General features: G+C 45.5%; 2 protein-coding genes and 1 pseudogene across 5 annotated transcripts; all 3 read right to left on the bottom strand.

The window, feature by feature from the left end:
* Positions 1–32,051: 32,051 nt before the first annotated feature.
* On the bottom strand, positions 32,052–163,206 carry ATP9A (ATPase phospholipid transporting 9A (putative)). The gene is made up of 28 exons (XM_079718608.1): positions 163,124–163,206; positions 136,158–136,302; positions 132,826–132,939; positions 125,228–125,336; positions 113,149–113,207; positions 111,580–111,631; positions 109,412–109,506; positions 106,543–106,623; positions 105,687–105,762; positions 97,968–98,044; positions 96,287–96,447; positions 93,808–93,950; positions 92,710–92,822; positions 81,883–82,095; positions 68,233–68,394; positions 59,955–60,047; positions 58,669–58,752; positions 57,132–57,302; positions 55,505–55,603; positions 45,935–46,024; positions 45,696–45,840; positions 44,810–44,874; positions 41,630–41,785; positions 38,401–38,465; positions 36,837–36,945; positions 36,108–36,165; positions 33,799–34,002; positions 32,052–32,513 (listed from the first exon to the last, which is right to left on the bottom strand). Exons 1-28 carry the CDS (start codon positions 163,189–163,191, stop codon positions 32,377–32,379), a joined length of 3,144 nt encoding a protein of 1,047 aa, XP_079574734.1. The 5' UTR covers positions 163,192–163,206; the 3' UTR covers positions 32,052–32,376.
* A 10,126-nt stretch (positions 163,207–173,332) lies between these two features.
* On the bottom strand, positions 173,333–190,076 carry SALL4 (spalt like transcription factor 4; the record flags this gene model as incomplete). 3 transcript variants are annotated; one of them, XM_079718425.1, is made up of 4 exons in its annotated part: positions 173,333–173,924; positions 176,233–176,513; positions 178,673–179,692; positions 189,947–190,076. In XM_079718425.1, the coding sequence occupies 4 exons, from the start codon at positions 190,074–190,076 to the stop codon at positions 173,505–173,507; spliced, it is 1,851 nt and encodes a 616-aa protein (XP_079574551.1). In that variant the 3' UTR covers positions 173,333–173,504. The 3 variants fall into 3 exon arrangements, with proteins under 3 accessions (XP_079574551.1, XP_079574550.1, XP_079574552.1); XM_079718424.1 differs by having other exon boundaries at positions 177,356–179,692; XM_079718426.1 differs by lacking the exon at positions 178,673–179,692.
* Positions 190,077–261,621: 71,545 nt separating this feature from the next.
* On the bottom strand, positions 261,622–261,774 carry LOC307063550 (large ribosomal subunit protein eL39-like; annotated as a pseudogene). The gene has a single exon. The product of its transcript is annotated as a large ribosomal subunit protein eL39-like (transcript).
* Between the last annotated feature and the right edge of the window lie 26,584 nt (positions 261,775–288,358).

Genomic DNA, 288,358 nt, shown 5'->3' on the forward strand with positions numbered 1-288,358 from the left:
GGAACGCGACTTCCTTCCCCGCGCTCCGTGTTTATAGGCTTTCAATGCAGTAAAATAACGGGATTCCCTCACTGTTTCCTCCTGTTTATCCAGCGCCATGGAAACCACTGGATCCCGTCCATCTCCAAAACTAAGGGCTTTCCTGCAAACTTCACACTCAGGAATCCATGACGTCGCCTCCTCCGCGGCCAGCCAGCTCCGTGGCTCCCTCGGCCGCCAGCACAAGTCCCTGATTGTTCGGGAGAAAAGTCAGGGGGAGGGAGCGATGCGGGCGACGGCGAGGAAAAGGGGGTGGGGGCGTGGGAGTGTCCAAGTCGGCCTTGCAGGAGCTCCAGGAGGCTGTTTGCAAGGATTGCTCCAGCCGCCGCCTCCCTAGCACGCTGCAGCTTCGCATAAATCATGCCCAAGACTCCCAACCCCCCCCCGCCCCCCCACCCCGTTTTCCAAGCAGGCATCTCTCTGTGAGAGCCGCCCAGGGCTCAAATCAACACCCCAGGTGGTCGAGACCCCCGGACACTGACCCAGGGGCCCTTCCCAGTCCCTCGGGGCCTCTGGCTGCCCAGATTTTTTGAGCTCAGGGCTGATGGGGAGGAGGAGGGAGGGGGGGAAAGGCGGGGGGAGGGGGAGGAGGGAAAAGAAATAAATAACGGTGCCTTATGTCAACTCTCCAAGATTTTTTTTTTCAAAGAGGTCTATTTTTAGATTCATTTAGAAAACCCAAGGTTTCCAGTGATGCTCAGAGGCTCCAGCAATAATGAAATGGCCACAGAGACGCGGAAACCAGGCAACCCATGTGTTTACACATGCTCTGAATAAACAGGAAAATAAAGGGAAGGGATGTCATGAACTTTGCACAGCCTCCAGAAGAAGGTCCTGGGGATGCCACGCGTGTCTCCCGTCAACAGGCCACAGACCCCGGAAGGCTGGTGGGGAGGTCCTGCTGTCAAAACACTTTTTCTGAATATAGCCTGGATCTGCCTCTTCACCCCCGTGCAGGGTGGGGAATCGGGGGCCCCCAGATAAAGCCAGCTTTGAAAATGGCCCTTTCAGATGCTTTTGTGGGCTCTGATAAAACTGGGGGTCGCACCAAGGCTGGTGACTCATCAGCCCCTCCCCACTTTCTTACACACAGACTTGAACTTGAAGACGCGTTGAGAGGAGCTGGCTTCATCCGGGGGAAGCACTCTGTGTTCCACACCTTGACCCACAAGAGCCTCGCTGGGCTCTCAGACACGACCACTCCTGCTGGAGACGCGGTCCCACAAAGCCCCCGAGCCCACCCACCTCGCTTCAAAGCCCGCTTCAGCCAGGGCGGCCTCCAACTGAAGTAACACTGTCCCCCCAAAGAGCAGCCACACCTGCCCACCAACCATGCTACCTTACCTCAAACACCTTGCAGCCACCCTAGAAGCAGGGGAGCCTTCTCCCCCACTTCCCAAAAGAGAAACCAAGGCACAGACAAGGCAGAAGCCTTGCCTGCTGGTTTCCTTGGCAGATACTGGAGTGCAGCCTGGAAGGCCATGGAAGAGATTCTTTTCAAGGAACCCTACTGAGGAAGTCCCATCCCCTGAGGACTCTGAACCCCATCATCTGAGGCAAGAACAGGGTGACCAACCGTCCTGGTTTGCCTGGGATTGAGGTGGTTCCTGGGAGGCAGGACTTTCACTTTTAAAACAAGGAAAGTCTTGGGCACAAATGAAACTCAGCACTCAACTTCTTTTCGCAGTGATCCACGCGGCAGGCAAACCTATAAAAGCTTCGTCTCTGAAGACAGCCACCACACATAGCAGCGCTCTGAATAGCAACTCCTAACTCAGCACCTACTATGTACCAGGCCCTGTGGTAGGGTCCTCGATCAATTCCTGTCCCTTGACCCCCTGCAAAGTAATACATTGACACTGGGAGGGCTTAGCCCAGCACTGTGTGCGAGGGTAGCCACTAGCCACATGTGGCTCTTGAAATTTAATTAACAATTAAATAAAAGCTAAAAGTCCGTTCTTTGATGCATGAGCCACATTTCAAGTGCTCAAAACCCACAGGTGGCTAGTGGCTACCAAGCTGGACAGCACAGAAGAGAACATTTCCATCACTGTAGAAAGTTCTGTAAGGCAATGGGGGCTTAGGCAACCTGAGAGGCAGGATAAAGTACAGTCTCTAGAATCAGATGCCTGGCTCTGCCATGGAGTCACTTACCCACTCTGTAAAATGGGGACACTATTAGTGCCTTCCTAAGAGTTGATGTCGGGACGTGATACTAAGAACATGAAGGTATATGATAAATGCTTAAAATGTATATATGTGTATATATACATGTGTGTGTGTATAGGGTTGGATAGGATCTTCCGGAAAAACCCGAACGAAATTTTTGGCCACCCCAATACTTTAAGCCTTCCTACACCCAAGGAGTGAGTGGTCATTAAGCCAGGATTAAGACTGTTCGACCCTGCAGTCCATGCCCTTCAACTCCAGCTGCGCTTTATTAAGCTCAGCTGCATCCAGGGCATGAAGCAGCCTTTTTGCAACATCTAGTCCATTTCACCCTCCCACTGAGCTTGACTCTGGGAGCCGTGTTTACAGATGAGCAAACCGAGGCTCCGTGAGTTGATGTCCACACAGTCGGTCCAGATCGGAACCCAACTCTGTTTGGCCACAAAGCCCATGTTCTTGGCACCACAGCCCCTGCCTCCCAGAGGCCTCCCTGGGAGCCGAGGTCTTGGAGGCCAGAAGCGAGGCAGGAAACGAGCACGCTGGGCCCTCCTCTGCCAGACTCATTATCGGGGATAATTTTAGACTCAGTCCCACCCAGGCTCAGGCCTCAGAGGCGAGTCCCGATCTCCACAGGTGCCGAGAGGGGGACGCCTTTTGGAACTGGGTAGAATAAGCATTAGCCACATTTTTATAGAGCCCACTCTTTGTCACAGTTAAGCATTTTTCCCTTTTAAAGCACATTAATACTATAAGGAGTGGAGCCGGGGGCGTGGCAGCTGAGTCACCTAATTTGCCCTTATGGGCTGCAGGTTTCAGCTTCTTAGTTTAGCCGCTCTTAGGTTCCTCAGACAATTTCTTTCCTCTCCCAGCGCCAGGGCAAGAAATATTTTGTCCTTTTGAACTGAGCCACCCACTGTTTTTCACTTCTCTCGAGCACTCTCCCTTTTTTTAAGGGATGCTCCGGGGCGGGGCGGGGGGGCAGCTTCCGCCCACAAAATTATCCACGAAAACTCCCCAAAATAGAAGCTCTCAGCTGGGGTGGGAACGTGCCAGCATATGAGGAAAAAGCAAAAGAGAAGCTGAATCAAAGCAAATAGAAGGCGTCCAGGTGGCGATGGGGAGAAAGGTCCAGGGAGACTGCAAGACATCTGGGCTGAAGGAGACCTTGAATCACCGGGGAAGCCTTTTATTAGAATCTCTTCCCTCCAACAGCCTCCCAAATAAGAAACGCAGGTATTTCTGCTGAGACATCACTTACTGGTGCTACCCAGACAACTGATTCAACACCAGGAATATTTAACAGGACCTGGGCAGCTTCAAGGAGAGCATTCACTGGTCCTCTCACTGCGTTTATAGCCCAAGTGTCATCCTCACCTGTCGGTCACCTTGACCGCCAACCCCTTCATGGCTGGAAGGTGGACAGCAGTTCGAATTGGTCTGGACTCCCATGTGTCTCAAACACAGAAAGTGGGCCAGACCCAGATGTATGAAAACCAGAATGGTGAGGGTTACTGATCTCTTATCACGTGACCAGTGACTGAGTACTTGCTGTGGGGCAGGTATGAACTCATTGACTCCTCTCAATAATCCTAGGATTATCATTTTACAGAGGAGGAAACTGCAGCACAGAGAGGTTATGCAGCTTGCTCTAGGTTGCACAGCGAGTAGGTGGCAGAGGTGGGATTAGAACCCCAAGCACCTGACTCTAGAGCCCGGGTTCTGACCCACCAGGCAACGCTGCCTCTCAAGTGTCAACTCACTTGCTCCACTGGATTATCATTACCTTCAGCATAAAGTCCAGAATCCCATTTGTGGTCTACTGAGACCTATGAAATTTACCCCACCCCTTCCAGCCTCATCGCTCACCTCTGACACCTTTGAACTCCAGAAGTACTCAGAGCCCCCAGTCATCTTGTGTCCTTCCTCGCTACAGGGCCTTCCAGCAGGCTGCTTCCTCTCTCCTCCTATCCCCGCTCTTCTCTCTTTACTTGGGTAATTCCACTGGCCTCCAGTGGGAGGAGGGCTTGCCTTGGATAGCATTTCTTTGGGGAGGGTGCAAGCTTCCTCATCTGTAAAATGGAGCAATACCAACGTCTTAGGGAGACATGAGGATGTGATGACATTGTGTCTAATGAAACACTAAGTGCAGTGCCTGGTATAAAGGAAGCACTCAATAATTGTACTAAAATTACGATCATCTTGCCACTACTTACAGCAGTTATGCAAGTACCCAGATCAATCAAAGATATCATTTCAGAGATTTCCCATCCCTCTTAGAATACAATCCAGATACCTCACCATGGCTGTCATAGCCAGCCTCTAAGAAGGCCCCAGTGGTGCCCACCTGGGTATTCTTGTTCTTGTCCAGGCCCTCCCACCCTGTGTAACAGTAGGACATTGCCAAAATGGCGGCATGTGACTACTGAGGCTAGGTTATAAAAGAAGTGTGGCTTCTGCCTTTCTGTCTTGGATCACTCACTCTGGGGGCAGCCAGCTGCCAGGTTGTGAGGACACTCAAGCAGCACTTTGGAGAGATCACATGGTGAGGAACTGAGGCCTCCTACCAAGAGCCAAGATTTCAGATGATGCAGCCATAAGGACCAACTAAGCTGCTCCAGGCCCACAGAGATATTACATGCTTGTTCCTTTAAGCCGCTAAGTTTGGAGGGAACAGCAAACTAATACGAAGGCCTCCAAGACCTGACCCAACCCATGTGTCCAGTCTCATCTCCCTCCCTCTCCCATTCACTCACCTGGTCCCGCCTCGTGGCTTTTGCGCTTCCTTACCCCTTTACCTGGAACCCTTTGTCCCAGGATCTCTCATGGCCGGTTTCTTTCATCCTCTGGGTCTCAGGTCAGAAGTCACCCTATGAACACATTCTTCCATGACCTTCATCTCTACAATCGGCTCCTCTGCCCTAAAGCCCAACCCCGCTCCACAAATCTCAATCACAACACCTGTTGTATTTCTGTAGAGCATTCACCACTTACCACAAATAAATTGCATATTCACTTGTCTGTCACATGTCTCCCCTGCCTCCCAACTAAAATATAAACTCTACAAGGGCAGGACTTTGTTTTATTCACTGCTGCCTCCTCAGCACCAAGAATGATGCCTGGCATATGGCTGGACCTCAAAAAGCTTTGATGAGTAAATAACAGAATGTAAAACTGTCTCATCAGTTTGTTTACTTGGTTATGACTCAGACTACGAAAAGAGGACCATGCTTGTCTTACTTGGGGCTTGGAATGATGTCTGGAACTAGTGGGTACTCAGTAAATCATCCTATCATATGTCTACTGAGTGATGTCTCTGTGACAGGCTCCCTCCCAGCCCTCCTAACATACCAATTCATTTGGTCCTCACGACAACTCTGTAGGAGGAAGACTACTATTATCCCCATTTTGCAGGTGAGGAAACTTAGGCACAGAGACCCAAGGTCACCAAATAGTTAGGAGCAGACAGCGTGAACTTGGATAGTGGCAGCCTGGCCCCGGAGCCGTACTCCCAGGTCCTCTCAAGGTTTGTCGAATGAATGGCAGGCAGGCCTGAGTGTCTGACCATCTTTGCAGCTGGCCGGGGAGGACCCTCACTCCGTCACGTGGCCGAGGAGATGGATGAGATGCTCGGCTGGGGTTGGCAGGGGAAGGAGGAACGGGGCGGTGGCTGGGTAGCTGGAGAGGCTTTCCCCGTTTCCAAGCGATGGAAAGGTTCACCTCATCCGGAAAGAACTCCCAGTTCCCTGGCTGTGGCAGGGAGCGAGGTGTCTCCCCGGCCTGGTTCATTTTTAAAATACATTGTCTTGCTTTTAATAGCCTCCCTGATCTGCTCTTGGAGGTTCTCATGACTGACTCTTCCCAAAATAATACCCAGCGCCGCTTTTTCCAACTCAGAAGTGCTGAATCTTGCTACCTCCCAATCAGCCGCTGGCTGCCAACCCAGAGCCCTGGTTATCCCAGGGTCCCTCAAGCCGGAATGTGACCCAACAGGGAGATTTCCGAGGCATTTGGAGAGAACCCCCGACGTGCTCTGCCAGCTCACCGGGCTGCTGACAGCGAGTTTCCAGCGAGAGTGTGCCCCTCCGCGGGGCTCGCTCCGCTGCTGAACCGGGATGTGACAAGAGGCCAGCGGCAGCCCTCGGGATGCCCCAGGCCCGCAGGGTGGGGGAAGTTTTTCCTAGAAGCTGGAGAGCTGACGTGGAGGGAGAGGGAATCGGCTTGGCTTGCCTTCCTCCTCCTGCCGGCAGAAGAAAGAGAAAGGCAGGGAGAAGGAAAGGTTTATCTCGTTTGCATTCTTCTGAGAGCTAAGCTTGAAACATTCAGGGCTTTTGTTTAAAAAAAAAGGGACTGAGGTGCAGATACCTAGAATTTTTCTCCTCATATTTTAAAAATCAATAGGACTGTCTTGTTGCTTTGTTTATTTGTTTCACAAATATTGTCACATACCTGCAATATTCTGGGCACTGGGGCTGCAGCCATGAGAAAAACAGATACAGGATGCTGTCCTCATGGGGCTTACAGTCCAGGGGGGAGATCAAGAGAGAACACATGAATACAGACGACATGGATGAGTGGTGATATATGCCAAGGAAGAAACAGAAAGTGGAGCTATGATGGGGAAAGGAGCCAGTTTTAACCAGGGTGGTCAGGGAGGGCTTCACTGAAGAGGTGACATGAGCAGAACTGAAAGAAATACGAGAACTAGCTATGCAGCTAGCTGGGGAACTCACTGAGAACAGAGGGAGCAGCATGTGCAAAGGCCCTGAGGAAGTCTCCTGTATGGTAGTGAACCTGCTGTCGCTGGAAATATTCATTCTTTCATACATTCAACAAGTTTTCTGGGCACCTGCCTTGTGGTCCTGAACTTGCTGCTGGGGATACAGTGAGAAAACAAGACAGAGAGTGCATGTCTTCAGGGAACTCTCCATCCAGTGGGGGCAAGAAAGGTCAACACACATTACAAAGCGGGGTTCTAGTGCTGCAATGGGAGAGGCTTGGGGAGCCAAAAAACACACAAGAGAGCAACATAACGTACTCACGGGGGTGGGGGTGGGGACTGTCAGGAACAGTGTCATCTAAACGGCATCAACAATAATAGTTGCTAAAATGTATTGAGGGTTTACACTTTGCCCTTTTCCAAGAGTTTAACATGTATTAACTCATTGCATCCTCATAACCTTTGAAAGAAATTCAAATTTTTTTTTCAAAGACGATGAAAGAGGTTAAATGACTTACCATAGGTCACATGGCGGAAGAGCCTGGAATCAAACCCTTAAAGAGACAGGACATATGATCCACTTCCCCTTCTCCCCTTCCTGCTAAAATGGAGACTTGATGGTAGGAGCTCAAGCAGCCATTCTGGGCCATGAGATAGAAACTGTGTTAATGAAGACAAATATGTCAGATGGAAGGAGCTCAGGTCCCTAAGGATCATGGCCCCTCCATATCAACCCTGGACCTCCCACCTAGGTTCTTTTGTAAGAAAAAAAAAATATCTAACTTGTTGAATCTCCTGCTATTTGTGGATCTTTGGTACAACAGCTGAAGTTGCTTCCTAGTCAATATGGATTTCACTTTAAGAGTATAAAGACATCAAGTACAGAGACACTGAGTAACATGGATCAGATATGTGCTTCAGAAGATGGCCATGGGTGGGGTTAAGAGGCTCCAGAGGGACTCCCCTGGCGGCGCAGTGGTTGGGAGTCCGCCTGCCAATGCAGGGGACAGGGGTTTGAGCCCTGGTCCGGGAAGCTCCCACATGCCACGGAGCAGCTAAGCCCATGCGTCGAAGCTGCTGAGCCTGCGCTCTTGAGCCCGTGAGCCACAACTACTGAGCCCGCATGACACAACTACTGAAGCCCACGTACCTAGAGCCCATGCTCCGCAACAAGAGGAGCCACCGCAATGAGAAGCCCGTTCACTGCAACAAGGAGTAGCCCCCATTCGCCGCAACTAGACAGGGCCCGCATGCAGCAACGAAGACCCAACACAGCCAAAAATATATAAATAATTTCAAAAGAAGAGGCTCCAGAGCCAGCTGGCCTGGGTGCAAATCCCAGCCCTGCCTCTCCCCAGTTTTCCGACCAAGCTACTTATCTTCTCTGTACCTTGGTTTCCTCAATTACAAAATGGGAGTAATATTACCCAATGGGAGAGCTGTTGTGAAGAGTTAGCACACATAAGGGTGCTTAAAATAGCACCTGGTACATATTAGGGAGCCTTAGGCTCTGTGAGTGCAGCTGTAGGAAGACACTCCTTACTTGAGTCCTTTGGTCTCCATGAAGAACTAGAAAAGCAGTTGGAACCTCCCTCTCCCAGGAGACACTGGTAGGTACCCGGGAGCCCAGAAAGATGTCTAGAAGCAGCTCCAATCCCTCATTTGCAGTCAGAGGAAATGGGCCACGAAAGAGAACACCCGGATGGGGCAGTAACTCAAGATAATGCCGCAGGGTCCCCGGGGGCTGCATCTGAGTGGGGCGTGGACCAGGCCACGTTGCAGGAGCCACCTCTGCACAATCCAGCCCAGTAAGCTGTGCCTGGGAGCCCCGCACGGAAACGCGGCAGGAGAAGCATGCTGCCCTTTCCCCCGCCGGGCTCCCTAGAAGATAAGAAGCCCCAGCTTCCTGAGGATGTGCTCTGAACCTTCCCACTGGCTCCTCTGGGCTTGTCAAAATATTTCTTTGTGGAGTCATCCCGTTTTTCCATTAATAAAGGTATTTTTGGGCTCCTGGCAACAATGGGTGAATGTTACAAAAGAGGTTGGGCCTTCCAAGGTAAACAGAGCTCATCCCGGACCCCAGTCAGCCAGCTCTGGGCTGCCAAGTCGGGGTAGTAGTGTTCTTATTCTGGGGCTCTCTGCATTCTGAGCTGTGATCCAGCCCAGGAGAGCGGGCTCTGGGGCCATCTGCCTCTGTGGGCAGGACAGAGTCTCACACTACAGCAGAGGGACAGTGCCACGGCTACTCAGGGTCCCCTGGGATTTCTTAGTGCAGTGCATGCCACGTCCACCCATCTCCTGGCTCCAGCTGGTGAGTCAGTCAGCACACAGTTGTTGATGTCCTGCTCTGGGTCCAGTAGCACACAGACAGAAAAGACATGGTCTCTGGCCTGGAGGAGCACAAGCCTTGCAGAGTGACAGACGTGGAAGCAGGTAGACCCACAGGTGCGTGGCACATGTCTCCCTGGGGACAAGCAAAGGGAGGGGGAGGGGCGCATACAGCACAGTGATGAAGCCTGTGGGCCCTGGGTTCTAACTCAGCTCCACCACTTACTGACCATGGGGCCTTGGGGCAAGTGACTCAACCTTTCAGTGAGCCAGTTTCCTCGTTGGCAAAATGGGGACAGTAATGAAAGTTAATATTAAGAACATGCTCAAAAGAGAACCGTTCACAGTTCAGGGTTAGCTATTAAATCATCGTTGTTAGAGCACCCTAAACGTCCATCAACAGAGGGATGGCCAAAGAAGAGGTGGTGTATATGTACAACGGAATACCACTCAGCCATAAAAAAGAACGGAATAATGCCATTTGCAGCAACATGGATGGACCTAGAGATTGTCAAACTAAGTGGAGTAAGTCAGAAAGAGAAAGACAAATACCATATGATATCACTTACATGTAGAATCTGAAATATGACACAAATTAACTTACTTATGAAACAGAAACAGACTCACAGACATAGAAAACAAACTTATGGTTACCAAAGGGGAAAGGGGCAGGGAGGGATAAATTAGGAGTTTGGGATTAGCAGATACAAGCTACGATATATAAAATAGATAAACAACAAGGTTCTACTGTATAGCACAGGGAACTATATTCAATATCATGTAATAAACCATAATGGAAAAGAATATGAAAAAGAATATGTATATAAATGTATAGCTGAATCACTTTGCTGTACACCAGAAACTAACACAACATTGTAAATCAACTATACTTCAATAAAAAAAAATAAATCCAAAAAAAAATCATTGCTGTTAGATAACTAAAGCATATTCTGTAAAGGAAGCATTTGCCCTCGAAAATATCTTACCAAGTTTTATAGAAACCTTTCTAAATTTCATTACACTTTATAAATTGTTTACAATTTGTTAAAGAAATCAATATTTGTTGAATGAAGAAATGAATAAGTAAATGGATGAGGGGATGGATGGATGGATGGATGGATGGATGGATGGATGGATGGATAGATGGACTCAATGTGTCCATGACGGTATTAGTAATCTATCGCTGCATAATAAATCACCCCAAAATTTAGTGTCTTCAAACAACAATAAATATTTTTTCTCTCACATAAAGTGAGTGAGAAATTCTAGAGCAGCTTGGTTGGGTCTTTTATTGCATTGAAGTCAAGATGTCAGCCAAGGCTGTAGTCATCTGAAGGCTTGACTGTGGCTGGAGGATCCGGTTCCAAGGAGGATCCCTCCCTTGGCTGGCACCTGGGTCCTAGGTGCTGGCAGGAGGCCTCCATTCCTCCCCACGTGGGCCTCTCCTCAGGCTGCTTGAGCATCCTCTTCGCATGGCAGCTGGCCTCCCTCAGAAAGAGAACCAGGCAGAACCAGAGGCTGTGACCAATCACGGAAGTCACTTTCATCACTCCCACCACATCCTGCTCCTCGATGCATGTTGCTAAGTCTAGCCCACATTTCAGGGCCAAGGAACAAGGCCCCACCTTTGCATTTTGAAGGGCAGTGTGTCAGAGAACTCAGATACAGTTGAAAATCACAACAGTGACCAAAGAGATTCCTTAAACAGACCAGAAGGGCTTCAAATACCAGCTTCTACAGACCAAATGAGAATACACTGCAGGAGTCCATTCATATGAAATGCTGGAACAGTCCAGACCAGTCTGTAGGATGGCAGTCAGGGTAATAGGTGGCTGCGTGGAGGGTGCGGTCAATAGCAAATGGCAACAGGGGTGTTCTGGATCTTGACTGGGGGGTTGGTGGTCAACACTGTTTGAACTGTACCCTTTACATGTGCATTTCATTGTACATAGGTTATGATTTAGTAAAACTGACTTTAAAAAAATACCAGCTTCCTGACTCAGGCAACTAACTGTTCCTAGTTTCTTTGGTCTAGGTCAGGAGTTGACCAACTATGACCAAATCTGGCCCATTGCCTGTTTTTATAAATAAAGTTTTATTGGAACACAGCCACACACATTTATGTATGGGTCATCTCTGGCTGCTCTCCTGACAAAATGGTAGAGTGGTACCACTGGGTTGCAACAGAGATCAGACGGCCTGCAACGCTGAAAATATCAACTATCTGGCCCTTTACAAACAAAGTTTGCTGACCCCAGCTCTAGAGGAAAATTAGAAACTTATACTACTTTAGATACATTCCTTTTCAGGGCCAAATGGATCCAGTTTCTCAATCTTTTTACCCAAAAACTGCCCGGCTCCCATGTGTGCATGGCAACTTCTCCCAGAGGCAGGCAGATGTGGGAAGATCCACGTCCTCCGGAAGATCCTTCAATTTATTCCATTTGGGAACCATCTGATGTTTCTTTAAAAGCTTTTTCTGCAACCCACTCTTTAGTGTCTGGGAGCTCTGCCGGGGCTGGTGAATCAAGAAGATGGTCGTCAAGTAGAACCTGGTCCCATGGAGCAGAAGCCGATGACATCACTCCTTGGGGAGTGTTTATATTCCATGAACTATGTTTATCAACATTCAGCCTCCCTCCCTTCCTTCCTTCTTTCTTCCTTCCTTCCTTCCCTCCCTCCCTCCCTCCCTCCTTCCTATAAAGACATGCCAATCTGCTGGATTAGTTGTGTGGACCAGGTTCTCTCAAAGTGAGCCCTTTGCATGGTGCTGACTCAGTTTGTAGTCAGGCAGATGGCATATAATTGCGCTGTCATCAGATTTAAGAGCAAAACTCATCAAAAACCAAAATGGGAGCAATGAATGGAAGGCTATAGGGAGGATACTGTCTGTCACCGGCCTCTCTTCCCAAACCTGAAAACTCAAGAGCATGGGACATAGGCGACAGACAATCTCCAGGCCCCAGTCCTGACAGAGCTTAAACCCTGACCGGGGAGGAGGGTCCCGAGGGTGAGAGGGACCTTATGCCGCGGCCTGCTGGGGGCCTCCTGCTGCAGGAAGACTCCCTCTAAGTACCTATTGGCTTTGCCCCAGCCCTAACATCCCTTCCTTCTTCTTCTGGAAACAGTGCTGCCATGCTTATTTGGGGATCAAACCTTTCTGACTCACAGTTCATGCTGTTCAGAAGGACTGAGTCTAACCCAGCTTTCGGGATCCAGCTTATCAGCATCCAGAGCGACTGGCTCAGGCCAGTGAGAATCAGCCCCGGGGCTTTAGTTTGAACCAGTAGAGAAGAGCATCTCACCCACACACTTTCTGTCTTTCCTCCTGAGATAGAAGGATGTAAGCCTGGAATTGCTGTCAGCCTGCTCGGTGCACTGCAATCTAGGTAGCAAGATGTCAGAAATGTAAGACCACAGAAGAAGGCCAAGAGATAGGAAGAGACTACGTGCTGCTGACAACATGTGAGCCTCTGAATCCAGCCATGCCTGAAGCCAGAGGAAATTCGTGTAGCTTCTCCCATATATGAAAACATTTCTTTTTCAGGTAAGCTACTTTGAATTGGATGTTCTGTCATTTGCAACATCTCCTATTCCATCCATAGGAGTTTGAAATCTGGAACTGGGGCCTCAGCTGCTGATAGAGGCCACCTTGTGACCCTGAAGGAAAGCAAGGACAAACCAAGGGAAACACAGAGAAATGAGGCTGGAGCTTTGATCATGCAGCTCCTGAAACCCTCCTTACCACTAAAGCTCCTGCTAATGAGATGATACACTTCCTTAAGGTTTAAGCCAGTTCGAGTCAGGTTTTGCATTATTTGGGGCCAAAAGTGTGCCCGGTGACACAGTCAGTTTTCTTACGTGTAACACAGAAATGATCACTCGTATCTCAAATAGCGGCTGGGAGGAATAGGGACCAGCTGTGTAAAGCTCCAGCCCAGAGCCGACAGACCAAGTAGGGACTCAGCAGATGTTCCCTTTGCTTCTGGGACTGATTTTCTTCCCCTCCCTCACAGCTGGCCCCATGCAGGGCAGGCTGGGGGTCTGCCAGGTAGGACCCTCCATGTGCAGTGGTCCCTGGCCCCTCAGATGCGATCAATGGTGACATTTTAAGGGTGAGCCTGGGAACAAGTGGGGCTAGGACTTTACCCAGACCCACAGTAGTGCATGTCAGTTTACCCACCTTCTGATAAAACAGCCCCCAAATCTCTCTCTGGTAATTCCCCAACCCTCAGTCTATACACTTGGAAGTCTGCACACTTGCCTGTGGAGGCAAGATGGCGGGCCCATGATGAGGAGCTGTCAAAGGATGAGAACTGGTATGCCTAGAAGCAGATCTTAAAAGGACTTTCTCTCTAAAACATTTTTTTCCTACCTCCTGATAAGCATCTTGACTCACCATGGCAGTAGAGCAGTGAAATGGGTGCTATCACGAGAGCTATCTTGAAGCATTTCATTCCAGTTTCCAAATGGAGCTTTATATTGTGTTTGTCATAAATCCACATATTCTTCTCTTCCGGACAACTAGAACTGCAAAGTAGAGCTTGCTTCAACATCTGAGGGCAGGACACCAGTACCCTCACCCTTCTGTGGACATCCCATAAAAACACACAAAACCAATGCCTCCACCAGATCCTGTGCATCATCGCGAGGAAACACAGGGCCACCTGCTGAAGATCTGATTAGAAAGAAAGGGGAGCACCTTGAGCAGAGAACATGATAGAACCACTCAGCAAAATGGTCTTTACACTACCAAGCACCGTTGTTATTCTTGGGGATGATACCACAGACGCCGTCAGAAACTGGATTCTCCAACACACAGATATTGTGATATTGAGGTTCTCGGGAATCAAAGAGAAATGTTAGCCTATGCTTCATGTGCCATCTGAAAAAAAGCAATCTGGTGTAGTCACCAATACAGTGAAATAATAACAAAATGTCTTTTCATATACACATGAGAGAGAGAGAGATGGGGGAAGAAAAAGAAAGAGAGAGAGGGAGGAAGAGAGGGAAGGAAAAAGAGAGGAAGAAAGGAAGGAAGAAGGGAGGGAAGGAGGGAGGGAGGAGGGGTATCATGTGACCAGGGCCTAAACCAATCAGCACATGGAACTCCCCTGACCACTATGATTGGTTCAGGGATGAGCATATGACCAAGTCAGGGCCAGTGTTTATACAAAAGGCCTTCAACCCGGCTTTGGACAGACTCACTCTTTCCTGTTGGAAATGAAGGTGGAAGGATGTGACCAACATGTCAACAGAAGGGGCAAGCTGGAGTACAGTCAGGGTGGTGAAAGCAGAGCCAAGAGAGTGAGAGAGAAACCAAATCCCAGTCACAGTGTTGGAGCCCCTGAATCCAACTGAGCCTGAAGTCCACCCCTGGACTTTTCAATAATAAACTCCTTTTTACTTAAATCAGTTTGTAAGGTTGCATGGGGTATGGGTTAAATTTGAATTTCAGATAAACAACGAATAATAAATTTTTAGCATATGTATGCCCTGTGCAATATTTCGGACAACCTTATGCTAAAAAAGTATTTAAAATTTAAATTTAACTGGGAGTCCTATCTTTTATCTGGCAACCTTACCAGCTTGGGCCAGGTTTCAGATAACTTGTACCCAAGCGTGTCTTAACTGATGACCAGCCCCACACCCTTCAACAAGGGCACCGAGGTGCCCACTGGCCCCAACTCCCTCCACAGACCAGCCCCAAGGCCCAACAGCAGGAATTTGCACTATGTGATTTCTCACAAGGACACCACCCCTGGAAGTAAAGACTCGTTGCCAACGTCCTGTTTAGAAATGCCTCCTATGGATCAGGGCTCACCGGGCATCCTCTTGCTTCCTCCCCAGGGCATTATTCTAGGAGGTAAGCAAACTACAGTCCGCATTTTATAAATGAGTAAACTGAGACTCAAAGGTTTTGTGCTTCACATGGGGTCAGCCATGTTTCTTACCAAGCCTGGTTCTAGGAGTTGCTCTTCTCAGCAGGAGCTAGCTGCTCCCCGAGGGTCTTTTGGAGGGAGCCTCGCGGCCGCTCTCTGGACACAGGCAGGAGGCCTGGGGTGTCTGAGTCACTCTGGCTGGGATCACAGAAAACCCAGTGGCTTCCTTCCCTGAGGGGTTTCAAGGGCCTGGGCACAGGGTAAGAGAAGGGACATCATGCTGACCCCAGACAGCCAGGGGAGCGGAGGACGCCGGCAGGTCCCGGGGGGGCAAGTGTCCTCTCCGACTTCCAGTCTCCTTGGTGATTCCCAGGCCCCTCTCCTCAAGGGATCCTCACTTTCAACTTCGGTTTTGCTTCTTTTTTTTTTTTTTTTTTCTTTTCTTCTCTCTGTTGTTACCACTTTATAAATAAATAAATAAAGCAAACCAACAAAGCAAACATCTGGAAGGCTTTGTGGAAAATGGCATCTTGCTCCGACGACCCACCCTCCCTGGAGTCAGAATGCAAATGCCCGCGGGATTCACAAGTGGCCCCCAAATGCTCTCAGAGGTGAGACGCAGGCCCCTCTGTTCTCCTACCAAAGCCCTGTCTTCACCTGGGGTCACGTCCTTCCAAAATCACCACCACCTCCAAGGAGTGGTTCCCAACTCCCTGCCCTGAACAAGTGCCCCACAGGCTCATGGGCCTCCGTGCACTATGCCCAGCACATCCCCAATCCCATCCCATCCATTTCCTCCCACTTGGGTCTCTCTTTTCCACTTGGGCAGTCACTGCTCCACGTTGGACTTACATCTCATTCCTGACCCATCAAAAAACCTCTTCTCCCCTCGCATCACCTCTTCTGCCTCACTCCAACCAACCCCTCTCCCAACACCACTGCCAAGGGTATCTTCCCAAAGAATAGTTTGCATAATAATATCACTCCCCTGCTCAACAACCCTCTATGGCTCCCCATTGCCTCCTGAAATAAATACCAGCTTCCTCACTATGGTGTTAAACCTTCCTGTGGTGGATGTTTGCTGTTTTGGTTTTCCATCATTCCTTTTCTCTTCTCTTGGCAACTTCACTCTGGGTTTTCTTGGGGGAAGAGGGAGGAGTCACACATCCCCCGCTTTGAGTCCATGTGGTTTGGGGGCTGCCTTCAGTCTCACATCCAGGAGGGGGTTGTGTGACCCAGGCTGGGCATGTGCCACGTTCCCCTGAACAAAGGAGTTGGTTCAGGGTTGGCCATGTGAGCCAGGTCAGGCCAACCACAGTCAACACCAGGTTTCTGGCTGGAACTGCTGAGAAAGAAGGGCTCTCTCTGTCTCTTTCTCTCTCTCTGTTGGTGTTGCCAGGCAGGCCAGAAACTGCTGAGGGCCATCTTACCACCACAAGGGGAGAGCCAACTCAGGAGAAAACAGAGCTGTGAGATCAAGAAAAGAGTGGTCTTTAAAATATCTTAAAGTCCCTGGATACAGCTGTGCCTGAAGCCAATGCTACCCACTCACTACCTCCCTCTTTTTTTTTTTAAGCTTGAACTAGTTTGGCGTGAGTTTCTGTCACTGGCAACTAAGCAATATGGTTTCAGCTTCCTTTCTAGCTGTACTCCCACTATTTCCCTACATGTCTTTATACTTCTGAGAAAATGGCATCATGAACAGTTAGTGGAATGCACTCCACCTTCCAGCCTCTGTGTCTTTAGTCCTGCTGTTTCCTTGACTTGAAATGCCCTCCTGACATCACTGTCTACCAAAACACTAATTCTTCTTCAAGGCATTTCTCAAGCAAGCTTGCAATCCATGAGAATGTCATAGCTGTCATTGCCTTGCTTTCTGTCCCTGTAGTGCTCTCAAAGAACTTATCACCCATCCTTGAATTCCAGTCATTTATACACCTCCTATTCCTTCTCAGAGACAGGGACTTAGATGACAAGAAGACATCTTCATTCAGCTCTAAGCACAACGCATGGCACAGAACAGAAACCCAGGAAAGCATCTTTGCCCTCAAGGCCACCTGGTGAAACATCCCAAGACTCACTCACCTGAAGCCTTGATTTTGTGGCAGATGGTCTGCCTGCCCCACATCTGCTATCACACATTTTCATACCAGTACCCCCATTTTCCTCTGGGGAACCATTCCATCTCCATTCCTATTCTTGTGGCTTAGGTGGAGCTCAGCCCACCTCTCTCTGGCTCCAATAATGACATGTGGCCCAGAGCTGGCCAAGCAGGTCATCTCACACTTCCAACCACAGTGATTGTCTCAGGGTTGGATGAGGGACCGACCAATGAGATTCAAACCCAGAACTTCTGCTGGAGCTAATGAGAAGGAGCCACTCTGTGGACTGGGATTGGAAAACTAGTGGGATGTGAGCCTAGGTTCCTGGGGCCACCAGTAGGAGAGGTTCTGCCCGGAAAGAAGCAAACATCAAATCAAATAAAGCCAGGCGATAGAGGCAGATGCCTGATAACAATTTCATCCTAGATCCAGCCATGCCTGAAGCTGACCCTACTCTGTACTTTTTAGGTACATGAGTCAATAAATTCCCAATTAATCGGGCTTCTGTTGCTTGCAACCATGAGTCTCAGCTGATATAAGTTCCACATCCTTCTCTCCATCATAATGCCTAACCCAGAACACAAGTGGTCCATAAATATTTAGTCACTGATTAACTGAGGGCAGGACACACTCTCTGCCTTGTCACTATCCCCTCTCCCTCCACTCCACATCCCCTACTGTTAATCTAACTAAGATCTATCCATCTTTCAAGTCTCAGTTTAACTATGACTCCTAGAAAGGCCTTTCCTAATACTCCCAGAAAGAAAAATTGTGCCTCCCCATAATTTGGAACAGGCAGGAACCAGGAGACTCAAGAGACTCCCCGAGTCTCTCCTGGGCCTCATAACACCCCAGGCTTTTCCTTCATAACACTTCTTACAGTCGGCGATTCCTAATTGTTGGTGAAAGTAGATTCTTCTTCTATGTTCATTTCCCTCCCAAACTGCAAACTCCATCAGGTGAGACACTGTCTCTTTTACCACTGCATCCCCAGAGCCAACATGGAGACTAGCACAGAGTAGGTGCCCAGTAATTGGTCACTGAATTAATAAATGCATTGATACCACTCAGAAATCAATTAAAAGATTATGTGACCCATGTTTCTCAATTTGAATAAAGATGGTGGAACCACATACCCTATTTGCACCTGGTCTATTGAAGGAGGGTTCCAGGGAGAACCAGGCTGGGGAAGGCTTGGAGGGAAATTGCCTCTTTGTGCAACTCCACAGGGGTTTTAGCATCTTGAACTTGATCAGAAAGCCCAACACAATTTGTGGTTCATTACTAGGGACCCTAGCCACGCCCTGAAGCAAATGTCAAATTTCACACATTTAATGAACTCCATACTTGAAATATGTGGCCTGTAAAATCTGATTTACACTGCTATTAAAATCCATGGTGCCTAAAAAGGAACGTGAAAAGTATATATTTGTGCTTAGAGGGCCTTTTTTTTTTCCCCAGAGACGTTAATTCACTCCAAGGTACATAAACGTTCCCTAAAGCTTTATTTCAATTGCAATATTTCTTTCAGCACCTCAAATTTAGTTACCAACTTTTCAGAAGAGTGGTTGTGTTAGGTCACACACGAGTGGAAAAGTGTCACTATGTAATTGTCAGCTCTCGCAAAGGTAACCGGAGTTGACAGCTGAGGTGGGGACAGCCCCCAACCTGCACAGCCAAGCTTACTTGGCACCATCATTAAAACCTGCCTTACATCAACATCCGTGCACCATTGTGCCTGGCAAGGTGAAATTTTTTTTCATTTCAGCCCAAATCCTTATTTACTGGATGCTACCACCTGGTGTTTCTTTCTTCTCCAGGTGTGCCACCGGCTTTGGCACATTTTAGGTAAGTTTCATACCTGGGGCGGCTGAGCTACGTGGCAGGTCACAGATGGCCTCCCTCTGGGGATGCTCCATGGAGCAATGAGGACACAACTTTTATGGCCACTTCCGGACTGAAAAGGACACCCTGACTCCTAGCCCCCACCTTTCAAGCTCCACTGGTTCAAAGAAATCCGTCCAACAAATAGAGATAAAGCACTGTAGACCCTGCGGGGGTCAGCCAACTGGCACCCCGTCTCCCTGGTTTCGGAAGAGCAGGGGTCAAATCTGATTGGCCATCCTCCATTCCCCTCTCGCCAGTGATTGGTTTAGGGGTGGGCGTGTATCCCAGTACTGGCCAATGAGATGTAAGAGGGACTTCCACGAGAAGTTTCAAAGCTGATCAAAACAGATGGCCGAGGAGAGTGTGTCCCGATTTTTCTAAAGTTCCACCAGAGATTCTGAGAGTCACCCTGGTGTGGAACTCAGTGCCTTCATTTCAGAGTAGGAACTGAAGCCTGGAGAGGGAACGTCTTGATCAGGGAGTTCAGTGGCAAAGCCAATATTATTATTGTAATAGACACAGTTATTCTTTGACCACCAAGCATCCATTTGCCTTTTCTTCTTGGGGAAACAAAAACAATCCCCTTGAAAAATTACCTCTTCCCCAGGGCAGACAATCTGGAGGAACTGTTAAGTCAAAATACCCGGCTATGTGACCCAAGCTGCATTCATGAGATTCTCCCACCAGGACTTTGACTGTGTAGTGATACGCAGTGGGGTTGGGTGGGGTAGATTTAAAAAGCTGCAGGAACCTGACTGGAGGTGGATTAGCTCCTGCCACCTGCATCCCCAGCATATCCTGGTTCCTGCCTGTTCCAAGCCCAAGTTCCAGTCTGAGTCACTCTGCATCCTGGCAATAAATTCTCCCTCCCCGATTCTTGGCTTAGCTTTGCCAGTGCTGATTTCGGTTGCATGCAAACATGGAGCTGTGACTGATACAGAATGGTTTTATGTGTTCATGCACCGTGCCGGGCATTTCACATATATCAATACATTTATTTCTACCAACAAGTATTATCAATCAGGGACTGGGCACACGTATACTCACACATACTCATTTCACAGATGAAAAACCTCAGGTTCAGGGTGCATTATTTGTCCAGCATTTCATAATTAATAAGTTAATAAGCCAGGTCTGGAATATAAGTGTATCTTGCGTTCCTTATCTGTCAAATGAGTTTAATGCCACTTAAACCACACGGTTACTGTGAGGACTCAACAAGACAATACAGGTGGAAAACACAGCATACACACTCCCATTTGGAAGCCATGTAGCTCTTAGAAGTCTTTCTTGAGAGGCATTTCCTGGGTCCAGTGGAGGTTCTCTCAAGAATTAAGAGAGCTTTCTCATGGGTTGATCCAGCTACCAAAAGCCACAACCCTGGACTTGGAGAAAGAAATCAGTCATACTTGGGGCAAGCAGTGTGGTCAAGCCACATCCTTGACATCTCTGGTGATGGGACTCCCAGGAGGTCCACTGTCTAAGCTGGCCTGGAAATTTCAGAAAGCAGCAAGTTCTGGCATGGAGACAGGCCCAGGGGGGTAAATGGATGCCTTCCTGCTAGACAACAACACTCACTTCCTGCCACTCATCAGCACTGGCCGCCATTGCTCTTCTTTCTCTTCCTCGATATGCTGAACACTTCCTGCCACAGGGCATTTGTACGTGCTATTTCCTCTGCCTCAAACACTCTTTTCTCATATCTATGAATGCTGGTTCCCCTCACCTTTCAGGTTTAAGCTCCAAATTCACCTATTCAAGGACACTGTCCCTGGCTACCAAGTCTAAAATAGCCACACACACTCCTCACCCCTATCCCACTCCAGTCTCCCTAATGGCATCCTGATTTAATTTCATCATAGTAATTATCACTGTGAAATGCAGTTACCTTATGTGTTTACTTCACTTATTCATTCCACAGTTATTGAACACTCACCATGTGCCACCTTTTGCTAAGTACCCAGAATAGCAAAGAAGTCAAAGAGCATACATTCCACTGGACGATACTGAAAATAATGCTCTAATAGCACTAAGTGCCTGAGGACAAATACAGCAGGGTAAGGGGCTAGAGAATGACAGGGCTGTAACGTTAGTGGGGCAGTCAGGTAAGGCCTCTCTGAGAAGGGACATCTGAGCAAAGACCTACATGATGCTTGTTTGTTTCTCCACCTAAGACAGAAGGCAGTTCAGAGGGCAGGCGCCATGGATGTCACACCCTCAGTGCCTAGAAGCTGCCTGGCTCCCAGTAGGTGCTCGTGGATGTTAAACGGTGCCTCCAGACAGTGCAGGGGCTCTCTTCCCCAGTGACAATCTCCCTGCAATGACTCATGACTCGAGGCCTCTACCCCATCCCAGGGCTGACTCTGCTCATAATTAGAAGGTGGGAACAACCACAATGACAGCAGCTAGAAACTGTGGCGATTCCCTGGGAACTGCTATGTCAGGAACGGAGGTAAGGAGGGTCCTTGGGAATGGTGAGAGTCAGATAAACAGGGCATTCGTCATCTTCACTGACATTTCTCAACCTCTCATGACATACCGTAAAGGAATGCAGCTTGTTGGACAGACTCAGGCTGTTGCTTTTACTGGGAGCCTTGAAGTTGAGGATTAAAGCGGATTATAGCTCCAAAAAAGCAGCTGCCTCTAAGACAACAGACCTGGGTTCCAATCCTCGCCCCACCTCTTACCTAGGAGCTGTGTCACCTTGAGCCAGTCACTGAATCTCTTAAAACCTTACCGGTAGAAAAGCTAACGACTGTCTCCCCCTCTTCAGAAGCATTCTGTATGTGAAGCACTGTGCATAAAACCAGAACTGCTGTTGAACCAAGACTCCACATACCAGACTAAGAAATGATCTGATGCAAATGAGAACCACAATGAGATAGCACAATGCACCTACCAGAGTGGCTAGTATGAGAAATATTGACAACAAAGAGAATGAATTGACAAGCTACAGGTGGGGGAAAAATTTTTTGCAAATCACGTATTCAACAACATACTTCTATCCACAACATATAAAGAACTCTCAGAATTCAACAGTAAGAAAACAATCTAATTTAAATGGGGGGCAGGGGGAGGCGGTGGGACATGAACACCTCACCAAAGAAGACATGTGGGTGGCAACCAAGCCCATGAAAAGATGTTCAATGTCATCAACCATTAGGAACATACAATTAAAAATCATGAAGAGAGACCACTGCACATCTGTCAGAATGGCTAAAACAAAAGGACTGACAATGCCAAGTGCTGCCACAGATGTGGAGCAACTGAAATGCTCATGTGTTACTGCCGTGGAATGCAAAAACAGTGCAGCCGCTCTGGACACAGTTTGGTAGGGTTTGTCTTTTAACAGACTTCTTAAGATAGGTTATATACTATAAAATTCACCCATATTTGGTGTATAATTGTGTTTTAGTGTGTGTACAGTTGTGTAACCATCATCACAAGCTAATTTTAGAACTTTTTCCTCATCCCCAAAAGAAACCCCCTACCCATCAGAAGTCACACCCACCCTCTGATCTTCCCCAGCCCTAGGCAACCACTAATCTACTTTCTGCCTCTTCTGGACTTTTCATATAAATATGCAATCATACAACATGTGGCCTATAGGGACTGGTTTATGTCACTCAGCATGTTTTCAAGGTCCATCCATGCCGTAGCATGTATCAGTACTTCATTCTTTTTTATGGCTGGACAGCATTCCACAGTATGGATAGACCACATTTTGTTTATCCATTGAGCAGCTGATGGACAATTGGATTGGCTGCACTTTTTGGCGATTGTGAATAGTGTTATGAATATTTGTGTTGCTATGTGACCCTGCTTCATCCTCAGTCTCTCTCAGTGATGCTTTTCTCATCTGCAAAATGAGGATGCTAACACCTCATAATCACAGAATGAGGGGCAGGTGGGAAAGCACTTTGCAACCGTAAAATGCCGTGACACAGCAAGGTCCGCTTTTTCAAGTCAGGCTCCTGAATCTTCCAGAATCCACTCTTAAAACTCAATGACCACAACATTGTAAATCAACTACATTTCAATAAAAATTAAAAAAAGAAAAATTCAGTGACTTAACGCCACCGAACCGTATACTTTAAAATGGTTAAAATGGTACACTTTGTGTATATTTTACCAGAATAAAAAAACAAACTCAAAGTCACCACGGGCCAGGTCCTGGGCTGGCAGAGGACAAAACCGGAAGTCAGTTCCTCCCAAGCCACCTCTCTACACCCCCTAAAAGCAAAGCCAATGAGGAAGCGCCACCCACGTGGGCTCCAGTCACCCCCTCCCCCTTCACTTCTCTCAAGCCCCTTGGTTTATTTTTTCAAACTCAAGCAGATTTTGCCTTCTGCTCTATTCATGAATTTGTTTTCATGTGAAAAAAATGTGTTAAATGATTTGCCAATTCAGTGACTGCCTGCCTCTCATTCTCCATCCCAAATTGCGGAGTCAGTGGAGTTTGAGGGACGTCCTCTTTCTCCTTTGGCTACATCCACCCCCAGCCCTGAAGGGGTGTAAGCCCCAGGTAGCGATGCCCAGGCCAGCCCAGCATAAGGTGGGCAGGCTCGTGTCCCACGCGGGGAAGAGGAGCCACTCAGAGCAGAGCAATTTAGAGGGAAAGCACCTGCAAAGCCAAGGAGAGGGAAGCAGAAAGAGTCAAGGTGGGGTATTGCCTCTGTGCCCCAACTTTGAACTCTTTTAAGGACTCTATCCAGACGGGTGACCTCAGTGTTCGGAAAAAACATGCCCGTGAACCCATCTCTATGAAGGACTCCGAGCGTCGGGGAGACGTCCTCCCTCCATCTGCAGCCCGCCCCCCTGCTCAGAGGTCTCAAGTGATGACAACAGCTGTGCCATGAACCTCGGTGCTGGCTCTCACAGGTGGTGTTCCTAGTCCTAAAAACAGGCAGGGAACTGAAGCTCACAGACTCTAAGGAATCGGCCCCATATCACTCAGTAGGTGTGGGACTGGGTATTCAAACCAAGCCTGTCTCGATTCCAGCTGGGGCCATGGCATGGTGCCCTTTGCTGCCTCCCCCTACCCCCCGCCAAATTCCAGCCTGTCTCCTAAAATGTCATTGCATTCATTTCTACTCCCGCCCACCATTAGGCCCAGAAGAAAGGTAGTGCATTCTCTTGGCGTCTCCCTTAAGTATGAAGCCATTTTAGAGCAAAAGTCTCCACGTCTGCATCAGGCAGCCTGGCTAGCGGGATTTTTTCTGGCCTGATTTTCTCTAATTCTGGTGGTGATGAGCTGCCTAATAAAATTATGCTAAGTTTTGTGCATAGCGAGTAGCATCTTACACGCTAATTACTGGCCACGTCTTTGAAGAATTCCTGTGCGATTTCCAGGGTAATCAACTCACCTCTTTCCTTGGGTCTGATTAGTAGTTTGGGCAAACTGGAGCCCCCGGCCCTGGCCCCACTCGAATCAGCAGGGCTCTGGATGTCGTTAGCTACTCCAATTGCCTTCTAAAAAATCTGTTTCACATAAAAGGACAAATGAGAATGAGTATTTGCCCATCTTTAAGACACTAACTACATTCTTTTCCACAGCCTGTTCTCGTTATTATTTCTCTCTTCAGGAGGAATTTGAACACAGCCTGGGTTCCCGCACGCAGTTCATGATTGCAAAGCGCTTCCTCTTCGAAATCCGACCCAAGGGGGCATATTCTGGAAATGTGGCAGCTTCGAAGAACGTGACCCAGTTCATTCTTCTCTACTGGTTCTCCCTCCAGACTCACCTTCTAAGTCGGAGGTGGCCGGCTTTCCAGGGCTCGCCCAAGAACAATCACCTCTGCCCACTGCACCCCAGGCAGGGCTGAACAGAGACCCTTTGTAGTATTTGCTGGAAAAGCAAGAAGAAACTTCATCCAAGGACCGCCTTCTTCTCCTCTTTATATAATAGTTAGTGTCGTTTATGCCAATAAAGTCACGCAGAAATACTGGGCATGGCAGTGAGTTGATTCCAATGGGAGGGGTCTCGCCTCAACCCCCTTGGAACACAGAGGTGGAAACAAAGACAGGAAGGGATGGGTCAGTGAGTAGCAGGGAGAGAGTAAACTGGGGCCCCTTGGACAGAGTTCAGGTTCTGACACAGTTCACGGGCCAACTTTAATAATGCTCGCTTGGTTCTCATACAGCACTCAGTCTGAATGCCATGGACCCTGGGCCCTACCTGCCTCCCCGCCCCGCCCTCATCTCCTCCAACCTCCCTCTTGGTCTCAGCACTCCGGCGATGTGCCCGCCTTTCTGCTCCTCCGACACGCCCCAGCCTTTCCAACCCCAGGGCCTTTGCATACCCTGCTGCCCAAACACCATTTCCCCCAGAGCTTCCCACAGTTCCCGTCCTCTCATCCTTCAGGCTTCTGCTCCAGTGGTCCATCCCAAAGGGCCCTTCTCTGACCTCCATCACTTCCCCTGTCCATACTTTAACCATATAATCACTCTCTTCTTCTTCCTCTCCCTGCTTTCGTCAGAGGACATTAGCGTCTGTATCTGTATGCCCACTGTCTCTCCCACACACAAGAAGATAATCACTATGAGGGCAGGAACTGTCCCTCTTGCTCTCCACTGTTGCTTCTTGCCCAAAGAACAGTACCCAACACATAGTAGGTGCTCAGTAAATATTTAGTGAATGAATGAATGAATACATCAGCATATTCCACACAACTCCCATCCCTCTTTCTGGATTCTGTAATCTTCCATGAAGAAAAAAAAAAATATTCCTGGGCTTATCTGGACCCAATAAAAGAAAAAATGTTCTTCTCTTAAATCTCTTGAAAATGAACAGCAGAGGCTTAGGAACACGAAGTTCTCAGTGTAAGCAAACAGAACCTGCAGGCTGAGTTCTAAGAAATGAGACCTGGCTGGTCACCGAGCATAGGGTGTGGGGCTGGTGACTTCACATATGATTCAGTTACCCCCAAATTTTAAGGGGAATCCATTTCAAAATCAAAACCTCAATATGGAAAGTGGAGGGTGGCTTTGCTTTGGCATTCTTACGAGAAGGCAGGCCTTCTGAAAAGATGCTACGTTGTAGATAACTCATCCACAAAAGGGGGAGCAGGGGGGAAGGGGAGAAACCCCAGGATCGGGCATACTTCTCTGCTAAGGCTTCAGATGAAAACCGATCCGGGAGTGCGTGATCCTCCAAAAATCTGCCAGCCCCCAAAGTACTTAAGTTATCCCTCCAACCACAGCCACATGGAGAACGAAATTAAATCCCACGGAAAGATTTGACTTTTTTCTTTTTTTTTAACATTATGCAATGTTTGGATGAAAAGGGGGGGGGATATCAGAAGAAGAAGAAAAAGAAAAACTCATCATTTTCCCAGAGTTCAGCACAGCTATTTCTAGCTTTTAACGATACATTTCACCATCACTTCATGGGTAGTTTTGAGAGGCGCAAAGGAGGGGCTGTTCTGTTATGTAACCCATTTAAAGTAGGAAATTAGGAAGTCCTGAATGAATTCTGTTACTGTGCTCCAACTTGTGGAAAGTTTGGAGCGACTACAGTTCTATTTTGAGGTGAGCAAATCCATCATTTACAGATCAGCTCACAAATACTGCAGGGTTTCATGTCACCCTAAAAAGTTTCGTAACAAAAACAGTTAAAGTACTTGAGGTGTTGGGACATTTCGTCTCTAAACCTTATGAGCCTGAAGAGTGAGGAGGGCAAGGATTCCCAGTTGCCAATTATTCAAAAATGCAAATATCTGAGATCAAATAAATATTCATCTCACCCCCGCCCCCATCTTTTTTTCTTTTTTCTTTTTTTTTTCCCAAGCTAAGTCCAGCAAAATAGTCTGGTCAACAACATAAAAAGAAATGTCTGTTTTTAACGGAGCCGTTGGCCATGAAATAAATTCTGAAGCTATGAAAGCAGCATCTTGAAACATAACAGTTAGGTATGCTGGGCCCGCCGGGCTGGAGAAAACAGGAAACAGAAATGTCTTTTGATCCTCAAGTTCCCCCTAGTGGCTCGGATGGAGGAGTGTCTGCACATTCATGGAATTTCACAGCAGGTAAAAGCGGTCTGAAGACTTTACATCGATGGCACGCGGCTAAGGAAAAGTACTGCCCTCTGCTCTTAAGCGCATGCGTCCTCCACGTGCCCGGGGAGCCGCTCTTGACTGAGGCACAGCTAATGTACAATCTCCTCTCGACTCCATAAACTGAGAACGGCCCTTTCAGCGGAGAGCCAGGGAGAGGAAGCCAGTAGCCCGCGCTGCAAAGAGCTGCAAATTAAAACATTTGGCCAGTTGGATGTATAATCAGCTTCTTGAGACAGGAGTTTACAGCTGCTGGGCTCCTTTGGAAATGAAGACAGACTCTTACAAATGGCAAAACTGACGCTTGCAGATTGGACGTGGGTTTCTCAACCTCAACACTTCTGACGTCGGTTTGAATGGTCCTCTGCTGCGGGGCTGCCCTGTGCAGTCTTCACTAGGTGCCAGCAGAGCACCACCCCTCCAAGTTGTGAGAACCAGAAGTGACTTCAGACATTGCCCCAGGTCCCCTGCAGGCCACAGTCACCTCTGGCTGAGAACCACCGGATTAGATGAATAAAATACCATGTCCTCTGTATCCTATACAATAGATTAAAAACCTCTTTTCCCTAAAACTGAAGTGACCGGGTTCCTAAATCTTCTATCACTTGATTATAAAAAAAAAAAATCTATACAAAGCAATCAAAGACTGGGTGTATAAATACAATATGAATCATAAAATATGTTCGCTTTTTTTATATAGATCACTTTTTGAAATTCTAACATACCTGGAATAGACAACAGTACAGAATAATAAATTATGCATGGGTTTGGGGGGTTTTTTTGCTGAAATTAAAATATTCTTTACCTGGAGAAAAAGCTATTTACATTTTATGTACCATGAGATACATACAACATAGCATTATAATAACAAGCTCTCATTTTGACACCAGAGTTTCATGTCCCTGCACAAATTAAAATGATCCCCAAAGGCATAAAGTACACAAGCTTTATTGGGCAACAGCAACGGGCCACGCTGGCAGACAATGAAAATAGAACCGCTCAGAGTCTCGCAGGATCACATGTGTGTCATCACAGGATCAAGAATTTAAATCATCTGGGAGCTCCTGCTAAATTAAAGCTCTGTACTATCACTTCCCTCTAATCAAAAAACGCTGTCCTGGTGACTATTTGCCATGAGGATTACAGATAATCTACTAATGAGGAAGTCAAGGAGTCCCAGAGGAATTCACAGTCAGCCCCATTGCAACAAAATAATGAGCCACAATTTTTGTTTTTTGCAAATACCACGCCCCCCTCCCCACCTGCCCCCCAGCAAACACACTATTCACTGACATCGCCCAGCGACACCAACAGATCGTGTCTCCAACCATACTGTGAGGGAGAAGGCAGATTCCCAGGAATGCCGCGCTGGTGTGAGAAGCTGCTGAGCATCTCCAAGTACTGCAGTGCTGCTCACATGCTTATCGGTTCCATCCAAGAGCATAATATATATATTTTTCCAAGACACAATGGACTTAATTAATGGAAATATTTCCTAAGACATATATATAAGCGACCAAATAAAAAGCTTTATGTTAAAAGAAGGGGGGAGAAATAAAGTCTGTTGTCTTTGCAAAGCTCCTTGTATATTTCTTAATGAAAAACAAAACCGTGATAGGATTTTAACGCAGTGAAAACCAAGTATGTCTTCAAAACACTTGAGGTGACATCATATACTCACACATACACACGTTGCAAACACACCAAAAAGATCCAAATAAAAATGGCTGATAGGTGTTGGCCTTAAGTAAGATGGAGCAGAAGAAGATGTAGGTCCCATCTGCAATTTTGGCGCAGGTTTAAAATGCTGCCCCACGAAGGCGCAAGGGCATTCCCACCCCCACCCCGGGAAAAACAAAACAAAGAATAAAAGCAAAAGTCTAGAGAAAGAAAAATAGGCATGATCGTGTCCATTTCCAATGAGCACAAAAGCCCAAAATACATTCAAAAGTACTGTCAGCATAACCTAAATTTTCAGTGGAAAACATACGGAGGAAAGGGTAAGCAGATGTTGGTATTTAAGATCACTGCTACGAAAAAGGGTTTCACTTAAGGGAAGCGAGTCTGGGATCTGGCTATAATAAAGCTAAAAGTGGGAGGAATCCCAGCTCTGGGCCTCCCAGCTCCAGGTGGCTGTAAACAGATGGTTTGCTCCAATCTCAAGATGCTCCTTGGGATGACCTTCAGCGCTTTAGGGTGAAGTCCTCCGCCCCAAGCAACCCAAATAAGTGCAGCCAGTCTCATGGAGCACCATAAGCAACACACACATGCACGTGCACACTCTCAAATTAGCATTGAAACGGGCAGATACAAGAAATCACTCAAGATGGAGACACTTGTCTGGTCATTTTCCTAGAGAAAGGGAGGGAAAAAGAGACACCAAACACATTCCTTGCTTTCCCACACCCACACCATCACCAAAAAATATAATAAAAAGAATCATCAAATAATAAAATTAAGTTACTCTGACAGAAACACCTCATGTTGTCAAAGGGCAGGGGGAGGTGTAATTTTTACTTTGAGGAAAGTATTTAAACAGTGCTGATTGTGGGCCAGGGGCCTCTGGCTGTCGGAGTCTTGGGGCCACTGAATTCCAAGGCGAGGGGACCTCCAAAGCGTCAACGGTGTTTCCTAAGTTCCTTCCAGACTGGTGAACGGAATCCTTATGCTTTTTGTGAATTCAGCAGTTTCCTTAAAATGGCTTGGATTTCTTGTCTGTGTCTTTGTCTTCTCCCCACAGCTAAGCTAACACGGGAAGTGCCTGTGTACGCAGATCCGCTGTTGGGATTATGGGCTGATGTGTGCACGTCAGGATCGTGTACACTCAGCTGACTCGTGGCTCCCGCCATGTGGGTCTCTAGAGTTGAGAAGCACACGTGTGTTTTCCTGGACACTCGGGACCCCGGAAGGCGGTGGGAGCAGGCTGCCCCCTGGCAGGGTGGCTCTCCAACACGGTCCCGGTCCCCACTTGCAGTTTAGTCCCTCTCACCCTTGGCCGCCTCCACCAGGGTACGGTCGAAAGGCAGAACGAGGGGGTCTGTTGATGGCACAAACGCACCTGCGACCTCCAGGCGCAGCTTCTCCTGCTCCTCTGGGACGCTTTCTCCCTCCCAGATGCCAAGCAAGAGTTTAGGTGTTGACTTTCAAAGTCAACCCAAGCACCTCGATCAAAACTGGGAATTAAGGAAAAGACCAAAGAGGCTATCTTCATTCCCTGTCACTGCTGGAAACACCTAAAAATTGCCATGAGAACTACCTGGAGGAGCCATCACCTGTCTGTGAACAAGGTCAAGTTCAGGGTTTGAGAATTGGGAGTAGAAATACCTTTAGAATTCCGGTTATACAGGCTGACTTCCAAGAAGACAGACAGGTACCAAAACGCTGAGCACAACGTCCTCTCACTCCGCCTCTGAAATCACATCAAATCACCCAGCAAAGACGTCAGACCTGCTCGCCCCTTCTCAAAGTTTTGGACAAAGATCCTCTTCCTGAATAACCATCCATTCAATACAACATTGGCGTCCTGTAAATGTTTTCTGTGGGGCAGAAATGGCCGGGACAGAATGGGGAAAATCCTGCGAAACTGCAGAATCTTAAAACTAAAATAGAAGTGATGTCATAGCCAATTTCGCAGTGCCTGCAACTTAACTGTCCTTCTATAAAGTTTTAAAAGGGCAACAGAAATACGCGAGCGTATCGAGTGCTCCAAAGTCAAGGGCCTCGTGTCCCCAGCTGTCCAAGAGCAGGCCTACCCTAGGGTGGCAGCCGTAACGTACATCTCTGAAGCACATGAAGAAGAACCAGGCTGGAGGGTCTGGACTCATAAAGAATTCATCACAGATCTAAGATCTCGAGCACGATCAGCTCTTGCAGACCCACCAACCTAATCCTCTGGCACACACATGTGGCTTCTGCCAGGAGAGACTTGAAAACCCAAGAAAGCTTTGCCGGGCCACATCCAGCGCTTGAAAATTCTCTTCTTCCCCTGAAACAAGAAGCCACAGCTTTATAGGAAACACACATGCGTGGGCCCCACCCTGGTGGGGAGAGGAATCTCTTACTCCTGGCTGCCTTCCAGCGAGTTCCCCTTGAAATCCGTAGGCAGCGCAACGGAGCCCAGACCCCAGAGCGGCAGCCCGGGCCTCCTTCCACTGGGGCTCCTCGCTCGAGGCTGCCACCCATGGATGGCAGCAGGCTAAGACGCCTCTGCCTTTGTCACTGTGTCCTCAGTAATTCCTCCTAACAGGAAACAGATTTCTGTGGACGTAAAGAGCCCCAGTCCCTGACCTTTCCACTTTAGACTCAGAGGGTCTGAGTCACATGTGCTACGGTGCCTAAAGAATTAGCTGAGTCTCTTGTCACACTGTCGACACATTTAGGGGCCGTTCGGTGGCACGTTTCCTGCTAAAACAACTCTGCTGAAAATGTCTCAGGGTGTCCTCAGATAGCCAGCCACAGGCTTTGTAATTGTTACCAGATCCGAACAAAGCAAGATAACACCTTTGAAATTCTTTTACGAGGTGACAGGTGATGTTAACTCCAGGCCACAGATGCTGAATTGCAGGAAGGATAACGCACCGGATTTACGGGTCTCTCTCTCTTTCTTCCGCTCGCTTCTCATGTGGTTTTCTGTAATCCTAGGAATCCAGTGCCGTTTCGATAAGCAGGGCTGCCTTAGAGAGGATATTTAGCATTTCCAAATTGAGATTATTGTCTGGTTAACTTTTTACCAAATGTCACCGTCTTTTCCCCAAAACCTATACTGAGAGCTTTATCTTTCTCTGAAACCAGTTTAAGAGCAGAACGACGTAAAAGTGCACACACACTAGGATTGTTTAAAACAACAACCAAAAAACCCTCTACAGTCTTCGACCAGACAGAAACTTTTATCACATGACAACAAAATTCAAGTCATAAGGAAGCCTGCACAGTGACCCACGAATAAATCTCTCGGCTGAGTCACCGGTTTTCACACAGTCATCACCAGGGGCTCAGACAGGCCCGCATGGGGCCCTCTTAGGCGCCTCCCTCCTGTTTACTCGGTGTCGGGCTCCGTGGAAGCACAGAGCCTCTTCATATCAGAACCGCACGTGGGAGCCACCACTGCACAATCCACGGGTGGTGGTTAATAGAAATGCAACTTGATCTCTGTCCGCCAGGAGAGTGCGGAGACCGGGGTCCTCTCCCGAGCGCACGGCCTAGGACGTGAGCTTCGAGTAGCTGGGAGGGGAGAACCGCCTTCGCAGGTACTTGAGGACATAGAGGGGCAGACAGCTCACCAGAGTGATGACAGACACTTTCCACAAGAAGGACAATGTGGCAATGAAGTACACGTCTGCAAGCAAACAGAAGACAGCGGTGAGCGGGCGGGAACGTGCCGCCCAGAGCCGGCGGGGCGGCAGGGCCATCGGAGGGGACGCGGGCCTCTCTCCCGCAGGGGATGTGCTGATGGCACCCAGGCTGCCAGCCTGACTTCCCTTCCCTGTCTCTCTCCTCCTCTCCTGACCCGCTTCTGGAGCTCCCGGACCTTCCGTGAAATGCTGTTTTCAACAACTCAGAAAAGAAAACTATGGGCAAAAAAATGCCCCTTCCGAGTGTTTTTGATTTGGAATCTGACAGCTGGAGTTTTTCTTTCTAAACCCGGCAGAAAGTGACGCTCAAACACACAGTTCTTCCCAGCAACGTTTCCCCCCTTCGCCTCAGCAATGGTCACAGAAGCCAGAGCCGGGTCTGAGGGCGGTGCAAAGGGGGGCGGAGACCCCTCGTCAGGAAGAGTGTGACCTGGAGGGGCGGGGAACTCCCTTTCCTGCCGCCACACAGTCAGGCCTGCAGTTCCGAGGGTTTTGCAACAGAGGAGTGACAGCTAGTGACTTTCAACAGTACCGGGAGTGGATGCCTGGCAGCCGCCTTCCCTGCCTCTTGAGCACAGGCTGGGGGAAATGCAGCGGGCACTAAGTAAGCACCTACTAAGTGTGCCAAGCCCAGGGCCCCAACCTATGACTGGTCCACATCTAAGGTGACGACCAAAGCTTCTTGAGGGCAGAGCTTGCATCTTCTAAGCCTCTGTGACTCCCTGGCCTCAAGCCACTGAGCGCACAGTAGGTGCTCACAAAACCTATTCAGAGAGACTTTTCAAACAAGTGTGAAACTGTTCTAAGACTTCACTTTTCACAGGAATGCTCCTTTTTCCTTTATCAAAACCTTCTTCAAGAGCGTTTACTGATACAGAAGAGGCGTGATAGAAGATGCTTTCATGACAAGGCAGAGTTTCTCAAGCTAATAACACTGGTAAGTCCTGCTGGACTGTCATTTACTCTCTGGATTCTCACCATCTCCATAGCTCCACGGAGCCCAGCACAGTGACCAGCTCCCTGGAGAAGCCCACTAGGTCCTTGCAGGACTGAACGAATCCCCTTCTAAGCCAGCAGGCACGGCATGGTTTTAAAGAAAACACTCTACCTTAAGATCATGCCTGCCAGCCTCAGTTCCAAGAGGCTGATTCTCAACTGCCACTTGTCCCAAGGGACGCCAGTGAGAAAAGGGCGGGCAGCTGAGTACAAAGGCCTGCTGGTGAGACCCCTGGACCTGATGGGCGGACCCTAAGTGCAGGGGGGTCTTACCGATAAATTCGTGGAGGAACACCAGGGAGGCGATGTAGCAGGCCAGGCTGAGCAGCTCGGCCACAGTCATAAGCCAGTGCCAGGTCTGGATGGTCAGGGCCACCATTAGCAGCTCCGTGAGGATCAGCGACGTGAAGGAAATCGCCACAATGTGCACGAATTCCGACTCAAACAGCAGCAGCGCCCCGTACATGATGGTGCTCCCTGCAAAGGCGGAGGGAAGTCTGGGTGGGGAGGGGCTTCTGCTGGCCACGCAGCCCTCCCTGCTGGGAGCGGATGCCTCCTCCTCCTTCCCCACCGAAGGCTCACCCTGCTCACTCACATCTGACTCCTTTTGTTTTTCCCATTCAGACATGAAAGGTACCATTTGTTAAAGGAGGTTAATGAGTGGTACTTTATGGAGGTTTGAAAGAGGCATCACATCCTAGTTTTCCTATGTTCCCTTTTGGCTGCATATAAGAGAGAGTTTATTTTTATTTTATTTTTTCCTTAACATCTTTATTGGAGTATAACTGCTTTACAATGGTGTGTTAGTTTCTGCTGTATAACAAAGTGAATCAGCTATATGTATACATACATCCCCATATCTCCTCCCTCGTGCGTCTCCCTCCTACCCTCCCTATCCCACCCCTCTAGGTGGTCACAAAGCACCGAGCTGATCTCCCTGTGCTATGCGGCTGCTTCCCCCTAGCTATCTATTTTACATTTGGTGGTGTATATAAGTCCATGTCACTCTCTCACTTCGTCCCAGCTTACCCTTCCCCCTCCCCGTGTCCTCAAGTCCATTCTCTATGTCTGTGTCTTTATTAATAGAGAGTTTATAATTGGATAGAGAAGCAGAGGAAGAGATAGAGAGGAAAAAAGGAAAAGAGGCAGAGAGAGCAACTATCTGGATTGGGTGGAACAAGAAAGAGACGTTTTTGTGTATTATTTTAAATGACAGATGTAGTCAGCCACAGAAGAACGAATACTGTACAATCCCACATATATGAGGGACCTAAGTAGTCACATTCATAGAGACAAAGTAGAATGGTGATTACCAAGAACCGTGGGGAGGAAGGAAAGAGGCGTTTGTTGTTGAATGGATACAGAGTTTCAGTTTTGCAAGATGAAAAAGTTCTGGGATCTGCTTCACAACAACATGAACATACGGGACACTACTGAACTGCACACTTAAGAAGAGTTAGACGGTAAATGTTATGCTTTGTCTCCTTTATCCCCCTCCCTGCCCCCAAACACAAAAAATGACAGGGACAACCAAGAGAGACCCTCAAGGAATTACGCACCTGCAACTGAGGAGAGAAAGAGAAGTGGGGGAGGGTCCAGGTAAGTGCATTTTCACCCAGAATTGCAGGAACTCAATGGGGAATGTCTCACGTTGATCAAAAACACTAGCTACGTGAGATTCCTGCTCAAGAGCAGGGCCAGGAGACCCTAAACCCCAAAACTCCTCAAATGACTGCCTGTTACAACAGTGCTGGGGATGCAGGGGGTGCAGTGAAGCACCACTGCTTGTTATTATGAACTTCCATGCAGGATTTGCTTTCTTCGACCAGCTACATACATGTCACTTTGCTATACTTCTCAAAAAAAAAAAACAACCCTCAAATTGTTTCAATGATGATTTAGCCTCCTAACAAATTCAACGGTCTACACTTTTTGACTACACATCCCATCAGAAAAAAAACACTAAGAATGAATCCCTAATGGACGATGTGGATCTGTAAGTTATCCATGTGTGCCTATGCAGACAGACATAGAGAGGTAGCAGGACCACTGTGCAAATGTATCAGGTACATTACAAAACATATATGACAAGAGAAGTTCTAAAAAGAGGAAAAAATGAATACGAAGAGAGGTTCTGACATTTCCTTTTCATATTCCAGTAAATCATCTTACAAAGCCTGTACAGTCTTGAGGGACCCTCTCTGGAGGCCACAGAAGTAAATATGTTGTTCAAGAACTACAACTTGACTTCAGAAAAAGTATCAGAACATTCCAGAAAGTGACCACTTTTTGTTACAATGTCTTGAACACCCCAGCAGGGTTTGATTAGTATTAGTTGTACTTTTCTCTGACTTTGTCTCAGTTAAGTGGACGGCACCACCTCACATGTGTGACTCTGTGCCTGATGAGCAAGGCCTGAGAACCCGAGGAGGGGGGCCCCCTCGGACACAGGGCCACACTCCTTACTGCAATCTCAGGATTCCAGCTGCTTCTCTTTGTGCTCTACAGACAATAGAATGGTGAAGTTGACCCTGGGGCCAAGGCCAGAGCATAAGACAACAGGTGGTTTCACCCGTCCTTACCTTGATAGATGCTGATCAAAACCCATATCAAGAATGTCTTGTAGGACAACGGCCGTCCCTGAATGAGAGAGAGGAAGACAGAGAGGGCTAGCGTGCGGGGCTCATCCAGGGCACGAGCCACCGTCAGGCTACCCTCCACCAACCAGACAAGGCAACCTGCCTGTTTTCATCAAAACAGTGGCTCACACACATCAAAATACATTAAAGAAATGACGTTTTTAAAAGAGAATTGATATTAGATGGAAATATTGGGTTGGCCCAAAAGTTCGCTCGGGTTTTTCCGTAAGATGTTACGGAATAACCTGAACGAACTTTTGGCCCAACCCAATAAATCTGCTCTTTATCAAAAATCCCCTGAGGACCAACAAATGCAATTACACACACACATTTTTCAGGAGTGTACACAAAAGCATTTCCAGGAACAGACACAAGTTGCAGCTACAAAATGGAACTGTCAGGGGCTTTTTAAAAAGGCATTAGAAGGTTTGTTTTAAAAGTTGACATATCACTGTACAGTTTAATATTCTTTACATGTGCATATCGTACTTTGAGAAAAGACATATACTCCCACGCCTTCCTCTCAAAAGAAAGCCACCAGTTCAAGTGCGTTCACATCAGACATGGAGGGTCTGTGTGAAATATGTTAAAAGAGGGAGGGAAGGAGGGAGGGAAGAAGGAAGAAACGATGGATAAGGAGGAAGGAAGGAAGGAGGAAGGGGCTCAGTGAACCTTGAGGAGATCCTTGTAGAGCTCAGGGTACAGCATGGCAACTTCTGATTTGACATCTTTGTCCAGGACCAGAGAAAACACAGGAAACATGGTATAGATGGTGGAGTACCTAGGACAAAAAAAATCACCACGGGTAATATCCAGCCAGTGGAGTATGAGCCATGTGCTGCCCCAGCCTCTGGAGCCCAATTTCCATTCCTTCATTCAACTACTACGTACTGAGCACCTGGTATGTGCCAGAGCCAGTTCGAAGCACTGGAGATTCAAGATGAAAAGCAGACCACAACGCCTGCCTTCGGAGAGTTTCCGTGCTGGTCGGTGAGTCAAAAAACAAATTCAGTAAACTATACCGTGTGCTGTGTGCTGGAGGTAAAGTGCTGAGGAGGGAAATACAACGGGGAAGAGGGAATGAGACATGGGGTGGGGTGGTGCAATTTTAGAGAGGGTGGACAGCAGATGGGGCATTTGAGAAAACACCCGCAGGAGGTGAGAGGGAGGCCATGCCAATATCCGAGGGAAGAGCATTCCAGGCAGAGAGAACAGCAAGTGCAAAGGCCCTGAGGTGGAGGCATGTCTGTCCTGTTTGAAGAACAGCGAGGCTGCCAGTCTGGGTGGAGCTGAGTGGGTGAGGGGGAAAGCGAAGAGATGAGAACCAAGAGGGAAAAGGGGACCAGATCATGGTGGGGGGGCCACATGGAGCGCGGCTCAGGGAACCCCTGGTTCTATTCAGGCATGTTCTGCCTCCCTTCCAGGACCTGACAAAGGACAGGCCATTTTTCCAATTAGAAGCAGGCAGAATTCCAGTGCCTACTTTCAGGCTGAACATAAGAAGATGGAAGGCATACTTTTTAAGACTCCACTGGGACCAGCCGGCCTCTCTGTGCTTCCCACCTTGGTAACCAGGGGAGCGCCCTGCCAGCACCTCTATCTAGGGCACGTGGTAACCAAACTCCACCTACCTGGGGAATTCAGAGACTGAGCACATCCTCTCAAAAGGTCAAAAGGAACGTCCTAAATTCCAGGTCAGGAACGGGGGGTGGGTTTGATAGCAAACATAGCAAACATCCAAGGAACAGCATGCCTCACAGGTCAGTGGCACACAGTGGCCAAGCTCTATCAGGGGTAACCTGGAGAGAGCAAGGCTCTGGCCGCCTTAGAGACCCACCAGCAGGATGGTCCACTATGGGCAGCCACGGCAGAGAGGGTACTTTCCAGATGCCCCTTCCACTCTTTCTAAGACCCCTCAGTGATTTCCTAAGAAATCAGTCTGTGAAGCTTCACTCTTGCCTGGTGTATCAATCAGCTGACAACCTCAGGCTCTCGTGGGCGAGCATTCTTCAACCATCAGGTATGAGTGGACCACAAACAGATCGGACTCTGCATCCGCAATTTGGCTAAGGGCTTACCAGTTCAAAAACGTATTCATTCAAGAAGGTTCTACACCAGACTGCCAGACCTGCCTTGACCTGGGGACTGAAGGGTCTTCACATGATGCTTCCTCCTTCTTCTGTGGCATGTTAGGGAGGTTTCATTAAAAATTAATACCTTGCCTGGACTTCCTTACCCAATGATGAGGAATCCTTGATAGAGAGGAACGGAGGCAAAGTAAAACACGGAGGAAAAGACAGCCTGTGCCGAGGAAAAAGGAGGATGTTACCAAAAACCATGACCAAAGCCCTTGTGTTTGTATCAGAAAAATAACAGCCAACGCTTACAGAGCACTTATTTTACACCCGCACGGTTACGGTGCTTTAAGTATATTAGCTCATTTAACTACTATAGCAACCCTGTGAAGGAGGTACTGTTATCATCATCCCCATTTTACAGATGAGGGAAGTAAGGCACAGAGAGGTCAAGTGACTTGCCCAAGATAGCACAGCTCAGAAGGGACAGAGCCAGGAGTCACACCGGAGAGTTTAGCTCCAGGGTCCACTCTCAGCTCTGCTGTGAACATTTATTAAGTTACACAAGCTGGACCCGGAAATACTTTGTATCTGATCTCAGTGAATCTCCAGAAGAACGCATGAGATCAAGTCCTAATACCCCCTACATTTTACAGAAGGGGAAACTGAGCACCTAAATGGCCCTGCGGGACTCAAGCCCAGTTCTGTCTCCAGAGCCCACACTCCTGGCGGCTCAGAATTACCACCTCTCTGGGTGTACAATCGATAAACGAGTTGGTGTACGTATTGGAAACATAGGGAAAAATAGCCTCCACTGTGAGGATATGCACCAGTTAGTTACCCTGGAGGGTAGGACCGCAGAGAAGGCTTCACTTCTCAGATTACATGTTTCACTCCTCTTGAAAATTTTTACAAAGAGCCCACAACCTGCTACTTTTGCAATTAGACAAAAGCAATAAAGATATTTACGAACCCCTACTGAAATGTCTGCTTCCGGATTTGGAAAATATTAGCTACTGACAGTGAGAAGTAGGCTAGGGAGATAAAATCAGGCTTGATGCTCTGTGACTTCCTTCTCTGAACATCTACCGGCCAACAGAAGCAAAGTGACCTCAAAGCTAATTTCTATCAGTACAAAACGTATGGGAGGCCAGGGATAACTGTTGCCTAAAGGCTTTTTAAAAACCGAACGTGGAGGAAAAGGCTGGGCCAGGCTAGTGGTTAAAAAGAGCGTGGGACAGAGACCCCTTCCCCTCATCACCCGCTGTGGGTGTTCGCTTGGCACAGAGCTCAGAACACAGGTGGCACCTAGCTAGAGCCATGGTCACGGGCAGCCCCGGCCACACCCGGTCGTGATTTCAGAACTGAAAGGTGAAATCTGTTTTTCAAATGACTTCTCACCCAGGCTGGGCCACTGCACAGGAAGGATGGTTATAAAGACGTCAAGAATCTGGTGTTCAGTTTTACAGAGCAACACCAGGAGCCTCTTTCTCTAGAAGGGCCAGACTGACCATAAAGCCTTCACCCTGGAAAGAGCACTGTGCTATGTCTTCATCTACCTAAGAGCCCACTACTCTCAAGGTGCAATTCGAACGGGACTTGCTCTCAGCCAGTCACTTTCAGCACAGTGGACAGGGTTAAGGGCGTTTTTTTGGCTTTTTTTTTTTTCCTACAGCACAAAGAACAATTCCTCATGCTAGAATTTTTTTTCTGAATCGATGTTCATGGTAACATACAGGCATTACAGAAGTCAGCTCACCCAGGCCAGCTTTTGTGTGTTTGCCCAGGGACAAGCTGATTAATCTCCCAGTGATTAAAACCATGACATTATCCAGGTCAGCTGATGAGCTAACATAACATACAAGTACAGATGTGGTCCGATGAACCGTAGCAGCTGTTAGCGTTTAGACTGTGTTGATGAAAATCACTGTAAGGCTCCTTCACTCATAAATGCAACAGATACTGAAAACATAAACCCCCCACCCCACCAAAGGCACGGATGAGCCGGTGGAGGGTGAATTCTCATGTACACCAGGAAGCACCACTCAACCCTTTAAGGCAGGGTATCTTTCGTGTATGATTAAACACCTTTCCCACAAATTAAAACATCACCTTAGGTTTATACATTAGCCTGTTTTGTTTTTATTAATAATGGTGAGGACGCCTTCGGCACTTGATGCCTTATAAAACTCTCTGCTTTTCAAAGCAGCCCTGTCTGAGAGGCAAGGGCCAAGATGCTTGGATGGAGTGACGGAGAAGTCTGATGCCCACTTTACAGGTGGAAAGACTGAAGCCCAGAGTGGTAACGTGACTTGCTCGAGGTCTCAGAGATACCTGATGATATGGGTTCCAAGATGTCCCATTCCTATGGTTCTCACCACTTAACTGGGGATATTTTTTCACCTAAACGCCCAAGGAGGAAAGTCAGCTAATAGTTTTTCAACAGCCAAAATGTTTCCTTTCCCTCCCTTTGGCCTCCTTCCTAATACAACTTCATTGCCACAGCCTGATGACAGACTTTGAAGGAGCTGGGGAGAGAGAAGATGGGAAAATACCTTACACATTCTAGAATCCTTTTGTGAAAAAGCAAGATGTAACTCCCTGAGAGGACTGATGATTGGGATAACTACACTGGACTCCCAGCCAGGCTGCACTGGAGGCAGAAGCGCGATGCCCTGGGCTGCGCCGCCCTCGCTAAGCACCCCCCCCTGCATGTGGAAGCAGCAGCTGGCCCTGTGGATGGAGGGCTGAGGGGCACACCTGCATTAAGAGCACAGGTACCGGAATCCCCTGCCTGGGTAGACTAAATCCCTGAGAGACACTGCACCGATTTCTCGCCCACGATGACCCTCAGCCTCCCCATCTGCAGAATGGGCACAGGCTACAGTGAGGACTGCAGGTGAGCCCGCATTGTGAACACTTAGCCTGATGCCCAGGGTACAGGAGGCACTCAAGAAAAGCAAGTCATTCTTCTTTTGTGGCTGCTCTCTGTAGGTCCTTGCTTCTGCATGTGGAAAACTCAAGGGCCAGAGTATTCACTCGGCATTTAACTCTGCATCTTTGCCTCTGGCCAACTAAGGATAACAACTCACCCCAATATGAGCACCTGGGCCATTTACACTACCGCCCACTTCGTGCCAAGCCCTGGCAAGGCACCACTGCTAATGCTTACATCGGCTCCACACAGCAAGCACAGCCTTCGCCCCCAACACAGGAAGGCTTCGGGGCGGCCACTCCAAGCTCTATCGCCCAGAATGTGGCGGGGGGATGGGGGTTGGGGGCGGTTAGGGGAGGGGCATTAAACCGGCCAGGCCGGGGCAACAGCTCCAAGGTGGAGACTAATTCTCAGGTCCATGGCAACCACACAGCCATGCGCACCTGCCCACCCACCTGCATGGTGCTGATGCAGAGGCTCCTGTGGATCACAAACTGGCTGAGGGCGGCCGAGCGCTTGTAGCTATTCCGGCCATGCACCATGAGTAACCGGCCAAGGTGCTTGAACTGGGTGATGGAGAAGTCCGCAGCCAGCGAAGCCTGTTTTCCTTCCTAAAATCCGACAAAATTGGGCACAGTCAGGAGCACAAGAGGTCAAGGCACTTTTTTTTTTTTAATTGAAAAAGCAAGAAACTGTAAGGAGATTTTTGAAGAACTTCAATATAGAGGTTCTTTGGTTTCCAGCTATACACGGTTGGTGGTCTGAGTCTAAATTTGATTTTAAAAGAGGAATTTATTTAAATAAAAAACATTCATAAGCACAGATACTCATAATTGGGAGGTCAAACGGATCTAGTATTAAGCCTTGGGGGTTAGGCCCAACCCATAATGTGTATCAGAAGCAAAGAATCATTCTAAGATAGGCATTTAGCACTCAGCTCCGTTCAGAGTTAAACATATGGGGGAGGGGGCACAGCTCATGCTACCAACAATACTAAACTGAACATTCCCGAACATACAGCTCTGCATGTTCATAGAACTGGAAATAATTTATAGCGCAGCCATATTATGGGATTCTCCTTTTTTTTTTTTTTTTTTTTTTGCAGTGCGCGGGCCTCTCGCTGTTGTGGCCTCTCCTGTTACGGAGCACAGGCTCCGGACGCGCAGGCTCAGCGGCCATGGCTCATGGGCCCAGCCGCTCCACGGCATGTGGGATCTTCCCGGACCGGGGCACGAACCCGCGTCCCCTGCATCGGCAGGCAGACTCTCAACCACTGCGCCACCAGGGAAGCCCTGGGATTCTCTAATTTTAAAAGGTACATGACGGATGCCTCTGGTGGGACACACGGACATCACAGCCTCCTGGTGTAACGCGACAGGAAGACAAAAACTCCCTTTATGTGCTCCGCACACCAAAAACTCAGAACCTGAATCAGATCCATCCGACCCGCAGACGTTGTGGGATGTTCCACAGCTGCCCCAAACGCTTCCAAAACATGAAAGTCGTGAGACACACCGCCTCCCCCCACAAAAGAGGTGGAGAGAAGTGTTCTCCATTAAAGAAGAGGGAAGAGACATGAAGACACGGGAATAAATGCAGTGCGCGATCCTTCACTGCTTCACGGAGATTTCTTTTTAAACACCTTGAGGACAACTAGGGAAATGAGACCATGAATATTACATAATATTATCATATCAGTGTTACGCTTGGGGTGATGCTGTTATTTTGCTTATGCAGAAGAATACACCTGTTCTTAAAAGAGATCCAAGCTGAAGTATTTAGGGGTAACATATCCGCAACTTGCTTTCAGCTGATTCTGAGGAAGCAGGGAGAGTGAGGGGGAGGAGGAGCAGAGGGAGAATCCTGCAACTGTTTACAGCCGGTAAATTACAGCAAAGAGTAGACAGGTGCTCACTGTTCTATTTCAACGTTTCTGAAGGAGTTACATTTTTCAAAATACAAAAGGTCGAGGCAACGTACAAAATGGTGGATCTACATGTTCTGATGTATAAAGAAAGCTAAGATAGAACAGATTTAGGCAAGCTGCATTTTAAAAAAAGCATAGTATAACGTTTTAAATTTTACATTCTACGTGGAAATAATGTATACACATGTGTAAGATGTGTGTATGCATATATATGTATTTATGTGTGTATATATATAATATTATATATATATACCCGTAACTACTAGTATAGAAATAGACAAAAATTCTGGAAGAATAACCAATGTTACTAGTTTTATACCGCCATCTAAAAGAAAGGATGCACTTTATCCATTTCTAAATTGTTTCAGGTTTTTTTTTTTTTACAGTGAGCACTTTTTACTTTTAGACTCCAAAAACCAAAGGAATCAGAATATAATTCTGAACAGAAGGGAAAATGTTTTAGTACTATCAGCATCGTGTGAAGAATTCCATCTATTAAACTCAAGTGTGCTTCTTAAAACCTGCATTAAAGGAATCCATACAGATTTCAGACATAACAACTCCTTCAAGGATCACTTAACTCTGCAATTTCAAGTAACTGTCAACTGGATGAGAACCAGAAAACTAGGAGAAAAAAAAAAGGGGGGTGGAAAAGAAAAAACATTTTTGGAAATTCCAAATGCAGCAATGTATGGAATGAAACACATAAGGGAGCATCTCCAGCCCTCACTCACGGCCTCTGTACTCTTACTCTACACACTGTGCTAACAAACGTGGTGACCAGCCTCCTTGCCTAGAGTCACCGCAAGATCACAAACGAGAGAGGGCAGGGTAAACTATACACGGCTGGCACACAGTTGACAGGGAAGGAAAGAGGAAAACTACTATACTGTAACACACAAACTTAGCCTTTTAATGATGGGCAGGACTTCCCTGGTGGCACAGTGGTTGGGAGTCCGCCTGCCAATGCAGGGGACGCGGGTTCAATCCCTGGTCTGGGAGGATCCCACATGCCACGGAGCAACAAAGCCCGTGCGCCGCAGCTACCGAGCCTGCGCGCTAGAGTCCGCAAGCCACAACTGCTGAGCCCGCATGCTACAGCTACTGAGGCCCGTGTGCCTAGAGCCCGTGCTCCGCAACAGGAAAGGCCGCCGTGGTGGGAAGCCCGTGCACCGCAACGAAGAGTAGCCCCTGCTCACCGCAGCTGGAGAGGGCCCGTGCGCAGCAAGGAAGAGCCAACACAGCCAAAAATAAATAAATTTTAAAAAATAATAAATTTAATGAGGGGCAAACCACGCCACATTCTTCCATAATCCCCAAGAGATCACCCCACAGTGTGATAATTAATGCTTTTACTGACAACACTCCCAGGAAAGCGTTTGAAGTACATTCGCTGCACCCTAAGAATGTAGCAAAACACTTTAAAAAATTCGGTTTTGGCAAGCAAAGACTCAGCATTTGTCTGTAAGATAACAGTGATAGGGATCTGTGACTTGCAGATAGTAATACTAGGTAATTATGATACATGATTCCTTATGCTCTGTAATTGTAATCTAGAATTTCCAGAAGCATTAAAAGCTGTGTCTTGGAGGGAAAATGAAACTCCAGCTGGTGGAGCAACTCCCAGCTAATGACACAACCACTTCACATCCTAACGACAACCACTCGGCAGAAATCAGCACACACGCCCCCCACCCCACGGGCTCACCTTTCCCTCGACACCCACACCGCAGTCCGATTCTTGGATCATACTGACGTCATTGCCTCCATCACCTGCGGGTCACCCAGACCAGAGAGAAGAGCCAGGAAATTAGGGAGAGGCAAGAAACATAAGCTTGCTTTTCACTGTTACTTTAAATAATCACACACGTGCTGCCTTTCACTGCATGCTAAGTGTCTTTTCTGCTCCGCTCCGCTTAATCGCTCCAGCAACCTGCAGCAACAGGTTATTTTACAGGCAGAGGAGCTGAGAGTCAGAGGAACCAGGTGACTGGCTGAGGGTCCTAGCCATTGAGTCACTGAGCAAGGGAACTGTGTCCATGCCACGTGGGCACTTACAACACCGCACGCCCTGCCTCCAAGGCGTGGGTGTCTCGTCATTATCAGCAATGACAGACGTTGCACGTAGGGCACGCTTACTGTGAGGGCAGCAAGCACTTCTTAAAAGCTACTGCCCTTCTGAATCCTCATAAGCACCATCTGAGAGAACCACTGTTACTCTCCCCTTCTACCAATGAGCAGGCAGGCTCAGCTGGGGGAAGGAAGCCCTCCGGGACCCTCAGCTAGGAAAAACCAGCAGTTTGGACCCAGATTCCTCTCCGCAGTGTGGTCTTAGCCCCCAGGCATTGCTGTGTCCCATGTCACTGGCAAAGGAAGCGCAGGCTAAGGAGGAACGCCCTCAGCATGCTTCTCGACTCTTTCTCAAAGCAAAATACTTAAAAAAAAAACAATAATAATAACAAAAATAGGGTCCAAGGGGGAGGGGGTGTCCATGTCACGGCCTGAATAAAGTGGCCTGGGGACCTGACCGCCAGGGCGGCAGGACCCAATCACCCCTTGGGAAGGTCGCTCTGCGCAGGCGCGGCAGCCCCTACCTACTGCACACGTGAGCTTCCCAGTGCGCTCCTGGAGCAGGCGAACGATCTGGGCCTTCTGGGTGGGCGCGCAGCGGCAGCAGACCACGGCCGGGCACTGGCAGGCCAGCTCCATGAACTCGTACTCGTAGTACTTGAGGCAAACCTGGCGGGGTCAGGGAGAGGTGGTGCGTCGGCCAAGGCCCCTCCCACACGGCAGCTCCCGGGAGGAGCCTGCTGGCGGGGTTGCCCGTGCCCACCTCCAGGGAGTCTCCGGAGATGACCAGGGCACAGTCGTGCTTCCTGCGGAAGGCGTTCAGCTCGAGGTGGGCCTCGCCGCGGTTGGTCACCTGGAAGGAAAGACAGGAGGAAGGAGGCCTTGCTCTCCGGAGCTGGTGGAACAACAAACAGCGGCTTCCTGCAGCCTCGTGAAGACCATGGCCACCGGCCCGGGACCCCACCCCTCCCCTGCCCCCAGGGCCAGAGCCGAATTAGGTCCTGTTTGCTGTGACTCTGTGGGAATCCGGAGGGCCTGTACGCCAACCATCCCTCACACTTCCCCCAGGATGGCTGTGACCCACATAATAAAAATAAGAGCACAAAGCCACTGTGCTTTCATTCTGTGCCAGGCACTGTGCAAATAAGCACTTTTCAAGCATTTTCACCCCATTTGTTTCTCACAAGGACTCTTCGAGGTGCATGATGATAATAGTTCTACTTTACATCTAAGGAAACTGACACAGGGCAATATTTGTTAGCCTGGCTACCATGTCACAGCCCATCCACTGCAGAGCAGGCCTCGGAAGCCAGGCATCAGGCAGGGGCTTTTCTAAGGACCAGGTGTTAAATATGACACGCTTTGTGGACCATACAGTCTGTCACAACTACCCAACTCTGCCGCTACAGTGCCAAAGCAGCCACAGACAATACGTAAACAGATGGGTAGATCTTGTGTTTAAATAAAACTTTATTTACAAAAACAGGTGGCCAGCACACGGGCTACAGTTTGCAGCCCCTGAATTCTAGAGCATACAGTGTGTTCTCACTATGTGCAATAGTTATGTCCTGGAAAGTTGCTGTGAATACTGAAGTAGTGATTTTTAAACCACTGCTCCTGGGGGAGGTACAGGGCTGGCTAGGCTCCTAGGAGCCTCTGGTCCCAATATTTTTGTCCATCAGTCAATACATAACCTCATTTTCTATGTGCCTCTGTTTAAAGACATCTTTGAAAATATGTATTGTTGAAATAAGTCAGAGAAAGACAAGTACTGCATGATATCACTTATATGTGGAATCTAAAAAATAAAACAAACTAGTGAATGTGACAAAAAAGAAACAGACCCACAGATATAGAGAACAAACTAGTGGTTACCAAGTGGGAGAGGGAAGCAGGGAGGGGCAAGATAGGGGTAGGGGATTAAGAGGCACAAACTACTATGTATAAAATAAGGGGCTGGCAGAGTCAAGATGGCAGTGTGGGAAGACACAGAGTTTGCGTCTCCCCACAACTAGGGAACCTGCTGGACGCTGGTGGGGGATCTCAACACCCCAAGAGACAGGAGGAGTGCTCAAGCGAACCGGTAAGATGTGGGGGGACTGAGTGGGGAGGAGAAGTGGAGGCCAGACAGGACCAGCGCCCCTGAGGGGTGGCTGAGAGGGGGCAGGGGTTCCCACGCCTGGAGGGACCCTCAGGAGCTCGGACGGGGGTGGAGTGCACCAAGCGTTTCCCCTGCCCAATCGGCCAGGGAAGTCTGCCTTGCTCTCAGGCCGGGTCCTACGCCCTCAGAGGCCCCTTCTAGGCCCCTTTGGTCCTGGGGGTGTAGGAAGGAGGCTGGGGGAGAACAGGAGAGGCAGGCGGGAGAGGCCCTTGGGGACTGGAGGAGAGCAGCAGAGGGCGTTTGCCCCACCCACTCGAGCCCTGCTGGGCTCCCAAGTGGGGTCCCCCACCCTCTGAGACCACAGGCAGGAGGCACACCTGGGCCCCTTCTGTTCTGTTGAGCCTAAGCCCCGCCCCCTACACCCCCAGGGCCTTTTCCAGCCCTGGGGGTCCTAAGCATAGGCCCTGCCCACCATCCAAACCCCACCCCTGCTTAGGCCCTGCCCTCCACAACCAAGGCCTTTTCCACCTTTTTCTTTTTCCTTCTCCTCCTCTTTTTTACTATTGTGGTTCTGTTTTACCTTTCGGGTGTTGTTTCATCTATATTTTTATTTTTATATTCTTTCTAACATATCTGTTGGTTTCCTAGTCTAATTTTATTTTTTACTTTGTTATTGTTTTCCTTTTTTTTTTTTTTTTTGGCCGCCCCACACGGCTTACAGGATCTTGGTTCATGAGCCAGGGGTTGGGCCGAAGCTCCTGTGGTGGGAGCTCCAAGTCTGAACCACTGGACTAACAGAGAACCCCAGACCCCAGGGAATATTCATCGGAATGAGGTCTCCCAAAGGTCCTCATGTTGGCACCAAGACCCAGATCTACCCAACAGCCTACAAACTCCAGTGCTGGAAGCCTCAGGCCAAACAACAAGTAAAACAGGAACACAATCCCACTCATCAAAAAAAAAAAAAAAAGTGAGACGGCAAAAAAAAATACGTCAGAGATGAAGGAGCAAGGTAAAAACCTATAAGACCAAATAAATGAAGAGGAAACAGGCCATCTACCTGAAAAAGAATTCAGACAGTAAAGATGATCCCGAATCTCGGAAACAGAATGGAGGCACAGACTGAGAAAACAAAAGAAATGTTTAACAAAGATCTAGAAGAACTAAAGAACAAACAGAGTTGAACGACACAGTAACTGAAGTGAAAAATACACTAGAAGGAATCAATAACAGAATAACTGAGGCAGAAGAATGAATAAGTGAGCTGGAAGACAAAACGGTGGAAATAACTGCTGAGGAGCAGAATAAAGAATGAAAAGAACTGAAGACCATCTCAGAGACCTCTGGGATAACAATAAATGTGCCAACATTCAAATTATAGGGTCCCAGAAGAAGAAGAGAAAAAGAAAGGGTCTGGGAAAATATCTGAAGAGATTATAGTAGAAAACTTCCCTAACATGGGAAAGGAATTAGTCACCCAAGTCCAGGAAGCACAGAGAGTCCCATACAGGATAAACCCTAGGAGAAACACACCAAGACACATATTAATCAGACTAACAAAAATTAAATTCAAAGAAAAAATATTAAAAGCAGCAAGGGTAAAGCAAAAAATAACATACAAAGGAATCCCCATAAGGTTATCAGCTGATTTTTCAGCAGAAACTCTGCATGCCAGAAGGGAGTGGCAGGATATACTTAAAGTGATGAAAGAGAAAAACCTATAACCAAGATTACTCTACCCAGCAAGGATCTCATTCAGATTCAACAGAGAAATCAAAAGCTTTCAGATGAGCAAAAGCTAAGAGAGGGGCTTCCCTGGTGGCGCAGTGGTTGAGAGTCCGCCTGCCGATGCAGGGGAAACGGGTTCGTGCCCCGGTCTGGGAGGATCCCACGTGCCGCGGAGCGGCTGAGCCCGTGAGCCATGGCCGCTGGGCCTGTGCTCCGCAACGGGAGAGGCCACAACAGTGAGAGGCCCACATACCGCCAAAAAAAAAAAAAAAAAAAAAAAAAAAAAAAAAAGCTAAGAGAATTCAGCACCACCAAGTGAGCTTTACAACAAATGCTAAGGAAACTTCTCTAGGCAGGATACACAAGAGAAGAAGCAGACCCACAAAAACAAACCCAAAACAATTAAGAAAACGGTAATAGGAACATACATATCGATAATAACCTTGAATGTAAATGGATTAAATGCCCCAACCAAAAGACACAGACTAGCTGAATGGATACAAAAACAGGACCCATATATATGCTGTCTACAAGAGACCCACTTCAGACCTAGGGACACATACACACTGAAAGTGAAGGGATGGGAAAAGATATTCCATACAAATGGAAATCAAAAGAAAGCTGGAGTAGCAATACTTGTATCAGATAAAATAGACTTTAAAATAAAGACTGTTAGAAGAGATAAGGAAGGACACTACATAATGATCAAGGGATCAATCCAAGAAAAAGCTAAAACAATTATAAATGTTTATGCACCCAAAATAGGAACACCTCAATACACAAGGCAAATGCTAACAACCATGAAAGTGGAAATTGACAGTAACACTAAAATAGTAGGGGACTTTAACGCCCCACTTACACCAATGGACAGATCATCCAAACAGAAAATAAATAAGGAAACACAAGCTTTAGATGACACAATAGGTCAGATACATTTAATTGACATTTATAGAACATTCCACATGAAAGTGGCAGAATACACTTTCTTCTCAAGTGCACACAGAACATTCTCCAGGATAGATCACATCTTGGGTCACAAATCAAGCCTCGGAAAATTTAAGAAAACCGAAATCGTATCAAGCATCTTTTCTGACCACAACATGATGAAATTGGAAATCAATTACAGGGGAAAAAAAACTGCAAAAAAACATAAATACATGGAGGCTAAACAGTGCACTACTAAATAACCAAGAGATCACTGAAGAAATCAAAGAAGAAATTTAAAAAAAAACATAGAAACAAATGACAACAAAAACACAACGACCCAAAACCTATGGCATGTAGCAAAAGCAGTTCTAAGAGGGAAGTTTATAGCAATTCAATCTCACCTCAAGAAACAAGAAAAATCTCAAATAAACCATCTAACCCTACACCTAAAGCAACTAGAGAAAGAAGAACAAAGAAAACCCAAAGTCAGTAGAAGGAAAGAAATCATAAAGGTCAGAGCAGAAATAGATGAAATAGAAATGAAGAAAACAATAGCAAAGATCAATAAAATGAAAAGCTGGTTCTTTGAGAAGATAAACAAAATTGATAAACCCTTAGCCAGACTCATCAGGAAAAAAAGGGAGAGGATGCAAATCAATAAAATTAGAAATGAAAAAGGAGAAATCACAACTGACACTGTAGAAATACAAAGGATTATGAGAGACTACTACAAACAACTATATACCAATAAAATGGACAACCACGAAGAAATGGACAAATTCTTGGAAAGGTACAATTTTCCAAGACTCAATCAGGAAGAATTAGAAAATATAAACAGACCTATCACAAGTAATGAAATTGAAACTAATTAAAAATCTTCCAATAAACAAAAGTCCAGGACCAGATGGCTTCAAAGGCGAATTCTATCAAACATTTAGAGAAGAGCTAACACAGATCCTTCTCAAACTCTTCCAAAAAACTCCAGAGGGAGGAACACTCGCAAATTCATTCTACAAAGCCACCACCCTGATACCAAAACCAGAAAAAGATATCACAAAAAAAGAAAATTATAGACCACTATCACTGATGAACATAGATGCAAAAATCCTGAACAAAATACTAGCAAACAGAGTCCAACAACACATTAAAAGGATCATACACCACGATCAAGTAGGATTTATCTCAGGGATGTGAGGATTCTTCAATATACACAAATCAATCAATGCGATACGCTATATTAACAAATTGAAGAATAAAAACCACATGATCATCTCAACAGACGCAGTAAAAGCTTTTGACAAAATTCAACACCCATTTATAATAAAAACTCTCCAGAAAATGGGCATAGAGGGAACCTACCTCAACATAATAAAGGCCATATATGACAAACCCACAGAAAGCATCATAATCAATGGTGAAAAACTGAAAGCATTTCCTCTAAGATCAGGAACAAGATAAGGATGTCCACTCTCGCCACTCTTATTCAACACAGTTTTGGAAGTCCTAGCCACGGAAATCAGAGAAGAAAAAGAAATGAAAGGCATACAAATTGGAAAAGAAGAAGTAAAACTGTCACTGTTTGCAGATGACATGATACTATACATAGAAAATCCTAGATGCCACCAGAAAACTACTAGAACTAATCAATGAATTTGGTAAGGTTGCAGGATACAAAATTAATGCACAGAAATCTCTAGCAATCCTATACGCTAACAACGAAAAATCAGAAAGAGAAAATAAGGAAACAATCCCATTTACCATCACAACAAAAAGAATAAAATACCTAGGATAAACCGACCTAAGGAGGCAAAAGACTTGTCAGAAAACTATAAGACACTGATGAAAGAAATCAAAGATGACACAAACAGATGGAGAAATATACCATGTTCTTGGATTGGAAGAATCAATATTGTGAAAATGACTGTACTACCCAAAGCAATCTACAGATTCAATGCAATCCCTATCAAACTACCAATGGCATTCTTCACAGAATTAGAACAAAAAAATTTTACAATTCGTATGGAAACACAAAAGACCCTGAATAGCCAAAGCAATCTTGAGAAAGAAAAACAGAGCTGGAGGAATCAGGCTCTCTGACTTCAAACTATACTACAAAGCTAAAGTAATCAAGACAGTATGGTACTGGCACAAAAACAGAAACATAGATCAATGGTACAGGATAGAAAGCCCAGAGATAAACCCATGCACATATGGTCACCTAATTTATGACAAAGGAGGCAAGAACATACAATGGTGGTTCTTCAATAAGTGGTGCTGGGAAAACTGGACAGTTACATGTAAAAGAATGAAATTAGAACACTCCCCAACACCATACACAAAAATAAACTCCAAATGGATTAAAGACCTAAATGTAAGACCAGACACTATAAAACTCTCAGAGGAAAACACAGGAAGAACACTCTTTGACATAAATCACAGCAAGATCTCTTTTGACCCAACTCCTAGAGTAATGAAAATAAAAACAAAACTAAATACATTGGACCAAATTAAACTTCAAAGCTTTTGCACAGCGAAAGAAACCATAAACAAGATGAAAAGACAACCCTCAGAATGGGAGAAAATATTTGCAAATGAAACAATGGACAAAGGATTAATCTCCTGGGCTTCCCTGGTGGCGCAGTGGTTGAGAGTCCACCTGCCAATGCAGGGGACGCGGGTTCGTGCCCCGGTCCGGGAGAATCCCACATGCCGCGGAGCGGCTGGGCCCATGAGCCATGGCCGCTGAGCCTGTGCCTCCAGAGCCTGTGCTCCGCAGCGGGAGAGGCCACAACAGTGAGAGGCCCGTGTACCGCAGAAAAAAAAAAAAAAAAGATTAATCTCCAAAATATACAAACAGCTCATGGAGCTCAATATCAAAAAAAACCAAACAATCCAATTAAAAAATGGGCAGAACACCTAAATAGACATTTCACCAAATAAGACATACAGATGGTCAAGAGGCACATAAAAAAGATGCTCAACATCACTAATTATTAGAGAAATGCAAATCAAAATTACGAGGTATCACCTCACACTGGTCAGAATGGCCATTATCAAAAAATCTAGAATCAATAAATGCTGGAAACGGTGTGGTGAAAAGGGAACCCTCCTGCACTGTTGGTGGGAATATAAATTCATACAACCACTATGGAGAACAGTACGGAAGTTCCTTAAGAAACTAAAAACAGAACTACCATATGACCCAGCAATCCCACTATTGGGCATATACCCTGAGAAAACCATAATTCAAAAAAAGACATGTACCACAATGTTCACTGCAGCATTATTTACAATAGCCAGGACATGGAACCAACCTAAATGTCCATCGACAGATGAATGGGTAAAGATGTGGCACATATATACAATGGAATATTATTCAGCCATAAAAAAACCCGAAATTCTTTTTAGTGAGGTGGACGGACCTAGAGTCTATCATACAGAGTGAAGTCAGAAAGAGAAAAACAAATGCTGTATGCTAACACATATATATGGAATCTAAAAAAAAAAAAATGGTACTGATAAACCTAATGGCAGGGCAGAAATAAAGACATAGACATAGAGAATGGACTTGAGGACACGGGGGTGGAGGGGGAAGCTGGGGCAAAGTGAGAGAGTGGCATGGACATATATACACTACCAAATGTAAAACAGACAGCAGCCACATAGCACAGGGAGATCAGCTCAGTGCTTTGTGACCACCTAGAGGGGTGGGATAGGGAGGGTGGGAGGGAGGCTCAAGAGGGAGGGGATATGGGGATATATGTATGCATACACCTGATTCACTTTGTTGTACAACAGAAACTAACACAGTATGGTGAAGCAATTATACTCCAATAAAGATCTATTAAAAAATTTAAAAATAAAATAAAATAAATAAGCCACAAGATATACTGTACAGCACAGGGAATACAGACAGTATTTTATAACTATAAATGGAATATAAGTTTTAAAAACTGTGAATCAGTGTGTTGCACACGTGAAACATATAATATTGTACATCAACTACACTTCAATAAAAAAATTTTTAATTAAAAAATATATTTATTATTGATTAATTAACCCTAGACTCATGGCCAACAGGACCATAACTCATGCCTGGAGGAAGCTTATCTCCGGGAGGCTCATCACAGCCTTCCTGCACTCAGGGATATGGTCAGTACCCAGCTCTGTGCTGGGGGCCATGTTGGTGAAATTGCTAACAAAAAACCCCACAAAAATGCAAAAAACGTGGCACTGAGTGGACTGAAAAGGACCCTTGCGTCCGCCTGAGAGCTGAGACAAGAAGGCAGAGCAGGCTTCCCTGGTGGCGCAGTGGTTAAGAATCTGCCTGCCAAAGCAGGGGACACAGGTTCGAGCCCTGGTCCAGGAAGATCCCACATGCCGTGGAGCAACTAAGCCCGCGCGCCACAACTACTGAGCCTGCGCTCTAGAGCCCACGAGCCACAACTACTGAGCCCACGTGCCACAACTACTGAAGCCCACGCGCCTAGAGCCCGTGCTCTGCAACAAGAAAAGCCACCGCAATGAGAAGCCCGCGCACCGCAACGAAGAGTAGCCCCCGCTCGCCGCAACTAGAGGAAGACTGTGCGCAACGCAGCCAAAAATAAATCAATACATTTTTTTTTAAAAAGGCAGAGCACCGCCCCTCTCCACCTCAGCTAGGAACTCACTCGTCAGATGACTCAGACTTTCCACTGCTGTGCGTGCAGCCATATAGGGCCCTGAAAGCACCTCGAGTATTGATTTTCGGGTTACAAACAAGGTTTAGTGAGTGGGTGAATTTGCAAATACAGCATCCATGAACAATGAGGATCCACTGTATCTGTCTCCACACGATGCTGGTTGTGCTAGTCCCAAAACTGCTGGATTTCATAAAGCTTCAACGGGCTATAGACCAAAGGCAGGGGTATGGGGGGAGACGCCCAAAACATCTAGATCCAGTTGTTCGGCTTGGTAGCTCTGATGACAGAGGAGCAGGACCACCACATCTGGCCCCAGAGGAGACCTAGTGCCCCTCCCAACTCCCCACTCAATAAGGCCAGTCACAGTCCTTGGCTTCGAGCCCTGCAGCAGCTCCTTGTGCCTGCACTGTTTGGGCCAAGCGCTGGCCACCAGGGCAGGGAATTCATTTGCCACCCAACACACCTCCTTCTAAAGGTGCCTCAAGGGTTTCCTTCAGGAGGGCAGACAGGCCAGTATCTGCGATCTGGAACTGATTTCCTACCCAAGGACTTGGCTTTGAAGGGTTCAGGGAAATCCCAGACTTGTATGAACAATTTCACACGTATGAGCTCATCTGCATCCTTCACGCTGATCATGCCTAACTCCCGTCAGCTCCTCAAAGGGACCACAGCCAGCACCGGGTTAGGAACACAGGTTAACACGGGGCGGTAACCAGGTGTTCCTGCACCACCACCAGCAGGAATCGTTGAGCCTTGCCTGGGTCACTCAGTGATCCACCCAAACCAACGACGTGAGCTCCCGCCACCCCCCACCCAGGGGTCCACGCGAGGCTATGAGGTTACAGGGCAAACGGCAGCACCACCCCACAGGGCCCCAGAGCAGAGAACGCTTTACCAGCCGAAAAACGTGGATGTCTTGGTTTCTGGTCACCAGATGTGCATTCTTTGCTGTGCATGTAGCTGTCTCCAGCTTGTCGCCCGTCAGCATCCAAACCTGAAATTACCGCATGGAAGGGGTCCCCTTGGTTAGTGTTTGAGGCTAGCCTGTCGCCTGTGTCAGCCGAGTTTCCAAACACATCGAGCTGAACTTGATACGTTCCATTTACCTCCTTGAGGCCTACAATGTCCCCAACGAACCACAGGAAAGGGCCCAGTTCAAGGGTTTCAAGACCTTGGGCGTCCGCCGCTGGTGGCAGCAAAAGCTGGTGTGGCACTTCTGAAAAACTGGCCGCATGCTGCAGTAGACATCGTAAAACTCAACCTCTGCCCTCCTAATCCCCGTTCTGGAAATTTTTCTTAAAGCAATAAATAATCTCAAAGAAGGGGAAGGCTGTATGGATGAGGGGTCACTTCCATGTCCCACAGGAAACACTGATTTGTCACGTCCCATAGGGTCTTTCTACGTGGCCGGATGCCCCCGAGCAATCTCAGGGGGCTGAACCCTAACTAAAACGCCGACAGTAAACGTGCCAGGTTCTTCCTCGCCTCATAACTGAGCACTGTGCGTCTCACTGCTGCAGGCTCAGAGAGGGTAGGTGACTTGCCCAAAGCCACAGAGCTAGCTCCTGTCCCAACCAGGCCCAGAACCCAGGTCTTCAGAGTCTAAACGGATGTGCTTCCTACGCTGCTGATTCACCCATTAACCCTCTGTTCTCTCTGCTCCCAGTGGGGAAGTGGGGTGGGGGCCTTAGAGTCATCGGACAAAGGAAATCTTGGCAGCAGGGCAAGCGCAGGAAAGAAAATAACCACAAAGGTTCCCCGAGTGTTTACCGTGCGGGGCACCTGTTAAGTGCTGTGCATCGTTCCTTCACAGTAACTTTATGAGGTGGGAAACGGAGGCCCAGGCCTCATCCGTCCTGCTGACATCGCCCCGCTCACGGGCACTCCTGCCAGATGCGGGCCCAAGGATGCAGCCTAGAGCTGCTCTGGGCAGAGGCAGGCAGCTTAACCTACATATTTTCAGGAGCTTCTAGCCGATGAGTTTGCTAATCCCTTGCTTGGGTCCGCTGAGATGCAGCCCACTCCCCAGACGCCCTCTACTGGCGTCTCTGGATTAAACTACTAGATATGTATTTTTTGGCCCCAAACAAAAATGTAAATATGGCAGTTTGTTGGGGCAGATGGTCACTCTGTTGGGTGGTCATTCAGTTACCCAGACCAAAAGACAGATGGTTGGCTGGCCGGACACTCAACAAGAATATAACAAACACCGCAAATGCGTGGGACACAGCTGGTCCTGAGAGCTAAGGAGATGCTCTCGGTCCTGTCTCCATGGAGCCCGGCGTGCAGAGGGGAAGCCGGCAGCAAAAGCAGACACACAAGATGTCTTCCACAGCTGTCAAGGATGGGAGGGCTACAGGTCACTGTCCGAGCCCGGTTCCCTGTCACTACTTCCATCCTCGGCCCCGCCTCCCCCCATCTCTAATTTTCACCCTCCGCTGACAGGATCACTGGTCTAAGTCTGGAATTCACTGCCATGCGGCAACCTATTTCAGCAGTGGGTCCAGGCAGGCTCACCCTACCTTGATGCCGGCGTTCCTCAGGGTCTCCAGGGTGGGCCTCACGTCCGCCTGGAGCTGGTCCTCCACCCCTGTCAGGCACAGCAGCTCCATCTCCATCTCCAGGCTCTCGATCACTGTGGCCACTTTGAGGGAACGGTCGTGCACACTCAGCTTGGCCTGGACATAGCGGGCCTGGGACACACCAGGGGACACTGTCACCGCTTAGGATGGGGAGGTGCAAGGCGGACCAACTGGCAGTGGGAGCGTCTCATCCCCCCCACACAGGGCAGGGACCCCAGCACCTGGGTGAACCTCAAAGGGGTGAAACTGAGACCTCCAGCCTCCTTCCCAGTTCATCAGTCCAGACGCTGGAGCTGGACAGACCGGAGCTCCACCCTTTGCTCTACACTCACCTGCTGTGCAACTTCTAGCAGGTCACTTAACTTCTCTGAGCCTCCGTGGTTTTCCTCCCCGAAGAGGAAATAACAGCCCCAACCTCACTGGGTTTTTACAAGGATTAGTACAACTCAAGATCTCAAAAGACAGTAGGTTCTCCCCACACAGCATATGCTCTGTAACCAAGAACTCTTGACCACCAGGTTGTCTAAAGACAAAGTCTTACTTCCAAAGACCATCGACCCAACCCTTCTGTTTATCCCCTCTTTACGGTGTTAACAAAGATACAGCTGTCACAAAGCATATGCCTTTAAAATTGAAAGAAAGGTAGAATTTTATCAGGGCTAGAACTCTCGTTAAATAAAACTTTACAAAGAACTCAAGCACATAAAAGAGACAGACCCAAGCACGGTTCCTCTGGGTGGAGAAGGACAAGGGCCACAGAAGCCTTTCCCCGAACCTGGTCTCTTTCCCCTTCAGTCATGTGTAAATACATTCATTCAGCTTTGTGCCAGGACTCGGGGTACAACAAGGACCCTCCCCTCAAGGAACACACAACCCATGGGACGAGATGACAATTAACAAGACATATTTATACTGGAAGCCTTGGTAGTGAAAGTCAATGATTGAGTTCACATCCAACATTTTTTAAAGCTTAAAAAAATTAGGGCTCCAAGAAGGTTTACAATTTCAAATTTGAAGGTTTCACTTCAAATTTTTCAGAAGGTTTACAGTGACTATCCTAAGTGTTGGGGTACAAGGGCAAACCAAACTGATAAAGTCTCTGCTCTCAAAAAGATTTTATTCCAGAAAGAAGCTATCAAAAGGAATGTGAAAATACATACATAAACAAAGTCATTACAGCTGGTGATAAATGCAATGAAGAAAGTTCAACAGGGTGACGATGGGGAGTGATGAGGTGGGGCTGCTTTAGATGGGGGAATCCAGGAAGACTTCTCAGAGGCGGCGGCATTTGAGCTGAGACCCAAAGGAAGTGAGGGAGGGGGGCCTTGGAGCTCTGTGAGGGAGGAGAGGACCGGGCAGAGAGAAGAACCTGGTGTGCTCAGAGATGACGTCAGTCTGGCCAGAGCAGAATGAGGGAGGGGAAGATGGAGAGGTGAGTGGGGCTAAAAAGTAAAAGAAAAGTCACAGAACCACTGACCTCAAAGTCTTGATACTGCTCCTCTGCCAGGGATTTCTTCGCCACCACAAGCACCCGCAGCCCTTCCCGGGCCATGTTTCCACACTGAAAAGCAAACCCCGGTCAGCGGAGAGCCGCACTAAGGGCTCTGTATCCCGGACTCTCTCTGGGGAGGGCTGGAGGCTGAAGTGGATGCCCCTCCCAGGGGGCCAGTGCAACGGCAAATCAGATCGCTGCTTTCCCCTAAAGCAGTCTCTCTCAGCAAACCTTCCAAAGGGGCCTCAAAATTTAAGTCAATGCAGTAAGATCTCAGAGACTAATCTGGGTTCCTGGCTCGTTGGAAAAACCGAACCTTTGACGAGAGCACTTTCCCAAATGACCACAGCCAGTGATACTGAAAGGCGGCTGTTTCTACACGGTCCCAAGAAACACAGCTGTCAAGTGAAGAATATTCCAACACGTTCAACGCACAAAGTGTGATGCTGTCAGGAAACACGTCCCGGCCCGTTTCATTCACCTGAGTTACCTGCCTGGCCCCTGTCGGCATTTGGGTTTGTTACTCACTAACTGGAAATATGATATTACTGAACATAAAATGTGAATTCTGCACCTGGAGATGGGAGATGAAACAGAAATGGCCTGACAGACTGGAGAGTTCCTTCCCTCCCTGCTGCAGCCAATTCCCACGTCACAAACTGGGACAAGGCAGCCTGTGACGGGGCCCCACGATGCCCGCCTCCTGGTACCCACACCCTTGTATGTTCACCTGCCCTGAGTGTGCACTGGACCCAGTGCCTTGTTCCTAACAGACAGAATGTGGCAAAGTAAAGGGAGGTCGTTTCCAAGAAGGTCACTTCTCTCTGTTTCATCTTTGTTCCCACGCTTGCTGTCTCAGATGAAGCCAGGACCACCTGTACGCTGCCTTATGGAGACACCCACATGGCAAGGGATGTGGCTGCCTCCAGCCTAGAGGCACTGAGGAGCTGAATCCTGCCCATGACCACTAAGTGGGCTGGGAAGTGGGTCCTGCCCCAGCTGAGCCTTCAGATGAGACCCCAGCCTTGGGTGACCCCTTGACCAAAGCCTAAGAGACCCTGAGCTGAGGACCCAGCTAAGCTGTGCCTGGGTTGCTGATTCGCAGAAACTGTAAGAAATAACACGCGTCCTCCTAAGCTGCTAAATTTGGGGGTGATTTGTTACATAGCCCCAGAAAACGCATGCAGGGACCCATCTCACTATTCCATGCAAGGGACCGACTCCAGGACACGCATCCGAGGCCCCGTTTCCACACCCCACGTCATGCTTACCTCTTCCTCCAGCCAGTCGTTGTACTGCACGATGCCAGCCATGACGACATCCGCTCCCTTCATGTAAAACGTAATCTCCCCAGTCGATTCATCCTAGAGGGGGGGCCGGGAGGAATGAACACCCAAGAGGAACGCTTGTGTTCCGCTCCAGTGGCCGCTTCCCACGAGAGATGCTGCACAAAGTGTACTCAGTGGACGCCAGTGTTTTCTCACTTGGCCGAAGATGAAAAGTGAGAGGGGAGCCTCACTTTGGGGCAAAGGCCACAGACAACAAGAAAACTCAAAGCATTTGGAAAATCATTAAATGATGAAAGCAAGATCAAAAGGATTGAAGAACTCTGTTTTTACAGTTATTGCTGTTCTAAGGGGAATATCTTACAGTGTGAGGACTGACCCTCACACTGTAAGATAATTTTAAATTTATACGCGGGGCTGCCAGTGTTGCCAAAACGTGGTCTACCGGAAAGAGTTGGGAAGTAAGATAATTCTCGAGATCAGGGTTGCTCAGCCTTGGCACTGTTAATATTTGGGGCTGGAGAATTCTTTCCCATGACGGGGCTGGACTCTGCATTGCACCATCTCCTGCGGCATCCCTAGCCCACTAGATGCCAGCAGCAATCCCCATGGTGACAACCAAAATGTCTCCAGACGTTAACAAATGTCCCCTGGGGGACACATTGCCTCAGTTGACAGCTACTGCTCTAGACAACGTGGGACCCTTACGTCTACCTGAGGGCTTAGCTAGAGAGCAAAGTACCCAGATTTTCTGTTCACACTGACCAGATTTTCTGGGGAGAGGGTGACATCACAGCACAGACATCAGATGCTTGGACCCGGCACCAGCTGCCAGCTGTGTGCACCTGGACAAGCTACTTCTTTTCTCTAGACCTCAGTCTCCTCCTCTGTAAAATCGGGATCGTAACAACTCTTACCGTATAGCTTGCTGGGGCTTAAACGAGATCATCTACATAGAGCAGGTAGCAAAGGGCCTACATCCACAGAAAATGCTCACCCAGTGTTATTATTCCTGTTGGGGTGACAGTCACTCCTCAAGACCCTCAGTCGCACTGTTTGTAGAAAACAAGGTTTAAGCCGGGGGTCTGAATGGGGGTGGTTTTGCCCCCAGGGGACTTCCGACTATGTCTGGACACATATTTGATTGTCTCAACTGGGAGGTGCTACTGGCATCTAGTGGGTGGAGACCAAGGATGCTGCTAACCGTCCTACAATGCACAGGGCAGTCCCCGCAACAGGGAATCATCCCGCCCCAAATGTCAATGGTGCTGAGGCTGAGAAACCCTGGCTTTAAGGAATGATGGTAAAATCGTCAATTCTTATCCCATGACTCTTTCCTCACAGACCTGCATCACAGGGAGGCTGGAGGCAATGGAGATGGGCAAGGCTAACTGAGCGTGGCCATCACCACCTTGGGCCTAAATTCTGCTACCCCAGGAGGCCCAGAATGCATGCCTGTAAGCTCTTCATCCAATAGGAAATAAATACCCAAGGCCAAATCAGTGGTATAGTTTCATCTACTAAAGTAACTTCTGAACGCCTCTGATCACGGACAATCTTTTAGAACAACATGCTTACTCATAAAAGCACCCACAGGCCACGAACAGGCACCTGCACTTTAAAAGCACCAGAACTGCAGGCTGCTTCTTTGATGGATTACATCTATGCCTGCTTGTGACTCGGGCCAAAGATAGCCGTGGGGTCTGAACATGAAAGCACCCGAGGTTTCTTTTTCCTTTCGCCTTCACCCAAATGCTGCTCTGGGAAATAACGTCCCCCTCCCCAGCTTCCTCTGCTCCAGAAGGGGCTCAAGAGAACTCGGACATCTTGTCCAATATAAATACTGTACCGACTGTCTCCTCCCGTTAGTCATTTCCTCCCACCAAGTTCATCACAAGGTTACTTCGTTCCCATATTATGGCAAGATTACGCTATAAATTTACAGAGGTCTGCCGGTCGTGCTGCATTGTTTTGGGGCCTCATCTTTTTCCACTGTGGTCTGACTCTGGCACCTGTTCAAAGGCCTCTTTTATTCAGACAGTGACAAGGGTATGATCTATACCAATGATCCGAATGCAGCACGCCAAGGGGGGAGGGTGGGGGGAGGGCAGGGGACCATCTGGTAACACAACAAACACAAAACGACACAGAGACAAACACACAAGCCCCAACGAAACCGGCTTCTCTAACCTCACTGACCTTCTCAGAGAGAGATCCACACAAAGACCAGACCTCGCTTGGTGAGGGGTAAGAAGATGCTGCACAGAACCGTCCACGAGCTCACACATGTGTAAGAGGGTTGATGAGCCAGGTGAGAACAAAACTATAACTGTCAACCGTCATTAAACCAGGTTGAGAACCATTTTATAACTGAGGGAAAACTTCCTCACATCAGGTAACTGGGCAGTTACTTTCAAACAACAGACAGAAAAGATGGCCATATCAGAACAGAGTCTCTCAGCCCTGGCACGATGAACATTTGGGGCTGGAACATTCTTTGGTATGAGGCTGTCCTGACCTCTATCCACTAGATGCCAGTGGCACAACCCTCTGAGCTGTAACAACCAAAAAGGTCCCCAGATGTGTCCCCATGTCCCCTGGGGGCAAGATGGCCCCAGGATGAGAATCACTTCGTGAAAGGAGAACAGTGAGATTCGTGCTAAGTGGAGAGCTAGCTCCACAGCCCTGGGCATGGATTTGCACCCTGCAAAACCAAAGACAGAGAGGGAGACAGGTCAGAAAACAAAACTATTAGCAAAATAATATGCATCACATTAAAGACAGCCTAACAAAGATGGATGTGCACAGATTCATTGTTAGTAGTGAGAGATGGAAAACAACCTAAGTATCCAAGAAAGGAATATTTGATTAAATAACGCTACATTTTTTCAGCAAAACACCATGCCCACATTCAAATCATAAAAATCGTGTTTTGATGATATGAGAACATTTTCACTATACCTATTGTTCAATGGAGGGGGTGGGAGTTTTAGAAAGCTTTAGGTGGAGTTGGAAGCCAGTTTTATAAAATTGTGTGTGGCTATTTACACTCATTTATGCTTAGAGGAAAAACTGAAGGGAAGTTCCCTGAAAAGGCAAGAGGGGCTGTCTCTGGGTGACGGAAATACAGACGAACGGTTCTGACCCCCTGCTATACATACTTATCTGTTCCGAATGCTGATTTCTTAAAAATATAACCTGGGAAGGGTGGAGTGCTATTGTAAAGCAATGATAGATTTGCACACCCAACAGGACCCCATACTCCCAGACACAGATCCCGTTCTTGCTGTGGGAAGATACAGGGGTCACATCTCATAAAATATGATGCATGTCTGGGAATGATAGCCCTTTGCAACTAAAGGAAGGGTGACGCACTCAGCCCACTTATTCTAGAACGGCTGATATCGGGACTATTTGATGATGATTCAACCCTCAAATGACTCCAGCATAGTCCATGGCCCTAGAACCTGGAAAAATAAAGGCTGGAACAAAATGAAAGTAATTCCATCGTAGATAATGACTCTAATTCCCCAGGAAACACCCACCCACAGGATTCATGTGGCTGCTTCCAGGCCATGGATGTTCTTGACATCAGACATGCACTCAAGATACAGTTTAAAAGCCACGGGGCAGGCTAGGCACAGATCAGTGGGAAAAGCAGCAGCTGCATGGGAGGAAAAGCCCCCATCCCACTCAAAAACTGCCAAGGATATATGTCTGATAGAGTCTGAAGACTACTGGCATCAGGGACATAAAAATCCGTTAAAATGTGTAATTTTCAAGGCACGTTCGTACTGTGTGTCACTGGACCATCAGTACTGCAGCTCATGGAGCTGTTTCTAACTTTTACCTGGAGAAACAGCCTCTTCAGTGACTCCCACTTTCCCCACCTCCTGGTGTGTTCACACCCCTGGGTGATCCAGGCCCACCAAGTGGTGGGCTGGACCCAGGGACCTGCTTCTAGTAACAGAATAAGGCGAAAGTGAAGGGAGGTCGGTTCTGAGATGACGTGCCTTCTGTCTTGTTCACACTCTCACAGACTCACTTGGATGAAGCCAGCTGATGTGGGAGCTGGTGTATGGAGAGGCCTGTGGGGCAGTGGATGAGGGTGGCCTCTGGCCATCAGCTGGTATAGAACTAAGGTCCTCAGCCCAACAACTGCGAGGAACTGACTCTTGCTGACAGCACTGATTTTACCTGGCAGTGAATCCTGCCCCAGCTGAACCTTGGATGACTGCAGCCTATGAGAGATCCCGAGGCAGAGGGCCCGGCGAGGCTGCACCCGGACTCCTTGGGGCCCAGGAATTGTCAGATAGCACTTCCTGTTGTTTTAAGCCATCACATGCGGGATAATCTGTCACAACGCCATATGTAATTAACACAATACCTCAACATTACCGCGGGTGCTCTGTGAGCTTTTCCACATCCCTCTCATCACACCCAAACTCCCAGGGCCTGGCGAGAAACAGCATGACCTGGGAGCCAGACAGCCTGGGGTAGAGGCCCAGCTCCACCTTTTCTAACTATATGAACTTGGGGAGGTTTCTTCTTCTCTCTATACCTCAGTTTTCTCCTCTGTTAAGTGCCAACTGCAATGGTATCATGAGAATTACATGAGTTGTTTTGTCAAATCATTTACAACAGTGACTAGCACCCAGTAAGCACCATTTAAATGTTACCTCTGTTATTATTATTGTTCCTAACTCTATTCCTATTACTAGTGCTGCTAGTACTATTACTAATTACTCCTATTACTAATTCTATTATTACTAATTTACTACAATAGAATCTACAACTCTGACCCCTAAGGCATGAAACACTTGTGTAGATAGGGCGGAGGGGATCCTCATTTGTTTAAAAAATGAGAGAGTCTTATTCCAAAGATTCTCATGATATGGGGCAGCATTTTCTCCAGCCAAGCCAAACAATGTGAAGAACCTTTAAGAACACCAGGGAACCATCTCAATACCAAAATAGGACTGGGACTAAAGTAGTCTGCAACTTTTAAAGCTCCTATGGTTAATTCTGATGATCAGCCAGGTTTTGTTTGTTTGTTTATTTGTTTGTTTAGATCTCATTTTACTTATTTTTGGCTGTGCTGGGTCTTCGTTGCTGCGCTCAGGCTTTCTCTAGTTGCGGCGAGCGGGCGCTGCTCTTCGCTGCCGTGCATGAGCAGGCTTCTCATTGTGTTGGCTTCTCTTGTTGCGGAGCACGGGCTCTAGGCACACTGGCTTCAGTAGTTGTGGCACACGGGCTCAGTAGTTGTGGCACACGGGCTTAGTTGCTCTGCGGCATGTGGGATCTTCCCGGACCAGGGCTCGAACCCGTGTCTCCTGCATTGGCAGGCGGATTCTTATCCACTGTGCCACCAGGGAAGTCCCTATCGGCCAGGTTTAAGAACTACTGAGCCGAGTGGCTTATGAACACAGGGCTTCCAGGCTTCCCAGAATGGAAAGTGTGAGTAAAAGAGCAAATAGGAAAACAAGGTATTAATTCAGATTGGCAAGACTTTAAAAGTCCGACACTATCAAGCGTTGGTGAGGATGCAGAAAACAGTGGGACTGAGATTAGTATAAGCACTTTGGAGAAAAAGTTGAAAATACCTGGTAAAGTTAAAGATGTATATATTCTACCACCCAGCAAGTCCACCTCTGGGTGTAGTCCACAGAAAAACATGGACATATGTACAGTGGAGACTGCAGCAGACAAGGCTACACATGGCAGTGGTCTTTCTATCGGCAAAAAAAGTGGCAATGACCTAAATGTGTATCAGGAGGGAACGGCAATAGATGGAAGGAGCTGAGGTATATTTGTACAATGCAACACAAGTCAGCTAAGAGAAATAAAGTGGGATTACGTGCATCAACATAAATAAAGCTTTTTGTAAAATGTTAAACAAAAATTAGGATGTGGAATAATAATATATATACTACAATGACACTTTATAGAGAGAATAAAAACGTGAAAACCATAATACATATTATTTATACCCAATGTGTCTGATAATAGTATTTTAAAATTCATAGGAGTGATAAACCTGGGGTAGGACTGGAGAGGAAGCACATCTAGAAAGGGCAGATGGGATTTCAATTGAATGCACAATGTTTTCTTTGTTTAAAAAAAAATTTTAACTATAATACATGCAGAAGTGTGGATCAATACATAAATATAAATTTGAGCAAACGAACTCAAACACAAAAGGGTATCTACTGTACAGTTTCCTTTATATAAAGTTCAAAAATCAGTCAGTGGTAGAAATGGGACAGTGGTTATATCCTTGTGAGAAGGAAGGATGCAGTAACCAGAAAGGGGTACGAGGGAGCTGCTGGGGTGATGGTGGGAGGGATTCTGTTCCTTGCCCGGGATGTGAGTTACACTGTGTTAACTTTGTAAACACTTGAGCTGTACACTCATGAAGTTTGCACTTTTCTCTTTGTATGCTGTACTTCAATAAAAGCTTCAAAAAATATAAAAAGAAAATCTGAGATATTAATGCCAAAATGACAATGTTGAGTGATCACGACACTTTTTTCCAATAACTTTTGTGACTGTATGAATGAAAAATCATCGAAAATATCTAATTACAAGGGTATCAAGACTATTCAATGGGAAAACAATAGTCTCTGCAGCAAACGGTGCTGGGACAACTCTATATCCACACACAAAAGAATGAAGTTAAAACCCCTAACTCACACCATGTATGAAAATAACTCAAAATGGATCAATGATCTAAAGAGATAAAACTACAAAAACATTTAAAAGAAAATATAGGGGTAAATTTTCATGACCTCAGGTTTAGCAATGGACTCTCAGATATGACACCAAAGTCAAGAGCAACAGAGGAAAAAAATAAATTGGACTTCATCAAAATTAGTAACTTCTGTGCATCAAAAGAATTTTATCAAGAAAGCAAAAAGACAAGCTACAGAATGAAAGAAAGTATTTGTATATCATATCTCTGATAAGGGTCTAGTATCCAGACTACATAAAGAACTCTTACAACACAACAATAAAAGACTACCCATTTCAAAAGTGGGCAAATGACTTGAACAGACATGTCTCCAAGGAAGAATACAAGTGGTCAATAAGTATAAGAAAAGATGCTCAACATCATTAGCTATTAGGAAAACGCAAATCAAAACCATAATGAAATACCACTTCACAGCAACTAGGATGGCTACAATGAAAAAAAAAAAAGGGAAATAACAAGCACTGATGAGGATATGGAGAAAACAGAAACTTCATACACTGCTGGTAGAATGTATTGGGCTGGCCAAGAAGTTTGTTCAGGTCTTTCTGTAACATCTTCCAGAAAGACCTGAACGAACTTTTTAGCCAACCCTATAAATGGTGCAGCATTTTATAGAAAAGTTTGGCGACTCCTCATAAAGTTAAAAGATAGAATTATCCAGCAATTGGGAAACGGACCCAGCAATTCCACTCCTAGGTATCTACTCACAAGAACTGAAAACAGATACTCAAATCCTTATACACGAACCTTCATAGCAACACTATTCACAACAGCCAAAAGGTGGAAACAACCCAAATGTCCACTGATGGATGAATGGATCATCAACACAAAATATTACTCAGTCATAAAAAGGAATGAAGTATGTATATATGCTACAACATGGATGAATCTCTAAAACATTATGCTAAGTGAAAGGAGCCAGATACAGAAGGTCACATATTGTGTGGTTCCATTTATATGAAATATCCAGAATAGATAAATCCTAGAAGAGAGACTGGAGGTTTCCAGGGACTACAGGGAAGAAGGTATGGAGAGTGACCGCTTAATGGATACAAGGTTCCCTTTTGCAGTGATGCCAGTGTTTCAAAACTTGAGGAAAGTGGTGGATGCAAGACACTGTGAATGTACTAAATGCCAATGAATTACACATTTAAATGATTGATTTATGTCACGTGAATGCCACCTCAATAGAAAATAACATTTAATTAAACGAAAGAGTATACAATGAGAAATGTACTATTACCAAGAAATGCTCAATCTACACTCATTAGACCTTTCACTCTGGAAGTGAGTTAACCAAAAGCTGAGCAGCTATCTGAGATCTGTCCAACTGATGACCTAATTCTTTCTTCTGAGGGAATTATATCCTCTTGTTAGTCTGAACGACAGGCAATAATACAATAAAGAAAGGGGTAAGAAAGAATGTCCAGCCACAGGGACATACACAGCAGACTTAGGCAGGTTTTTTTTTTTTTTTTAACCATTTTAAATCATAAATAAAAGACAACTCACCCTCACGATGATGCCCATGCGTTTGCTTTCGTAGGTGAAAGGGAAGATCTGCAAGATGGTGAAGTTCAGGATCTGGTCACCAGGGGTCCTCAGCTGCATGGAAGACTGGTCACGGCCCACCAGTGTTAAGCCCACACTTTCGGTCCACTGCACCAGGGCCACCTAAATGTGACAAGGGTCGAAGGTCAGATACACAGCCAAGGATCCTGGTTCACAGGTCAAGCAAATGAACGTAAAGGTGGACGGGGGAGCAGAGACAGGTGAGGCTGAGCAGGGCCTGCATCCCTGGGGGAGGTCTTGCTGGCCGCACCCGCCCCTCTAGGCCTGCGGGGGCTCGGTGCTCACAGCTGCCGTCTCTTCTGGGCCCTAAAGCAGGCCACGCGCCAGAGCTGTGGCAGAGAGAACCGCACAGGCTTCAAGATCAGCACAACCAGAGATGACATCTAGAAGGAGCTGCACCAGGCAAACCACAAACACGGGGAAGCCAGGAGCACGGCACCGGGGTGGCGCGACTCACCTCCAGGCTCCCTGTGAAACTCACACACGCACAACCGGGAGGGGATCTACAGCAGTTCTCGACTGGGCAGCTCTGCCCCCCAAGGGGCACATGGCAACGTCTGGGGACAGTTTTGGTTGTCACAACTGAGGAGGGGGTGGATATTTTCTACTGGCATCTCGTGGGTGGAGGCCAGGGATTCTGCTAAACATCCTACAACACACAGGACAGCCCCCACGACAGAGAATCACCCCACCCCACATGGCAGGCGGTACTGACAGGGGGAGAACGCTGGTCTGTACAGATGAGGAAACTGAGGCTTGCGGAAGCTCATTAAGTTGCCTGAGGTGATGCTCCGGGGCAACGGCCGGCTAGGCAGGAACCTGGATCTACCTGGTGCACAGCCAAGCCCTCCACCACCCACTACACTTCCTAGGGCCACCAGCTGGAATCGTCTCACAGCCCGAGCAAGGCTTGCTTCACTTCCAGTCAAAGGCATGGAGGATGCAAATTCCAAGACAGGGGCCAGACCAGTGGGAACTGCGGCGGGCAGGAGCCAGTGCCCCCTCTGAAGGAGGCTGCCCCGCGGGAATGTGGACCCAGGGTGGCCAGAGCTTCCAGTTTCTCAAGAAAAACCAGAAATCTGACCTTGTCCCTGAGATCTCTCACTTTTCAATGTGAGCCACGAAGCTGCATGTTCTAAAGGCCCATGAATTGGGCCTCCCTGGTGGCGCAGTGGTTGAGAGTCCGCCTGCCGATGCAGGGGATACGGGTTCGTGCCCCGGTCTGGGAGGATCCCATATGCCGCGGAGCGGCTGGGCCTGTGAGCCATGGCTGCTGAGCCTGCGCATCCGGAGCCTGTGCTCCGCAACGGGAGAGGCCACAACAGTGAGAGGCCCGCGTACCACAAAAAAAAAAAAAAAAAAAAAAAAAGGCCCATGAAGAAAATAAAACACGTCTACAGATGAATCTGGTCTGGGGTCTTCAGGGAAAGAAGGAAATAGGAGTGGAAAAGGCGGGGACAGAGGGGGGAGCTGGGGAGGGGAGACCACCAAGCCCTCACCGCCACTGCCACAGGAAGGGGGCCGCGCCACGGGTGGGGGGGAGACAGGGGTAAGTACGAAGAGCCTACGGCGTACGGACCGCAAGGTCATCGTGTTTACCTGTCAGCACAGCCCACTGAGGCAGGAAGTGCCAAGCAGCTCTACCCGAGGGATGAAGAAACAGAGTCAGAGAGGCCAGGTGAGCTGCTCTCGGCAGGCAGCTGCCATGGGCTGAGAGGAGATCGAATCCTGTGTCTAGCTGACCCAAGTAGCCCAAGGGAAAGTGCCAATCCCGGGCCATCCAAACGCCTGTTCTCTAAACACGGGTGCACACACATCAGTGCATCCTTAGTGGGTGTGCCCGGTCACCCCTGACTCACTGTCACCGTCAGAAAGTTGACGGGGGGCGTGGTAGGCATAGTAACAGCCCCCAAAGGTGCCCACCTCCTAATTCCCACTGACCTCCACCTCCAAAAGAAAGGGCTAATCAAGTTTGGTTTTGTTTGTTTGTTTTGCTATCAACCTGCATACGTCTTTGGAAACTCATTCATAGAGTTGTTTCACCTAATCACTCTGAATTTCAATATGGCCTGTCCTATCTACTAACCATCTTCTTCCCAAGTTTAAAATGAACAAATCAGTAAACACTGATATAAATTTAAAAATCCCATCCATATACATATTAAAAACCTTGGGGGCTTCCCCGGTGGCACAGTGGTTGAGAGTCCGCCTGCCGATGCAGGGGACACGGGTTCGTGCCCCGGTCCGGGAAGATCCCACATGCCGCGGAGCGGCTGGGCCCATGAGCCATGGCCGCTGAGCCTGCGCATCCAGAGCCTGTGGTCCGCAACGGGAGAGGCCACGGCAGTGAGAGGCCCGTGTACCGCAAAAGCAAACCAACAAACAAACAAAACAAACCTTGGGTACATGCACTAAAATGCTTATAGGATGATACACATGAAGAGAAATCACTTCACTCTTCTCTCTGTATACTACTGAAATAGTTTAGTGTGTACACGTACTTCTTTAATTTTTAATATTTTTAATTTTAATTAAGTAAATAAATATCCCAACACAATACGAGATTATTACAAATACGTGCTTGACTACATTTACATCCTCCTTTACATAACAGTTTAGTAACAAAGAAAAAGGAAATTCTTCTTCGGATGCTTTCCAACACGACTGCTAGGAAAAAGCTTTTTTCATCCTTGCTTTTAAACAGCCGTTGCTTCACCCCTTAAAAACATATTTAATTGCTCTGAAAAGATGTGAAGAGTCTGTGATACTGGGCTTCAAGGAGATACACGAATTCCCCCAAAGCCTGTTCTTAACTTCAATCAAGAAAAGGATCTGAAACTCCAGAAGGGGAAGTGGCTTTCAGGGCCGTAGAGGCAGTTCTGGCCTTGGCCAGCCTGGGTCCCCCTGCCGCGGACCCCACAGGACTGTGCTGGAGGGAAAGTTGAACCATGAATCTGAAATGATCAACAGTGACAAGTGTTCCCGGGGAAGCATGAATTACAGCTGAATAGAAACATCTTCTAACCATGCTTTCTTCTATAGCAAACCCCTCGAGGGAGTTAAGGAACCTACTCTGACTGTGCCGGTTGCCCCATCTCCCACCCCTTGGGTCCAAGGTCCTAATCAAAACCTCACAAGTCCCCTTGGGGGCTGATTCCAACAGGATATGAGCCCTGCAGGGGGGCCTTTCTTTCTCACCTTACAATCCCACTCCCTTATTCCGACTTGAACATTAAGTCAGCTTTAATTTAAAGCTGCTTTCTACCAGAACATATAAAATCCCCCGGGTCCTACTGAGAAGGGAGCAGTTTAGAACTGGGGAGCTACTAACCCTTCTCAACAGCAGCAGGGACAAACATTTCAGCGGTCAGGTGGGACGACTCCATCCCTTCCTAAAACAAGATGATGTAAAGGAGGCTACTACTTCTGCTAGAGGGTCTGAGCTTCAATTCAAAAGAATCATCCTGTATTGCCAAATCAGAAAGGATTTCAGGGTCTTTTTTTTCTTTTCTTTTCTACGCCGCACGTGGGATCTTAGTTCCCTGACCAGGGATCAAACCCGCACCCCCCTGTAGTGGAAGCATGGAGTCTTAACCACTGGACCGCCAGGCAAGTCCCAATCTCAGGGTCTTGAGTCTCGCTGTCCTTAACAGCCGGAGCTGGGGTCTCAGGGGGCCTCGGGTCAGACTATCCGGAGGTCAGACAGCAGCAGAAAAAGAAACCTCGTAAGGTAAATGAATGAACAAGTAAATGAGAGGCAAAAGCAAATGCTGGAAACCAAGAAAGGGCCAGAGCGGGGGATCTGGGCTCCACGAGTCAGCTGTGTGTCTGGTTTGGGTCAGGAAATTAAAAAAACAGAGCCTCCTACTCTACCCTTCCGCCTCCAAAAAAAAAAGAAAAAAAGCCTATCTGAAGAATGCTTGTCAGAGCTGTCCATGAAAGGGCTTTTTCATCATTTGTTGGTCAGCAATGAACCACCTGTGACAAGCTTTAATAATCTTCCCTTTGTACCTGGGAATGTGTGCTTGGGAATTACGCCAGACAGGCTAAAGAGCCTTGAATTCCTGTCAAAAGCAGGATGCATATGAAATACAAGAACATGCATGAATCTGCTATCTGATTAAAACGGTTCTTTGGGGGCATTCCATCAGATAAACACCCAGGCTTACAAAGAATGGCCAGTCTGCCCGAAGCCAGCCTTTCAAGCTTATAAATATCCACAGACCTAGGTATTCTTTATTAAGAAATAGGTTCCAAAATGTGCCACCTGGTGGTTGCAGGTTTGAATGCCAACAGGGGCAGGGCCGGCCACCTAGGGACAGGGCTTGGGGGAGGGGGTAACTGCTGCCAGGTCGAAACTGGGCCCAGTCTTTCCAGATCTGATCTTTCTCAGGAGAAGCTGATTTTTCTAGAACACTGAGTGATTTTTAAATATTGCTGTTTTTCTTTTAAACACAGCATGGGGCAAACAAAACACAGCCTGCTACTTTTAAGAATCAGTGGACCGGCTTCCCTGGTGGAGCAGTGGTTGAGAGTCCGCCTGCCGATGCAGGGGACACGGGTTCGTGCCCCGGTCCGGGAAGATCCCACATGCCACGGAGCGGCTGGGCCCGTGAGCCATGGCCGCTGAGCCTGCGCGTCCGGAGCCCGTGCTCCGCAACGGGAGAGGCCACAACAGTGAGAGGCCCGCGTAACGCAAAAAAAAAAAAAAAAAAAAAAAAGAATCAGTGGACAAGGTGGTAGAATAAAAGGCCACTCCCTGGGCTTCCCAGGTGGCGCAGTGGTTGAGAGTCCGCCTGCAGATGCAGGGGACACGGGTTCGTGCCCCGGTCCGGGAAGATCCCACGTGCTGCGGAGCAGCTGGGCCCGTGAGCCATGGCCGCTGAGCCTGCGCGTCCAGAGCCTGTGCTCCGCAACGGGAGAGGCCACAACAGTGAGAGGCCCGCGTACCACAAAAAAAAAAAAAAAGGCCACTCCCTGATCCAAATTTCCTGATCCTATACTTGAAATTCAGCCTCTTAACTCTGATAAAAACAAGTATTTGAAAAGGAAGAATGGCATCATCTCTATAAAAATTTAGCCACTTACAAACGGCTATTTACTTAAGTCTATTCTGGACCAATACTAATGTGATATGGGACAGGACTTTTGCATGTATGGCCGCGGATGAGCTAATACCAAGGAAGGCTCATTTGACAGTTTTCTACAGTGCCCCCCAAATCCCATAGTTCTGCCTGACACAGGACCCCTATCTTCTGAGCAACCAAAATCTTATTTCAAAATTCTACCCCAGTGGTTAATACATAACATGGATGGTGGATTTCTTCCTTAAGTTCCCGACCGCTGTTCTTTGACCTCACCCTCAGGTCCAAGGGCCTGGCAACGTGATGGTGGAGCCCCACCAGCCTCCTAAGTCTCTCTGGGTCAACATTCCACACTCCATCGTGCACACATCTGAATGCTGGCATTGTCCGAGGCCTGGAGCTGAGGCTCAGACACGAGGAGGCATTCAGGGGACCGACAGGGATGTGGTTATGGAGGAAAAAGAAACCCCAAGGCTGCAAAGGGACGGGAGATTGCCGGCCCCCGCTCAAGGCCACGGGCTTACCTTTCCCCAACGGTTTTTATCCTCACTCTTTGCAACAGGGTTAAGAAAATGCAAAATGAGACAACTGGGACCTTCCATGCATGCTGAGAGATGTACAGAGAGACTGAATGAGCGAGGCTCTCCATCATGACATTATTTATGACAGCCACAAGTGGGGGACCACCTAAACGTTACACTTGGGAGACAGAGGAAATAATCTGTGGTGTATCTAAGCAGCAGAATAGAGCAGCCACTAAGAATATTCTTACTATAGATAGTTACCGGAAAGGGATAATGCAAGGGAACAAATCAAGTTCATAGAACATATATTGTATATATACAGAAGAGAAAGAGGTAGGAAAAACACCAAAACATTTTTGGCTTTTTTTTCCTGGAATTTTTTTTCTTTTTCTATAACAAGCTAATGTCACTCTTATAATTAGTGCGGGGGGGGGGGACTAAAAATAAAATCTGCTTCTAGATTAGCTGTACCTTCACTGTATACCCCTTTTTCTTATATCACCCCTGTCTGCATTACTCCCAGCTTCTGACACTCTAATGGATGCAGGAATGCTCTCCATCTACAGACTCTGATGTCTGGAGGAGAGCCCAACTCCCTCTTCGCCCATCTCTCACGGCCCCTTGCGAGGGGTCCATTTCAAGGGTACTGTGGACTAGAGGAGAAACACATCCTTTTTGGTTTTCCCTTCTAAGGGCTGGATCTGAAGAGATGGTCAGTGAAGGCAAGACACTCAGGAGGTAGGCTTCCGGGGGCTGTGGCAGAAGACGGTTGTTATCACCAAGCTTGGAAGCTTATAAGATGAGAAAAGAGGGAAGGGACACACACGGAAGGTGCCACTGAGTTTTGGAGCTCCCAGACACAACACTGGCTCAGTGCAGGTGTCCCAAGGGGACCGGAATAGGTAAAAATAATTGGACACTCTGGAACTTCACCCAGTATCCGCCCTGAGCTCCCCAAATGCAAGTGCTTCACTCTCTGCAACACTTGTGAGTTGACAAAGCACTTTCAACCCATCATGCCATGGGTAGGGACGTGGTCCTGTGGGGTTACGAGCCCCACCCCTGGACATGGGCTGCCGGTTTTAATCTCGCCAGCCGTGTGACCTTGGGAATATTCCTTAGCCAATCTATACCTCATTTGCAAACAGCACGATGACAGTAATTCTGGGTGGTAAGGGACGCCCATGACGCGGTGCCTGGCACAGAGCAGATGACCCCTCCTTACCACTGGCAGCATCACCGCTACCCTCACTGCTCCCTCTCTTCTCTAAGGGCCATGAGCTCCGTGTGATGTATCAGCCCCTCTTTACCTACGAGGAGGCTGAGTGCAGCTTAAAATCACACTGCTAATCAAGTCCGCCCTGGCAGTGACACACGACCCGCAGTGGCACCGCGGGGTAAGGAGGGGTAGTGTGATGCCCCCATCTTTCAGAAAAATTAGTGGAAACGAAGGTCTTGAAATGCCATTGTGAGATGACAGAACACACAGCAGCCCAACATTTTAGCAAAACTCAGCTGACGTCCCACACAGCGACACCACACACACAGACATGCTTTAGAAGGACGAGTAACGCAAAGCAAGGTGCAAAACTTTATCTATAATTTACAGTTGTGCTCTTAAATTTTTAAAATAGGTTAATAATTAAAGGGTGAGGAAAATTCTAACGTATGCAAAGAATTATCTCTGCAAAGGTATTCAGAAATTGAGAACAGTGGGCGGCTCCGAGGCAGAGGTCAGGGGAGGGGCCCTGTGTAGAGACGGTGAGAAAGGAGGGGGCGGGGTGCCTCAGGGGAAGATGGAGATAGACTTCTCGCTCTGCGCCCTGAGCAGGGGTGGCCACACAGAACATTCTACACATTACCCAGAACTTGCAACTAAGGGCTCTGAAATCACTGAGTTACTCAAGGCACAGCTACATACAGCAGGCCACTTTCATTCACACTCACACACACGCACACACACCCATGCACGTCCACACGCCACATACGCTCAAACAGCAGCCGTGCACACATCACGTGCACATGTGTTCACACCCACACTCGTGCACATATGTACACGTGCCCACATGCGCACGCACACATAAACCCTACAGGACCGTGAAAACCATCTGGCTTTCTCAAGGATGTGACGTAACCCACTTCACCCCCCTTCCTTCCTTGTACTATCGTGTGATTCTGTACCAGAGAAACATACAACTGTAATTCTACATATATGCCCACATTTAGGAAAAATCTGGGTAACTCTACACCTGAACATAAACAGTGGTTATCACTACCTAGTGAGAATTACAGGTTATGTTTATCAACTTCTTTAGACAAATGAACGAGTCCCAGGGTGGATTCTATCTGCTCGGAGGAGAGCACGTCCTTGACCACTCACGCCAAGAAGGACGCGTTAGAAGTTGTATCACAGCGACCCCTCCTCCACTGCACCCCCCCTCCAACACTGTCAAATATCCTGCAAACGATGGGATGCTGTCAGGGCTGAAGCCTGCTCGCCCGAGCATCTTAGGACCACTTCTCTCTGGCCAGATTACATCTGTCTCATTTCCCCTGGGAGTTTACTGTACAGGCGGGGGGTCGGGGGGTGGGGGCAGTGCCCCCCAGGCTGTAATCAATAGCTGAATAAAGACACTTCAAGGCTTCCCAGGCGGAATGTGCACAGGAAACAAATTTAGGAAATCCTGCTTTCTGTTACAGGAAATGAATCCTAGGCCAACTGGTAGAAATTACTCCAGGAGCTCCAAAGTAAAGAGGACACTGGCTTCTGTATGTATTCCATCAACTGACCTTGCCCGCACCAGCCAGGTTTTATTGATATAGAATTTCAAAGGTAGGATTCTAGACCCAGCCACTCCTACGTGGAATCCCACAGGGATCTGGAAACAGTACAGCTTTCTGAAAGATTTCACTGGAACTAGATTTAACCTATTTTCTGTCAGACAGTATATTTCCATAAACAGATTTATATTTTGACGTACACATCTTTTGAAGTAGTTTAAAAGGCTGGTGAGTAAAATATTAACAGTGGTTACACCTTCGGTTAGTAGGATTATGGTTTACTTTTTTTTCTTCTCTACATTTTCATATATTCTATCATAAACATGAAATGACTGTGTAATAAAAAAAAATAAAGCTGTGGAGAAAAGGAAACCAAGAAAGTAACACGGACCTCTGTGAAGACACCAAAGACCAAAAGAAAATACCTTTTTTTAAAAAAAGCAAACTGCTATTCAGAATCTTAGAAAAACAAAACAAATCTGAATCCAAAGGCAATTAATGGACAGCAGAGATAAAGGGCTCTTCTCTTTAACAAAAAGGGGCTGAAAAGCACAAAGCATTCCATGGAAGATTTACCTTCATGGAAAAATCTTTGCACAGCCCTAAAACAAATATATCAAAGTTCAGTGGGAACCAGGGGTGTGGGACAGGCATTAAAGACCATCACATATGCACGTCAATAGCCAATCGGAGCCCAGAGGCACAAGTGCTGATCGGATCACCAACATTTAATTTAAATTCTATGAAATACCCACAAGCTACTGGTCCCCAGTCCGTAACTACCAAGAATCTGGTCCTTTCTCACATGGACCATTCAATGGTATCATCCTCCCATTCCGAAACGGAAAGGCAAGATCAAGCCGACTAACCCTGGTGAAGACACGGTGACAAATATGACAAGCTTCTGGTTCCAGGGCACAAGTCTCAGTAGGCTCTTCCATACCTATCCCCCACCTCCCCCTTCTCTCTGCACACAATTCCCATCTCAGAATTTGGCCAAGGGTTACCATGTTTTTCACCCCTAAAAAGCCTGGTTCAAATATCAATGGTCAACAGATGAACTGGGCTTCACAGCTTGAGCTCTTCCACAAACACCAAGCAGATGAGAAGGAGTCGTCTCCCAGGGGACACATTCCATTGCCCCAGAAAAGGACAGAAAAGGAGGAAGAAGACACTGGGCAGGGAAAGACACACCCAAGTGTCCTGCCATTTCTGATCTTTGGAAAAGATTCTTATTGTGCCATCCTCCCCCCCGCCCGCACGATCACATCAACCACTGGTTCACGGATATTCTCAGATGAGTCCAGACCTCCAAAACACTTCACGTACCAAAGAAGCCCCTCCCTCCTTCTTAAAGTGAACAAAAATCATCATCATCATCATCATCATCATCATCATCATAACTGGGAGTTCTTGCAACATTGGTGGAAGAATAAAATGGTTAAAAAAAAAAAAATCACGGGAAGCACTCTGGTAATTTATGTCATGAGCCTTAAACATACTCATTCAGTTTGACCCACAGGATTTACTGACCACATACTAAGGGCCTCACAACACCCTCCTGTGGGTCCCATGTCACAGACACACAGTGAGGATAAGGAACCTGCTCAGGCAACTGTCTCACTCCTGCCGCCCCAAGGGGTGTGAGCTGCTTCCTTGTTTAATGTAGACTCCACAGTGCCTGGCCCATGGGAGGCACTCAAAAATACCTGGTGAATTAATGAACCCCGTCACACCATTTCTAGAAACAGCAAGTGTAAGGATACTCACTGCAAATGTTTATAAATACTATTGCTCAAAAATAGAAATAACCTAAATTCCAATAATATGAGAACAGTTGAAGATATTAGGGTCCATACCGTAGGCAGTGAATCTGAAAAACTGTGTTTTAATAACGTTCAAGAAAATTGAGAAACAGGTATGATAAAATATTAGTGAAAAAAGAACAAATATAGGCAAAACCCGTAACTATATTAAAATGCTCATTTTTTTACCAAAAAAATACATGAAAACCTAGTGGAGGGGCTATATATCAAATTAATAAAAATTAATATTTAGTTGTTTCTGAAAAATGGTTTAGTAAAAGGATTAAGAGTTTGGGCTCTGAAAACAAACTCCCTGGGTTAAAGCCCTGACCCTGTCACTTAGGGGACTGGTGCTGTAACGTTAAGTCAGCCACAGAAAACGGCAACTTTACCAGGAGGAAACCTGGGAGACACCACCTTAGCCAAGAAACCTAAGTTAGCATCTCCGAGACCTACACACGCCAACATCATGCGTCTCCGGATACCCTGCACCGAGGACAGTGCCAGAAATGCATAACCTGAGTCAACATCCTAAGAAAATGTCAGACAAATACAAACTGAGGGACATTCTACAAAACAGATAACCCGTATTCTTCAACAGAGTCAAGGCTGTGACAGTCAAGGAAAGCTGAGGAACTGTTCCAGGTTAATAGAAACTCCAGATGGTCCAGTGGTTATGACTCCGAGCTTCCACTGCAGGGGGACGTAGGCTCGACCCCTGGTTGGGGAACTAAGATCCCACATGCTGCACGGCTTGGCCAAAAAGAAAAAATAAATTTAAAAAATAAATATAAAAGAGACACCAGAGGCGGTACAACTGAATGTGGTGTGTACTCCTGGATTGGTTACTGATCTGGGGAAAATATTTTTTTCTTTTTTTGTAAAAAAAAAAGTGAGTGGGACAGTTGATGCACTTTTAATAAGATCTGCAAGTTAGATAACAGTACTGTATCAACGTTAATTTCCTGATTCTGATAAATGATCTTGTTTTGTAGGGAGATATTTAGGAAAGTATTTTTAAGAAATATTTAGGAATAATAAAAGGGGATCATGCCTGAAGCTTACTCTTCAAAGGTAAAGATAAAGCAAAAGCAGAAAAGTGTTCACATCTGAAGAATCTAAGTTTTGGTAAAGGGGACTTCTTTGTGTTAATTTTACAACTTTTCCAAAAATCTGAAAGTATTTCAAAATTAAAAAGTCTAAAAAAAAATCCAGGGAAGATATAAAAATGTAATGTACAGCACAGGGAATATAGCCAATATTTTATAATAACTTTATATGGAGTATAATCTCTAAAAGTATCAAATCACTCTGTTGTACTCCTGAAACTAATATAATATTGTAAATCAACTATACTTCAATTTAAAAATAATAAGAGAAAAGAAAAGCCACTATACTTTGAACTCTTAAAAAAAAACCAAAAAACTAGAAACTTCAGGCTAAATATTTAATCTCTCTGTCCTTGACTTTTCTCTTCTGAAAATGGGGATAATCATAGTACCTCTTAGTTGCTGGGAAGATTTAATGAATAATACACAGTACGTCAAATGGGACCTGATGTGTACCAAATACTCAAGGGAAGTTATCTATTGTTATCTTTTATGAGTGAAGTTGCAAATAACCCATTTCCCTCTTTATATTCTTCTGAAATTTCCAAATTTTCCACACTACAAAAAATTGCTTCCATAATCAGAATAAAAGTTTTTTTTAAGGAAAGAAAAAAGAAAGGAAGGAAGACTGGAAAGGAAAAAAAACCAAAATGTTAACAGACTAGTAAAACACGGACTGTGTCTTAACTACACTCAAGTCAGGGGCAAAGGATATGATACCATTTTCATGCTGGGCGAGGGAGTTCTCTGCCTACACCTACACAAAAGGCGTTCCTATCATACGGCACCCTAAGAGAAAAAGCAGTTAGGGGCTTCTTACAGAAAACACTACACAGGCAACTGTATTACCAGGTCCTATGCTCTTGAACACAGAATTAAAGGAATCCTTTCAGCTTTAGCAAGAGTTGATGCTTAGATACAAAGATATGTGGCTTACTAGACTTCATCAAAATTTAAAACTTCCACGTTTCAAAGGACACCATCAAGAACATAAAAGATAGAATGGGAGAAAATATTTGGAAATCATATATCTGATAGGAGGCTTTTATCTCAAATACATAAAGAACTCTTACAACTCAGTAACAAAAAGACACATAACACAATTAAAAGTGGGCAGAGGACCTGGATAGACGTGTCTCCAAGGAAGATACATAAAGGGGCCAATAAGCACATAAAAAGATGCTCAATGTTATCAATGCTATTAACCTTTGGTATCAGAAACACAAATCAAAACCACAATGAGATTTCACTTCACACTCACTAGATCGGCGAGAATCAAAAGGAGGGACAATGACAAGTGTTGGCTAAGATGCAGAGAAACTGGAACCCTCATACCTTGCAGGTGGGAATTTAAAATGGTGCAGCCACTTTAGAAAACAGTGTGGCAGTTTCTCAAAAGGCTAAACGTAAATTTAACATGACCCAGCATTCCTCTCCTATACGTACACCAAGAGAAATGAACACATATGTCTGTGCAAAAACCTGGACACATGTTCATAGCACAATAGCCCCCAAAAGAAAATACACATATATATATATTATATACATAGAAGATATATAAACAGTCCAAATGTTCATCAACCAAAGACTGGATAAACAAAACACAGTATTATCCATTCAATGGAATATTGTTCATCCATAAAAAGGCATCAAGTATTGATACATGCTACTACATGGATGAATCTTGAAAATACATGCTAAGTGAAAGAAGTGAGACACAAAATGTGTGTATATGTTTCCATTTGTATGAAATGTCCAGAATAGTCAAATCTACAGAGATAGAAAGTAGGTCAGTGTGGTTGCCAGGGGCTGGAGGGAGGGAGGCTGGGAGTCTGTGGGAATACAGGCATGGCGTGCTTCCTTTGGGTCGACAAAAGTGTCACAAAAATCGATTCTAAAATCGACTGTGGTAATGGTTGCATAACTCCATGAATATACTATTTTAAAAAACCACTGACCTGTATGTATCTGTCACACGGGCGATTGTGTGGTATGTGGATTATATCCTAATTAAGCTGTTTTTTAAAAAAGGAATGTGGTTTTATGGGACCTGTGTCCCTTATGCGCTGGCCGTCTGAACCACAAACAAGATCTCTCACTGCTTCCTAACTCAGGATGTATCTCAAGTCCAAGGCTACTCCTTCTAGAGGAAGATCAAGGGCTACAGGCATTTGCCAGGCTGTTTCCCTAGCGGCCCAGCGTCGTCCCGGATCCTGCTTCCCTGACAGGAGGCCCCACCTGGAGCGGGTGGGGAATGGGCAGGGCATCCCGCATGCCCGGGGCTTACCTCGTCTGGGCTGGATGCCTGGTACACGCGGCAGGAGTCCTCGTACTGCTTCTCCGCCTCGGCCTGGTCGGTGACACCGTTGGACTCGTATACGGGGGTGACGTTGTGGCACAGCGCGATGGCCTTGACGGCTTCGTGCACGCGGCTGCTCATGGTCCGCCGCACTTTGGTGGTGAGCGCGGGGCCCTTCTGAGCGGGCGGGTCCTGGGATTGCTATGAGAAGAGGAAACCAACGAGGAAGATGATCAGAGACACGGAAGGACCTCGAGAGGGAAGAAGAAGGACCCTGCGGAGTTGCTGCTTCTCTTTCAGCTGCTCTAACACACGTCGCTCTGGGGGTGCCTCCAGTAACACTGCCACGAGGGCGTGCGGGTCAGGGATCCGGTCACGGGCGCTCAGGCAAAAACAAAAATGCAAAATAAACAGAGGAAAAAAATGACAGTTTAGTGAATGTGGGGGATGCTACCTGGGAACCTGTGAACGTGCCTTCCTTTGGGTGGTGCTGGGGGCCTCTGACCGAGTGGGGGCCCCATTACACTTCAAGTGATGCTGCTGCTTCAGACCAGGGCTTCCGGACCTCGGCACTGCTGACATTTGAGGGAGATAATTCTCCGCTGGGGCTGGCGGCAGGGGGAGAGTCCTGTGCATAGTGGGATGGCTAGCAGCTTCTCTGGCCTCCATCTACCAGATGCCAGACGCAACCCCCAGGTGCAACAGGAGAACAAAACTGTCTTCAGATGTTGCCAATTGCCCATGGAGACCAAAATCATGCCCGGTTTAGAACTGCTGTTTTAAATGTACATTCCTCTCAGTTTAAAATTGAAGACGGGACTTCCCTGGTGGCGCAGTGGTTAAGAATCCACCTGCCAATGCAGGGGACACGGGTTCGATCTCAGGTCCAGGAAGATCCCACATGCCGCAGAGCAACCAAGCCCATGTGCCACAGCTACTAAAGCCCACGTGCCAAGAGCCCGTGCTCCGAAACAAGAGAAGCCACCGCAAGGAGAAGCTCACGCACCGCAACGAAGAGTAGCCCCCGCCCACCGCAACTAGAGAGAAAAGCCCGCGCGCAGCAACGAAGACCCAACACAGCCAAAAATAAGTTTTTTTAAAAAATGAAGACAACAGTATGGATGGGGGCTCTAGGGGGTAACAAGCAACCAAGGGCAGGTCCGGGGAGAATATCAGTAACAACCAGAAAGAAGCCTGGCTGGCTGAACACACTGCAAAATGGTACCTAGAAGTCCACTTAGGGTAGATTTTCAAGAGTAAACTTAAATGTGCTCAAGCTTTGCCTTCCACACTGGCCACGGACCCTGACTCTTGTCTAAGAAGCAGTCCTGTTCCTTACACAGCCCTCATCCGTTCCTTCATTCATACCTTTCAACACACGGCTTGGCCTCCTATTGGTTAAGTTGGGGGAAAGGTTTTGAGCAACATGGTAAAAAGAGTACTGAAGGCTGAGAAATCTGAGCCTGATTCTCGGGTGGGTGTGAACAGCTGTGTGACCTTGAGCAAACGCCATCTGCCCTCTGGGCCTCGGTTTCCTGCAAATGAGAGGAGTGGGCTAGGGGGTGGTTTTCACCCCACGAGCCGAGTAGAGAAATCCCGAGAAACCCCACTCAGCACCATCAAACGTGGAGGACAAGCAACCCCATACCCATCTGTGTTACACACCGGGTACCATGAAGGCCTAGCTTTGAATAAAGGGGTTCTACTGCCTTAAAATACAATAAAAAATTAAGACTACTACAAAGAGACCACTTGTCAACAGTCTATGAGTTAGTGTTCAATAAAAAACACTCAGGTGCCTTGCCATGACCCACCTGATTAGCCTCTCTCTCCAACCTCCTTCCTGCCTCAGGGCCTTTGCACGTACGGGACCCACTTCCTAGAACACTGTTTCCCACATCTCTGCAGAGCTAGCTCACTCCACCTCATCATTCAGGTCTCCATTCAATGTTTCCTCCTCAAAGACACCTCCCCTGAGCCCCCTAATCCACGCTGCCCCCTGTGCCCACCCCACTGGGAGCCACGCTTCTACGTTACCATATGTGTTGTCTCCAATGGCTAAAACTGGATTCTTCACCTGATAATTCTCCCGTTAGACCATGAGAACAGAGAGCTTGTCTACTGAATTCTAGTACCAAGGGCAGTAGTAACTAGCAACAGATATTTGTTGAACAAATGAACAACTTAATATTCCTAAGATCCTGGTTAGAAGTCCTCATTTGTCATGAACTTTTTTTCCATTTCTGAGAAGAAATAAATATCAAATTGACCAACATCAGTTCCAGATTTTAAGTCACAGTTTAGGACAAAAGACCTACAATAGTCTTCCTGCCTCTACAACTGAGCCTCGGAAGCTGGAGATGTTTGTGAAGTTACTGAATGCTGCGTTCCATTAAAAACATATTTTATCCAACAGAGCAGAAGCCTTCCGATCTTTTAGAATGAATCACGTTTCATACCCATGAACACATGGTTGCCCAAAATAGAGAACAGATGGGTTATGAGAAACAAGAAAATGACTTTCATTTAATTTTTTAATACTATTTTTAGCAGTGGCATTATACTCCTCAGGTAATTAGACAATTACTAAATTATTCTGGTCATGCAGGCACACACACTGCTCTGGCTTCCTGCTCTGTTAACCTTTGGTGTCAAGAGGACACGAGTTTCACTTCCAGGCCAAAGGGCACGGCATGGTAACAATAATTAGAGTAATATATCAGAACTACAGTTTAAATGAATCATTATCTGCCAAGTGCTTTTAATCATAAAGAATTTAACTTTAAAATTATAACGAGGACTGAAGATTTACAGAAAGGTTCCCTCTCCGGGAGAGACTAAATCAAGAACATTTTTTCTAAACTCTATAATTTATGTTCTAGCCATGGACGCATGTCTTCATTTTTTTGCCCACATTCCCCAGCACCTGGACCAAATTATTACTTAACATTAGGAGCAATAACAAGACCTTTGACAAAGTAATTGCTCTGGCTGGCAAGTTTTAGTAACAGTGGATTTGAATGAAAGGCTGAGTTCAGGGCATCTTCCAAAAACCTTCAGATTTTATAAGCAATCTGATTCTGTCTACAGAAGTCAAATATTTCCAGTCATATTTCAAATGTGGGATAACACAGAGCTTTGGGGTTTTGCATTCCAGGTGAAACCACACTAGGGCAAGGCAAAAAAGAGAAACACAGCCCAGATTTTTGCAAAGACCTCACTCTCAGATCAGGGAACCATTTGACAACAAACTAGAAAATGACGGTGATTGAACTGGACCAACATCACAGGCAGACACTGGTTTACTATCTCCACGTTCATTTCTCTCTCTCTTAAACTGATACTTATCCCACTTTCCTACTGTTTCAGGGAAGAGGGGTCATAACCACTGATTCTGAAATTCTCTATTAATTTGCAAATAAAAGGCTCATCCACACACCAAATGGCAATCCACATATATCATGAAGGCACCGGTAATTACCAGGAGCTCAGCTAGTATTCGTATTGAGGCCCAGTCCTCAAACATCCTCACATTCCCCATATGGAAGAGTTTCACATTGTACAGTGTTTATCTCTAGCCTCCTCCCCATAGGCCCTTTAACCTACACACATTTCTTCTTACTTAAAAAATACCAGGGGAAAATAAAAACAGATGTGGTAACCACAGAGACAGGTTACAACTCTTTTTGCCCTGGGGGGGAACCACTGGCCCTCTTAAGGAAGGAGGGCAAAATAGCCTCACGTGAGGTCAGAAGTTGGGTGAGGAATCAAGATCTCCATATACAAAGGCCTCTGACTTGGGCCCTTCGGTGGATATCTCACACCTTGTGATGTTTTGGTCATTCTAGGGCAGCCCAGCCAACAAATGAGACATGGAGATTCAGTGAAAAAAACAGGCCTCCATTTCTCATTAATAATCCATGGCAGGGACATTTGCCAGTGAGAACTCCAGCCTGTATTTCAGGAAACAGTAATACAGAAATTAAATGCCGAGCCACCATGAATATCAATTTTCTTTCCAAATGCAATGAAAACATCACCACTTACGAACATTCATAATATTACCAGATACGATGGATGGGTTGCAACTGGTAAAAATACACTATTGAAGAGAAGGAATTCCTGTTTCAATAGGCCCCCTTCACTCTCCAAATTGAGCTCAGAGCTGGTAACTCATTAACCTCAAAGGTCCACCTCCACAGAGACAGGCTTAGAGCTACCACTTCCAAGTGAATCAACTGCCTTACACGCTAAGTGACTGCATAAACACAACGTTTACTGCTTAACAGTACACATCTTTCCGCATGACAGAGGCAACAAATTTCAATTCGTTGAAACTGAACCACATATTACACAGGGGTTCTCAACTTGGGAGAATTTGCCCCCCACTGGGCAGTGTCTGGAGATACTTGAGGGTGTGACAAAGCAGGTGCCGGAGGAGTGTGCTACAGGCATCGAGATGGTAGAGGGCAAGGATGCTGCTAAACACCCTACAGTGCACAGGGTGGTCCCCACAGCAAAAAATTATCCAGCCCAGATGTCAGTATGCCAAAGCTGAGAACCGGACATGAAGCCACTGCCACTGTAAAATCGGGGTTAGGATGGTGAGGCCAAATTATGTGAATGCTGAATTGGATACTGTCAATTTAAGATTTGGATTTTCCACATTAATTTTGAGTTTTTTAAGTACTGCATTACAGTGTGATTTGTCTTGATGATGGCGTTTTCTTGCCATGTCAATAAATTTTGCTCCCTGGGTGCATGCCTCACTCTCCTTAACCCTACCTAGTCCTGGTCCTATTATAAAACCATTAAAAAGGATCATAATCATGACATATGTGAAAAGAAAGAAGCTGGACAGTGTTATTCCAATAGTGGTTCTTAACTAGAAATGACTCTCTGAATAACCAGTAAAGATTTTAAGAAGTATATATACATGCTTGGGCCCCTGACACTTAAAGAATAGAGTAGGGTCCAGGCATATATACATATTTTTAAACTTCAGTTTTGTTTTTTTTTTGCGGTACATGGGGCTCTCACCGTTGTGGCCTCTCCCGTTGTGGAGCACAGGCTCCGGACGCACAGGCCCAGCAGCCATGGCTCATGGGCCCAGCCTCACGGGCCCAGCCGCTCCGCGGCATGTGGGATCCTCCCAGACCAGGGCACGAACCCGTGTCCCCTGCATCGGCAGGCGGACTCCCAACCACTGCGCCACCAGGGAAGCCCTAAACTTCACAGTTTTGATGCTCAACTCTAGTTTAAAAGAATTACAAAAATATGATGCCTTCTTGTTGAAAAGAAAAAAAGGAACAGGGAGAGAGAGAAAGTACACATCTCCACAGACACACAAAGGCAGAGAAAAAGCTTGGCATTTTATACACCCAGGTGTTAACACTGGCTATCACTGAGTGATGTGAATACAGGTGATTTCAATGTTTTTTATTTGTACTTATCCATGTTGTTTATTTTTTCTGCAGAAAAAAAAATGTATCCTAAGAAAGTATTAGGAATTTTTACATCAGTAAAAAACAAAGTAAGCTCTGTGTCCCAGAGAAAAACACACAGACGAAAAATTCTTCCTCGAGAAAACATAACCTTCTCTGTTTCCTATGGATGCAGAAAGCAAGAGGTACACTATCTGGGACACAGCAAGCACTGACAACCGAATGCATCCTGTGTGTATATATCTTGTGCAGGAAAGTAAACCACAAACTCACACATTCACCAACATACTCATTAAAAAGAAAAGGAAAAAAATGCTCAGTAAATTCCAACTCTAACAAATCCTAAAACAATATCAGAGACAAAACGTTAAGTGAAAAATCACAGTTCACAGATCAAAATATGTGAAATAATGTGAACTATGTTTTTTTGAAAAATAAGAATTCACATGTACAAAACAGCCTAGAAGAGCACTCTTAGTCTTGGTCTTCTCTGACACAGGACACCACAAGCCCCCCACTTCCCACAGTCATCCATTTTTTTTCAGATACATATATTAATAAAAGTTAAAGGTATTTTCACTTGCTGAGGGGAGTAAAATAAAATAGATGACTACATATTCCAGGTAATAAAGAAGAGTCATCTCAAAATACTTTGAACGTGTCGAGAAGAAATTTAAGTACCGTCCATACATGTATATTTAAATTGTATAAATATTGTACTGTGCATTATGAAACAACAAAAAAAATTCTAAAATGATATGATAAAAATGAAAAGAGCATATTTCACAGAATTAGCTAATACCTCAAAATAACATATACTCAGGGTAAGGGGCACTGAGAATTATAAATTTTAAATTATAATTATGTAAATTATTTAAAATTATAGATTCAAACTGTCATATCTGTCATAAGGGGCATGAAGCGCTGACATGTGCTGCAACCTTGGGGATGCCATGCCAGGTGAAATAAGCCAGGTGCAAAAGGTACTGATTGATTCCCTTCATCTGAAATGTCCAGAACAGGCAAGCCACAGAGACAAAAAGTAGATGGGTGGTTGCCAGGGGCTGGGGGAGGGGTGGGAGTCTAAGAGATAGGAGGTCCCTCTTGGGGTTGGTGAAAACATTCTGAAATGAGACAGCAGTGACGACCGCACAATGTTGAGAATATACTAAAAAACGCTGACCTGTACACTTAATGGGTAAATGTTATGGTTTGTGAATTTTCTCTCAGTTTTTTAAAGGTGCCAATAAGTGAATGAATAAGCCAGAGGAAAAATCATCACACCTCCTTAGCCTGTCATGGGTTTATCTCATAATGTGTTGGCCATTTCCTTGTGGTTTACTTGGGCTTGTATTGATCATCTCGAGTTTCCCTGCAGGAATCTTGTAAAGCCACCTGCCCTCTTTCCTCTTTACGAGATTACTTTAGTTAAATAACATCCCTAAAACCAGTCACCTGGACACTCATGACACACAACCTGAATTTCAATGTTCTGAAAATAAACAATCGTAGAATTCCAACTCCTTTCACAGGACACCTCAAGGACTGTGCCTGATAAAAGTTCATCTGATATGTGGAGTGGGGGTCCCAGGGTCAATCTTAAAGCTATTAGTAAAGTTTAAATTTTGCTTTAATTTTGAAGATGAAAATGAAATGTGAATAGACATTCTAATCTTTTCCTCTTGCACCTCAATGGGTCTCCTTGCAAACTCTGTTTTGGAGTCCACAGATTTAGACACTGACATTCTGAAAAATAAGGACGCACCTCAGATGTGCGGTAGCTATTCTCAAACTCTGTTTTACTTTGGAATCACCTGGTTCACCTGTTAAAACTGTAGGTCCACGCACCACTCCCAGAGATTCTGACTCTGTCCCTAGAGATCTGAACCAGGAGTTCCAAATACTCTACCTTAGGAGACACTGTTATAACATCCTATTATAAAACTCTGAAAGTCAGATGAATGGCTGTAATGGGCTCGGGAGAATCATCTGGGGTGGTGGTCTAATACTGGATTGTGGGGATGGTTCCACAACTTTGTAAATTTACCTAAAAAAATCATTGAATACTACAGTTAACATGGCTGAATTTTATGTATGTTATACCTCAATAAAACCACAAGAAAGCCTTCGTACTTGTCATCACAAAAGAAGTCACGTGTTTACCGCAGGGCTTTTCAATGTCCCGAAAGAAGGATGCACGTGGCCCCAGGGGGTGGAGTGTGCACACCAGCCTCGGACTTTCCCCATCACACTCAGCTACTTTAAACCCAAGGCCAGGACGGGCAAATCAATTTACGAGCTTCTGCTGAGGAAGGGTGATGAGTTAAGAGTCCATGGTAAGGACTTCCCTAGTGGCACAGTGGTTAAGAATCCGCCTGTCAATGCAGGGGACACAGGTTCGAACACTGGTCAGGGAAGATCCCACATGCTGCGGAGCAACTAAGCCCGTGCGCCACAACTACTGAGCCTGTGCTCTAGAGCCCACGAGCCACAACTACTGAGCCCGCGTGCCACAACTACTCAAGCCCACAAGCCTAGAGCCCGTGCTCTGCAGCAAGAGACACCATGGCAATGAGAAGCCCGCGCAGCACAACGAAAAGCAGCCCCGGCTCGCCACAACTAGAGAAAGCCCGTGCGCAGCAACAAAGACCCAATGCAGCCAATAAATAAATAAATAAATAAATAATTTTTTTAAAAAAAGGAGTTCACGGTAAGAACTTTTAAGACTTCACACAGTGTTATCTGTGCTAAACCAAAAATGGGCTACAAAAGCTGAACTACACAAATATCCTGAGAAAGGATGGCTTCTGTCAATACCACAAGCTCTTAAAAATACCACCAGCAAGTGGGCTTCCCTGGTGGCGCAGTGGTTGAGAGTCCACCTGCCGATGCAGGGGACGCAGGTTCGTGCCCTGGTCCGGGAAGATCCCACATGCCACGGAGTGGCTGGGCCCGTGAGCCATGGCCGCTGAGCCTGCGTGTCCGGAGCCTGTGCTCCGCAACGCGAGAGGCCACAGCAGTGAGAGGCCCGCATACCGCAAAAAAAAAAAACACCACCAGCATGGGCAGGGTTGTGCCTCCCTCCGGGGTGCACCCCAAGGTCTACGAAGCTGTCTAACGTGACCATCGGCAGCCGGCACCGCTGAGACAGGGCTGAGAAGCAGGCGGGACTCAGCCAGATGCTGAGAAGCATAACGATCCACACACTGGCCCCTCAGGAGGGGCCCGGGAGGCATTGGGACCGATGGTTCAGAGGGAAGAATATTCCAAGACACAGAAATGAGGCTGCTCACCTTGCCCTGAATGCTGCAGGCAGTGGCGTAACGGGGTGAGCGGGAGGAGAGAGTGAACAGCGGGAGAGGTGGCAGCAGGGGATGCAGGCCTTGCTGGACCACATGGAAGCCTCAGACCCTGCAAGGGAGCTGCCAGTACGAGGGCGACCCTGTGCTCCCGGGAGGGAAACAGGGAAAGACTGCAGGGGGGTCACTGCAGACAGCCAGGCAAGGGAGAGTGTAGTTCCTGCCTAGTGAGAGAGGGGATGAAGACAAAGGCCAAACAGGTGATCTGGGGGAAGCAGGGCCACGACTGAAGGCAGGTGGTCACGGGGCAGGAAGCAGGGGCACTTCCCAAATCCCTGGACGGAGCTAACAGGGTAAATGGGAGTGGTGCTTACTAAAACAAGAACAGCTTAGAGAAGCAAGTGTACGGGATGCAGGAAAAATGTCGGGATGGTGGGTGCACCGTCCTCATGACCCACAAGCGGTGATGCCAAGTATGCAGGTGTATTCCAGGCTAAAGCTCCTGGTCGGGCCGACACAGACATGGGAGCCATCAGCTTCAACAGGGTGACAGAAGCTGGATAAGAGCAGAACCCCCTAGAGTGTGATACACAGAGCCCAGCACAGACACCACGTCACCTCCCAGAGGAAGACGGGTCAGAGAGAGAGAGAAAGGAACCAAGGGCTGACTGTGGCTTTTCCTCTCGGTCTAACCAAGTCCTTGTGATTTTTTAATAGTCTTAAAGTCCACCTTTGAAGAAGGACAATGGACCATTTGGGGACAAGCCATGATACCCACACAGGGAGCCTAGACAAATGACAAGGGCTTCGTGGCTGGTAGCAGGTGATGACGTGACATGGATCAAACAAACTGTTCTCCACTTAAAATCCACCCCCACTTCCACACTATCCCCTGCCCTGCCATTTTCAGGAGATACCCCGGAAATCCAGGTGTGCAGTCTAGCGAACATTCCGGAAAATTAAATGTCGACTATAATTGTATCACAAAGCACTTAGAGAGTCCACCTCTAACTCTTACACAAAAATACATTTGTAATTGGCCTTCTGACTACGGAATCATTATTTATTTGGACAAATTTAAGCAAAACATGGCCTTTTTATTCTATTGCCCCCAAACAAGTGTCATAACACGTAGCTGGTCTAATGCAGGCCATTTAGCCCTGGGTGTGTCTCAGAATTACCAAGGGATTTGTTTGTTTTGTCATCTTTCTTTTAAAACACAGGAGCCCAGACTCTCCTGTCATCTTAATGAGTCAGAATCTCTAGGGTACCAGACCCAAGTTAATGTCTTTTGTTTTGTTTTTACTCTGTTTTTAAAACATTACCAGTAATTCTGATGAGCAGCCAAGGTGGGGGACCCTCTGGTCTAATTTTTTAGGACTCTTAGGACACTTACAAGTAATACCTTTCTCTAAAAAAAAAAATGACCGGTTTTGAAAAACCTTGTAGGGGGTGGGAATCAGGAACAGATAAGTTGACCATCATCTCTGATAATTTCTTCCATGAGACTGCTGAGCTGAAAAGAGATGAGGGACTAAAGCTGATCCGTTATACCGTGATTATGTCACAAGCAGCCCATTAATTATGCTGCTTTGGCTCGTAACAGGGGAAAAGGAAAAAGTAAGCATGTTTGTAAACTTGAAGGAAGACCAACCATTAGGTTCTCAAAGTTCTTTCTAGCACCAGTTACTAGCAAATAATTTTTTCTTATGTTTTCCCCAGTATCCATTAGTATTTCAGTAGATTAACCCTGGGGATGAGGAAGATGGGGAAAAAAACCTCAAATGCAGCTCTATTCAAAATGTGAAGGATTAGTGGTTGCCAGGGGTTTGGAAGGAAAGGTGGGGTTGGGGGAAGTGAGGAGTAACAGACTGTCCATGGGTACAGGGCTTCCTTTTGGGGTGATGAAGATGAAATTGACTGTGGTGATGGTTACACAACTCTGAGTATACAAAAAAAACACCGAACTGTACACTTTTAATGAGTGAATCATATGGTATTATGAATTCTTCTCAACATAGGTGTTAATAAATGTAAACCAATTGTTTGGGTATCAAAACAGAAGGCTTTACCTGGGTGTAAATACTAAAAATGTGGCTTTGTACTTCATCCATTGAGTCGAGGCCATAGGCCACAGTGCCTAGATGGAGCCGTTTGAAAACCATCTCATTCTGGGTAAGAGTTCCTGAAACATAAGACAAATCAGTAACTGCCTACATCCCGGAGCTCTTATTATTATTAACAGTAATGATAGCTATTTGGCTTTTTTTTTTTTGAGAGTTTACTGTATGTCACAGACTGGTTTCAGCACTGCTCCTGCTGGATGAGACACCTGTGACATTCTGTCAGCCCGGAATCCCAGAATTCCTTCTGAAAATAGAACCCCAGGTTTCCAGGGGGAATTATCACCCCATTCCCTGGGATGGTCCAGAGGGAGCGTCAATCAGGGTGCCTGACTCATTCCATTGGCCAAGAGGGCAGCACGTGACATACATGAGGCCAATCAGATTCTATCTTGAAGGAATCTAAACCTTGAGCAGACAGGCATATCGACAGAGGATGAGTCGAGACAAGACAGGAGACCATCCCAGGGGTCCTGATGCTGACACAGCCAAAACTTTCCTGGTTCTTCTCCTTCCTGAAACCTAGTTTTGCTGATTTTCCGAATCTTTGCAACAGATTCCCTTTTATCCCATTATCACTGAACGGCAGAGAGGAAGATAAAACCCAGGTCTCCCCACTCCACACTTGCTCTCAACTACTACGACAACCTCGTAACTTGACAGATGTTAAACTGTGGAGCAGTATTTTGAGGTGTGGTTTCAAGGTCAGGACTTGAAGCCAGACTGTCTGAGTTCAAAGCCTGCTTCTGCCACTATGTGCTCCTGACAAGTCACTTAACCACCAAGTCACTTAATACCCCCAAACTCACAACACCGGGGAAGGATTAAGTAAGTGACTATAAATACCCAGAACAGTGCTTTTGTACATAATTAGCATGAAGTAAGGCTTTGCTGCTATCATCATCATCATCATCATCATCATCATGTCTTCATCATCAAAAGATGAAGAAAATAAAAGAGCAGCAACATGCATCTCTAACACCTCCAGAAAGAGATTCCAAGCACCTTCTTCGACCTTGAATCCTGTGAGGGCCCCAGGAAACTCACCGGTCTTATCTGTGAGCAGGTAGGAAATCCTCCCCAGCTGCTCGGGAATCGTGCTGGAGCGAACCACGGTCCCGGGGATTTTCGAATCCCTGCGAATCACCCAGCTGTACACGATCTTGCCCATGTCCAGGTTCACACGCAGACTGTCAGAAAACCAGAGCACACAGGTTAACGGGATAAACATACGACTGCCTGTATCTCAACAAGGACTCTAAATGCACATCGTTTGTGCCATAACATCTGGAATCACCCCCTGTAGAAGCACACTGCTGGGGCTGAATCCACACATTCAACACCACTATCAAATTTCCATGAAGCGATTCTGTTACGGACCAAAATAAAATATAAAAATTTAAGATACTTTTAAAATATTGAAAAGGTAGTTGTTTTAGCCTTACTTAAAAAAAGAAAAAATAGTAGTCCTCTGAGCTGATGTATTTTTGATACCTTATTCATTTTTTACATTGTGGTAAAATATACATAACATTTACCATTTAAAGCATCTTAAGTGTACAGTTCAATGATATCAAGTACATTCACATTGTTATGGGACCATAATCACCATCCATCTCCAGGACTTTTTCATCTTCCTACACTGAAATTTTATACTCATTAAACAGTAGTTCCCCATTTCCCCTTCTCCAGCCCCCAGCAAGCACCATTCTACTCTCTGTCTCTATGAATTTGACTGCTCTAGGGGTCTCGTACTGTGGAATCACACACGATCTGTTCTTTTGTGTCTGGCTTATTTCACTTAGCATAATGTTTTCAGGGTTCATCCATGTTGCAGCATGTGTCAGAATTCCCTTCTTTTTTTTTTCCTTCCTTTTTAAGGCTGAATAATATTCCTTTTTATGTCTTATACTCATTTTTTTAAATTTATTTATTTAGTTATTTTTGGCTGTGTTGGGTCTTCATTGCTGTGCACGGGCTTTCTCTAGTCGTGGTGAGCAGGTGCTATTCTTAGTTGTGACCCACTCGCTTCTCATTGCGGTGGCTTCTCTTGTTGCAGAGCACAGGCTCTAGGCATGCGGGCTTCAGTAGTTGTGGCACGCAGGCTCAGTAGTTGCGGCACATGGGCTTAGTTGCTCCATGGCATGTGGAATCTTCCCAGACTAGGGCTCGAACCTGTGTCCCTTGCATTGGCAGGCGGATTCTTAACCACTGCGCCACCAGGGAAGTCCCTGTGTTATACTCATTTTTAAATATTTCATTGCAAACAATAAAAAGAAATCTTCAAATTCATTCATAATCCTATAAACTGATTAAATTGCTAACTATTTCACTGGCTAGCCCTGGCCCATATGCAGATTCAATGCACCGATTTTCAGTCATGTTGTAGACAGAACTTTAAAGACTACAATTATACACAACATTACAGCACAAACACTCTTTTGTTAGCAGTAAATTAGACTTATTTATTCTTTGAAACCATCATCCAGAGCACACTAGCTTGGGGTTCAATCTCCTTCTTCTAGTCATGTTGTTGTACCAAAACCACAATCTCTGTCTTCGGGAAAAGACAAGGTCTAGCTGGGATGATGTAAATACACAAAAGAGCAAGACAAAATACAGGGCAATAGATCAAGTGTAAGAGAGAGATTATAAGCACTGGAAGTCTGAGGGAAAAAGATAGGGCTTCTTTTATAATTATTTACTGATCATTTATTATGGGGAAAAAGTAGAAACAAGCATCCAACAATATGGGTCTAAATAAATGATCAGGCATAGAATACATACTACAGCAGTTCTATTAAATGACGGTGTGCAAGTATATTTGATGTGAAAAGTTATTTGCAACACATCCTTTGTTAGAAAAAAAAAGTGGCGGGTGGGAGTGGATTTTTATGTAGAGCAAATTCTCCTTTTTCTAAAAAGAAAGCTGTCTAGAAAACATATATCCCAAAATATCAACAGCAATTATCACTTAGTTGTGAGATTAGAGATGATTTTTATTTTATTCTTTGGCTACTGTGAATTTTTTTCCTACTATGACCATCTATTACTTTATTTTATATATATATATATATATATTTTTTTTAAACCATTTATTCAGCCTTCAAATGAGGTAGGCGAACAATTGTCTGGCATGTGCCACCAAGCTTCCACGGCTAATCAAGCACCATGAGTCCAGACTCAGGCTCAGAATCCTTCCCAACACAGCACTCCCACCAGTCACCACCAACCTCCTGGGGCTGGTAAATAAGATGAAATCTAAACGGCATGTCCAGTGTACACTGAGACTGGGCAAGGCCAGATCTTCTGAGCAGAGAGTAATTCCAGAAAGGATGGTTCAGGGAGGAATGTGCCCGTCCAGTGCTCCAGCCAGAGCGCCGCCTACACTGCTGACCCTGCCTGTCCTTGGTCATCACTCTACAAAGGGCCCAGCTCCTTCTCAAAACCGCAAAACCATGACCTTTGCATGAAGAGAGAGAAGCAAATGTCGCAGCACTTAAACACAAGCTTGTTCTCTGCTTACCTGATGGGAATGATGTTGGAAAACAAAAGGAGGAAGCGGATGATTTGTAGGTACCAACGTCCGGCGAAGTGCTGGAGGGCGACCATGACCAGAGACACCACCACCAAAGCTCCAAAGAGGATCTTTGTTAGGCAGTTCACTTCCAGGTCAAACAGGCCAATCTGTGGGACAACGCACAGAGCAAAGCTTGTGATTAGCTGGTGCAACCCACAGCCCGCCCGGAGAACTGGTCCTTCCCCCACGAACACCTCCACCTCGGGCAAGACAGTGGGCTCCATGGATCCCCACATCTTTGGGTGAGAACACTGGGCTCCACAGGCTAACAGACATCCAAGGGACTTCAATGAATCCGATTTCGATTTTTGCTTAATGAATTTAGATTTACCCTTGGAATCACCTAAGTGGGTTACTGCTGCCTTCAGCGATGCCGCGCACTGCGTGGCCTCTACCATCCTCCACAGCGGCCTGTAAAATGACTCAGTCCTACAACTCTGCACAGTGCACCACGCACTAATTCCCTATTGCCTGGAAATTCAGGGCACTCACCACTGGTGGCCCCTGATTTTTAGGTGCTGCATTCATGAACGTTAGTATTTTAATGACTACATATTTATTTTAATGCATATTCTTTAAAAATGGTACCAGCATATGAAACCCATCACTTCGCAGAAACACGGCCACGGATACAGCTAAAACATCAAATAGGTGACATTTATAGTTGTAATAACGATGGTCGTCATGGGGGTTGTAACGGCAGGGTGAAAGGACTGGCATCTGTTCACAGTATTGACAAAGAAGACCACTCTGCAATATTCTGACTCTAAGAAACTGGGGGAGGGGTGGAGCTGGGAGGGAGGGTGCTGGTGGGAAGGCAGCAGTAACAGGGCCAATCAGGCAGACCGCAGAGCTGACCCCGCATGCCCTGCCACAGCAGCTCAGCATGGCTTTGAAGCCAGGTCTACACAGCTTGGCCAGAGCGTGGTCCTTCTCCAGGCCATTTCTCCCCTATAAGATGAGGCTGCAGAAGCACCTGTGCTCACAGGCTGGCGTAAGGATTAAATGAGGTGCACGTGAAGGATGCCACACGAGACGTGGCATCAGTTCATCAGTTCATTTTAAAAGCTTTTAAAACGTTATGTATTCATTTACAAGCAGTCCTTGTTTAACTGCCGTGAGCTTCGCAGATACTGAGGTTTTTTACAAATTGAAGGTGTGTGGCAACCCTGTGTTGCCAGAGGATGTTACTATTTTTTAGCAATGAAGTATTTTTAAATTAAGGTACGTACACTGGTTTTTTTTGACATAATGCTTTTACTGCACACTTAACAGACTACAGGATAGTGTAAACATAACTTTTAAACGTACTGGGAAACCGAAAAATTCGAGTCACTTGCTTTGTTGTGATACGCACTTTACATGGTGGTCTGGAATAGAACCATCACCTCTCCAAAGGCTGCCTGTACATATGAATACATATTTATGTACTGTGCGTGTGTATCTATATATACACACATACCTATGCACATACACGTACGTGAAAAGATAGTTTGTATAAATGCAGTCACACTGTCAGGGGTTCCTGTTTTTAAATCTAGCTTCTCACCCCACCAACACCAATCATCAAACTACATCAGGTCAGAAAGTTCTGGCAAGGAAGCACATCCTGTGACTCTGTACACACCTTACTTCGAGGATTTGAGGTATTCATGACGCTCCGGAGTTCTCTCCCCGTGTAAAGAACAACACCCACAATAGTACCTAAGGTGAGAAAAACAACCCAAAGAAATCTGAGTACAGACAGGCACGCTTACAGACAGAAGAGTCCTACCCGCTTGAGGAGGATATTTTCTCAAACCAGTATCCACACTGTGAGATGCTGCGAAGTTTACATCAGGGCCAACCAAGACCTATGTCTGCACTGAGGGTAGGAAAGCCCCTAGCCACATGTGGCCATTCACATTTAAATACAATTAAAATTAAATAAAATACAGTCCCCCATTTTCACTAGCCACATTTCAGGTTCAACAGCCATATAAGGCCAGTGGCGGCCATACAGGGCAGTGAAGATACAGGACATTCCCAGTACTGCTAAAAGTTCCACTGGACAGCACTGGCTTGTGGGGTCCGGCAGCCTCCGATAGCAGGAAAGGTGCTATAGACTTCCAGAGGTGCCTAGAACTTCATAAACAATTATGGAAACTTAGGAACACACCCCTCTTATTAGAGCACGTTCTTCCCAGGGAGTCTGATTCCTTTCAGATTCGGTGTGTAACTAGAACATCTGGGGGATGTCTGTCCAGGTGACAATTCTTTCCTGAGAACTTCCCCACCCACTCTGTCCCATCCCCCCAGCATAATTAAAAATAAAAGATATCAATTCTTGTAAACAATTTATAGAAGAAACACAAATGATCAATTAACATTAGAAAAGATGCTTCATCTAGTGAAAAACCAAAGAAATGCCAAATAAATCATTTTTACTCCCATCCTATTAATAAAAATTCAAAAGACTGAGAACATGCAGTGTTAGCCAAGAGGTGGGGGAATGGACTCTGTCATGTACGCTGTTGGCTGAGGTGTCAACTGGAATAGCCTATTTGGGAAGGAAAATTGGCAGTATCTATCAAAAATTTACATTTGTCTCCCCTTTCCAGTGTGTGCCAAGAAAACACTCCACACAGTGGGGAAGACGGACAGTCAAGAAGGAAAGCAGGGGGCTTCCCTGGTGGCGCAGTGGTTGAGAGTCCGCCTGCCGATGCAGGGGACACGGGTTCGTGCCCCGGTCTGGGAAGATCCCACATGCCGCGGAGCGGCTGGGCCCGTGAGCCATGGCTGCTGGGCCTGCGCGTCCAGAGCCTGTGCTCCGCAACGGGAGAGGCCACAGTAGTGAGAAGCCCACGTAATGCAAAAAAAAAAAAAAAAAAAAAAAAAAAAAAAAAAAAAAAGAAGGAAAGCAGGACACCGGTAACCACAGAGAGAGGTGGGTGCCACGATGAAACGAGCAGAGAACAGACAGGAGGGGACCGGGGAGGCTGCCGGCGTGTGCTGCGCGGCCAGGGACGCTGTCTCTGAGCTGAGGACATCCGAGCTGAGACTTGAAACATGAGAAGGGGCGGCCCTGCCAAGTGCTCAGGAAAGACCCCAGGAATACAGACAATCTGGTCTCTGCTAGCCCCTCACTCTTGGAACACCAAAGAGGTTTAAACAGAGTTGGTAAAAGAGCCCAACGAAGCGCTGGGGCTGTGTCTCCTGGGAGGAGACACTGAGGTCCCCCCCGACTTGACGCACACAGCGTTCTGCACAGTGCAATTCCCTTCCAGAGACGCACTCAGCAGATGGCGGGCCGGGGAGGGCACCTGCCCGCTCCTGTGCAGCTGGCAGCTCCCGCGAGCGCAGGCCCATCCCCCCAGCAGATGGTCGGATGGTGCGAGCTGAGCCTGGGCCAAGTAGGGACAGCGGCACAGCCGTGGCACTCATCCCAGGGCAGACGTGGGTCGGTCTCAATTCCCAACATCCAGGGTTTGAGAGGATCCTAATAGCAGGGGCCCCCAAGGGCAGTGTCCCCCACTTGGCACCGGGCAATCTCCACGCCTTCAAAGGCTACTGGAAATGCCCTTCCCTGCAACACCCCCTGTGCCCAAAAGCAAAACTGTCTCCAGGAGATGCGAACCCTGGCCTCAGCCACCCCGAGGGAGCACACCAGCAGCACAGAGCTGCGCTGCTTTGGTCTGCTCAGTGCTCTTAAGGTTTTGAATTAGGTGCCAACTTTTAAATGCAGAAACTTTCATATAAAGCATAGGGATTTCCGGCTTCTTCTGGAAAATCGGAAGACCTGGTGCCACTGACTGCTCGGTCCTCACTGGGTCACCAGCAGATGTTGAGCTTGGCCACTCCCTTTAGCCGGGCTCCTGCTCTCCGCTCATCACGGTCCCCACGCAGCCCTTGAAGACCCCCCGAGACTCTGACCCCTCTTTCTAGGCTGTGCCCCCTGCGGTCCTCCCTCACCCTCACCACTCTCATCCTCACTCTCACCCGCTTCCGCCTGCCCACCATGGCGATCCTCTCCATCCTGCTGGCTGGGATCTCCCACCGGCCAGGCTGCTGTGGTCAGGTATTTCACCAAGTCCTTTGGAACCCTCCAGAAGAGGGTGGTGCTGGGGTCAGACCTACACTGTGACTCCTCTGACCCCATCCACAACAAGATAAACCATGAACCCCAGAGAAAGAGTGTTCGACACATTTACAGCAACTACACGCTGTTCTGACGTTCGAGCCTGCAATCCCGGGACAAGCCCCAAGGAACAGGGTACAGACCAGCTGGGCATTATCAGACCCACGTGGCGTGACCTGCATGCTGATCACACACAGCAGGGTCACAGATCCATATGCTACAGATTACGGGTGGGGTCAGGGGGACAAGAAACTTGTCCCCCTCCACAGAGAGTCTGAGAAGAACTGGGATCCATAATATCCAGGCTCCTTCTCTGCCAACACCCCCCCGCCAGCCTCCCCCATCCCCTTCCCTATCTTCGCCCCAGTGACTCCTCAGCTTAGCAGCACAGTGTGGGGTTACCATGGCAACTGCATCCTCTACAGGCTGATGCCAGCCAATGCAGCTGGACCCTTAGCATTGCCTGGCAAGCTTTTTTATTCTTTAAACTTCCAACTGATAACAGCTGAGTGACCAAGACACAGGAGTTAGATTCTAAAGGGAACAGAGAAGTGAAATCTCATATAATTAAGATTACTCTTGATGGCTGCTCCTGGAGTTGAGCCCCAGGAGGAAATGGCTTGCATATAATGCCGAGTTTACATTAGAAGCAGAGTGCAGTCAGACATCTACTTGGTGAGAAGCAGGGGAAACTGAGGCCAGCTAAGGAAATGGTAACTGCCCAGCTCCTCAGACTCACTCTAAAATATATGTTCACTGAAGGGCGTCGCAAGCAGTGCCACTGGATCAGGAATCACCACTCTCTCTCTCTTCCCACATCACCAAACACAAAGAGAAGAATTCAGACAAGTGGAAAAATGCATATTTTAACTTCACAGTACATTTCTGATGAACTGTTTGAAATCTTTTTTCATCTTCAAGATCCCAATTTGCCTTCCATTCTCCTCCTCCCAGGAGATGATCTCTCCAAGGCTGTGTGACCTTAGGCAAGTCGCTTGACCTCTCTGAGACTCAATTCTTCATTCCAATAAATGTCCTCATTTAATGTTGTGAGACCAAAACAAGAGAACAGAAGCGAAACACTTGGAAAATAAAAAGTGTCTGATAAATATGACTTATTACTGTTAATCTCTGGAATTGAGGCTGAGAAGCCTCTTCACTCATTCCCTCCACCCTCCGAATTCCCCACGTTTTCACTAAATCACTTTCCTTCTCACTGGTTTCAGAGGAAATCCAGAGAACTCACTCCCACTTCCTCCCATCTCCTCTGCAATTTATATTAAGTTTAGAGTAAGCTATAAATCCATGAAGGTGGAGACAAGGGTCTTCTGGTATAGCACAGCACTAGGACCTAGCAATGGAGCTTGGCATTATTATAAATAAGTGCTCAATAAAGGTTTGCTGCATGGAAAGAAGGAAAGCAGGAAGGAAGGAAAGAAGAAAATTCCCAGAATGAACACCAGACATGTAAACATGTATTTCTTATCGAAAATTATCAAAACCAGTGCCTAACCAACCAAACCGTCAGTCACCCCTACCCCACCCACCCAGAAGTAACCACTACCCTGAGTGCAAGAAATGAAGTGTGCACTGTTCACATTACTGCCTGGGAAGGAGACGGGTATGTCACAGGCATCCTTGAATTTCAGTCCTGCCTCTGCCAGGTGCAACATGACACACGGCTTAAACCCACTCTGGGGCTTCGCTGGCGGTGCGGTGGTTAAGAATCCACCTGCTAATGCAGGGGACACGGGTTCAAGCCCTGGTCTGGGAAGATCCCACACGCCACAGAGCAACTAAGCCCGTGCACCACAACTACTGAGCCTGCACTCTAGAGCCCGCGAGCCACAACTACTGAGTCCCAGTGCCACAACTATTGAAGCCCGCGAACCTAGAGGCCGTGCTCCGCACCAAGAGAAACCACCACAATGAGCCCACGCACTGCAACAAAAGAGTAGCCCCCGCTCGCCGCAACTAGAGAAAGCCTGCACGCAGCAACGAAGACCCAATGCAGCCGAAACTTAATTAATTTTTTAAAAAAACAAACCCAGTCTGTTCTGATTTCCCTTAACACCTCTCTCTGCTCCACCTGAAGAGATGGGCGTTTGACACAGGATGTCCCCCTCCCAACGTGCATGCTTTATCATGTGACGTCTCTGTTTCCCATCACACTGTCTCTTTACACAGGGCCACAAACACAGCCTGGCACAAGTGTCCGGAGCTGGGGTTTGAGCTGAGGTAAGATCCCTTTGCTGGCTAGTTGTCCTAACATTACTCCTTAAACCAAGATGAATCCCAGATGGAGCAAACATTTTAATATAAAACCATATAAACACTCCAAGCAAACATTGGTGTACTATTAAATTGTTAGAGCAGGGAAGATTTTTCTCAGCATGTCACAAAAACCAGAAACCCTAAGGAAAAAACATCAATAGGTCTGCCTATATAAAAATTTTAAACTTTTGTGCCAAAATACGAATGAGATCAACTGGGAAATAGTAATTGCAATTAAGGTAACAAACAGAAGGACAATATCCTTATTGTCCTTATAAAGAGTTCTTAGAAATCATTTTTTCAAATGAACCCCTCAACAGAAAAATGGGCACAGGGCATAAACTGGCAGTTCGTACATATATTTTGAGAAATGCAAACAAACCATAAGCATGAAGAAAGTTGTTAAACTTTACAAATTATTTTTAAAAGGGAAATCAGTATGTTAGATATTTATTCAATGTCTATAGGTGGGCAAAAATTTTAAAGTCAAACAGAACATGGTGCTGGTTAAGGTACATTTATAAGATTATCAGAAGAGGGAAGTTTGCCCCGTGAATCAAAATGTACAATGTGTACACCCTTTCACTTAGTAATCCCATTTCTATGAAAATGGTGACGACAGCAACATTGAGAAATTCTATCTGGAAAAACCAACCAAACAAAGCATATCACAGACAAAAACAAAAGACAAACAATAAACTGTGAGAAAATGTGACTGATGAGAGATGACAATTCGATACCCTTTCTTCTATAAAGTATTCTTACAAGTCAATAAAAAAAAGAACCTAGAAGGAAAGTAGATAGACCAAAATACTAAGAAAGGTCGTACATGTGAAAAGATGTTCAACCATACTCACAAAGAAATAAAAATTAAAACAATAACAAAATATCATTTATCACCTAACAGACTAGAGACAAATGAAAATAGTAACTTTTAACTCCTGCATATTAAATACACCACAAAATTTTTTTAAAGCCACATGACATATTTATGGAATCTAAAAAATAAAACTACCTAGTGAATATAACAAAAAAGAAACAGACTCACAGGTATAGAGAACCAGTGGTTACCAGTGGGGAGAAGGGAGAGGGAGGGGGAAGGGCAAGACGGGCAGAGGACTAAGAGGTACAAACTACCACGTATAAAACAAATAAGCAACAAGGATATATTGTTCAACAAGGAATAGAGCCAATAGTTTATAATTACTGTAAATGAAATATAACCTAACTGTGACTCACTACACTGTACACCTGAAACTTACATAATACTGTACATCAACTTACCTCAACTGAAAAAAGAAGAAATTTTGAAAAAGAAAAAAAAAAACAAATAATAAATCGGATGGGGGAAAAAGGATAGGAGGTTTAAGCATCAGAAATGAGAAACTCTTACAAATGATTAAGAAAAAGATAAGAAGCATAACAAAAAAATGACTAAAGGACGCACAAAGTAACTGACAAAGGAAGAAACAAAACAGATATACGCAAAGATGGCCAACCTTCCCGATAACCTAGGAAATGCAAATTGAAACAAATTCTTTTTCAGTCAAATTATTAAAGATAAAAAAGAATAACTAATTACTTGTTAGCAAATGACTTCAAAGTAGAGAAAAGCTGGTGAGGAGGAGTAACAAGTTCAGAGAGACTCGGGTGGACAAGTGGCCAGGAAGAGGCACAGGTGAAAGGGCTGCTGCCTGCCTGCCCTGGGTGGCCATGGCCATGGCCATGGCCTTGGTGTGGCCGGGCAGTGGGCAGTGCAGAGTACTAAGGACCAATTTCTTACATCTTTAGTCACCAGGGGAATTGAGAGACAATCTAGATTGTGCTGCAAATACAGGCTGAAAGTGGAAAAACAACACGGCAAAAAACGAAAAGGGAGAGTTCATCTCTGTCCACTGGCTTTAAGTGAGTCTGTGGATGGCAGCCTGAGTAGAGTCTGTGCTGCTCATTCCCCCTCCTTGTCATAGAGCATCCTGACTGAGCATGTTGTACTAAAGAACCACAAAACAGCACCAAGCAGAGGAAAATGGGTTGGTAGGAGAGAAAGGGGGAAAAACATGGATTCATCCCATGGTAAAGACAGAAAGCTGCCAGTAGTGGAATTACATTATTAATAGCATATATTATTATATAACATATATAATATAATAAAAACAGCTGCACACTGAGTTCTGCTTCTGGGACAAAGTGCCTAGGTTCAAGCCTCAACTTTGCCTTTCATGTGCTGTGTGACCTTGGGCAAGTTACTTAACCTCACTGAGCCTCGGTTTCCTCATCTGCAGAATGGGGACAATACTAGCACCTGCCCGCATGGTACTGTTGGGAGGATTAAGTGAACCACGTAAACACACAGGAAGGGCCCAGCCCAGTGCCTGACAGATTGGCGGCCCCACTGCTATCACCCCAGCTGCTGCAGGCCGTGCTCAGCCCCTGGAGCCCCTTCTGCTCAGCTTCATACCAGTGTTCAAATCTTTTCCTCCTGCACCTCAACAGGTCATCTTGCAAACTCTGTTTTGGAGTCCAGAGGTCCAGAGAATTTGTGTCATCTTGGAGTTTTAAACACTGAGGCTCCATCAGGCCCATGGCCCTGGCATGTGCACCAGGGCAGGACCGGCTGGGCAGCCCTCACGGACACAACGTCCAGCCCGAACACCCAGGCTGACCCAATTTCTGGTACAGATTAGGACGTCAATCTCAAGTGGCAATTAAGGGCTATTCCCAGAGCGGACGCTGTGGCCGAGTCCACAGGCCAGGGCGGCTTCTCCTCCAGACGTCTCCGATCGTCCGAGGGGCAATTAGATGGCCGTTTAATTCCCCGGCGGTGCAGGAGCAAGTGGAAAACACCATTTGACCGACAGCTCATTTTCCCAACTGACAGATGATTATTCTCATTACACAACAGGATTTTCTTTCCTTTTCAAATTGTTAACACATTCCTCCGCCAGAGCACCGTACCTGACGCGGTGACCGTGCCCGCCCAGAGCGCGTTCTCTATGCTCAGGCTCTCGCTGATCGGGGCGTCGCTGTCCTCCTGCAAAAGAACAAGTGGACACACGCTGACCCACCAAGGCCTGGGCAGGACCCACTGGCTGTCTCCAGCCTGCTCTTCACCAGAAGGGAGGAGAGGATGACCCCCGTTTGGAAGCCAGCAGCCCAGCTGGGAGAGGCAGGCCAAACTCATAAACTCTTATCCTTGGCGTTTCCGCCCCGGTGAGAAACAGTGGTTCACGATTTAAGAAGTGCAGGCTCCTAGCACCAAAGAAACGTTTTACAAGGTAAGAACTAAAATGTAGAGGCAAATCGAACAGAAACAGCCCTTTGCTAGTCAGTCTTCGGGCTTCCAGAACAAGAGCAGGAACAATTCAACTTGGGTTCTATAAACCTATCACCCCACGGGCCTAAAATAATTCAAATCCAAATTTAATTTCTATTCTGAAAGGCTGGGACGTGGCTTAAAAATCATAACCCTGGCAGGTAGGACTTGGAGGAATCAAAGAAGACAGGGGCTCACGTGAAAGAGACACAAAGAGTAACTGCTTTCAGACACCAGAGTTCACGTTCATTACAGTCACACTGGCTCCAAGCTGTCAGGTGACTCAAGCTGTTCAGAGGCTGGAAGAAAATCCCAGCGGTGTTGATTTTACTGAGAAGCAATATGTCAGCTTTCAGGGTGGGGCCTTCTGAAGGGAACGTCACCCCACCTGGCACAAAGCAACTCCCGGACAAACACCTGTCAGCGCTGCGCAGCAGGTCCTCACCCCAGACGTGCGCCCCGCCAGGCCGGATTCCGCGTCCCACGAGGCTTACTTACTCTGGTGAAAGTCCCCACGAAGTTGTGAATGTCGATGTTTGGCTCCTCTGCGTACACATACGATCGAATCTGAAGAAGGTCCTGTTCAATGGGGGTGACATTTTGCAGACAAAATGAAGTCACTGTATGATTAAAGGGATTTCAGGAAGCATCCACTGTTTTTCCAAAGCAAGTGTATTTTCCAAACAGCTCTCAAAACCACGGGGCAGGTGGAAAAAAAGAGGGAAACCTTCCAGCAGGTAAGTTTAGGAGTCACTACCTGCAATATCCCAAGACACACTGAGACCCTAAAGGGAAGATTCTGTGTTTCTCTGTGTTTACCCAGCATTTCCAAAACTAAGTGATAGCGCAGATGCCCCTCTGCGACACTCTGGTTTACAAGAGTTGTTCATACCGATCAAAACACTCATTAGGGAGGGTGGGAGGGAGACGCAAGAGGGAGGGGATATGGGGATATACGTATAGCTGATTCACTTTGCTATAAAGCAGAAACTAACACACCGTTGTAAAGCAATTATACTCCAATAAAGATGTTTAAAATATTTTTTTAAATAAAAGGAAAGAAATTCTGACACTTGCTCCAGCATGGATGAATTGTGAAGATACCATGCTAAGTGAAATAAGCCAGTCACAAAAAAACAAATACCATAGGATTCCACTTATCTGAAGCACGTACAGTAGTCATACTCATAGAGAAAGAAGTAGAAGGGTGTTGCCAGGGGCTGGGGGAAGAGGGGGAACTGGAAGCAGTATTTAGTGGGTCCAGAGCTGCAGGTTTCCATGATGGGAGTCTGGAGATGGATGGTGGTGATGGCTGCACAGCAGTGTGAATGTCCTTAACACCACTGAAGTGTCCGCTTAAAAATGATAAGATGGTCAATTTTATGTATATTCTGCCACAATAAAAAAGACGGGGGCGGGGGGAACCAAATCAAGTGGTCAGGCAAATTCAGGCCACAATGCCCCTTAGCCACAAGGGCCTGGAGTGGAGAAGAGGCTACTGGCCACGCCCTCAGCAGGCCCTGAGCTCCCTGCAAACCATCCAGGAGGCCCGTATGCAGACGTGTGGGCAATGCGGCATCTATGTGCTGATAAATAAAAAAAGGCCCACAGACAGAAAGTGAAGGGAGAAACGTTTCAGAATCATAATTACAGCACAATCCCATTTATGAGAAACCACACTCCACCAGCAAGTGTGCAGTTGTATATTTGTGAGAAACTGCACTAAAAAGGACCTGGAAAAATCACTACTGACTTCACAAGAGCCCCTGGGAGAGGGAGGTAAGATCTGGGGAGGAGGCTGTGAGCAACACTTTGCACTTGTTCCTCCAACTTGAGTTTCCTTTTAAATAGAATATACTTGCGTATTACTCAGGTAAATCTTTCCATACAATTCTTTTTTTTTTCATCTATGACTTTGTCAAAACGCTGTTACCCAACTAGGCCCCTTCCGCCCACTAAGGCTGAAGGTACAGACAGTGGTACCTTATCTCTCTCTGGACGCCAACCCAGGCCTGGAGAAGACGAATGTTTATGAAACTGGGTGAAGTTTCCAAAGTGCACGTCGAGAAAGGAACTCAGAGCCGAGGAACCGGCGGGCACCTTCACGATTCTAGACTCTTCTGGACTGTCTCCTGAACAGAGTCCCTTAAAATCATGGGAGTGACGCTCGCTGGTTAGCCCCATCTCAAGGATTCCTCAGGGCTCCTGGCCACAGCTGAAAACTCACTAGAATTCCTGGTCTAAACAAATAATAATAAGGATGGTGCTATTGCCTGTCTTATTGGCCATGAAAAATCATCAGTTCCGCGGGCATGTTTACTGCTACGTTCGCTCCACAGAGACACAGAACTGTCTCCTGCCGTCTCCCTTCCTCACGGGACGCAGTAAGGACTGGCATTAATCAACGTGGCCACAAGCCCAGGAGAAGCTTCTGCGCTCTGCTTAATCCTTTCAGACCACCCACAGGGCATGTCAATCTCTGGGCATTTAAATTACATTTTGTGATTTGGTAACCTACTCCCCAGGCCTCATCCAGCCCAGGTGGCCTGCGTTTAAACTTCTTCTTTGGCTCCCTCCCTACCTCACTGTACAGTTTAAGGCATGAGCGACAGGGAGCTGGTGGGGAAGTGTGAGGCCCCGGGGAGCTCGGAGGGCCTGTTGGCTCCAACTACTGTGGCCGCCCCCTCAGACAGGGCCTGCATGCTGCTCCAGGCACCGTTCGACACACTGTTCCATGCACTGGGTGCACGGCAGTGAACACACCGACAGAAACCTGCTCTCGAAGACTCTGCCTTGAAGTGAGTGGGGTGGGAATGCAAGGAGAGGGTGGTCAGGAAACACCTCTCCAATAAGGGGACTCGTACACAAAAACCAAGAGGGAGTCTGACTGTTCCTGGTGGAGAAACTGCAAGGGCAAATGTCGGGGGGCAGAAGCATGCCTGATGGAGAGGCCTGTATGGCTGGAGCTGGCGGGCAGAGGGGAGAGAGCCAGAAGCTGAGGTCAGGCCCTTAGCAGAGAGACGAGGACCGCAGGATCGAGTCTCAGGAAGCTGAGATGCCTGTGGAGATTCTGAGCAGAGGAATAACGTGCTCTGCGTTGGGTTTTACTTTTATGCCGGGTATCTGGTCAAGGTTTCTTAGAGCTGGAGCTTCCCTCAAAAGAGCACCCGTCCCAACAGGCCAGGTCTGCGTTCACAAGGCCACACGGCCTGGAGCCAGCAAGCACTCGAGGCTCTCGAGAACCCCACACCCCCCAGGAGCCCCACCTCACACCTGACGGCCCGTGTCTGGCCCCTGAGGGGCCCGAGTTTGAGAGCCCTGAGGTGACACAGTCGCCAGTGGGGCTTCTGCAGGGACGGTTACTCACAGCAGCGGTGGGCAGCCTCTGAGTGCAGGCCACGGGGAGCCGAAGTTTCCAGTCCGTCTCCCCGTCCAGCTGATCCGTCCGCAGGAAGCAAGACCCTGTGGAGGGAAGTGAGGCACCATCCGTTCACCTGCAATTCAAGAATCCTTCCCGTGGCAGCTCCGAGCAGCTCCGGCTCTAGTACTTGTAAAAACAGCCAATCAATGGCCAACGACCAAGAGGGAAAAATAAATACCCGATTTCCCATTTCCTCCATAAGCTCTGGGGTCAGAAAGATCTGGGTTCAAATCCTCGCTCCACCACTCACAGTGGGAGCCTGGGCTAGTTTCTGGACCTTGCTAAGCCTCAGCGTGTCCTGTCTGCAAAATGGGGAGAAACACAGATCTCACAAGCCTGCTGTAAAGGATTCAGTGGGGTGATCATACCCCCAGCACGGCGGCTGGCACGGGGTAACCAGCATTCGAGCCCATTTGGGGCAGGGGTTACGAGCACCTTCTCAGGAACCAGACCTCCTGGGTTCAGGTTCAGCCTCCACGACTCCCTAGCTGTGCCCTGAGGGAGTTACTTCTCCCCTCTGAGCCTCAGTTTCCTCCAGTGCACAAATGAGGATATCACAGTGCCGACCTCATGCTGCGAAGCCTAAAGAGCTGATCCATGAAAACTGCTCAGAACAGGGAAAGGACCACAAGGACCACGTTAACTGTCTGCCGTGACTATCGACCTGCAAATCTGGTGGATACAAATTTGGTGGATTCAATCTGACCTGTACAAGTCTGAGCAATCAGTCAGCTCTGTATCTCACCAGACGGAGAATGTACTGAACTCCCTGACACCGCACTTAAGACTTCTGAGGACTTTCAGGAGATCCCTTCTAATTTTTTTTTTTTTTGGCGGGCGGAACAAAGGGAGAACACATCTGGCACCCCCAATCCATAACACTCCATTTTCACTGACGAGGACACAAGAACCAATTCGAGGACAAAGCTTCAGTGTTAAAAAGAAGACTGTTTTAGGGCCTTCCCTGGCAGTCCAGTGGTTAAGACTCCATGCTTTCACTGCCAAGGGCCTGGGTTCAATCCCTGGTTGGAGAACTAAGATCCCACAAGCCGCGCAGCACAGCCAAAAATTAATTAATTAATTAATTAATTAATTAATTAATTAAAAGAAGACTGTTTTAATGGAGTGCCTTCCACCCCCTCTCTGGATGATTTAACATATTATTAGTATATCACGTCATCCGCACTTTTATCCAGTTCATCATAAAAGAGGTTGCAGCAACCTCAAAGGGATACAAATACGGATTTTTCCAGCGTCTGAAGATCTCTGATTATGCCTGATGGGCAAGAGAAAAACAGCCTTGTTTCCTCCAAACAGCTTAAATAACAACAAATAGAAAGAAAGGAGATTTGAGTCAACCGATGGGGAGGGCAGGAGGCAGCGGGGAGCGGCCACAGTGGGAAACACAGCCGGGCCCCCCAAGCCTGTTCTGCGGATGCAGGACCTGCGGGTGCAGACGGCCGAGTGTCCTACGTCATTTTATATAAGGGACTTGAGCATCCGTGGATTTGGGTACCCACAGGGGTCCTGGAACCAATCCCCCTCAGACACCAAGAAACAACTGTAATCGCGAGGAGTGGGGTCTTGCAAGAGACTTGAGAGGTTCACTCAGGCAAATAGGCTGTAACGACAAATGAATCGATGGGCAGGGGTGACTACGGCCCCACCACTCGTGAGCCAAGGCGGGGAAAGGCCACCTACCCCTACCTCTCCCCCCAGCTTCTCTACCGCCCCGTCTCATGACGCTCTCCCAGTATTTTCTCAGAGGAGTTTCTGTTTGCTTCTGTTTGTTCGACACGCTTCCCAGTCCTGCCAACTCCTGCGGTTGAGCTTAATGAAGCCCAGCGGGGAAAAGCACAGCCACTGTGTGTGACTTTCCCAGCTGGGATTCAGCACAGGTCCGACTATCTTTGCTATGATCAAAATCTGTTGACCTGCACGCACCAAAAACCTTTTTTTTTTTTTAAGGACTGCTCTATGAAAAGAAACGTTCTTGATTTGCCTCCATGGCTCCAAAATGATCATCTACTTCTGTTACATTTTCAAATGATTATTTTGCCAAATTACCACTGAAAGGTTAATGGTTATTTTCAAAATTGATCCCAGATGTTTACCGTTTTTTTCTGATGTCCTCAGGAAGATCATGTCAGCAGGGACCCGCTGGTTCTGCGTTATGAACAGAAAGACTGTTACTGTGAATGCCCCTGTGTGAGGTTTCCATCCCCAAGCCCCCGCCCCCTCGGTGGGGCGGAGAGCAACCCAGACCCACAGCCTCTTTTAAGTGTCTGCCTTTGTCAAAGACAGATCTGGGGATTTATTCTGTTTTCAATCTGAGAACTCCTGCACACTGCCGTTAAATTACTAATCTCCTATTGAAATCTTATCTCGGAAAGAGAGCTTCTAGTTTTCTGGCGAATCCAACCATTACCTCCTGAAATTGCAGCCAGAGGACCCGGGAGCCCAAAGGCTGCTCCCCTAGCTGGAGCTCTTCCAGGCTGTCTGCTGAAACTACAGACATACATACACTTGGCTCACGCTTTCTGCTTCTACCAATTTTCCGGCTTGATGTTTGGCTTCGAGTGGGATTTTAATAAGGAAGTCAAGTAGCAAGAAGCAACAAAAGCCGTTCTCAAAAAAAATAGGGAAGCCAACAGCGGGCCTCATGTAATTGTGAACAGGCAGGTATGTCATAACATAAAGAAGTCTGTGTGGGTCCTTCTGAGCTGCCACCCAGGAGAGCTTCCCTTTACCCCAAATCAACTGTGAGCTCTTGGATTTAATCCTTTTAAAAGAGCATAGTTCACTTCCTGAAGAAACAAGTTAAGATGCAATCCTTTTCTAATCAAATGATTCCAAGACTCTCTAGGGCCACCCCCAAAATCCAACACCTCCCAAACATACACAGTAAGAAAAGGTATGAGTGCTGGAGTAACAAACATATCGACAGTGCTATCTTTAAAAATGCACTTGGGGCCTTTCTACTGTTCTCATGGTTCACTTAACCCCTACTCCCCATAAAATGACAGAGAAGCACAATGTTATTTAAGTCAAAAAAATGTGAGCCAAAATTGTTCCAGAGGTAAATGACAAATATTTTTATGTGCTTATGCAGCCAGCAGACTTCTAGGAAAAACTTTATTATGATGGGTTTAAAAGAAGACTCCAGGGCTTCCCTGGTGGCACAGTGGTTGAGAGTCCGCCTGCCGGTGTGGGGGATGCGGGTTCGTGCCCCGGTCCGGGGAGGATCCCACATGTCGCGGAGCAGCTGGGCCCGTGGGCCATGGCCGCTGAGCCTGCGCGTCCGGAGCCTGTGCTCCGCAACGGGAGAGGCCACAACAGTGCGAGGCCCGCATACCACAAAAAAAAAAAAAAAAAAGAAGACTCCAAAACAACAAGCACATCAAATAGGAAATCAAACCTTGGAATTGCGTTTGTAACTTGGATTTCTGGCTAGGAAGCACACAGAAACCATGAAAAAAATATTCTGTGTGTGTGTGTCTTATGGGAAAGAGATGTTTCTCCCCCAGGCAAACCTTCTGGGTAGAATCCCAGAAAGCAAACGTCCAGTTCGGCCACCAGATACACGAATCACACGTCGCATCGGGATTCGTGAAGTGGGGGCAATGACGTCCCTCTCCCACGCGCCCTCGCGGCAGCCGTCAGGAGCTGCGAGACCCACTCACCTTCTCCACGATGATAAGATCTCCAACTTGGATGCTGGAGCTCTTCACTTTCACCGTCCCTGCAAAGAAACAGGCCCAGATACATCACATCTGAAGTCCTTCCAAGTCTGCGTACCTCTGCAGGGTGTCCGCGAGCCTGCGGACCCAGACGCACGTGCCCCTGAGCCCGGCAGCGGCATCTCCTGTCTCTCCGAGAAAAGGTTCGCCTACCACAGAGGCCGCTCCAAAAATGAATCCCTGTTTTGCGGAGCACTGGAATGACTCACTCAAGTAAGATCTTCTGTCTTAACGGCACCTTAGAAGCTATTCTAAATCAGCACCATTAAAGATTCAACCTCACCCACACCCACACACCCACACCCACACACACACACACACAGAAATGGGGAAGAAAATTCAGAGTCAGATCCATGGACAGAAGGTCAACACTTAATTCCCAACACCATCAAAGAGAAAGCAGATAACCCAAAAGGACTGACGCTTCTTAAATCTGCGATTGCTCTATAGTGCAGTTTATATGATTATGATCAGATCACATAGCTTTGGCTGGATGTTTATCTGGATAAACAATAACAGCTAACATTAAACCCTAACACCGTGCTAAGCGCTGTATAGATATTGACATCCTGATGGCTTCACCTGCTCCTCTCAAAGGCCACCAGAAAAATATATTATCTCCAGTTTTCAGACAAAGAAAGTAGGCTCAGAGAGGCCCCACCTTCCCCTAGTCTCACAGTTAAACCAGGTCAGCACCAAGATTCAAAACCTCATCTGACACCAGAGGATGGAATAAAAAAGAGGGGCTTCGGTTCAACTCAAAAAACATTTACTCAAGTGCCATGTTCTAGGAATTCGAAGATCAAAGACAGTCCCCTTGTCCTAAAAAAAAGCTCATAGTCTCATGCGGGCGTCGACAAACGTGTCCTATACAGAGCAGGAGGGTAGACAGTTTAGGTTTTGCAGCCAATGGACAATCTCAACTCTCCCAACAACTCTTCTCCCCAAAGACAAAGAGTCTTTGTATATTTATATTTTAAAATGTAAAAATGTTGTTGGCTCCTGAGCCAAGATGGTGGGCTGAATTTGGCCCACTGGCTGTAGCCTGCAAACCCGTGAGCTGGTGAGAAAGACAGCAAGACAAATGCTGTTAGTGCAAAATAGTGTGTGAAAGGATGGGAGTAAGTCTGGTATGCAAAGGGAGCAGAAAAGGAGACCTCCCCCACTGAAGGAGGACCAAGAACAGTGCCCGGCACCCAGAAGGCTCGTGACTATTCACTCCGCATTCAAGCCCCCTTAACTGAATGTCTGCTGGAGGCCAGGTGTTCTAAGGGTGGGATGCATGGGACTCGCACTCCAGTGGCAGGAAGGAGGCAAGAGACAAATAATGAACGAACGGGCTGGGGTACGGGGAGGTATCAACAAATGCTTTACAGGAGAGCTGAGGTCAGAATTAACCAGGTGAAGGATACTGGTTACCAGCATCAGGAAAAAGGAAGGCATGAGATGGGAGACAGTGATGCACATGGGTAGCACATGCATCTGTGTGGCCACAGGCTGGAACTCCTTTAGCAAGGCAGAAAGCATCACATGGAACAGAAAGAGATGAAGGGCTTGGGGGGGCCAGGTGGTCCAGCGCCCCATAAATAAGCCTGTGGAGGACATGGGTCTTTATTCTGGTGACGGATCAAATTCCCACACAAGGGAGCAACTCCATAAAAATCTTCATGTTTTTGGCGTCTCGTAATAAGCCCATTTAACTTACAAATGTTCAGCCAAGAGAGAAGAAAATAATGATGATTCTCAGTCCACCTCGACAAAGTATATGCCCCAGAGCAAGGGTGACCTGGGAGTTCTGAATCTGCTGTCCCCCACTGTGGACTCACTCCTCCAACAAACACCCAACACTCACCCACTAGGAACTGGTGCCCAACGCAAGTTATCTTATCATACACTTTTCACATCATTTAATGCCATGGGTCTTTTTAGTAGTTCACCACTAAATGAGATGTTTCAAAGCATTCCAATGACTTCAACTGAAACAACTCTTTCTAAGGGGTTCCACAGGGTTTGACTTTTAACTAATGTTTGTACTTAATTAAATTTTGTCATGGTAACAGCGAGAAGACCTGGTGCTAAAAGGGAAGCTCTTGAACACGGACGACTTCTAGAAGACACGTGGCAGGTGGCTCTGAGGACGGCTAGACTCTCTCCGCCTAGGAAGGGAGCATCTGATGGGGCCTTGCTTTCATAAAGCACGAATTCAACCCAATGGCCTGAGCCTGGGCATCCTCGGGACCCACTAGCCTCAAGCGTTCATCGTGTCGATGTATTTATTGGCAGAGGGAATGGAGAACATCCGCGAGTCCTAAGAGTCAGCTGGTTAGAAATGGCTGGATGAAGAGCGGGCTCCACGCGAATTCCCTTCCGACCTGAACAATTCTTCTTGCCCAATGAGGGGGCACCAGGAAAAATGCACACAGATGCACTGCCCTCTCTGGACAGCTTATCAAAGCCTTCCTCGAGGGAAGATCGCAGAGTTATCGTGCCCCCCACCCCCTGAGCCAGTGAGCTTTTCCTTCGCCTGAGCTCGCCCCAACTTTCCCGAACATAAATTTACACGTTGTCTTTGGTTTTAGTACTGAAATTTATGCTGGTGGCCTGACCCAAACCATCCCTGAGCCTGTGCTCTGATCTTCAAGACCTACTCACAGGTGTGCTCTTAATATCTAACCCTAGGAAGAGCACTGTTATACCTCTTATTAAATAACAGCTGCATATGGATATATGTGTGTGTTAGCGAGACAAAGGACACAATCAGGAGGATTACACTAAAAGGGTTAAGGGTGATTCCTTCTAGGGACAGAGGAGATGTATCCCTTTCTTTGGCAAAAATGCTTTCTAAATTCCTCACGACAATTTTCTTTTTTTTTTTTTTTTTTTTTTTTTTTTTGTGATACACGGGCCTCTCACTGTTGTGGCCTCTCCCGTTGCGGACCACAGACTCCGGACACGCAGGCTGAGCGGCCATGGCTCACGGGCCCAGCCGCTCTGCGGCATGTGGGATCCTCCAGGACTGGGGCACGAACCCGTGTCCCCTGCATTGGCAGGCAGACTCTAAACCACTGCGCCACCAGGGAAGCCCGGCGACAATTTTCTTATAATAAACATGAGGTGCTCTTCCAATAAGAAAAAGACATAATAAATTAAATTAGCTCGACCTTTTAAGTGACCAGGCCCAGACGTTTCCCTTCCGCGGCGGGTCCGGCGGGTCCTGACTTACGATCGGTTAATTTGAAGTCTGCCTCTCTGTCCATCTGCTCCACCTCAACAAAAGCCCTTTAACCCGCCGTGTTTGCAGAGCAGTTTCTGACTAAGCCCCGCAGGCCGACCCCTCCCACAAGCCCTCCTACTGTAACTGGCTCCACCTCAGGAGGAGGGCAGCGAGGGCCACCCCACCCTGAGGTCACTGGGGTTGCTCAGCCCCGGCCCCCTCATTAGCATTTTAGTGTTTGGCGGGGACGAGCCTCAGCTTTGCAGGTTCCACACAGGGAGACCCTCAGATGCACTCGCTCTATCGAGCCAACACACGGTCCTGACCATACATTTGGACTTTTCGGGCCGCACGACCGTTTTTGGGGTGATCAAAAATGTGTAGCTCAGGCCTGCACACAGAACACACATTTAGCATGTGTCTGTGCACCTGTGCGTTCTGAACAAGAAAAGACAAATTAAAACCATAAGAATGAAAGGAGGAAAAGCGGCAGGAAAGAAAGAGAAGGGGAAGCAGAGACCAGTATTTCGATTCCAACATTTACTGGGGTTTTGGCTGCCGACATCCAAATGAAACACCCCTCTCTAAGAAGCCCACGAGCAGGCAGGGAAGGCACCGCTGGGGCAGGAGAGAAAGAAGACCAGAGTCAGAAGAGCTGAGCACGCAGTGGCTGGGATTAACTTCCAGAACGACAAGACTCTGAAGATTGTGTAAAGGGCCCAAAACACATAATTTCTAACCTTACGTGAACCACTGTTCTGAGTTTTCTACCAAGATTCTCGCCAAAAAAAGAACAAGAAACATTCGCACGGTGGCAGAGCTCCCGTCTTCCTAGCAGAAGAGTACGATACATGAAAACTAACACACTGGCAGTGATTATTACCTACCTGAAGCTAGAGGAGATCTCCCTGCAGTCCATTATCTGGTTAGAAGAAAATTCTCTCCCAACACCCCACTGAGAAGTTAGCAGACATACTTCCCAAGCACCCCTAGAGTGTGTGTGTGTGTGTGTGTGTGTGTGTGTGTGTGTGTGTGTGTGTGTGTGTGTGTGTGTGTGTGTGATCTGAGAAGTTAGCAGACATACTTCCCAAGCACCCCTAGAGTGTGTGTGTGTGTGTGTGTGTGTGTGTGTGATCTACCCTAGAGATTCCTAAAACTTCTAGAAGCAGAGTCCAACCCCTGGGCATGTGACCTGTGTATTCACATAGATCCTCTCACCCTTGGGTGAATGACCTACTGTTTTCATCTTCAAATTCTTAATAACTTTTAAACAAGCGACCCCGTATTTTCATTTTGCACTGAGTCCCACAAATTACATAGCTGGTCCTGAACAGGAGTAATAATGCCCATTCGCGTTATCTTCTTTATAAAGTGCACAGGAAGATCCGGCCGTGGTCTAAGATCTGAAGCCACAGAACTCCTCACTTTGCCCCCCAGACCTCTTTTTTCTTTTGGACCCTGTCACACCCAATCTCCCACCTCTAGGCTCTGGGATTCTTACATATCTTTGCAGAAACTCTACAGAAGCTGGGTAAGAGATTTTTCACAGGTTTAAGTGGCAGATTCTCTGCCGGACACATCCTAAATCATAAAACGCCTTCTATAAAATAAATGCATCCCATTCAGCTCTGCCACTTCACCCAGGTCACCTCTGCGCTAGAGTTTATAACGGGGAACAAACTTCCAATTACTAGAGCTGTTTATTTCTGCAGAGATGGACCCCCGAGCCTTTCATAAGCAAACCCATTGAGCCCAAACCATGCTTTTCATGGATGAGAGCTTCAGAATAAGGGCAGTTTGTCTATACTGCAGAGAGAAACCAGATGTTTCCCTTGAGTCGAAACAAGCAAATGACAATTCAGTCACACTGCAGAACAGCCCAAAAAAAAAAAAAAAAGAAGTAAATTCCGGAGCACTAGTACGTGTGGGCCAATTTTTTGACCTCCGAACACCTCCAGCTATACTTCTATTTTTCATTGTGCCTGCAGGACATTGATTGCCTTTGCAGGTCTTTAGCAGCAAGCTCCATGCACTAACCCTGGTTAATGTATAACTCTTTAACTCGAACTCTAATCTGACTGTGACAGTGATGAGTTGTAAATTCTACAGCATGTGTACATTTCCTGGGCTTGACATGAAAATGCCTTTGCAGACCCGGCAGAGTTCATAGGTTTAAAGTTGAAATTTTCATATTCCGTTCAGGTTGTCTGCATTCCCCAAAGCCTAAGAAAAGACTGTTATTTGAAAACAGGCAAAGGGTGGAAGAGTATTATTATAAATTCCACGGGCCACTTCCTGGGGCTTTTGTTTAAATTAGCGGGAACTTTAAAAAGAAAGGCTGAAGTTTAAATGTAACAAGTGTATACCCAACAGAGGCTTTTAAAATAAATACATAAATGGCCCTTCCCTGCTTCTGGTGCCCAATAATGATGAAATAGGCCAACACCCCCGGCAGGGGGGAAATACCTTTTGGGAAAGATAACAGTGCAATTTGCATGTGAGATTTTTTTTTTTCAGGGTTTTTTTTTTTTTTTAATTAAACAATAGATCAGTTCACCAGCAATTTGTAATAAAGTCAAATTGAGTAGTTTGAAAGAATAAAAGGAACCTTATGGGTCTGAAATAACAAACTTCACATCTGTCAGAGAATTATGGGAAAGTGTTTGGCAAGACCTATTTTAAGACTTGTAAAAGCTAATGCTCTGAATCTTAATGAGGAAAGCCTGGGAAGGGGAATGCTTTGCTTACTGAGCTGTATTTGAGATCCTCGGTTTGCAGTACTTCTGCGGCAGTAATATCAAAAAGACCATCACTGAGCAGATGCAAACTATTATACATAGAATGGATAAGCAACAAGGTCCTGTTGTATAGCACAGGGAACTAGATTCAATACCCTGTAAGAAACCACAGTGGAAAAGAACATGAGAAAGAGTATATATATACATGCAACTGAATCACTTTGCTGTACACCAGAAACTAACACAACATTGTAAATCAACTATACTTCACTAAAATAAAAAAATTTTTAAAGACCATCACTGTAACCCTCATCTTTTAAAAAAGTATAAAGCAGTTTTAGTGTTATCCTAAGTCTGAAGAGAGTTCATACTTTGAAAACAAACGGTACTTGTGTTTAAGAATACAGCGTTTTCCTTTAGCTAATTATTAGCTAAACAACTCCCCATTAATGAACACATGTTCCCTGCACTATCCTACCTTCTCCTGATGAACTCCAATGGAATACAACGCCCTAAAAGAAACACATGTGTCCTTAGACCTCAAATTTTAGTCATATTAATTGCAATCCTAAATAATGGTGCAAAGTGGATTCTGAACTAAATTGAAAAAAAGATATCACTCTCAAATGGAAGTGAGATCCTTGAGGTTATTCTGTAACTGGGAAAGGGTGAACAGAGCAGCGCAGAGAACAATCCGAAAAGAACTGGAGAAGAGGAAAGATATCCATTCCGTTTTTTACACCACATATGTACTAAAAAGCTGAAAATAAGAGGGAGTCTCTCCACTTTGCACAGATCTTTGGCTTACAACTTACGGTTCACCATGTGCCCAGATGTCCCCAGCAGGAAAGAAGCATCAGCAATTGTGTTAATTATGCTTCTGTTTGCACTTTCCTTCAAGGCTAATTATCCACTTGCTTCATTTAGCCCTTGATCACAAGTTAGTCTGAGAAAACATTCCTGGTATGAAGACCCCTGGAATTCATCTGGTAAAAATGCAAATCCAACTGCCCTTACTACCTGTGATAAGCAAGGCAGATTCCCCCTCCAGAAGTAAAGTTTTGGTTTGGTAAGGACACGGATAAAGAAAAATAATTCCTTGACTAATGACTCTTTCCTGACCCAATCCAAATCTTTCAAGTAACAAAACAAAGTTTTGCTGGGTCTGTTACTACTTCAAGACCCTCTCTTCTTCGGCTTTGGTGTTTGCAGTGCCACTGAATGCTATTAATTTGGAAAGACAGCTCTACAATTAAAGTCATAGAACGCATAAAAGTCCAATAAGAACCTCTCAAGTCTCTGATCAGGTTTAAATGTGGATTCCAAGTGGGAGGAGAGGGGATACTTATTTATCTAAAAGCATCATATTCCTACTTGGCTTTCAACAGTCTGTTCATCTCAGAATGAGGGGGCTGGATTGATTTCTTTGGACTCAGAAATGTGTTTTGTCCTTCTGTACAGCAAAAGGAACTATGTTCAATATCCTGTAATAAACCAGAATGGAAAAGAATATGAAAAAAAATGCATATATATGTATAACTGAATCATTTTGCTATACACCAGAAACTAACACAACATTGTAAATCAACTACACTTCAATTAAGAAAGAAGTGTTTTAAAATGGACTTAAATCTAGAAGCCCTTCTGTAGCATATGTATTAAGCCTGAACGCCATGGCAATCATTGAGATATTCTATGGGAAAGTGTGAGCCTCAGCTCCAGGCACAGAGTGGAGCCTAGACTTATAGGCTAAGGTTTTACATTCAGACAAGCCGGGGTTCACATCAAGCTCTACCCCTTAACTAGCTACATCATCTCAGACACAATACTTAACCTCTACGAGCCCCAGTTCCCCATAGGTAAAAGCTACCTCCATAACGCTGTTTAAAATAATTACAGACCAGACCTTGTCCAGCACCTGGCTGGCTTATAGCAGGTAAATCTTTCTTTTTTTCTCTCCTGCTTCCCATTCTGGACAGCGTTTTTCAAACAGTTCCAATGCCACCTTCTCCCTGTAGCATGCCTTGATGACAGATTCCTGGATCACAGAATAAACTTTCCCAGAGTCTCAGGTCTTCACTGGCCAATATGGTTTTTTCTTCTATTTTCCCAGGAACGAGAGGCTCTGGAAACAAGGCGGAATTGGGAAGAACAAGATGGAGCCAGAACCTGGGGTTCTGTACCCCACGCTTCTAGCCATCCCAGCCTGTGACCTTTGGAGAACTCTTTACCAGGAACACTTCATGGGCATGTGATTCCAGTAAAGGCACAGGGCCCTGCACTCAGAAGGGGCCATTACTTGGTTTCATGCTCTGCTGCCGCCATCTTGAATAATTTTTGAACAGGGGCCCCAAGTGTTCATTTTGCATTCAGCACCACCAATCATAAAGCCAGTGCTGCTTTCTTCCAACCTGGAAGGATGCAGGTCACCTCTTCCGGGAAGACATCATCAGCTCCTCTCTGATGGGCTCCCATAACCTCCCATAACCTCTGGCTCATACCTCCATTAACTCACCCACCAATATTTAATGAACCCTTGCTACAATACCACCAGCACTGCCTTTCTTGGGCACAGACCAAATCCCAGCACAGTGCTAAATTTTTCTCATGCAAGAGTTATATTTACGGCAACTCTCTAAGGTAGGCACTATTATCCCCAATTTACTGACAGATTAAGGGATCTGTCCCCACAGCAGGGGGCAGGCAGAAGCAGGACTCTTGAATCCAGGCAGAGCACAGACGCAGAACCACTACTCTCCTCAACCACCAGGCACTGTGCTCAGAACCAGGAACGTGGTGGTCACGAAAGGGGATATTCTTTATAAGGACCACAACACTCATGCCACTAAAGTATAACTACTAGTTACATTTTGTAATCACCCCCTTTACATGCCTGGATACCTTGCTGGACTATTAATTTCCCGAAGTCCCAGCCCCTCAAGTTTATCTCTGTAATACAGAAACCTATCACAGACTTTGGAAAGTAATGGAGTTTCAAACATCCTTGAAGAATGAATAAAAGGTCATTTCTACATGTAGGCTAATTTTATTATCAATATTCAAATACTTCAAATACTTCTTATTAAACTATGACAATTACATTAAAAACTAATCCACTGATGTGTTGTTTTAGGCACACCTTGAATGATATAAGATGATCTAAACCACTGGAAGCAGCAATTAAAAAAAAAAAGATCATCCATTTTTTTCTCCCAATGGTGAATTTCTTATTTCCAGAGTTTTTAATTCACTTGTTTAAAATCAATTTTTTTTCTCCAAGTTCGAAACTTGTTCAATTCGATTAACATAATGCCTCTACAACTTGGGTAACATCCCAGGATCTGTGCCACTGGCATTCTTAAAACGACATAAATTCCTGCATTGTTGTGAATCTCATTTTGAGACCTCGAGCAAACACGCATTGATGGACAAGCTACAAAGTAACTGGCCTAAAACTGGCCTGTCCTTTTCAAAAATGTCAAGGTCATAACAAAGAAATCCGGAGAACTCCGCCAAGTTAGAGGAGATTAGGGAGAAAGGACAACTAAATGCAAAAGGCAAACCTGTCCTGGCTCCTGGACAAGAAAAAGAAAAAAGCTATAAAAAACATTTTAGGAACAAATGGCGAATTCTGGGTAAGAAGTATAGATGAGATTAATAGTAATGTAATGATAAATCTCCTGATTTTGTAATTATACTGTGTTATGTAAGGAGAACATCCTACTAGGAATTCAACGCTGATGTATTTACAGGTTAAAAGGGAATCGTGTAGGCAACTTAATTCTCCAAGGGCTTAGAGAGAGTGAGGGGAAAGGATGAAAAAGGCAAAAGCTTAACAACTGATGAATCCGGGTGAAGGCGAATAGGAGTTTTCCACATGATTTCTGCAACTATTTTGCTAGTTAGAAGTTATCACCCACTCCCCCAAATATTTAACTATATTAGTACAAGTACTGCTATTATTAAACAGGAAATGATGCAGAATGCAGATAAGTATAATGGCTTATAATCTCTTGATCAAGGACTCGATATTTTGGTTTCCAAACTTTTTTGAACTCCAAAAATAGTGTTGAAAAGTACATTTTAAGATGCCATGGGGTAAAAAGAGAAAACAGTCCTGCGTGGATATACATACACGTATCTGTTTCCCTTTGCTTTTGAACTTACTAAATGAAGATCTTGGTGAAAAGCCTCACTCAAGAAAATATTATTAAATCATCGAATGGTAAGGTAAAAAAAAAAAAAAAAGGCTTCTTTCTCTTCCCCTCTCTGAAATCCTCCAGTTTGGGCTTCTTACTTGGGCCCTTCCCCCCACAGTGTATCAGATAACTAACCTCCCCACCTTCACTTTCCAAGCTGACCATTTTCTTCGGTGCCTTTTTGGGGCTTTCAAAACAAATGGCCGAGCCAGGGTCTGGGTTAATATTCAGAACTCGGCTAGGTCTTCCCCTACTGTTGGATTGGCATGACAATGGAAACCACGGGCCACAGAAGGAGACCCACAAAGGAAGACAAGTTTTTAATGCTACAGCAATCTGCCAGTTCTCCTCAGGATCTTTTCAAGAACGGAGGGAAGCTAAAGCAGGGGCTGAGAAGGGGGTCGGGTCTGCAGGGGAGGCCAGAAAAATCACTCACAGGAAAAGCAATTGCAATATGAAAAGAACCAAAGAAGGCCTGGAGCCTGGATGGCTGAATGAATGGGATCCCAGGGCCCCTCCTCCTGAGCTCTAAATAGACCCACCGCACCCTCTCGATGGGGCTTTTGTCGGTTGCCAAGCATTTTACATGTTATCGTCAGAATATGTTATTAAGGGAGTATTTAATATACACAAACCACAAAAAAACAGACTCCGGAGGGGGCTTCTGATTACCCACATGGAAGGCCCAAGCCACCTGCCTCTGCAAAGACTACGCTGGGTTTTCTTTCTTTAGGTAGCAAAACGTCCTAAATACAGTAGTTTAGCAATAAGAGAGCATTTCTATACCAACTCTAAATCCCTTCTCCTCCCAGAGACTTGCAACTTTTTAAGACCACCAGCCATGAAAATCTATTTCAATGCATCAAAACAAGATACGTTCATGCCCTCACAGGATTATACTTTTTTAAAAAAATTGGGAGCCTTAAATAAATGTCTCCAACATTTTTCCGAGAAGGAAAATTCTACTCAAACCCCTGAAACCACGGACGGACTGCTTCCTCAGAAGACTAACGCACTTAACGTAAAGCAGTTCACAACCTGGCTGGCTGCAAGCTCCCTTGGGCATCTATCTTATCTCCTTCCGAATTCTCAATTTCCTGAAGGCAAACCACAGTTTTTACTCCCCTTAGCCACTCCTAAAACATTATTAATCCCTGAATTGGATCAGGAATCTTCGGGAACTTTAGGTAACATTCTCTCAAGTCTGAATACAACCTTACAGGAAATCTAGGTAGAATTTGCAGTTGGAAACAGAAGTCAACATTGGCTGGGTTGTTTTGTGGGTTCTCAACCGTGTGTTTGAGCAGGTTTTAAAAATTCCACCATTTCAAAAATTCAAATTAAAGGTTACCTAGTAATTTCTCTTTGGGTCAGAATTAGTCACTCTTCCGTTTTGAGGATTTATAAGATGCCTTCAAAGAAACCTTCACAGATGCAGCTTTTATTATATTAAGTCCGGTGCCTTCTTAAAAACTCACATTGCAAAGCTGTAACATTAGTTTTGTAATGTTGAAAGAGTATCTTTTAAAGCTGCACTGCCTTGGAAACCTGTGTGGGAGGATGTCAAGCCCACAGAATTAAACTCCAGGTTGATGAGGCACAAGTCAGATGACAGGACTGGCTCTAAGAGGGCAGTGGCAGCCCAGGGATGGGGCTGGAGTAACCCCAGGCCCTGGGGCAGACGCTGGCCTCCCTTGTGCCGGCAACGAGTGACTGCCCTGCCACGGGGCACCCACACACCCGCCGGCCCCGGGCCTTGAACTCTGCTCCCTGTCAGCGGCCCATGATTGAGTTGCAACCCTGTGGGCCACCCCCCCACACACCGGGGGCCCTGCTGCAGGAAGTGGACCCACTGGGGCCAGGAGGCTGACCTCTCGCTGTGAGCCGGCTGTAGACCTGCGAGTTGACTTCCTTGTCTCGGACGTAGCATCGGATCTCCTCCACTGCCTCCCGGATGATGGTGACGGCCAGCACAAAGCCCTGCACAGAGACAGAGAGAGGGTGAGCCCTGGTGGAAGCCACCTTCCTCTCCTGGGACTGGGGACAGAAAAGGCCAGAGGCCACTTGAGGGCAGCAGGGCAGGACCTGCTAATTATTCCAAGTGCAGAAGCCCCAGCAAGCCCACTTCTCTGAATCTCATGCGCCGGAAAAACTCTCACTGACACACACGTGTACAGGGACGTCCCCAGTCACCACCACCACAGGGTTCCTAAGAGTGAAAAACACAGAAACCCCAGAACCGTCCGTCCACAGGTGAGGGCTGAGTGATGGTGACCTCTGACGTCTGCAGCTCACTCGCCACGTGCCAGGTGCCGTTCAAAGTGCTTTCCACCCCTTAGTGCAGTTCGTGGCTGAGATCACCACACCACCCGTGAAGAAACTGAGACACACAGGTTGAATAAGCTTGCTCCTAAGTGATAATGCAGGGGATCTAGTTCCAGAGTCTTAACTGCCACAATGTTCTGCCTCTGGAGAAACCTGGGTAGGTGGAACCAGTAAGATGGGCCACCAGGACCCAAAGTGAAATGCATCCCTGTTTGTATTGACCTGTCAGTAGGGAAATTAACTTTCCGGAACATAACAATGTAACACTGTTCAAATAAACACCAACAAAGATTCTCCTATACTGCTAAAGATTTTCCACCATCCTCAACTATTGGTTAGATTCCTCTGCAAGGTAAGGGGCTAAGATGGGATGGGGACTTCAGTCTTTCCTGTAATGTTTTAAACTTCTATAAAGAAAACATCTTAAAGTATTAATTGCGTATGTACACACTCATAAAAAGAAAATTTTAAACTGCCTTACCTTCCCAAGTCAGATACCCCAACTCATAAAACCTGGTACAGAGGTTATACTCACAGGTATGTGAGTCACCCATATCCAGAATCTATTTTCATCTGGATTTTTCCTCTTGTATCAATAAAGGCAAGAACCGTTATTCATTTTTTCTTACAAAATACACTTGTCACCCCCCCTTTTAAAGTCTTTTTTTTTTTTTTTAAATGCAGAGAGCACAATCGCCCCAAGGTTAGCAGTAGTGAATTCTTTGAGGCTTTCATCTTCATACTGTTTATCCCATGCAATATATTAAGTTAGATTCAAAGGACTTCAAATCTCTTATGTAAATTTAGCCAGAGATGTGCTGCTCTGTGAAACTCCTCCAAAGGCCCACACATCTTTACAATCAAAGGATTACTCCTGTTTCCACTCAGATGTAAAGTACACACTGAAGCCAAAGCAAAACTGGTACATTTCAGAAAAAAAATGCATAACCAGACCACATACAGAGGTGAGAGAAAACCCATTCTGGAAAAGCACGGCCGGTTTGCAGAATCCCCGCCCCCTCCCCCAGGCTGCTGTTTTGTTCTGGGCCATAACCCACGTTTTTTGTTGTTTGTTTTTTCAAATGTTCCAGTTTCTATTTCTCTCTGCGTGGGCCTGGCTAAATCCCATTGATGTTAATGGAAAGTGTGTGCTCATCACAAAGGCTCCTAAGTCACCGTATCTATGCACACACACACACACACACACACACACACACACACACACACACGCGGTCCTCATCAATCCCAGGGGACGTGCCACGTCTTAAATTAGAAACTGCTTTACAAAGAGCTGCAAATGTAGTCCAGAAATAAATTCCACCCGTCCAACTTCGGAGGTCCTTACGAGCCACAGGTACTGAGAAAGAGGCTTGAATGGGAGTGCGGGGGGTTTCTGAGCTTGTAAGGAAATCAGAGGTGGTGACGGTGAACAGACTTGAAATTCTGAAGGGGCTAAGACTCTTCTATAAAGTTGTATGTCAAAAATAGATTTACTAAAGCAAAATTATGAGAGAAATCAGAAAAGCCGTTCCCTCTGGTTGGGGAGGGGGCTGACTGGAGAGGGGCAAGAGGGAACTTTCCGGGGTGGTGGGATGGCCTTGACCAAGGTGGTGTTGACATGGGTGCTGACCAGTGTCAACACACAGTGAACTGAAAACTTAGTATCTGTGCATTTTATGGCATGTAGATCGCCATCTTAATAACAACAAAAAAAACTAGGTTATTTGGTCTTCATACAATTTTATGGATTATTTCAGCAGTCACCTGAGGAATTTCTCCCTCTAACATATTACTATCAAGAAAAAAGTTACCAAAAGCTAAAACGTAATCCACACAACAATGGCACTAGTACCAGAATTTTTTTTTTTTTTTTTTTTTTCGGTACGCGGGCCTCTCACTGTTGTGGCCTCTCCCGTTGCGGAGCACAGGCTCTGGACGCGCAGGCTCAGCGGCCATGGCTCACGGGCCCAGCCGCTCCGTGGCATGTGGGATCTTCCCGGACCGGGGCACGAACCCGTGTCCCCTGCATTGGCAGGCGGACTCTCAACCACTGCGCCACCAGGGAAGCCCCAGAATTTTTTAATTAAAATGAGAACACTTCCCGAGAATGTTCTATGCGTCAGGAGCTGTTTGAAGCATTTTACTTGCTGTACTTCACTGAACCTCCCAACAAGCCGAGGGAGTAGACGTGATCGCCCCTATTTTATAGGTGAGGAAACTGAGGCTCAGACAAGCTTGTTCCAATTACACAGCTTCTCAGAGAAGTTACAGCAAGAGCTCAACCATCTGGCCACACCGCCCTCATTTTGAACCACTGAGTTCACGGCTGGGTTTGAAATGAGAGGACTCTGAGGGTGGCTGGAGACATTTCAAAATGCACTTTAGCCAAGAACAGGAAATTGATTCTCTACATAAAAATCTAGGGGATTTAGGGGAAATCAGCTACAGTCTCCTAGAAACAGATGCTACCTAATTTGTCTGACCCCAAACTCCCTTCTCGGCAGCCCCTGGAAAGAGAGGAAGAACTTGTACAAGACAAGTATCCCCTCCTGTCTCTGAACCATCACAGGAAACTTCAGCTATAAAAGGGGTCACAAGCTAGTGAGAAACCTCAGGACTGGGATGTCCCTGGTGGCGCAGTGGTTAAGACTCGGTGCTCCCAATGCAGGGGGCCCAGGTTCAATCCCCGGTCAGGGAACTAGATCCCACACGCGTGCCACACTAAGAGTTCACATGCCACAACTAAGGATCCCATGTGCTGCAACTTAGAGGTCAGCAAGCTGCAACTAACGAGACTGCCTGCCACAACTAACACCCAGCACAACTAAATAAATAAATAAATAAATAACCTCAAGACTGCCAGAGGCTGCTGGTAACCCACCTGTCTTCTCTCTACAGCCAGAGTCCCAGGGAAACCAGGTGATTCAGCTGCTTACATTGGAAGTCAGGCCTTCTGGCTTCTCCTGGAAATTCTGAGCATCATTTCAGAGAGGAGACGTGGGCTAGGACTGGGGTCGGGCCCTCTTTTAGAAGGGTGGCAGCCCTCCAGGTCATCCCGGCCCCCATGGTTCACCCCATTGCATTTCCTGAGACCCTGGAGTCAGCATCACCAGTGCTAATGTACAGAATACATACTAGGAACAGAAGAGGGAATAGTACCTACCATCAGGTTGCGTTCAACATTTTGATCCTCGGTCACCAGCCCCAAGAACCAATGTGGCCTCCCCCTGTGGAGGGAGCAACTCTGTTCTGAATGGTTTCAAACACCCTGAATGCACGTCTGATCTATGTAGCTTCCTATACCTTTCCAACTTCCGTAGAGGCACACTGAGGTGACTTAAGACAGAGGTCTCTGCACATAAAGATAAAAAACACTTAAAAGAATAAAAGGCAACCCCCAGCTCCAAAGATAAACACTAGCTTCGGTGAAGAACCTTCCAGACCTCCATGTATTTACCTGCACAAGTGTGCAAAAATACTTCTTGTTGGGGAGAGGGTGATAAAAATGGGAGTATGCTGTCCATGTTATCCTGAAACTTACTTTTTTCACGCAAAGAAAAAGATGAGTCACACCGTGTCGTGTCAACATCACTGGAGTGACTGCATCATTCCTGACTCCGGGGCAGCATTCCACAGTTTTGCTGGACCAGCGTTCAGGTAACCACCGATGGACATTTGCTTGCCTCCAGCGTCTGAGTAACATACACCATGCTGCAAAGAATATCCTCGTACACACACCCCACACACATCCCAAAGCCTTTTCGGATATTCCAAAGCCCAGTCCTTAGAAAAAGAAAACGGGTGTCCGTCTCTGTGGGGCTTCACATCCTCTCCACACCCTAGCATGATCTCAAGCAGGCTCCTTATGCTCCTTTGCCCCATGTTCTTCTTTCTCGAGTGAAGAATCTTTTTTCTCTACCCGTCTGTTTTGCCTCCAGTCCATGGGAATCTCCAGTAACCACTGTGGAAAATTTCGATAGAGCTGATCTCATTTCCAACCCCACTATTTCTCCTGCATAATTCCGTCTTCTCTGAGTCATGCACATGACTCTTGGTTAACAGAATGAAAAATTTATGCCCAAGATGGCCAAAGTTCCCTCCCCAACACACGTGCCAACGCCAACGCGAACAAGGTTGTAGGGGTGCTAGTAGGTCTGCACCCCAAAAATCGTTCGGACGATGGGTTTATATGACAGGCTGGGCAGATAAATACCTTGAGGGGAGAGAGCACAGACCAGATATCATGCTTGAGATGGTAAAGGCAGGGAGAGGGGAAGACACACAGCTGCCTTCTCGAACACCTTAGGATCCAATTGCACTTACATAATACATACTTTACTATGATGTTAAGTTAGAGTGTATGTAAAACAGGCACGTGTAAGAAGAGACTGAAAGGAAACAGGCCAGAAACACAGATGGGCCATCTCAGGAGGTGGCTGCACAGGTAGGGATTTTTGCTGTGCTGCTTCTTCAAATTTTTCTCCAAAAATAATGAGTCCCGGGTGACTTCCCTGGTGGTCCAGTGGTTAAGAATCCGCCCTTCCAATGCAGGGGACATGGATTCGATCCCTGGCTGGGGAACTAAGATCCCGCATGCCACGGGGCAACTAAGCCCTCGTGCTGCAACTACTGAGCCCGTGCACTCTGCAGCCTGCGCCACAACTAGAGGGAAGCCCACGCGCCGCAACTAGAGAAGCCCGCATGCCGCAATGAAGATCCTGCATGCTGCAACTAAGACCCGATGCAGCCAAATAAATAAATATTTTTTTAAAAAAAGAATAAGTCCCTTTGTAGAGTCCCTTCGTAGTTGATAAAGGAAAAGAAAAATGAACAGAGGGCGTTTTGCAGGCAGTAAAGCAGCACGATCTGGGGTTTGGGGAGAACCCAACAGACAAGATTTGAGAGGTGGGATCTGGTCATCCCACACTCCCAGTCGAGGGTTCCTGAGCCCAGAAGGCACCAATGTGAGGTACCAAGGAAACCCGTACAGCCTCAAGCAGAGCGGAGACTGCAAACCGGCAGCCTGCAGACAGACCACCAAGAGAAGGGGTGTGCTCACTCCACACAGTGCTTTAACATTTTGTAAATGAGTTAGCAACATTTGAAAATCAAGGGAAAGAGATGCTGGAAATTAGAAAAAAAAGATTCAGCACTGTGTATATCTTGTAACCTTTTTTCTAAAAAGGAGCGTTGGGGAGCAGGGAAAAGACAAGATTTTTAAATTTAATGTTGTGTGTCAATTATACTTCAATTTTCAAAAATTATGGTAAATGGCAGAAGCCAGTCCAGAAAAAATTTATTCATTGTTTGTAAACTTTGGAAGAAGGAAAAAGAAATGAATGACAGTGTTCTGGGGGTGGAACTGGATAAAAGGGAGATTTTTCATGAGGTACCCTTTTACACGTTTCCTGAATCATGTGACTGTATTACCTTTCAAATAACTATACTTTAAAAACGTAATCAGTAAAAGGCAGGGTGATAGATGATATTTTATACACATTGCAGACTAACTTTTCTTAAATAACTGACTTACAGTTTGACTTTATATAGGTATGTAGCAAACCCCTGTGGAACTAAAAAACTAAATAAAATTAGGGTATTTCCAGTAAAACTCTGAAGTTTCTACCTCTTGGGCCTGGCAACTCTTGTTTGCAGCTGATGGAACAAAGCAGCATCTTCCGCTTTGAGATGGGACAAGAGCCCCCCGCTTCTATCAGCCTGGCCTCTGAGTTAGCGACACTCACTGTGTAAAAGCACACACCCTGATGCAGACAGGAATGTCTGTTATCCCAACATCCTACCTCACCCACAAATGACTCAGAGCAGAAAAGAACAATTCCCGCATCCCAAAAGCACCTCCGCCGCCTGTGTGGAAGAAATGAACCACCCTCCTTCCCAGGGCTGGAACTGCTGACACGACCTGTCTGATTAACCCTGTCTGATTAATGTAGCACCGATGGCGTGTGGACCCCCGCTCCCGGGGCCCTTGGCATCCACTTCCTCTGCTCCCTAAGTGCCTGTGCACCAAATCCTTACCATCCAAAAGAATGTGTGTTTTTGTTTCCTTAAGGAGGAAACATCTTTTCTACTTTAACAATCTTCTCCCAATGAAAAATTTAACGAGATTTGTGAACAGAGAATCCGAGTGTTCCTTCCGAGCCCTGCGTAATGAAAAATAATTATATTTCATAATGTCTCTGGAGGAAAGGAAATGTCAGTTTCACCCTCTCTGTGCTCCAGATGTGCTGGGCTTCTTTCTGTTCTTCAAATACTCTAAGCATGTGATGAACGCAGGGCCTTTGCACTGCTGCTCCCTGAACCTGGGATCCTCCCACCCTCCTCCTTTTCTTCCCATCACCTCCTCAAGAGGCCTTTCCCGGCCACCCTGGCTAAGGCTGCCCCTCCACATCTCCCACCTGCATCCACTCAACAAATACTAACTGTGCCTGGGATGCCCCATTTGCCCTACGACCTTCTACTACCTTCACAGCAGTTTCACAACTTGAAGCAATTACGCTTAACTGTTTACTGTCTGTCCCCACTGAAAGTCAACTCGGCGAGGGCAGGAATTTTTCTACGTTTCAGTCACTGCTGCATCCCCAGTGCCCAGCACCGTGGCTGGCACACAGCAGGTGCTCAATAACCATTTCCAAAAAGGCAGGAAGAAAGAAAAGGCGGCACAAGAAGGATGGAGGGGCGTCGGGCCTGTCACCCTCCATACACACTGAAGCACAGAATCTGTTCCTCTGTCAACCCTGCACGCTGAAATAGTCTACATAATAAACAGAAAACAATTCAAAGAGCACAATGCACAGAGTCGGAGGCTTTGCCTTTCTCATGACCGCTGTGTGCCAGAGCCTGGAACCAAGTGATTCATGATAAGCATGCAGAAACTATTTGCTGAAACAAGAAAAGACTGAACAGCTGACAGACAGAAGGAATGAGTAGCACAGGCATCACTACGGTTGACCCTGGAAGTGGGAGAAACGGAGCTTCACCATGAAGACCTCAGGGGTTCCCAGCGTGTTGGCCTGAGGGTGTCCTCTCCCTTGAGAGGCCGAGTCCCATTCCAGGTGCTTGGAGGACAAAGAACCTCTGCCGCCCAACCTCTGCTGTTACTGAACAGACGACCCGACTGACTCACCAGGGGAACCCAGTAGGTGTACAGTGCTCCCAGTCGCATTTCGGGGACGAACTGGGAGCAGGCGAGAAGTAGGAAGTAGAGGTTGAAGAAGTATTTGAACTGGTTAAACAGCACCTGGAATGGAGAGAGAGGAGAGAGAAGACACTTGAGGCTGGTCTGATGCAGATGGGCGGGCTTAGAGGGAGATGAGTGACATTTCAAAACACTCCCCCGGAAGAACAAAACTCCCATGGTACCTGTACATACGGTTTACACACCTCTACATGTTGTATAGGAAAATACACCTGGGCGATGAAAACATGATTTGTCAAAGTAAAGAAGCAAATAATACACGTGGGAATTATAAACACCAGATTCAAGACAGTGGGGACCTCCGGGCAGGGAGGGTATGCTGGAGGCTTCGGCTATAGTTGTGAGATTTTATTTCTTAACCTTTTTGTTTTTTTTTTTTAATTTATGGTTGCGTTGGGTCTTCGTTGCTGTGCACGGGCTTTCTCTAGTTGCGGTGCACGGGCTTCTTGTTGCCGTGGGTTCTCTTGTTGTGGAGCACGGGCTCTAGAGCGCAGGCTCAGTAGTTGTGGCACACGGGCTTAGTTGCTCCGCGGCATGTGGGATCTTCCTGGACCAGGGACCGAACCCGTGCCCCCTTCACCGGCAGGCGGATTCTTAACCACTGCGCCACCAGGAAAGTCGGAAACTTTTTTTTTTCCTAGTTTTTGGCCACGCAGAGCAGCACGTGGGATCTCAGCTCCCCAACCAGGGATCAAACCCACGCCCCCTGCAGTGGAAGTGCAACGTCTTAACCGGTGGACCGCCAGGGAAGTCCGTTCTTAAGCTATTTTGTAAGTACAGGAAAGGGCACTCAAAATGTTGTTGAAGAGGTTTTAGAGGGAAATGCTTATGCTTAAGACTGAATCAAACGAGTGAGATAAATGGATACCTCCACTGTATGATCTCAACGCCATACAATAACTACAGCAGATGTTCATCCCATGTGGCAGGAGGGTTCTGGCAGAGTTTCAACTCCCCCCACGTGCCCTGGAAGTGACACTGATCCCCCTGGCTCGTTTGGCCATTGGGCAACGAACAGAAATGACGTGTCCCTTCGGAGCACTGTCCGGCCCCTCGCTCTTGCCCTGCCATGGAGACGTGGGTGCCCACGTATTCCAGATGGTGTAGCTGTGAGATGGAGGAGAATGGCCTGATCTGCCTCAGAATTTCCATGAACGAGAAATAAACTTTCACTTGACTTAAGATACTGAGCTTGTGACTTCCCTGGTGGCGCAGTGGTTAAGAATCCGCCTACCAATGCAGCGGACACGGGTTCGACCCCTGGTCTGGGAAGATCCCACATGCCTCGGAGCAACTAAGCCCGTGTGCCACAACTACTGAGCCCACGTACCACAACTACTGAAGCCCACACACCTAGAGCCCGTGCTCCGCAAAGAGAGAAGCCACCGCAATGAGAAGCCCACACACCACAACGAAGAGCAGCCCCTACTCGCCACAACTAGAGAAAGCCCACGCGCAGCAACAAAGATCCAACGCAGCCAAAAATTAATTAATTAATTAATTATTTTTTTAAAAAAAGATACTGAGCTTTAAGGGGCTGGGGGAGGGGAGTAAGCCAGGCAGCAATAAATGTTCTCAAAATCACCCTTAAAGAACATTCAGGGTGGGCTTCCCTGGTGGCGCAGTGGTTGAGAGTCCACCTGCCGATGCAGGGGACACGGGTTCGTGCCCCGATCCGGGAGGATCCCACATGCCGCAGAGCGGCTGGGCCCGTGAGCCATGGCCGCTGAGCCTGCGCGTCCGGAGCCTGTGCTCCGCAACGGGAGAGGCCGCAACAGTGAGAGGCCTGCGTACCGCAAAAAAAAAAAAAAAAAAAGAAACATTCAGGTTGACCTTAAGCTACAGTGTAAGGTATTTGCATTTCCATGTTCTCCCTCAATAAATCAAACAGTGATTTTTTTTTTTCTTCCAGCTTTGGAACCGATTGCTGCTGCTGCTTCTGAAGTCAGTCAGCGTATTTTGGAGGCCACAGTAGATAAAAACAGATGTTTAACTTAAGGGTGTTTTAGGGGCGAGGTTTTCAGAGTACTTGTCCATGGATTTGTGTTAGTTAACGAACAAAAGGGATGACTGCAGAGTAAAATACTACGCAAAACATTAGCAAACGGGCTTCCCTGGTGGCGCAGTGGTTGAGAGTCCGCCTGCCATTGCAGGGGACACGGGTTCGAGCCCTGGTCCGGGAAGATCCCACATGCCGCGGAGCAACTAAGCCTGTGTACCCCAACTACTGAGCCTGCGCTCTAGAGCCTGCAAGCCACAACTACTGAAGCCCACGTGCCACAACTACTGAAGCCCACGCGCCTAGAGCCCGCGCTCTGCCACAAAAGAAGTCACTGCAGTGAGAAGCCCGTGCACCACAAGGAAGAGTAGCCTCCGCTCGCCGCAACTAGAGAAAGCCCACATGCAGCAATAAAGATCCAATGCAGGAAAAATAAATTTAAAAAAAAAAAAGTGACTTCAATTGAAAAAAAAATTAGCAAACATGTTAATAGAAAGTCTCTCTGGATGATAGTGTTAAAATTTACCTTTAAAAAAAAAATCTCCACACTTTTATCTCCCAACTTTCCTGTTCCAAATATGTGTTTCATGATAATGAGGGGTGGGGGGGAATGTAAGCACTGATTTTTTTTAAAAAAAATTTATTTATTTTTGGCTGCATTGGGTCTTTGTTGCTGTGCGCAGGCTTTCTCTACTTGTGGCGAGCAGGGGCTACTCTTCGTTGCAGTGTGCAGGCTTCTCATTGTGGTGGCTTCTCTTGTGGAGCACGGGCTCCAGGCGCGTGGGCTTCAGTAGTTGTGGCTCACGGGCTCTAGAGCGCAGGCTCAGTAGTTGCGGCGCACGGGCTTAGCTGCTCCACGGCATGTGGGATCTTCCTGGACCAGGGCTCGAACCCGTGTCCCCTGCATTGGCAGGCAGATTCTTAACCACTGCGCCACCAGGGAAGTCCTCTCCTGACTTTCTTTTTTTTTGGAACAAAGCTACGTCCTCAAAATACCTTTTTCACTCTTAGGTCCAACACACCAAATAAATGTGAAGTTATTCTAACCAATCAAGTGGAGTCTCACAGCCTTGCAGACAGAAGGCAGCCCCCTTCCAGGTGCTCAGGACCAGGGAAGATGAATGGCCAGTGGCTGAGGTGACATGGAAAAGATGGAGTGTTCACAAAATCTGCCATAGGGACTTCAGTCTTCTAAGACTGGTACCACTGCATACATTTGGTGTAGGAAGAAGAAAACGATGTTGCCCCTGCCCGTACATACCCCAGGCAAAAAGGTGAAGAAGTTGTACTTCTGATTGTTGATGACATTTCGAGGGTATCTCTGGTCCCTCTTCTCGGGGTGCCCCAACCAGACCGTGCGGGGCCTGGGCTCCCCTGAACCACAGCATCTCAGCCACTCGCAGCACCTGTGGGAAAGACACACCCACACCGTCAAGGCCATGCCCACACCCATCCACTCTTCCCAGAATGTCTTTCTCTAAAGCATCTTCACTGGGTCAGAACCACAGCCCCATCTGGGGCTTCATCCTTCAATGAGAGGGGAAAACACAGCTGAGGCGTCTAAGACGCTGTGGTCCAAATCAAAGATGCTTTGTTCCCAAGCCCAAATTATTTCAAAAAGTAGGATTCGTTTTTAAAATAAGATTTAAGTTAAAAAAGTAAATACAGAGCAACAAGTACTGTTATCACTTTGCCATTCTGCAGGTGAGAGAGGAAAGCTCAGGACAGCTGAATAAAGCACCCGAGTTTGCCAAGATGTGAGAAACCGCTGAGTCTGGCCTTGAACCAGGTCCATCTTATTCTGAAACCCAGTGTCTTCCCACCCCACATGCTATCAAGGGTGCTGGTCACACCAAGATTACTATACAGAAAGAGAAGGGAAAGAATCTCCTTCCACACTCGGCTCCCCGTTTTAGCAACATGCTGGAGGAACACGCCAGGAAGATGGTGACTTGGCGCCCCGCATAACCTGGAGACAGGACAGCGTGCCAGCTGTAGGCAAACTGACTCCCAGGGCCGCCCCCGGAGGGCAGCTCACCAGGCACGCCTGCCCTCAGGTCGCCTGTGTGAAGCCAGGGACACCTGCCCAGCTCTGGCAAAACTCAGCTGCTCTGAGACACACACGCCCATCCTCACTCGTGACAAAAAAAGGCAGCCCATCCTTCAGGAGCGGCTCTAAACAGGCATTTTGAGAATTACGAGCATTCGTTAAGGGTCTTTCGTGGAAAGACCCCAGGCTGAACTGTTCACCTCCCCGCCCCCCCCACAGGCTGGGAGCAAGGAACCCCCGCCCTACCAGCCCCTTGAGATGCTGCCAGCTGAAGGCAACCCATCCAGACATGGCCATGACGACTTACATAACCACTTGTCACCTGCGGACCCACCATCTCCCCCTCCTCCTACGGGCCAGGCAGGCCCTTCCCAGGTACTGGGGTGCAGAGCTGAGCACACACAGTCCCTGGGCTTCGGGACTCTAAAGATTAGCAAGCCAGCAAGTTGCCTGCTCAGATGCTCAAAATTTCCAGGATGAAACACGATGCTCTTTCTTAAAAATGGCATCCTGGTTCCGGTAAACCAGTGCTAGGGCTGGGGTGGGGAGGATGGCGGTAGCTCTCCTGAGAATGGGTTTCACTTCTAATAACTCATTCCTGTTGGTGAGAGACACACACAGAAACCTTGAGGTGTCCAGCCCCATCCCTGCTCCTGGGTGTGCGTCACCCAAGCTGGCCATCCGTGGACGCAAAGCACTGAATGAGGGAGGTAGGATGCATTTGACGGAAGCACACCCTTCAATCTGCAGATACCTACCCATGGTCACTGACTTTTCTGTGAACCAGCCAGTCTCTCCCCATCCTATGATAATCCTGTAATGACGACTCCCAGAGCTGAGTGTTTCTAATGAAAGCTGACGAATGAATTTAAGAGAGTGACATACCGTCAGGCTGTTTATGAGTTTTGTCTGTTTTGTCCTGGCAGAAGGTTCCACACAGCCAGCTACCAAGTTAAACTCTCCGTGACTGAACCGGCAGGTGTGCACGTGCACAGGGGCAGGTCATTCAGGGCAGCCCGCACGTGGTAGCAAAGACTGGAACCCCACCTAACCGGTCATCAGAGGGCGGCTGGTCAAATAAGCAGGGAACATCCATACAATGGAATGCTCAACAGTCTTTGAAGAAGGAGATAGAGCTGTATGCGCTAAATAGCCCCATTTGCAAGATATGCTAAATCAGAAAGGAGCTGAAAGGTGTGTCCAGGATGCCATTCTTTGCATGAAATCAAGAGGATAACGTGCAGACTATGCTCGCCAATGCAGAAAACCTCCCTGACAGCTGACACCACCGGTTTCCTTTGAGAAGGAGGCAGTAGGGGCGCCTTCTCCTCCTTATTCTTCCGTCACACTGTACGTATATTACCTACGGGACTAAATGTGCATTTTTATTTTTATTTTTTTTTTTTAGCTAAATCCATAATAGTAAGCATTTATTAAGTGCTCATCTGGTCCAACTACGATTCCAGCTCCTGTGGGGACCTAACTGTGGAACAGGATCCTTCTCTTCTACTTCCTCACAATCTCATTGCAACAAAGGGTAATAAGCATTTGGCACAGGGTAAAATAAGGACTTTGTGTCACCTGAGCCCAGTGTCACTAGCCCCAAGCCCATCTCATTTAATCACCTTGATTGTCACCTTGTTTATTCACTTTCTACCTGCACTGGATATAAGCTGCACACTTTCAATGACTTTTAGGTCAATAGTATTTACTGAGTATCTAATAATAACAGTAATAAGACAAGTGATCATTGCTCCCTTTTTGTCACACATTCATTCACCTAGAATGTCCTGTGCGCTCACAGGATGCAGGTCCTCACCTAGGGCATTCAACAGTGAGCAAGACAGACAAGGTCCTCCTCCCATGGGGAGGAAGAGAGACAGTAAACAGCTATCCAAAATAAAATAAGGCATGGGATAAGAGACGCAGTGGGGGAAGGGGTGTGGCTCAGGGAGACTGGGTGGTCAGGAAGGCTGGGGTGACAGCTGAGCTGAGTGACAAGAAGAAACATCCATGCAACCAGGCAAGGAAGTGCCATCTAGGCAGATCAGAACCGCAAGGGCAAAGATCCAGAGGTAGGAAGCAGCCTGACACACATCTGCAGGGAAAGAAGACCAGTGTGGCTGGAATGCACCGAACACGGGGGAGAAGGTAAAAGATGAGGTCGGGGCTTCCCTGGTGGCGCAGTGGTTGAGAGTCTGCCTGCCGATGCGGGGGACACGGGTTCGTGCCCCGGTCCGGGAAGATCCCACATGCCACGGAGCGGCTGGGCCCGTGAGCCATGGCTGCTGAGCCTGCGCGTCCGGAGCCTGTGCTCTGCAACGGGAGAGGCCACAACAGTGAGAGGCCCGCGAACCGTGAAAAAAAAAAAAAAAAATTGAGGTTGGAAGAGAAGGAGAGGGCAGATGACACAGGGCCTTGTCACCAGGGCAAGGAGTCTGGATTTTACTCCATCCACAGTGGGGATCACTGAAGGGTTACAAGCACAGGGTGGCATGATCTGATTTAATATTTTTTGGCCATGTCTCACGGTTTGCAGGATCTTAGTTCCCCAACCAGGGATCAAACCCATGCCCCTGCAGTGGAAGCACAGAGTCCTAACCACTGGACGGCCAGGGAATTCCCAAGTTACATTTTTTTAAAGGTCCTTCTGGCTTCTGAGCAGAGAAGACACTGCCGTGGGCAAAAGGAGAAACAGGTAACAGGTGTGAAGCTTCTTTGGGGGATGGTGAAGTGTTCTAACATTGTGGTGATGGCTGCACAACTCAATGAATATACTAAAAATTGCTGAAATTATATACTTTAAAGAGGTGAACTGCAGGGTATGTGAACTATATCTTAATCAAGCTGTACATTAACCAAAAAAATTGGAAACAGAAGGATCATTTAGAAAGCTGTTGCCGTCATCCAGGCAAGCAAAGACTAGGGTGGTGGCCGTGAGGGGTGATGAGAAAGATACAGATTCTCAAAATGTTATGGATGTAGAAGTGTATTCTCTTTAAAAAATAATGTCTTACTTCACTTAATGTTCACAACAATCCTACATAGTATGTACTAGCATCATCCCCATTTTCATGATGGATAAACTGAGGCCCAGAGAGGACTCCGTTACCTGCTCAAGATCTACTGCTACATCAGCTCCATCGACTACCGAGTGGTAGAAGCCGACTTTAAGCCCAGGTCTGTCTGATCCAGATCCTGAGCTAAGAGCCTGAGAGTACCCTGCACAGCCATTAACAGCCCCATCAGCACAATTATTTCACAGCTCTATTTTTTTTTTCTAGTCTCTCTTCATGACATAAAATTGGAAAGACCCTTAGGGGCCATAGAGAGTGAGGGCTCTCAGGTTGCTCAAACCGGAGCTCTTTTGTGTGCACATCAGCTGCCCTGCCCCCACACTCATGCATTAATCTTTACATCAATGCGTTGGCTCCCAGCTCCCCAGTCACCCTTCCATGCCCGCTCTGGGAGGTGGACAGACTCCTTTCTGCCTCTCCTTTACAGTCAGTGAAATGCTAAGCCTTCTCAGTAGAGGGCGCTGGAGGGACACCACCGGAGGAAAAAGCTCACCTGTGGTTTCCAGGCTGTGGCACAGTGGGCGGGGCAGCAGTGCGCTGAGTGAGGCCATCGAATGGTGTTCTGGCCAGCCAGGCGCCCAGCACATGCTGTACCTCGAGGCTTTCAAGCCCCACTGTGGCCCAGGGGTCACCTTCCCAGGGCCCTCTTGATATGGACATCCCATGCCCCAGGCCTCCTCCACACCACTGCCTTGATTCCCTCACCCCCAGGTTTGTCTCCCAAGGTCCTCCTGTCACTGTGGCCCTTAGTGTCCCACCAGGGACACTGTGAGCTCCGGTGCCCTCACTCCCATTGTACACCCAATGTGTCAACCATCAGCTGTGCCTGCCACCCCATCGGTACCCCTGGGATTGCTTTCTGGCTTGTCCCACCTGCAGACCAGCTCTGGTCCTGCCATCCAGTGGCCTGAACTATACTGTCTCCAACCAGGTCTGCACCCCAGCCTTAGGGAGGGGCCCCCGTCCAAGTGTGTCCCACCTCAGATTCAGTCCCTTAGCCTAGGCTACCATACAGTTTTCTTCTATAGCCTACAGTTACTCTTGTATCATAATTAATAAGTCCATTTCCCTCCATCTTTCCACCTGAGGCCAACCCCACCTCTGAGCTCCAGGCGTGACAAGCCCAGGATCCAGGCTTGGCCAAGCAGAGCCCTCGGCATGGTGATGGGCTCAGAGAAAGGGCCAATGAGAGGCCTGGCTGGGATTTTTGCTAGAAATTCCAGAAAAGACATGCTCTTCACCCTGGGGTTGTTAAGGTAGCAGAAAACAAGCCTGGAGTTGCAGGAAGCCACCTTGCTCCTGTTTAGGGAGAGTCTGCCTGAAAATGGAGTCACAAGGAGGATGCAGAGACCACAGGAGGCTCCTGCCCACCTCGGGGGCGAGTGTAGGTCTGTCGGTTCCCTGGGCTTCTCAAGTCTTAGGCACCAGTACATTGGTTTTTATTTTACTTTGCTAAAGCCAATGTTAAGTGGGTGCAGTTAACCACCGCCCCAAATCTCCTGTCTGATAGTCCTGTCTGCCACATGGCTGGACCGTCCTTAGTAAGATGCATTCCAGTTGGTTTGTGTGTCTTCACTTCTAAGCTTTTAAAGCCTGCAGTCTATCATCCTGACGTCTGCACACTGATTTCTTTAGAGCTGTGATGTCCAACATGGTGGCTTTACATTTAAGTTACTTAAATAAAAGAGTTAAATTCCTCATTCTCAGCAGCCACATTCTGAGTGCTCCATGGCCACAGGTGGTCAGTGGCTATGGACTGGATGGTGCGGATGCAGAACATTCCAGCATGGCAGAGGTTCTACTAGATGGTGCTGCTTTAGAGCAGCTCTTTCAAGGCATCTCCTTGAAAGGCATCTCGCTCTTGAACAAACCTCAATGCCACAGGAACATCAGCAAGTGGACCCCACAACTGAAGGCAATTTGCCTAAAGAGTTTCCCAAACTTCAGCCCTTTTCACACACATGGGATTTCTACCATATCCAACTAATTCTACTTTCTAACTTCATAACGTTGCCTCAATTTGCATACCTTAAATCAGCGATTCTCAACAGGGAGAAGGGGGTTAGTTACTGGTATCTAGTAGGTAGAGGAGGCCAAGATTCTGCTAAACATCCTACAAAGCCCAGGACAGCACCCACCACAAAGAATGATGCAGCCTCAAATGCCAGTTGTGCCCTGGTTGAGGACTCCTGACTTGGATTTTATTTATCAGTACATAAATGTGTCTTAAAAGGTAACCACTATCATAAATGGAAAATATCATTTATGGCCAGTATCACTTGCCATAAATAGAAGGTAAACATCAAAATCAACACAATGAGAAGCAAATGTTACTAAATTCCAGATACAGTGGCTCCCAGCCCCCAGCCTGCTGCCTGCTTGCCAGTTTCTTCTGCTATTCAAAAGTGGGCCCTGACAGGGTTAAAAGGAAAACTGAAAAAGGAAGTGTCTCGCTATACATCTCAATGTGATTTAGTTCCTGTCCATGAATTACTTAGGATCACTGTAGCACCTGGAGCCGTCATCTGCTATTTGGGGAACTACTGTCCTGCAGTAGAAGCCTTGGGCTTGGTGGCAAATTTACAAATGACGAAGTCCTCCCCCGGCCCCCAGGTCAGTTAAAGCAGAAGAGGCGGCAGCCAGGCTCCCCTGTGACATCTGAATTTATACCCACGACTCTTTTTTCTTCTATCAGCTGCCGCCACACCCCGTCTGTCCAGGGGTGGACATCAGCACCCTGGAGGTCCAAGCGGGGGAGCTGCCTGGAGCTGTGGGGTGGCAGCTGTCACCCTGCTGTTGCTTCTCAACACCAAACTGAGCTGTCACTTTCCCAGACAAATTAACTCCTATCCCACATTCTAGACAGGCTGGGGAGATGGGCTACCAGATAGAGCCCCCGAGTGCGAGAAATTAATGTAGAGGCTGAAAAAGAAGTAACAAGCAAGAGTCACAGTTTCAGAACAGCAGGACCACGTGGGCTAGAGGAATAAACACCAGCTTTTAAACCAGATGGGCCTGTGCGCAAATCCCAGCCCCGCTCCACACCAGCTGTGTGCCCCTGGACAATTCATCTTCTGTGATTCCCACTTTCCCTATCTGTAAAATGACAACAAGACCCGCCTTGCTGAATAACTACCAAGACTAAGGATTTTATATATAAAGGGTGTAAGACAATGCCTAGCACATAACAGGCATTCAATTAAAAGTAGATATTATTTCTCTTCAGTTATTTTTCCAGATTGAAAAAAGAAAACATGAAAATTTTCTCACCTGAATAGCAACAGCTATTCAACTAGGTTAAGATGTAAGGCTAGAAATAATCTAGTCTACACTGCTTCCAGCTTAGACAATTTAAACAAAAGGAAACCAAAATGGACTTCCTTATGACTTGACTCTAAAACAAACAAAGGTTTTGATAGCCAATAGCCTGCCAACCAGATGTGCAGTGTTTTCACACAATCTGGCCAAATGAAAGGAAAAGCAAATATTAGAGAGGGACACGCCAAGGGAACAATGTTTCTGGAGAACGTAACTACTGCGACAAGGAGTTGGCGTCCAAAGAAATGATCATCTCCGCCCTGGTGCCACTCAGCAGGCACTCAGTAAATATTTGCTAAATTGCCTGCATGACGTAGCCACCTTCCCTGAAGCCGGAGTCCAGGAAGCTAGAGAGTCTCAGTGTTGACGGCGGGAAGATCCAGGAAGAAAGTAAAGGAAAATTAAAAGCAACATAGAGAACTCACAGATACAGAGAACAAACTAGAGGGTGCCAGTGAGGAGGGGAGAGACAGGGGAAGGGGATTAAGAGGTGCCAACTACTATGTATAAAATAAGTAAGCTACAAGGATGTATTATTGTACAGCACAGGGAATATAGCCAGTATTATATAATAACTACAGATGGAGCACAACCTTTAAAAGTTGTGAATCACTAGGTTGTACATTTGAAACTTATATCATAGTGTACATCAAGTATACCCCAATTTTTAAAAAAGCAATATAGAGAAAATAGTCTGCAGCAGTAGCTCTCAACGGGGGTAGGGGGTGAATTTGCCCCTGGGGACACTTGGCAACGTCTAGAGAGATGTTTGGCTGTCATGACTGCAGTTCCAGGGAAGGGAAGGGCTACTGGCATTTAGTGGGTAGAAGCCAAGGATGCTGCTAAACATCCTACAGCGCACAAGACAGCCCCACACAGAGGATTATCTGGCCCCAAATGCCAACCGTCCCGAGTCTGAGAACGCTGCTCCAGAGCGGGACTGTCCCCGACATTTCTGTGCAGAGGGAGATGTTCTCTAGCTGCACCATCGAACACACCAGCCATTAGCCACACATGGTTGTTGAGCGCTGGAAACACACATTTTAAATTTTAGTTCATTAATTTAATGAATGAAAACAGCCACATGTGGCTAGTGGCTACCACATTGGACAGCAGGTCTAGAAGGACGTGACCCAAACTGTTAAGTACAGATGCCTGGGGGCAGGTGGGGGGGACTGGAAGGAATGGAAGGGAAGGTATGAAGGGAAACTTCTGCTCTTTGTTCTAGATACAGGGAAGTGGCTAGATTTTTTTTTTTTAAACCGGGAGAATATAAAATCTAGGATCTGAAAGAATGCAAAGAAGGAAGTAGTTCACTGAAGTCTGAAGCATCTCTGGCCACAGGAATGCTACTGTCTGGAGAAGAAACAAGACTATAGTTGTCCCCCTTATCCAAGGGATACGGTCCAAGACCCCCCCCCAGGGGATGCCTGAAACTGAGGATAGCACTGAACTCCACCAATACAGTGTTTCTCCTATACACAAACACCTGTGATAAAGTTTCACTTATGAATCAGGCACAGTAAGAGATTAACAACAATAACCAATAATAAAACATAACAATTATAACAATATACTGTAATAAAAGTTATATGGACGTGGTCTCTCTCAAATACCTTACTGTACAAATTTAATGCCTTTTTCATCTTAACTAAAGTACTTATCACACACTGTGGCCATAAGGTTTGCCGTTTGAGGTGCACGAAAACTAGCACGGATTTCTTTTTCCCTCTTTGTAATTTCACTGATAGAAGATCCATTCTTACCGTGGATCTTAGCAACCTCAGCATACGATTTTTTTTCTTTCCTTTAAGTCGAGAACTTTCACCTTTTCACTTAAAAGAAGCACTTCACAGCTTCCCTTTGACATGTCCGAACTGCCAACATCACTATTCGGGGCCATTATTAAGGAAAATACAGGTTGTTTGAACACAAGCCCTGTGATACTGGGACAGCTGATCTGATAATGGAGACCCATCTAAGTGACGACCGGCAGGATATGCGGGACAGAGGCATGATGATTCATGTCCAGGGCAGGACTAAGGAAGACACAAGATTTCATCATGCTACTCGGAACAGCGGACAATGTAAAACTGATGAATTGTTTATTTCTGGAATTTTCCATTTAATATTTTCGGGTTCATTACGGGTAACTGAAACCATAGAAGGCGAAAGCGAAAGCTCAGATAAGGTGGGACTACTGTTTACCAATGAAAAAAGCCAAGTCAATGTAGCAGCTTCTTCAACCGTAAAGCTCAGATCCTCTGACCTAGCAAGTCTACCTAGAAGGACACAAATATTGGTACTGGTGACCAACGGGAAATGCACTAGGAGGCCGGCAGCAGCAATACAGAGAGAGAGCAAAACCCTGGAAATGACCAAATGCCCATTACGGCAAGACCCCTGTACAGCGGACTGTAGTCTGGAAAGAATAAGGTAGAGACGCACACACTGGCAGGACAAGATCCAAGTGATAAAACGGAAGGAAAAAAGCAAGCAAAAGATAAGCAATTTATTGTCCTATATTTTAATAAAAATAATATATGCTGATATACGCATGGGAAAAAATACTAGGAAACAAACACACACACACACACACACACACTGTTAACTCTGGTTCTCTCGGGTAGGGGGCAGTCACGGATGATGGAAACTGTCGCCTCTCCCTATTTCTCGTGCCTCAAGTCTTCCCCTATTGGTCTCTTTCTGCTCAGAGCACATGAGACCTCTCACATTGCATCCAACCCCACGATTCAATAATGATGAACTCAAATTCACCCCGTTACCTTTTCATCCCAGGTCCTCACAGTCAAGCCACCGACTGCAGCCAAGGCAAGTGAGCTCCAGAACTCTGCACTTTTAGTTCTTCCCTGGCTGTTTCACTTTTCTCCAACTCCCAACCGCTGTGCAAGACTCATCCACACCAGACTTGCTCAGGCAAGCCCATCACCCAACTTCTACTTATCCGTCAAAACCCAACTCTGTTATTCCCGAAGAGAAGAGGAAGCAGCTCTGTTCTCCCTTAGACTTACTCACCTTTTTCTCTCTAGACCAGGACTGACAAACTCAAATCTACAGAAGCCCAGCAAGTAACAGAAAACAATAAATGAACAAAAATAAACAAAGGATCCAGTGGGGTGGGGCACACTGAGGAGAGCAGATCCCATGGGAAGGAAGTAGCTGCCCCCAGATCCTACCAGCATACAATTCTACATAAGCCCAGGAGACCATCCAATTCTTCAAGACAAAGACAAAACATAGATTGTGAGATGCAAACACTCAGTTTTTAAATGTTGGCAACTGATTCAATTTTAAAGTACTAGGCAAAACTAAAACCACACTGAGATAATTTTTTTACTTAGCACGATGACGAAGATCAAAGAGCCTAACAACACCTGTGCTTGGTCAGGATGGCCAAACAGGCACCTTCACTGCTGGGAGGGGCCTAAATCAGTGTTACCCTGAGGGAGGGAAACCTGGCGACAGCTATCAAAATTACAAATGGACATTCATTTTGACCCAACCATTCCCCTTCGAGATATTCCATATGTTCCAAAATGGGGATAAAGACCATTCACCATAACATTGCTAGTAATAGCAAACTAGAAATAACCTAAACCTCATCTGTAGTAAACTGCTTAAAGTACATCTATTCGATGGAATCCTATTAAGCCACTTTAAAGAAAAAATTTAAAGGAATAAAGAAGCTTTTTATGTCCTGATATGGAACAAGCCCAGGGTGTATTGTTAAGTGAAAACAATAGGTTGTAGTGTGTAAGGTGTACTAACAATTGAATAAAAAAGGGAAACATCCATGCATGTTTGTCTAGATAGAGAGATATAAAATACTTGTACTTTTTTTGGTAGATGGTTAGTTTCTCCAGAACGACACTGAAGAAACTGATGAGTGGTTGCCTGGGGAGGGGCACAGGGTAGGTGAACCAAGCGGGTGGGAGGGAGGCTGAGTGTGCAATGTACACACCTTCTGTACCTTTTAACACTGAACTGGGACTTCCCTGGTGGCACAGTGGTTAAGAATCTGCCTGTCAATGCAGGGGACACGGGTTCGAGCCCTAGTCCAGGAAGATCCCACATGCCACGGAGCAACCAAGCCCGCGCGCCTAGGGCCCGTGCTCCGCAACAAGAGAAGCCACCGCAATGAGAAGCCCACGCACGGCAATGAAGGGTAGCCCCCGCTCGCCGCAACTAGAGAAAGCCCCCGCGCAGCAACAAAGACCCGATGCAGCCAAAAACAAACAAATAAATTTATAAAAAAAAAAACACTGAACTATGTGACCTTGTGATTAAACTTTTTAAATTTAAAACCAAAACCAAAAAAAAAACAAACAAACCCCACACTGCTGCCCAAACAGCACACAGCTCTCAGTCTGCAGCCTTAAATCTCAGCCACAAGCTTGTGGGTCAGAGACCAGATACTGCTCGCCTCTCACCCCAGGCCTGGTATACAGCAGGTGCTCAGTCGCTCTGCGTGGATCCCTTCACATGCCCCAGGCACCCAGCATGCAGGGACCCTACTCACACGTGGACACTTTCGCTAGGCCATCTGCTCACGGGTTCTAGAGAGGGCTGGTGTGGCAGCACCCAGCAGCAGCCCACAGAATGCCAGAGAACTGAACAGAGCTAAATGACTCCATGGAAGGCAATTCCCCAGCTACCAGAACAATAAGCAAGAACATGTATAAAGCGCTCAGTGTGTGGCGGCTGTCAATGTGAATTACTTCCCTTGACCCACACCCCCACTTCGTGGGCGCGCTCATCCTCCCCCTCCCACACTGAGAGTCCTGCCGCTGGTGGGGGGCAGAGTCAGCTGTGCGTCCAGCAGGTGGGCCCGAGAGCGATCGCTCTTAACCGGCGCCTGAAGACCTCACACTACAGCAGACTCCAAGAGCCACCTCTGAATTGTTCAGACGACCACCTAGGGAGGAACCCGATGACAGAGACACAGCAGGACACACGGAGGGTCCCCAGTGCCACCGCCCAGGCCCGCATGGCTCCTCCCTCCACCCCACTGTCGTCCTTGACAACGGCTATCACTGCTACTGTAATTCCCGGGGGCCACACGCTTGGGATCTAAGCACCTGACACTCATCAGCTCCTGCAGTCCTCACACCCCCCACCGAGCACTGTCATCGCACCCGTTTTTTTTTTGTTTGTTTTGGTTTTTTTTGGTACGCGGGCCTCTCACTGTCGTGGCCTCTCCCGTTGCGGAGCACAGGCTCCGGACGCGCAGGCTCAGCTGCCATGGCTCACGGGCCCAGCTGCTCCGCGGCATGTGGGATCTTCCCGGACCAGGGCACGAACCTGCATGCCCCGCATCGGCAGGCGGACTCTCAACCACTGTGCCACCAGGGAAGCCCAACACCCGTTTTCAGAGAGCTGGACTCTCTCGCCCAAGGTCATACAGCCAGTGAGAGGAGGAGGCCAATGTGGACAGAGGCAGCCGTGCTTGAATCCAGGCTCTCAGCCCCTCAAGGTCCTCGGCAGCCAAGCCAGGCCGCGGGGAGCCAGCCCTCCACCAGGAACCCGCCTCCTAACCGGACTCAGCTCCATCCGTGCTCCCCTGGAGACCTGGGCTGCAGCCCAGCCAAGGCGCTGCCCCACCGGGCATGGCTCTGGCACCGAGACAGCCCTGGGAAGGCCATGGGGGATGTTTCCAAGGGCACCTGTAAGACGCCAGAAGTTACAACACCTGTCGCTTAGGAGGAGTTTACCTCTGGAAACAGGTGGTAGAGGGGCTGAGGGGCCGGCCCGAGGGCAGCTCAGGCGTGGCAGGGCCCTCACAGGGAGCACTTCACACCTCTCCTAATGATGCTGCTGCAGGGGAACGTGACCCTGGGCTCCAACGACCCCACTACAACCCTCACCCTCCTCTGCAGGGAAGCAGACGTGCCCTTGGCCCCACTGTCTACACACAGCTTTGTCACGAGAAACTGGATCTAGAAAGCCTTTTATTCGTTCAACAAACATTTACTGTATGCTTGCAGACTCCATTCTCTCGCATAGCCACCAAACACACACCACTGCGAGGTGTTCGGTTCCCCCAGTCCATCCACAGAGCGTGACCACGGAGCAAGCCTGTCCTCAATCGACCACAGGCCCCTTCTGCCCTCCAGCTCCACCTGGCTCACACATTAATAAACAGGAAGCCTGATTTGTGGTCGACAAAGAAAGGAAAAAAAGCATGTGTTTTTACTTCTTTCTCTTTTTTTTAAACTTTCCCAATCTCGGGGGTATGCGCTAGGCAAAAGGCAAAATTATCCTGACCCTGGAACAAGGGCCATACTGGCTTTCATGGGGTGTAAAATGGCAGAGCCCTTCCAGAAATTAATTGTCCAAGATGTAGCAAAAATTTATGCATCAAGATAGCCTCTAGGGACTTCCCTGGTGGTCCAGTGGTTAAGACTTCGCACTTCCACTGCAGGGGGTGCGGGTTCCATCCTGGTCAGGGAGCTAAGATCCCACATGCCGCATGGCATGGCTAAAAAAAAAGAAAGAAGAAAGATAGCCTCTGTAGACTAAGTTCTTTTTTTTTTTTTTTTTTTTTTTTTTTGCGGTACGCGGGCCTCTCACTGTCGTGGCCTCTCCCGTTGCAGAGCACAGGCTCCGGACGCGCAGGCTCAGCAGCCATGGCTCACGGGTCCAGCCACTCCGCGGCATATGGGATCTTCCTGGACCGGGGCACAAACCCATGTCCCCGGCATCGGCAGGCTGACTCTCAACCACTGCGCCACCAGGGAAGCCCTAAGTTCTAATTTCTAACAGCAAAAACCAACGAAAATGTCACCCAACAGCCATCTGATAAAATTATAGATCAGAAGGAAACATACCTAAATGTTAATAGGAAGTCGGGCTTTAAATTCTGGCTACTGCATCTTTAACCTTTCTCTAAGAGAAATCACTAGTTTTCTTTAACAGAAATTATTACTTTTATACTAGAAAAAATAAAATGCTAGTGTTTAAAAGTCCCGTGTGGGGTGCTTCCCTGGTGGCGCAGTGGTTAAGAATCCATCTGCCGATGCAGGGGACACGGGTTCGAGCTCTGGTCTGGGAAAATCCCACACGCCGTGGAGCACCTAAGCCCGTGCGCCACAACTACTGAGCCTGTGCTCTAGAGCCCGCGAGCGCCACAACTACTGAAGGCCACGCGCCTAGAGCCTGTGCTCCGCAATGAGAAGCCCGTGCACCACAATGAAGCGCTGCAACTAGAGAAAGCCCCCGTGCAGCAATGAAGACCCAATGCAGCCAAAAAAAAAAGTCCTGTGTGGGGCCCCAGAGCTGGGGAGGGCTCTGAGCGGGTCAGGTACCTCCAGGGCCGCAGCAGCTGTCTCCGGCTTGACTGTACAGGGGCTGTTCTCTAACAAGCCCTGGTCCCCCAGGCCCCTAGTTCCATCACTGGGCACAAAACAGCCCAGTGCTGCTCAGGGGATATTAGTGACCGACAAAGGCTCAGGCCCAGTTAATGCAACAGCCTGGAAACACAAGAAACCTCAGTGATGCAGCAGGAAGCAGCTGGGAGGCAGAGAGGACTGAAATGAGAGCACCTCCAGCCAAGGAGCAAATATGAGGTCACCATGACCCAGGCCTGGGCCTCCCTCAACTTTCCCTTTGTGTGTCTTTGGCGTGCCTCTGCTTTGCAGGGCTAGCGTTCAGAATGAATACATTATTTATCAAGTGACAATAAGAATCAACTTGTAAAAATACAGGGCCCTGGTTATGTAAATTAAAGGTGTCTTCTCAAAGAAATAATATGTTGCCACTTAAAGTGTCATTTACAGAGCACATCATGATACAAAAAAAAAAGCCTTACATTAAAATGCTGAATGAAAAAAAAAAGCAGGAAATAAAAACACATGTGCTACATGGTTATAATTCATCAAACAATGTACACACGGAAACAAGACAGGAAGAAAACAGCATATGCTAAAAGGTTTGTGTTAACTGTGGTTGCCTTTGAAGGGAAAGTTACATCAGTAACTCATTCATCAGTTTTCTCTGTTCTCCAATTTTTAATACACATGCACTCACTTTACAATTAAAAGAAAGTAAATTGTATACTTTTTTACTGTCTCCCTTATGATGAAAACTACTCAAGAAGAGGGTGTTTGGTTGTAATGTATGCAGAAATAGAAATATAATGTCAGTCAGATGAAACTTACATAATGCTACAACCCAATGTTACCTCAATTAAAAAATATCAAAAATAAGAAATGCAAAAAAAAAAAAAGGAAAGGAAAGAAAGATCAAGCTGCAGAATATACTGGGAGGAATCAAGGTAGAAACAAGGATTTGTGTTAGGACAGAGACTGCAATCTTTGAGCTAGTGTGAGCTATGAGCTATGGTGCAAAGTTATCATGAGGCAAAATAAAATCAAAGTAAAAATAAAAAGAGAGTACTTGGTCAGAAAGGCAAGGCCGCTGTGATGCAACCATTTTGCCACGTTTAGGTTCAGGGTTACCATGATGTGGCTATCCTATACGTCTAAAACTTGACTTCAGAGCAAGAAAATGAAGCCTCTCTCAAGTAAATTTTTTTTCAAGTAAATATTTTTTAAAAATAATTTCTTGTGATACTACTATGCTCCCATGAGGATGGCTAAAATGAAAAATGACAAATACCAAGTGTGGACGAGGATGTGGAGCATCTGGCACTTTCTCGGCTGGAGAAGCATAAATTCGTACAATTTGGAAAACTATCAATTTCTACTAAAGCTAAACACAAATATCCCCAAGGGCCCAACAAAGCCACATAATACATGTCCTCAAGATAAGCTCAGGGAGGTCCACAGCAGCACCATTCATAAGACCTCAAGCTGGAAACGTCCCACTTGTCCATCAGGAAGAGATGGGATAGAGGGGTCACGGAATACAGCTGGCCCTGGAACAACATGGGTCTGAACTGCACCCGTCCACTTACTTATATGTGGATTTTTCTCAATAAATAAAGTACCTGTATTTTCATTTTACAGATCTTTAAATTAACTAAGTTTGGGGAAAAGTTTGTGTTTGATTAGAGATCACAATATGTAAAATCAAAAGAACTAGGGTTTGAGTCCTTATTCTATTCAAACTGTTTGAGCTTCTGCTCTTGGGTGAGTCATTTATTAATTCCTTTGTTTTTGAGGCAAAGATAGCAAGCAGTACCAGTACTTGGATTTTTGACTGGTTGGGGGTCAACACCCCTAACCCCCTCCCTCATTGTTCAAGGATCAATGACTTACTCATACTCTGACTTCATATGGCGGACAGAAGTGAACAAACTACAATAAACATGCAACACGGTCAACCCTTATGAACAAAACATGGAGCAAGAATTAACAGGCATGAGTGAGTACCTGCTACATGACTGCATTTACTTAAAGGTCAAAAACAGGCCCAGCCAATCTCTGTTAGAAGTCAGGATATAGATCAAGACGGGGGAGGAAGGAGGCAAGAGGAGGCTTCTGAGGTCAGAGCCTGTTTATCTGCTGCCAGTTACAGGAGTGTGTTCACTTCATGAAAATTCATCAAGCTGTGCGTTTATGATTTGTGCACTTTCCTGTGTGTGTATATATATGTATGGATGTGTACATATGCATAGTTTTTTAAGCAGCTTATTTAGGAAAAAAAACCCTGAGAGGTGGGACAAGTGGTGTTATCTGTTTACTACCTAGTCCTTTGATTTACCAGGACACAATTGTGTCGTTCCTTGTATGAGAGCCTCTAATTGCCTTTAATCTGGAGAACAGAAAAAAGGGGAGAGGATGGGGGCGGGGGAGGTTCTCCAGTTTTAACTATTCTTTGCACTTTCATGGGGACTGACTGTATAAAAGCTAAAAAGTATTCAGATTCAAATCACTTCCTTTTACAGGGTGAGTACACACATTTTAGAAATAGATGTTCTGCACTCCCCCCCCCATTAGCATGAATGTCTCTCCTACAGAGAGAGTGAATTTTTTAAAAAAAGGATCAATAGGGAAACTAACTCTGAAAACAGATATTATGCTTCTGATGGATTTACAGTGATTGGGATAATTTGAAGTTTCCAGAATTTTCCTCTGTCACACCATTTCTGCTCTCTGCTTCTACCAGGAACAATGGAGTACACACATATTTACCTCCAAATCACTGAAGGCTCACAAACCCCCAATTCCTCTTCCCTCAACAAAAGTCACTTCCTCTAAATGGCCATTACAAAAAAACTCAAATAGGAAAGGGCATAGAGACAGGTTGCAAAATACAATTTGCTGCAGAAATTCAAATAAAAATGAGACTTTAAAAAAAAAACTGAAATGAGCTTTTAAGTTTTCTAAACCAAAACCGTTTTCAGTTTGTCACCTGTAAAGTAGGGTTGTCAGGAGGATGAAATGGGATGATCCACGTAAAACTCTTAGAAGAGCACTGGACACCTAATCAGCACACAATAGGGGGTAGCAACTATTATAATTCTCATCAAATTAATCTAGCACAATCCAAGTGACAAGAACTAACAAACCAACCATCCAAAGCGCAACCTGAAATGTGACCCCTGTAAACTCTTTAAGCAAAAGGAAACATCTGGGGACAGCACGTCCACCTTATGGAGCATGTGTTTTAGGTTGCAGGGGGGTGGGGGGTGGCATTCAGCTCTAGTGGACATGACTGTGCAACATGGAGAACGCTTTGCTTATGGAGAACTCTTGAGACCGGACTGTCTAAAGAAAAGCACTAAAGAACTCATCATCAGTTTAAAATAAAGGTTTACCAAAAACACTGAGAGATTCCTCACCTACCAAAATAACCACACGATGCTTCCTATATTAGCCTGCTCAGGCTGCCATAAGAAAACACCACAGGCCAGGGGGCTTAAACAATGGAAATTTATTTTCTTATAGCTCTGGAGTCTGGAAACTCCAAGATCAAGGTGTCAGCAGATCTGTTACCTTCTGAGGCCTCCTCCCTTGGCGTGCAGACGGCCACCTTCTCCCTGTGTCCTCATGGGCTTTCCTCTCATGCCTGGTATCTCTCTTTGTGTCCTAATCTCCTCTTCTTAGAACACCACTCAGATGAGTTAAGGGCTCACCGTAATGGCCTCGTTTTAATTTAATCATCTCTTTAAAGGCCCTGTCTCCAAATACAGTCACTTTCTAAGATGCTGGGTTAGGACCTCGACATGTACATTTGGAGAGGGACACACGTCAGCCCGTGACACTTTCCAAACGTTTTCTTCCAAGAGCTCAAGACTTCCTTAGCGGCTAAATGAGAAGCTGAACTCAGAGTTAAGAACATAATCCAAACATGAATTTCTTGCCCAGCAGGTTTTTCTTTTTTCATTCTTTCTTTTTTTTTTTTTTTTTAAAGACAGGATGAGTCACCTTAAGGACAGTAAGGGGTATGGCTTTTCATAGCGTGTGCGCATTCCACTCATCCAGGGGGTCCTAACAGCTGCCCACTCCTACTCCTCCCACCCCCCGGGGGACATGGCAATGTCTGGAGACAGTTTTGGTTGTCACAACTGGGGGGAGGGTGCCACTGGCATCTAGGGGGCAGAGGCCAGGGATGCTGCCCAACATCCTACAGTGCACAGGACAGGTTCCCAAGGCAGAGAACTGTCAAACCGAAAATATCAACAGTGCTGAGGCTGAGGATCCCTGAGGTCTAAACTGGCCAAACCCTACCTCATCTTGTGTCACAGCAGATGGCGCAGCAAAGAGAGGGAGAGCCTACCAGGCCCCGTTCCCTCCATAGGCCTCTTCTTCCTCAGGGAGGGCAGCCAGCAGGCTCTTCCCTGGCACTGGGCAACTGCCACAGAGATCTAACTGGAAGAAGGCAGTAGTCTCCAGCCCACCCAGCTTTCCAATTCACACAAGAAGCCTTTCTTTCCACGGGGCCCCGTCCAACTGTCCTCTCCCACAAACCTCTCAAACTCTAGACAATGACTAAAGCAGCGTTAAGGTCCCAGATGAACTAGGTAAACTAACCATCGTTTAAAAATGTTTTTCATGGACAACCTAGCAAAATAAAAAGAATTTTTAAGTCTACAAATAACAAATGCCGAGAAGGTATGGAGAAAAAGGAACCCTCCTACACTGTTGGTGGGAATGTAAGTTGGTGCAGCCACTATGGAAAACGGTATGGAGGTTCCTCAAAACGCTAAAAATAGAACTACCATATGCTCCAGCAATCCCACTCCCGGGCCATATATCCGGACAAAACCATAATTCGAAAAGATGCACGCACCCCAATGTTCATAGCAGCACTATTTACAATAGCCAAGACACGGAAGCAATCTAAATGCCCATCAACAGATGAGTGGATAAAGAAGATGTGGTACATGTACACAATGTTATTAGTCAGCCATAAAAAAGAATGAAATAATGCCATTTGCAATAACATGAATGGACCTAGAGATTATCATACTAAGTGAATAAGTTAGAGAAAGAGAAATATCATATGACATTGCTTATATGTGGAATCTAAAACATGACCTAAATGAACTTATCCATGAAACAGAAACAGACTCACAGACATACAAGACAGACTTGTGGTTGCTCAGGGGTTGGTGGGATGGGCAAGGGATGGAGTGGGAGTTTGGGGTTAGCAGCTGCAAACTATTATATACAGAATGGATAAACAACAAGGTCCTACTGTAGAGCACAGGGAACTATATTGATATTCTGTAATAAATCATAATGGAAAAGAATATATACATGCATAACTGACTCACTTTGCTATATAAAGCAGAAACTAACAACATTGCAAATCAACTATACTTCAATAAAATAATTTTTTTAAAAAAATAATTTTTAATCTATTAGCACCACCAGCTTATCCCTTTTCTTTCTCCTTTGTAACAGTAACATTATATTTTTAGACCAACAGCACCATGTTATTAGCACAGGCCACCACCTCCTAAATGTCAGGCATGACGTGGGCACGTCTACAAACCTACCGAACTATTACTGACTTCATACTTTTAAATGAACTCTGTGTTTTTTACTGAAATGTATTCTAAAAGAAAACTTCCTGTCACTACTACAAAGAGAAAACAAGTATCACTTGGCACAAACAGAAGGAACTATAAACATATTTGCTAACCTTTCAGTGTTTGGCCACGAGCCACCTAAAGTGATCTCTGGCGAAGCTTCCCGCAGGCCAAGCTCTGAATACCCAAATCAATCTTTCAAAGTCACATGAATAAAAGATGCTAGCTTTAAAAACAATCAGCACCATTCTATCTCTTTAGGTAAAAGTCATCGAAAAATATGTTACAATGAATCTTTTTCTTTCTAAATTAAACCATGGCTTTAAAAACAATCAGCACCATTCTATCTCTTCAGGTAAAAGTCATCGAAAAATATGTTACAATGAGCCTTTTTCTAAATTAAACCAAAGTCCACTCACGTTTAGGAGGGAAGCTCGAGGCACTTCATGTCTATTCCCAAAGGTGGCCATCAAGTCTGGCCAGCCCTAGTTAATGACTTTCATCACGTGCATCTGGGTAGAGATATTAAAAGAAACTTCTGTTCTGAGAGATAACAGCCCAAAGTCCAAAGACGGATCATTCGACACCCCGCCTCCTCCTTTCTACTTGTTGCATGGGTGGCCGAGGTCAAGGTCAAATGGCCACCCTGCTTCCTTAGGGACTGGCACCCAGGTGGCTCACTGGCCTTCCTCAGGGAAGCCCCGGCAAGAGTGGCGCCTGTATCCAGGCTCTACCCTTCAGCATCTCCACCTGGGTTTGTAATTTCACATCTGGTGCCACTGCCTGTGCCTGGCATGGGCAGGGAGCACCTGGTCCGGGTTTGGTCAGTACAGGCGAGGGCCCACGGCAGGGATTCTGTAACAGGAAGTGGATGGCACAAGTGCAGCTGGGCTGGCAGAGGACGCATAGAACACTTCCTGATGGGCCGCTACCAACGCCTGCTCTGACTGTACTCGTCCAAGGGAGCAGAGAGCTGTTCACGCAACTCTCCACCCGTCACAGAGAGGGGGCGGGCTGGGGGCCATACATGTCAGTCACCAGCACAATCCCCCGATATGCTCCCCCCAACACACCCCACCCCCCAATATTAATACCTAATGTTAGGTATTAGGACTGCATACCTAATACCACGTCCACCGTGCCAACAGAAAGACACTGAAAACACACGCACCCCTACATACAGCCCATCCTTCTGATTTGTGATATTTGTTTTTGCCAATTCACCTACTGCCTAAAATCCGTAACCTCAAAAATCAATGCTCACGGCATTCTCGTGGTCATTCACAGACATGCTCAGAGTGGAAAAAACAATCCGAGTCACCCACACACATTCCCAGCTGAGGCTGAACGGGGCGAGGATGTGCCTTCTCATCTCCGCTCTCATACTGTACAAAAGGGTCCTCTTCATGGCCTGTTTAGTGCCATGTGTCCTGCATTTCTGTGCTTTTTGTTATCTATTTCACTGTTTAAAATGGTCCCAGCACTGTCAGCATTCCTAAGAGCAAGAAGCCTGTGATGTGCCTCATGGAGAAAAATACATGTGTTACATATAAGCTTCCTTCAAGGCATGAGTTGCAGTACTGTTGGTCATGAGCTCAGTGTTAATGAATCAACAACATATTTAGACACCGTTTCTTTCAACAGAAATATACCTAACACAATGTTCTCTATTGATGAGTCAACTGAAATGTTGTAACCCGAGGCTCACAGGAACCTAACCCTGTATTTGCCCCTAGGAGCTGTGGTTCACTGTTCGCTAATTCAGTGCTGGCAGGGACTTCACAGAACAGAACTACTGCAAGTAATGAGAATCAACTGTATTGCATACCTAATACTACCCTCCATGATGTCAAGAGAGACAGGCATTTTAACATCACAAATCAGAAGTGACAGCTTCAATAAAAAGTTCAGAACTTCCCACTGAATAAACACATCTGTATAAAGAACTCCCTACGCAGGCACTGTTCTTCGTCCACATCAACAGTGAATTCACATCACTGATGCACCCTCGTCCTGGCATGGCATGAGCACCTCTGCAAAGGAGCACGTGGCCTGCAGCGGCCCTGCCACTACAGATTTAGTCATTTGAGGTCTGAGAGAGCTTCTGGCAGAGTCAAGTCCTCTGTGGCCATTTTCTGGCCAGAGTTCTTACTCAACCAGACTCTCTACAAAGTTCTAGAAAGAAGAGGAGATTGTGTTACCCAGTGCAAGAGTCCGCATGAGGCTTGGTCCCTCTTCCAGGCTGTGCAAAGAACAATTTCTGACGTTCTCTGAGGGCTCATATCTACTCTGCATATATTATGCCCGACCACATGGGCTCTTACTATGTCGCCACTTTACGGAAGAGGAAACTGAGGCACAGGAGGGAAAAGACAGTGGTCTGGGACTTCCCAAGTGGCACGGTAGTTAAGAATCCACCTGCCGGACTTCCCTGGTGGTGCAGTGGTTAAGAATCCGCCTGCCAATGCAGGGGACACGGGTTCCAGCCCTGGTCCAGGAAGATCCCACATGCCGCGGAGCAACTAAGCCCGTGTGCCACAACTACTGAGCCTGCGCTCTAGAGCCCACGAGCCAGAACTACTAAGTCCATGTGCCACAACTACTGAAGCCTGTGCTCTACAGCCTGTGCTCTGCAACAAGAGAAGCCACGGCAATGAGAAGCCCGCGCACCACAACGAAGAGTAGCCCCCACTCGTTGCAACTAGAGAAAGCCCATGCTCAGCAACAAAGACCCAACGCAGCCAAAAAAAAAAAAGAAAAAAAGAAAAAAACCTCACAGTAGACAAGAGAAATAAAAGCATATGTCTATACAAAGACTTGAATGTTCTTAGCAGTGTTATTTACAATAGTCAAATACTGGAAATAATCCAAATGTCCATCTTGGTGAACAGATAAACAAAATATGGTATATCTACACAATGGAATTCTATTAAGCAATAAAAAGGAACTTTAAAGCCATTGTGCTAACAAAAAAGAAGGAGACTCACACACATGGAGAACAAAACTAGTTGTTACCGGTGGGGGGTGGGGGGTGCTAAATAGGGGCTGGGGAGCAAAAGGTACAAACTACCGGGTGTGAGATGAGCTCAAGGATGTACCGTACAACACAGGGAATATAACCAATATTTTGTAATAACTGTAAATGGAAAGTAACCTTTAAAAATTGTATAAAGAAATTAAAAATTGTATAAAAAAATTAAAATTAAAAAAATATGCTGTGAAAAAAGGCAGATACAAAGACAACATATTTTATGATTCCATTTATATGAAATTTCCAGAAAGGGCAAACCTATGAAAACAGAAAGCAGATCAGTGACAGCCTGGGATGAACTGAGAACAGGCACGAGGGAACTTTTCGGACGGATGGAAATGTTCAAAAACTGGATTGTGGGGATGGCTGCACAAACTCTATAAATCTACTTTAAAAAAATCAGTGAGTTGTACATTAACAGTAGAGGTATTTTATGTGATGTAAATTATGCTTGAATAAAGTTATTTATTTTAAAAAAAGCTGAAATAGACTCTGTACCTAAATAGTCAGCTCTTTCTTAACCCAGTTCATCCAAAACTTCCTAATGCCCCAAGTCCAAATACATCAAAAATCAAAGCATCCTTGTCCAATTTGGCCACAAAACTCCGAATTATTACGAAGAGAAGGCAAAGTCTCAGTTCTGCCAGAGCTACTTTCGACAATATCTATCACACCAGGGCGTCTACATACCTGGATGGAATAGTTTATGTAGTTAATCATTTCCTGGATTTGATCAGGAAGGAGCAATGAAGTCAATAATATTTCTTTACTTGCTACCATCAAAGGTCCTTCCTCTCAAAGGAGCGTTCCGGAGATCCCCCAAAGCAAACCTTACACAAAGACCTAACTATCACTATCTATCCTAGTAAAGACCCAGGATGTACTAAGCACTTAGTGTTCCAAACTTAACATGGATTAAGTCTCAAATCAATCCTAGGAGGTATACGTAATTACTGTTACCCCCACTTTACAGATAAAAAAATGAGACCCAGAAAGGTAAAGTAATTTCCCCAAGTCACACAGCTAGTGAGTGGCAAAACCCAGGCTCTCCAATCCTACGCCCACGCTCCTAACCAATCTCTTGTGTTTCACCAAGAGGAGAACTTCATTTAGCCAGAAGGAAAGCGCATGATGTCAGAAAAATGGCTTCCAGCAACGTGAGGTAAATGCCTTGTGTCCTAACAAAACCACTGTAATAGTTTTCTCAACATCAGGATGTGGTAACTTTCTCAAGAGAGAAAAGAGCTCTGGGTCTACGGGATTCCTCAGGCAAATAAATTGCATGTCTTGGCGACATATGCTGAGTGACCCCAGCATTAATTATACTCTGTCTCCTGGGACCTGTGGCACCTATGTTTTTGGTTTTTTAACCACAAAATCCCCCAACCATCCTACAGCTTTGAGCCATTAGGTAAAAAGAGTGGATCCACCTCCTCACACTGAGTATCCCTATGACCTCCAACAAATTATTTAGCATCACTGAATCTTAGTTTCCCTGTCTATAAAATGAGGAAACTAACTCCAAAAATTCACACAGTTGTTATGAGGATTTAAACACAGCCATTTATCTCAAGTGCCCAGCAAAGAGTCTGACCCGTCACAAATATATTTCTTATTCCTTTATCTCCCCCCACCCCACCCCCGCCTTAAACTACAGGAAGCCTGTCCATCTCTCTGTGCTTCCAAAAGTGTTTTCCCAACACCAAGATCCGCAACTTGACAAGGCTACTCCTAAAAATGCAGATTAAATACTAAAACATATACGCAAATACCTGGAATTCCAGATACATGATTTGAATTTGAATCCATGTCACTGCTTAGGAAATCAATTAGTTCCAAAGTGGCAAATTCTAAAGGAGGAGTGATCTTCCATGCCAATAACAAACAGAAATCTTTTTTTTCCAACTGTCAGCACCACTCCCTCTGGGCCCCTGTAACAACGGTGCATATTTCTATCACGGTAATCATCACTTTTAAATAATTATTTGCATTTTTCTCTCATGCACTGAGTCAGAGGTTCTCAACTATGCCAGCGCATTAAAATCATCAGGGGAGCTTATAGCCAGGTCCCACCCCAGACTCTTATTTCAAAGGTCTAAAATGGGGCAGGGATGGTAATTGTTTAAGCTGGCCAGGTGATTCCAATGCAGGGTCAGGAGGCGCGCACCTGTGGTCAGGGCTTGTTTAATTCGTATATGCACCCCAGACACCTGACACAGCCCCCCCCCACACACACAGTAGGCATTTTATAATTGGTTTTGGCACAAATTAATAACTAGAGGAGCTTCGAGTCCACTGATCATATTAATTCATTAAAACACTTACTGAGAAAAAAAACATTTACTGAGGGTGTATGCCTGGCATAGGGCTCAAGTTAATTGTTAGCGTTCTTTAGCCTTGAGTGGTCAGGGTTACAACGCGCGCGGACAGTGAAGGAAGGGGTGGAGAGCTGTCGGTCTCTGAGGTCAGAGAGCCTGAGCGCAATCTGCATTTTGCAGCATCTTCCCAGCAGTCCTCGACCTCGCTGGGCTCGCTTCCTCCACTGTATTCTATCAATGGGGCCTCCTCACCGGGAGATTTAAGGAAGACTTTAAGAAGACAGGGACAAAGACCTCACAAAATGGCAGCTGGCAGCATTCTTCATTTTTCTTAATTCGACGGACACCTGGGGAAGCCAGCCTACTTGTTCACCCTCCTCACCCCCTCCATCAAATATCTGACGCCGCAAAGAGCGGCCGCCACAGGGAAAAGGCCCAGAGAGAACAGGACGCCAAAGGGAAGGGCGGGTCCGAGAGGCCCGGCCCCGCCCAGCTGCGGTTCTCAGCCTTCACCCGTCAACAGCCTCACCTGGGCAGCCTCGGAAAATGCACATTTCCAGGTCCCACCCCCAAGAACTGACCAGCGGGTCTGGGCGGGGCCGGGGAATCTGCATTTTAACCAGCTCCCCTCAACCTTCCCCCCGCAGCTAACTGTCGCAGGCGATGCCACAGACCCTTAAAACCTCAACAGGTCATTGCCATCCTCCGAATAGGAAGACGGCAGGGCGCAAAACATCCGCCCGTCCTCTCTCTCCAAGTGAGGGAAACCCTCACCAGGCTGCCCAGGGGCCTGCCAATGCGGGAAGGCACAGCAGGTGGCAACCCCTACGTCTGCCAGGGGGCTCCTCCTCTCAAACTGTGGGGAACCGTGGAGGGTGGGGGTCTCCTGTCGACCAGTAGGAGCCCTTCTCGCCCTCCTGCGGCTACTAGTTCGGGTCCAGCCGGGGCCGGGAGGGGAAGGCGGCCATCTGGGGGTTGAGTCCCGGAGGCACTGATGGGGAACCCCCCAAGCGGGTCTGCGGAGGAAGCCATGCCTCCCCCGACAAATAAACTGAGCATATCCGGGCTTCCGAGGACTCCACGCGCAGAGCAAGGTTTGATACTGACCGAATCGGAATTACAACGACAAAGAGTAATCAGGAAACAAAATGGTTAAGAGGCAAGGCTGATCCCAATTCCACGCGCGTGTAAACAGCGCTGGGCAGGCCCGGCTTCTCGGGGTTTCGAAAGGAAGGTGGGCATCGGTGCGAGGCAGCCGGGCACTTGGGCCCAAAAGGGACGCGATCACGCCGGGGGCCCGGGCGGGGGCTTGAGCTGAGCCGAATTCCCTCCCCGCCCGCCCGCAGGCCTCCCAGGCCCGGCCACCGGCTCATGGCGCCGGCCAACCTGTCAGGCCCGGCCCGCCCTGCCCGAGCGCCAGGCTCCGGCCGCGCGCGGACAAAGGAAGGCGGCCAGCCCCGGGTCCCGCTCACCCGCCGCGGGGCCTGCTGTCCATCCGCTTCTTCTGGCGCACCGGCTGCAGAGGGATGTTGTCCGTCATGTCGCTCGCGCCGCCCGCCTTGGCCGCCGTGCCCCCCGCGCCGCCTGGGCCGCCGCCCGGTCCGGCCTCCGCGCCACCGCCCGCCGGCGCCGCGCCGCCCCGGGGGAGGAGGCGGCGGCAGCGGGCGGGCCGGGCCCGCAGCGAGGGGGCGAGCTCGCGAGCGCCAGGCCACGCGCGGAGCCGCCCGCGCGGCCCGACCGACGGACACGGGCGCACCATGGGCCCGAGCTACGCGCCGCGCCCGCTCGCCCCGCACCGCGCCTGCCACGGGGGGCGGCCGGCTGTGTCCGCGCCGCCGCCGCCGCAGTGTCCCCGCCCCCGGCCCGCGCCGCGCGCCCCCCACGCGCGCCCACCCGGCCACGCGCCCCCCGCCCACGCCCCGCCGTGCGCGCGCGCGCCCTATCCCCGCCCCCAGCCGACACCACTTTCACGAGCACACACTGCCATGCTCCCTCGGCCTCCATCCTCTCACGTGCTCACCCTTGCACGTTCACACGCGACCCGCACACACACACACACACACACACACGCACACTCATTCTCAACTGCTTACTCCGCACCAGCATCCGACCTTCACAATCACACACGTACACCTGCACGCACACACCCTGCTACACTCACGCCCATGAGTCACCTTCGTCCGCCCTGGATCTCAGGCCTCACACACGTGTGCCCCCAGGAATCACACCGGGACCCACACTCTGCCTCACTCCGCTTTCCGGACTCCCTCACCCACCATCCTTCACCATCCCCTACCCTCACTCTCCCACCTGGACCCCTGAGATTCACAAGCACAGCATGCACTTACGCACCTGCACACCCTCGTTCTCACACACACTCCTTCACCTGCCTCTGGGGCTGACACACGTACCCTCTCAGCTGACACACGTACCCTCTCAGTCACCCAGACCAGCATCTGCACCTACAGCCTCTCCTACACAGTGTCCGGGATCCACTAACTTTCCAAGGACTCGATAAAATTTTAAGAACAGAAAGAAGATGAATAGTGGTGAAGGAAGGAGGGAGAGAAGTTAAAAGTCCATATGTAATGAAAGAGCCTCAAAATGTAACACCGTGTAAACTAACCTACTGCAACTAAAGGAAATCTTGAAGTAGCTACATCTAGTACATTTCATGCGGGATGCGGGTGCTTTTTGTTTGCGATGAACAAGGGCAAAGCCACCAAGTGTCTGTGTCTGGGGCCTTGGGTGAAGTGGATCCCAAACCAAGAAGTGTGACTTATCTCATCTTCCGATGAAGTTCCTCAAGGAAAGCATGTCATTAGACGTCGCTGCATGGCACCTTTGAAGGGAAAACAGCATTCTTTGGCTCACTGACCCCGTCTGCTTTGCGTCCTGTACCTAGGGCAGTGCTAGGTGCACAGCATGATACACACAGTCAACTCGCAGTAAAGGCTCATTGAGTGGAGGAAATGTAAACATCCTGACCCGCCAATTATGACATCAGAGGAGGCCCCACCCCCGCCCACCTGCTCCCTTAAGGTCCCCTCTCAAACCCCACCCACCTCAGACCCCTTTCTCCACTCCACTACCACACAAGGTCACAGACAAGACCGAAGAGATTCTGGCCCTTTAATCCAAGTTCCCCCACACAGCTGGTGTTCAGTAAATGTGAGCTCTTGTTTTAATCAAGCACCTAAAACACACGTGGAGTCCCACATTTAATCCTCCCAGCCCTGCCAGCTGAGTCTAAATGGTCACACCCATTTCACAGGTGAGGAAACAGAAACTCAGAGTGGCCTGCACGAAGCAACGTGATTAGGAAGGAACTCAGCTGGGCTCCCAGGCCCGGTCTTTCCTGATCCAGAAGGCAGGAAAAATGCCCTCCAGTGACCAATGGATTCAGTTATCATGACATTTCCAGGTACCTATTAATCCTGATTCCAAATATCTTCCAGCTCCCTCTGATCCTTGTGGAGCCCACCTGTGGCCACCCTTGTCAGGCTGTGCCCTCATTGTCTAAAATATGCAGTAATAATAGTGGCTCCCTCATCTGAGATCCTGTATCCCTTCCACCATCTCCCAACTGTAGAACCAGAGGCAACTTACAAACTGCTGAGGCTCAGTTTCCTCATCTGTAAAATGGGGATAGTACCAGCCTCAGGATTGTTGGAAGGGTTAAATGAGCCAATCATGTACATAAAGCAATTCGAAGAGTGCATACACAGAGGGAGAACGTGGGCAGCTCAGGATTGTTGGAAGAATTCAGGGCAATAATAGGAACATGTAAAGCACTTAGTGCAGCGCATGCCACAAGGTCAATTCTCATCAAGGTTAGCTATTACAATTTCTTGTCCTCCTCCTACAATGAATATTATTATTTTTTTCCCAATTAAAGAAAGAACACCACAGTGTTATCAAATGGTGGTCTCTGGACAAAAAGATTCTAGGTAGATTCTTGAAATATAATTCAGTCACTAGATTATTTTTTGTAGTAGTTAGTACAGAGAGCTCCATATCCCATCCCATACCGACCTTACCTCATATCCACCCCCACCCCAAACCCAGCAGTCTCCCTTATTAACATTTTGCATTACTGTGGTACATCCAAGTGGATCTTAAAATTTTCCTTCTTTATGTTTTGTCTATACTTTCTGCTTTTTCTCTAGTGAACAGGTATCACTTTTACAATGTCTTTCTTTAAGTAAATACATTTTTAAAAGACCAAAGAGCCCCCTCAATCTCCAAAGGTAATAACATTTTCATATGAAAAGAGAGGCCATTTTTATTGCCTTTGCACTTTCCAAATTTCTTTCAGTGCACTTTTATAATCAATACAGAAGACATTTTAAAAGACTCCCTTCCAGCAAGGCAATCCCTCAGGAAAGGAGGCACTTAAAGGCTTTTATCTGTTCTTGAGAGAGATCCAGATGCTTGCGTGAGATAGCAGAGAGCCTGTGGGGAGAGCCGCAGAGCTGGGGCGGTGATGGGATGACGATGGGAGGAGGGGCACAGCATCCCTCTTCCGGGCCCAGCCCTGCCTTCTTCTCCCTGTGGTCCTAGGAATGGTCACCTCAGGGTCCTGCTTTCTGAGGAGCAGCCCCTTTTGTGGCCTTTGACAGCCGTCTCCATCCAAGAGGCCCCGGGTACAAGAAGCCACTGACCCCTAGAAAGCTGGAGCAGAAAGATCTTTGACAGATGAACCAACCTAGTCTAGCCTCTTCTTTCCAGAAATCAGAGAGACTGAGGGCCACAGAGGTCACCCAACCTCACCAACACATGTTGGGCCCAGACCATAATCTATCTTGAGACTCAGTCCAGCCCACGCTGAACCCTCATTTTCACAGATCCCCAAGCTGGCTGCAGCTGTTTACAGAGTGTTGGTGGTAAGAAGACAAGAAGTCAAGGGCACTAATGGGTGAAACGGAGTCAGGGTAAACAGGAACAATGACTTAAAATGTTTTGGGTAAACTCAGGCTGGGGAAAGAAGAAGTTCTTTTGGTGCCTAGAATCTTCTCTCTGAATGAATTCTCTCTGAATGAATGCATTCATTAGGTAGTCCCTAAAACAGTTTCTCAGCCTCAGCACTACTGACATCAGGGCTGAATATCTTACTGTGAGAGGCTGTCCTGTGCATTGCAAGATGTTTAGCAGCATCCCTCATCTCTATCCACTACATGCCAGTAGCAGCTCAGCCCCTTCTCCCTGGTTGTGACCTCCACTGATGTCTTCAGACACCGCAAAATGTCCCTGGAGGGCAAAACTGTCCCGAGTTGAGACCCACTGGGCTAGAGTGTGATGTTAAATCATTTCTAAATCTCTAGTAAAACTGCGTCTCTAACACTAATCTTATCTTCCCACTCCCCCTTTTTGGGGAAAGAACTTTGTAAGTGCTTTCCACAAGCACCTATATCTAGCTAGCATTTAATAACATTACTTTGTTTGTATGGTACTGTTTTTACCTCCAAAAAGACACAGGAAGTTTAGGGAAAACACCACTGAACAATTCATTCAAGTCATCTTCACCAAGGACCGACAATATTCCAGGCCCTGGGGATACAGTTAACGAGACACACAATCCCTGCTGCCTAGGGCTGGGGGCTCTGCTGGCTACTAGAGGTAAGACTGGTCATCTTCAGCAAGATGACCAGATGACCTGTCTGGCACCCTCTTCCGGGTCACCTGTGTCTTTCCTTGTCTTTGAGCTCTTTTACAACTCTCTAACTTGCAGAAAACCCAATAGCAACACAAATGATTCTTCTCCATAGAAATGCAAATGAATTTTGTCCAATGGAATGCAGTTGATTCTAGCCCTGTGGATACTGACCATTTTTTGCCTCTTTATGTAAATTCACTTCAACTTTCCTGACTGCCTGAAATTGGGGAGTTCTTTCAATTCTCCTTTCAATCAGTTGTAAAACTGTTGATACAATCTTAGACACGTTCATTTTACATTTGTAGGAGTCCTGATTTCCCCCTTCTAAAATGTTATACTTCAACAGGATAGACAGAAAATAAATAAGCAAACATTTCAGAGAGTGCAAAATGCCACGTGGATAACAGAACAGGGCAATGTGAAAGAGATATTGTGCTTTTGTTTATCATTCTTACTTGATAAAAAGTTGGCAATCCTAAGCAATTCCCTTCTATTCCAGGTATATCTACAGCACTTACCACCAGAGAAGGTCATTTGTTTCACTGTTTTTAATTTAAGGACCCACAATTATCCCTTCAGGATAAAATAAACCTTCGTATACTTTGTTCCACACCTTGCCTTTAGAACACTGGCATTTCTTTCAACTTACTTCTTTCCTTAAAACAATAGATTGTTTACAAAGGGTTGGAGGGTGGAAAATGACAGGGGAGGGGAAGAAATACAAGTCATTTGGGATGTTCATTCTTCTCCCAGAAAGGTCACTTTCAAATATTTAGACTTTGAAGTGCAGAGCTTGATGCTTCTTTTAAACACATTTGCGAGGTCTTACCTTAATACCGCGATTGCAACGTCCACTTTTGAGAGGTAAGTGTACTTATCCTCATTTTGGCCTAGCTTAGCTAATTCTCCATTTTCCTTTTATTTGGAAATAGTTGGATTAAAAAAAAAAAAAAAGAAATAGTTGGAATTAGTCACAGAAAAGTGATAAGGAAGGACTTGGGGTTTTTTGGTGTTTTGTTTTTTTAGGCAAAAGTCTTGAATTTCCATGGATGCCAAGAGCAATAAACCCCTCGACCAAAAGCAGTTGCTTCTTTGAGCACATTACGAGACTTTAATAACTTTGAAAGTTAACTCATTTTCTTTGAAGAGAAATGAGCATTCCTTATTTAAGTAGTTAATGATTTTGTGTGGAAACAAGAAAACAAAACTGGGGGAATAGCTAGGCCTGAGAATAATTACTCCACAAGAGGTATATGCTTTCTCCTCTGGAAAAAGTGCCCCTTTAAATGATTTACATGGTTACAGAATCCATAAAATCAGTGGTGCCAAGGAGAGAAGAAAGTAAAGGTATGAATTAGCTGCTGTGGTGTTTAGGTCTCAATCAAGACAAGGTCGGAGTCACAGGGTTAGCCAAATATAGCTCTTTGATGGATTCAACATAGATAGGCTCCCAATACCAAGAAAGGGCCTAGAACCAGCAAGGTTCTGCCATTTTGTAACTTCCAACCACAGGCATCCAAATGTCCTGGGGTAATTTGTCGAAGGCGGTGGTGGAGGGGGGTAAAATGTACAGGTAGGAACCAACGAAATCGTAACTACTGCTGAAATACCATTGCTCGTGTATCTATATTTGAAGAAGACACGCAGAAAACCCACCTTAGAAATTACCCCACCAGCCTACTTTTTTTTCACATTTCATTAATCAGAGAATGATGACGTATGTCATTTCATGCATGTCCCATGTGTTATGAGCTGCAAAGAACCACATCACCTTGAAGGTAAAGGAGCTGCCCACCGCCTGGGGGCTTCTGACCCACATGACTTCCTTCCTCAGTCCCAACAGATTGAACCAGGAGACTCCGCCTGATCCAGAGTTGGGACAAATCATACCCAACTAAGTAGGATAGTGTTGATTTTCTGAACTAAATGGGAAACAGTGATGGCTAACTATTTTACACTTATTATTATGTCTCAGATTAGATGAGCATAAAAATGCATCACCTCGCCATTGTCTTATGAATCAAATATCATCCCCATTTTGCAGACAAGATATCCAAGGTTCCATGTTATCTTGTCTTAGGGCAGGCACCCCGCCAGAGTGTTGAGCTGGGACTTCTTGCCCAAGTGAAGAGCCAGTGTTCTCATGATGAACCCTCCTTTTCCCCAGATTTGAAATGTACCTGTCTCATCTAACTCCTGGCTAATTTTGCTCCTGGACTTTCTATGTATCCTGACATGTAAGTTTCCTGTTTGGGCTCAGGGATCTGCTGAGTTGTAAACAACAGGCGTTACTTTTGAAACTCTATTGAAAGGCTTCCTGTAAATGTGCAGATTTTCAACACCTTCCCTGATGTTAGGGTTTAGCTAAACTGTCACCTGACTCAGTGGCTCTTGGCAAGTTCTGCCGCCATAAAGGTGCAAGTTTTCCACCTGGAGGTGGGCCTCTCCCAAGCTTTCTCCAGGCCCTCTGCAAATGCATGTTCCTCATGCAAAGCAACAAATCCTTTCCCAGAACACTTGTCTTTAAGCAGGTTCTGGGCGTGCCAACTGAAAGCGGAGGGCCAGCAGGAAAGGTGGAAGTTCTTTTTTTTCAGCTTTACTGAGATATAACTGACAAATAACGGGAAGCTTATTCTTAAAGTCAAAAGGCTTTTGGGACTCCCTCAAATCATCCATCAAGTATCAAAAACTGTTGTGAATACACAGAACCCATAGAAGAAGACACAACGCAGCCAGGTCTCAAGTTAAAAGAATACGTTCTATGGCAGCTGTACTGCTCACAACCTATTCTTCTGGCTTCAAAGATTAAGGCTGAGAAAACAGCCACACACACACACACACACACGCTTATGAAGACAACTGCAAACACACGTGGAAACATTCATCATCTTTGTCCTAGCAATCCTTCAAGGAGGAATTCACCCTGGAGTCAAGTGCAAGAAAAATTAGACCACAAAGATGATCAAAATCAAAGTCTGAAGGAAACATGAATACTGTCTAGCAATAGCTGATTAAACATTTTTGTATTATTGCAGATATTTAAAAAGGATTAGCCAGAAATGTGCTTTACCTTGGAAAGACGTCTCTAATATGTGAGAAGAGGAAACATATTTTTCACTTAAGTAAAATAATTCTCATACATTCGAATCTAGAAAGACATACAACTTAGCTGTAGGGTAGTATCAAGTGTGAGAAAGGATGAAAATTCTAAATACTTGGGACTAGGGCATATTAGTTTAGATCAGCGGTCCCCAACGTTTTTGGCACCAGGGACTGGTTTGGGGGAAGACAGTTCTTCCACAGACAGGGGTGGGGGAAGGGTCAGGCGGCAATGCAAGCGACGGGCAGCGGCCGATGAAGCTTCGCTTGCTCGCCTGTCGCTCACCCCCTGCCGTGTGGCCCGGTTCCTAACAGGCCGTGGATTGGTACCAGTCCACTGCCCAGGGATGGGGACCCCTGGTTTAGATCCTTCCATGTCAATTATCTAAATGATTGGGTTTACCTTGCTCTCAGTCAACAGAGTGGCTGCTTTACCCTAAATTTAGATGAGTTGAGGTCAAAGAACATCAAACCTCGGGGAGGAGGGCATCCACCTGCAAAGGAAGTTGACACGCAGAGCTCACATCAGGTCAAAGGCGATACGGACACAACTCCTAGACCTTTCCTGGATGTCAAAAGACTCCTTTTTCCAGGATGCTGCGGTACCCACAGCCATTACATCATGAGCCTGATGCTGTGTCTTGCAAAGACACAACACAGCACAAGAGGGTACTATGCCAGGAGGACATTACCATGGTCCTGCCCTTGCGTCTCTCCTCAAAGAGCACTTTTCCCACCACCCTCTCTAAGATTCTTCCCTTGGAATTAAATCCCACCTCCTATGTGATTCTCAGCCCATCCCCTTCTAAGCAGCCAGCCTGTAAGTATGAGATGATTAAAATACTGTCTCTCTGGGAATTCCATGGCGGTCCAGTGGTTAGGGCTCTGCACTCCACTGCAGGGGGCACAGGTTCGATCTCTGGTCAGGGAACTAAGATCCCGCATGCAGTGTGGCATGGCCAAAAAAAACAAAAACAGAAAACCAGAACCTGTCTCTCTGCCCAGTGACGTGTAACCAGGTATGGATGGGTTGAGATGTGGGATCGTCTAGGGCCTGATAAATTTTCCACAGTTACAAGCTAACACAAGCAAAGTTCTCTAGAAGGAGAGGACTCTAATCAAATGCCTTAAAAAAGAAAGATACCAACCAGCAAGTAGTTAGTTGTGTGTGCTTGAGTAGTGGGTCAGGCACAGATGTAACCAGATGTGCAGCTTCAATTTCAGGACCTAGAGGGTCCCAAGGGAGCTGGAAATGATTGTCAATTAAGGATTCTCAGGGGTTTTTTTAAACAATTTTTTGGCTGTGCTGCGCAGCATGTGGGATCTTAGTTCCCCCACCAGGGATCGAACCCTCATCCCCTGCATTTAAGGCGTGGAGTCTTAACCACTGGACCACCAGGGAAGTCCAGGATTCTCAAGTTTAGAGCAGAAACTACCAGAAAAACTTACATACACGCCTGGTGGTGAAAAAAAGAACCATCCAAAATTTATTCTCCAACAGACAGACAGCATCAGCAGGTAAAAACTACAGGGGTTTCTCCGTAGATCATACATTCACAAGGCATTATTAGCTTAACAAGTGAGAAAGCCTCTGGTGTATTTTCTGTAACAATATCCACTTCACAGTGTAAACAGGTACTATTATGTGTTCACTTACAATTCCAGAAGGAAAGGCACAACTTGGCAAAACAAAAAAACTTTTTTTTGGATCCTAAAGTCAGGTGCAATTACCGAGAGACAGACTTGAGAACAGTCGCAATCCACTTTTCCACATAGAGGGGCAAAGACTTCACCCAGAAATGTGGGTCTTTCTTTCTCCTTCCTTGTTAAATCCTCGAGAGTAACGAACGCTTCATCGTCTGCTTAATATCACATACACAAAAGGGGGATTAAGAAAAAAAGAATCACAACAGGTTGAACATCCAGCTGCTCCCACCAATACATCAACTCTTAGGTTTACGACAGGGCCTAGAAACACTTCAGCGGTCATCAAATAAGAAAATAGAGACTATAGCTACAAAAATAACACATGAATGAGGTAGATAAATTAAAGCTTTCACATCCAGGACTTGCCTGTTCCAACTTGGTAGCCTTCATGCAATACTCAGAAAAAAAAAAAAATCTTCATAATTACTTGGCAGAAGTCACAATCAAGGAACTTCTGGTACAAATTAGTATAAGAAGTTATTAGTATATAATAAGACACGCCCTTCCGGTGAGTTTGTTTCTTCAAGAACGGACACCCAGCTCTTCAGAGTAGGCACCGGTGGACTAAATTAAGTCACCTGAGATTCCCTGCTCAGGTGCTCACCTCTCCTGGTTTTAGGAAGAAGGGCATCTGGAAAGCATAGGGAGGAGGACACCTTGGCACTCTTGGGGCTCCAACTGAACTGTATTTAAATAAGCAGCAACACACAAACCGACTTTCTAAGGACTAAAATCTGTCCACTTGAGGGCATTCTACTTAAGGTTCCAAGGTTGAAAAAAAATTTGGAATTCTACAACCTTGGTTTAAAAAAAAAAAGTACATTCAAAAAAGAAAAGAAAAATGGGTGTAGGGTTGGGAGAATACCAAACAGATCCCTAAACAGACAACAGACCTTGTCCGTTTACCCGCATACAGTCACCGCAGAAGTAAGTATACAGTACCCACCCACCCTTCCCCCCAACCCCCAACCAGGCAAAACAGTTGTCTTCTCCATGGTGGTTCAACACCTTCCAACTTGAAATAGGTGACAGTCTTTGGAAACAGTTACTCTAGGTTGTACAAAGGTTTTATGTATATAGTTTGTTGCAAGTAACAAAACTACTTTGCAAGACCCGCTTCTTTCCAAAATTAAAAAAAAAATACTAGTCTATATTTGTTTTAGTATGAATTTTTTTTTTGATTTTTCTTTTTCGTTTGTTTGTTTTTGCAAAGCAGCATAGCAACATTGTGATTGTAGGATGTGCCTGAGGTTGTGGTCACAACTGTAAACATTATTTGCACATCAGGAAGAAAACTGGAGGAGATGGGGGTCTTTAAGAAAAACAAACAAAAAAGGGACAGTTCTAGAGAGATCACTGCACCGCTCCTTCAACGTGCGCTCTCCTGTAGCTTAGCTGACGGCAATCTTGTTTTCCTCCAGGAAGTGAGGGAACTGGTGTTTGGGGACGCTGTCGGCAGCTCCTGGCTTCTCCACCTCGGCACTGATGGCCGACTGGGAGCCATCCATCTTGGAGGTAGCGGTGTTATTCACCACAGAGCTGGCCCCCAGGGACACTGGGAGGGTGGGAATGCCACCACTCTGGATCACAGAGATTTCGTTGGTCTTCATGGCCAGACCACCATTGAGCATGGTGGTGTACTGATTCCACACAACAGGGTCCACGTTCACCGAAGGGGCCAGGATTTCCTTGGGAAATATCTCGGAGACCCTCTTTCCGTCCGTTCCTAATAGAGCCATGGTGTTCTCGATGGCCAGCTTCCTGCCACGGCGTGCTGAGCTATTGTTGGCCCCATGCGTCATATAATGGACCTGTGGGAAGAGGGACAGAAAGGTTTCCACCAAAACAGAGATGGCATTGCATGTGGGCAAACCAAAGTCAAGTCTGCCTAGGGGTTTGGTCTATCTAAACGTATATTTTAAAATTAGATTTTATGTTTAAAAAATCCAGATATTGGGCTTCCCTGGTGACGCAGTGGTTAAGAATCCGCCTGCCACTGCAGGAGACACGGGTTCCAGTCCTGGTCCGGGAAGATCCCACATGCCGTGGAGCAACTAAGCCCGTGCGCCACAACTACTGAGCCTGCGCTCTGGAGCCCACGTGCCACAACTACTGAAGCCCATGTGCCTAGAGCCTGTGCTCCGCAACAAGAGAAGCCACCGCAATGAGAAGCCTGCGCACCGCAACAAAGAGTAGCCCCCGCTCGCCGCAACTAAAGAAAAGCCCTGGTGCAGCAACAAAGACCCAATGCACCCAAAAATAAATAAATAAATTTATTTTAAAAAAAGAAATACAGATACCTATTCTCTTAGGGGAAAAAAGAATCAGATCATCTGGCAACCATGGATCTACATTCCTGCCTAGAGGCAAGTAAGGGCAACCGAGGTGGGGAATACACACTCCAATTTTCCCCATACCACTGTTCACATGTACAGTTGTTGTCAACACCTACTACATAGCAGTGTTGTTTCCAGTGCTAGGGTTACAACTTGTGAACACACAAACTTACACAGTTACCAAATGGTACGGAACTTAACACATACAGACACAGAGTACAAGTAAAATGGGAAAATCTATAAGACCAGTAGGTTACATCAGTGTCAATATCCTGGTTATTATTTATTCTATAGTTGTGCAAAATTCTATCACTGGGAGAAACTAGCAAAGTGGGTAAGCATCTCTGTATGACTTCTCCCTCTGCATGAATCGACAATTACTTGAATTAAAAATTTGAGTTAAAAAAATAATCTTTGAACAAAACAGACCCTGGCCTGATGGAGCTGACATCCTAAATACATAGTGTCTCAAGAAGAGTAATCACTGCTGTAGAGAAAAATAAGCCTAGTTGGGAAGGTTACACGAGGCCACGGGGAATGAATGTTATTCCATCTATGGTAGCAGACAAGGCAAGGACTCTTGTGAAGAGGAAAGAGACCCTACCACTTACTGCTTCTTCAACCTGGCCGGCCTCCTATCTGCGATTATTTTCCTGGTCTGGCTTTTGAGTTTTCAAATCCCTTTCTTTATAAAGAGTTGAAGAACGTGGTGGGTACTGGGTTTCAAGCGTTCTCACATCACTTCACTGACATGCTTAGAAGTTAGTAGTCATCCCAGCGGGCTCAGAAGTGACTTGATCTTCATCACTCCAAGAAATTATTAAGATGTTCCTGGCATCATGTGAAACACTAATACTACTCAATTAATCTCCAAGCAACCCTGAGGTCATTACCATGATCCCCAAGCCTGAGAAACCGAGGCACAGGAGCCACCTGCCCAAAGCCACTTATGCAGCAATAGCAGCTCCAAACCTTCCCCAGACTGATTCCAAGGCCCCTGAACAAATTTAAGCTTTATATTTCTGGAAGTTGGGATTACAGATTAAATTACTTCTATGTTCCTCCCCTGACATTTCTGCCACCTAGACTAAAAAATTCAAAGAATATAGTTTTTTTAATAAGTACTTTTAATTTCTAAAATGATATGAGGTCTTCTAGGTCAACTTTAAGATGAAGTTTCAACCTTTATTCTCACTACAAAGAATTCAACTAGTCTACTCACTGGAGAGCTAGCTAGAGAAAAGAGGTCCAGAGAAACACGCCTGGAACAAAGTAGAGGCAGGACCATGAGGGAAACCCAGGTTTCCCATCCTGTGTCCTTACACAGGCCACTTTCGATCCTTACATGGGACAGTCTCCCAGGTAATATCTTAGGTGGAACCAACTTTTCCTAACAATAGACACAGGATATTCCTTGGAAAAACCCAGCTGTTCAGTTTCAAAGAAAGGCCAATAAACCTGGAGGCTTTCTTCCTTTAACTCCAGTGGCACTATATACATGTTTAACTCGTGGTATTTATTTCAACCTAGCAGGCCAGGAAAACAAAAACCAACGTACAGGATGGTCATCAAGGCTGAAAGCACAGGCAAATCCGTAAAGGATTTACCGACACTACATTACAATACACGACAAACATCATCTGTGTTTCTAGACTTGAATGATTTCATGCCGGCACTGACTACAATGAGCATCCCAACTTCAGAGATGTTGTAACGTGAGAAAGTCTCTTTCTTCTTTTTTCGTTTTTTTCTTTTTTGACTGCACTGCGAGGCTTGAACTCACCTTCAAGTTGCCCTTGGTGGTAAAAGCTCGCCCACAAATGTTGCACACGAAAGGCTTCTCCCCGGTGTGAGTCCGCTCGTGAATCTGAAGCGCGCTGGCAGATGAGAAGTTCTTCCCGCATCTTGTGCAGCCGTGATGCTTGGCCTGTCGTCGGGGCTGGAGGGCTAGCAAAGGTGTCATGCCTGGGGACATGGTCGCGGGACCAACAAACGCACCAGGAACTTCAACTTTGACATAGGCTGGATGGGCTCGCATAAAGGTCGGTGCGCCACTGCTCCGACCTGGTGTGCACAGAAAAAAAAAAAATCCCAAATTATCACCCTACAGTCATTCGTTCTTCAATCCAAAAAAAAAAAGGAGCTTTGACCACAACTGCCCCACTGTTTGACAGCCTGGAAATAGCGTTCAGGAAATTGACACCTTGGAAGCAGCTTTCCTTTTACTTGTTTATCTGCACGGAGAATGACTCCAACACTTCAGAGAAGGTTACTGTTTTGGCTTTAAAGGTATCGGCAACAGTCACAGGCAATGCAATTCCAAGTTCAAATTCCTGCATACAGTTACCTTTATAAAGTAGGCCCTGGCACTATCTTTCTGATTCTACGATGTTGCTATTCCCCCATTTTTGCCATTAATGCCGTCAATAGGCACCCCTTTTATATGGGGTGGTTTTAAAATAGGTTAGATTCTTTTCTCTCCCTCAAGAGTTATTAGTTTGTGAACTTTACATAAGGGAGTGGGATTTCAGAATCAAGGAACTATGGCTTATCTCATTGGCCAAAAAGCAGTGCCCCACTTTCTCAAATACTCTTTACTGGAGCATTTACTTAGGATTACCCATGTTGCCCTCACAGGGCTCAAACACGAAAATAAAAACCCACCAAAAGTAAGTACGCTGTCCACACCCAGCTTGCAAGAACCGTCGTAAATAAAAGCATGTCTCTACTACGACAGAGGTAGTTATTAATGCCCTCTATCCAGAAGTACCCACAGAAAGGCTAATCGCCCTACAGAGGAGCTACTTCACATATACCACACTCTCCATTTGTCAAGTTCAACCCAGGTTCCTTTTGGATGACTCTGTGCCCAGAATGGACCTAAGTTAAATCCAAAGCTCTATCACCTTCCGTCTCAGTGCGGCTGTTCTCGGAGCTGTCCACTTTGCCACCAGCATCAGGAGACTTGGACTTGACACTCTCCGCTTGGCTATTGGCTGGGGAGACTGCCTGGAAGGATGTGGTCTCCAGGACATCTGGACTTCGGCTCGGATACTCCTGGTCCCCAATCACTGAGGAGGAAGAGTCGTTGGTCAAGCCATCACTCTCCACTGAACCATTTTCTCGGCTGCTCTGTCGGTGCAGGACAAGACCAGCGAGTCCTGCCTTCCCTGGGGCATCTAGGGAAGCCACCGAGGCCAGCCCTAGAGTAGGTGATGCCGAGTGGATGCTGGGAAGGGGCATGGGGACCTTCAAGGAGCTGCCAGGGGCCTCCTGGGAGCAGACTTCATCTACATCGATGCTTTCGACATCATCATGACAGACAACGCTTGTACTGCCATTTTCACCGACCATCATTGGCTCGGGACCCGTAAAGTCACAGGGATTCTCCGGCAGAGGCGTGTTGGGAATCTGACCGCCCATGTGCATCCGAATATGCTGCTGCAGCATGACCGCGTTGGTAAACTTCTTCTGGCAGATGGGGCACGAATGCTGCGTCTTTATGGACGTGTTTGTCCGGTGCACCCCGAGGTGCGTCTTCAGGTTGCCTTTGGTGGAGAAGGCTCGACCACAGATCTTACACTGGAACGGCCTCTCCCCGGTGTGGGTGCGGTAATGCATCTTGAGGGAACTTTGGCAGCTTAAGACACGGTGGCATATGAGACATTCGTTGGGGTCGGTGGTGGCCTTGTCGATGTTCTCCACCAGCTGCTGCAGTTTCAGGGTCTCTGACCCCGGCTCGGGTGTCCCACTCCCTTGGAAGCCACCAACCCTCGGGGAATTATGGTTGGGCCCCACCCCAGGTAGGATGGATCCATCCACACTTTCCGGAGAAGGCCCAGGCTGCAGGTCGTTGGGCAATGGGCCACCCATGAGGTCCTTGGGGTTAGTCCCCGAAGAGAGATTCTGAGATAGCCCTACATTGGGGGTCCCCGTCGCAAGGACGGGTTTGTTGTCTAGGGAGAGCCCGGATTCATCTACGGGGACAGGGCCAGAGAGCGCGTAGGGAAGGCCACTGCCTGCCGCCATCTTGTCGTGGAACTCGGCAAACAGCTGGGGGTTTGCCTTCACCTGGGGATGCCGATGAAAGTGCACCTTGAGGTTGCCCTTGGTGGTGAAGCGGTGGCCGCAGACAGAGCACACGAAGGGTCTCTCTCCGGTGTGGGAGCGGAGGTGGATCTGCAAGGAGCTATCAGTCCCAAAAACCTTGCTACAGTACTTACACTTGTGCTTGTAGAGGACCTCGTCCTTGGGTTTGACATCTACCGGGGAGACACTCGGTGGCTTCCCTTTCCCTTTCTTGGACGGGTCTAACGCCACCGCGGAGAAGGGGCTCTGGAAGAGCACAGAGCCTGGGGCCTGAGGTAGCAACGCCCCCGGGAGACGCGACAGGACGCTGGGGAGCACCCGGGTCCCATCTGGCTTCAGGGCGAACGGCGTCAGCCCCGGGGACACGGAGCTGGCAGCGGAAGGGATGCTGGTGTGAGGTAGCTTGGCTGGCTTCAAGGTATCCAGGGGCAAAGCCGGGCTCCCCGCCTTCTGGCTGAGCAGAGCCACAGCCGCCGAAACCTGCTGGGACACGTGGCCGCCCAGCGTCTTCAGGGAGTCGGCTCCGGCCACGCCGCTGGAGTGGAGGGCGTGGGAGGCCCACAGGTTCACCTGCACGCGGATCTGCTCCGTGAGCTGGATTTGCTGGAGCTGCTGCTGCTGCAGACACAGGATCTGCTCGAGGACCCAGGGGATGCTGCTGGCGCCGGGCAGTGGGGCTGGGGGCGCGTCTGCGCCCCGCTGGTTCACGGCCACCTTGGTGCCCCGTAGTGCTTGAAGCGTGACGTTGGTGTTGGCCACTTTGCCTTTGGGTAAATAGCTTATGTCCTGGGGTGTGGGTGGCAGGGCGGCCTCCGTCTTTAAGTACACGACGGACTCTGCCCCCGGCTTCTCCCTCGTGTCCCCTGAGCTGCCACCGTCCTCTCTGTGACCATCCTTCCTGCTTGGGCTGCGTGGCTGGTGGCTCAGCACAGCCCCGGAGAAGTCTTCTGAAGGCACCGGCCCCTCACTGTCGTTCATGATGAGGACAGGTGGATTTTTAGTGCAATTTTTCTTATGGTCTAAGAACTCCGAGAAACTGAAGAACTCGGCACAGCATTTCTCACAGATATGAGTCTCCTCCCGCCGAGGCCTCTTTATCCCTGCTCCGTCCACGTTCACGTCATCGCCACTCCCTGGGGGGTTCACTGGAGTACCTGCGACAAGAGAGAAAAAGCTAAGAACTCTACCCAAGAAAGGATGTGGGGCGATTTCTTGGGAAAAACTACAGCTCACAATCCAGAGGTCTTCGTGATCTGTGTCCCAACACGCACAAAACTGTGTAAGGGAACAAGGCATCCAAAGAGTCTCAAGTGAACCAATCACTTAGGTAGTGGGGGTCAAATCATAACCCCCCAAAATGTCCAATCCTAACCCCTGCACCTGTGCAAGTGACCTTCTTTGGGGTAGAGGGGGAAATCTTTGCAATTGTAATTAGGGTGGGTCCCAAGCCCAGTATCTGGTGTCCTTAAGGAGAAAAGAAAGGGACCTGAGACAGAATAAGGCCATGTGAAGCCAAGGCAGGAGTTAACGTGGCTTTTATAAGCCAAGGACGGCTGGAAGCCAACAAAAGGTAGGGAGGAGGCCTGGTACAGACTCACTCTCAGAGGCTCCAAAAGGAACCCTGCAACTCCTAAATTTCAGCTGTCCACCCGCCAGAACTGTGAGAATAAATCTGTCTTAAACCATCTAGTCTGTGCCAACTTATTAAGGCAGCCCTGGGAAACGCATACAATTCATTAAAATAATCCCCTTGGAGCTCTGGCCCTCACCCTCAGCTGAGAGCTGGCTTGAAAGGCAAATGGATCTCATGCCACCATAAAATGATGTTGGAAACCTGCTCAATTCATGGCCGCTCATCTCCATCCTGGGCCCATCGAAAGTGAAATTGCAGTAAGTCACTCATTCAGACAATGTGGTAAGTGTACCTTCCCACCAGGGACAATGAAAGTTTAAAGGTGCTAAAAATTATGAAAGCAGTAATAAATTCACCTAAAATATGGAGAATCGTACACGGGAAGATCAAGCAGATAGTCCGAGGAGTATTTTCATATAGGAAAAAACACACTGAAAAAAAGGGAAAGATTGCATGTCCAAGAAAAAAAACTTCACTGACCTTCCTGATTATGAAAAACCTACAGAAATGCCTTAACAGGACATTAAAGGAGTAATAAGCCATTAAACAAAGAAAGAAGCCCAAGAAAGGAAGGAAGGGATGGGATTGATGGACTTTATTCCTCACCTTCCATTTGCAACTTCTACTCTGTTACACAAAAATCAAACAACCATCCTATTCTGGGTAGTTCTATTCCTGAAAATGAGTGGTCCCTGGACTTCTTTTGCAGTTGGGTCCTATGTCCTTCACAGTGACTGCTAGTCTGCACGTTACAATGCCTGTCGGGGGACTGTGCTTTAGCCAGATGCCTGAGTCTTGGCGGGTGGAGAATCTCTAAGCTACTTTATTTTTCTCATTTCCTGCCTAACCTATTATATGTACACCTTACCACTGAGAAGTCATCTAGGCACACCTCAGACCCAGCAACTCCAGGTGCACAGATCCAAACCACAGATGTTTGCACACGTATACAAAGATCCGTGGAGAGGACTTCCCTGGTGGCGCAGTGGTTAAGAATCCACCTGCCAGCGCAGGGGACACGGGCCAGGAAGATCCCACATGCCGCAGACCAACGAAGCCCGTGTGCCACAACTGCTGAGCCTGCGCTCTAGAGCCCGTGAGCCACAACTACTGAAGGCTGCACTCCACAACAAGAGAAGCCACCACAATGAGTAGCCCCCGCTCGCCGCAACTAGAGAAAGCCTGCGCGCAGCAACAAAGACCCAACACAGCCAAATATAAATAAATAAATAAACTTATTTTTAAAAATCCATGGAGGAAGAAGGATATTTTTCACAGAAATGTTTAGAGCCACAAAAGAAGAAAAAAAAAAAGGTAAATTTTGGTTTACCCACAGTACAAAAATGATGCAGAATTTCCGTATGTCCTGACATGGAGACAGAAGTTAGGTGGAAGTAGGTTACAGAATAGTTTGTAAGGTGTGTCCATTTTTGTTTAAAACAAAACCTATTTGAAATGTACAAATGCATGGGGGTAAGACCAGGCAGTATCCACTTATCTTTGAAATAAAATGATCACTTTGTAAAGCCAACTAACCCATTTTGCCTCAACTCCTTGGGTGATTACATTTCCCAACAGCATGGGTTTTTGACTGAGGAGTCAGTCAACAATTTGGGGAGGGGCTGATCTTGCAACAAAGTGTATTTCTCTTGAGAAAGATCTATGCTTTCCATCGGATTTTCAGACACTGGTTCTTTTACATTTCTGTAGCACGGCCTTAATAAATTGACTTAACTTTTCCTAATTTCAGACTAAATCATCAGAAGTTCTGCAAGGTGTATGTGGGTCGGGGGTGAGCCAAGAGAAAGCAAACAGGTCAGGATCAATCCATGGAAAACAGGTTTGATATGGTGGGCTTACCCCTCAGGATTTCTATTAAAGGTGTAAAATCATGACAACCACGTAAGTTAGATGCCTGTGTTAAGTGATGTGATTAATTTAACAAATGTTTGTTGAGTGCTGACTGTGAGCCTGGCACCATCCTATGACCTGAAAGTACAGATACTGTACGTATTCAGGGAACATCAGTTTCTCCACCTTTTCTATTTTGGTGGCTTATCTGGTTACCTGGGCAACTAGGGCTGCTGAACACAATAAGGCTTGTACCAGTCATTTAAAGCCTCACTCATTTAACAATACTTCTCGCCTCCTACTGAGTACAAGGCAGGGGCTAAGGGGGCTGATGAAAAGATGAGCAGCCCAATAGCCTCCTGTAGTCCAGACTAGAACCTCCAGGTGCCCCGTGCTCCATACTATACTCTTCCAACCCTATTAAACATCAGCCCCATTTACAGATAAGAAAAACAGACTTGGAGGTAATGTGACTTATACCCAAGGCAACACAATGAAAAATCTAGTCATAGATAAACTTTTGAGCGCTTACTATGTACCAGGTGTAATTTACATGTTATTAACAACTCTTGAGGTAGAGACTATTATATTTAACAGAGGGGGAAACTGAGGCACAGAGGACATTAACTTCCCCAAGGTAGGGCATGTGGTAAACTGCGGAGCCAACACTAAAACCCAGGCACGCAGGACCCAGACCCTCCCTTTGAACTCTTCCTTGATACACCTCCTCCCAAGCATGTTTCTTCTGTTGAGACTGGCGACTATCTTTCCTCTCACAGAAACCCCAGGAGGGACAGGAAAGCTTGAGGGGTCAGGTTTACGGGTGTGGGGAGGTTAACTTAGGACACAATACACGCCTGCTACTTCCATGTGGAGTGTAGCAGGTAGGTACCTCCTTCCTTCTGGCTCCACAACTGCTCCAAAGCAATCATATTTCCAAGAATCAAGTTAAAGATATTCGTCAGGGCTTCCTTGGTGGCGCAGTGGTTGGGAGTCTGCCTGCCAATGCAGGGGACACGGGTTCGAGCCCTGGTCCGGGAAGATCCCACATGTTGCAGAGCAACTAAGCCCGTGCACCACAGCTACTGAGCCCACACACCACAACTACTGAGACAGTGCTCTAGAGCCCGCGAGCTACAACTACTGAGCCCAAGTGCCACAACTACTGAAGCCCGCGTGCCTAGAGCCTGTGCTCCACAACAAGAGAAGCCACAAGCCCGCGCACCGCAACGAAGAGTAGCCCCCGCTCACTACAACTACAGAAAGCCCACGCGCAGCAACAAAGACCCAACACAGCCAAAAATAAATAAATAAATAAACCAATTAATTAATTAATTAAAGATATTGATCAATTCCCAGAACCCTTAAGATAGTATCTATTGGTACACTTTCCCAAGACTTCTAATGGGTGTTTTCTGGGGTGTGTTGTTAAACTGGCACAATCTTTCTGGAAGTGCAATTTTGGCAATTATGTGTCAAGAACTTTAGAAGTGGAACTTAAAGAGTTTCTCTTGGGAGGGAAATACACCAGTAGGCTGGTGCCTATAAATACATACAACTTCTTCAGAGCACAATCCACCAACATCATCATTTTAGTGCAATTCTCCTTCTACCCAGCAATTCCCTTGTTAGGAGTTTACTTTCTGTGATACCAGGATACAGGTTTCATAGTAACAAACAGCCTAAACAAAAAAGGATGCACTCTGGTCCGTCAGTACGGTTCTGATTGAATAAATCAGGGTACACGAAAAAGATGACTACTTTGTAGCCTTCAAAAATAAAGTGGGTCTTTATTATATATGCTTGCTCTGTAAGACAACCGCCCAAGACTGATTTCAAGAGGAAAAAAAGTGTAGAGAACAGGATGTACAGATAATGTGCTCCCCCCTCTTTGTGTTTGGGGATAAAGATATAAGTATGTACGTGGGAAACTTTTGAAATAATAGATGCTGTGGCTGGTCCCTGCCTCTTGAAGCACAGGCCTGGGGTGGAAGAGAAACTTTAAAATGTATACACTTTTGGGACTTCCCTGGCGATGCAGTGGTTAAGACTCCACACTTCCAATGCAGGGGACGCAGGTTCGATCCCTGGTCAGGGAGCCACATGGCGTGCAGCCTGACCACAAAAAATAAATAAATAAATGTATACACTTTTGTACTTTGGCTTCTTTTTAATTAGCATGTTACACCCCTTTTCTCAGCCATTCTACTTCTGGAAATCTCTAACAAAGCTCATGTACAAATGCTTGTTAAGGGCCAAAGCAAAACTACTACCATCCTCCACAAACTGCAACAAAGCACTCACTTCAGACTCCTTCCTATACCTTAACTCACTTATCTTCGTAGCCACGTAACCATGCATCTTTGTTCCCAATTTGCAAACATGGAAACTAAGGCTCAGAAATAACTGCCTCAAGGTGCCATAAGGGTAAAACACAAGAGCAGGGATTATAGTCTTAAATACTATCGAAGAAGGGAACTAAAGTTAATGGCCTCATTTATAATTGTTTCTTCTAGAGCAGTTTCTTCAACTTTTTTTCATTTTACCCCTCTAGGAAGGCTTTTAAAGCTTTTTTTTCCTAATCACCCCCTCCCCAAATTTTAATACCACCAATATACTATATTATCTGTTTATGCACTATGGTCCTTTGGAAGGCCAAACCATTGTAACATCAATAAACATTTTTGCCCCCCCCAAAAGAAACAATTTTCACTCCCTTGGGGACAATATTCCCTTACTGACAATGCAGGTTTTAAAGGAGATAACTCTTTAAACTGGGGCCGATGAAATTAGACAGGAAAAAAAAATGGCAACCTTATTTTCACTCAGCTGAATTAAAACTTAACATTTCTTTCAATTATGAGCGTGGGGAACATACCTCAGCGGTATTTGCAGAACCCATGCCTATGTCATCAACAGAAAGCAGGTATTTTCCTATGATGTCAGTGCGGTCGCATTACCGGAAATTCTGGTTACCTGACTGACTGCTAGATCTCCTTTATTGTGTTCATAAAGAAGCACATGTTACTATATCACAAATGTTTTCATTTTTACTAAGTGTTATCTCAATGCAATTTATTTCCTTGGTATTTCTATGTATCTTATTGTATGCATTTAAATACATTCTGTTGAGAAGGGGTGAATGTGGCACAAAAAAGGTTAAGCTCCCTGCCCGAGAAGGATCCAACAGTTCCCAAGAGTGATTTACAACCTGAATACCAGCTTGCCTGCACTGTATACACAGGCTTGCCTCTTCTGTAGCCTCCAAGCAATACCGGCAACATCCCACTTGAGTCTTCAAACAGCAGGAGCTCTGTTTGCTGGTGCAGTAAAAAGTACTTCGACATCCAGACCACCACTGGCAAATACTGAAAGCGTATTTGCCAAAGAGTAAGAGGACTCTGTTATGAACAATTGCTGGGTATGCTTAAGTTAACCCTTCCCAAAAGGAAAAAGCAAAGTTCAGAGGGATTACACAGCAACTAGATCTTCCTTCCTTCCACCCCACCCCCACTCCGAATTTTAGGAATGTTATCTCTCAGCATCTAGTTATCCAATAAGTTGGAAGAATGCAGTAAACCCAGCAGGGGGCTTAGATTCAATCACTGCCAAATGGATAGAAAATACTCTTACTATTGTATAGGAAGAAAGCTCATCTGCCAGAGGCCAATCAAATTCTGGAGCCAGTGAAAATGCTTAAGAAACAAACCTGTGTATCTTGAGAAAAGCATTATGCCTCAAGCTCATCTCCCCCCCCCCATTCCTATATTAAAAGAACTACAATGAGCAGATTATCTAGAGTACATAAACATCTTCTACCCCACCCCCACCGGCAGGATAACTGCTTACCAAAAAACAAAAGGAAATTGAGATGTCCTTAAATACTGAACCAGTTCAAAGAAACTGGTTTACCAGTTTAATTTTACATCTGAATTCAGCAATCCGGGAAACACTTAAGGAACAGCCCTTAACTCAATTTGTAGGTGGCAAATTAGAGCAGTAATTAACTTTCTATTTAATTAAGGCACAAAAAAAAATTGTTCCATATGGTCTTGGATCAAAATTCAAGTCTGCTGAAAAGGAAAAAGTAAAAGAATCAAAGTTTCTTTGTGCTAAGGTGTGCGAGCTCTGCTATTTACACTATAGAGATATGTCCCATATTGCCTCAACTGGAGCTCATCTTTTAAGCAATTTGTAAACTCCATGAAGGCAGGAGCTTTTGCTGCCTCCTTCCCCAGATCCCCCTGGAACAAAGCCTGACATAGACTTGAAATCTAGAAAAAAAAAATAGATGGCATCGATCAGAGATGCAGCTCTTACATGGAATTAAGAGCTTTTAAAATTTTTAGATGCTTTTTTAAACAATCAAAAACACAATAGGTTAAGGATGATGAAAAAGGGAGTATCTTGAACTCTTCCCATCATTTTTTCCAGGGCAGTAAAGCCCAGAGCACCAAATGCAAACTCTGCTTTATTTTCGACTTGCTTCCCAGGACCTCTTATTCTAAAGCCTGCAAAGGCACATCTCAAAAATTAAAAGGGAGGAGGAGAGATAACACTCAACCAGCCGAACACTCACCATAGCTCCCTCATCTGATAGAAAATCCCATCCCATAACCAACTCTTCTAAAACCACGATAAACACAGCTTCTTGGATTTAGAGCAAGGCTCAAATCAAACAGGACAAGGCAACCCTGGGCAAGCCATTGCAACCAAGAGTTAAAGTTTACTCTAAAATGAGTAAAAATGAGGATTACAGATAATGTCGTTGAGGTCCCCAGCCTGGTGTCTGGCACACAGTAGGCTACAGATAAAACTGCAGAATTATCTCAACTTGGCAGTTCAGTGCCGTCTTGGCACAATAAAAAATAAAACATTGTTATTTTGAACAAAATTAATTACTGATCACATTTCCAGCACACAGTGGGTCTTGTATAGTTGAAACTATCTAAATAAACAGCATGCTTCATCTCCATGGTACACAGGAAGAACCCAAAAGCTCAGAAATCAAGGTTACACAGCTGAAAGTCATACAACCAGATTGGAATGTACACCTCACTCTAAAATCTTACCAAAACCTAAGTTCATTTTAAAAGAGGAAGCATTAACTCTATCCCTCCCTCCCAAGATGGCTCCCCAACTCCCCACCGTGAGGAAAGCAGCAGAGGCTTGAAGGACCAACTAGCATTGACTTGTGCAACTTCTTTTTAACGGAACAAAAGCGGTGTGGGCAAGTTGCAGCCCCTTTCAGAAACTCAGATGGAAACACAGAAAGTCGGCCTTCAACATGAACTAACGCTTCGATCAACAAGATCTCCCTCTCCCTCTATTAAAATATAAGCTCCCAAGTGCCCTATTCTCAGAATCCTTACCGCCAATGTAGGTCATTTCAGTTTAGAAACTGGGGCTAGGCAGTTATTTGAAATTTGGGAATCTTAATCGTTGATGGCTGTAATCCAGTTTAGCACAAAGGGCATTTGAAACTCTTTTGAGAAAATGCTAATTTTCCTGTATGTAGCCTGAGTCCCCTGACCACCTGCAGATTTTCTGATCTGCTAATTTTTTGCCGGACTTCATTTTCCTCCCTCAAAAAGTACATTCTTTATAAGTGGGTCTCAAATTGGCTTTGCAAAATAAGACCAGTCTAAACTGGATTTTTAAAATGATACACACAGGCTGCTCAAATACAAAATGCATCAGTTAAAATGTACTGCTTGGGAAAACTACCTTCTGTCCCATGGTGGCAACTGGGGGACTGTGCAAACACATTCGAGGATCGAAGAATTCTTTCCAAGAATTCCAAAGACTTGGCAAAGAAAACCCGGCACAGCCAGGGATAGCGCAAGCAACCGACTGGAGTCCCTAGCCTAGCCCAGCCCAGCGCTCTCCATCCCCCTGCCCCAGCCTGTCCCACCCGTCAGGTGTGAGCCGGTACCTGCGAAGGGACCCGCCTCTCAGCAAAGGGCGCGGTTCCAGGTTGGGCCTCCAGGGGGCGCCCGCGCGCAGCTCGACCGTCCACTCCAACCCAAGCGATCAATAGCAACTCCCCCTCCCAAATCGTGGAGGGAGCGCACAGCCAGGCCCGCGATCCTAACCAGCTCGGGTTAACTGATTGCAAACTCCAGCTAGCGTTAATTTAAGAAGCTCCCCGTAAGGTGCCAAACGCCACCAAAAGCCCCACTTGAGCGCGCCCACCCAAAATGAAGCGGGTAGGGGGAAGGGGAGGTCAGAGCAGGACCAGGGGAGGGGTCAGAGCCAGGAGCTCGCCCCTCCTCTCGGGAGGAAGCGGGCGGGCAGAGGGTTAACCCTTTTGTTCCAGGTGGGCCAGGCAACGAAGCCTCTCCATTCTCCCCCGCACTCCCCCTCCCAAGGCACAAAGAGAGTCCACCCTCCTCCGACCTTGGGTGCACGCTGCCCTGACCATCGGACGCCCGAAAACGCACAGCCGCCCCCTCGGTCAAGCCGATCTCTTTCATTTGCCCTGGAAAAATGCTATTTGGGGGGGAAATAGGGATTTACATTATATTATGAATTTAGGAAATTTACCACATTCCCTCCCCGAAATAAAAGGTACGGTAACCAAAATGTAGCAACCGTTTTCCCATCGGAGTTGTGGCTCGGAGAGTCTGGGGTTGCCGCGCACACCCCCATCACGGGCTGGGAAATTAGAAAGCAGGCGGCGAGGAGAGAAGCCACCAACAAGGCCCAAGAGGACGTTAAAAACGCCCCCTCCCCCCACGCGTACGCGAAAAACTTATCAGGCGACAATTTGGCGGGCCAGGACGGAGGGGAGATAGTGGGAAATCGACTGGCTCCTAAAGCCCCCTGGGTTACATGATTAGGAAGAGAGGAGTTTGCTTGGCCGCTCCCGACCGGGCTGGGGGGTCCAGAACTCCTCCAGACCCTAAAGACGCGCGGCGCGGAAGCGTGGGCCGGGTCAGCCCCCCGAGCTCGCCCTGGCCACGACCGCCCGGGCCTGGCCCGACCTCTCCCCTCTGGCCCCCGGGGCGCGCGTTTGGAAAGCCGGGCGCACTAGAAAAGCCACGCAAAACGCCAGGCTGGTGCACCCCAGCGGGGCTGCTGTGCGCCCGCGACCCCCGCCCCTGGGGGCCCGCACCCCTCCCGCCGGCCGCGGTTTATTTTTAGGAAGTCGGAAATCAAAGATGGCTGGAGGTCAGGCCCCGAAAGGTTAGGGCGAAGATCGGCAGGCGGCGTAGCCCCGGGAGAAAAGAGGAAAACCAAAAAAGAAATTTTTTTTAAAAAGGAAAATACTGTGCTCTTCTCCTCCACCTCTTCGGGCCCTCCAATCCCCTCCGCGGCGCTGGTGGCCCGCACCCCAGCTCCTGGGGGTGGGGAGAGGTCGCGCCCCCTCCCCCCTCTTGGCCCGGGAGGGGCGCGTGCAACAAACAGATCGTGCTCCCCCGGGAGGTCTTCCTAGGGTGCGCCCCTTCCCCAGCTTCCTACAAAGACCCTAACGGGTGAGGGAAAGAGTGGGGACCCACGGGGTCTTTCTTTTAAAAAGCAGCGCCAGGGAGGGAGGAGGGGAGCCTAAGTTACAAGTGGGGGGGAGGCTACTAGTGAGGGGAGTGGAACCAATTACGAGGGGCAGAGGACAAGGAGAAGGGAACCTTTCAGGAATGAGGGACACAGGAGAGGCTGGGGGTCAGTTTTACAATAAGAGCGAGACCTGGGGGTGAAACTTACACAAGAGGGGAGAAGCGATAAAAGGGGAGAAGTGTAAAATTAACGAGGGTGGGGGTGGGGAATGAGGCTGCCGCTCTCCTCTGGAACTAACTGAGCCCCCAGATCTCGGTTCCACAGTCTGCGGTGGAAGCCGTTGGCTCCCCAAAGTCCGCGCCTTCGAGGGTCCCGCGAACGTCCCGGAAACTGCCCGCCCGGGGCGTGCGCCCCCAGCCCCACTCACCCGGCTCCCCCGCCGCCGGCGCCGCTGCGGCCGCATCTGCAAACTCCGGGGCCGGCTGCTGCGGCTGCTGCTCGCCCTGGTCCTCCTCCGAGTTGATGTGTTGGGGTTTCGCCTGCTTGCGCCTCGACATGGTGCGAGCATCGGGGCGCCTGGAGAGCCGCGGTTATTTGCCCACTCCGCCACAAATTCCTGGAGTTGGGAAATTTACCCCCCTTCGGCCGGAACGCGCATGTCCCAGTAATTATTATTATCAATAATGCATTGCGATTTATCATGAGCCCTGACAGCTGATTGGCCTGGGTCCAAGACCTCAGAGATCATTTAAATAAGACCTCATTGATCAGGGAGGGGCGAGGCATTCTGGGCTTTGTAGTCCGGCCCTACAAGCGACAAAGGCGTGTTCATCGGGGGAGAGCAACTAATTAGCATCCGGGCTCAGATTGGCTGGACCGTGGACGAAATCCGAGGGGGACCCATCCTCGCTTCAGCTATCTGAATCCTCGGAGAGAAAAAGAAAAATGATTGTATATTTACTAAAAACTTGGAGCTTCCGTAACAGTTTTGGAACGAGCGTATTTGGTAGTGTGCTCCAAAAATTACTTTTGTAAGGTTGATATTCTCGCAAGCCGGGGAGGAAGGTCTTTTCAGTGAAATATTTTGGCTCAGTGTTTACGTCTACCAAAAAACAAAAAAACAAAAACAAAACAAAACAAAAAACTGAGATTTGACCCGTGTCCCCTCTCATCTCCTTTTTCACTGAAATGTTTAAATTGAGTCTGGAGGTATCTGAAGAATGGTAAATGGTGGTATATTCAACCTTCCCACCCCATTTCAACTCTTAAGGTGGCCTTCAAATTTCCCAAATTTCAGAGTATCCCCTCACCATGATTTATTTCCTTTAAATGCTAAATAATAACCTCCAGGATTCATACTCAAAAGGTTTGGTTTACTGTCACAGTGCAGACCTTGATTTTTGGTTTGGGTTTGGGTTTTTTTTTTTTTTTTTTTTTTAAATGACTGGATACTAAGTATAGAAAAGGTAGATTAAAAGCAAGTATAGTCAGAGATAATATCAAAACAAGGAGCGACTGCACTTTTTCCCCACAAGCCATAAATGTCTGATAACATCATTTTATTACTGAGACAATCCTCTTACATCTCCCATGGATCAGCAATGGGCATTGTCATAGTAACTGGGTGTTGCCAAACTAATCATTATCGGAATTTTTTGCAATATGGACTTTACTATGGAAAAGATGTGTAGTTCAAAGTGATTGCAACATCCTGACATGGAGATGCCTGGAATTTTCTAAAATTGTGTATGTGTGTATAATATTACATGTATACACACCCGTACAGTAAATCTCTGTATTTTATTCCATTAACTGCCTTGCATGATGTAAATGCTCAATAAATGTTGAATAAATGATGAAATCTTTAGCCTTCTAAGTCTTTGATTAGTGTTTCCCTGGTGCCTCTGGGCATGCGTCTGTATTTAGCATTTACTTCCTTGTAAGGAACTGTGCAATTATAGACCCTTCCTCCACATTTGTGCATTGCATTTTCTTGATTAGTTATTCATCAGCTTCCCAGCTTGTTACAGTTTCTTGTAAGCTCATCGGGAATGCAAGCAAAATAGAATGCTAAGCTGATAAATATGTTCACCTGGGTGTTTGGACAACCCAAGGCAGAAAATAAATCAGCTTGATCATCTTTTTGATATTCATGGCCATCAGTAAAACTTACTGAAGGAAAGAAGGTTAACCTCCAATTTTTGAGTCTTTGTTTAAAAATGCTTGGCATTGTTTTAAGTCCCCTAAACCAAAAAAGACAGAATTACAGTCAACAGCCCAAGTTGGAAAAGTAAGAATTTGGTTTAATAATACATGGAAGCTGTTTAGAATTCTCATACTGAGTAAAAAAGTCAATTAACACCTGCCTCACTGACTAATCTGTTTATATTCCCAACACCTTTTCTGTGTAAGGCAGTGTGGTAGATGTAATTTACCAATCTAAATGCATGTGCGCTAGGTTTACAGCTCAAGAAATGTTAGTGGTTTAAGAAAAACTTAATTTAAGATATAGTTGTTTATACTTATTTTAGTTGGTGATAGTGAAAACACGATGCCGTTTCTGCTTAGAACAAGGTATTAAAATTATGCCACTTGAGTCTCCAAGTGATAATAATAATAATTGATTGAGCTCCTGGTATGTGCCACAGGCTGCACTAAATGCACACTTTCTCCTTTTATCTTCCAAGAGAGATTGGCATTGTTTTGTCCATTTTGAAAATGAGGAAACTGAGGTTTAAGGACATGAAATAACTTGATTAGGAAGTGGATGAGCTCAATCCCTAAGCCCGATTTCAAAATTCTTTTATCACATCCCAATGCTTGTCGTTCAGCGGTAGCTGAATATGGACAAGATAGCTAAACAAGTAAAAATTGTGGTAAAAGAAAACATATGTTAAATTAAGCCTGTCCTGAAAAATCCACAGTCTGTGGAAATAACTTTTACAGAGAAAGTCAAAGAGAAGTTTTCCCCAAAGTAAAACCTTCCATGAATATTATATTAAGAAAAGAGAGGCACAGTACAGTTTTTGAATCTACTTCCAGCTGATGAGCCAGGAGCTAGTAAGCCGGAGGTGAAGTAAGACCCTAGAACAATGTGGGGGGGGCGAGTAAATGGAGCATGGCAGGGCAGAAGGCCAGTCCCTAATCCACGGTAATTTTTTGGATGATTTAATATTCCCTAAAATCAAAAGACCTGGGTGTGATCACAGTCAGGGGGGAAAAAAAGATCATTGTAAAGGATGGTATTAAACTTTGTAATGCCTTTTGTTAGGTGACTGGGTTTATGTATAATCCAGTCCTTCTCACTGTTTGCCCCAGGCAGAAATTGTCGGGAAATTGACTTCTTGTTATATCTTTCCTCAAGCAGTTTATGAACATTGAGGCTTTACTGTGTCCAAGGGTATCTGGGATACATAATCCCATCTCAGCCTTATTAAAATCCTTTTTTATTCCCATTTCATCCATGGCAAAACAAATTCAAAGCTCCCATCAGCGTCTCGTGGGTACTAACAGTTGTATGCTGAATGTATGAATTCAGGAACTTTCCAGTTAAGGGTATAGGTCTCTGTGGAACTCAGACCTTCCAACTGTCCACAAAATCCCACCTCTGCTCTGTTCTGCAAGGAACTTTCTTCCCTTCTACTCTTTACCCCTCTTCACCTGCCCACCTCCACTAAGCCTCCAGTTTCAGTTCAAATTTTTCTTCCTAAAACCAGCTTTTTCTCATCCAAATTAGAATGGTCTCACCTATTAGTGTCGATCTTCTAGAAGCTGGTTCTTTCCTTTTATAGCACAGTTCAAAGTTTATAATTATAGATTGAAAGGTCTATGTATTTATTACTTGTTTTCCACACTGCAGGCTCCACGAGGGCAGACACCTTCACCACTATGTCCTTAGTACTTAGCCACAGTAACAGAACACAGAAGTCACAATAAATGAATTTGGAGAATGACTTTGGAGACCTGAATATAAAATAGATTATTAAGGGACTTCCCTGGTGGCTCAGTGGATAAGACTCCACACTCCCAATGCAGGGGGCCTGGGTTTGATCCCTGGTCAGGGAACTAGATCCCACATGCATGCCACAACTAAGAGTTCACATGTCTGCATGCCGCAACTAAGGAGCCCACGAGCCGCAACTAAGATCCAGCGCAACCAAATAAATAAATAAATATTTAAAATAAAATAAAATAGAGTATTAAAAGGCAACTACCGTTGGTGGTAATGTAAAATGGTGCAACCGTTGTGGAAAATAGTATGGCAGTTTCTTAAAAAAATTAAACGTAGGGCTTCCCTGGTGGAGCAGTGGTTGAGAATCTGCCTGCCAATGCGGGGGACACGGGTTCGAGCTCTGGTCTGGGGGGATCCCACGTGCCGCGGAGCGGCTGGGCCCGTGCGCCACAGCTGCTGAGCCTGCGCCTCTGGAGCCTGTGCTCCTCAGCAAGAGAGGCTGCGATAGTGAGAGGCCTGCGCACCGCGATGAGGAGTGGCCCCCGCTCGCCGCAACTAGAGAAAGCCCTCGCACAGAAACGAAGACCCAACACAGCCAAAAATAAATTAATTCATTAATTTAAAAAAAAAAAAAAAGAACGGGCAACCTCCATTTAAAAAAAAAAAAAAGAAAAAAAAATTAAACATAGAATTACGGTAGGATCCAGCATTTCCACTTCTGGATATACATCTGAAAGAACTGAAAGCAGGAACATGAAGAGATACTTGTTCACCCAAATTCATAGCAGCATTATTCACAAGAGCTAAAAGGTGGACATAACCCAAGAGTCCATCAACTAATGAATGGATAAACAAAATGTGGTATATACATACAATGGAATATTATTTAGCCTTAAAAATGAAAGAAATTCTGGGACTTCCCTGGTGATGCAGTGGTTAAGACTCCATGCCCCCAGTGCAGGGGGCCCGGGTTCGATCCCTGGTCAGGGAACTAGATCCCACATACATGCTGTAACTAAGAATTCACATGCCTCAGGTAAGGAGTTAGCGAGCCACAGCTAAGACCTGGTGCAACGAAATAAATAAATAATTTTTTTTTTTTTTAAATGAAAGAAACTGTGACTTGCTACAGCCTGGATGAACCTTGAAGACATCATGCTAAGGGAAATAAGCCAGTCACAAAAAAGACAAATACTGTGTGATTCCACTTCTATGAGGTACCTAGAGAAGTCAAATTCATGGAGATATGAAATTAGAGGGGTGACTGCCAGGGGCTGGGTGGAGGGGGAAATGGGGAGTTACTGTTTAATGGGTATGGAGTTTCAGTTTTGCAAAATGGAAGGAGTTCTGGAGATTGCACAATAATGCGAATGTTCTTCATACCACTGAAGAGTTCACTTAAAGATGGTTAGATGGTAAAATTTTATGTTATGTGTATTTTACCACAGTTGGGGAAAAAAGGCAATTACAAACTGATGGTTGCCTAATTATATACATTTATTAAAAATCACTGAAATGTACACTTATAATGGGTGAATTTTATGATATGTACAGCATATCTAATGAAGTTGTTTTTGGTCAGAAGAGCTTTCATCAAAAAGTCTACAAATAATAAATTCTGGAGAGGGTGTGGAGAAAAGGGAATCCTCATACACTGTTGGTGAGAATGTAAATTGATACAGCCACTATGGAGAACAGTATGGAGGTTCCTTAAAAAACTAAAAACAGAACTACCATACGACCCAGCAATCCCACTACTGGGCATATACCCTGAGAAAACCATAATTCAAAAAGAGTCATGTACCACAATGTTCATTGCAGCTCTATTTACAATAGCCAGGACATGGAAGCAACCTAAATGTCCATCAACAGATAAATGGATAAAGAAGATGTGGCACATATATACAATGGAATATTACTCAGCCATAAAAAGAAACAAAATCGAGTTATTTGTAGTGAAGTGGATGGACCTAGGGTCTGTCACACAGAGTGAAGTAAATCAGAAAGAGAAAAACAAATACCGAATGCTAACACATATATATGGAATCTAAAAAAAAAAAAAAGGTCATGAAGAACCTGGGGCAAGATGGGAATAAAGACGCAGACTTACTAGAGAATGGACTTGAGGACACAGGGAGGGGGAAAGGACGAAGCTGGGACGAAGTGAGAGAGTGGCATGGACGTATATACACTACCAAATGTAAAACAGATAGCTAGTGGGAAGCAGCCGCATAGCACAGGAAGATCAGCCGGGTGCTTTGCGACCACCTAGAGGGGTGGGATAGAGAGGGTGGGAGGGAGGGAGACGCAAGAGGGAAGAGATATGGGGATATATGTATATGTATAACTGATTCACTTTGTTATAAAGCAGAAACTAACACACCATTGTAAACCAATTATACTCCAATAAAAATGGTAAAAAAAAAAAAAAAAAAAAACAGAAGGCAATTGGGGGAGTTCCCTGGTGGTCCAGTGGTTAGGACTCGGCAGCTATCACTACCAGGGCCCAGGTTCAATCCCTGGTCGGGGGCCTAAGATCCCTCAAACCATGCGGGAAAAAAAAAAAAAAAAAGGCTATTAGATATTTGGTTGTCCCTATAATTGAAAGGGCCATAATTACATGTGTGGTTTTTTTCCTATGTGGGATTCCCAGCATCTTAAGCTTGAAAAAACTGAAATGGCAAGGCTGGTGTCCATAAATCATGTTCTGCCACTGCAAAAGTATTGCCCCTTTGGGTCTCTAATTATTCATGCCAGGAAATGGTCAAGTGGACTGATGTGGTAACCGCTGCTGCTTTAATTTGGGAAATACACAGTTTGGATTCGGGAAGTATAAAGAGTGGCTTTTTTCTCAACATGGACCAACCTCTTGGAGGCTATGGACTCATCGATTTGATATCTGCCTGCCTCAAAGAGAAGGCTTTATATGTCTGGAAACAGCTGCTCAAATCTAGAGATTTAGAAGTTGAGCTAATATTGCTTCAGAAATCATGCTTGTAATTCACTGGGAGTGCTTTCTTATGGGGCCAAACGTCCACTTTTCTGAGTGTCCTGGCCCAGAGCCCTTCTACTGGGATGATTTATAATTGCAAAGTCTGGCTAATTGCAATCATCACCACTTAACTGATGATACCGCCTCCTCGTTTTGATATCTCTCTGCTTGTTGCCATTTTATCACTCCCAAATTGGTACTGAACAATTTCTAGCTCCAATTAGTCTTCCCGGTTAATATAACCCCTGGTATGTTGAAGCCCACAACTGTGTACTCAAAAAGAGAAAAAAAGTAAAACTATTCCAGCAAGTTCATTAAAACAGGAATGAATTTCCAGAAATGAGAATTTCTCCTGCAGTTTCTTCAGTTGAAGAGGAGATGGACTAGGAATAAAAGAGTTGAGGCGACTGGGTTTTTTTGTCCCTCAGTCCCTTGCCAGGCTCACTGTGGTCCATGCATGCGGGTCTTTAGGTCAGTCTGGAGCACTCACATGCTGCAGAGAAGGTTGACTCTCTAAGTCCATGGCAGTGGTTCTCAGTGGGGGGCAATTTTACCTCCTCCCCCAACTGGGGACATTTGGCAACACAAGAGTGCTAGCTATACACGAGGTAGAGGCCAGGATCATGCTAATGCCCTACAATAGCCCAGGACAGCCCCGGACAACAAAGAACTATCTGACCCAAAATGTCAGTAGTGCTGAAGTTGAGAAACAAGGTCTATAGGTAACACGATTTCAAGGCCATATTAGCAAGTACCGAATCCTTTTTTTTTTCCCCAATAGTAAAATACTTTCTAATAAAACTAGGTACTAAATCACAATCAAATCCTCTTATCTGGACTTCCCTGGTGGCACAGTTGTTAAGAATCCGCCTGCCAGGGCTGCCCTGGTGGCGCAGGGGTTAAGAATCCGCCTGCCAATACAGGGGACACGGGTTCGAGCCCTGGTCCAGGAAGATCCCACATGTCCGGAGCAACTAAGCCCGTGTGCCACAACTACTGAGCCTGAGCTCTAAAGCCTGTGAGCCACAAGTAATGAGCCTGTGTGCCACAACTGCTGAAGCTCGCGTGCCTAGAGCCCGTGCTCCACAAGAGAAGCCACCACAATGAGAAGCCCGCTCACCACAATGAAGAGATCCAATGCAGCCAAAAATAAATAAATAAAACAAATAAATTAAAAAAAAGAATCCGCCTGCCAGTGCAGGGGATACGGGTTCGATCCATGGTCTGGGAAGATCCCACATGCCACGGAGCAACTAAGCCCGTGCGCCACTACTGAACCTGCGCTCTAGAGCCTGCGAGCCACAACTACTGAGCCCGCGTGCCACAACTACTGAAGCCCGCGTGCCACAGCTACTGAAGCCTATGCGCCTAGAGCCCATGCTCCTCAACAAGAGAAGCCACTGCAATGAGAAGCCCACGCACCACAAGGAAGAATAGCCCCCGCTCGCGGCAACTAGAGAAAGCATGCGCGCAGCAAAAAAGACCCAACGCAGCCAAAAATAAATAAATAAATAAATAAATTTTAAAAGTCCTCTTATCTTCTATGGAGAACCAACTAGCGGTTACCAGTGGGGAGAGGGAATGGGGGACAGGCAATAGAGGGGTAGGCATTAAGAGGTACAAACTATTATGTATAAAATAAGCTACAAGGATTGTAAATCAGCTATACTCCAATAAAAAATGTTTTACAAAGCTACAAGGACATACTGTACAACACAGGGAATATAGTCAATATTTTATAATAACTATAAATGGAGTATAACATTTAAAAATTGTGAATCACTACACTGTACACCTGTAACTTGTATAATATTGTACATCAGCTATATTTCAATTAAAAAAAAAATCCTTTTGGCTTCTCCAGAGGAACCTTCCTAACCTCCCCCGACTAAATCAAAGCCCTGCGTTCTGGCCTTTTCTCTCAAAGATTATACAATCTTATATTCACTCGTTGGGATGATTTGAGTCATTTTTCTGCTTCTTCTGCAGATGAGAGAAAGATAACATTTGAGTGAATTTTCTTCTGATCTTTCTTCCATGAATATCATAACTTTTACAGAGTTGAGATGCATTTGAAAATACATCTTGGCATTCTGTTTCTTTCACTTGAACAGGATATCATCAGCCTTTTCTACCTCACTAAAAACAAATCTTTGTTAATGTGTTTTACCATGTAATTTTTTTCACTCGTGGATGAACCTTTAATCTAGTTAACCAATCCCTGTCATATATCTGAGTTGTCTTTATTGTAGAGAATAAAGTCCATGAACTTTCTGTTCACACAGCTCTGTCCAAATTTTGGATTTCTTTTCTTAAGACCTCGTGTCATGAGTCTTTCTGCAGTGAATGTTGGTGTTTTACAGATTCACAACCCTTCAAGAGCTTTTGAAAATACTCTCTTATTCCTTTGTGGGCTCTTGTGCAAGACATGAGCCTGGGTAACGTGAGTGATCAAGCTAAAAGGGTAAAACCATAAACATGCTTATCGGGACATTCACATATTTCGTAACTGGACCGGAGAAATGTATAGATTTTCAAAAACAAGTTGAAGGTTCAATTGATTGAACAATTTTTCTGCTAAAAGCGCTTTCCACTGCATTCCCTTTTGTAGCAGTTGTGATTCATTCTTTAAACATTTCTGTACTGGCCCCTGCAACCTTTCCTAAAAGTTTTCTCTTGCTTTTTCTTCTTTCTTTTTTTGATTACCTACCAGACACACATCCTGCCTCCCCCTTCCAAAAAATACCTATTCTGAACTTGTCTTTAAAAAAATATCACCGAGGAGGCACTTCTGTCCATTTGCCACGAGCGTTCTTTATTATAACAAACCTTTAAGAGCTAAAAGCCCAGCACACAGGAAAGTTTACTGTCATAAATATCTATCTGTCATTGCAATATAAATTATAACTGAAAATAAACTTTTCGGAGAACTCTGCCCAACATGCAAAAAGTGAGCCAGTGAGAGCGAGGCAATTAAGAATGTTAATTGTCACAGAGAGAAAAGCAAAGGACAGTCATTGTTAAGATAACTGGTCTATAAACACCTAAATGGATTTTGTGAAGGGGAAAAAAGAAAGGACCATCTTTTGACCATGAAAGGGAATATAAAATGTCCCTTTCTTGGTTTTAATGTGCGGAGAGATTTTTGACTTCTTTTCTCAGCTCCGACTCCCAAATAAACAAATGACTTGGCTCTGGTCTGGTTACAGAGACTGAGATGAGGTACCTAAATGGAGAGAAAGAGGGAAAAGCAAAGAGAGCGGAAAGCAGCAAAGGTTGAAGAAGAAAAATAGGAGGGAGAGGGAGGGGAAGGGGTGATAAGTGTAGGGAAGAAATACAGACACCAGAAGAGAAGGAATAAAACTCCTGAAAAGCAGAACGAGAGTTAAGCCCAGGGAAGAACAAGAACGGTTTTCATCTACTTTCCACCTTTCAGGTGATCTGAAAGTTGTTGTTTTGTTTTGTTTTGTTTTGGGGGCTTTTGGGGTTTTTTTTTTGTTTGTGTGTTTTTGTTTTTGTTTTTTTCCGGCTCTGCCGTGCAATTTGCAGGATCTTAATTCCCCGACCAGGGATCGAACCCAGGCCCCCAGCAGTGAAAGAGTCCTAACCACTGGACCACCAGGGAATTCCCTGAAAGTTCATTTCTTAAACTGGGCAGCGTGGACAAGCCAGGGTGTGGGTCCTGCCTTTGTAATTTCCCTCCAGCCTGTCTCAGTCTCTCCAGACCTTGTTTCCCTCCCCAGTAAATGGGGAGACTAATCTCTGTTTGTGGCATTGCCCAAAAAATTAGAAATGATTGTCGTAAAGCCTCTGGCTTAAACTGGTGTTCAGGAAACATGTATCATCATCATACACATTTTTTCAGGCTACAGCAGGAATATTTATCTAAGGTTTTTATCTCATAATATTAAGTAGATCTGCAACATACATGATAGTTCTGGGGCCAGAGTTATTTTATTTACTTGGCCATTCATTCATTCAACAAAGAATTATTTTGTCCACTAGGTACCAGGCCTTGGGCTGGGTGCTGAGGATTTTAGGATGAAAAAACTCAAGTGGTCACAGTCTAAAATGGGCAAAAGGGAATTCTCTGGCTGTCTAATGGTTACGACTCTGTGCTTCCACTGCCGAGGGCCCGGGTTCAGTCACTGGTGGGGGAACTAACATCCCATAAGCCAAGAGGTGTGGCCAAAAAAAAAAAGGCAAAAAAAAGCTAATGTCAACACTATTGGGTCATGCAAAAATAGTGGTCTAGGGTACATGCACTCTGCCTAGACTGGGGCTGGGATGGGATGAAGTCGTGAAAGGCATAAGTCGCCTTGCAAACTAGTCACTCCACGACAGAAGGGGCCCTGGTCACCTCACTCGCCATTTCGTAAACAAATACCTTTAATATGTGTCAGCTAGAAGTGAATGCTATGAAGACAGTGAAAGCAACAGAGAACGTCAGAGGATGCTTTTTTTGTGGAGTAATGAGGAAAGATAAGAAGACATGTGAGCGGAGACATGAAGGAAATGAGAGCCACGCTGATATCTGTGGGAAGGGCATTCCAGGCAGGGGTAACAGACAGTACAAAGGCCCTGAGGCAGGAATGTGTTTGACATGTTTGGAGAACTTTAAAAAGGCCACTGGGGTTGGAGTGGAGTGAGTGAGAGGTAATGGGGAGCAAGCACATGTATGGCCTTAGAGATAGTGATACTAATTTTTTTTTTCAATTAAAAAAAACTGTGGTGGGCTTCCCTGGTGGCACAGTGGTTGGGAGTCTGCCTGCCGATGCAGGAGACACGGGTTCGAGCTCTGGTCTGGGAGGATCCCACATGCCGCGGAGCAACTAAGCCCGTGCGCCACAACTACTGAGCCTGCGCGTCTGGAGCCTGTGCTCCTCAACGAGAGAGGCTGCGATAGTGAGAGGCCCACGCACCGCGATGAAGAGTGGCCCCCACTGGCCGCAACTAGAGAAAGCCCTCGCACAGAAACGAAGACCCAACACAGCCAAAAATAAACTAATTCATAAAAAAAAAAAAAAATTGTGGTAAAATACATATAACATAAAATTTAGCATCTTAATAATTTAAAATTATACAGGTCAGCAGTATTAAATGCATTCACATTATTGTGCAAACACCACTACCATCCATCTCCATCACTCTTTTCATCTTGCAAAACCGAAACTCCGTACCCATTAAACAGCAACTCCCCACTTCTCTCTCACCCCAGGCCCTGGCAACCACCACTCTACTTTCTGTCTGTGAAGCTGACTACTCTGAGTACTTCATACAAGAGGAAGCATACAGGGACTTCCCTGGTGGCGCAGTGGTTGAGAGTCCGCCTGCCGATGCAGGGGACATGGGTTCGTGCCCCAGTCTGGGAAGATCCCACATGCTGCGGAGCGGCTGGGCCCGTGAGCCATGGCCGCTGAGCCTGCGCGTCCGGAGCCTGTGCTCCGCAACGGGAGAGGCCCCAACGGTGAGAGGCCCGTGTACCGCAAAAAAAAAAAAAAAAAAAAAAAAAAAGAATCCGCTTGCCAATGAAGGGAACACAGGCTCGATCCCTGGTCTGGGAAGATCCCACATGCTGTGGAACAACTAAGCCCGTGTGCCACAACTACTGAGCCTGTGTGCCACAACTACTGAAGCCCAAGTGCCTAGAGCCCCTGCTCCACAAGAGAAGCCACCGCAATGAGAAGCCTGTGCACCACAAGGAAGAGTAGCCCCTGATCTCTGCAAGTAGAGAAAGCCTGCGCGCAGCAACAAAGACCCAACGCAGCCAAAAATAAATAAGTAAATAAATAAAAAGAGGAATCATACAGTATTTGTCTTTTTGTGACTGCCTTATTTCAATTAGCAGAATATCCTCAGGTTCATCCATGGTGTGGCAAGTATCAGAATTTCTTTCATTTTTAAGGGAATAATATTCCTTTGTATGTATATACCACATTTGGCTTATAGCTTCATCCATCAGTAAACACTTGGGTTGCTTCCACCTTTTAGCTATTGTGAATAATGTTGCTATGAATAGAGTATAGAAATATCTCTTCAAGATCTGGCTTTTAATTCTTTGGGGTATACATATACCCAGAAGTGGAATTGCTGGATCATATGATAATTCCATTTTTATTTTTATTTTTTAATTTTAAAAAATTTTTATTTTATATTGAAGTATTGTTGATTTACAATGTTGTTTTTGTTTCAGGTGTACAGCAAAGTGATTTAGTTATACATATCTATTCTTTTTCAGATCCTTTTCCCATACAGGTTATTACTGAGTATCGAGTAGAATTCCCTGTGCTATACAGTAAGTCCTTGTTGATTATCTATTTTATATATAGTAGTGTGTATAATTCTATTTTTAATTGTTTAAGAAACTGCCGTACTATTTTCCTTTTTTAAAAAAATTAATTTGTGTATTTTTGGCTGTGTTGGGTCTTGTTTGCTGCGTGCGGGCTTTCTCTAGTTGCCGCAAGCAGGGGCTACTCCTTGTTGCAGTGCACAGGCTTCTCGTTGCGGTGGCTTCTCTAGTTGAGGAGCACAGGCTCTAGGTGCACGGGCTTCAGTAGTTGTGGCACCTGGGCTCAGTAGTTGTGGCTCCCGGGCTCTAGAGCGCAGGCTCAGTAGTTGTGGCGCATGGACTTAGTTGCTCTATGGCATGTGGGATCTTCCTGGACTAGGGCTCGAACCCATGTCCCCTGTATTGGCAGGCAGATTCTTAACCACTGCACCACCAGGGAAGTCCTGCCATACTATTTTCAACAACAGATGTACCATTTTATATTCCCACTGACAGTATACAATGGTTCCAATTTCTCTGCATCCTCACTAACACTTGTTATTTTCTGGGTTTTGATACTAACCATTTAATGGGGGTGAGGTAGTTTCTCATTGTGGTTTTGATTTGCATTTCCCTAATGATTAGCGTGTTGAATATATTTTTCTAGGTTTGTGTATATTATATATCTATCCCAAATAAAAGCTGCTACTACCTCTTTTTTCTTCCCACCATTTATTTTTTTATTTTCTTTTTTTCCCCCCTTCCATTTATTTTAAATGTCATATCACAGTGGCACCTTACCAAATAGATACCCAAATAACTGCCAGGACATTTCAAAGTTGTAAAGAATAACTCAAAAAGGGTAACTAGCAGAATGCTTAAGAAACTCTTAATTGTCCTGCACCAAAAACACGTAAGAGTCGAAATTTTTAGATAGGCTTCATCTTTTTTTTTTTTTTTTTTGCGGCATGCAGACCTCTCACTGCTGTGGCCTCTCCCGCCACGGAGCACAGGCTCCGGATGCGCAGGCTCAGTGGCCATGGCTCACGGGCCCAGCCGCTCCGCGGCATGTGGGATCTTCCCGGACCGGGGCACGAACCCATGTCCCCTGCATCGGCAGGCGGACCCTCAACCACTGCGCCACCAGGGAAGCCCGGACCAACCCTTTTGAAGATGTTTCATGGTAAGTAGGCGGAGGGAAGGGTGGAGTGGGGCAGAAAGGGGGGCTTCAGGGGGGAATATGAGTTTAAGGGAGGTATTAGAGCAGGTGTTGGATGACGGGGGCAAGGATTCAAGTGGAGAGGAGTTCTTGATGATGCAGGAGAGAAAAGAAACAATTACCGAGCAGTGATCTAAAGGAGGTGGGGAGGGATGTGGTGTGGCCTATGATATGGTCCCATACAGTCCATCCATAACAGCAGAGAGGGAGAACACTTGGGCCCACACCAAGATAAGTGGGCTGATTTCGCTTCGGGGGTGTGTGTGGAAGTCCTCCACCAACAAGAGTATACAGAAGGGGAGAGAGCGCTGAGTGTCCGAGGAGAGAAAGGAGGGGTAGAACAGCCCTCCGGGAGAGATGGAGAATGAATGGGAGAGGGAAGTGTGGGGAGCGACTCGGCCCCCACTGTGGGTCATGCAGGTAAGAGAAGCCAGTTCTCACGGTTGTGAGTTTTCCCCCAACCTTCTTCGGTTGTTTCCGTGCCGGTGCAGAATGGGCTAAGAGTTGCATTTCACCCAGAATGGGGTTTTAGCCCAGAAAGTCCACAAAGCAGGAAAAGAGCAGTGGCATCCCAGGTGAACATGAGGGGGGTATCATGATGGACCGTAGAGCCCAAGCCTGATAGGATGGGACAGGGCTGTAGAAGAGTGAAACAATGACAGTCAGTAAATGGGGAGGTTACAGGAAGGTCAAGGAATTGGTGGACTTGGGGTCCCCAAGGGACTGAGCTAGAAAGGTACTGGGTCAGAGAGAGAGGTGTTTGACATTGAGCTGGTGGGGGTGATGCCGCTATTGGAATCGAGGAGAGTCTGAGCCCGGGAGTGCACACTGCGACGGGGTGTGGACAAGATCCCTCATGCAGGGGGGGTCGAGGAAAGGAGCAGCTGGGAATCAAAAGGGTTATCTTCACAGAGATGGAAAACATCAAGAATTATTACAGGTGAGCGAGATACTGAGCCTGGTAACAAAACCTTCAAAAGCTGAGGAGCAGGATCTCCAGGTCTGCAGAGGACGCAGTGAGAACAGGGCTGAGGACAGGAAAACCTGAATTCTGGGTCTCCAAGGGCTGAATGGTTTGAGGAGAAGAGAAGCAAAGAGCTCAGGTAGCCCAAGTCCAGGCTGGTAGACTTGGGTGTCATAGGGAAGAAGCCACCCCTTGAGAGAGCCGGAGGGGAAGCTGTGTCCCCAGGGGAAAACCCAGGGTCAGTTGGAGCAAAATGATGTGGGGACATTCAGAGAAAGGGGTGAGGATAAAGGAGACTTTGCCACGAGGGACCAGAAGGCCCTGGAGGAGTGTTGGGGGTATTGAGGATGGGGCTGGAGATCGGGTCGAATAAGTACCTGGGTTTATGCAATTGGTTATTCAGGACCAGGCACTGTTTTAACCACTTTGCATGTATTTAATCATGTACCCTATAGGGTAATTACTATTACTATCAGACTAATTTTCCAGGGGAGCAGATTGAGGTACAGAAAGGTCAATGACTCAACCAAGGTCTCACAGGGTTAGGGCCAACTTTCAGAACTAAGCAACTTCCTCAGGACCATGTCAGCAAACCACAGCCCAAAGGCCAAATCCAGCCTGACAATGGTTTTGTATGACCTGCAAGCTAACAATGGGCTTTACAGAGGGAACCTTCACCATCTCGTTGAGGATAAGAAACACTTACTTTGAACTCCAATCAAGCAATGTTATTCTCCAAAAGAATTCCATTCTTCTCACTCACAAACCTATAATGAAAGAAAAAATTATAATCAAGTATGGTTATATTTGGAAGTTCATCAATTAAAATTTTGTTTTCTCTCTTGTGTAAGTATCTACATAATATCCTTAGTTTTGCCTCTTGGTCCGCAAAACCTAAAATGTTTCTATCTGGTCCTTTACAGAAAATGTTTGCCAAACTCTGTATTCTATTCCAATCTCTCTCAGGAGAGGAAATGCTCAATAAATATCAAGTCGTTATTGCTGATGTTGTTATTTTCATCATCTTTGGCACCTAATTCATAGGACTGGAAACAACCTGGTTGTAAGTTATCTTGTGGGTGGTGTCACCCAAAAGGTATTAAAAAAATAAATGTTAGCTATTGAATGAATGGGAGAATGAATGAATGAGTGGGTGGGAGGAGGGAAGGAGGCAAGAAGTGGGGGTGGGCATTGATAGCATCTTTCACCAAGACAGAGAGCATATCAAGATGGGGAGGGTCAGAAGTGGTGAGTTCAGTTTCAGAAACTTTATTGGAGATGAGAGTCGATTAGGTCAGCGTAAACCCAGGGAGTGCTAATTGAATCTAAGCAAATCCACCATTGTCCTCGGTATCTGACCCCTGAGAGAAAATTCCATAGCTATGCAGAAAGCCCTGTATACCTCTGGGATATTTTTATAGGGAGTATAAAAGAACTGGGTGTGGTTGGGCAGATGGGGGGAAGATTCTGGAAGGCTGGACCTTTGAGAAGAGTTTATCAGGAAAGACCAGTATTTATCGGGTTCCAACTAAATTAAACACAATGTGCTGGGGCCCTTATGTAATTATCCTCACAATTCTGAGAAAGAGGTATTGTTATTCCCATTTTGCAGATGCAGAAACCGAGGATGGGAATAACTGTAACCTGTCTCAGGGCACACAACTCGGAGGCAGCCAATCCAGGCTTTCTATCAGCTCCTCTGACTGCCGGTCACCCATTTGCTCCTTCGTGCAACCCACGGGGCAGGCAAGGTTCTAGGCCCCAAGATTCAATAATGAAGGGCCAGCTTCTTGGAGCTCAGAGCCCAGTGGGGAAGACAGACAATAGGCACGTAACCAACACACAAACACATGCTGTGAAGGGTAAGATAATTAGAGAGTGACCAGAGATGGAGACCACAAGAGTTGGGAAGTTCTGATGTGGAAAACCATTTTTAAATTCTTAATTGAATTTGTTACAATATTGCTTCTGTTTCATGTTTTGGTTTTTTGGCCGTGAGGCATGTGGGATCTTAGCTCCCCGACCAGGGATCGAACCCGTACCCCCTCCATTGGAAGGCGAAGTCTTAACCACTGGACCACCAGGGAGTCCCAAGAGTTGGGAAGTTCATGGGTGACCACTCTGAGTCCAGAGCTGATGAGCTGAAGGAAGAATGTTCTAAAAACAGCAAGGGCCCTGAGGCGGGAATGAGCTTGGACAAGTTGAAGATCAGAAATGAGGCCGCCTTCCTTGGACAACACCCAACAGGAGAAAAGGTACTCCCGTCTCGTCAAAGGAAGTGCCCCCAGGTGGAGTGAGCTTCGTGTCAAGGTTTCAAGAAAGGTTGAAAGCTGGCTGGGACTGGTCTCCTTCGGGATGGATCTTTCTTTTATTATTCGTAATCATTTCTTCTATGCCATTTTTTCCCTCCTCTTCTTTTTCTTTTGTGTTTTTTGGCCCTGAGGTCTCACTGGTTATAGAAGAATAATCCATGTGGAAATGAATTGCTCTGGGAATTCCCTGGTGGTCCAGTGGTTAGGACTCCGCTCTGTCACTGCCGAGGGCCCGGGTTTGACCCCTGGTCGGGGAACTAAGATCCCACAAGCCGTGCGGCACGGCAAAAAAATAATAATAATAAAAAATAAACGTCTTGAAATGAATTGCTCAGTTGTCAGGAAAACATAATATCTGCTTTTTTAAAAAAAATTGCCACATAGTTGCCGAGACTTTGAACACCATTATTTATGGAAATGAGGACCTTGGTGAAATTAAGGGCTCATAACCTCAGCCTTGTATTCAGGAGATGGGTCCCTGGATGACTGAGCCTCCTGACCACGTATAGCAAATCTGGTGCATTTTCCTGGCGAGAAGCTCTCCTAAGATTCTCAAAGGGCCTTTGTGCCCCTCCCACTGTCCTACATCTAAACTCTCCATCAGGGTTTCTTAAGCTTCGCACTATTGACAACTCGGGGGTGGATAATGCTTTGTCCGGGGGCTGTCCTTTGCATTCTGGGATGTTTAGCAGCATCCCTGGACTCTACTCACTAGACGCCAGTAGCACCCCGTCCCTTCAGCATGACAACCAAAAATGTCTACAGACATTGCCGCATGTCTGCTGGAGACGGGGAGCAAAAATGGCCCCCAGTTGAGACCCCCTGCTCTGGATGGCTCGTGGGGATACTGAGGCATGAAATATGACAACAGCTGCCAGCCCTGATGCACGTCGGCCCTGTTGCCCTATAGCACTGTTCCCCTCCCCGCTTTCAACCAGTCCTTCCTAAGCCACGGTCCTTCCCAGAGGGCCCCTGACTCAGACTAACGATGCTTACTTTGACTCAACCGAAAGAACTCTTCAAAGGATCCAAGGAGATCCTGTACATGCCACCAAACGTGTACTATGAGCACTAAGGGCACTAGAGGAATCATGATAAATGTCATCGTCACCACAAAGAGAAACTATTTTAATAAACATTTGTAAAATATCGATCCCATCAATCAATATTTTAGACCGAACTCTTCTTAAGTGCGGGGCAGATGACACACTCTGTATCTCATCAGTCTCCTTGTACCACTACAACTTAATACCTGCTCAGCAGCTATTTCCTGAATACCTGCTATGTGCCGAGCCCCGAGATCCACAGGGCAACCCCGCAGTGAATGGCACCCCCATCCTTTGCTGTCTTTATTTACCCTGCTCTGTTGTTTTCATAGCAGAAAATTTTCATACCAGACACTGTATTCTTTGCATATTTATTTGTCTCGTCCACTAGCAAGAAGCTGGGATTTTGGACTGTTTCTTTCACTTCTAAATCCCAGCCTTTAGAACAGGGCTTGGCTCACAGCAGGGATTTTTTTGGAGAAGTCTGTTGGACCTTAAAAGGGAAATCTGGGGTGGCGAGAGAACTTGGGGACACACGGGTGAACAGGTGGTTTAGAACCTGCAGGAGCAGATGGGCCCCGGGGAGAGAGTGTTCAGTGAGAGGTGACAAGGTCCTCGGGGCTTTCGATGTGGTCCCAGCAAGGAGGCGGAGCCCAGAGGGGTGAGTGATGGTTAACGGAGGGCCTTCTCCAGAAGGGAAGCAGGACTTGTCTACACTCCTGAGTATCTCATGCTGCTGAGAGATGACGATAAGGGCTGGAGAAAATGCCTATTGTATTTAGAGATAAAGGCCAGGAGGCTAGGGAGCGCCCTTGGTGACATGTGTAAGGACAGTTTCCACGGATAATGGAGGCCAAAGTGAGGGGCAGTGAGGCTATGGTAGCAAAAGCCTTTTGATAAGGAGGATATTATGGAGAGGAAAGAGATGGAACAGTAGCTGGAGGGAATGGGGGGCAAGGGAGTATTTTTAAAAATTTTTTTTTTATTATTATTTTTTGCGGTACGCGGGCCTCTCACTGCTGTGGCCTCTCCTGTTGCGGAGCACAGGCTCCGGACGCGCAGGCTCAGCGGCCATGGCTCACGGGCCCAGCCGCTCCGCGGCCTGTGGGATCTTCCCGGACCGAAGCACGAACCCGTGTCCCCTGCATCGGCAGGCGGACTCTCAACCACTGCGCCACCAGGGAAGCCCTATTATTTTTTTTTAAAGATGGGAGAGATTTAAATGTTGGAGGGGGGGTGGGATGGGGAGGGTGGGAGGGAGGGAGATGCATGAGGGAGGGGATGTGGGAACAGATGTATATGTATGACTGATTCACTTTGTTATAAAGCAGAAACTAATAAAAAAAAAAAAAAAAAAGAAACAATCAGAATAATTTTTACATAATGATATGTCCATGGAGGAAAAAAATTAAAATAATCTGATAAAGAGAAAAAAATAAAAAAATAAAAAAATAAAAAAAAATAAAATAAAATAAAAATAAATGTTGGAGGGAAGGATACAATTCAAAAGGAAAGCTCGAGGGACTTCCCTGGCGGTCCAGTGGTTAGGGGTCTGTGCTTCCACTGCAAGGGGCACGGGTTCGATTCCTGGTCAAGGAACTAAGGAAAAAAAGGAAAAGGAAAGCTTGAGTCTTCAAGAGGGAGAAGGAGTAAGGAAGGTTCTGAGATGTCAGGAGGGGCTGGGAGACGGGGTTGGTCTCAGGTGGAAGGTCCTTTAACAGGAGGAGAGAAGCTGAAGACCTTCCAAGGGTGTGAAGTCCCTCCACGGTGGGTCCCTGCCTCTTCTCCAGCTCATCTCCCGTCTCCCTCCTCGGCCTCCACTCTGCCCTGCCACCTGCTCCCTTGCCTTTTTTTCAAGTCCTCCAACCAGGCTCCTCTGTCTCGCTTTTTCCTCTACCTGGGACATGTGCAGAGATCCATGGGGCTCACTCCTTCACTTCTTCGGTCTCTGCAGTTCCGTCCCTTTTTCAGAGATCCTTCCTGACACCCCCCTGCCTCCCTTGGGTATTGGCATCCTCCTGCTATCAAGGTCCTTGTTATCTTAAGCATCATGCCCTTGTCCTGCTCGGGTTTCTCAGCACAATCCAGCAGTGTAGCATGCATTTTGCTCGTATTTATTCCTTACCTTTCCCCTCTTAATGCCTTTGTCCTGTATACTAAGGTGGGGTGTAGCCCCACCGCCTGGTACAGTGCCAGGCAGATATGTCTGAGAATGGATCTAGGGATAAGTGGTTTACGTACTGGGCTGGGGCAAGTTGGGGGTGTCCCCTTCTGATGGAGTCCCCTTCCCCCACAATAAAGGGCATGAGATCGTGACTTGTGGTGATGGGGTGTGGACTGGGGAGCAGCTAGTCAGAGATTTGAGGACTTGTGAGACTAGGTCGGGAGAAAGTGGAGAGTTGGTTTAATTTGGGGCTGTGCATCAAGCGTTTGGGGCAGGAAATCCATAAGGGTCTTGACGAGAGTGTTGTTGGAATGAAAGTCTCTGCAAGCTAGGTGAGGAAGTGTTAGGGGAAACACTGACAGAAACCGCCCACCCTCCCCAGGCAAAGACAGTAATCATTTGCATGAGTTATTTTACAGAGGAGATCCTGGTAAAGAACAGGGAACTAACAAGCCACCACCAAGTGGAAGAATTCGGGAAAGGTCAAAAGGAGAGAGGAGACACCAGTCCACATGTCCTACCAACCTCCCAGAATCCTTCTCCCTGGAATCCATCTTGGCTGAGTGATGCGTGCACCACCAGAAAGGACCCTGAGTCGGAAGATTGGCCAGAGACAACCCGGAAGCTAATCACATCACCGTAAAACCTGAGACTGCGAGCCACATGGCAGAGCAGTCCTCCTGGGGTCCCTTATCCTTCCGCTCTTCACCCAGTTGCCCCTTCCCAATAAAGGCTCTTGCTTTGTCAGCACGTGTGTCTCCTCGGACAATTCATTTCTGAGCGTTAGACAAGAGCCCACTCTTGGCCCCTGGAAGGGGTTCCCCTTCCTGCAACAGAAGGATGAAAACTAGTTTGGCAGAAATACCAGAAAATCCCAGAGTAAGCAAGAAAGGAAGGAGGAGAGGGTGGGTGCTATGTACTATTCTCCCCGTTTTACAGATGAGAAAACAAAGGCACTGAAATGTAAAGTGACCTTCCGAGGTTCCCACAGCTGGGACCCCGTCTGCATTGGAACCCAGATCTGCCACATTCCATAGCCAGACTCCTCAGCCTTGGCTTTAAGGCATGATTTCAGGCCAGTTACCTAAAATGATTCTGGTTTCTGAGCTGGAAAATCAAAGGGAAGCATCCCCAGGTGGGGTTTTACGTGTGTTCTAAGGTGGGACAAAAAAATCTCTTTTTGGGATTTCAGGTCTCTGAGATCTCTTTTGTTATGCTTACATTTCAATATCCTCTGGATTATTTCTGTCTCCTCCCCACTCTCTATTTTTTAAATTCCTTTAGTGTTTTGCTTGAGGTCTGTTGGGTGTGGCTGAAAAAAAATCTAAACTGGAGGCGTGGAAGCTTCTTGCTCAAGTTATCAGGTGACTTAATATCACCAGTTATTATGATAATAGTTTCTCCGTCAAAGCCCTTTACATGTGTAAATGAAGCTCTTCTTTAAGGCAGCAATTTTTAAGCTGAAGTCCAAGGTCTGTGGATGGGACCATGAAGCCTTTGCCGTGGTATAACAAATTTTGTGCATACCAGCATATCCTTCTCTCAGGGAAAGAAGTCATAACTCTCATCAAATTTTCATGACCTCCCTACTTTCAGCCTCCAAGTCTCCACCAGCTTCTTTTCAGATCTTCTCCCTACCACAGGGCCTTTGCGCCTCCCTGCCTGGAACCCTCTGCCTTCCCTGATCTTGTTAATGACTCAAACTTGAGCCCTAGCTCAGGCATCTTGTCTTCAGTCCTGTCTCCCCTTCCTCCCTGACTAATTCAGGCTCCCTCACACATGACCCTTGGAGAACCGGATACCTCTCTACTAGCGTTTATCACAGCTACAATTTTGCTTCTTTGTGAGTTTATATGACCAAGATCTATCTCCTCTAGACTAAAGGTGCCACCTGAGTAGGTGCCACAACTATTTTACCCAATCTTGTATCTCCAGTGCCTGGTACAGTGTGCCAGACACCTTGCAGGTACGCTAAGCTGTAGTCATTGGGCATACTCATGTGTCAGAAACATGGCTCAGACTGAGTTCCATATCTGAAGACTGAGGTTCAAAATATATCATCCGTACCCATTTATCGTGTACCCAAACCCATGCCATACACATTCGTTACCGCCCTATTTTTCCAAGAATATCTTTCGTTTATCGAGATGATATTACATAGAGGTTAAGAGTGTCCTCTGGAATCAGACTGCCTGGATTTGACTCCTGGCTCTGTCTGCCATCTATGTGGCCCCAGTCAAGTTGGTTCAGCTCCCTCTGGGCCTCACTTACTCATCTGTAAAATGGGGATAATAATACATACATTATACACCCATTACGAGGATGACTGCAATCACGTACACATGGTGTGTACTCAAGTTAGCTACTCTTTCCATGTACCAGGTTTCACGTTAAGCTCTTACTGAGTTTTACTCTGAGCCCCTAGAGATTATCAGCCCAAGTCTCAGGAGCATGCGTCTCTATTAATGTCTCAGAAAGCTTGAATTGGAGGTTGTAGGCACAACGCCTGAACAAAGTGCAGGAACCTCTCTTTACCGATGCATCTCCAACTGGCTGAATTCCGCTTTTCAAAGAGCACTAATTATTTGCAAGAGATGGACGGCAGGAAGTGAATGAAGGAATAGATACAGTCTCGAGATCCAACCACAGCTTGGACATCTTGGGGGCTGAGTGGGTCAGGGGATGAATTTATTGGCTTCCATGTCAGATGCTCTGTGGGTCGTGAGATGTGCCTTTGGTCCTGACGTCAGCTAAGAGTGAATCTTCTGCAGGATTTGTCTGTCAAGAACATTTGTTGAAACATCTTGGCTTAATTACATTTATGAGTTTTAAAAGCATGTAAAATATTTTATGTGGTTCTTGCAAAAGGGTAGCAACATAAATAACCAGCAGGAATAGGACGATTTTCAAGAGATGGGGTCTGTTGGCTCCCAGTGTCAGCTCTGCAGACATCCCAAGTGTACAGAAGATTCCATTTTCTCTTTCCTGCTCTGTGCCAAGGAGGCTGACCTTCGGGGACTGTAGTCCCTGGCTCCTGTGACATCTGGGTTTTTGTTGGCTTCAGACAATAGTGAGCAGGGGCTGGAGATGGGAGGTCAGGAGGTAGTGAGTTTGGGGTGTTGACCCTTTGGCCGGCCATGGTTCAGCAGTGGCTGTGTCCCTCTACTGAAGGCACAGCTCCTGTGGGGTGGCCCTCTCCTGCAGCTTTTGCCAGGTGCTTCTAACCTGGCAACCTTCCTGTTGCCTTTTCCAGCCTAGAGGAGGCAAGAGCCCCCTGCTATTGATAGCCCCAGGGTGCTTCCCTACCCCTACTGGTTTCTCTACACCTGCCTGCACCTTTGTAAATATGCCCTTCATTAAACTCTCCTGTTAGCCTGCTGGAGTGAGCCGTCTAATTCTTGTTGGGACCCTGAAATGGGCTTACTTATTAAAATCGGATTAAGGTTAGAAATCAAACTCTTAGAGGAGCTTGAACTTTTTTGTTGTTGTGGCTTCCTGTCCCAAGGGGAAGAAAACGCTTCCTGTAGAGAGGTCAAGCTCAATATTGTAGCCAAAACCCCCAAATCTTTCATATCTATCAGGTGCCTTGTACATAGGAGGCACTAGAGGTGCAAGCTCTACATGATTTCAACTGTCCAGGAAACGTCTACTTTAGCAGAGAAGACAGACAACTCGATAAGAAATCATAAAATAGGAGGAGCATGGCTTCGTAGTTAAAGAGTACTGGCATTAGAGTTTGCTAGGGCTGCTGTAACAAACCAGGTGCTTTAAACAGCAGAAATGTATCGTCTCACAGTTATGGAAGCTGGAAGTTCAAGATCAAGGGTCGGCAGGGCTGGTTCCTTCTGAGGGCTGCAAGGTAAGTGTCTGTCCTGGGCATCTCTCCTTGGCTTGTAGGTGGGTGTCTTTTCCCTGTGTCTCTTCACATCACCTTCCCTCTATCATTTCTGTCTCTGTGTCTAAATTTCCCCCAAATGACATGAGTCATTCTGGATCAGGGCCACTCTAATGCTCTCATTTTAACTTGATTACCTCTATAAAGACCCTATGTCCAAATAGGGCCACATTCTGGGGTGGGGAGAGGATGACAACATATCTTTTTTGAGGGGACACAATTCAACCCATAACAAAGTCCAACATAGATGAGTTCAAATCCAGGCTGGGGCACCTGGGACAAGTTATTTAAACTATTCAGTGTTTCCATCTCATCATCTGAAAAATGGGGATAATGCTGTAATCACTTTGCAGGATGACAGCAAGCATGTTATGAAATAATGGGTGGGAGAATGCTTCAGAAGTGCCTGGCACATGAACAGTGTTGACTAAGGGTGGGCTTTTATTACTCTGCATATTCTGAATTTATTCCCTTCCTTCCCTCTCTCCCAGTTAGATCACAAAACAAGTCATCAACATCCTCTCTCAGACAGTAAATTCAACAAAACAGTGGCTTTGCCTTCTATAACTCCTCCTCTATATAGGAGCCAAAGGGGTCTTTTAAAAACATGGATCACATCATATGATATTGCTTATATGTGGAATCTAAAAACATGGTACAAATGAACTTATTTACAAAACAGAAATACAGCCACAGATGTAGAAAACAAACTACGGTTACCAAGGGGGGAAGGGGGAGAGGGATAAATCGGGAGACTGGGATTGACACATACCCACCACTGTATATACCATAGGTAACTAATAAGAACCTATTGTACAGCACAGGGAACACTACTCAATACTCTGTAATGGCCTATATGGGAAAAGAATCTAAAAAAGAGTGGACAGGACTTCCCTGGTGGCGCAGTGGCTAAGAATCTACGTGCCAGTGCAGGGGACATGGGTTCGGGCCCTGGTCTGGGAAGATCCCACATGCCACGGAGCAACTAAGCCCGTGCACCACAACTACTGAAGCCCGCGCACCTAGAGCCCGTGCTCCGCAGCAAGAGAAGCCACGACAATGAGAAGCCCGTGCACCGCATCAAAGAGTAGCCCCTGCTCGCCGCAACTAGAGAAAGCCCGCGTGCAGCAACGAAGACCCAACGCAGCCAAAAATAAATAAATAAAAATTAAAAAGAGTGGATATATGTACATATATAACTGATTCACTCTGCTGTACAGCAGAAACTAACACAGCACTGTAAATCAACTATACTCCAATCAAATTAACTAAAAAAAAAAAAACATGGATCCATCATGTCTTTTCCTTCTCAAAACTCTTGATGATTTCCCACTAAAATCAGGACAAACTCTACCATTCCTTGCTCTGGCTTCACAGGCCCTAACGAGCTGGCCTCTGCCTGCCTCTCCCTCACGAGTCCCTACAGCTCTCCCCCTTGATCACTACATTCCAGCCACATGGGCCTTCTTGCTCTTCCTCTAATACAACAAGGAGATCCAGCTTCAGGGCCTTTGCACATGCTATTCCTGTCACCTAGAATGCCCTTCCTAGAATTTTGGCTTTCTCCCCACTCCATTCTGGCTTCTGCTCAAATATGACCTCTTCACAGAGGTCTTCCTTGGCCACCCTTTCCTGATGATGTTGGCTCTTCTGCTTGCTCCACTTAATTGTATCATTTTATAGTATTTTCCTCATAGCACTTACCCTCAGGAGTTACCACGTCTATACTTGTTTATTTATGGTTTGCCTCTGTCATCAGAACGCAATTTCTCTATCTAATAGCTGAGAACTCCCTTGCTCATGGCTGAATCGCCAGAGCCTAGAACAGCGCGTGGCGCCTGATAGGCACTGAGTAAACCTGTGTGGGGAGGGGGAGGGGAAACCAGTACAAAATGATAGGCCTTTCTCTGCTCCCTCTTCCTTCCCCCCTCCTCAGCCCCCCCACGGAACAAAACCAGCAGCGGAGGAAAGAACCAGCTGTCTGAAAGAGCTGTCAAGATTCTTGCTTTGGAAAGATGGCTAGGGGCTGGGAAGCCGGGACCGGCCTAGAACGGGCACGCATTGGCTCCTGAGAACTGCGGTATCGCACGAGGTAAAGCGTGGGTGGGCTGGGGTGACAGATCCACTCGGGGTGGAGGCCGGGAGCACTGTGAGGTGTTTAAGCCCGTCAATAAAAAAAAGTGACCGCTGCTTTGTATCTGCAGCTACTCAAGGGAAATAAAGCCGTTTGCTTATAAAGAATTTCCATAAACATTTCTGAGGATGTGTATTAGGGGTAATCTTGGGATGTGCATTAAACTAAACAGGGTAGTGTAAACACAGGAACAGGCTGAAAGAGGGAGAATAAATGGCCCAGATTTGCCCTGGCCCGATGGCCTCAGGCAGAAACCCAGAGACTTCGGTTCTTTATTTAAAGCAGGCGGAGACGAGGAGGGGGAGCCCAGGGCACCCCCCACCACCAGCAGATTCTTGAACAATCTCTGGAATTAGGCATATTTTTTTCTTTCTCCTAATGCTCAGTGCTTTGGATTCCTGAAGTCATCTGTGTTGAAACACGAAGAGGTGGCGCCGTTAGGAGGGTGCTCTGTGCCAGGCCAGTTCTAAAAGGTGCGTGTGCACAATCTCATTTCAGTGTCCCGATACCACTACCTGGAAGGTCACGCTATTGTCTCCATTTCACAGATGAGGAAACTGGGGCACAGAAGTGTGATGATTTGCTGAAGGTCACAAAGCTAACTGAGCAGGAGTGGGGGCTCCAGAGCCTGAGCTCTTCCAAGGATGCTCTAGTGAAGGAAAGAAAATGCACACTGATATCATCGTCTGCATTTTATCACTGAGCCTTTGGATTTATTCTGAGGAATCCAGGGCACACAGTGGAATGCATCACATGCCTCCATTCAGCATTGTTGGTCTGCGCATGAAGATGCTTCTAAAATTATTTATTTAAAATAATAATAAATGTATTTATTTATTTATGGCTGCGTTGGGTCTTCGTTGCTGCACGTGGGCTTCCTTTAGTTGCAGTGAGCAGGGGCTACCGTTTGTTGAGGTGCGCGGGCTTCTCATTGCTGTGGCTTCACTTGTTGTGGAGCATGGGCTCTAGGTGCGTGGGCTTCAGTTGTGGCACAAGGGCTTAGTTGCTCCGTGGCATGTGGGATCTTCCCGGCCCAGGGACCGAACCCGTGTCCCCTGCATTGGCAGGTGGATTCTTAACCACTGCACCACGAGGAAGTCCCTAAAATTATTTATTTATGTAATCAATTCATGAATGCGTTAGCAAATTTAAAATGCTCAAAAGGCGGTAATGGGGATAGAAGGTCTCCCTCTCCCTTACCCTCTCTCCCAGCCACTCCATTCTCCCTGCCCCAGGTCCCTCTGGGATCAGTTTCTCTGTGTCTTTTTTTTTTTTTTTTTTTTTTTTAGTTTCTGCTTTATAACAAAGTGAATCAGTCATACATATACATCTGTTCCCACATCCCTTCCCTCATGCATCTCCCTCTGTGTCTTTTTTGAGAGTGAGAATTCATGCACAGGTAACAAACATGCATATGTTCACACACATGCCTTTCTGTTTACACACTGTCTTACTTTTTTCTTTGTTTGTTTAACAGTGCATTTTGGAGTTTATTCCTTAGCCCCACCTATAGATTTACAACCTTCTTTTTAATGGCTGCATAGTATTTCACCATATGGATGGACCATGATGAAGGTGGTCAGAGCCCTTAACCGCTACCTAAGTAAGTATTTAGGCTGTTTCTAGTACTTTGTGATTATAAGCAATGCTCTGGGTTGGTGAATGTGGGGCAGTGTGTGTATAACTTTGTACATATGGATGTGTGTATGTAATTTCATATATGTGCAAGGATAGCCATAGGATCAATATACAGAAGTAGAATATTGGTGCCCTTTAAAAATTATTTTACAATTTTCCCCTTCATCTCCATCTCCAATCCCATTTCCTTCTCTGTCATGTACAGCCACCCTTGTGTATTTAAAATGAGTCCTTCAAATCCACTTTCTGTATCTTCTATTTATGTTGTATATCTTTAAATATACACATATGTATGTATATGCATATACAGTATTGTTTTGTGTGTTTAATTTATATAAATGATGTTTTGCAAAATATTACAAAGATTCCTCTATACCTTTCACCACTTTTCCCTTTTGTTAATGTTAATATCTTATATAACCACTCTGCAATGATCAAAACTAGGAAATTAACATTGGTATATTACTATTAACATTGGTACAACACTATTAACTAAACTACAGACTTTTTTCAAATTTCAACAGTTTTCCCATTGATGGTTTTTTCTCTCTGTTTCAGGATCCCATATGGTAGCTGTGACAGTTCCTTGATCTCTCCTTGTCTTTCATAACTTTGACACTTTTAAAGAATTCTCGTCAGTTATTTTGTAAAATGCCCCTTAGTTTGAAATTATCTTATGTTTTCTCATAATTAGATGCTACGCAATTTTGGCAAGGATACTACAGAAGTGATGTGTCTTTCTCAGTGCTGCTACTTCTTTTTTTTTTATTGGAGTATAGTTGCTTTACAATGTTGTGTTAGTTTCTGCTGTACAGCAAAGTGAATCAGCTATATGTATACATATATCCCCTCCTTTTTGGATTTCCATCCCATTTAGGTCACCACAGAGCACTGAGTAGAGTTCCCAGCGCTATACAGTAGGTTCTCGTTAGTTATCTATTTTACACATAGTAGTGTATTCTTAGTGCTTCTTATTGAGGCCTTTGTGTTGTCAATGTGTCATAGGATTTGTGATGTTAACCTTCATCCCTTGGTTAAGGTATTATCCTTATCATTTTCAGCTCTATTGATGATACTAAGTGTGATTCCTTCCTCATGACTGCTGCACAGAATTCCTCCTTTTTCATATTGTACTTATCCTTCATAATATGCTGAAAATTTTATTCTTTGTGAAATAAATTATTTAAAATCTTTGGCCAGATCGATTGAAGAAGGGTTAAAGAAAGTGTGTTTCAGTCACACTGTGGAATACTATGCACTATCAGAAAATAAAACCAAGTTAAAAAGAGTTAAAACTATAGATAAAGATAGGGGGAAATTGCCCAAGACGTATTATTATGTTTAAGAAGTTGCAGAAAAATTAATATTTCCAATACAATGTCTACAAAAATATTCTCAAATTATTGGAATATATTTGGAATGCAAAAAGGTCTAGAGGAACTGCCACAGATTTACAATAGCCAAGATATGGCAGCAACTAAGTGTCCATCAACAGATAAATGGATGAAGAAGATGTGGTATATACATACAATGGAATATTACTCAGCCATAAAAAGAGTGAAAATTTGCCATTTGCAATAACATGGATGGACTGAGAGGGTATTATGCTTAGTGAAATAAGTCAGAGAAAGACAAATATTGTATATTTTCACTTATATGTGGAATCTAAAAAATAAAAAAATGAATGGATATAACAAAATAGAAACTGACTCACAGATACCGAGAACAAATTAGTGGTTACCAGTGTGGAAAGGGGTGGGGGAGGGCAAGATAGGGCAAGGGCATTAAGAGGCACAAACTACGAGGTATAAAATAAATGAGATATAAGATGTCACATACAGCACAGGGAATATAGCGTATAGTTTATAATAGCTTGAAATGGAGTATAATCTATAAAACTATCAAATCACTATGTTGTACACAATTTAATATAATATTGTAAATCAACTATACTTCAAAAAAAAAAAACAGAAGGACTACAAACTATTAATAGTGGTGAGTTAAAAACTCCAGGCAGTAAGAACTGGGACTGGGAACAGATGCAGAGTTTTTACCTTATATTCCTTATATACAGTATACATTTATGTACATTATAATGTGGTCCTTTCAAAGAATGAGGAAGCTCCTAGGAAGAGGTATGAAATGATCTTCAAGATAACGTGATTAAGAGGAAAAAAGCAAGCTGCGGGGGGGAAAAATGTGTACAGTATGCTATCATATGTAAAAGAAACAGAGGGAAACAAGAATCCATATTTGTATTTGTGTAGAGATATTTTGCAAAAATCTAGGGCTTCCCTGGTGGCGCAATGGTTGAGAGTCCGCCTGCTGATGCAGGGGGTCACGGGTTCGTGCCCCGGTCTGGGAGGATCCCACATGCCGCGGAGCGGCTGGGCCCGTGAGCCATGGCCGCTGAGCCTGCTCATCCAGAGCCTGTGCTCCGCAACGGGAGAGGTCACAACAGTGAGAGGCCCACATACCACAAAAAAAAAAAAAAAGGAGTCTATAAGAAATGATGGAAGGGGACCTGGGCGGAGGAGGAACAAGAGCTGCGCGGGGGTGGGGAGCTCTTTCCATTTTGCCCATTCTTTTCAGGTTTTGGATCATGTGACTATATTACCTACTCAACAATTTGAATTATTTTTTAAAAATCTTCCGTGGAGATATAAATTTTAAAGTTTTTAAAAAATGTGATGCAGGGACTTCCCTGGTTGCGCAGTGGTTAAGACTTGCGCTCCTAATGCAGGGGGCCCAGGGTTCGATCCCTGGTCAGGGAACTAGGTCCCACATGCATGCTGCCACTAAGAGTTTGCATGCCACAACGAAGAAGCCCACGAGCTGCAACTAAGGAGTCCGCCTGCTGCAACTAAGAGCCGGCACAACCAAATAAATAAAAATTTTAAAAATGCGATGCAAAAAAAAATTTTTTAATAAACAATAGGAAATGAAGGAAAGCATTCAGGAATGCAAAGGCAATATGTTCCAACATTTTATAACAGCATAACCTTGCTTCTGATGCAAAGGTTAATTGTAGAACTAAATTAGATGGCAAGCAGGTTGGAGCAGGATGAACACGTTGATGAAGTCGCCCCTCCTACTGCCTTATCTACACGGAAATTATCTTCATCAGGGAGGTCAAGCAGTTTTCTCTGTCTCTTCTCCCACTTGCCTACATGACCTACTTCACAGTCCTGGTGCCTTAAAGACAAATATAACTCCTTCAAGTGTTCTGGGAAGAACTGCAGAGGACAGAGATGGGGGCGCTCCAGAAAGGCTGAATATCTATATTATCGCTGATGTTTTGATGATCATCATGTCTGTTTCCTGGGAGGCAAGGATCAGAGAAACTCATCCAGTTAGCCTGAGGCTGCTCAAACTTGAGGTCAAAACACCTGGGAGAAGAGGGCAACTCAAAGATCTGGTGGTTTCCACATACCTGGATTCATTCATCTGACAACTATTTACTGAGCACCCACCATATGTCAGGCCAGGGTGGGGACTAGGGTGAGGCAAAGAGGGTGCCTGGGGCATCCAAGGTAAGGGGGCTCCCTTGCTCCATCCTCATCCCTACACATGCCAGGCACTGTTCTAGGCACTGTGGATATAGCAGAGAACAAAACAAATACATAGGGAGGAAAAAAAAGCTGAACAAATGATCAAGTCTTTATATTTTAGGGCTCTATGTTATGGTGGTCAGTTGGTTCTGTTAGAAACAGAAGTTTTGCCCACCCTTCCCTTTGGAGGTACTAAAGGACCTCATGCGCAGTTTTGCCTTGGTTGGTTTTTCACTCTGCTTCCCCAGGTTGTTCTTTGTGGCTCACGACTGGCTCAGACAATGGGACATCCCACTTCCTGAGTGCTTAACAATGCCTGGTGCTATAGATGTGTGGACCACTCTAATCTATGTGGCACCCCGTAAAGTGAGACCCTTGACTGTCACCATCTTTCCAGGCTGAGGTCACGCATGGTTGGTGTGTAACCTGGGAGAGGTTGCAAAGTGAAAGAAGACTGGCCAAGATAAGATTTGACCTTGGTGTGGATCCAAATAGCCCCTGGGTGGGTGCTCTTCCCTGCTACACATTGTTACTTAAGATTGGTTGAGACTGGTTGACTCTTACTTCCTGGTGTGTGGACAGGAGGCCAGGATATTGCCTTGAAATGCAGGCAGGGGCTGTTCTTTCTCCCTGTCAAGTGCTAATCCAGGTGAGCCTGAGATGCCACCATTCCCCACCATCCTTCCTTTTGGTCCAGCCGCAAAGAAACGTTTTAGCTGAGCTTTCTGGTCCCTTCCACCAACTCAACTCAATCTGCCCCAAACCGTTACCTCCTTTCTCAGAATCTTCACCAAGTCACTTTAGCTACAGCGTCCACAGCAATAATAACAGCCGACGTGCCATGAGTCCTCCCTCCTCCCTTCCTTCGAACAACAGAATTATTACGTGACCATCTACTATATGCCAAGCCCTGTGGTTAGCACTGAGACACACCAATAAACAAAAGTGGACATGGTTCCCATCCTCATGGAACCCATAGTCTATTGGAGGGAGACGGATCTCAATCAAGTAATGGCTCTCAAATATTTAGAGAGATACCATTGCACACTGGCATAACTGGTATGAAGAAGAGGTGCAGGGTGTTACTGGGGGAGTGGGTTAGTCCAAGGGGGCTTCTTTGAGGAAGGGAACTTTGAGTTGAAACCTATAGGATGAGGTAATTGGGTGAAGAGGGCAGGAAAAGCATTCCAGGCAGAGGGAACGGCGTGGTCTGTAGGTAGCTGGGTGAGTAAAAGGAACTGAAGCCCTTGGTGCTGGATGATGCTGAGCAAGGAGGAGGGTCCAGTGATGAGGCTGGAGCGGAAGAGGGAGTTCTACGTGGGAAAGGCCTTGAGGTCAGTCTACAAGCCCTGATGGGGCACGTCTTCGGGGTCTTACATAGGGAATTCATTCATTTTGCATTCAGTCAAGTCCACCCTGCCTGCAGTTGGAGAACCCACTGGAGGAAGTAAGAGTGGATGGGAAGGAACTTCCCAGGCGCTCCAGTGGTTAAGACTCCAAGTTTCCAGTGCAGGGGGCACGGGTTCCATCCCTGGTTGGGGAACAAAGATCCCTCATGCTGTGCGGTGTGGCCAAAAAAAAAAAAAAAAGGAGTGGATGGAAGACCATTGAGGAAGTTCCTGCCAATCTACAGCTGAGACAGTGGCGGGATCAATGGTGGGATCAATGGAGGTGCAGACGGATGGGTTCCTGACGTAGCATGGAGGTTTGGCGATAGAGCGCAGCAGGGGTGAGCAGGGGAGTGAGGGATCCCTGGCCTCCGGCTAAAGCAACTAGAACAACTGTAGATCCTGCAGCGACCTTCCAGTGACCTTCCCAAATGCAAACCATCCGCCCCTCCCTTGCATGGATGAGAAATGACATAGGAGACTATTCGTTGAAGAAAGACTCTGTGGTCCTCTTTGGTTTTCTCTATGTTAATTAAAATGCCCAGTGGAAACTGGTTTTGGCCAGTGACATGAATGATGTTGAGAAACTAGCATTTCCTTCTCTTTGTGTCTGTTGCATTCTCAAAAGACACACTATCAGGGCCAAGATACAAGATTGAACCGATCAGAAACAATTCTCAAGTCATTTGAGGCTTACTTTCATCAGCAAATAAAAACTGCTTCTATTACCACCCCTGATGCTTGGAATTCAATGGAATCAATTTAGGAAGGTCTGAGAGGCTTCCCAGGTTGAAAAATCAATTAAAGTGGGTTTTCTTTCATAAAAGTTGATAGTATCAATATGCATACACTGTTCATTAGGTTCTCAAGGCCTTATCCGTGTTACCTTCCCAAATGGCCTGGCCAGGAAAAAATGTGACTTCCAAAACAATAAGTAGTTATGCTTTCCCTTATAGAAAAACAAAACAAAACAAAACAAATAAAACCCAAAAAGATACCCAAATTCAGCAGTATCAGCATCCTCTAGGAGACTGTTAGGAACGGGGAAGCTCAGATCTCACCCCAGACACACTGAATTAGATCCTGCCTTTTCTTCCCCCTCTTTTTTGGCTGCACCATGCAGCTTGCAGGATCTTAGTTCCCTGACCAGAGATTGAACCCGGCCCAGCAGTGAAAGCGCCGAGTCCTAACCACTGCACCACCAGGGAATTCCCTCAGATTCTGCATTTTAACAAAATCCACAGGTGAGTTTTCAGCACGTAAAAGTTTCACAAGCACTACGGTAAGCTTTTATATTTATATATACATATATGAACACCTATTTGTGTATTCTATCTATCTGGACCTATATAGAAATATGTATGTGAATAGAAATGTAAATGCATAGACAGGTCTGGAATTACATGCACTAACTCACAGTGGTTAACTTTGAGAAGGAGAATTGCTTTTTTTTTTTTTTTTTGCGGTACGCGGGCTTCTCACTGTTGTGGCCTCTCCCGGTGCGGAGCACAGGCTCCGGACGCGCAGGGTCAGTGGCCATGGCTCACGGGCCCAGCCGCTCCGCGGCATGTGGGATCTTCCCGGACCGGGGCACGAGCCCGTGTCCTCTGCATCGGCAGGCGGACTCTCAACCACTGCGCCACCAGGGAAGCCCGGAGAATTGCTTTTGAGAAGGAGAATGTGGAGGTGAAGGGTAGGGCGTTGAGAATTCAAAGGGGACTTTCACATTTTACCATGTATCCTTCTGGATTGTTTATTTATTGGTTTAAGCTACAGGGGGAACAGTGTTAATGTATTATTTGGGTAACCTAAATGTAAATATTAAGGTAGTGAAAAAAAGAAGGCAGGAAAACCTAGCCCTATAAATAACAACGAACATCTCAAGTCTTCCCTCTCCGCCCACGGGCTAATAACACACTCTTTGACCCACCATTTGCACTTGGAGGGCCGCCCCTGCAGAATTACTCACACATGTGTGAAATGATGTCCCATCAAGATCAACCAAGGGAGCACTGTTTGTAATAGCAAAAGATCAAAGGCGACCTAAACGCCCATCAATTGGGGACGGTTAAATACGTTAAGGTACATTTACAGTGGAACAGTATGCAGCCATAGAAAAGATTGATGAGCTCTCTGCGTACTGAGATGAAACAATGGCCCAGATCAATGTGTCCTCCGTGGGAGAAAGTGCCAAAGAATCCATAAGATACGTTAACACTGCGTAAGAAAAGTTGGAAAAGGAATATATATTTATATTTGCTGATGCACGCACATCTCCGAATATTATAATGCACAAAATAAACTAGAAGGGGTCGACTCTGAGAAGGCAAACAGGTGACTGCAGAACAGTAGTCAAGAGAGACTTTTCACTGTTTGTTATACTCTGTGATTTTTGAACCACTTGGAAGCATTGCCTCGCCAAAACTTGACTAAAACAAGAACAAAACAAAACAAACAGAAGCCTCTAGGGTTCTCTTTATTCCTCTGAGAATCCTTACTCCTGGGAACTACATCTGGGGAACTCATTGTGAATCTAATAACCCAGGGGCTTGGTTTCTCACGAAAAGAAGGCTGCTTTGCATGGAAGAAGAGGGACGGTCCCCATCCTAACGGGACACGCACATCCCCCAATGCTCCCTTTATTACCATTTTGTCCTTTGCTTCTCTCATTTTATGTGACTCAACCTTTTTTCTTAAAGGTCCCACTAGTTTTCTTTAAAGAGAGCACCCCAAATAAAAATCTTCGTAATTTTCCTCTTAAACCATCCCCCCATCTCATTTAAAAAACAATAAAGGTCTTATTCTAGGATTAAAATGATGAATAGGAAATAGCTGTTTTCATCCTTCTTTTCCCCACCCCTCAACTATGGGAATAACACTAAATAAAACTAAAAGTGAACAGAAACAGCAGACAAGGAAAATATGTCAAAATCAGGACGTTTCATGTCCTTTGTAGCCCACAAACCTAGTACCCAGGGAAAAAATTCTATCGAAAAATACAATTTTTAAACAAGTGGCACATGCTTGCTACGAAAACACCTCAATCATTTTCAGGGTAGAGGAGCCAGAAGTACCTCGCTGTTTTGCTAGCAATTGCCTTATCTTTCTCATGCTTTCCTGAGATCTGAATTATGCTTGAGAAAAAGAAGAGAACAAGACAGAAAATAATGCTTGCTTAGGTAAATATAATCAGCCAAGGAAAGCATCCTAGAAGGAGCATAATTCACTGAGTCCCAGTTTATAGAGGGAATCCCCAAACAAAGGACTTTTGTGAGGGGATCAGTCTGGAGCCCACCATAACTTAGCATACAATGGGACAGCTTCATAAAAGAGCTTTCCAAGTTCCATCCTGGTTATCAAGGAGCACGCAAGGGGGGGAGGGGAGAGAGAGAGAAAGGAATAAACATCTGGAATGTTCCCAACTATCTTCCTAGTTAGCATTCATGAATGCATGAAAGGTTTCTTATCAGCCTGAGTTCCACACATTTTTCAAAATAAGAAGCTTCTGCTATTTTCTTCTGGATCAAGAGAGGTCCAGGGCATTTGTAAATTCATGTAAATACCTTTTCAATGAATGTTAGCATTTCAATGAATGTCTCATTGTTTGTGTTAAATGACCAGGTGTAATAAACAGCCCTGTAAATTTATATATATATATATATATACACATATATATATATATACACACACACACACATATATATATAATACACATATAATATATATACATTTAATTTTTGAAATGTTCAAAAATTAAATGTGCAATTATTGATTTTGTTAAGAACAGAATCTTTTGCTCTTGGGATTGAATGACTCCTGAAAACTAAGTCCAGGTCAGTGGCAGGTGCCGGTTACCATAATGATACATTTTGTACCCATTTTTTTATGAATTCTGTATTTTCTTTAGCTGGTGCAAAGCTCTGTGGGTTCTTCAACCTAGTGCCCCAGAAGCCTATAAAAATATCCCTGAAAATTCAGGCAAAGCAACCCTTGGCTTTCTAGTGAATCTGACCCCACCTGCTGTCCGGTTCCATTTGCTATTCCTCTTAAGGCACATTTCTGATTTCTCCTTGTCATTCTGTCCTTGGAGCCTCAGGAGGTGAGGGGGAGGCTGGGGGGGGGGGGTAGGAGTTTGGCTCCAGGTGTGACAATTAATCTTCAAGTATTTCTTAATCTTCCACTGTATGCAAATACTCTATGCAATAAAAAGAAACATAAAACAAAATCCCTTCAGGAGATGGCAAATGAATTCTGTGGATTAGGTTAGTAGGCTGTATAAGAGAAGATTCTTGACCTAGGCATATAAGAAAAATGCAAATATAAATTATTATGAGATATCTTTTTTTTCACTTATCAGATTAGCAGATATGAAAGTTTGATAACACTGTCTTTGCAAAGCATGGGGCCATGGGCTCTCATACATGGCCTTGGTGGGTGGGAGGCTGGGAGTAAACATTGGTTCAACCTCCTTGGGGGTGTATTTGGAAACATTTACTAAAAGAAAAGATGTACATATCCTTTGACCTAGTAATTATTCTGCTGGAAATTTATCCTACAGACCCTCTATTCAACACATGACAAATGATATATGTTCAAGGAAATACATGACAACATTGTATGTAAAAGCTAAATAATGGAAACAACCAAAATGTCCATTAGAGGAAACTGTCAAAATAAGTTATGGTCACCTATAACATGGCATTGTATTTCTGCAGCTGGAGGCATCTGTGTTTGGACTGATATGGAATATTCTATCCGTGGTGGAGTGAAATGAAAAAGTGAGCTGCCAAACCGTGTTTTGGATGCTACCAATTCAGTTGAGTGGAAAAAAAATATTAGGCTGAACCATATGAAAGTGCCAATATTAGATCATTTTTGACATATAAACACAATTCAATAAGATTCAATACTATATGTATTTTAAAATATATTTATATATTTATATAAATATATATAAATTTATGTATTTTATATGTTTTTTAAACAAACTTTCAGTTTTTTTTTTTTTTTTTTTTTTTTTTTTTTGTGGTACGCGGGCCTCTCACTGTTGTGGCCTCTCCCGTTGCGGAGCACAGGCTCCGGATGCGCAGGCTCAGCAGCCATGGCTCACGGGCCCAGCCGCTCCGCGGCATATGGGATCCTCCAAGACCGGGGCACGAACCCGTATCCCCTGCATCGGCAGGCGGACTCTCAACCACTGCGCCACCAGGGAGGCCCAAACTTTCAGTTTTGAGATATGTGTAGATTCATATAAAGTTGCAAGAATTAATACAAAGAGAACCCAAGTACTTCCCATAACGGTAACATCTTACAAAATTTCAGTATAATTATCACAGCCAGGATGTCGACATTGATACAGTCAAGATACAGAACGTTTCCATCTGTTCTGACAAGGACCCTGTATGTTGTCATTTTATAGCCACATCCACTTTCCTCCCGCCTGACCCCCTCCTTTTTTTTTTTCTTTGATTTTTATTTATTTATTTGGTTGCATTGGGTCTTAGCTGCAGCATGTGGGATCTTCATTGTGGCATGTGGGATCTTTGTTTTTCGTTGTGGCACACAGGCTCTTCGTTGTGGTGCTCAGGCTTCTCTAGTTGTGGCTCGTGGGCTCCAGAGCATGCAGGTTCAGTAGTTGAGGCTCATGGGCTTAGTTGCCCTGTGGCATGTGGGACCTTTGTTCCCCAATCAGTGATTGAACCCGCGTCCCCTTCATTGGAAGGCGGATTCTTAACCACTGGACCACCAGGGAACTCCCCCAACCCCCTCCTTAACCCCAGGCAACCTCTGATCTGTTCTACATTGCTACAGTTTTGTCATTTCAAGGACATTAAGTAAATGGAATCATATAGGATGTAACTTTTGAGATTGGCTTTTTTCATGCGTATAATCCTCTGGAGGTTCATCCAGGTTGTTGATTGTATCAAGAGCTTGCTCCTTTCAGTGTTGGGTCCTGTTCCACGGAATGGATGTACCAGTTTAACCATTTACCTGTTGAGGAACATCTGGGCCTATAGTGAATAAAGCGGCTATGAACATTCAGGTACAGGTTTTTGTATGAACATAAATTTTCATTTCTCTGGGATAAATGCCAGGAGTGCCTTGCTGGGACATATTGTGGTTGCATGTTTAGTTTTTTAAGAAACTGCCGAACTAATTTTCTGAAGCGGCTGTAACTTCTGACATTCCTACCAGCACCGTATGGGTGAACTAGTTTCTCCATATACTCACTGGCATTCGGTATGTGGTTTGGTTTTTTTTTTTTTTTTCCTTGCTGTTGTTGTTTTTTTGGCCATTCCCATAGGTGAGCAGTGATATTTACTTGTGATCTTATTTTGCATTTTCCTGATACCTAATAATGTTGAATATCTTTCATGTGCATGTTTGTCCTCTGTATATCCTCTTTGGTGAAATCTCTGTCTTCTGCCCATTTTCTAACTGGTATGTTTATGTTAGTGTTGAGTTTTAAGAGTTCCTTATATATTCTACCACCACAGAGAGCCTTCACATTGGATACTACTGTCAGGTATGTGATTTGCAAATATTTTCTACAGGCTGTAGCTTGTCTTTTCATCCTCTTAATAAGGTCTTTTACAAAGCAAAAGCCTTTACTTTTAATGATGTCCAATTTATCACTTTTTCCTTTTATGGGCTGTGCTTTTGGTGTCAAGTCTAAGAACTCTTTGCCTACACATAGATCCTGAAGATTTTCTCCCATGTTTGTTTCTGAAAGTTTGATGGTTTATATTATTTCCCAAACATGCTCTCCAGAACATCTAAAGATGATGGCAGAGCTGGCAGCAGGGGATCTTGAGGGGAACAGGTTTGGCCAAGTCTCCATTTGTGTCATGGAGGGCAAGGAAGCATATGTGAAGCTAAGAAGAAGTGATTCCTCACCTCTTCTTTCTTTTTGACCTTGTACTTTGTAATTACAATAGATTGTTCCAGAAAAACCAGCAAGTTCCCTTCAGGAAGATAATTCAGACTTCTTCTCCATATTACTAGCAGGCAACAGCGTTTGGAATTTCAAAGGACAAAGGTCCTTTCAACACATCACCTTGATAACAGTGGTAGGAATTAAATAATAATTATAATATAATTATTGATAATGTAATTATTAATACTAAGAATGAATAATAATTATCTATCTTTGTCCAACATGTCTCAGTTATCACACCAAGCACTTTGCACCTACTCTTATTGGGGGCTCCAGGAAATCCCAGGAGGAATATGCTATTAGTATAATTCCCTTTCATAGCTAAGGCAACGAAGGCTCTGAGAAGTGAAGTGGCCTGCAAAGGTCACAACCTGTAGTGGGGGAGAATGGGATTTTGAATCGTAGAGCACAGGAGGAGGTGTTCTTCAACCTTTTCAAGCTTCAGAGGTGCCTTTGAAAATCACACCTGAAGAGTATCCACAAAATTTAGTGTTTGTCCTGGGACATCTGGCAATCTATATCCAAACAAATGGACCTTTCCCTCATACCATATACAAAAATTAACTCAAAATGATGCAGTGACCTAAACACAGAAGCTAAAACCCTAACAATTGTGGGAGAAAACATGACCTTGGATTTGGCAATGGATTCTTACATGTGACACAAAAAGCATGAACAACAAAAGACAGAATAAATTTGGACATCATCAAAATAAAAAACTTTGTGCATCAAAGGACATCATCTAGAAAAAGACAACTCCAAGTCCTGACGGCCTCATCTGTGACTAGTTTAGGCCTGGGCATGTCATGAAATCCTGCCTAAGGAGGGATGAGGTGACTTCTGCTGGGAATGGGTGCTTCTGTAACAGAGATTCTTGCTTAGAGACTCACAGAAGAAATATATTTCTTCTAGACATCATCATGTTTGCATGTGATTTCTAGAACAAGGGTGGCTCTAGAACACTGGGCAATCGTGAGGTGAGCCACCAAGAGCAGAGTAGACACATATTACGTCAGAATGGAAAGAGAAGAGAAACCTGGATCTTTAATCCATTGTTCAGATACTAAATTAGTCTTTTTTTTTTTTTTTTGCAGTATGCGGGCCTCTCACTGTTGTGGCCTCTCCCGTTGTGGAGCACAGGCTCCAGACGCGCAGGCTCAGCAGCCATGGCTCACGGGCCCAGCCGCTCTGTGGCATGTGGGATCATCCCAGACTGGGGCACAAACCCATGTCCCCTGCATCGGCACTCAACCACTGTGCCACCAGGGAAGCCCTAAATTAGTCATTTTTGAGCCATCTTAACTTGGCACATTCTGTTAATGTGATACAATAAATTTTCCTATTGTTAAATGGTAAAAAAAAAGAAAAGAAAAGAAAAGAAAACTCACTGAATGGGAAAAAATAATTGCAAATCCTATTTCTGGTAAGGGTCTAGTATCTAAAATATATTTTTAAAAAAACGCTTACAATTCAACAACAAAAAAACAAATATGGGCAAAGGACTTTTCCAAAGAAGATATACAAAATGGCCATAAAGCACATGAAAAAATGCCCAACAGCATTAGTCAGTAGGGAAATGGAAATCAAAACCACAATGGGATACCACTTCATATCCAGTAGGACAGCTGTCTTCACAAAAACAAAACACAAAAATAAAAATGGAAAATAATAAGTGTTGACAAGGATGTGGAAAAATTAAAAACTCATATGCACCCCTGGTGGGGATGTAGAGTGGTTCAGTCACTCTGAAAAATAGTTTGGTGGTTCCCCAAAAAGCTAAGCATAGAATTACTATGTGATCCAGCAGTTCTGTTTCTAAGTACAATACTCAAAAGAATTGAAAACAGGCACTCAAATACATGTGCACGCATGTGCACAGCAGCACAGTGCACGACAGACAAAAGCTGTAAATAACCTAAATTCTCATCACATAATGAATGGATAAACAAAATGAGGGGGACTTCCCTGGTGGCACAGTGGTTAAGAATCTGCCTGCCAATGCAGGAGCACAAGTTCGATCCCTGGTCCAGGAAGATTCCACATGCCGCAGAGCAACCAAGCCCCTGCACCACAAATACTAAGCCCGCATGCCTAGAGCCCATGCTCTGCAACAAGAGAAGCCACTGCAATGAGAAGACTGCGCACTGCAACGAAGAGTAGCCCCCGCTCCCCGCAACTAGAGAAAGCCCACATGCAGCCAAAAATTAAAAAACAAACAAACAAAACAAAACGAGGGCTATAAATACAATGGAATATTAGTCAGCCATAAAAAGGAATGAAGTACTGATACATGCTACAATGTGGATGAAGCTCAAAAACATGACAGTAAGTGAAAGAAGCCAGACATAAAAAGCCATGTGTTATAGGATTCCCTTATATGAGATATCCAGAATAGGTAAGTCCATAGAGGCAGAATGCAGATTGGTGGTTGACAGGGGTTGGGTGGGAGGGGGAAACACAAAGCAATTGCTTAATGGATATGGGATTTTCTTCTCAAGTGATGAAAATGTTTTGTATTCGATAGAGGTCGTGGTTGCACAATACTGCGAAGGTACTAAATGCCCCTGGATTGTTCACTTTAAAATAGTTAATTTTTTTTTTTTTTTTGGCGGTACGCGGGCCTCTCACTGTTGTGGCCTCTCCCGTTGCCATTGCGGAGCACAGGCTCCGGATGCGCAGGCTCAGCGGCCATGGCTCACGGGCCCAGCTGCTCCACGGCATGTGGGCGCATCGGCAGGCGGACTCTCAACCACTGCATCACCAGGGAAGCCCTAAAATAGTTAATTTTATGTCCTATGAATTTCACATCAATTTTTGAAATTATCATTTGATTCCAGGGGTTTGGAGATTAGCTGCCCCTCACTGTGGATTTGTACTGTCTTCAGGGCAGGGATAAAAAAGGGAAGAGCAAAACGGACATATCTCCTATAGGAAAGATACTACAATGTATTTGATACTAATCTCTCAAGTCACTTGGCTTCCCGTGTCACAGAGCTCTGGGCTTAGAACCTGAAGAAGAAATGCTTCCCAATATTTGACCTTGAGTGAGACACTTAGACTTTCTGAGCCACTGTTTCAGGGAGGCAGCCCCGCTCCACTGGCAGCTGTGGGGTTTGGGAGGAAATAACGGATGCAGGTTGGATTGTTCCTTCTTTCTATCATATTCCACAGGCTATCAGGGTGCAGACATGGCTGCAAGCAGAGGGAGCAGCGGCCCAGGGTTGCAGAGGCACCAAAGAACTGGTCGGTTCTGTCCATTTCAACCAGGAACTAGTCAATGGGGTGAAACCATCAGATTGGTCTTTGCCAACAAACAAGAGGTTGTCAGGTTCAGGGACTGCCAGATGTCTTGGCGTGGGCAGATGCAGCTATGACAACCGCGCCATTCAGGCTGCCTGTTCTCACAAAGGCTTTACCAGGACGGGTGGACCCCTGGCCCTTGATGACAACAAGACATCGGATAAGAAGCTCTTTACATGTGACAGAGAACACATTTCAACAGCCCAGAGAGGTGGAATTATCACAGAGTGGTGTAAAAGAAGCAAAATTATTTTGGATAAACCATGAAGGAATTTTATTACCCAGTGATGTTATAAATCAACTTCTCTGTAAGTGCAATAAAACAATTGTTTAGTCTGCATGATTCATACCACAAACGTTAGGATTCTGGGTTTTGATCTTATTGCTGCAATAAACTGTCTAGACAGCAATTAACAAACTGTTTTTCCTTCAGATGTTTGGAGTGCCAGTACAGCGGGAATCGGCACTTAGAAATACAGGGGCTTCTTCCTGGCTCCTATTAATTATCGGGTTGGGGCGAGTGGGAAAAGCCCAAAATCGTCAGAATTAGCTTCCTAGAAGTGTCCTTCTCTCTTGAGGGTCATGCATCACCACATAACGCTGATTTATAATTGGCAGGAAATCTAAATATTCAGATTTTTTTTTGGCTCGTTATTTTAGTGTCAATTTAGAAAGAGGTTGCCACAGGGAGATCAACTCAATGCTTTGTGACAACTTAGAGGGATGGGATAGGGAGGGTGGGAGGGAGTCTCCAGAGGGAGGGGATTTGGGGATATATGTATCCATATAGCTGATTCAATTTGTTGTAGAGCAGAAACTAACATAACATTGTAAAGCAATTATACTCCAATAAAGATGTGAAAAAAAAAAAGCAGCATGAAAAGTCTAAGCTAGGCGCCTCAGATCCTTTGGGAGATAGAAAGAGATGGGCTGTATTTTAATAGTGACATTCCGTGTCTATTGAGGGTCCCCCAAGGGGCAGGTGACCCGCACAGTATTTAAGTCAGCCTTCACAATAGTCCTATGAGGGGTGCAGCTGAGGGTATGAAAACTCTGAAGGAGAAGTAACTTTGCTGGAGGTGGTAAGACTAGGATGAAATGAACTCTATTTGGTCCTGCAGCCCTCTCTCTTCCCACCAGGTCACACTGTCTAAATTGATGGAAAACAAATACACCAGATTCTAAAAGCAACGAAGTTTAAAGTCCCATGAGCACAGGGCTTTCTATTGGTTGGTTACTCTGTACCACATGTGCTGCTTTCAAATTACTGATGAATGAATGTCCCTGGTACTGGTGGATCGGGATGTGGGCTGAGAGAGAAAAACTAGAAACCACCTAAATGTCAATCAATAGGGAACCAAACTATTAAGCCATGGGATATATCCAAACTCTAGCTAGAATAAAGAAATATTCTGCAGGAGTTAAAGAGAAAGAGACAGGTTTATATAGACTTGGGAAACTCTACATATATTACTGAGTGACTTAGAACAAGTTGCAAGACAAAACACAGAAAACACAAAACAATGCATAATTACGGACATGCATTGGGAAAGTCCTGGAAACCTACATTCCGAATGGATGGCTGGGGTTTCTAATGGGGGAGGGGAGGAAAAGAAGATGGGCAAGCAGGTCATCAAAGGGGACTTCAGTCTTATTTGGAATATTTTAGCTTTTGTGCAGAGAATATATTCATGTATTATTAATGAACCTAAAAATTAAAGAAAAGGAGAAAGTCCATCTATAGAAGAATAACTAGATAAACTGTAACACAAACCACCCATGAAATACAGTGCAGCATTAAAAATAGTGAGGCAGATCCATGACGACTCTGCAGAAATCCCTCCTTTACACGGAATGACTGTATTCATGTAAAAAGAAAGTCTAGAAGGATATATACAAAGTGGTTATTTCTGGGGAGAGTAATGGCCTATGGGGGTACTAAAGGTAAGCTTTGATTTATGTATTTATTGTTTTTGAATTTTATTTTATTTATTTTTTTATACAGCAGGTTCTTATGTTATCCATTTTATACATATTAGTGTATATACGTCAATCCCAATCTCCTCATCACACTACCAGCACTCCCCCGCCACTTCCCCCGCTTTGATTTATTTTTAACTCTATATTTGAATAACTTTATTCTAAAATAAAGATGAATTACCTATGTAGCTTCAATTTTGTAATGAATAATAGAAACAAAAAAAATTTTTTTTAACATTTATTTATTTATTTTTGGCTGTGTTGGGTCTTCGTTGCTGTGCACGGGCTTTCTCTACTTGTGGTGAGTGGGGGCTACTCTTCATTGTGATGCGTGGGCTTCTCATTGTGGTGACTTCTCTTGTTGCAGAGCACAGGCTCTAGGCGCGCGGGCTTCAGTAGTTGTGGCACGCGGGCTCAGTAGTTGTGGCACGCGGGCTCAGTAGTTGCAGCTCGCGGGCTCTAGAGCACAGGTTCAGTAGTTGTGGCACACGGGCTTAGTTGCTCCGTGGCATGTGGGATCTTCCCAGACCAGGGCTTGAACCCATGCCCCCTGCATTGGCAGGCAGATTCTTAACCACTGCACCACCAGGGATGTCCCAAAGGAATAAAAATTTTAAGAAAACAACAAGAGCTAACATTAAATTGAGGTTACCGGTGGCCAGACACTGTGAGAATGTTTCCCAACCACCCTGTAAGATATAAATGTCTAGTCTAATTTTACAGAGGAGGAAACTGAGGCACAGAGGTGAAATCAGTAGTCTAAGGCCACACAGAGTGAGAATCAGGCACCCAGGCTGATTGATTCGGAGGCTGCAGGCTTAGTCACTTCCCCATCACTGCCTCTTGGCACAGTGGGGACTCTGTCCTGTCCTGGCCAAGGGTGAGTGTAAATCTTAAACTGAACAGTCTGGGAAAAGGACTTCACAATCATCCAGTCCATGCAACTCACTGGACCCATAGGATTCTGAGGTCTGGAGAGCCCAAGTGAGTTCTATGGTCACATGGGGACAACGAGGGGAAGAATCCACTTTCTACCTAGGCTCTCTGACCACGGCTCCATCCATAGTTTTTCTAGCCCTTTTATGGTCAAGGACCCCAAAACAACTTATAAGTTGGAATCTCCTTAAACACCCACACTATATATATATATATATTTTTTTTTTCCTTCTTAATGCTCCAATCTCCATTGTCTGGTTTGCAAAGCAATGGGAAGAAAACTTTCTGTTTGTTGCTTTAAAAGGTAACACTGGACACATCCGTTTTGTTCTAGCTTAGCTTTTGTATATCCTTTAAGAAAAGTCTTCCTGAAGACAAATCATTCATTCATTTATCCATCCATATATTCAGCATCAGGATATAACGGTTCAGCATGCTCACTCAGGGGTCACGCAGAATTTTATGTCATTTTGGATTTGTGACTTAGCTCTCTTGAAGCTTATTTTCCATATATTGAAAATGGTGGGGAAGATGAAATTAAATAATCTGTGTAAAGTTCCTGGCACATAATAAGGGCTTAAAAATGTTCACTATTATTGGCCTTCCCTGGTGGCGCAGTGGCTAAGAATTGCCTGCCAATGCAGGGGACACGGGTTTGAGCCCTGGCCCGGAAAGATCCCACATGCCACGGAGCAACTAAGCCCGTGCGCCACAACTACTGAGACTGCGCTCTAGAGTCCACCAGCCACAACTACTGAAGCCCGCGCGTCCTAGAGCCCGTGCTCCGCAACGAGAGGCCACTGCAATGAGAAGTCCGCGCACCGCAACGAAGAGTAGCCTCTGCTTGCTGCAACTAGAGAAAGCCTGTGTGCAGCAACGAACACCCAGTGCAGCCAAAAATAAATAAATTTAAAAAAAATTTAATTTCACTCTTATTATCTGTCATCCATCCATCCATCCATGTATTCACTCACTCACCATCCCTCTATCCATCCATGTATCCATCCTCCCTCCCTCTCTGTCTCCCTCCCTCCTTCCTTCTTCCTTTTTCCTCTCCATGCATCTACCCATCATTCCAAACTTCCTTCTTTCTCTTTCTTCCTACCTCCCTTCCATACACGTATCTCTCCATCCAACCATCCATCCATCATCCACTCATTCATGCCTCCCTTGCCTGGTGCTCTATGCCAGATCGTTGAGATTACAAAAACAAATAAAACATAACCCCTGACTCCCAGGAGACCCCAGTTTAGATGAAAAGACAGAATTAGGCCTCTGGCTGTAGGGAGTATTTCATCCTGAAGGGAACAGAGAGAGAAAATCTGGGAAACTGTTTAACTTCCGTCCCTGCCCTGGCAGTTGTTTAGGAAGATATGTGATACCCACTCATCTCCCAGGGCTCTGGATGGCTAAGAGCTCAGTGGATGAACATGGCTTAATCAGCACAGTCGGTAACAGTGCGATGCTGCACCTTTTGTCAAAGAGCCCCCACCAAACAAACAAACAGCATAATTTGGGTTCGAGGGTGACAGTCTATCACGCTCTTCAAAAGTAAAAGGCTCCTCTGGCTTTCTTCCACATCTTCCCTGCTTCTCTCCACAAACTCCCTCACCTCCATTTTGTACCAAATACCATATGCATTGAGAGGATACTGCCCAGGCCACCCTGGGGATTGTTGCCTTATTTATAGAGAAAACAGGACTCCTTAGATTAACAGGATTTGTAAAGGAAAGCTCTCCTAGAAAGGAATTCCAGGTTTCTCTCTTGAGGGCCGAGCAGCAGGGCTGGGGGCTGCAGTAACTCTCCAGAGAAACTGACTCTTAAATTTCCCTCCTGGCGACAATTCAATGGCAGGGAAGCATTTCACAGACCGTCTTTTGCCTCAGCCTCTAGGAGCTGCCATTTTTCATCCTGGCCCTTAACAGGGCCTGGACACTGGTCACTGGCCCTGTCCTTTTGAGACTCAGTGTCTATCAGGAGAGACTGAAGAAAGAAGCTTGGAATTACCATGAGCTGTTATGAAGTATCTGAATGTGAGGTATTGGGCCTGTTTTATTTTGGGGTTGTAAGTGACAGAAACAGATAAAGCCAGACAGGGATTTTTAACATTATAAAACTGGTTGAGCATGAACTAACCCATCTGACCTTCACAACACCCTGTAGGACTGCCTCCCTCCTCTACCCACCTCCCCGCTACTACCCTCGTACCCCACAGTCTGTTCATGCAGCCAGAGGGATCCTGTTAAAACCCAAATGAGCCTGCATCCCTCTTCTGCTCCAAACCCTCCCCTGGCTCTCACCCCACTCAGAATAAAACCCAAAATCTCGACTATGATATGCAAGATCCATCCCCTCTCTGACGTAATTTCCTGCTAGTCTTACTCTTACTCTCTCCAATTCCATCACACTGGTCTCACTGCGGTTCCTTGAGGCCTCCATGCATGCTCCAGCCTCAGGACCTTTGTACTTGCTGTTACCTTTGTGGTTCCTTTCTACCAGATATCTGTATGGCTTGCTCCTCACTTCCTGCAGGTTTTTACTCAAAACTCAGCATCTAGGGACTTCCCTGGTGGTGCAGTGGTTAAGCATCTGCCTGCCAATGCAGGGGACACGGGTTCGATCCCTGGTCCAGGAAGATCCCACATGCCGCAGAGCAACTAAGCCCGTGCGCCACAACTACTGAGCCCACGTGCTGCAACTACTGAAGCCCGCCCACTCTAGGGCCTGCGTGCTGCAACTACTGAGACCGCGGGCTGCAACTACTGAAGCTGGAGAGTCTAGAGCTCATGCTCTCCAACAAGAGAACCCACCGCAATGAGAAGCCCGCGCACTGCAACGAAGAGTAGCTCCCTCTCACCGCAACTAGAGAAATCCTGCATGCAGCAACAAAGACCCAATGCAGCAAAAAAAAAAAAAAAAAAAGATGTGGGTTTAGCTGCTCTGACAGAGACTCACAATAACAAAGGTTTAAACTACAATGTTAGTAATTTCTTTCAAACGTAGCAATGTCCAGATATAAGCAATTCAGGACTGGACTAGCAGCTCCATTGCCTGGGACACTCCTTCCCTCTTGCCGTCATGCCTGAGGTGTTGCCTTCATCCTCATGGTCCAAGCTGGCTCTCCTCCACATCCTCCAGAAGGGGAGAGGGCGGAGGGAGGGCGTGATCCTGAAGGAAGGGCCTGGGAGGATGGGGCGTGTGCGTATCACTTAGGGCGGCTGGAGCTCATCTTTATTTCTGCTAAAAAGTGGACGCAGCACTAGCCGACTGTGTCACACCCTCTGTGGACTTGATGGCAGCTCATGCACCCTTGTGTGGATGTCCCAGTTTCTCGTTTTTCTGCTCCTTTTTCTGTTGCGAACACAACTCAGGGCTGCAAAAGGGGTGGTGCATTGAGAATCTTCATGTTGTGCCCCAATGGCAGACCCTCTGGTTTTTCAGCGGGGAGGAGGTGGGTCCCTGGGGAGAACTGTGGGAAGACCCAGGGCTGTCTCTGAACTTTACTAATTCTGGGTCTGGGACCTTGGACTCAGCAATGAAAAACCTCTGAGCCTCAGTGAAGGGGGTAAAAAAATAAATGATTTCCACAGAGTTGTTGAGAAGGCCAAATTGCATCGCCAAGTAAAATTTGAAAGGGAAAAAGTCCTATAAATATTGTCCGCTTTGTCATTATTGTTACCATCCACCTATCTATCTATCTATCTATCATCTATGTTATCCATCTATCGACCGGTCTTTTGATCTATCGATCTATCTATCTAGTTTTTTGTCGAGCTAATATAGCTGGATTTGCATAAGTATAATGGGTCCTTACAAGAATCATAACATTTTATGTGGAGAGAAAGGTATAATAGTCTTTCTCTAAGCTTTACTAACATACTATTCTTTTTTTTTTTTTTTTTTTGTCCACACTGCACGGCTTGCAGGATCTTAGCTTCTCTACCAAGGACTGAACCCGGCCCCGCACAGTGAGAGCGCCGAGTCCCAACAACTGGACTGCCAGGGAATTCCCTAACATAAGATTCTTTTCAAAAATATTTTAAATACCGTATTCTTTTATTTATTTATTCATTCATTTATTTATTATTTATTTTTGGCTGTGCTGGGTCTTTGTAGCTGTGCGCGGGCTTTCTCTAGTTGCAGTGAGCAGGGGCTACTCTTAGTTGCTGCACGAGGGCTTCTCATTGTGGTGGCTTCTCTTGTTGCAGAGCACGGGCTCTAGGCATGCGGGCTTCAGTAGCTGCAGCACGTGGGCTCAGTAGTTGTGGCGCATGGGCTTATGGGATCTTCCCGGACCAGGGGTCAAACCCGTGTCCCCTGCATTGGCAGGCAGATTCTTAACCACTGGACCACCAGGGAAGTCCCATACCATTCGTTTAAATTAATGTGAGCTCCCTCTGAATGTACTGGCCTGGACCTGAGGCTCAGGTCAGGGTGGGGAAAGATTCTCTGAACAGGTCGTGGGTTGGTTGGTGAGATACTTACAAGCCAGGACCACATTTGATCACAGAAAAGAAATCAAAGGACAGTAGAAGTTCCTTTTCCTGGAAAGGCCATTATGTCTCCAGGAATGGCATAAATATTCCCTGGAGAAGTCCTCATTCCAGGAAACAGCACTCCTCAGGACAAGACAAGGAGTGTTGCCTTGTCCCCAGACAGATGCCCTTGGTGCTAAGTGGTCTCTCTTGCCTCCAGCTTGCCACCCAATCTCTACCTGGGATGCTCTTCTCTGACTTTTTCTCTCCTTCCCACTTTCATCTCAGCAATACTGAGTCCCCCACTGATAGGAGTAACCAGAGGCTGAAAACTTCCTGGTGGGGATGTGACAGAGGTGACATGACCTTTAACATCACCTCAAACTCTGAGATTCAATGGCCCAGTGATTCTACTGTCCTCAGAGTCAGTAAATTCATCCATCCATGGATACTGATGAGCTCCATGCGAGAAGCTCAGGAAGAGGAGATACAGGGGCAGATGAGATCTGACAAATGGAGAGCAGGCTACAAAGCAGACCTTGTGGGCAATGTGTAGCGTGCCCAGGACGCTCTTCAAAATTCTTCTCCTCTTTACCTTTATTTGTTCCCATCAGAGGTTCTCAACCTCTGCACTTTATTTATTTTTATTTGTTTATTTACTTATTTTTTTTGGCCACCCCGTGCAGCTTGTGGGATTTTAGTTCCCGGACCAAGGGATTGAATTCAGACCCTCGGCAGTGAGAGCTCGGAGTCCTAACCACTGGACTGCCGGGGAATTCCCTCAACCTCTGCACTTTAGAATCACTCAGGAAACTTCAAAAAATCCTTATGCCTGAGCCTCACCCCCAACAAATTAAACTGGAATTCCTTTGGTGGGACCCAGGCATGAGTATTTTTATTTTTTATAAATTTATTTATTTATTTATTTTTGGCTGTGTTGGTCTTTGTTGCTGCATGCGGTCTTTCTCTAGTTGTGGCGAGCAGGGGCTACTCTTCATTGTGGTGCACGGGCTTCTCATTTTGGTGGGTTCTCTTGTTGATGAGCATGGGCTCTAGGGAGCATGGGCTTCAGTAGTTGTGGCTCAAGGGCTCTAAAGCTCAGGCTCAGTAGTTGTGGTACACAGGCTTAGTTGCTCTGCAGCATGTGGGATCTTCCCGGACCAGGGTTCGAACCCATGTCCCTGAGTTGGCAGGTGGATCCTTAACTACTGTGCCACCAGGGATGTCCCTGTCCTATGTCTTCACCAACATTTGATGCTCTCAAATTTATTAGTTTTTGCCAACCTGGTTATTTTAATTTACATTCTCTTCATTATTAATGAGGTTGGTCATCCTTTATCCATTTATTGGGCATTTATGTTTCTTCTGAGAAGTGCCCATTCAAGTATTTCGTCCATTTTTCAGTTAAATCTTTGTCTTTTTTTATTGATTTGTAGAAGTTCTTTACATATTCTGGATAATCTTCTAATAACTATAAATGTAATCTTCTCCTAGCTCATCTTTTCAATTTCTTTGTGATGTCCCCTGATGGAGTTTTATTTATCAATTCATTGGATTCTAATGTAGTTGTAATTACCAATTTTTTCTTTATGAATTGTCTTTTGTTCTTACATAAGAAATCATTTCATAACCCAAGCTTATAAAAATATTTCCTTATATTATCTCCTAAATATTGGCTTTTCACATTTTAGTCTTTAATCACCTGGAATATATTTTGGTTTTGAGATTATAATTCACATACTATAAAATTCACCCTTTGGAATAGATTTTTATGTCTGGTATGAGGACAAGATCTAATTTTATTTTTTTTCCTGTGGATAACTAATTATCTTGCACCATTCATTGACTCTCTTTCATTCCCCACAGAGGTACACTATCATCTTAATAATAGATTAAATCTTATTATAATTAAAATTTTTCCATGGCTATATTCCTGGGCTCTTTGCTCTATTCCACTGGTTTTGTTTTCTCTCCCTACACCAATACTATATTGTCTTATTAACTATAGATTTAGAAAATGATCTTTAATATTTGGCAGGGTGCATTTCTCCCAAGTTGTTTTCCATGAGAGTTTCCTTGGCTGTTTTTGGCCACTTGCTCTGTCATAAAACCATTAGAATCAGCCTGTTAAATTCTTTTAAAAATCTGATTCTACAGGTTGAGCTCATTTTCACAAGTTATATTTTCCTAGGATTTAAACCATTTCATCCAAGTTTTCAAATTTATTGGCATAAAGTTGTTCCTCATATCCTTGTGCTTTAAAACTTTGCTGTATGTATAGTTACCATCTTGTGATATTGTTTATTTGTTCTGTTCTGTTCTTTTCCTTGATATTTTAGCTGGATATCTGTCAATCTTAGACTTTCAAAGAACAAATTCTTGACTGTGTTGATCCTTTCTTTTGTATCTCTGTTTTCTATTTTGTTAATTTCTGCCTTTATTTTTATTATTTCCTTCCTCTGTTTTTTTGAGATTATTCTGCTATTTTTCTGACTTATGTTCTTATGCATTTAATTCCCTCACAGTCTTCTAGGCACTGCTTTAGTCGCAACCCCTAAGATTTGTGTAGCATTTTGATTATTGTTGAGTTATAATAATTCCCAAATTCAATAAGGATTTTTCCTTTAGCCATGACTTTTTCAGAATGTGTTTTAAATGTTCCAAATGTGTGGGGTTTCCATAGTCATCCTTTTGCTATTGATTTCTGACATTTTAATCAAAGGACATAGTATGAATGATAAAACTGAAACTTCATGAAGTGTGCCTTATTTTTGTAGTGAATAATACAAAATGGTATCTTTTCTTTTCATAAGTATATGTAAGTAAAAATCATTAAAACATCCATGAAAGAGAAACTCTAACTTCAGGCTGGGGGTTTTCCCTGGGGGAGGGATAGAGGGAAATGAGCTCATGAAAGATGGGTGGAATGTTAGCTCTATCTGTTATAATATTTTTCCTTTTTTTTTTTTTTTTTTGAGGTACGCGGGCCTCTCACTGTTGTGGCCTCTTCCGTTGCAGAGCACAGGCTCCGGACGCGCAGGCTCAGCAGCCATGGCTTACGGGCCTAGCTGCTCCACGGCATGTGGGATCTTCCTGGACTGGGGCACAAACCCGTGTCCCCTGCATCGGCAGGCGGACCCTCAACCACTGCGCCACCAGGGAAGCCCTATTTTTCCTTTCAAAATTGTATAAAAAGATTTTTGAAACTAATCTGATAGAGATCCACAATATTCCCCGTGGAACCTGGGGCATCCCCTGTAATCAAACACATTGCTATATTTGCAACAAAATCTCTGTATTTCAAATTAGGTGAAATATTAGGATTATACATAGCCTTCCATCAGCTACAGGTACTGGTTTTCAGGGCTTTTTATATTCTGTGAATGTAAAGAATCATGGACTTGTAGGTATTAACGTTTATTAAATCTGGATGGTGTAAAAACAGGTTTATCTGTTCCATTATTTGTTTGCATTTCTCTGAATATTTGAAATAGTTCCAAATGTATGATTATTAAAACTTTTGTTAAAAGATAAGAAGGACTCTTCTCAAATTGCTTTCCTCCACGTAGTAAATGAAAATCTATATTAAAAAAAAATAGAGTCTATATGCAATGTGGTTTGCTGGGTTGGCTCTTGGAACAGAAAAACTGGTGACATCCAAATGAAGTCTGTAGTTTAGTTAGCGTTATTTTACCAGTGCTAATTTCTGAGTTTTGACAGATGCACAAAAACACAGTAATATGTTAACTTTGGGGGAAGCTGGATGAAGGACATAAGGGAACTCTGTACTACATTTGCAATTTTTCTGTAAATTTAAATTATTTCAAAATAAAACATTTACTTAAAAGAAAAGAGGGGTAACACTCAGTGTTTTTGTAAAAAAATATATATATATGTGATATATATAAAAATATATTTTATATATATATAAAATATATATATAAGTGATTTATATATATATATAATATATATATATAAGTGATTTTCCATAAACACACATACTTTTTAAAATGTATGGAGAAAAAAGCCTGAAATAATTTACAGGTGGTATATATTGCTGTTCACTTTTCACTTTATACACCTTTTTAATTGTTTGAATATTTCCTTCAATCTTTAATACAAGATGCATTCATTCTGTAATTTAACATTTTAATAATGTTTTAGCAAAAACTTTTCTGAGGTTTAATTCATTCTAAGTGTTCAAATTTTCTGTTGACCATCACAGGTATGAAAAGCAAAGCAAAGCTCCAGTGACCTGGTTCATACCTAACCTTGAGTTGATGTGTAACTCTGACATGACCAGCACACATAACATTACAAAAGCATAGGACCACTGTTCTGATATAGTTGTTAAATTCCCTCCATACTTTTGGGATCTGAAAAGGAAATTATAAGCACAGCCTTCACAGTGATATTTTTTACTGTAAATCTCTGTTTATTATTTTAAAACTTTACTGCCCAATATGGTAGCCACCAGCTACATGTGGCTCTTTAAAATTAAATTAATTAAAATGAAATAACATTAAAAATTTAGATCCTCAGTCACACTAGCACCATTTCAAGAGCCCAAGAGTCACTTTGGTTAGTGGCTACCATCTTGGATGATGTAGATTATAGAACATTTCTGTCAATGTGGAAAGTTCTATTGGACAGTACTGGTTTAAAGCACAATGATATACAAACATTCTTGTTGTTGACCTCAGTTGCTAGGATTTTTACCGTGGGAAGGCATTCTTTGTTTTAAGCACTCAGAGACGTCCAGGGGAAGGTAGTTCAGTGGATAACTTCTCCCTAAGTCCCCGCTTTTGAGAGCAGGTCGTGTGCCACCCTAGGCCCTCTGCATCTCTCCATGCATTTAAAATAACCCAGTAGATCCTATGAAGTATTCCCATGTTCTGGTCACACTGGTTTATGAAACCACGATTGGAGAAGTCCAGTCTTGCAGGCGGCAGGGCCCTGCCTTTGTGTGGCCGTAATAAGGTTATTTATGGAGCATGGAGACGACTCTCAGAGAAGATGAAAGGTTTGATGGTAAAGGGAAGCAGAAGCTCGGAGAAGCAGGTTTCTCCTTATAGCAATGGCTCCCCAGATAAGATAAATCACCTGGGACCATTAAACCGTCAAGAAGAGTGCTTGTAAACCTCCCCTCGAAACTAACAAAGCATCTTCTCTCCTGGAGCCGCCCATGTGGTGAGGGGCTCACAGCTTTTCCCAAACCACCAGCTAGTCACAGTGGTACCCTACTGAGCTCTCTACCCAGGACACTGAACCAGAAAATCACTTTCGAAGTCATTCCTTAGGGTGGCCAACTGTCCCTAGTTTGCCAGGTACTGAAGAATTTCCTGGCATTAAACCTGGGAAAGTCACAGGCAAAACCTGGGTGGCTTGGTCAACCTACTTCCTCTGTGCCTTGAGGACAAAGCAATGCCTGGGACTCAGCAGGGCAACAGATTTTTTTTTTTTTCATATTTAGCTACCATTTATTGGGTTCTACTGTGGGTTAGGCCAAGATAGCTCTTTACTTGCTTTTTCTCCTTTAATCCTCACAACCAAATGGGGGTGGTGTTATTATGATTCCCATCTGACAGATGAAGAAACTGAGGCTCAGAAAGTGGAAATGACTTGCCCAAGGTCACACTGAAAACAATATCCATGTCTCCACAGCCCATGCTCTGAATTGCTCTATTTCTCTTTCCTCTTGTTTCTTAATTGGCCTCCTGCACAAATGGGGATCTCTGGGGTTTCCAGAAGCTTCCCACCAAAAAGGACTTGGAAGCAAGCATGCTTTCCTCGTTAACCAGGAGGGCAGCAGAAGGCCCCAGAGGGTTAGACTTGCACCTGAACTGCGTTTGCATGTTCAAAAGTCAAGTCTAATTTTCTATAACTGTCTGGACCTTTTCACTGGCAAAGGCCAAGTTGGAAAGGTGGTCAATAAATCACTCACAGATGTACCCTGGCCATGGCTGCACAGACCCCTTCCTGCTCACCTCACCGCCTGGGTGCTCTCGAGACAGGACAAGGTGAGATTTCCCCACCAAATTCAGCATATCTTGGAGTTCAGAGCACCTGTGACCAACGGGAAAGTCTGGCTACACCAAAGTCCCCTCCAGAGGTGAGAGATGAAAGCATCCCTTTATTGAGGCTTACATGCGCCAGGCAGGGCTTTATTTCATTCCCTTCCCACATCTCACTATCTGTGAAATAGATAAGATTGTTATTCCAGCTCAGAGATGAGGAAACTGAATCGATTTTGTCCCGAGGGGACACGTGGCAATGTCTGGAGACAACTGTGGTTGTCGAAACTTGGGGGGGAGGTGCTACTGGCATCTAGTGGGTAGAAGCCAGGGATGTTGCTAAATGTCCTACAACGCACAGGACGGTCCCCTTCCTCCCCAACTAAGAATTCTCTGCTGTGCATGGCAATAGTGCTGAGGTTGGGAAACTCTGGTCAAAACCAAGAAAAGGCCCACGGTTTCTGATGGATCCTGTCACCCCAGAGCTTGAGGGATTCACCTAGAATCTCACGCCTTGCAAGGGGCACAGTAGCTATTAGATCCCTCCTGCCCTCAGCTTCCCGTACCTCGAAGAACAATTACTCAAAGGTCAGTTTAGGGGCTTCCCTGGTGGTGCAGCGGTTGAGAGTCCGCCTGCCGATGCAGGGGACACAGGTTTGTGCCCCAGTCGGGAAGATCCCACATGCTGTGGAGCGGCTGGGCCCGTGAGCCACGGCCACTGAGCCTGGGCGTCCGGAGCCTGTGCTCCGCAACGGGAGAGGCCACAGCAGTGAGAGGTCTGCGTACCGCAAAATAAAGAAAGAAAGAAAGAAGAGAAAAAAAAAAAAAGGTCAGTTTAGGAGGGTACAGATTTTGTGTTCATCTGATGCTGGAACAGCGCTAGGCACGAAATAGGTGCCCAGGAAATACATGTTGCATGCATGAATGGATGAATACGAAGTACCATTCATTGAGGGCTTTCTGTCTGCCAGGCTTCATACCAAGCATATTACCAGCATCATCTTGTTCAATCCTCAGAACCTATCTCAGAGGTAGGCATTGCGACTCCCAGTCTTAGATTACAGAGCAGGAGACAGGGCACAAGGAGAAGAGGTCCCATGCCAGGGTCACACAGCTGGACAGTGACGTAGTGGGTCTCCAATTCTACTGCCTTGTGTCACGCCACAGTCTCCAGAAATAAGAACAGATTCTGGGGCTCAGATGCAGTAACTTTTCTCATTGTCCTGGGATTTATGAATATACCCCTCTTTGTAGCACTGACCTTTTTTTTTTTTTTAATTCGTTTTGGCCCTAATAGGTGCCATAGAATATACAATAAATAAAAGAACTTTGGAGACAGCTGAAGAAAAGGCCCCATTGGCAAAGGTGTCCTGTGATCAGAAAGAAAAAGTTTGAAATGATATTTCTCAGTTGAAGATGAAGCCATATTGGGATTACAGGCCTCTCTGGCCTTTCATTTCTCCAGAGACTGGAGGCCCCTTGACCAGGAGGGCAAGACAGTTTTCCCACCCAGGGGCCCAGCCTTGACTTGCTCAGATTTCTGTCAACACCAACATTTTAATGAGTCTACCCAAGATGTGGGCTCTCCATTGTATTTCCATTTTATGACATCTTTTTATATTCCAGAGGAGAGGATTCTGAATAAAAATGAGCCAGGCTTTTAGGGCTCTTTTTTATTATTAGCATTTGGTAAAAAACAACCTTAATGAGGTGTTAAGAGTCATCCTGCAGCCTATTGTGCAAGAGGCCTGGGAGCTCATAAAATCCTGAAAAGCCACAGGGCAATTTACGATCCTTGATACCACCCCTTCCTGACAAAGCTTCCGAGGGCGCATCCTTAGTTCTGGGGTGCTTCCGGCAATTTACACGCCCAAGCTGCTTCAGCTACAAGCTGAATTAAACCTTATTAAATGCCTGCGAGGATTCTCCTTGCCAAGCTGCTCACTGCAGAGAAACTCAGCCGGGTCCACCCGGCATGAATTCAGTGTTACATTGAGTTTGGACCAAAGGACCCTAGAGATTGACTGTTCATGTTTCTTTCCTCACTGGTGAGGGACGGAACAGTGATGCTGCTAGAAAGAAAATAAAAGCAATGCCTTTTGCTTCTCAACAAGGAGAAGAATTCCTTGGCAAATAAATACAGTGATACCTTCCTAATCAGTCAACATTCTTCCTGAAATAAGCTTCATTTAAGGCTGAGGGTTTGGGTGTTTTTTCTCCCGCCGCAGAAAGATATGTTACCTATTAGTGATGAAAAACAAATCAGGGGACTTCTCTGGTGGCAGTGGTTAAGAATTCGCCTGTCAATGCAGGGGACACGGGTTCGAGCCCTGGTCCGGGAAGATCCCACATGCCGCGGAGCAACTAAGCCTGTGCGCCACAACTACTGAGCCTGCGCTCTAGAGCCCATGAGCCACAACTACTGAGCCCGCGTGCCACAACTACTGAAGCCCGCATGCCTAGAGCCCGTGCTCCGCAACAAGAGAAGCCATGGCAATGAGAAGCCCACGCATCGCAACCAAGAGTATCCCTGCTCACCGCAACTAGAGAAAGCCCACGTGCAGCAACGAAGACCCAAAACAGCCAAAAATAAATAAATTAGTTAAAAAAAAAAAAACAAAAAAAAACAAATCAGCCTCTGGAATGGGAAGAGATACCTCAGGTTTAATCTTGGAGTTTATAATTTGAGGAAAAAGGAAATAATTTAATCCTTCATATCCTTCTCATTTGGAATTTTTTTTTCTTTAAAGAAAATCCTATATATCACAATATATATTGACCCTTCCTAACTTTACTCAGTTAAACCTTATAATTGGTCAATAACACTGTTTTATATACTTCAAAAGTGCTAAGAGACTAGATCTTAAATGTTCTCATCACACGCAAAAAAGATAAGTATGTGATGTGACAGAGGTATTAGCCAAGGCTTTGATGGTAATCATATTGCAGTCTATAAATGTATCAAATCAGCATGTTGTTGTTGTACACCTTAAATTTACACAATGTTATATGTCAATATCTCAATTTAAAAATCTCATAATTGAATCTTAGATTGATATTTTTTCATTGCTATTAAATTGTACTATCAGTATTTCACACAATCCCGATTTGATTTTCATAGTTCCTTTCAATGGAAAACCATTTATATTTAACTTGAAAACATATGTTTATAGTTCCCTTGAGTGAAATATAAAGAAAAAGTGTGTGACTTATTTTGCCATGCAAGATTTTATGGTGTTTCCAGAGTCTGACTGAATAAATAATTCACAGGTGAACTCTATGTTTGTTTCCTAGGTCCTCTGGGGAGATTTATGAGGGAAAAACCCCACAAGATTTGATGTTGGAAGACTAGAGTGAAAGTCTTGAAGTGACACTTAGCAACAGTGTGGCCTTGGGACTGTCCCGTCACTCACTGTCACTGACCCCAAATGTTTTTATTAGTAAAATGAAACCAATTATAACTATGTCACTGGTTGTTAAATTACTATTATTTATTTTCATTTACAATTATGTAATTGGGTGTAAACCATGAGCAAGGTGCTGTGAATGCATTATGTCACTTAATTTCCTAAATAACCTAAAAAGGGGGACAGTTGTTAGTACACTCATGTAACAGGTAAGGATCCTGGGCCTCAGAAGGGTTAACTGACTTGCCCACGGTCACACAGCCTCCAAGTGGCAGAGCTGGGATTTGAATCTGAGAACATGTGACTGCAGAAACTGCCCCAAATCACTCAACTGCCTCTCTGGGATGATGTAAATGAGATTGACTGAGAGCTGTAAAGCCATCTCTAAACGCCTGGTTCAGAGAGATGTGGCCAAGGCATCACAGACTTTCGAGAAGAAAAAGGCACTGGGAATTACCTAATTAAATAACCCAATTTTAGAATGATGAGGCTGAGAGCCTACCTTAGGTTGCAAACTAGGAATGAGATTTCAGATGAGAAGAAAGATCCCCAGCTGCCCCCGAGTCTCACTGCAGTGTTGTGATTAAATACTCAGACTTGGGATCCAGAAACCTGGCTTCTAATCTGAGCTCCATCATTCACTAGCTGTGTGATCCTGGACAAGGTTCATAAATTCTCTATACCTTAATTTCTGCATCTATAAAATGGAATGGAATAGAGTAATTACAGAAGGACTAAATGAGTTTAAAACATGTAAAATGCTTAAGACAGTGTCTAATACATGGTGACTTATATACATATAAATGTATCATTATTCTAGCCACAACTAATATTTGTAAAAATCATACCATTCCTAGTTGATGAGTTGAACATAAAGAGAAATCCATGGGGTACCATTATCAACTCTATCCCTTGGTAAACAGCTAAGGATGAATGAACTTGTACAAGTCATCTTTTTCTTTTTTTCAAATTTTATTTATTTATTTTTGGCTGCGTTGGCTTCAATAGTTGTAGCACACAGACTCAGTAGTTGTGGCTCACGGGCTCTAGAGAGCAGGCTCAGTAGTCGTGGCGCATGGGCTTAGTTGCTCTGTGGCATGTGGGATCTTCCCAGACCAGGGCTTGAACCCGTGTCCCCTGCATTGGCAGGCGTATTCTTAACCACTGCGCCACCAGGGAAGCCCTACAAGTCATCTTTGTAAAACACTAATCTGATCATTTAACTGCCTGATTAACTCTTTGCCATAAAATATTTGCAAATCATATATCTGATAAGGGATGAGTATCTGGAATATATAAAGAACTCTTGCAACTTAAAAATTTTTATTATTTTTAAGACAAATAACTCAATAAAAAATGGGCAAAAAGTTTGAATAGACATTTCCCCAAAGAAGATACATAAATGGCCAGTAGGCACATAAAAAGATACTCAACATCATTAGTCATCAGGGAAGTACAAACCAAAATTATAATGAAATACCATTTCTCACCCTCTAGGGTAGCTATAATTTAAAAAATGGACAGTAACAAGTGTTGACAAGGATATAGAGAAAGTGGAATGCTCATACATTGCTGATGGAAATATAAATGGTACAGTCACTTTGGAAAACTGTTTGGCAATTCCTCAAAATGGTAAACATAGAATTTCCATTGACCAAGAAATTTTACTTTTAGGTATATTGTCAAGAGAATTGAAAACATATGCCTATGCAAAAGCTTGTACATGAATATTTATAGCAGCATTATTCCTAATAGCCAAAAAGTGGAAACAATCCAATCATCTACTTACTGATAAATAGATAAATAAAATGTGGTACATTCATACAAGGGAGTCATAAAAAGGAATGAAAAATGGAACAGAATAGGGCTTCCCTGGTGGCGCAGTGGTTGAGAGTCTGCCTGACGACACAGGGGACGCGGGTTCGTGCCCCGGAGCGGCTGGGCCTGTGAGCCATGGCTGCTGAGCCTGCGCGTCCGGAGCCTGTGCTCCGTGACGGGAGAGGCCACAACAGTGAGAGGCCCGCGTACCGCAAAAAAAAAAAAAAGGAACAGAATAGAGTCCAGAAATAAACCCGTTATATGGTCAAATGATCTTCAAAAAGGGTGCCAAGATAACACAATGGGGAAAGGATAGTCTTTTCAACAAATGATGCTGGGAAAACTAGATATTCACATGCAAAAGAATGAAGATAAACCCTTATCTTACACCATATACAAAAGTTAACTCGAAACAGAATAAAAATCTGAACATGAGATCGGAAACTATAAAACTCCCAGAAGAAAATATAGGGGAAAAGTTTCATGACATTGGAATGGGCAATGATTTATTGCATATGACACCAAAGGTACAGATAACAAAAGCAAAACATAGACAAATGGGACGACATCAAACTTAAAAACTTCTGCACAGGAAACCATCAACAGAGTGAAAAGGCAAACAATGAAATATTTTCAAACCATATATTGGATAAAGGGTTAATATCCAGAATATATAAAGAACTCCTACAACTCAATAACAATGACAACAACCTGATTAGAAAATGGGCAAAGGACTTGCATAGACATTTCTCCAAAGAAGATATATAAATGGTCAAGAAGCATATGAAAAGATGCTCAACATCACTAATCATCAGGAAAATGCAAGTCAAAACCACAAGGAGATATACTTCACACTCGTTAGGATGGCTACTATCAAAAAAAACCCAGAAAATAACAAGTGTTGGCAAGAATGTAGAGAAATTGAAACTTTCATACACTGTTGGTGTGATTATAAAATGGTGCAGCTACTATGGAAAAAGTATGGAGGTTCCTCAAAAAATTAAAAATAGAACTACCATATGATCCAGCTATCTCACTTCTGGGTATATATCCTAAAGAATTGAAAACAGGATCTTGAAGAGACACTTGTACACTCATATTCATTGCTATGTTATTCACAATAGCCAAGATGGTAACACTCTAAATGTCCACCAATGGATGAATGGATAAATAAAATGTGGTATATACATACAGAGGAATATTATTCAGCCTTAAAAAAAGAGGGAAATCTTGTCATATGCTACAACATGAAGGAACCTAGAGGACATTATGCTAAGTGAAATAAACCAATGACAAAAGACAATTACTACATAATCCCATTTATATAAAGTATCTAAAGTAATCAAACCCATAGAAATAAAAAGCAGAAGGGTGGTTGCCAGGTTTAGGGTCGCCAGGCACCAGGAGGAAGGGAAAACAGGGAGTTGCTATTTAATAGGTGTAGAGTTTCAGCCGAACAAAATGAAAAAGTTTTCGGACTTCCCTGGTCGTCCAGTGGGTAAGACTCTGCACTCCCAATGCGGGAGGCCCGGGTACGATCCCTCGTCAGGGAACAAGATCCCGCATGCACGCTGTGCAACTAAGAGTTAGCTTGCCGCAACTAAAGATCACACGTGCTGCAACTAAGACCCGGCGCAGCCAAAATAAATAAAAAATAAATATAAAATGAAAAAGTTTTCGACATCTGCTGTACAAGGATGTGCCTATAGTTAACAATACTATAACGTCCACTTGAAAATTGTTAAGAGGGTAAATTTTAAAAACGCCAAAACAAAAACAAAGAAGGAGAAACTGATAAAAACAAACAAAAAGGAATGAAGTACTGATTCGTGTTACAACATGGATGGACCTTGAAAATGTTACGCTAAGTGAAAGGAGCCAGACACAAAGGACTATGTTCTGTATGATTCCATTTACATGAAATGTGTCCAGAATAGGCAACTCCACAGAGACACAATTAGATCAGCAGTTGCCAGGGGCTGGAGGGAGGGGACGACGGGGAGTGACTGCTGACGAGTACTGGTTTTGGGGGGAAGCTTATCTAACACGTGTGTTTTCCCCCTAAGGCACATCACAGCCTCCTGAGCTTAGGAATGGTAGGTAGCCAGCACTTCAGCCCTGCGCTTAGGGACCATTTTGAACAATGAAATCAACAAAAAAAGCACAAGGATGTGAGAAATATGGCACTAAATGGATGGAGAAAAGGACACCGTTTACAGTATGAGAGCTGAACCCAGAAGGCAGAGCATGTGTCTGGACAGCTCTGCACATGTCTGCAAAAGACCGAGAAAGAACTGGGAGTGTTGATTTGGGGGTTACAAATACATTTTAGTTGGCAGGCTAAAATATGCACTTCTGGAATGATGAGAATTGACTCTCTTTCGAGGACTACCTTGGTGTGAATGCAGTCAGAAGAGGCAGCCTCCTCATTCTGATGGTCAAGGTTTCAGGGCTATTACTGGAGGGTTGAAATTTCTCACTTGTTCAGCTGAGAGTCTCCTAGCTGACTCAGTGCCTCATATTTCACCAGAAATTATGCAGCAAAGTCAGTGTTTTTCCTAGCACCCAGAAACAAGAGATTTCACACACTCAAGACGAGTTACAATTTATTACATAGAGTTCTCAGTGGCTGGGAGATTCTAATCAAGAGATGAGGAATGCAGAAGTCCTTCCCCAGGACAGAAAAGCACATCTTATTATTATTTCCCTACCTCTAGTTTGTAAGGCCTGGCTCTTTAAAAACTGACACCAGTATATTTTGGTCCCAGGGTGCTCTGGAAAATTCACATGAGTTGCTAAAGTTCATCTAATAGCAGACACAGATACCCTTTTTGGCTGCTTGAGTTCTAACCCTAACTCTCTCACATCTTAGATGTGCACTGTTGAACAAGTTAACATGCCTCAGTTTTCCTCATCTGTAAAATGGGGATAATAGATGTAACACTGTTGTGAGGATTAGAAACGTTCCAGGCAAGGAAGAAATGTCATAAAAGGTCATAAAAGGAATGCTGGCTTTTAAGAAGAGCAGCTAACATTCATTAGGCCTTTGTTCTATTCCATTGTGTACTGTGTCAAACAATTCACACTGCAATTTTAATTTACATATCGCTTGGAGAGCCATCTCTAGAACATCTGATCTAAAAGAGAACCTCCCCCAACCTGCTTTTTCTATTGCAGAGAGCCCCTATCATGACTTCCAATTACTTTACTTAAATTTATATTTTTCTCTCTTCTCATCACTAGACTGAAAGCCCCATAGGGACAGGGACTGTATTCCTCTTGTTCATCTTGTATCCTTAGCACAGTGCCAGACATTTTAGGTGCTCAATAAATCGTGTTGATGGAATAAATGAATGAACGTCAGAATCAGTGTCTGACTCTAGTCCCTGCTCCTAACTCAAAGCCGTGCATTCTCTCCTGTCCTACCTTGGGGTTGGGCAGGTGGGCGGTGGTCACGAGTTAGAGCAGCACATCCAATACAGTAGCTGCTGGCCACACGTAGCTACTTAAACTTAACTTTAAAGTAATTAAAGTTAAATAAATTAAAACACGCAGCTCCTCTGGTGCACTAGCAAATTTCACGTCTCAGTACCCACAAGTGTCTCATAGTTAGTAGGCAGTCCAGATATAGAACGATTCCATCATCACAGAAAGTCCTACTGACAGAGCTGATTTAGATCAGTGATTCTCCACTAGGGAGGATTTTGTCCCCCTGGGGGTTATTTGGCAACAGCTGGAGACATTTTTGGTTGTCACAACTTGGGAGATGCAACTAGCATCTAGCGTGGGTAGAGGCCAGGGATGCTGCCAACATCCTACAGTGTACAGAATGGCCCCCACAGCAGGGCATTATCTGGCCCCAAATACCAATAGTGCTGAGGTTGAGAAACATGGTTTACAGGAAGGCACTTGGGTGACAGTTCTCTGTTTGACCAGAATGCTAAGTTTCCTAGGATTTGGATGGGTTAATTTGTAATTAAAAGCCTGGTGAGGGGCTTCCCTGGTGGCGCAGTGGTTAAGAATCCGCCTGCCAATGCTGGGGACACGGGTTCGAGCCCTGGTCCAGGAAGACCCCACATGCTGCAAAGCAACTAAGCCCACGCACCACAACTACTGAGCCTGCACTCTACAGCCCGTGAGGCACAACTACTGAAGCTCGCGTGCCGTGCTCCGCAACAAGAGAAGCCACCGTGATGAGAAGCCCACGTACCGCAACGAAGAGTAGCCCCCGCTCGCTGCAACTAGAGAAAGCCTGCACGCAGCAACCAAGACCCAATGCAGCCAAAAATAAATTAAAAAATAAAAATAAAAAAAGCCCGGTGAGGACTTTTCAGTGTATGTGGCATGAAGTCCAGTTTCCTGGCTTAAATTCCTGGAATTCCTCACTACGTTTTTGAATAGGATATTAAAATCCAGAAATCATTGTCCAGCTGTGTTGTGCCTGTGACAAGAGCAAGACCCATCAAACATGAACGACATCATTCAGACCAAAAGGGGTTTCCAAGGCCAGATTCTTCTAGATCAAGGGTCTGTAAACTACAGTCCCTGGACCAAATCCACCCATGAGCTAAAAATGGTTTTTACATTTTTAGATGGTCGAGAAACAATCAAAAGAATACTACTTTTATGACACATAAGAATTACAGAAATTCCAATTTCGGTGTCCATAAAGTTTTATTGGAACCCAGCTGCCACCGTCATTTACTTAAGTGATGTCTGTGACTGTTTTTATTCCACATACATTGGTGGGCAGTCTCACCACAGAAACTGTATGAGTCGCAAAGCTAAAAATATTCACTCTCTGCCCCTTTACAGAAAAAGTTTGCTCACTCCCGCTCTGGATACTATAGATCTTGGTGGATTTTTCTTTATTTTTTTTCTTTGTTCTTGCTTTATTTTCTTTCTTTTCTTTTCAGGTCATAATTATCCTGATAAATTGCAGGTGGAGACTCAGACCAAATGACCAAATGGACTTTCTTTGGGAAGCGGAGTGCAGGAGGGATTAGCAGGAATGCAGGGGCGTTCATGTGAAAGATTCCTCTTAGATGAATTTAGGGAACAAAGACCCCATAGTCAATGATTTCTGTGGGTATAAAAGTAGAAGAGTGGCTGGCTCCTTTTGTCAGTTTTGCAGCACAAATCATACAGTTACTGAATACCCCCATCCGCAGTAGTATTCTTTTAATGCTTAACTCCGTGACCTCACAAAAATAATTGCTGGGAAGCAAATTTACTTAGCTCTCGGCCTTTATTTGCTGACCAAGAGGCTTGGCCCGATAGCCATATTGTTTATGGAAATGCTGGAGGGGGTAGGGTGTGGGGAGGAGAAAGAACACAATTTGGCCAGAGAAGTTGGATGTATTGAAAGGATTGAGGGGATTTTGTCTTTGCTTTATAATTGGAGTCAGGATTTCCCTTCAAGACTGCAGACTCAAAATCTCCCTGGGCTTCTCAGCCCAAAAGTCCTGTTAAGCTCTTTCTCACTGGGTTGGCATCTGGCTTTTAAAATCCTTGTCATTTTTATGATTATAATGAATATTACAACTTGTCCAGTGAATGGGCTTTTCCAGATGCTGAGAATGTCTGTAGTCAGAAAGAAAAGAAAAAGTTGACTAAAAATGATTAGTATGTTTTGGGGGCAGTTGAGAATTTTTTTTTTAAGTCCCCAAGAATTTTCACTTTAGGAGGCATTGCCAGTGGCTCTCAATTCAGCTTAGAATTTTTCCTTTTAGAAATGGAAGATTTCATCTTGAAAGAAAGCCCTAAAAGAAACTTATTTTGTCCCATACTCTCATTTTAGAAAACAGATGACCCGTTATTACAGCGGCGAGCACATTCAGTGATTTGGAGATTGCCTTGGTGGGCAAAATAATTGGGAAATTTTCCAGCCCTTCTAATTTGTAAAATCAAAACCCGTGTTGGCTGCAACTGATCAGAAAAAAAAATTAGTACACCAAAAGCAAAAGTTAGAAACCATAGCTTTAGGAGGCGAGAACCAGTTTGTTAAGCACCTCTGAAGGCAATACTGAAAGTGGCTTCCTCAGGAAAATACTTAACCACCCAATCGGTCAAACCATCTGATAACTGCTTATCTTCCCTAATGCGATTGGGAGTCCGTTTGATGCCGCTTTGCATTCCAATCACAAAGCTCATCTTAGGTAAGCACCTTGAGGAGGAAAAAAAAGAAAATTCATGAGTCTCTGTTTCTGCATTCATGGAATTTTCTTTTCACAATAGAAGGAAGCATGTTAAGCTGGGTGGGGGCAGGGTGGTGGTGCTGAGGTGAAAATCTTGGAAAGGGAGGGGTATGGTGTTCAACTGAGGTGAAGCGCTTTATTCTGGCCAAATGGTTGAGAAACAATCAAAAGAAGATTATTTCATGATGCATGAAAACTACATGAATTTCACATTTCAATGTCCATTAAGAAAACTGTATTGGAAGGCAGTTTCCAGCCTCTAGAGCTAAAATGCAAAGCAACGCAAAGCAAAGCAATCCTCTGAGAGAGTCGTGGAAGATGAATTGGCTACTCTATTCTCCATTTTTAGCTATCCAGTCACACAGGAAAAATTAAAGATGCGTATAAGCGAAGATTTCCAGGATTTGTGATAAGCGTAACCTGCAGTATCTGCCCTCCCTGCATTCACACTCCCTTTTATAATCCGCTAGCCCAGAAGTCTTCTATAAAATGGGAGACAGGCAGAGTGCCTCCCTCATGAGAGTAAAAAGTTAATAAATGAGAATAGTATGGCACATGGTAGGGACTCAAAAAAATCTTAGCTATTATTCTTTTTTAAAAAATTAATTTATTTTTGGCTGTGTTGGGTCTTTGTTGCTGCGCGGAGGCTTTCTCTAGTTGCGGCGAGCGGGGGTTACTCTTCATTGCGGTGCACGGGCTTCTCATTGAGGTGGCTTTTCTTGTTGTGGAGCATGGGCTCTAGGTGCACGGGCTTCAGGAGTTGTGGCGCATGGGCTTAGTTGCTCCACAGCATGTGGGATCTTCCCGGAGCAGGGCTCGAACCCGCATTCCCTGCATTGACAGGTGGATTCTTAACCATTGCGCCACCAGGGAAGTCCCTTAGCTATTATTCTTATTCTTATTAGGTTATTGCTAACAGCAATTGTTCCTTTACCCCACCATCTCCCCTTGACAGCAGTTAGGCAGGATCCATCAAATTTTTAATCAATATGTACTTTGACCCAGCACTTCAATTTATAGAAATTTATCTCACAATAAACTCCCAATGTGACAAACAATTCATATTTTTGTTTGTTTTGAGTTCCATACTATGTACCTGTATTATTCTTTCAGTTCTGTGTTATTAAGGATATACAGATTTAGGATTATGTCATTTGGTGAACTGACCCCATTTTCATTTTGAAATGTCCCATTTAATCCCTGGTAATACTTCTTGTACTGAAGTCTGCTTTGTATGAAATTAGTATAGCCACTCTGCTTTATTTTGCTTAGTGTTTGCATTGTGTATCTCTTTCAATTCTTTACTTCTAATCTCTATATTTTTATATTTAAAATGGGTTTCTTGGAGATGGCATATGGTTGAGTCTTGCCTTTTTTTTAACATGATGTATTTTTTTAAAAATTTATTTATTTTTGGCTGAGTTGGGTCTTCGTTGCTGCGCGCAGGCTTTCTCTAGTTGCAGTGAGAGGGGGCTACTCTTTGTTGCGGTGCATGGGCTTCTCATTGCGGTGGCTTCTCTTGCTGCGGAGCACGTGCTCTAGGTGCGTGGGCTTCAGTAGTTGCAGCACATGGGCTCAGTAGTTGTGGCTCATGGGCTCTAGAGCACAGGCTCATTAGTTGTGGTGCACGGGCTTAGTTGCTCTGTGGCATGTGGGATCTTCCCGGACCAGGGCTCGAACCTGTGTCCCCTGCAATGGCAGGCGGATTCTTAACCACTGCACGAGGGAAGCCCGAGTCTTGCCTTTTTATGTAGGCTGACAATCTCTGACTTTTTAATTGGAATACTTAGGTCATTTACATTTATAGTAATTTTTTTTTTTTTTTTTGGCGGTATGTGGGCCTCTCACTGTTGTGGCCTCTCCCGTTGCGGAGCACAGGCTCCGGACACGCAGGCTCAATGGCCATGGCTCATGGGCCAAGCCGCTCCGCGGCATGTGGGATCCTCCCAGACCGGGGCACGAACCCGTGTCCCCTGCATCGGCAGGCGGACTCTCAACCACTGCGCCACCAGGGAAGCCCCTTTTTGTAGTAATTTTTGATATGATTGGAGTTAAGTCTACAATCTTGCTCTTTGTTTTCTATTGTCTCATCTTCTCTGTATTTCTTTTTCCCTGCCTTCTTTTGGGTTAATTGAGTTTTTTTTAGGATTCCATTTTAGCTTCACTGTTGGATTATTAGCTATATCTTTTTATTTTTTAGTGGTTGCTCTAGGGTTTATCATATGTATTTTAATTCATTGCAGTCCAGCATCAAATACAATAGTTGTAGTAAGATATTTCCATTTCCCCCACACGTCTTTTGTGCTTTATTTGTCATAAATTTTATTACTACTTCGGTTATAAATGTTAAAATACTTTGACATTTTTGCTTTAAACAGTCAATTTTACTTTAAACAGTAAAAACAGTATCCCCCATTATTAACATCTTACATTAGCATGATACATGTATTACAATTAATGAATCAATATTGATACTTAATTATGAACTAAAGTGCATGCTTTATTGAGATTCCTTTAGTTTTTATCTGATGTCTTTCTTCTGTGCAAGGACCCCTATTCAGGATATCATATGATATTTAGTGTCATGTCTTCTTAGGCTCCTCTTGGCTGTCACAGTTTTTCAGACTGTTCATGTTTTTTCATTCTGACAGTTTTGAGGAGTACTGCGCAGGTATCTTGTAGCATGTTCTCAACTGGGATTTGTCTGATGTCATATGTTTGTGGGAGGAAGACCATGGCAGTAAAGCCATTCTCATCACATCAAGGGTATGAACTATCAACACTGTTTATGTTAACTTTGAGTGCCTATCTGAGGTAGTATTTGTTAGGTTTCTCCCTTGTAAAATTTCTTCTTTTCCCCTTTATCCATGCTGTACTTCAATGATCTTTTTTTTTTTAATGATCTTTTAAAGACATTAAAAATAGAGGGGGGAAAAGTATTTTATATTTATCCACATATTTATCACTTTTTTGGCATTTTTTTTTTATTCCTTTGTGTAATCCAATTTTCTATCAGGTATCATTTTCCTTCCATTTGAGAAATTTTCTTTATCATTTCTTGCAGTGCATTCTGCTGATGACAAATTCTCTCATTTTTGTTTGTTTGAAATGATCTTTATCTTGCATTCATTTTTGAAAGATATCTTCACTGGGTATTGAATTCTAGGTTGACAGTTTCAGCACTTCCATTGTGTCTGACTTGCATAATGTCTGACAAGAAATGTAACTCTTTCTTCCTGTATATTCAATGACTTTTTTTTTCTGCTTTCTCTTAAGATTTTCTCTTAGTCATTGGTTTTCAGGAATTTGTTTTTTGTTTTTGTTTCCAACAAAAGATTCTCACATATTTATTTCTGAGCCAAACTACTAGTGCAGATATACTAAAATAGAGAAAAATCATTTTCCCAATAAAATACATCCAGTTGTCCAGATAGTAGTGGTTTTCAGGGTGAGATGGTAAGATGCAAATGACCTTGATTCAGCATAAATATGTGTACCATCTCATGTGCGATTCCTTATAGACCCAGCTTGGCTCTTCTCCAATGTCTCCTTTTGGAGTTGTACCTGATTTTATTACCAGTTTTCAACCAAATCCACTGAGGAATGGGATAATTCTGCTTTTTCTTGACCAGGAATTACTTGATCCTGAAAGTCTTGTGAGAAGACATGGTGAGAACAGAGTCGACCGCACACACCAGAATGGTGGAGGAAAACTTCAGGAATTTGATTATGATATATCTTCTTGCGGTTTTATTTTTATCCTGCTTTGGGTTCATTTAGTTTCTTGGTTCTGTGAATTGATAGTTCTCACCAAATTTTGAAAAAATTTGGCTTTTATTTCATCAAATATTTTTTCTGCATGCCTCCTTCCCTCCTCTTATTCTGAGACCTCAATTACACATATGTTAGACTACTTGATATTGGCCCATGGGTCACTGTGACTCTGCCCATGTTTTTCAATCTTTTGTCTTTTCTGTCTCTCAATTTGGATGGTTTTTATTGCTATGTCTTCATTCATTGAGCTTTTCTTCTGCAGTATCTAAAAAACTGTTAATATCGTACAGTAATTTTTCCACTAGCAGTTCCTTTTATTTCTTTTTAAAAAATAAATTTATTTATTTATTTATTTATTTATTTATTTATGGCTGAGTTGGGTCTTTGTTGCTGCACGTGGGCTTTCTCTAGTTGCTGCGAGCGGGGGCTACTCTTCACTGCGGTGCATGGGCTTCTCATTGCGGTGGCTTCTCTGTTGCAGAGTACGGGCTCTAGGCGTGTGGGCTTCAGTAGTTGTGGCTTGAGGGCTCCAGAGCACAGGCTCAGTAGTTGTGGTGCACGGGCTTAATTGTTCCGCAGCATGTGGGATCTTCCCAGATCAGGGCTCGAACCCGTGTCCCCAGCATTGGCAGGTGGATTCTTAACCACTGCACCACCAGGGAAGCCCTCCTTTTAGTTCTTTATCTTTCATTTCTCTCCCCACTTTCCATGTTTTCCTTTAAATATTTGAACAGAGTTATAATAGCTATTTCAATGCCCTTGTCTGCAAATTCCCTCATCTCTTCTATTCTGGGTCTGTTTCTATTGACTGATATTCTTCCTGGTTATGGGTCATATTTTCCTCCTTATTGCTTGTCTAGTAATTTTATTAGATGATGGACATTGTGATTTTAAATTGTTGAATATCTGTATTTCATGGCCTTCCTCTGAAGAATGTTAGACTTTGCTCTAGCAGGCAGTTAAGTTACTTGTAGTTCAGTGTGATACTTTTGAGGCTTGTTTATAACCTTTGTCAGGAAAGAACTAGAATAGTCCAGGGATATCTAGGGGTAGTTTAGCCTCACTATTAAGATGTGGCCCTTTTGTGGTCTTTACTAAATATCCTGAGTGATCAATGAGAGCTCTCCAGTTAGGATGGCAGGAATTTGAAAATATCCAGCTCTGTCTGAGATCTGGGAATTGTTCAGCTTAAAGCTTCCCAGTCACTCTTTGCTCAACATTGTGGACACATGTCATAATATTCAGCAAAGACTGAAAAGGATTCCTTATGTAAGTCACTAGAGCTCTTTTTCTGTGTTGTTCCTTTCTTTCTGGAATTCTGTCCAACAACTTCCAGTCACCTCAGACTTTCTGAACTCCAATATCTGTCTCCTTAACTTAGTGAGACAGCCATGCTGTTCAGGATATTTTCCTCTGTGCTCTGCATTCTTTTTTTTCATTACTGTTACATTTCCTTTATTTGTAAAAAAGGTTACATGTTGCTGAATATATTTTCATGATTGGCACTCCTTTATTTGAATCATCTACTTATGACATGCATCCAGTTTTATTTGGGGTATTAGTAGTTTTTATAACAGCTTATTACCATTTTATAAAATAAAAACTTTGTCCAACATGTTTGAAAAATTCAAGTGAAATTAAGATTTTTTTTTAAATGAAAGGGATGGGGGATCTCTTCCCTTATTTTCTTTCTTTTTTTACAAATTTATTTATTTTATTTATTGATTTTTGGTTGTGTTGGGTCTTTGTTGCTGTGCATGGGCTTTCTCTAGTTGTGGTGAATGGGTACTACTCTTTGTTGTAGTGCGTGGGCTTCTCATTGCGGCAGCTTCTCTTGCTGCAGAGCAAAGGCTCTAGGCACGCAGGCTTCAGTAGTTGTGGCACATGGACTCAGTAGTTGTGGCTTACGGGCTCTAGAGCGCAGGCTCAGGAGTTGTTGCACACAGGCTTATTTGCTCCACGGCATGTGGGATCTTCCCAGACCAGGGCTCAAACCCGTGTACCCTGCACTGGCAGGCGGATTCTTAACCACTGTGCCACCAGGGAAGCCCAAAATATTTTAAGATGGATAGAAGTTGAGATGGGTTATGAATGGCAGGTCTACTGGTGATGAAAGGAAAGGGGAATCTTTCTCCTCTGAAGGCACCAATACTGGAGGTGAACAGATTTACAAAATGATAATGAGCACCATAAATGGCAACATGTGGACACAAGTGTAGGTTCTACTTTAATTCTTAAAAAAAATTTTTAATTTAATTTTTCTTGTTTTATATTTAAGTGTATTTAATATTTACAATATTAAATTTTTTCTTTTTTTTAATTGAAGTATAGTTGATTTACCATGCTGTGTTAATTTCAGGTGTACAGCAAAATGATTCAGTACTATATATATATTCTTTTTCAGATTCTTTTCCACTATAGGTTATTACAAGATATTGAATAGAGTTTCCTGTGTTATACAGTAAGTCCTTGTTGTTTATCTATTTTATATATAGTAGTGTGTATCTGTTAATCCCAAACTCCTAATTTATCTCTCCCCACTCCTTACCCCTTTGATAATTGTAAGTTTATTTTCTATGTCTGTGAGTCTGTTTCTGTTTTGTAAATAAGTTCATTTGTATCATTTTTTAAAGATTCCACATATAAGTGATATCATGTGATATTTTTCTTCTCTTACTTCACTTAGTATGATAATCTCTAACTCCATCCACGTTGCTTCAAATGGCATTATTTCATTCTTTTTTATGGCTGAGTAATACTCCATTGTGTATGTATGTATATATATATATACCACATCATCTTTATCCATTTATGTGCACTTAGGTTGCTTCCATGTCTTGGCTATCGTAAACAGTGCTGCCATGAACATTGGGGTGCATGTATATTTTCAAACTAGAGTTTTTGTCTTTTCTGCATAGATACCCAGGAGTAGGATTGCTGGATCATATGGTAACTCTATTTTTAGTTTTTGAAGGAACTTCCATACTGGAACTCCATAGTGGCTGCACCAATTTACATTCCCACCAACAGCATAGGAGGGTTCCCTTTTCTCCACACCTTCTCCAGCATTTGTTATTTGTAGAATTTTTGATGAAGGCTATTCTGACCATTGTGAGGTGATACCTAATTGTAGTTTTGATTTGCGTTTCTGTAATCATTAGTGATGTTGAGCATCTTTTCATGTGCCTGTTGGCCACCTGTATGCCTTCTTTGGAGAAATGTTCTGCACTCTTGACTGTGCCTCCAGGCAGAAATCCAGCAATCAAAGTTTCACTAATTTGTTTCCTTTTTCTCAGACAACCTGTCATGATTTTCTTATTGCCCAATGTCTGAAAAGGTAGGCTTCACATATTTAGTGTGGTTCTGTTTTTTAATTATTTAAGCACTGAGGATAAATCTAGTCTCTGTTATTCCATCATGGCCAGAAGTGGAAATCTGTGTATGTACAATCTATTTGAATATTCTAAAATAGTGAGTGGCTTGAGAAGCATTGTGTTATAATACTGGATTCATTAACAACATTTTATGATCGAATGACTATTGACTTTCTTTATACATCTGGCTTTTCTGGTGCTATGTTTATTTCTTTCAGGCAGTCACTAAAGGGATATTGTCTAGCCAGTACATTTTTGGGAGTCATGGACCATTTTGTCTGGAAATGTGTTTGGGAGTTTCAACCTACTTATTTCATGGATGGGAAAATTGATAGCCAAAGTGGGGCCTTTTCTTCATCTGGCTTCTGGCCCATTAAACATTCAGTGCTTCCTGCCACAGAGGAATGACAGGCTATGTCAGACTTATTAAGAGAAGGTATGACGTTTATTTACAAGTTAAGGGATTTTTTGTGGGCAATTTTATGACTCTATGTGTTTTTTACCTTCCACACGGCTTTAAAACTAAATTTCCATTTAAGATGCAACTTCACAAATTGTACCGCTATAATTTGTGGATAGTAAAATTACCCAAAGCCACAGACCATTTTCCTTTCTTCTACCCTATATTGATATATAATCAGACAGATTAACCAATAGAGACATCTATTCTCAGTCTCAGCTCCTGGAGAACAAAGGTTTTATTTTAAAAACTGAAAATTTAAATTGAGTTTTATAACTTTTGACTGAGCATTTTCACTGCTGGGATTTCATTCTGCAGAGTCAGGGCACAAGTGAGGCACAGTTTATGTATGAGGATGTATTTTGCAGCATTGTTTGCAACTGTGAAAAACTGGAAACAAACTCAATTCTATCAGTAGAAATGATTAAGTATATTGATGTATATTCATACAAAGAAAAATGATGAGGTAAAAAAAGAATGAAATAGGAAGTCTATAGATGGACATGGAAAGTTATGTAGAGCAGTGCTATCTAACAGAACTTTCTGTAATGATAGAAATGTTCTATGTCTGCCCAATATGGTAGCCACTTGCCACCTGTAGCACTTGAAATGTGGCAACTGTAACTGAAGAACTAAAGGTTTAATTTTATTTAATTTTTTATGTATTTAAATTTGAATTCCCACATGAGGCTTATAGTACTGTACTGAACAGCACACATCTAGAATGTATTGTTTAGGGAAAAAAGCTAGTCGATAGATAGTATGAAGAGTATAATTCCCTTAAAAGATAATAATATATGTTAATTTATACATTTAAAAAAATGAATGGAAAATACACCAAACTAGTAATAGTGGCTTTCTCTGGGACATGGTGTAGACGTTCACTTTTATACCATATATTTCACACAATATTTGAATTTTCAAATAATGAACAGAATTTTTTTGAATTTAAAAAATAAATACATCCCACAAAATAAAATCAAATTCTGAAATTTCAAGTCACATCAAGCTGGATGAACAGGTAACATGGTTGGAGGACAAATCTGAGAGAATCTTCTGGAGGAATTATCAGAATCTCAAGCACCCTGAGGAAGAGGATGGGGCTGCCAGGTTTGAAGCCACTCAGGTGGGGCTAACAGGCTAGCATGGGGGCTCTTGGTAGATGCGTTTAGAAAATAATTTTTTCAGCTAATGACAAGGGAGAGCTGAACTCTAATTCTCTGCTGTTCTGGTGGGTTGAAAGGCCTAGGTCAGTGTGTCTTCTTACTGTTGTACCTCTAGTGCTTATCACAATGACTAGCACAGAATCACTGTGCAATAGACACGAATGAAAGCATGAGAGAATGATTCAAACCCTTCAATTACCAGGAATTCAGCATCCAAATTTAAACATGGTCTTTGTTGATACCAATGTGCAACCAGGTTGTTTGTTTGTTTTGTTTTTGTTTTTTAAAAAGAACACTCTTGGGCTTCCCTGGTGGCGCAGTGGTTGAGAGTCCGTCTGCCGATGCAGGGGACACGGGTTCGTGCCCCAGTCTGGGAAGATCCCACATGCCGCAGAGCGGCAGGGCCCGTGAGCCATGGCCGCTGAGCCTGCGCGTCCAGAGCCTGTGCTCCGCAACAGGAGAGGCCACAACAGAGAGAGGCCCGTGTACCACAAAAAGAAAAAGAAAAGAAAAAGAACACTCTTAATATAAAGGAAGGAGGCCAATACTTACTTTTCCCTTATAATTGCCAGCCCCTCTCCCTCCCAAAGTCTAATATCTGATATATGTGAATCAGCATAGTAAGGATGGGCATTAAGGGGAGGGACAGAGATCTGTTTTTGCCTTCAGGACGATGCAATTAAGTAGATTGACTCTATCTGGGACAGAGGTGGAGGTGAGGATAACATGATTCTAAAGGCACCTGATTTGGGAAATTTTCCTTAACTTTAAAAGTAAATTGTGGGGCTTCCCTGGTGGCGCAGTGGTTAAGAATCTGCCTGCCAATGCAGGGGACATGGGTTCGAGCCCTGGTCCGTGAAGATCCCACATGCCGCAGAGCAACTAAGCCCGTGCACCACAACTACTGAGCCTGTGCTCTAGAGCCCGTGAGCCACAACTAATGAGCCCGTGTGCCACAACTACTGAGGCCCGCGTGCCTAGAGCCCGTGCTCCACAACAAGAGAAGCCACTGCAATGAGAAGCCCGTGCACCACAACGAAGAGTAGTCCCTGCTCGCCGCAACTACAGAAAGCCCCCCGCACAGCAAAGAGGACCAAACGCAGCCAAAAAAAAAAAAGAAAAATTATCTACTCCAATGATAATCTCCACACAGTAAACAGAGGTTGGGTGTACACAATGTGGAGGCATAATGACATAACAGGAGTCCAATCATTCGACAGCTATTTACTGAGTCCCCTCCATGTGCCAGACCCTTCTTTTTATCTCTCTAGGTCTCAGTGTCCCCATCATAAAATGGACACAACTTTTTTTGAGGTAATGCACATCAGCATTCAGTACTGTACCTGGCACCCAGCTTACACTCAATAAACAATAGCTGTATTATTATTCCACCAGGCCTGGTGTCTCTCAATTAAGTAGCCAATGAATTTTAAGTACACTGCATTATGTGTACCGCGCACCAAGACACTGAGACGTAGCCCTTTCTCTTTGGGAGCAAGCAGCCCATTTGAGAAGGCAAGAGTCTGTCACGTGAACAACAGATCAGGAATAAGTCCAGGATCTGGATGCTGAGGTGCCTCCATTAGCTGTTCCCTATCCTCCTGGACAGCTGACTTGCTATAGCCAAAGCCCCGGGGAAAGCAACCCTGCTGGACGCTCTCAGTTACTGAGTATTCGCCACTACGGGGCATTATTTTCTTAAGCCTCTCTGGTCTCCTCCTCTGTCAGCAGACATTTTTTTCCCTTTGGATTCCCAGCAAACAGTCTGATTTTTTTCCCAAATGAAACAGGCATTACCACATGGTGAATGATTCACTCAAAAATATATATATTGAGCGCCTACTATGCATCAGGCATGGTTATAAGCAAAAGGATAGGGGAGCGATCCAGGCAGACAAGGAGCTGACATCTGAACAGAAAAGGACAACAAACACACAGAGAAATAGACACATAATATGTCAGGAGTGATAACAACTCTAAGGAAAAATAAAGCAAGGTAAGGGGGAATGTGAGGCTTTTAAAATATATCTGCAAGTTCCTTGACCCTCCTCTGTTTGGAGGATGAAGTCTAATTCCTTCCCCTTTGTCCAAGATGCCATCATTTCTTACCTGGACGTTGGGATTTAACAGCCCTCTGTAATGTGCAGTCAGAATAAACCAGTGTTTGAGACCAGTGGTTCTCGAACTTCAGTGTTTCTCAGCAAGTGTAAAAATCACTTGGAGAGGGACTTCCCTGGTGGCGCAATGGTTAAGAATCCGCTTGCCAATGCAGGGGACACTGGTTCGAGCCCTGGTCTGGGAAGATCCCACATGCCGCGGAGCAACTAAGCCCGTGTGCCACAACTACTGAGCCTGTGCTCTAGAGCCCGTGAGCCACAACTACTGAGCCCACGAGCCAAAACTACTGAGCCTGCGTGCTACAACTACTGAAGCCAGCACTCCTAGAGCCCATGCTCTGCAACAAGAGAAGCCACCACAATGAGAAGCCTGCACACCACAATGAAGAGTAGCCCCTGCTCGCCATAACTAGAGAAAGCCCACATGCAGCAACAAAGACCCAATGCAGCCAAAAAATAAAAAATAAAAAAATCACTTGGAGAGTTTGTACAGAGGCTGATTGTTGGGGAGCACCCCCAGAGTTTCTGATTCAGTAAGTCTTAGTTGGGGCCCAAGATTTGCATTCATAACAAGTTTACAGATGCTGCTGACGCTGCTGGATTGAGACCACATTTGGAGAACCATGGCTTTAGGTGGTCATTAGAATAGCTCCAATAAACACCAGTTGTGTGTTGAGCACGCATAATGAATTACTATGTGGGGCACATATTTCCCGCTAAGAACTGACCCTGCATTCACCCAGTCCATTTCCAGAAAGGCTTCCCTTGGCCCAGATCAGGACAGGCACTGTGTGAATTCAAATGGGAGTCATCTTGTCATCGGGTTGGCCGGAGGACAGGAAGGCAGGTGGAGGGATGGGCAGGATTCAGACCAGGGAAAGCGAGGGGAAGGGGTGAAACGTGGCTTTTCCAGGACACCTGTGGTCCAAGTTCCAAAGGTGGCAAAGGAGTGAAGGAGAGGCCTGTGTGAGCAGAGTTCACAGTGCAACGAGGCGGGCAGGGGAAGGCTCTGGGGTCCCCAACTAGTTAACAGCTACCCTACTGTGAAGGACCCTGTCTGCTAGGAAATGAGAACACCTGTGACCAAAATAGAAAAGCTCAAAACCAGATAGTTCTCTTTGCCCTTGACCAACACTTCCCAGCCTCAACGGGGTCAGGACATAAGTCCACTTACGTATGAGATGTATACCACCCCCAGTGGAGCACCCAAGCTGGAAATTAGTCCAATACTTCATTTGTTTATAAATTAGGGTAGATTCAAAGTCACCTCTGTCATAATACCACCCACGCTCACTTGTGTTAACATTTTTTGATTTGACTTTTTCTGGGTGTCCAGTTTGATGTGTTTTAACACATGTATCAAGTTTTGTAACCACCACTACAACCAGGATACAGAACAGTTCCATCACCCCAAAGAACTACTTTGTACTACTCCTTACATCCTCCTCCCAGCCCTAAGTAAAGCCTTGGAGCTGGGTCTACAAGTGGGGATAAGTGAACTCAGGGGTGAGGATTGAAGACTTGTGGGCTAAGAGACCCAACAGGTCAAGATAGAGACATTATTTCAACCTCAACCTAAGACTGAATTAGAAGAGCAAAAACATTTCATGTGGTGTGCTACCTCCACCCAACTGCCTGGAATGCTGGGTTGAGAAGGACTCTGAGTTGTACTGGGGATCAGTTGAAGAGTGCAGTGATTGATTAGTGATGTCTCTCACGGACACAGGCTAGTGGAGAGGGGACACGTGTGCCGGGAAATATTATTCATGTAAGGGTGGCTTGCCTATCACAAGAGCATGGGGAAGGACTGAGGGAATGGAACAGAAAATCCCCAAGCCAAAATCAGGCACCCATGTGGATTGTGTATTAGATCCAAGATGCTTCATCTTTGAAATGTTTATACCGTTAATCTTTGTCTAATTGTGCTCAGAAACAACAGAAACCATGACTTCCTTATAAATGCATAAAATTTTGAGGGGATACAGAAACTTAAAGTAGAAGAAAAAAATAGATAAGTTATGTTTCTCTGGGTATTTCTATCAGTGCTTAGAAACCCCAGATTGATTACAATTTGAAGCTATCCCAGAGGGCTTCAAACACAACAATACTTAAAGGAAGTGAGTTAATCATCAAAGAGAAAACTAGGAAACAACTCAATGACCCAACAGTGGGAGATCATGGGCTGTCCAGAAAAGAGAAGTCTGCAAAGGGGCAGCAGGGGGGCATTTTGGGGGCTGACCGAACATTCCTGTATTCTGATTGTGGCGATGGTCGCACACCTCTCAAAGAGCATTAAAACTCATAGAAAGTGTACACATATACAAAGTCAATAATAAAAAAAAATCTAGGGGCTTCCCTGGTGGCGCAGTGGTTGAGAGTCTGCTTGCTAGTGCAGGGGACACGGGTTTGAGCCCTGGTCTGGGAGGATCCCACATGCCACGGAGCAACTAGGCCCGTGAGCCGCAACTACTGAGCCTGCGTGTCTGGAGCCCGTGCTCCGCAACAAGAGAGGCTGCGATAGTGATAGGCCCACGCACCGCGATGAAGAGTGGCCCCTGCTTGCCACAATTAGAGAAAGCCCTCACACAGAAACGAAGACCCAACACATCAAAAATAAATAAATTAATTAATAAACTCCTACCAACAACATCTTCTTTAAAAAAAAAAAAATCTAAACTCTATTTAGCCTTTAAATATGACGCTATAGAACTTTGCCAAAATGTGGTGCACGCCTCTGGCTGTGCACAAGATGATTTAGAACCATACATAGATGAACATTTGAATTTTGTCCGTTATGTATTTATATTAATTCATATTAGCAGAACGTATAACTAGTTTATCAAGCCTCTAATTTCAAGAACACAATGGCATAAAGTTAGGCTAAGAAAAAAATGTGAGTTGTTTAAAGGAAAGTATTAAGTAAATAATTGAAGAGGTGCAATGCATATATGACAAAGTTTGAGTTTGGGGTATGTGAATAAAGTTGGAGAAATATTGGTCAAAGGCCCTACCCTTAAGGAGTTTACAGACTAGGAGACGCAGAAAAACGCTCAGGTTAGAGATATGGAAAGAATGTCATACAGTAATAAAAAAATTGAAAAATGGGGGCTTCCCTGGTGGCGCAGTGCTTGAGAGTCCACCTGCTGGTGCAGGGGACACGGGTTCGTGCCCCAGTCCGGGAAGATCCCACATGCCGCAGAGCAGCTGGGCCCGAGCGCCATGGCTGCTGAGCCTGCGCGTCCGGAGCCTGTGCTCCGCCACGGGAGAGGCCACAGCAGTGAGAGGCCCGCGTACCGCAAAAAAAATAAATAAATAAATAAATAATTGAAAAATGGGTTATATTCTGAACATATATTCAGCATGATGTCATTTTTGTAAGAGAAGTACAGAGTCATGCACAGAAAATGAGTTAAAGATATACAGGGCTGATATTGGTTATCTCTGAATGATAAGAGGATGGGTGATTGTTATTAAGGTTATTTGCGTTCTTCAACATTTTGTAGAATAAATACATATTAATTTGCAATAAAATTTTATTTAAAAGGCTTTTTTTAAGGTAATCATTTGACCTAAGAGACAAATATTTGCTTTATCCCACAATATATACATAACTGTCTAAGAAGAGCAGTATCAACTTGACCACCAACAATATGATTAAGAAAAATCGTTTTTAAGATTTGTTTTTGCAGGGTTTTTTGTCCTTAGGGCATACACACCCTGCCAAGGATATATAGTCAAATTATGAGATCTGAGCTACTCCATTTCAGAAGGAGTTTGGGACTTAAGTCCCTTGAAATTTTTCCTCTCTGTGTAGTTATGCTACCAAGTAAATATACGGTTAGGTTCTTTCTTTCTTTCTTTCTTTCTTTCTTTTTCTTTTTTTAAAATTTGTTTTCAAGTTTTAGGGATTGCTTTTTTAAAAAACTGATTTAAGTTTCAGTTATGTAAGATACGTAGATGGGACCAAAGTGAAATTACCAAAGTAGTTTTCAGAGAAGGTTCTGGCCTGTCTCTTCTCATTTTCCTCCCTTCCCTGTTGGTAACCAGTTTTTTAAAAAAGTTTTTATTTCATCTTTCCACTATTTGTTTTTTAACATAGGCAAACATGTATTTGTATTTGTATCTCCTCCCTTTCTTAGATGGTTAATAATATACTATATACAGCTGACCCTTGAACAAGGTAGGGGTTAATCCGCGTATAAATCATAGTCGGCCCTCCTTTACCCCCGGTGCCCGCGGATTCAACCAACCATGAACTCCGAAGCACTGTAGTATTTATTAGTGAACAAAATTTGCGTATAAATGGACCCATGCAGTTCAAACCTGTATTGTTCAAGGGTCAACGGTATACTTTTCTAGACTGTTTCATATAGCAACATGCCTTAGCAATCCCTCCACAGTGGGATTTGGTCATTTTTACGGCAGTGTAGAACTCCTCATTCTGTGGAGGTGCCATGGCTTACGGGTCCTGCCCACTATTGATGACTGCATCCCTCTTTAAGACAAAAGAAAACTTTCCTGAAGCCCCTTGCAGGTTTGCTCTCATGTCTGATGGACCAGAATGACCTCAAGCCCGTAGCTGCACCCATCACCTGGCAGGACACACAGACCAGCCGGGAACTGTACCCTGGCTCTGCGGAGAGGCGGCCTCCATGGGAATGGGGCCACCGGGGAAGAAGTGATCTTTGCAGTGGAGGCACAGGTCTCAGTTTCCTCGTGTGCATAAGGAAGGATTTGAAAGAGACCAAGTATTTCCAAATTTCAGCCCTGTAAGCACTTCCCTTATCTGTGAATCACTTGTACAATCACTTACATAATATTTTCCTTTAAGCCATCTTGATATTGACTCACTTTTTCACATTTAGCCTCATCCTGGGAAATGATGTCCGTAAAATGGACTTATTGGCTTGTTATATATTTTTCTAAAAGCCATTAAAAATATAACTATTTAAATAAAAAACGTTCATTGTTATACCACCTAAAATTATCTCATGTGTACCACCAGTGGGATGCATATCACCATTTAGGAAATAAATAAAGAGACTCTAGTGTTCCTTTCAGAAGACTGTGCTCTCCTGTGATTTTTTTTTTATTATTATTAATAGCAAAAACAGAAAGAAAAAAAAACCTCACAAAACAAAAAGCAATGATGTGGGGAGGTCAATGTGATGAAAACAAAATAAGAGTTAAAAAAAAGAAAACACTAAAAATGCAAAGTGGTATCCTGGATTAGATCCTAAAACAGAAACAGGACATCAGTCAGTGGAAAAACTGATGAAATCATAACAAAATCTGGAATTTAGTTAATAGTATTTTACTAATGTTAATTTCTCAATTTTGTCAAGTGTACCATGAAATGTAAGATGTTAAAATTAGGGGAAATTGGATAAAGAGAACATGTGGGAACTCAAAATCATCTTTACAATTTCTCTGTAAAATTAAAATGATTCCAAAATGAGAAATTTATTTGAAAAGGATAAGTCCAGAAGTTGGAGCGATCTTATCTTTCTCCTTTTAACTTTGTGTTGCTGTCATTAACAATAGCCATTGAAGTGACTACATTTAGAATTTCCATAAATAGCAGTACAGCCCTGGGATCAGGCAACTATTGAAATGGTAAATTTAGATAGTCCCAAAACAGAAGATAGAGATCCTCAAGCTCAGAAGAGGTGATTTTGATTTCCACCACCCCCATTCCCCCCATCCCTCCACCACTACCACCATTTAGCGTTCTACAAAAGCTGTACAGTGAGAAGTGTTCCTTCGGGTACCCTTAGCTTCCAGGCCTGCATTGCAAACCCTCAAACCCCAGGACGCTCACATGAACCCATCCATGCATATGGATCAGGGGCCAAATAGTCTACTTGTGTTTCCAGAAATATGAGGGGGAGTACTTCCTAAGGAGAGGTTGTTGTCTCTTTGAAATTTGACCCTTTAAAAGTTTGGCTGCTGGACATTAATAAGGAAGAATGGAAAGTGCAGATCAATAAGACTTGCTGAAAATAAAACACACATTAGCATAGCGTATCCCCCATAACCAAGATTAATGCCTTTTTAAACCAAACCAGAGCACAAAGGTATATCTTTTAGGCTAATTGCCACTAGCAGATTACAGAGAGAAAGGAAGACAGGCTTGGGGGCAGGGGGCGGTGGACAAAACCCAAATGCAGAACTCCAAAGAGCTGGAGTGAAATGAAATAACCCCTCAAGTTATGCAGAGAATTTCACCCGCACTAGGCTTGGGCTTATTATATTAGGCATGCATTTGAAATTTAAATATGTTCTGGGGACAAAGCATTTTTACAGCATGGCTGGGAGTTTGCCCAATAGGAACCCTGCAAGTTTATTAACAGGAGGACCTGATCAAACATAAAATAGCAGGCAAAGGGCTCCCTTTACTTGTACAGCCACGCCGAAAGGCCTTCTGTGGAATTCCAATCCCTCACGCAACACACCCCATGTCTAGGACTGTATTTACTCAGCCACCCTCCCCTCCTTTTAAATTTTATTTGCAATTAGCAATTCCTCATTGCAAAGCCACTTTGGGAGATTTTAATATCCTTGTATATGGTGCTCTTTTTAAAAACTGTAATACCGATAGTTCTGCTGGTATAATATTTTGGTATTAAAAAAATATGAAATCAGAAGAATTGGTGGCTTGAAGTAGTCCCAGATGCATACATATTTCAAATCAAAGGTGCACTTGTTTAAAAAAACTCCCTAATGATGCCCCTTACACGTTTATAAACCTTTCCGTGTATTGCACAGTGGTCAAGCAGGTGGAATCAGGAACATGATTGTCTGGACCCACACCCAGGGCTTCTCCACCTTGGCCTTGGCCAAGTTCGTTAACCTCTCTGTAGCTCAGTTCTTCATTTCTCACACGGGGCTAAGAGCAGTGCCTACCTCAGTGGTTGTCTTAAGGATACACATGTGTGGACTTCCCTGGTGGCTCAGTGGTTAAGAATCTGCCTGCCGATGCAGGGGTCACAGGTTCGAGCCCTGGTCCGGGAAGATCCCACATGCCGCGGAGCAACTAAGCCTGTGTGCCACAACTACTGAGCCCGCCTGCCACAACTGCTAAACCCACACACCTAGAGCCCGTACTCCACAACAAGAGAAGCCACCGCAAAGAGAAGCCCGCGCACCGCAAGGAAGAGTAGCCCCTGCTCGCCGCAACTAGAGAAAGCTGCGCACAGCAATGGAGAACCAAAAGCAGCCAAGAATAAATAAATAAATAAATAAATAAATAAATAACAAAAAAGGATACACATGTGCGTAACATATGTGTGCATATATATATATGCATATACATACTGAATACTTATGCATTGCATGTGCAACAGTTTATGCAGACCTTGGAGATATTGCAGGCTGGGTTCTGCCATGAAGTAAATATCACAATAAAGCAAGTCACACAAATTTTTTGTTTTCCCAGGGTGTATAAAAGTTACCTTTACACTATACTGTAGTCTATTAAGTGCGCAATTGCATTATGTCTAAAAAAACAAAGTACATGCCTTAATTTAAAAGTAATGCTGTTGGAAAAACGGTGCCGATAGATTTGCTCGACGCAGGGTTGCCACAAACCTTCAATTTATAAAAGATGCTGTATCTGCGGAGAGCAATAAAGCTAAGCACGATACAACTCCGTCTGCTTGTATTGATAGCACGTTGAGGAAAATTCTCCCTAAATGGGAGCAGTAGTTGATTTAGCTTTTTCTTGTATTGTGACTAGTGAGGCTCAGCTATGTCCCTGTTTCCCCCAGAGCTGCCTCTGGCCATGGAACAGAATGGGATGGGTGCTGAGAGGAGGGAGGCTAAGGAAAACAGGAAGAGTGTGGTGGAGAGAGAAGACAAGGAGGGCAGAGGGTCCAGTCTCAGCTCCTGGAGCCCGGAAACCGCTGGCCCCAGGGCTGGTCTCTTAGCTCTGCCGCTCTCCCTCCAGGGTGGATCCATTCTCTCAACATCTGACTCCCTTTTCCTAAGACAATTTGTTTCAACCTTGACCTTCCCCACTGATCCTACCTGGGAAGACTCAGGCCCGCTGCTCAGAGGAAGCTTGATCCTTGGCTATGGTCCTATCATGGACGGAACAGCATCTAAGGACAAAGCATACAAGGCAAAGTTAATGATATTTCACTTTAAAGAAAAGAAAATCTGGCTGTAATTAAGCCAGATAATATTGTAGGAGAGGCAACACTTGTCCTCTACCTTTTATTTTATTTTATTTTATTTTATTTTTTTTGCTGTACGCGGGCCTCTCACTGTTGTGGCCTCTCCCGTTGTGGAGCACAGGCTCCGGACGCGCAGACTCATCGGCCATGGCTCACGGGCCCAGCCGCTCCGTGGCATGTGGGATCTTCCTGGACTGGGGCATGAACCCGTGGACCCTGCATTGGCAGGCGGACTCTCAACCACTGTGCCACCAGGGAAGCCCTATCCTCTACATTTTAGGGTCACCGGCTGGGCATGAGAATTAGTTGACACAAGACAGATTAACAAGAGAAAAGCATATACAGTTGACCCTTGAACAACATGGGTTTGAACTGCGTGGGTCCACTTGTATGCAAATTTTTTCTGCTAAATACATACTACGGTGCTACACGATCCACCGTTGGTTGAGTCCACAGATGCGGAACCACGGAAACAGAGGGGGCTGACTGCAAAATTACACCTGGATTTTGAACTGCCCAGGGGTCGGCACCCCAACCTCTGCGTTGTTCAACGGTCAAGTGTACATATTATTTAATAATTTAATAATTCTTTTACATGGACATGAAGACTCAGAAAGCAGTTAGGCCTAAGTGCTTATATACTCGGTTGAACAGAGTATGAAAAAGTATCTAAAATATAAGGGGAGCTTCGCTGGTGGCGCAGTGGTTAAGAATCCACCTGCCAATGCAGGGGACACGGGTTCAAGCCCTGGTCCGGGAAGATCCCACCTGCTGTGGAGCAACTAAGCCCGTGCGCCACAGCTACTGAGCTTGCACTCCAGAGCCCGCAAGCCACAACTACTGAGCCCACGTGCCACGACTACTGAGCCCACGAGCCACAACTACTGAAGCCTACGCACCTAGAGCCTCTGCTCCGCAACAAGAGAAGCCACCACAATCAGAAGCCTGCGGAATAGCCCCCGCTCCTGCAACTAGAGAAAGCCCGCGCGTAGCAACAAAGACCCAACGCAGCCATAAACAAACAAACAAACAAACAAATAAATAAATAAACAAATAAAATTCATTAAAAAATTAAAATAAAATAAAATATCTGGGGATGCTTGGGACTTCCCTGGCAGTCCAGTGGTTAAGGTTCTGTGCTTCCACTGCAGGGGGTGTGGGTTCGATCCCTGGTCGGGGACCTGAGATCCTGCGTGCCTTGCGGCGCGGCAAAAAGAAAAAAATAAAAAATAAAGGAAAATATATGGGGATGCTAAAGGCAGACAAGGGTTATTTCAGCAAAGTTTGTGCAGACTCTTCTTGGGCTCAAAGCCCCCCCTCCCCCCCGCCTGGTCTCTGGTGACAAGAATGTTCTTCGCCTCCAGCGGCCGTGGTGGCAGTGAGGGGGTGGGCATACTTCATAGGGGAGGCATTCTTTCACCTTTCACGGGGCATCTTTCATCTCCTGCTTTCAGGAAGAAAAGGGGAGGTTGGAGATCTCTTTTGGTATCTGCTGTTTTCCAAGTGCCTTACCTCAAAATTGTCAATATGCCAAACTGGCATGTTCTGGGGTGGTATGTCCTGAAGCCCCTCAATGTCAAGACAGCAGTGCTGTTTTGCTCAGGCCTGGGAAGCACTGTGTGCTGTCAAAGGGAGAAAAGTGCCTGCCCCAGAACTCCTGCAAGGAGACCTGGGCCTTTGGGAGAGAAGCCCATAATTGCTGGAGGTAGAAGGTAAGGTCCCACCTTGCATTCACCCCACTCCCCCATCCGCCCAGAGTTCAGTGTCAGCCAGAAATGGAGGTTTGGGGTGCATGTGGGGAGGGGACCCTTTCAGGCCCATGTCCCCATGAGGCTGCAACCCTGGCCATAGACTACTAAATCTCTCCAGCATCCAGACAGAAAACGAAGACTTCGAAAACTCCAGAGAGGGGCTGTAATTAGTTCACGTGACCTCCACGAAGAAGAGTGTGTGCCGACTTCCCTGGTGGTCCAGTGGTTAAGACTTTGCGCTTCCACTGCAGGGGGCGAGGGTTTGATCCCTGGTCGGGGAAGTTCCTCATGCTGTGTGGTTCGGCCAAAAGCAAACAAAGAAAAGTGTGCCTCTGACAACAGTGGTCTCATGGATCCTTCACTGGGTGTCAGGAGAGCTAATGGTCTCAGGTTCTCATATGCTAAGCATGGGGACTGTCCTTCAGTGTGTCCTGAGAAAACTTAAACAGAGAAATGGTCCCCAGTAAAAGGGAGTTTTATAGTCAAATAGCTCTAGGCATACCTTCCTTAGAAAGATTCATAGGTCCACTGGCATCCTGAAGGCCCTGACAAGTCCTGCAGAAATAAAACCTGTTTGCCATCGTTAACTCAGAACTTCCCATGCTCTTTGGCAAATACCTTCTCCATTTTTAATACGCATGCCAACTAACATTCCGTAACACTAGTGTTCTTAGGAACATACTTTGACTCTAACTGTGCTAGATCCTTTCTAAGATTCTTTTTAGCTTTTGTACTCCATGATGGATCATTCAGGAATGTGTTTGTTTATAGGTAACAGAAGACTCTGTGGCTTTTGAAGATAAAGATATATACCATATATATATGGCATGACACCATATATCTGGGAGAGGAAATCTGGGGTCAGTTCTATTGCTCAAGGATGCCTTTAGGGAACAGGTTCCCACATTTCTGTTCTGCCATCTTCATCATATGGCATTTGTCCTCATGGTCACAAGAAGGCTGCAGCTGCTCCAGGTCAGCCAAAGGAGGCAGAGACAAAAGCTTTCTCTTTGTGAGTTTTAAAAAAATTCATAAAGGGATGTCCTTCCTGGGAATCTTGCTTGTATCTCAATGGCCAAAGCAGAGTCACATGGCAATGCCCGGCTGCACGGGAGTCTCAGAATATACGTTTTTTTTGGTTGGGGGGGCACACCATGCAGCTTGCAGGGTCTTAGTGTCCTGAGCAGGGATTGAACCCAGGCCCCCGGCAGTGGAAGCACGGAATCCTAACCACTGGACCGCCAGGGAATTCCCAAGATAAGTATTTTAGACTCCTAGCCTCTGTAACAGAGGAAGGCAAAGAAAAGAAGGCTAGTGAATGGTTTTGGAGGTGCTAATCCATGATGTCTGCCTATGTGCTGGCCACAGGCTTGGTGGCTCTAAGAAAGGCCAACAAGATAGAAGTTTGCTTCTCTATCAACAGTTTGAGGATAAGGAGCCCGGGATTGACATGGTGGTTTACTGGTGACAAGGCCCCAGGCACCTTCTATCCTGTTGCCCTGCCATCCCCAACGTGTGGCTCTCATCTCATGGTCTGAGATGCTGTGCCAAGTGAGGATCAGCAGGGAGGAAAGCAGGGGGAGAGAACGCACACCTTTCCTCTTCAAGGGGATGCCCTTTAAAGAAATTCTGTATCTTATTCTCTCTCCCATCCCACTGCCAGAACTTAAGCATATGGCCACGCCTCTTTAAAAGGGAGACAGGGAAAAGTAATATTCAGCTGCCATGCCTCCAGCTGAAACACGGGAGTTCTAATCTAAAAGAAGGGGAGGATAAATCCTGGGGACAAGCTTTGCCCTGATCTGCCACAGTGATTGTACCCACACGATACTTCTTTTGTTACGTGTATCGCTATTTCTCACATTAAAAATAGCACAACATGGTAACCACGTGGGGTGATCGATGTGTTAATTAGCTTGTGATTGTCTCACAATGTACACATATATCAAATCATCACGTTGTACACCCTAAATATATACAATTTTTATTTGTCCATGATACCTCAATAAAGCTGGAAAAACAAAGTAGCACAATGTGATGATCACGCATTTGTCACTAATATATCCTTCAAAACCTAGCTCAGGGACTTCCCTGGTGCGGCAGTGGTTAAGACTCTGAGCTCCCAATGCAGGGGGCCTGGGTTTGATCCCTGGTCAGGGAACTAGATCCCACATGCATGCTGCGACTAAGAGTTTGCATGCCACAACTAAGGAGCCCCTGAGCTGCAACTAAGGAGCCCGCTGGTCGCAACTAAGACCCGGTGCAACCAAATAAATAAATAAATAAACCCCCAAACCAAAAAAAAATCCCCAGCTCAAATGTCCCTTCTTCCATGAAACCATCTTTTAAGGGTTGAGGATTTCTTCCTTTGTACAGCCATTAGAATCCCAACACCCTTCCTCCTCCCCACCTTCCAGTCTGTATTTCTCTAAAGTTGGCATTCTTTGCCATGAAGCTATACAGGATCTCCCTGGATATTCCGTTCGTGGAGCTCAAATTGCCGTACTTATTAGCAAATCCATCTCCCAACCGGATACAGATTCTCTTGAAGACTGAACTGGCCTGTTCCTGGCTCCTTGCACAAGCTTGGTATACAGTAGGGACTTGATAAATGTTTTTCAATAAATAGATAATGCATTATGGGAGTATCTCCAGTAAAGTTCCACCGAGAAGGTGACATTTGAGTTGGGACTTGAAGGAAAAGATGGAACAGACAATGAGATTTTTCTGCTGTTAAATACTTTTTAAGGATATAGAGTCTCCCACAGCCCTCTCTTGCTTCTGATTTCTAAGATCCATCTCCCCCCACCCCCACTTAGAAGCTTTGAGTTATGCTTCCCCAGCTTCCAAGAGAGTTAAAAGCTCCCTTCTCTGTGACTGCACAGCCCTGGATTCAGGCATCTATCATAGCCCTTGTCTCTCTGTGTCATGAATAAACAAAGTGATCATGTCATTGACCTTGCTGAGCCTCGGTTTTCTCACCTGAGAAGTGGGGATAATGGCAATATAAAACACACTGTAATGGGACTTCCCTGGCAAGTTCAGTGGTTAAGACTCCACGCTTCCAATGCAGGGGACAGGTTCGATCCCTGCTCAGGGAACTAAGATCCCACATGCGGCATGCCAAAAAAATAAATAAATAAATAAATAAAAATAATAAAATGCACCATGATGAGTGCTGTATGGGAGCTGATTCCCCTGTAATGCAACAATCCGAGGGGTAATGCCCATGCCTTTCCCATTTCTCTGTTGCCGGTGCCTGAAGTAGTGTCAGTGCTTGTATTATTTATTGATGTGTAACAAATTATCCAAAACTTAGTGTCTTAAAACAACCAACATCTATTATCTCGTAGTTTCCATGGGTCAGGAATTTGGGAGCTGCTTAGTCAGATGGTCCTGGCCTGGAGCCCCTCATGAGGTGGCAGTCAAGACATGGGCCAAGGGTGTTGTCATCTGAAGCCTTGACTGGGCAGGAGGGTCCCCCTCCCAGATGGTGCATTTACCTGGCTGTAGGCACGAGGCCTCAGTTCCCAGCTGCACAGATCTCTCGTTGGGGCTACTTGAGTGTCCTCACAACATGGCACTAGCTTTCCCCAGAGTGAGAGATCTCAGAGGGCAGGCTGGTAGCAACACTTTCTTTTTTTTTTTTTAAGTAGAATACTCATTTAATTCACATTTATTGTGGAAACTGACATGACTGACATGACTGATCTGATTCATATCACCTCATTAATTTTTCCATTATATATATATATTTTTTCTTTTATTGAGATAAATTCACTTATCTAAAATTCACACTATTAAAGTATACAACTCAGTGTTTTTTTAGTATATTCACCAAGTTGTGCCATCATCACCACTATCTAATTCCAGACACATGACTCTTATGACCAAGTCTTGGAAATCAAACACCTTCATTTCTGCAGCATCCTATTTGTCAACAGCTCAGCTCTATTCAGTGTGGGGAGGAAAGAATCACTGGGGACCATCTTGGACACTGGTTTCCACAGCACTTGAGATATATATATATATATATATATATATATATATATATATATTTTATATATATATTTTTTAATACATTTATTTATTTTATTTATTTTTGGCTGTGTTGGGCCTTCGTTGTGGAGCACGGGCTCTAGAGCACAGGCTCAGTAGTTGTGGCGCACAGACTTAGTTGCTCCGCGGCACGTGGGATTTTCCCGGACCAGGGCTTGAACCCGTGTCCCCTGCACTGGCACGCAGATTCTCAGCCACTATGCCACCAGGGAAGCCCCGCACTTGATATATTTTGAATGAATGAATGATTTTGTTAACTGAAAGGGGATAAACCCTTCCACCTCATTAAATTCAATGGTCAATTCTCAGACTTCATCTTTTTCTTATCAACATAATTCATCTTCCTTGAGACACATCTGGGCTTGCAGACATCACATTTGCCTGACTTTCCCCGCAGTTCACAGGTCGCTCCTTAGTCCCTCCTCCCTCCTCCTCCCGCCTTCCTCACGGTGCAGAACCCAGAGCTGAGTCCCGGGACCTCCTCTCTTCTCCGTTGACACTCATACCATTTATGGCCTCATTCAGCCTCTGTGGCTTTAAACACCAACATTCACTAACAATGCACCTGGAGTGCTCACAGTGCTCACACCTGTCCCCAAACTCCAGGTTCAAACAGCCACTGCCTTCTGGATATTTCCAAGCCGGACCAGAGAGGCTCTCAAAGGCAACATGTCAAACTGAACTCCTGGTCTCCCTCAAACCTGCTCTTCTTACAGGATTCTCCAGCTTGGCTCATGACCACTTGGTTAAAAAAACAGGGGACCCCTTGATCCTTTCCTTCTCTGATGTCCCCATGCCTTCCACAAATCTGTCTCCGCCTCTGTAATGTGTTCAGAATGACCATTCTCTCCCGCTCCAAGCCTGGGCATGGTGATGGCTTCCTAGCTGCTCTCCTGGTGCCTCCTGCCCCGCCATGCTCTACACAGGCAGAGGGATCCGTGAACACGTAGTTCAGATGACTTGGCTTGTCTGCTCGAGCCGGAAGAAGCCTGGATCCCACAGTCCCACTGACCACGGCTCTTCCCACTCTCCCCGTTACTACCTCCTCCTTGTAATGCAGAAGGAACCCAGGTGTGATCCCACATCCGGGCCTTGGCACTGGCTGTTCCCTCAGCCTGGAACACTCCCCACCAGGTATTTCCAGGCCTGCCTCCCTCCGTCCCTTGTTCTGCTCTTCCTTCGAGTCACCTTCTCTGTGACCTTTGCTGACCTTTGGATATAAATTGGCAGCTCCCACCCATCAGTCCTGGCTCCCCTCTCTACTATTTTTAACCATAGCTCTCCGGCTATCTAACTGACTATATGTTTTGCTTAGATTATGTTGTTTATTGTCTGTCTCCCTTCCCCCAGCCCCAGCGTGAGCACCATGGAATTAGGGGCTTTGCTTCGTTCACTGCTCTACCTCCTGCTGGAAGGGTGTCCAGCACACGGAACGGCTCAGTCCTTTTCTGCTGAATGATTAATGTCTGTCCACTTGAGCGTTATTCCATCTTCCACGTTACGCAAAGGAAGGCACTGTGTCTGTTTTTCCTACTCCCGTGTCTGATGCCTGGCGGTAGCTCAACACATCTCGGGTGACTCCATCTCCACGGCCCCCCAGGGGTCTCTGCCCCCCTCTCTGCAACATGAGGAGTGGCCACTAGAAAGCTCAGTTCCACCCTCAGGGCAGCCTGTCCTTGGGCCCAGCCAGGTGCCTGTAGCCTCCTGGGAAAGCAGGCCTAGTGTAACCAGACCTTCCCATTTGTCAAAAGAATATGATCTGAATTCTTATGTGAGTGCCCCTAAGTTTGAAATGTTAATTTAACATTTTGAAAAAGCAGCTGTTTCCTTCATAACAAACCACCCCAGCACTGAGTGGCTTCATACAACGGCCCCTCATGCAGCTCACGTCCTCCGTCTAGGGCGGCTCAACTGACCTCTCCAAATCAAACAATCCTTCCAGGCGACACAGATTAGAATCTACACCCAGGCGACACAGATTAGAATCTACAGCGATGGCAAGCACAGAGCTTTTGTACTGAAGGAGGAAAACTCTGCCATACCAGAAAAGTTGGCATGAAATTAAGGTGACAAGGGAAAAAAGAGTCATGAGCTGCTGGCCGCATAATTCAGCTTAGTCTCCAGGAAGTGATTGTCAAAGCATTAGAAGGTGTCTGTGCAGACAAGGGGAAGCCTGGCTGAAACAGCCCGGTGGTGTTGGAAACAAATTTATATTACAGGTCACATGCCCCAGGGCAGCCAGCTCCAGACGCAACAATGACTATATTATATCATGGAGAATAAATAATTAATTTTGGTGTGGGGGACATTTAATGAAGAATAGAGGGAACAAGAACCCCCAAATTAGGATGAGCCCACAGTTACTGAGCATATGATCAGTGGCTACCGGGGTCACAAGTCACTTCCACTTTTTTGAGATTCTCTGAATATGTACTCCATATATACAGAATAATATACATACATTCTATATACATTGTATGCAGAATATATTATGTATTCTGTGTATACATAATATATTCTGCATACATATTCTGTATATACACATAATATATATACACAGAATACATAATATATTCTGCATATATATGATACAGAGTACTGTGTATATATAATTATAGCCATAATGATATATATGGTTATATATAATATATATTCTGTATATAAACAGAAAAATTAAAAGTAGGGTATTTTAACTCAACTGTATGATATATTATCAAATCTGTGTGCTATATTAAGTGTATGCAGTTATAAATTATAACTTTTAACATACCAAAAAAAAAGGGAGGGGGGAAGAAACCTAAAAAGCAATGTGATGTAACTGTGCTAGTCAGAAGATAATTTAAAAAACATTGACTCATCTGTACTGTGTACTGTGGTCCGGGGATGAGACACCAGTTTAAAGTTGTACAAAGTCTTCCTGAAGGTGGACTATTGAACAGGGATAGTGGCCTGGGCTCTTCAGAAAATTAATGTCATAAGAAAAGCAAAAGGGTGGGGCTGGAGGGAGGGCTGTTCTGGATTTTGAAAGGGACACAGGACATACAACAACCACATGGAACGCATGGTCCTTGATTGGATCTTCGCTTGAATAAACCAGCTGGGAAGGGTATTTTTGGGGAAAATTAGGATTGTATTTTAAAAAACCTCCCTATGAGATTGGGATTGACATATATACACTAATATGTATAAAACAGATAACTAATAAGAACCTGCTGTATAAAAAAATAAATAAAATAAAATTCCAACCCCCCCCCCAAAAAAAAACCCTCCCTATGGTTTTAGAGACACAACCTGAGGGGTTTAGGGACAAAAATTCATGATGTCTGTAATCTGAAATACTTGAAGAAAACAGAAATGTTTCATGAGGCAAATATGGCAAAACGTCAACAATGGTTCTATCTAGACAAACAATGGTTGTCTGTGTAGTGATATACATGAATTTTCTGCATGTTTGAAAATTTTCATAATAAAAAATAAAAATAGAACAAAGGGGGCTTCCCTGGTGGCACAGTGGTTAAGAATCGGCCTGCCAATGCAGGGGACACGGGTTATAGCCCTGATTTGGGAAGATCCCACGTGCCGCAGAGCAACTAAGCCCGTGTGCCACAACTACTGAAGCCCGTGCACCTGGAGTCTGTGCTCTGCAACAAGAGAAGCCACTGGGCTTCCCTGGTGGCGCAGTGGTTGGGAGTCCGCCTGCCGATGCAGGGGACACGGGTTCGTGCCCCGGTCCAGGAAGATCCCACGTGCCGTGGAGCGGCTGGGCCCGTGAGCCACGGCCGCTGAGCCTGCGCATCCGGAGCCTGTGCTCCGCAACGGGAGAGGCCACAACAGTGAGAGGCCCGCGTACCGCAAAAAAAAAAAAAAAAAAAAGAGAAGCCACTGCAATGAGAAGCCCGCGCACCGCAATGAAGAGTAGCCCCCGCTCGCCACAACTAGAGAAAGCCTGCACGCAGCAACGAAGACTCAACGCAGCCAAAAATAAATAAATAAATTTATTAAAAAAAAAAAAAAAGAAAGAAAGCTCAGGAGCCTATGAGGAATATGAATAATATATTTGTACTCAATATGTTCATGTGTATTATAAATGAGGGTGATTAAAAGAGCACAGGAATATTTTGAGGGAAAAAAGTGAAGCAGGAACATGATCTTGCTTCAGCCTCATCAGTGCTTCTGTGTGACTCTGAGTGTGACCTCATTTGCAGGTCATGTCGAAAGTCCACATGATGGACCCTTTGTGAATGTGAAGACGGGGCCTGATGGCTTCCTTGATCTTCTTGTGAGGACACCTGGTAGCTTTGTCTTTTCCCTCCTTTTTATCCTAACAATGATTCCGCCAGAACACAGATATTAGAATGCCCGCAGGGATCCACCCAACTTCTCATAAGTCCTCTGTTTATTTTTCAAAATAGGAGAGGGAAGGTTAGTTTGGAGATAAGGAATGAGGCTGATTAACCAGTTAAGCCATTTCTGTTAGTTCAGGAGATCAAATTTCACTGTATTATCTATAATGTGAATAGTTAACTTTCCAGGTGGAGTCTTCCCTAAAGGAGATAAATTAAGAGAGTAAAAGTATAGTGGGGTTTTTTTCTCCTTGCCTTTCTTCTAAGTTTCCTAACTGACCTCCTGAACTTAATATTTGAAGTGATAACTTAATATTGCTAAAATTAATATAAAATTAATTTCTTTTTTGATGAAGGAATTTCTGAAGAACCAAAGTCCATGGATGCAACATTTTACAGGCTTCTATACAATGAAATATCTTAGCATAGAATCAAACATTCCAGCTTATCACTCAGACCTGGGATTCACAGTTATCTAGAGCAGACTCAAATTTCAAAATACAAACTTAGTACTTGAAAACTAAAAAATTCCCCAAAGCTTCCAAGAGTGGCCCTATTCTCAGACTTGCCCAAACTCACCCATGGAAAGAAAAGAACCCAAGGTTATGGATCTTGACAAAGAAACTTAGTGCTGATGATTTTCATTCTCAAGGAACTTTAAATGCTGACTCAGATGAGTGGAATTAAACATTACTAGAGGAGGCCATACTGATTAAAATTCTAAATATCTGACCTATCTCTGATTATCTGGTTTTAGCAGGCTGGAGGGTTAGCCCTGTCAATCAAGATAGCATTGCCTAACTTACAGCAATAATGTTTTTTAAACACATGCTTTAATGAAAATCCATAGAATGCATGTTCTACATAAGATCAAAACCAAACAGCAATACATTTGTTTTCCAAGGGAGACAAATGAACTTAATAGTTGCCAGCCTGATACTGCATTCCCTATGTATTCATGAAATTTTCATTCTGCTAATGTACAATGCAAATACCGCAGAAGCAGAAAGAAATTTGTGCCATAAGAATGA

Source organism: Hyperoodon ampullatus (assembly GCF_949752795.1).
Source record: "Hyperoodon ampullatus genome assembly, chromosome: 14".
Taxonomy (NCBI): domain Eukaryota; kingdom Metazoa; phylum Chordata; class Mammalia; order Artiodactyla; family Ziphiidae; genus Hyperoodon; species Hyperoodon ampullatus.

Excerpts from the sequence above, each read along its gene's own strand:
- ATP9A (XM_079718608.1), bottom strand. The coding sequence starts at position 163,191 with ATGACGGACAACATCCCTCTGCAGCCGGTGCGCCAGAAGAAGCGGATG. Across the intron at positions 125,337-132,825 it reads ACACCTACTGGGTTCCCCTG|GGCTTTGTGCTGGCCGTCAC; the intron begins GTGAGTCAGTCG and ends GTCTCTGTGCAG. Across the intron at positions 38,466-41,629 it reads TCTGCATCAGCACCATGCAG|GCTGTCTTTTCCTCCGTGTT; the intron begins GTGGGTGGGCAG and ends TCCTCGGCACAG.